The sequence below is a fragment of the Phyllobates terribilis genome, unplaced genomic scaffold (genome assembly GCF_046119375.1).
Source record: "Phyllobates terribilis strain yellow unplaced genomic scaffold, ASM4611937v1 Scaffold_9__5_contigs__length_417890890, whole genome shotgun sequence".
Lineage (NCBI taxonomy): Eukaryota > Metazoa > Chordata > Amphibia > Anura > Dendrobatidae > Phyllobates > Phyllobates terribilis.
In genome coordinates, this window is record NW_027362769.1 from 84304936 (window position 1) to 84593293 (window position 288358).

General features: G+C 47.5%; 1 protein-coding gene across 9 annotated transcripts; it reads right to left on the minus strand.

The window, feature by feature from the left end:
- Nucleotides 1-6590: 6590 nt before the first annotated feature.
- MLPH (melanophilin) lies at nt 6591-146298 on the minus strand. 9 transcript variants are annotated; one of them, XM_073646682.1, is made up of 18 exons: nt 146148-146194; nt 145960-146025; nt 123843-123994; nt 117886-118107; nt 80356-80492; nt 79818-79856; nt 76800-76894; nt 74579-74704; nt 74194-74395; nt 71203-71429; nt 57765-57848; nt 57509-57682; nt 39694-39849; nt 39531-39623; nt 37703-37798; nt 27570-27627; nt 8950-9041; nt 6591-8668 (listed from the first exon to the last, which is right to left on the minus strand). In XM_073646682.1, exons 3-18 carry the CDS (start codon nt 123950-123952, stop codon nt 8645-8647), a joined length of 1935 nt encoding a protein of 644 aa, XP_073502783.1. In that variant the 5' UTR covers nt 123953-123994; nt 145960-146025; nt 146148-146194; the 3' UTR covers nt 6591-8644. The 9 variants fall into 9 exon arrangements, with proteins under 9 accessions (XP_073502783.1, XP_073502786.1, XP_073502784.1 ...); XM_073646685.1 differs by lacking the exon at nt 145960-146025 and having other exon boundaries at nt 71203-71348; nt 146148-146298; XM_073646683.1 differs by lacking the exon at nt 145960-146025 and having other exon boundaries at nt 39742-39849; nt 146148-146298.
- Nucleotides 146299-288358: the final 142060 nt, after the last annotated feature.

Genomic DNA, 288358 nt, shown 5'->3' on the forward strand with positions numbered 1-288358 from the left:
TCCGGGCTTCTATGGCCAGAGGACCTGGAATCCCCTGCCGGCTGGTCTCTGCTGCTGGACTTAAAGATCCTTGCAGCCTCGGACTCCGGTGTCCAGTTCTTAGATTCTTCTGCCAGGGCGAGCTCTGCTTAGCTCCAGCCCCGGTCTTCAGCTCCTGCTCCTACTGAGCTCCTTGCTGTTACTTCCCCTGTGTCTGGAACTAACTCCAGGCTCTGACTGTCTAACCTAACCCCGCCCCAGACCCAGCTTATAAGGGCAGATTCCTCCCCTCCCAGGACTGGGCAGGAGGTGTTGCATGCTTAAGGGCTCGCGACCATCAAACCTCCCACTTGCTCTCAGACGTACTGTAATATTTCTATTACTGTGGTAACCAGACCCCTGGGGTGCCACATATACATATATACCAGGATGGAAGACATGTCCCTCATTATGGTACATACAGTATACATACTCTCCATCCTGGTATATATTCTTTATCTTGGGCCCCATCCTGGTATATGTTCTTTATCTTGGGCCCCATCCTGGTATATATCCCCTATTGTGGTATATATGTCCCCTGTTCTGCCGCTGTTCTTTAATTTTTAGAAAAAAGTAAATAATTATACTCACCAGGGGTGAACATAGAAGTCATGGGACCCCATAGCAGAAGTATAATGCACTCCCCATAGTCCTCCATATAGTATAATGCACAGCCCATAGTCCTCCCTATAGTATAATGCACCTTCCATACAGTATAATGCGCCAACCTGTTCCTGGGGCTGTGGGAGAGAGACCTCTTCCTGTCGGATCGTCTGTCATCAATGGACCGCGTCCTCTTTTGGACGCGGTACATTGACGACATATTTTTGATCTGGCAGGGGGATAAAGATTCTCTTGTTGATTTCATGTCATAACTGAACGATAACGATTCCAACATTTATCTTACCTTTGAGGCGGATATTTCATCCATTAACTTCTTGGACGTGAATATTAAGCGTGATATTAATGGTGTGTTACAAACCGATATGTATCGGAAACCAACCTCCGTTAACTCACTCCTACATGCCTCCTCAGCCCACCCTTCTTTTATGATCAATTCCATTCCTGTTGGTCAATTTCTGAGACTTCGTAGGATTTGTTCCCTAGACACGGAATTTGAGAGACGAGCATTGGAATTGAGGGCTCGTTTTCACGAACGTGGCTACAGCCATAGGATGGTTAAACGGGCCTATCATAGTGCCAAACCAAACATCACGCCATCAACTTTTATATTCTTCCAGACAATCAACTAGCAAAAACTTTGTTTGTTTTATCGCGACATTTAACGCACATGCTGATGCTATGAGGCGATGTTTGGATAGCTCATGGCCTATCCTCTTGGCCGATCCCATATTATCCCAATATCTTCCGGACAAACCACAAATTACGTTTCGCAGGTCAAAAAATTTACATGACCAATTAGTCTCCAGTCATTACCAATCAGTGCCTCCGAAGACGTTTTTGGATAACTATCCTTTGATAGGGGGCTGCTCGCCATGTGGGCGATGTGTGGCATGCCCTAATATTGAGCGATCTAATACTTTTCTTGACTCAACAGGACTCAAATCATATAAAATTAACAAAAAAATTTCTTGTACCACTAAGGCCGTTATATACTATGCCACATGTCCATGCCCTAAAATATATGTCGGGATGACATCTCGACAACTAAAAGTACGGGTACGAGAACATATTTTGGGCATTATAGCTGCCAGGGAGGAAAAAGACGTCTCAATTTTGAAAACGATCCCAAGGCACTTTAAAACTCATCATGACTGCGATAGTACTAAATTGATGGTTCGTGGCATTGATTCTATTTCCCCTACCATTCGTGGAGGCAATATCAATCGCAATCTTGCTCAGCAGGAAACAAAATGGATTTGAACTCTAAATATGGTCCATCCCCTTGGGCTTAATGAATATAACAGTTTTGTCCCATTTCTCTGATCACCTACTTTGATACCAGGCCTGTTTTCAATATTTATTTTTTCTCTTTATAATACATTTAGTGATATGTATTGTGTGCTTTTAACTACGTTTTTAGTACTGTTGGAGTCCGTGAGATATATATATACAGTACAGACCAAAAGTTTGGACACACCTTCTCATTTAAAGATTTTTCTGTATTTTCTTGACTATGGAAATTGTACATTCACACTGAAGGCATCAAAACTATGAATTAACACATGTGGAATTATATACTTAACAAAATAGTGTGAAACAACTGAAAATATGTCTTATATTCTAGGTTCTTCAAAGTAGCCACCTTTTGCTTTGATGACTGCTTTGCACACTCTTCGCATTCTCTTGGTGAGCTTCAAGAGGTAGGCACCGGAAATGGTTTTCCAACAATCTTGAAGGAGTTCCCAGAGATGCTTAGCACTTGTTGGCCCTTTTGCCTTCACTCTGCGGTCCAGCTCATCCCAAACCATCTCGATTGGGTTCAGGTCTGGTGACTGTGGAGGCCAGGTCATCTGGCGTAGCACCCTATCACTCCCCTTCTTGGTCAAATAGCCCTTACACAGCCTGAAGGTGTGTTTGGGGTCATTGTGCTGTTGAAAAATAAATGATGGTCCAACTAAACGCAAACCGGATGGAATAGCATACCGCTGCAAGATGCTGTGGTAGCCATGCTGGTTCAGTATGCCTTCAATTTTGAATAAATCCCCAACAGTGTCACCAGCAAAGCACCCCCACACCATCACACCTCCTCCTCCATGCTTCACGGTGGGAACCAGGCATGTAGAGTCCATTCGTTCACCTTTTCTGCGTTGCACAAAGACACGGTGGTTGGAACCAAAGATCTCAAATTTGGACTCATCAGACCAAAGCACAGATTTCCACTGGTCTAATGTGGATTCCTTGTGTTCTTTAGCCCAAACAAGTCTCTTCTGCTTGTTGCCTGTCCTTAGCAGTGGTTTCCTAGCAGCTATTTTACCATGAAGGCCTGCTGCACAAAGTCTCTTCTTAACAGTTGTTGAAGAGACGTGTCTGCTGCTAGAACTCTGTGTGGCATTGACCTGGTCTCTAATCTGAGCTGCTGTTAACATGCGATTTCTGAGGCTGGTGACTCAGATAAACTTATCCTCAGAAGCAGAGGTGACTCTTGGTCTTCCTTTCCTGGGGCAACCCCATGTGAGCCAGTTTCTTTGTAGCACTTGATGGTTTTTGCAACTGCACTTGGGGACACTTTCAAAGTTTGCCCAATTTTTCGGTCTGACTGACCTTCATTTCTTAAAGTAATGATGGCCACTCGTTTTTCTTTACATAGCTGCTTTTTTCTTGCAATGATACAAATTCTATCAGTCTATTCAGTAGGACTATCAGCTGTGTATCCAACAGACTTCTGCACAACACAACTGATGGTCCCAAACCCATTTATAAGGCAAGAAATCCCACTTATTAAACCTGACAGGGCACACCTGTGAAGTGAAAACCATTTCCGGTGACTACCTCTTGAAGCTCATCAAGAGAATGCCAAGAGTGTGCAAAGCAGTCATCAAAGCAAAAGGTGGATACTTTGAAGAACCTAGAATATAAGACATATTTTCAGTTGTTTCACACTATTTTGTTAAGTATATAATTCCACATGTGTTAATTCATAGTTTTGATGCCTTCAGTGTGAATGTACAATTTTCATAGTCATGAAAATACAGAAAAATCTTTAAATGAGAAGGTGTGTCCAAACTTTTGGTCTGTACTGTATATCTATTACTTTATCTCTCCTTTGGACCTTAATTGATGAACATATATTTACATTTATCTTTATGTCTCTTTAGTTCATATTCCATGTGATTTGACCTATGTGAGGGATATCATGGTGTGGGGCGTCTCGTCTTTCTTCATCTGGCGGACCTGATGGACTTATACGATATTCATGAACTTTGTCACATCTTTTCTGGCCGTCTATGATCCAAGAATGAGTGGACACCATTGCATGTGTTTGCGTTCTCTGTGGTCATAATATCCATTTATACAATGAATTTATGTGGATTTAATGTATGCATTTATATTTTGCACCAGTATTGTAATTATTTTATATATTTTATACATCTTCTTTTCACGTATTGTATTGATTCATTTATTGTTCACTTTCACTCCACAGCACATTTATCACCACCATCCTTTACCTTTTACACCTTTTATGTATTCAAATTCTCCACACCTTCACATCTTTACGCCCTTATGTTCACTTGCCCTACACATACTTTTACCCTTCTTCCCCCCCTTCCCCCTTTTCTTTCACACATACACACCTTTATACATCTTCTTCACATTTCACATTAATTATTCATTCTTTATTTGTTATGTTTTTTTTTCTCACACATTGCATTTTTTCTACATATATATATATAGGGGGTGGTACGCACTGTCGCCATGCTGCTGTGGATACCGGCGGCCCCTGTGTCTCCACGTGGCCCTACATTGTTTTGGTCGCGTGACACGGGGGTCACGGCTGCCCTTGGTTATCGTGGCGTCATATGCGTCATTCCACGCCTCCTCTATCATCCTGGAGCTGGCGATACGCGGCGTGTGCTCCCGCATCCTGTGCTGTCTCCGTGATGACCGCGTCTATCAGGTGTCCTGTGGTTCCGGATCACGTGTGCTGCGTGGTCCCGTGACTGCGGGTCACGTGACGTAGTGGCTGCGGAGACGTGCGGACGCTGGGGCTTGCGTCGCACCACGCCTCCTCCCTGATGATTGGTCTATTCACACACGCCCCCTACATGATTGGTCTGGGGCTCACATCGCGTCACACCACGCCCCCTCTCTTATGATTGGTCTATTACCACACGCCCCTTATATGATTGGTCCCTGTCTCCTCTTATACTTCCTGGTTGCCTGGTATCTCCACCCCCTGACGAAGGCGCTTGCCGAAACACGCGTCGTGGTGGATGCGTGTCTGGTCTGTGGGAGCCCTTCACTACACATTTGTAGGTATATTCCAACTTCGTTATATGTTAATTATGCTAGGATAGATATCTACCTCAGGTGCACATTGGTTTAATCACCTATTCTCAGGCACTTGCATTGCTGATTTCCTTTGTATCTTGATTGTGGCATTGACTTTCTCTGCCCTGTCTCCACAGTATATATATATTAATAAACATAGATTATGCATTGATGCGGCTACTGATTTGTTATATATCTTTATATATACTATATACTTTGTATACTATCTTGGGGTAGACATCAAAATACTCATAGCACTGACACTTTCTAATACATCCCACTGTGCACTTTATTTACAATTATCCTTAATTCATCTAATGTATTTATAGACTATTTATTCAATTATTATTATATTTTTTCCATTTTTTTCTCCCACACGGAATATCATATCGGACACTCGCCCCTGTTTTTAGATGTTTTTAGTTATTTTTATCATGTATTTGATCTGTTATTCATTGTTGTCACCTGTTGCTAATAAATATGAAATTATTCACTACATTTGATATTTGGGACTTTATGGTCGGCTTCCCCTTCTCCCCTCTTTTTCTTGGTGTCTTTTCCGATTGTCCCTTCTGCCTATATTGGTCCTTTATTCTGGCTGGTTGAATATTTATGAACTCTGTATTTATATACTTATATTTATTTCCGCTGGAAGTATATCTTGTTTTTGGCCTCCTTGTATTACTCTATTATAGTATAATGCGCCCCACATAGTCTTCTATACAGTGTAATACACAGCCCATAGTCATCCATGTAGTATAATGCACAGCCCATAGTCCTACATATAGCATTTTGCACAGCTCATAGTCATCCATGTAGTATAATGCACAGCCCATAGTCCTACTTATAGTATACTGCACAGCCCATAGTCCTCCATATAGTATAATGCACAACCCATCCTGGTATATGTTCCCCATCCTGGTATATGGCCCTCCATCCTGGTATATATGGCCCTCCATCCTGGTATATATGGCCATATGGCCCTCCATCTTGGTATATATGGCCCTCCATCTTGGTATATATGGCTCTCCATCCTGGTATATGGCGCTCCATTCTGGTATATTGCCCTCCATCCTGGTATGTGGCCCTCCATTCTGGTATGTGGCCCTCCATTCTGGTATATGGCCCTCCATTCTGGTATATTGCCCCCATCCAGTTATATGGCCCAGCATCCTGGTATATAGCCCTCATCCTTGGCCCCATCCTAGTATATGGCCCCCATCCTGCCGATGTCGCTGTTGTTCAATGCACAGAAAAAGAACAATAAATATTCTTACTCACATTTCCTCCGCTCCCATGCCCCTCTGCTTCCACTTTTGAAGCTGGCAGCTGACTTCGGCATGAGACGGGAGAGCACAACATCACTGCCATGCGCCCCCGGTCTCGTGCACGCCGACGTCAGCAGCTGGACTCCTATCGACCGACAGTGTGTATTGTGGCGCACGGACAGTGATAATAAAATGTCTGTAAAGCTCTGCAGAATATAATGGTGCTATATAAGCAAAAATAATAAATTAAAAAGTCTGCTCATGTGCCAGAAAAACAGTAATGTACCGCCGCGAACAAAGTTTTGTGTCAATATGAGATATGTTCTGTAGGTGTAGGATATAACACAATCAGCTTTGCCATTTTCATTTATCTTTATTTTCATTATTTTTTAATTAGTTATCCACAATATAAACCATATAATAAACAAAAAAAAATGTGCTAATGTGCTCCAGTGTGAGAACTTATGTTTCATGTTTCCCGGAACTTTATGTCAGTTTAGTATGTCTTCTCCAACAAGGGTTTGAGAATCAGACTCTTATAACAATTCTTGTGTTTGCAGAGCCAAAATGGCAGTGAATATCAAGTGCATATGGCATGGCTCTATATTTGTATTCTACTTATTTGTGCACCATCTGGTATTATTCTGTTGGCTGTTTATGGCAGTATTATCTCCGTACTATATGGTGGTATGGTAGTGTTATATTGTTATATTGGTGAAACTGTAAGGAGGTGGCTGTACTTTTCTTCTTTTTCAGTGCCCCATTTTATTTCTAAATCCACCTTGGTTGGAGGATGACATCATTTTCTACCACTCATAAAACTTATTAGGTAACATTTGGTCATAAAGCAATAATATCTCTGGAGCAAGAGTATACATATAGATGCTGCACAGACGCAATGCAAATATAGACATAAAGCAATAGACACAAAGTAACATTGTTTTCTTTGGTTCTCTTCACTACAACCTGGGAAAGAACAAGCAATAGCCCAAAAATAAATTTTGTACATGCTGTAAAATAAAATCTATTCTAATATTTTCTATTCGTGCATGGAAAATCATGACTATTTCAACAAGCATCTAATTGTGGATTGTCTATCTCAACTAGACACAATTTTGGCTATATATTATTTACAGTACATACTGAGATATCTATCAATTTATGCTGCTTTTCTTTTCTATTAAAGGGATTGTCCAGGACTGAATTACTGATGGCCTCTCTGTGGGATAAGTCATCAATATGAGATTGGTGGGCGTCCGACACTCCCACTAATTAGTATGGGGCTGAATACAGCAACCTAGGACAAGTACATTGCTTAATGGAACTGCCGAATTTTCCTATTCATTTGAATGGGAGAAAAAGTGCGGCACTCAGTAGCTGTCACTCAGCAATGTACAAGGCTGCAGTGTCCTCACCCATACAACACTTATATCCCTCCGCTGCCAGAGCTGTTTTCATCTAATTGGTGGGTTTGCCAGGTTTAGGAGCCTCACTGATCTTACATCTATGTCCTATCCTTTGTTCAGTCCTGGACAACCCATTTAAAGGGAATCTGTCAGTAGGATCAACCCTACTAAGTCATCTATATGTGCATGTAGGTCATAGGAAGTTGAATTAAATGATACCTTGATATCTGCGATCTGACGTCTTATTCCAGAGAAATCCATATTTTTCTTCATTTGTAAATCAGCTGTTAAGCTCTATGGCCCGGAGATAGATCTCCCCGAGAATCTGCCTCCAGAGATTATTTTAAATGAAGGGGGAGTTACCAATGTGAGACATGTAGATCAGGAGAGAAGACTGTCAGTCACTACATGTCTCACACTAGTAACTCCACCTTTGATTTTCAATAAGCTCTGGAGGCAGATTCTCAGGGCAATCTATGTCCCACCTATAGATCTTAACAGCTCATTTACATATTAACACGATTATGGATTTCTCTGGAATGAGACATCGGATCACAGATACCAAGTTGGCATTTTATTAAACATTCTATGATCTTTATTCTACAATAGAAGGGTTGATAATTCTATTCGATTCCCTTTAACTCCTTTACCGCCTCTTTATATACACATGCATATTTTCCTCCATCTATGTCTAGAGTTTAACCTTCAGATTCACCATTTTACATTATAGTTTAAGATCTAGTAGATATCCAAGTTCAGTATATGAGAAAGTTTGGGTTGTTGTTTTTTATTTCCCAGAATTGGTCAGTTTTATCAGTATATGGAACACTTTTTTTCATAGGACACAACTATAACTGCATTTATTAGTGGCCAGTGAATATCCTAATTCCAGGCACTTATAGAAGATGTGGCTGTATATTGGCTGCTGCAAGCTTAATCCTTTTGGTGTTAATAAAGCAGAAGACGCCACTGCATTTGAAGAAGACTTTGATCTTTGTTTCATCTCTGGCTGAGAACAGGTTTCTGCAAGACAAGTAATGACACAAGTGCGAAATAATGACTCTTGTTCTGTGTATTACATAACCTATCACCCAACCTCCAGGCATCTGCACAGATCCTCATAGGTGTTCAATATTCCATTAACAGAGGCGGATTAATGAATTGGACAGATGACTGTGATATACTTGTGTTATGATGAGTAATATGTACTTGTACAATGCAAAAATAAAAGTGACGATTGTTTAGCTACTATATCTAAAGTTTTACATTTCTTTCTCCACCCATAATCATTCTATGACTCTTACAGCAAAGACACGGTCCAGTTTCCTGTTCTTTCCATTTGGATTGCGCAGTGTCAGGGAGCCGCGGTACAATGCGTTACGCTCAAAGGAACCATCTGTATAACAAAGGCAGATATTACAGTTATTACAAAAATACATATTCTTTCTATTGTTTAGATCTGGACTAGACTGTACATCAGCCTGCAAACTTTTACTATCCCTTGTCTTTCTAAATAATTTTGGCTTACCAGTTAGGCTGTATGCCGTATACATTTGAAGGAGATGTCCAGGACTTCAATATTGATAGCCTACTCATCAGACAGTGGGTTCCATCTGATGCATATGTTTGTGGCGCCCCTGAGGGTTCGGTCGCCACAAGGGGGGATACTGCAGCCTGTCAGCAGGTGTAGTGTCTCCTCACCCAGGTAAGGAAGGTGCACTGGTCAGGACCCTGAATCTACATTCAATACTACACACTCCTGACCTATGGGAGGCAATTATACACCATAGTGCTGCCTCAGCAGGATCACAAGTGAGGGGAACCAAAAGTTAGGGGAACCATGTAGTGGGTGAAGGGTAGAACACAGTTTTAGTTTACACACATAATCTGATATATAATAGCCAGCCATCTGGAGCACAAGGTTCTTGGTTCCGTTCTTGATCCTTAGTTCTTTGATTGTGATCTTCACAGCTGGCAGCGGCCTTGTGTAGGAGCCTGCAGTGTGCTGAAGATGCACGGTCCTCGTGCCCTGACCTTAACACGAGGAGCGGGTATGAGTTAACAGTGTCTCTACCCTGGTCAAGTTCCCTTTCTTAAGAAGGTCGGGAGCTATAGTGACAGCTCCACAAGCAAAAGGATACCAGGGAGCACGGACGGAGCCGCGTACGCCACCTGTACTCTCCATTCTGGCCCGGCCAGAGGGACTCCTGCTGCAAGAGGGGTACCGGCCCCCGATATCTCACTTTGCCACTTCACGTCTCTGTCAGAGAAGCCCGGTAGGCTACAGTGGATCCCGTCGGGTGACGGGTGGAACGGAATTGCCGCCTTACCCTATATCTGTGCATAGTCCAGAGGGAGACCCAGCCTTTTCACGTACACGGACAGGAGAGGTCGAAAGGGACAGTTTAGTAACACTCAGAGGGTCCTGATCGAAGTGCCAGAATATCCTGGGTGCGCTGAGACCTCGTCTCTGGTGGCCGCAGAGCGCCGTGAGGAGCAGGGAGAAGCCTTGCCGCTGCTTACCAAAACCGTGAGTAAAGATGTGGAAGACTATCCCTAAGGCCTCCGGACTCTTATTATTACACCGCACCGCACAGCACCAGAACTTCCTCACTACTACTACCTCCTCCATCCGCACCTCTGCCCTGAGGCCCAGCTCCGCCTGTGGGGAGTTATACCATCGCCTGCTGCCACAACATCCAGCCTCAGAGGACTGCTAGCAGCGCTGGTGGCGCATCAACAGACACCACAGGTGGCGTAGTCGATAAATACCACTCAACCCTGATAGCCCATTACTTTTAATGTGACGGCCCTGGGCACGGAACGGGTCCAGGCCACGACTGCCTCCCCAACATCTGACCCGGCTCCAAGTACCCCACTTCCCAGGGAGGGCTGTGAGCATCACATGTTGAGAAGTACATCCAAAAGTACAGGATGTTTCACTGAGTACTTTACCCGGAAAAATTGCTGTGGCTTCTAAAAGAGACGATCTATCGTACTGAAAATTGGACTGTACATACCTTGGTTCATGAAAAACTAAAGTTTTAAAGCAGGTGTTGAAAATGGCCACCGTTGCATCCAAGCACACCTGTCTGCGCCGTTCCATATTATTGAATGTATTCCGCAGGAAGTCTGGAGTCATAGCCTGAATTTCTTGCTGTATGTTGTCTGAGTGTCTGTATTTTTTGTGGCTTGTTACTGTACATCCGACATTTCAAATGGCCACAAAGGAAAAAATCCGGTGGTGTTAAATCAGGCGATCTTGGTGGCTACAGTCCCTTGGAGACTACTCTGTGATCAAAGAAGGCTTCGATATACAGCTTAGACGGAGGATTTCAACCTCCAAATTTCTTTAGAAACTCACTTTGACACCTCTTTAAGGACTCTGTTTTTCAATAAGTTTTCACAATGAAAACACGCTCCTCCAAACTGTATCTGTACATTGCTAACAAATGATGACTGAATTTGGCAGGAATGAAATGTAAGCACCACACAAACTGTCAAAAGGCGTGCAGCAAGTCTATCTCGTAGTGGAGACAACCAGCAGGCCCACTTGGTGCAAGGATGTTTCTTGTCGCTGAGGTTCATTGCACTCTCATGTCTGATGAACCAAAGTATGTACAGTCCAAATTTCAGTACGGTAGACCATCTCTTTTAAAAGTTACAGCAATTTTTCCAGGTAAAATAGTGAGTAAATCACCCTGTATTACACAAACTATGCTTCTGAGATACACGTCAAATCAAGTGAGAACAGGTTTAGGCCCCTTTCACATTTTGTTCAATGGTCCCACCGGGGCTTACATCCGAACCCCCTGCAAAACAGAATTCGGGCATATGTGCTGACGGGGCCATTGACTATAATGGTGCCGACAGAGTCAGCGCGTGCTCTGACGTGCATCATTTTCGGGTGTATACGCCTATTGGAGGCGGACACTCAGACGTAGTGGACTGCGTCTGAGTGTCGACCGCCAGTAGGCGTATACATCTGAAAATGATGCACGACAGATTACAAGTTGACTGTGTTGGCACCATTATAGTCAATGGCTCCGCCAGCGCATACGCCCGAATCCCATTTTGCAGGGAGTTCGAACATGAGCCCCAAAGGGACCACTGAATGTGGGACAAAGTGCACTGTTAAAGCACCCTAACCTTGTTATTTGAACTTGGCAGCCTCAATACCTTTGTGCCATAATTTTATTTACAGTCTTAACCTATTGTTTGCTTTATTTTTATAATTTTTAACATTTGTTATTAAAAACTCTTAAAAGCACGACCCCTGCAGACACATAGCCAAGCATACGCATAACTCCTCATAAACATGCATGGATGGATCTACTGTCATCGCTCTTCTTTCACCTCCCAATAAATGAGAGAGCATGTTAAAGTGAATTGTTGGGCTATGTTCACACATCATGTTTTCTTCAGCGTTCATTTTCTGCAGCTAAACCTGATTTCTTGCCAGGAAGTTGTTCAGGATTTTCGTTGCTGTTTTCTTTTTTTTGGTACTTTTGCTCATCTTTTTTTCACTGTCCTTTTGTCTCTGTTATGCATGTATATAAAGTTCAGTGAAAAAAAAAATCTCATTCCGGTTTAGGCACAAAAAAACGCTGAAGAAACTCTGAAAACTTGACACCTGTGTTTTTGACGCATTTTTTTCAGCGTTTTTTCACCACCCATTACTTCCAGTGGGTGAAAAAGCATTGAAAAAACACTGCAAAATCGCTGAAAGAAGTGACATGCTCTATTTTTCAAAAAAATGCAAAGCACAAAATCCTGATCAAAAGAAAACCATGATGTGTGTGTGACATGCAGATGTAGTGCTGTTGCTTCAAAAGCATCCAGCAACTATTAGAAGTAACACAAGCACAGGAGACAGGAAGTGTTATGCTCCAGAAGCATCCAGCAACTCGAGGGGTTAACACAGTCACAGGAGACAGGGAGTGTTTTAGCAGAGCCCCAGGGGGATTGTGGGGAAGTTGTTTACTGTCTAGCTAGAGCCGAAGAGAAAGGTGGTGTGTGTTCTGCATCTCACAGAAAATGAGGGAACAGAATTCAGGTCAGGAGGAAAGCTAAACACAGATCAGATAGACTCCCTGAGCTAACAGTGTGGAGTATTATTAGGCAGAAAGATAAGGACTAGAAGGAATCCTGTCATAGGTATCATCTCCCTCATCAAACCCTGCTCCCCTCCATCTCTATGCAGGATAAAGAATGTTGTGCACTATTGAGTCCTTGTTAATGAAAAGCCTGTGGTTGTGTATGCATTAAAACTGTGCTGTACTGTGTTACCGGATAATAGACTATGTACTGCTGTGCTGCAAAGGAGATTGTACTGTTATTACTGGAGCCTGTTGCTCAAAGAGACATTTGCATTGCACTGCCCGTGCCTCATTAAATGTTACTGTTCTACCGTTTCTGAGGACTCTTGTCAAATGTGTCTGGTCAGCAACCTCTTCTTTGCAGCATGCTGTGCTGCAAATTACATGCCAGACTTTGAAAAGGCAGATTTACAAAATCTGCAGGGAAACTGGGGGAGGAGGAGGGAAATCACAAAATCATTAGTATTTTAAATTATTCTAAAACAGGAGTTTATGTAAAAGACAAAACAGTATATTCAGCTTATTGTCTGTCCCTCCCATAGTTATGCTTGCCTGGTCTCTGTATTCTGGCCTCCAGCATCGTCATGTTGGCACATGTGACAGATACTATATATACAAACACAATGAAATGGCACTCTGCAATTAATTAATACATTAACTGCACATAAAATGGGTGCACATTAGAAATATACCAGAAATGTAGCAGCAGAGAGCAGAAAGTAAGAGAAACAACCTGTTACAAACTGTGCCTCCACTTTTTTATTATTACACAATTTCACCATGCTTAAATATGCCCTCACAGTTATTGCTCCCATAGTCCTTACTCTCCTTCACTATCGCCAAACACCAACACCCTGCAATATTTTAGTCTCGTCATCTGCAAACCTACCACAAAACCTTAGATTCCTCCATTTACAACATAATAAGTCTTGTATGCTCCTTTTGCCACCTCCTCTCGCTCTTTCTGCTTCTCCTCACTGCTGGTGATATATCTCCCAATACTTGTTCTCCTCAGCTAGTACCTACTACTATTTCTCCTTCCCATCACTTCCCAGCTACTAGAAACTACCTCAACCTCTCTTACACTAAAACCCATTGACTTGACTCCCATTCATCCAACCCCTTTTTCTGGAGCATGATGGAATTCCCCCTCCATCTGTCATTCCCAACCTCTTTACGTGTTGGAACCTATCCTTCTTGGGCTTCACAGGAACATGGCTGACACCATATGACACAGCCTCCCCTGCTGCACTGTGTTATAGTGGCCTTCACTTCACCCACACTCCTCACTCTGGCAATAAGTATGGTGAAGGAGTTGGCCTTCTCCTATCTAACAACTGGATCTTCAACCCAATCCCACTTCTACACTGCCTTACCCTTTCTTTTTTTAAAGGGAATCTGTCACCACATTTGAGCGATCTGACCTATTAATATGGGCATACAGGTTACATACTGCTAAAAAAGTCATACTTGTATGCCTCATGTCAGACGCCTTGTTGTGGAAAAATCATCTTTTATTGCTTTATGTAAAAGAGTTCTCCCAGGCTATGGGTCATACGCTGTCTGAAAGGTAATGTTGCCTCCTCACTTCATTATACTATCTGTCTCCTCCCACATTGTAACTGTGTCCCTGTGATGTCAGGTGCATGGCCGGATATCCCGCACCTGCACATTCCGACTGCTGTCGCTCCTCTTCACTGTTCCGTCCTTCTATGGGCATTGGCTTCACTTTTGTTGTGCACAGGAGCTGGAGAGTCACTGTAACTTCTGTTCCCAGTGTGCTCCGGAGCACAGAAAAAGGTGCAAATGACATGCTTACCATGCAGGGCGGGCGGTAGGAAGGAAGTCCGGGGTGCACCTTTTCTACACACTGGGAGGAGAAGTTACAGTGACTCTCCGGCACCTGCACAGAACAAAATGCCCATAAAAGGGCGGAACAGTGAAGAGGAGCGACAGCATTTGGAATGCGCAGGTGCGGCCGCGCACCTGACATCACAGGGACACAGTGACGATGTGGAAGGAAAAATGTAGGATAATGAAGCGAGGAGACAGCGTGATCTTCCAGGCAGCGTACACCCTATAGCCTGGAAGAACTCATTTACATAAAGCGATAAAACATGATTTTTCCACACAAAAAGGCATCCTCCATGAGGCATAAATGTATGCCTTTTTTCAGCAGTCTATAACATGTATGCCCATATTAATAGGTCAGATCGCTCACATGTGTTGACAGATTCCCTTTAAGTGCACTCTGTCCATATCCACTCTCCTCCAAACTCCAAGTGGTCACCAATGGTGAATCACCATATAACAATCCACGGCCCTGCTACCACCTTTATCAACCCCATCTTCTCCTGAATTGTACATTTTCTCTCTGCTGACATTCCCACCATCACCATGGGCAATTTCAACATCCCCATTGACACCCACCAGTCCGCAGCCTCCAAGCTCTTGTTACTTGCTTCATCCTTTATTTTTTTTACAATGATCCTTAACAGCCCTCATAAAGATGGACATACTCTAGACTGAATTTTCACCCATGTATGTTCACTATCAAACCTCATAACTTCACTTTTTCCCCTATCTGACCATCACCTACTTACATTCTCATGCCTGTTCTTTTCAACTGCCTCCCAAGTCTAGCAATCAGCTCACCCCTGTAGAAACCTCTCACATCTGGGGATTTGCACACACTCCGACTTTCGTCTGCCACTTTTCACTATATCGTCATTCCACGACACAGACACTGTTTTCTATAATGCTACACTCGCATCAGCTAATGACTCAGTTTCCTCTTTCATGTAAGGCAGAAAGCAACAAATAAATAGGCAACCTTGGCATATAAACCTCACAAAAAGCTGCCTTTGATACAGTTGATCACTTTCTCCTACTAAAGATCCTCTTTTTCATTGGCATCAAAAACCTTCCATTCTGGATCTCCTCATACATCACTAACCAGACATTTAGCATCTCTCATTCCCATTCTACCACCTCATTCCACCCTCTCTCTGTTGGTGTCCCTCGAGGTTCTGCCCTGGAACCACTACTGTTCTCCATATATGCAGTCCTGTGGCAACCCAGAAAAGTCCCAAGCTGGGAACTTCACTGCGCACACGCCTGGAGCAGCTCATCATAGAGCATGCGCAGTGAAGTTGGAAACTACACAGCCTCACAGCACATGCGCGGCTCCCAGCGCTGGAAGCTTTACTGCCTGGCCGTGTCATACAGCGCATACGCCCCACATACAGTATATCAGTGCTCGCCGGGAGCAAAATTAAAATACATGGGCGGCGCCAACCCTGACTGAATGTGGCGCCCGCCTATGACTGAACACCAGGATCACACCCCTATGACTGAAAGAGCAGGTAGGATTATATTTGCACCAATTTTAATGAAAAAAGTGTGTTAGTGATGCACATTGCATCACTAACAATGCTATGGGGCCAGTTTACATAGTAGATAGGACATGACAGGTTCCCTTTAAACTATTAACAATGATTTACAAAGCTGTCCATAATCTGTCTCCTTCATGCATCTCCAAACTAATCTCCTAATATCTCCCCCAAGTAGTCTCTGCTCCTCACAAGACTTCCTTCTCTCTTCTGCGCTCATACATTCCTCACCTCCAAGATTATTTCTGAGCATCCCCCATCCTCTGAAATGCATTGCCTCGGCACGTCTGATTGTCTCCCATGTTTCGAACCTTCAGACGCAACCTGAAAACTAATTTCTAAAGGAAAGCCTACAACTGCAATAACCCTACAGCCACCTCACTACTAAGTCGAACGCAGCATTACGGGGGCAAGGGGAGGTGATCGCGATACTCACCTCTTCTGCCGGCGCCCAACGCTGTCTGCCGCGGCTTCCCGGATGTTGCTGTTATAGCAGAAGATGGAGTCCCTCAAGTTTAAGGGCCTCATCTATGCTATATAAGTCTGACAGTTATTTTAGGTGAAAACAACAGCTATGAATGTTCCTTCTTGTATCAATAGCGTGTCCTTGGGAGAAGATAAAGTGATTCTCCCTGGCCAGATGTTTCTTCTAGTGTAGCAATAATGTGTTCTTGCAGAAAGATGAAATGACCTTGCTAACTAGATAAGTCAAATTAAATATTTTAAAGCATACAGAAACTATCTTTTTTCGCTTGTTCAGCTAAACTGTATAATCGAACCATATATGGCAAATCCGTTTCCTGCCTTTAGGGTGTATATTAGCCCTGTGTTTTGTAATAAAGTTTTTAGAGTATGTTTAGACACAAACATCCTGTCCTGTGTCTTCATTCTCTCCGAGCTCGTAATCCAAAGGATAGAAGACCCAAAATTCAGTGACGACAGCTGGCGCCCGAACAGGGACCTTGAGTTAATCTACCCAAGGGTGCTCGACCGGTCCGAGACGTGGGACGAGTGAAGCTCTCTGTTGGTGATATATACAGCGCTGAGGTAAGAATAACTGTTATATTCTACCTAATTATATCACTGCATAGAAGAGACTCCCTCACCCCCGAGCGGTCGGCTCCTCAGGTAATTCAACAGATTGTTGTCTGGCTGAGGTCCCTTTGAACCAGTAGAATCCCTCAGATAAATTGACAGTCCTGCCTTCTATCCTTTGGAGAATTTAAGAATGAAAGTATGGATCCGATGATTGTGTTGTGGATGTGTCCCGGGATTGATGCTTTTGGTCTGTTTTTCTGGTTGGCGTATAAGTCCTAGAGAGGCTAGTAGTGGAATGGTTCAGAAACCTTTGTGGCCCATTGTCTAAGTGACCATTGTCTAAGTGACTGAGGAGTCTCTTCTAGGTGAGGAGAACCGAAAAAATGGGGAACCAAAATGCCAAGGAAGGCATTATAGCCAAAGACTTAGTGGTACGCAGAGAAGGGAAACAGGCACTGATTGGAATTGACAAAATATTGTGTAAAGCGGGAATGAATGAGAATGGAGAGATGAATGGAGAGAAATGGAAATCCTTCTTTAACTCCTATCATGGATGGCTGAAAGATAAGGGTCTGTTAGGGACAGTAGATGTATGGATGAATGCATGCGCTTATTTTGAAGGAAAGATTGAAGAATTAGGAGACGGATGTTACAGACTGACAAAAACTGGAATGACAGATTTTCCTCCCTGTCCGCTCCCGACGTCACCCCCACCCCAGTACCAGAATTCCCAGGAACCTAAATGTTGGGTTTGCCCCAGATGTGGACAGCAGAATCCCTTGACAGTAGACATCTGTGTGGCATGTGGAGGACCGAGACCCACCCAGCTAGTCTATTCCCAATGAGGACGGTAGTTGTGCCAGGAGCACCAGCAGCAGCAGCAGCAGCAGGGGGTGATGCAGTGGTTCCAGGTCAGGAAGCTCGTACAATGTTAATGTATAGACCATGGAGCCCTTCAGAGCAGTTGGCACTGATCTCCCAGCTGCCAGATCCGTCCCAGTCCCCTATGGGTTTTGCTAGAATGATCACCACCATACAGGATACGTATCATGCCACTAGAATAGATCTGCAGGGGGTAATTAAGGGAAAATTGGCAGATGAAGCCCGCTATGATAGGTTGATAGATGAGACAAAAAAACAGTATGTCAATAGGACCGGACCCGTAGATGCAGAATCTAATGATGCAGCAGCTGGAGTCCTATTCGCAGCAGCGTTGGTAAAAGCATGTCAAGTCAGGCAAGCAGAAAAGCAAGTTACACTAGAAGATAGAGTGCAGGGAAAGGAGGAAGATCCTAAGGATTATTTCTATGCACTAAAGAAAACCTGGTAAGAAATGGGGTTCAACCCCGGGAATAAGACTAGTGAGAGGGTATTAGCAAGTGCTTTCATGAATGGACTAAAGATTGCAGAGAAGGTAAAAGCAAGTAGACCGGACTGGAGATCAGTGAAGGCAGAAGATTTAGCTAGAATAGCTCAGGGGGCACAGCATGACATAGCGCAGGCAAAAAGAGCTGCCAGAATACATATAGTAGAGACGACCCCCAGAAACAACAGAGGCAGAGGACGGACTGAAGGAGGAGGACAGAAACTGTGTTACGGATGTAAAAAGCCAGGACATTTTAGAAAGAACTGTAGGACCAACCCGTATCCAAATGCTCAGAGTACGGGTCCTCCAGCCGACCAAACAACGCCCCCATAGGATGAGGGTAGCTTGCACATGAACCCCCTCATCTCCTTATCCCCAACTCCCAGTTGTATAGTGCAGGTGAACCTAGCAGGGGGACACGAAATCGATTTCCAAGTAGATACGGGGGCCGACAATTCAGTAATTACGCAAGGTGATTGGCCATACACTGACACTGATTTTTCACATCATGTCATTGCCACCCCCTTCAATTCCCCGTCTGTCCTGCTTCCTGTCACTAAAAGAATTCCCCTGCAAATTCAAGGAGCTACTGTACATAGCCAGCTCATGGTATCGCCCCGAGGCCAATGTAACCTTTTGGGAAATGATGTGTTGTCCCAATTACAAGCACATATAGAGTATCATCCCGATGGCACTGTCACCATGACCCCAGGTTTAAAACCAAGTACCCTTTGCAAAATTATGTCACTAGATATTGCCAGCATAGAAGAGACAAATGAGTTTCCCCCGATATTGGAGCAGGCTGTACCACATGATTTTTGGGCCTCAGACAAAACAGATGTTGGTAGGTTAAGAGTTCAACCAGTAATGGTGAAATTAAAACCAGGAGCCATCTTGCCTCAACAGAGGCAGTATCCCCTTAGCTCGGCTCAGGAGAATGCCATAGCCCAGCAGGTCCAAAAATTACTACAGAGAGGAGTCCTAGTCAAAACCCAGTCCCCTTGCAACACTCCCCTGTTCCCAGTAAAGAAAAAGAGTGTGCCAGGACAACCAGCCGCGTATAGAATGGTCCATGACCTCCGGTTGGTTAACAAAGCCACAGAACTTCTAACACCAGTTGTGCCCAACACGCATACTCTTCTGTCACAGATACCTTCTAACTCTCTTTGTTTTTCAGTGGTCGATTAGGCAAATGCATTTTTCAGTGTACCATTACATCCTGACTGCCAGTACCTGTTTGCTTTCACATTCCAGGGCAGTCAATATACATGGACAGTGTTGCCACAGGGTGCCCAGAATTCACCCACAATGTACACTGCAAGTCTGCAGGAAATACTGGAGGGATGGTCTGAACCACATATCGTTGTTTTGCAATATGTCGATGACCTGCTCATTTGTGCCCCCTCCAGGAAACAATGTCATAGTACAACTATATCGCTTATGTTGTTTCTCTATCACGCTGGCTGCAAGGCATCGAAAGATAAGCTTCAGTTTTGTAAATCTTCAGTCACCTTTTTGGGACATTGCATTACACCAGGAGCTCGTCATTTAACAAATGCACGCAAACAAGCAGTACAGGCATTCACCGTCCCCATTAATGTTGCAGCCCTCAGAACTTTTCTTGGACTTGTTTCCTATTGCAGACAGTGGATTCATGCCGTCTCTATTTTGATGCAGCCCCTCTATGACTGTCTTACTCCAACACCTTTTGTACTAACACCAGAGGCAATAGACTGTTTTTATTCTCTCAAGAACCGTATTTTGGCCGCTCCAGCTTTGGGTACACCTAATTATGAGCTCCCATTTACTCTGTACCTTCATGAACAAGCTGGACATGCAGCAGGAGTTTTAACTCAAACACACGGTGATAATCAGAGACCTGTTGCCTACTTTAGTGGCAGATTGGATGCGGTAGCCAGAGGTGCACCATCCTGCGTACGTGCTCTGCATGCTGTTGGACTATTACTCCATAAATCCGCAGACATTGTTCTTGACCACCCGCTCACCGTTCTAACACCTCATGATGTCTACACTATATTGAATCAAATGCAACCCGCTCACCTCTCAGCAGCACGTCATCTTAGGTTACAATGTGCACTGTTAATGCCTCCCAATGTTTCTTTACAGAGGTGTACTACCCTGAATCCAGCAACTTTGTTACCTCTCTCGGATCTAAAGGAGGAGTCAGGTACTGTGCTTTATAAGGAAGATCCAAGAGAGGATGTTCCTCATGACTGTGTACAAATGATGGCACAAGAAACGGCAGGTTTACCTACTGTATTTGAACATGAATTACAAAATGCAGATTTTGAATTTTTTGTAGATGGATCCCGTCATCAGGACGATTCAGGTACCTTCCATACTGGATATGCAGTTGTCTCCCTCAATGCAGTAATCAAGGCAGAACCAATGCTCCCACACCAGTCGGCTCAAGAAGCTGAACTTAGGGCCCTAACCGAGGCCTGTAAACTAGCGGAAGGTAGTATTGTTAACATTTACACAGATTCTAGGTACGCATTCGGTATATCGCATGATTTTGGTCCAATATGGAAGTCAAGAGGTTTCCTGACGGCAGCAGGACACCCCATTAAGAATGCTGATGCGGTCCAGCAGTTAATTGATGCGCTACAACTACCCAAACAAGTAGCTGTCATAAAGGTAAGAGCACATACCAGACGCACCGATCAGGTAAGCAGAGGAAACGCGATGGCAGATGCAGCGGCAAAAACAGCAGCCTGTAAGCCGCAACAAGGGTCAACAGTACGTCAGTTAAGTGCCCCTAAAAACCCCTTTGTGTCGGAGGACATCTTATCCCAAATGCAGGCTCAGGCTCAAAAGGAGGAGGTCGATAAGTGGTTAAAGGAAGGTGCATGCCTGAATGAAGCAAATGGGGTATGGGGGAAAGGGACACGACGATGCCTTCCAAGGGCACTGTACCCAGCAGCTGCCCAGATACTACATGGGCCGACACACCAATCTAAAACGGGTTTGATGAGTGTGATGCAGAAACATTGGGTGGCACCAGGATTCTCCACCTGTATTGAAAACCTGGTACAAGGGTGCATGATTTGTGCTACACATAATCAGGGTAGAGTAGTTAAAACACCACCCAAACACACCCCCCGGCCCCTCTATCCATTCCAGAGACTGCAAATTGATTATATTCAGCTGCCAAAGTCAGGATCATGGGAATATGTGTTGGTCTGTATTGATTTGTTCTCAGGATGGCCAGAGGCTTTCCCGATTGCCAAAGCCACGGCTGCGGCAACCGCAAAGAAACTGCTTGCAGAGGTGGTCTGCAGGTATGGGGTACCAGAGGTAATTGAGAGTGACAGAGGTACACACTTCACAGGTGAAATAATGAATGAAGTCATGTCAGCTCTAGGAATTCAACAAGCATTCCATACCCCATATCACCCACAAAGTAGTGGTAAAGTGGAAAGACTGAATGGGACATTGAAATTAAAAATTCAGAAAGCCATGGCTGAGACAGGAAAACCATGGCCGGACTGTTTACCACTTGCTCTGTTTTCAGTAAGATACATGCCTAATAGAAAGACTGGACTCTCTCCATATGAGATATTGTTTGGCAACGTACCCAGCCTAGGGTGTTTCTATCCGCAAGCATTAGAAATGAACAACCATGTGCTAAGTTCCTATGTGAGGGCTTTACACAAAAAGATTAAGCAAGTACATGATAATGTCTTCAGTTCTCTTCCAGATCCAGATCAAGACTCTAGCAGCCATACGCTGCAACCTGGAGACTGGGTGGTTATAAAAAGACACGTGAGGAAAAGCCTAGATCCACGGTTTGACGGACCCTTTCAAGTTCTGCTGACCACAAGTACAGCCGTTAAGCTAGAGGGAAAAGAGACCTGGATCCACGCGTCCCATTGCAAAAAGATACTAGGAGAACCAGCGGACAAAGAATGATGACATTGTTTATACTTACCTGAATACTTGCGACCACAGGTGCATGGACTAGGTTAGGCACCATGGATGGAGACGACAGTAGATTCATTAGACACCATCTTGCTCTAATCGATGGACTAAAGGAGCAAAACCAGACCATTGCTAATTGTTGGATATGTACACATGCCCCTGTGACGTCCACTAGCATACCCTTTCTCGCTGTCCCGGTCTCATGGGAAGAGATAAACTTTTGAGTGAACTGTTCAGATACTTTGGCCAATAATTCCACACAGAGATTTTCCTTTCTAAATCCCGCAAATTGGTTTAAAGGTATTGGTGGGTGGTTGGCTGGTATAGTACAAGCTATTTTACAGGTTTTGCTAATGTGTCTTGCAGTTTATTTGGTTTTTAAGCTTTTTTTAATGTGTATTCAGCGTTGTACTAAAAGAAAACATAGAAATTCGTATTGATAAATGAAGGAACAAAAGGATGGAATGTTATAGCAGCAGATGGAGTCCCTCAAGTTTAAGGGCCTCATCTATGCTATATAAGTCTGACAGTTATTTTAGGTGAAAACAACAGCTATGAATGTTCCTTCTTGTATCAATAGCGTGTCCTTGGGAGAAGATAAAGTGATTCTCCCTGGCCAGATGTTTCTTCTAGTGTAGCAATAATGTGTTCTTGCAGAAAGATGAAATGACCTTGCTAACTAGATAAGTCTAATTAAATATTTTAAAGCATACAGAAACTAGCTTTTTTCGCTTGTTCAGCTAAACTGTATAATCGAACCATATATGGCAAATCCGTTTCCTGCCTTTAGGGTGTATATTAGCCCTGTGTTTTGTAATAAAGTTTTTAGAGTATGTTTAGACACAAACATCCTGTCCTGTGTCTTCATTCTCTCCGAGCTCGTAATCCAAAGGATAGAAGACCCAAAATTCAGTGACGACATTGCCATGATGACCCGATGTCGTCATGTCAACATCCGGGTCACCAGACAGCAGGAAGATACTTTGGTCATGCACAGTGCATGACCAAAGTATCTTCTGCATCTGCAACGCTGACAGCCTGTATAGCACAGGGATGGTGCTCCATCCCTATGCTATACAGGTGATCAGAGTAAAAAAAGTAAAAGTCCCATAGTGGGACAAAGCATAAAAGTAAAAAAAGTGTTAGAAAATGAAAAAAAAATAAATTTTTTTTTTGTAAAAATATAAAAAAAAATAATCCACCAAAAATAAAAATATAATGTACCCATCAATAAATATTATTACGAAAAAAAAAAACAACAACAACAAAAGTACACATATTTGATATCACCGCGTCTGGAACGACCTGACCTATAAAACTGTCCAACTAGTTAACCCCTTTAGTGAGCACGGTAAAAAAAACAATGCTTTATCATCATACCGCCAAACAAAACTGGAATAACACCCGATCAAAAAGACGAATATAAATAAAAGTGGTACCGGTGAAAACGTCATCTTGTGCCGCCATACAGCTCCATCAGCCAAAAAATAAAAAAGTTATAGCTCTCAGAATAAAGCGATGCAAAAAAATATTTTTTTCTATAAAATAGCTTTTATTGTGTAAAAGCGCCAAAACATAGAAAAACGATATAAATGTGGTACTGCTGTAAACGTATTGACCCGAAGAATAAAGCTGCCTTATCAATTTTACCACACGTGGAACAGCATACATTTTTTTTTAAAAAAAAAATCCTGAATTGTTGGTTTTTGTTTATTCTGCCTCCCAAAAATCGGAATAGAAAGCGATCAAAAAATGTCACGTGCCTGAAAATGGTACCAATAAAAACATCAACTCATCAGCTGTCAATCATAAAAACTCGATATGATTCTGGTATCGCTGTAATCGCACCGACCAGAAGAATAAAGTCGTCTAATAACATACCGCACGAGGAAAGGTGTAAAAAAAACATCTAGGGTTAGGGCTGTGCTAGGGTTAGGGTTGTGCTAGGGTTAGGGTTAGGGTTGGGCTAGAGTTAGGGTTGGTCTTGGGGTTAGGGTTGAGCTAGGGTTAGGCTAGGGTTAGGGTAGAGTTAGGGTTGGGCTAGGGTTAGGGTGGGGTTTTATTAGGATTGGGGTTAGGGTTGGAATTTTTTTCAAAAGTAAAAAAAAAAAGAGGACGATATGGCGACTAGTGTTGAGCACAAGTGCTCGCTACTTGAGTTTGCATCGGGGGCTTGGGTATGCACTGAGTATCGTGGGTGCTTGAGTGACATGCTCGAGTCTCCGCCCCATATGCTTCGCAGCCAAAAAAAACTTTGCAGGGATTGCCTGCCATGCATGAGCGATCCCCGCATGTTTTTTTTTGGGTGTCTAATAACCGTGAAACATGCGGGCAGGGGCTCGACCATGTCACTCGAGCACTCGCAATACATGGTGCATACCTGAGTACCCGATGCAAACTCAAGTAGCGAGCACTTGCGCTCAAGACTAATGACAACTTATTCAATATGATGACCTAAACTTATAAAATTCTGTCATACCTCTGGGTTCAAAATGTTCACTATTCCCCTTGATAAAATCCTTGAGGGGTGTAGTTTCCAAAATGGGGTCACTTGTGGGGGGTTTCCACTATTTAGGCACGTCAGGGGCTCTCCAAACGCGACATGGCGTCCGCTCTCGATTACAGCCAATTTTGCGTTCAAAAAGTCACACAGCGCTCCTTCCCTTCTGAACTCTGCCGTGCGCCCAAACACTGTATTTTCCACACATTTTGGGTATTGGCGTGCTCACCACACATCTAGATAAGTTCCTTGAGAGGTCTAGTTTCCAAAATGGTGTCACTTGTGGGGAGTTTCCACTGTTTAGGCACATCAGGGTCTCTCCAAAACGCAACATGGCGTCTGCTAATTAGTCAAGCAAATTTTACATTCAAAAAGTCAAATGGCGCTCCTTCCCTTCCGAGTCCTGCTGTGCACCCAAATAGTGGTTTTCCCCCACATATGGTGTATCGGTGTGCTCAGGAGGAATTGCACAACAAGTTGCATGGTGCATTTTCTCCTGTTACCCTCATGAAAATGCAAAATTGGAGGCTGAAAAACATTTTTGTGAAAATTTTATTTTTACGGCTCAATGCTATAAACTTCTCTGAAGCACCTGGGGGTTCAAGGTGCTCACCACACATCTAGATAAGTTCCCTGAGGGGTCTAGTTTCCAAAATGGTGTCACTTGTGGGGGGTTTCCACTGTTTAGGCACATCAGGGGCTCCCCAAACGCAACATGGCGTCCACTAATTATTCAAGCAAATTTTACATTAAAAAAGTCAAATGGCGCTCCTTCCCTTCCGAGCCCTGCCGTGCGCCCAAACAGTGTTTTTCCCCACATATGGGGTATCTGCGTGCTCAGGGGAAATTGCACAACAAATTTTGGGGTCCATTTTTTACTGTTACCCCTGCAAAAATAAAAAAAATTGGGTCTAAAGTAACATTTTTGTGAAAAAAGTTAAATGTTATTTTTTTTCTTCCACATTACAAAAATTCCTGTGAAGCACCTGAAGGGTGAATAAAGTTCTTTAATGTGGTTTTGAGCACCTTGAGGCGTGCAGTTTTTAGAATGGTGTCACTTTTGGGTATTTTCTGTCATAAAGACCCCTCAAAGTGACTTCAAATGTGATGTGGTCCCTAAAAAAATGGTTTTGTAAATCTTGTTGGAAAAATGAGAAATCGCTGGTCAACTTTTAACCCTTATAGCTCTCTAATAAAAAAAAATGTTGGTTCCAAAATTGTGCTGATGTAAAGTAGACATGTGGGAAATGTTATTTATTAACTATTTTGTGTGACATATCTCTCTGATTTAAGGGCATGAAAATTAAAATTTTGAAAATTGCCAAATTTTCAAAATTTTTGCCAAATTTCCATTTTTTTAACAAATAAACGTAAGTGATATCGAAATTTTTTTACCACAATCATGAAGTACAATATGTCACGAAAAAAACAATCTCAGAATCAGGGGGATCTGTTGAAGCGTTCCAGAGTAATTACCTCATAAAGTGACAGTGGTCAGAATTGTAAAAATTGGCCTGGTCATTATTGTGCAAACCACCTTGGGAAGTAAAGGGGTTAAAAATACATAGTAATAAAAATAATAATGATGTAAAGAATGTGAGCTACTTAGTTTAGTTTGATTAAAATTGTATAAGGTGACCCACCAAAAACAAAGTGACCTCATTTCTGATGGGAACGTAGCTCCACAGACTCACCTCTTTATGTGCCGAGGTCTTCAATTGCATTTAACTTGTTATCCACCCATCTTTCCCAGACTATTTTTATTAAAGCAAAGTATAAGCTGGATCCTGTTCTTCCCCACTTTGTTTGAGACCTAGGCCTAGGTACATGTGAAAGCTACACCATGCCATTGTTGTAGACCAGGATGCAAAGATGGACAAGGGGCCAGGCAAGCACGAGTCTCGGAGTAGTAGATATAAGTTCATAACTATAAAAATGGACTCGTGCATTTTTGCTGCATTTCTCATAACGGAGAATGATTCAGATGAGAGGACATCAGTAATCACATTCAGATAAGCTTCTATGAAATCAGAACATTATAGGGAGGTTAATTGAAGACATTCAGGTCAACTCATGCAGTTAGTTTATTACTAATATTTAACATCAGAGTATAAACCCTGGGTCAGGAGGCTTCTTTATCTGTGAGTACAGGAAAACCCGTCCATGAATGTTTATGGGGAGAGGAACTTTGCCTGTTCATCAGTTGTTAAAGCATATTACAGAATGAGATTCAAGAAGACATGTTTTTGTTTAAAATATATAAAGATTTTTTAAGCCATTTCCTCCACAGCCAATTTTTAATTTTTTGCACTTTAATTTTTTCCTTCTCTTCATCTAAGAGTCATAACTTTTATTTTTCCATCAACATAGCGGGCTGTTGGCCTGTATTTTTCAGGACGAACGTAATGTCCCTTTCTCCTAAAATGCTCAGATAGTAGAATGAAGCACTATTTGATCTGTTGCAATAGTCTTTTTTGCAAAATAGACTCAAAACTCTGGATACTTAAAAAAAACCTCAAAAAATCTGAAAACACAAAAAAAGTTTGACATATAGTAAGATTTAGTCTTATGAAGCTAACACACTCACCTGCCGCATCCGTGTCAATATTAAACTTTTTTCTTAGAGCCTGCTGCATTGTCACAATCTAAGTGAAGAGGACAGATACGTACAGGTAATTAAGTATTGCGCCCTTAATGTATATCTACAGTGACCTACAAACCACAGGCATTTTCAAATTATTTTTTTTAACTTTGTATCAAATCTGATTACAATATTCATTTTTATTCATGAAAGTTCCAAAAAATTAATTACCGTATAACCCCAATTGCAAAAAGTTGGCACACTGTGTACGATGTAAGAAAACAATAATGCATTAATTTGGAAATCTCTTATAGCCATGTTTAATTCACAACAGAACATAGAACACAAATCAGAACGTGAAAACTAGACATTTTTCCACCATTTCATTTTAAATATTCACTAATTTGAAAATTGATGGCAGTGACACATCTCAAAAAAGTTGGGATAAAGTTAAAAAACACTGGAAAAGTAAGTGGTATTCAGGAAAAACAGCTGAAGGGTCAAGAGCATGTTAGAGAGAAAGAGGAAGAATCTCTGAGAAGCAAACATGGTTAGAACTTTACCAATCTGTGCACAACTGTCTAAAAATTATGGAACAATTTGAAAACATGTTTTTCGATTGCAAAGACTTTGCATAGCCCAGCATCTGCAGTGGATAATATCATCAAAAGATTCAGAGATTCTGGAGAAATCTATGTGCACAAGGGCTAAGGCTAAGGGTCAATGTTGTTGGATGCTAGTGATCTAGGAGCCCTCAGGTGGCACTGCATTTAATGCAGGCATGATTCAGTCGTGCAAATCATTGGACTCAGGAATACTTCCAGAAATCATTGTCTGTGAAAACATTGTGCCGTGCAATCCACAAATGCAAGTGGAAGCTTTATCATGCAAAGAAGAAGCAATTTTTCAGCACAATCAACACAATTCAGAAATGCTCAAGTCTTCTCTGAGCCAAAGTTCATTTAAAATGGACTGAGGCAAAATTGAAAACTGTTCTGTGGTCAGATGAATCAAAATATGAAATTCTTTATGGAAGCCACGGACGTCGTGTCCTGCGGACTCAAGAGGAGAGGGACCATCCAGCTTGTTATCTGCGCACCGTTCAAAAGCCTTTATGTCTGATGGCATGGGGCCTATGGCATAGGCAGCTTACACATGAAAGGCACTATCAATGCTGAACATTATATTGAGATTTTAGAACAACATCTGCTCTGATCCAGACAACACCTATTTCAGTGAATGCTTTGCATATTTCATCAAGACAATGCTAAACCACATACTGCATCCATCACAACAGCATGGCTCTGCAGAAGAAGAGTTTGGATGATGAACTGTCCACCTGAAGTCCAGACCTTTCACCAATAGAAAATATTTTGCGCATTATGAAACAAAAAATTCAGCATCCAAGACTTTTGTGCAGTTCGAATTTTACATCAAACAACATTATGTACAATAAAAAATGATATTGTGGTACCGTATTAGCCAGAAAAAAAATCGATGTAAATACTTTTTATTGCAACATGATATTTGTTCATGAGGTGGAAGGGGTGATGCCTCCTAAAGATATGCCAAGGAAACTTGATTTCATTATTAATTCATTTGTAATTCTGCCTGAAGAAGGAGTCACTGTGCCCTGAAATCTTACAAATATACCGTATATATATTTTTTCTGGTTAGTCAACAAAGATATCACTGCGAGAATACTTTTGTCATAAAAAGTATTTACATCAAACAACAACATTCCTCTCCCAAAACTCCAGCAATTGGTCTCCTTACTTCTCAGATGTTTACAGACTGTTGTAAAAAGAAGAGCAGATGTTGCACAATAGTAGTAATAGCTCTGTCCTAACTTTTTTTTAAATGTGTTGCTGCCATCAATTTCTAAATGAGATAATTTTTTTTTTCAAATATAATAGAAAATGTCTAAGTTTCATATTTTGATCTATGTTCTTTGTTGTGTTGTGGCTAAAATATGTCTATAAGAGATTTCCAAATCATTGCATTTTTGTTTTCTTTCCATTTTACATCGCGTAATAACTTTTTTATAATTTGCATTGTATATTACTTGTTTCATCCTTATTTTTCATCTGTCATTGTTATGAATTGAGTTATGGATCAGATAAATCAAAATTCAAAATCACTGAAGCATCTTCCTCTGTGTGTAGAGAAATAAATTAGCGAGTAGCTGACAGTTTACGGAAGAGCAAACTTTTACTGTGTACTTCTTTGTTAGCAAATAGGTGCTACATCAAAGGGGAAGATAATTGCCCCTTAAGAAAGACTGGACATCTCCATTGAACCAGGGAAAATGTAGAAATGGAAATGCCATATTTACCCTCTATATCTATAATCCAATGTCCAAACAATCTATGGATGTACCTGTGTTTGGGGAACCTAACTGTTTCTGTGGCTGCAAACTCATTGGTTTTTGGGCATGGGGAACCACAGAAATCACCCCGAAATATATATATATCATAGTCATGTTTGGTGTGTCGATGATGTAAAAATATGCTCAGAAACATGGCGGTCATATTATTTCACCAGGAGGTTTTTATGGGAAAGTATGAGAAAGTAGCATGATGTCCTAATCTGTGTCTTTCTGTGCATATAATTATCCATCCTCTTCTCACCTGACCAGAGGGAGGGGTAAAGGGTCTGGATGAAATCTTGTATAACATCTCACCCAGAGACACCAATCGTCAGATGCAGGAGACATAACGTGAATAGTAGATCTGTCCTAATTTCTGCGGTAACTTCCTCTGCAAAGAATCGTTCCCTGATCTAATTGTAAGAACCTTTACACCGTATTTTTCGGACCATAAGACGCACTTTTTCCCCCCAAATTCGGGAGGAAAATGGGGGGGGTGCATCTTATGGTCCGAACGTAGCTTACCAGCTAGTTGCGGTGGTGGTGGAGCGGGATCACAGGGTCCTCCATTCTCTCTCTCATTCAGGAACGCAGGGGTGGTTGCAGCAGCAGAAGAAGAAGTGAGATGCTGCACGGCGAGTGTCTGGCTGTCGACAGTGAGGCAACGAGGCAGAGTGGCGTGCGCGACTTTACAGTGGCCGCGATCTACAGGAAAATGGATGCCCGAGCCGGCACATGTGACGCGCCCCCTGGGCCGTGGAGTACTCGGGAGCCGGGCCTCTGTGGATGCCGGTGTTGGATATCACGGTGGCTGGCCCGGTCTGTGACCCAGGGCGGTCAGTGAAAAGGGGGGAATATTTATAGGGGATTTGGAAAGTGTTCGTGATGCCACCTGCGGATTGCGGCTAAAGGGTGCCGCCACTGCGGAGCAGTCCTCTGGAGCTGGTGTTACGGCAGCAGGGATGGTGTGGCTCTCCACAGGTAGAGCTAGCTCCAGGGCAGTGTAGGGGTAGATGGTGGATGCTGGGGAGAGACGGCAGGACGGTCCCGGAGGAAAGACGGACACTCACACGGGGGTAAGCTTCAGTACCTTTACTGGTGATGATGCAGGCACGGTCCAGGGTACTCCGGACGAAGGGCGCACTTTTGGACTCTCCCCAGTGAGCGGGTAAAGGGCCTCCTGATCCGTGGCTTTACTCGCTAAACTTCTGGCCTGCCTGGAACTAGGCCTAGCTTGGTTACGGTCTCTCTCTCCCTTGCACCTGCTGACCTGGTGGTAGGGCCTTCTCTTGGAGATCACTCTCCCTGGACTCTGGGGCCTCCGTGACTCCTAGCCCTGGTACTGTAGTCAGCGTTTGGTAAACCTGGGACCTGTAGTCCTCCAGGGGTTCCGGTGGTCCCTACTGCGTATAAAGGGACCCCGTAGGCGCGGACCCGGTGTCCGGTATATATAACTCGGGGTGAGCCTGGTATGCTCCTCTGCCCCCTCGCTACTTCTTCCTTCTCCTCTCGCCTTCGGCCACACTCAGGGCCCTCACTCGTGCTGTAGGCCTTGGCTCGCCTAAGCACAGCAACCAGCGTGCTGCCTCTTCACTGCTCTCTGAGCGTCAGCACACTCTCAGCTCACTACTCACTGAGCTAACTTCTTGACTGAACTCTAAACACCAAGTAACTGAGCTGCCTGGCTCCACCCTCCCTATATATATCCCTAACGGGCTCCCTCTGCTGGTCTGAGGTGGTAGGGTGGAGGTGTGTGAATGTAGTGAGGAGCTCTTGTGGAGAAGTCCATCCAAGCACCCTTCTGGGTTCTGTGGCACCAGTGCACAGCAGGGCGCCACACATGCACAGACTGGGAGCTCGGGCGACCATTTTCCTGTAGAGCACAGCTTCAGGAAGATGGCCGCAGCCATCGGAAAGTAGCACACGCCGCTCACAACCTGACGCCGCTCACAGCCTGACACCGGCCCCAGCCAGGCACAGGCACCGGCCCCAGCCAGGCACAGGCACCGGCCCCAGCCAGGCACAGGTGCACCGGCCCCAGCCAGGCACAGGTGCACCGACCCCAGCCAGGCACAGGCACCGGCCCCAGCCAGGCACAGGCACCAGCCCCGCAGCACCTCACCTCTTCTGCTGCTACTGCAGGGTTCCTGAGGGAGGGAACAGAGGGCCCTGCAATCTTGCTCCATCACCATCGCAACTCCCCACTGCTGGAGCACCGCCTTCTTGCATCAAGGGTCCGGAGCATTCCTCCACTTCCGCCGGCTTCCTGAAGGACCCTGCTTCCTGTGACCCTCGCTCCATCGCTCCCCAGGTAAGATACCATACCTATTCAAACTATAAGATGGACCTCCATCTTATATAAAAATATTTTCTTCCTATTTTCCACCTCAAATTTTGGGTTGCGTCTTATGGTCCGGTGCATCTTATAGTCCGAAAAATACGGTATATATATAAATATATATATATATATATATATATATACATACAGTACAGACCAAAAGTTTGGACACACCTTCTCATTTAAAGATTTTTCTGTATTTTCATGACTTTGAAAATTGTACATTCACACTGAAGGCATCAAAACTATGAATTAACACATGTGGAATTATATACTTAACAAAAAAGCGAGAAACAACTGAAAATATGTCTTATATTCTAGGTTCTTCAAAGTAGCCACCTTTTGCTTTGATGACTGTTTTGCACACTCTTGGCATTCTCTTGATGAGCTTCAAGAGGTAGTCACTGGAAATGGTTTTCACTTCACAGGTGTGCCCTGTCAGGTTTAATAAGTGGGATTTCTTGCCTTATAAATGGGGTTGGGACCATCAGTTGTATGGTGCAGAAGTCAGGTGGATACACAGCTGATAGTCCTACTGAATAGACTGTTATAATTTTGTATTATGGCAAGAAAAAAGCAGCTAAGTAAAGAAAAATGAGTGGCCATCATTACTTTAAGAAATGAAGGTCAGTCAGTCCAAAAAATTGGGCAAACTTTGAAAGTGTCCCCAAGTGCAGTTGCAAAAACCATCAAGCGCTACAAAGAAACTGGCTCACATGAGGACCGCCCCAAGAAAGGAAGCTCAAGAGTCACCTCTGCTTCTGAGGATAAGTGTATCCGAGTCACCAGCCTCAGAAATCGCAGGTTAACAGCAGCTCAGATTAGAGACCAGGTCAATGCCACACAGAGTTCTAGCAGCAGACACATCTCTTCAACAACTGTTAAGAGGAGACTTTGTGCGGCAGGCCATCATGGTAAAAGAGCTGCTAGGAAACCACTGCTAAGGACAGGCAACAAGCAGAAGAGACTTGTTTGGGCTAAAGAATACAAGGAATGGACATTAGACCAGTGGAAATCTGTGCTTTGATCTGATGAGTCCAAATTTGAGATCTTTGGTTCCAACCACCGTGTCTTTGTGCGACGGAGAAAAGGTGAACGGATGGACTCTACATGCCTGGAGGAGGAGGTGTGATGGTGTGGGGGTGCTTTGCTGGTGACACTGTTGGGGATTTATTCAAAATTGAAGGCATACTGAACCAGCATGACTACCACAGCATCTTGCAGCGGCATGCTATTCCATCCGGTTTGCATTTAGTTGGACCATCATTTATTTTTCAACAGTACAATGACCCCAAACACACCTCGAGGCTGTGTAAGGGATATTTAACCAAGAAGGAGAGTGATGGGGTGCTATGCCAGATGACCTGGCCTCCACAGTCACCAGACCTGAACCCAATCGAGATGGTTTGGGGTGAGTTGGACCGCAGAGTGAAGGCAAAAGGGCCAACAAGTGCTAAGCATCTCTGGGAACTCCTTCAAGATTGTTGGAAACCATTTCCGGTGACTACCTCTTGAAGCTCATCAAGAGAAAGCCAAGAGTGTGCAAAGCAGTCATCAAAGCAAAAGGTGGCTACTTTGAAGAACCTAGAATATAAGACATATTTTCAGTTGTTTCACACTTTTTTGTTAAGTATATAATTCCACATGTGTTAATTCATAGTTTTGATGCTTTCAGTGTGAATGTACAATTTTCATAGTCATGAAAATACAGAAAAATCTTTAAATGAGAAGGTGTGTCCAAACTTTTGGTCTGTACTGTACATATATATAGTATATACAGTATTTATTTGCAGGTCGATAAACTAGTATATCGGTCTGCATAACAGCTGTATACACATAATGGATAAGATTAAATATAAGTATATATATAGTTTTGTGCAGCTCTATGTTTTTCAGCCACAATTCATCAAAGCAATTTCTCCAGAATTCTGGCTTAAATCGCTTTGAAAAATCTTAAAATTGTGGCACAATTCGGAGTGGAGTTAAAATTTTGCGACTTTTGGTGTTTTCACACCAGTTTCTTCCAATTAAGCCAAAGTAGGCAGAGCAGGGATACAAAAGGGTTATGAACCCACCGTTTGTCTAATTCTTGTCAATTTTTGGTGTTCCTTACTTCAGAAATCATACTCCAGTCAGGGACCGATGTAAGATATCTGGAGTGGTGGTCTTAGGCACACACCACTCGTCAGATGCTCCAGATTCATAAAGAAGTGCACACCTCTTCATAAACCAGGAGTGTCTGACTCCAGCACACCCTCTCATCAAGACTGGCGATATAAACGGCAATCTTGATAAATCAGTGCCTTAGATTACAAACAAAACCTGTGTGTGTTCTGATCTTGCAGTTATAGATTGTTCCTGTTTCTTTTTGGACAACCTTCAAGCACTGTGGTGGCATTCAAGTTAAGAAAGGGTAACGTTATTCACACACAACAATTTTTTTCTGAGCAGAGTCCTAAATTGAATCTTCTCACAAAAATGATAGGTTGACCAGCGTGCAAGTGTGAGATAGGAAAGGAGAGAACATACAGACTACAGCATTTAGAGAAGAAATGGGTTAATAGAGAGCATGCCACCAAGAGAATGGCCACTGAGCTCTGAACTTGCGGTTCTACAAGCAAAAGAAAGCATGTCTTGAAAATAACAGGGTTATAGAAAAATCAGCACAACATAAAGAAACTTGAATTTCTACGGGTACAAATATTTTTTCCCAAAAAATATTTTTTTCTCAAAAATGTGCTCATATGAAGTATTTAAACATTATACAGATTCCGAAGAAGTTATCTCAAGATAAACTCAAGTCCGGTCATGAGTTTTTAAAAGATTTCTTGTGTGTATAATAAAACTTAAGCTTTAAAAATAGTTACAGTAATTAGGAACTACACAACTGAGCACAATACTTTTTAGAATATTCTCAACTGAGACACACCCTAATACAATAATTACCAACCAACAAAATAATGGTGTACTGAAGTCTCATAAAACCAGAACTTTTATTGAAAAAAAATCTAAAACACACTTTAGATAGCAGAGTAACACAATGGTGGACCTCATGTATAGGAGTAAATATTAATATCTAATGTCTAATATATAGAATATGCTTTCCAGTGCCTATACGTAATATCACAATGAAAAAATTAATGTTCAAAGTAACCAGTAATAAAGCACTTACATGTTGTAATTAGAGAGCCTGTTTAACACGTGGTCCTGGCGCCCCTACGCACGTTTCACCCTAGCTTTGTCAAGGGATGTGTTTCAATAAAAGTTATGATTTCATGAGACTTCAGTAGACCATTATTTTGTTGGTTGGTAATTTTTAAAAATAGTTAGTAGCCACAGTGCTTCACTATTGGCGTTTGCTGCCTTTATTTTTCCTTGTATATTTAAGACCAGAGGAATCAAAGCATCAGATGAGGAATCAACCACAAAGAGCAACCTGGTCACATGCAGAATACTAGTGGCGTTAGAAAAGAACTGTGAAAGATTATGTAATATCTCTAGAATTTCAGATGAGTCCTCAGTCTACACTAAAGTGTCAAAGTGAGAGTTACCGCTAATAATTTTTTTTCTGTTATTTTTGTTACATTGAACATGCAGTGAGCAGCTGATTTTACAGGAAGAATAGTGATAAGAATGATTAAAGAACTCTATATAAAATTATACAAAATAATTTGTAATTTATTGACTTAAATCTCTGAAAACCCAGGGCTGCAATCCAGTGGGTGGTCCTACTGAGTGATTGACAGATATTTCAATATTTACATTTGTACAAGAAAAGCTGTACATCAATGGTTGAGACTGCCTACTGGACTCTTCAGCACATAGTAACCAGGGATTTAAATTAGTAAAATTCCAGTTATATTGAATTAAATGCCAAAAAGACAATATAGAAATCTGCTTAGTTCCACATGGTCTATAACACGCATCATGTATTGGGCCGACATTTTCAACCTGACCTGTTCCTTTTAAGGGATCATTCAGACATCAGTGATTTTCTCGTATGAGAAATCAGTCTGAGCTTCATCATTTATATATTTATTGGATTTTCATCAGAGTTTGGTCAGTGACAGTTTATTCTATGAGAGTTTGGTCTGAATTTCATCAGCTTTTCTCAGATGAGAAACACATTAAAAAAAATATTTCTCCACCTTCTCCTTTATAGAAGTCCAGGAGAAACACAGATCTACAGTAAGGCTATGTGCACACGATGCAGAAATGAAGCAGAAAATTTCTGCATCATTTCTGCATCTCCCTGGCAGAAAAAACGCATGCAGATTGTGCATGCGTTTTTCCTGCAGAATACATGCGGATCCACATGCAGATTCTCATGCGTTTCCGCATGCAGATTGACAAGCGCTTTCCAGGCGATTTTAGCATCACTTGGAAAGTGCTTGACAACTAGGTCACACTATATAAATCCATGCAAACAGCATGGATTTATATAGTGTGACCCGAGAGAGTGTATATACTTACCTCCGATGGCCCGTGCTGTCCTGCTCACTCCGTTCTCCCGGCTGCCGGCAACTTTGAATTGAAAGACCTGCCGACGTCAGCGTCACGTGACCCGTCACATGACTCTGACATCACCGCAGGTCCTACAACTCACTGCAAGTGCCGGGAAGCAAGCAGGAGCGCTGCGCGGGCCGACAGATGGTAAGTATATATATATTTTTTATTTTATTCTTGTTTTTACAGCTTTTTTAATGGTACCTGGGTGTGGATGAGACTCTCCTCTCCTCCACACTCGGGTACCATCCGCACATTAGAACGCACCAATTACGCAAGTACAGATGCAGTCTTGCGGAATTGGCGCGTTCTAATGCAAGTCAATGGCGGCGAAAACGCCGCGTTTCCGCAAAATTAAATGACATGCTGCGGATTTTTGAGCGCAGCGTTTACGCTGCGGAAAAATCCGCATCATGGGCACAGCACATGCGGATTTCAATTGGGGAACATTGCTTCCCTTCTACCATGCGTTTTTCATGCGTTTCCGCGGCGTTTACGCAACTGCAAAAACGCCGCGGAAACGCATGAAATACGCATCGTGTGAACTCAGCCTAACAGTAGACTAAAAATTAAAAAGGGTTGTCCGCTACTTTTTAAAGCTTTCTCAAGGACTCCAGGGTGCGTTCGCTGAATGGCTGCAGATGCCACGTGATGCTTCCCGGTCCCCGTTGGAAGAAGAAGCTGGGAGGCCCACCAGGTGACACCGGCAGTAAAAACCAGGAGCGAAGCCTGTTAGGTATGTTTTGTTTTATTTTTAAGCACTTTGAGTGCAGTGAGAAAGATTTTAAAAATATTTGACAACTCCCTGAAATTATGCTTTGTTTTCCTCTAGCATTACCACACAATCGGCTTCGATTATTTCTTTATCCAATCATAATTATTCAAAAAATGTAAAATAATTAATATTTGATATACGAGAGAGCTAACCTTTGCTTCACTGGGTGTTGACGTAAGGTCGTGTAATTCTGGCGGTGAAGACTGAAATGGCTCGGTACTTCTGGATATAGCGGGGGTACTCATCATCTGGTAGACGATATGGAAGGCATTTTAACATAGGCGAGAATAGAAAGTCTACAAAATATGAAAATATTTTAAAGGTGTCTATGACATGCAGAAAAATTGTCCAATCCACTAATTTTGGCAGGTTAGACTATCTAAGGTATATAAAGGCCACCCGATACGGGCACATGTCTCAGGGAACAGCAGGCGTGTTGGAGATGAACATGGTGATCCATAGTTCCCATTGGAGAAAACACGTGTCAAGCAGTTGCTTATTTTCCTATCTCCTTTAAATAAACTTGTACATTTGACCTGCACAAGTCCACAATTGTTTAGTGTGCAACACACAGCCATTTTTTGGAGAGACAGCTCCAGTTTCAAATGTCCCTTGAAAATATGAGTCTTAGGAATGCACAGAGTTACATGCAGCTCTCATGAGATGTTTTTACAACTGTCTTGCAACCAATAAATCAATAAGTAAAGTATAAAATAAAATAAAAAAAGTCATGTGGTAGGCATGGGACAGTTGAAATTGGAGCTGTGATAAAAACCTACAAGAAGAACTTGGCAATCCCTTGATGCCCCATGGAGTTATTCAATGGAATAACTACTTTGGACAATTCTAGTAATTGGAAGAAGGGGGTCCACAAAAGGGAAGACTGTGCCAGTGAAGCTATGAAGTTCATTGATGTTTTTGACATTAACATATTTGCCTATCCACATCAAAACTCCATTCACAAGTATTGAAGATAAAATTCTCAACACATGAGAAGTCTCATAGCCTATGGCTTTCCATCAGGCATCTCCAGTCTCGCAATATCCCTGCCATCATTTGGCTAAACATGCTGTAATAGGGCTTTCTATGGCTATGTGCACACATGGGGCCCGATTCATCATTTGTATTTTTTTTTTAAATCATTTTCCTCGTTTTGTCTTGTAGTATTGTAGCATTAGTTGCCGTTTCTGGCGCCAAATGCTTCAAAATGGAGCATTCGATTCATGAATGGTCTTTTTTTTCTGTCTTCGTTTCTGTTTTTGCGACTATTTGGTGTCAAAAGTTACACATTTTGCAATACGGCGGTAAAATTGTGCCAAAACACTGGCCTAGTCAAAAATACACCAGGGGGTGGACTGGAGTGGAGTTGCACCAAATGTTGCAACTTTTTAAAAAGTTTTATGAATCAGGCCAAAACCTCTGAAATTGCTAGAGTCTGCCTAATAAGCAGTTGATAGGAAAAAAACAAAAACAGGAGAAGAAATATAAAATAGACTTCAAAAAGTGCAATAAGAAAAATTAATTGGGTGCAAACCAAAAAAGGCACAAAACACACAAAGCTAAACAAAAAAACAGGCACAAAGGAAATGAAGAATCGGGGACAGAGTTCTTTGAGGATTTTTTTTAAGCAGAAACTGAGCGGAAACAATTAAAATCCTCAACCAAATCTCAAAACACCTCAAAAACTTTGAGTTTTCCGCTTAGGTCTGTCCTGAAAACTCAGCAAAAAGACTCAGTGTTCAAATAGCCTATAAGTAGTTCTTGTTTTATTCTCAAGTGTTTTTTGGCTTCTTCCAAATAAAAGAAATCATGAATGAGTTATTTCAAACTTTGCAAAATAAAATCACTATAGGGTTTTTGGGTGAACTAAATTCACCTATGTAAAACTACAAGGATTAAGGGTCTTATGCCAAAATAGACATTCAAAAGTGTGTCATTACAAATTTTCTTTAGATTGATATATATCTCATTTTATGTTACCCGTGGGCTTGACTTCTTCTTGGCCTTGTCTGAAGGTGACACAGTGAGTCCTGCTGCACTCAGAGCAGCTATCCTGGATTCGATATCTGACACCTAAACAAGAAAAAATTAGAAATAAAGAAATACTTAAAAACCCAAAAAGGAGTAGATTGCTGCCTCTCACCTCGCTCTCTGTCTGCTGCACTTGTGCCATAGCAGATGCCACGCTGACCTCTAATTCTGAAAGCTCCGAGTCAGTGGTTCCGCTCTGCCGTGCACGCTCCTCCAGATCCTGCAGGTTCTTCTCAAGTCCATAGGTCTTATCTGCTGCCATGTACACCTAGAATATAATATATTACTTATATATCTGACCAGTTATCAAAGGTCCACATTGAATGGCCTAGTGGAGATCACATATTAGAGGTCTATGATAAATGGTCCGAGTATGGACAACAGTGAACGGACTGACCTAAGGTCTTCTGACCTGAACGTGACAGCCTCATAGGCTCTCAAGCTCAGGTTAGTAGATCTGTAGCCAGTCCATGCATTGTGGTCCAAACTCGGACGGTGTTTCATATACGTCTGAATTCAGCCTAACGTGGTCCAAGTGCAACAGAACTTGTTTCTAAATATAAGCAGTGATTGAAATGTGTCCAAGTCGTGTTCATATCTCATTTTCATTAACATTAATTGACTTTCCAATGAACAAAATATAAATACATCATTGTGTGGATATACAGTAATTCCATTTCCTGTGTTTTCGTGACTTTTTTATGTAATGCATGATGTAATGCTAAACTCATTGCAGCTTGACATGACACATGACCAAACTACCACTATGCATAACATGAGCCACTACATCCTATTCCTTACATTTTCCTCTAATTTCTGGAACTCGGCCTGTGCCTTGCCGTTGACTCCTGGTTTGGTGTAAGGAATGATGGGCTGTTGGATCTTGCCACCAAAGGCTTCTTGCATGACTCTCTCAGTGGCATTTATGGTCCTCAGTGTTTTGGCCGTGATGTCACAGAGAGCCTTAGCTGCTGTCCTCAGCAGATGGGAGAAGGTGTCACGTCCATTCAGAAAATCCATACACCCAAGTTTAATTAAGGCAATGGGTAACACAGATTGTGTAAATCATTTCTTAAAAAAATAGGCAAGACAGTTTTTTTTTAAGATAGTACCATGCTCCTCTCCAATATAGCATGTAACTATTCAACCTACCAAGATGTGACATCAGAAATTTGTACCAAGATTTAAAGTTATCCCTGATCAAAAGGATAGGGGATACATTTCCCAATTTATAGGGGTCTGACTGCTGTGACCCCTACCAATCCTGAGATCTGGGGCTCTGAAGAGCCTCATATGAATGGAGCGATGGTCAATCATGTGCACTTATGCTTCATTCATTGTCTATGGGACCTCCGGGGATAGCCAAGCGCAGAGTTCATCTGGTTTTTGGCACTCCCAATAATGGAGCAGCAATGTGCATATGTGGGGCCCTGCTGCGCATTGGTGCCACAGAACCCAGTAGGGTGCATGGATGGACTTCTCCACAAGAGGCTCTCACACATTCACACACCTCCACCTTCCACCTCAGACCAGCAGAGGGAGCCCGTTAGGGACATATATAGGGAGGGTGGAGCCAGGCAACTCAGTCTAGTCTTAGTTTCAGTTCAGTGTTCAGAGAGGAACACAGCTCAGAGTTGAGCAGAGAGCGGTGAAGACGCAGCACGCCAGCTGCCAAGTAGTGAGGGCCCCGAGTGTGGTCGACGGCAAGGAGAAAAAGGAGAGTGGAACTCCAGGGGCAGAGGAGCATAGTAAGCTCACTCCGATATATATATACCGGACACCGGGTCAGCGCCTACAGGGACCCCTTTACTCCCAGTAGGAACCACCGGAACCCCAGGAGAACTACACGTCCCAGGTCCACCTAATGCTGATTGCAGTACCAGGGCTAGGAGTCACAGAGGTCCCAGTGTCCAGGGAGAGTGATCTCCAAAGAGAAGGCCCTACCACCAGATCAGCAGGTGCAGAGAGAGACAGTAACCAAGCTAGGCCCAGCTCCAGGCAGGCCAGAAGCCTAGAGAGTAAAGCAACAGATCAGGAGGCCCTATACCCGCTCACTGGGGAGAGTCCAGAAGTGCACCCTTCACCTGGAGTACCCTGGACCGTGCCTGCAGCATCACCAGTAAAGGTACTGAAGCTTACCCCTGTGTGAGTGTCCATCCTTCCTCGGGACCGACCTGCCATCTCTCCCCTGCACCACCATCCAGTACATCCCCCACGCTGCCCTGGGGCCCGCTCCACCTGTGGGGAGCCATTCCATCACAAGCTGCCCTACCATCTGCCTCAGAGGACTGCTCCGCAGCGGCGGCACCCCTTAGCCACATTCCACAGGTGGCGTCACGAATAATCCCAAAAAACCCATATCATAGAAGTTCCCCTTTTCACTGACCGCCCTGGGTCACGGACCGGGCCAGCCACCGTGATATCCCCCGGCAACCAGAGGCCCGGCTGCAGAGTACCCTACGGCCCTGGGGGCGGGTCAGGTTCTGGCGTCACGAACAGGATTGTGTGCCCATTGCCACCGGGTACTGTGCGCCTTAAAAGACTGTAACCCTTACCGTGGTGAAGTTTTCCCGCCATTCCTGAAGTTTTCCCGCCATATCCGCCATTTTTCCTGTTGCCGCGCGGGAAGAAGAGGGGCGTAACCGCTGGAAGCACGCAAAGCCTAAGACCCACCCTGCCCCTGACGTCGTACCAGGAAGCGTCAGGTCCTGGAAGGAGCGAGAGGACGCTCTGACGTCAGACGTGAGTGACGCAAGGTCCTGGAAAAAGACCATCACCCGCGGAGCTGCGGCCGACCTGTTGAAGAAGGTAGGCTCTGGTTCACTAGGGGGGCGCAACAATGGCCAACGACCAGCAAGCCGCCGGAGCCTCGGTTAACGCTCCTGATGCCCAACCTGAGCCCAGCGCCGCACAGGCCGGAGCGGCCGCTCCACTGGCAGGAGTCGTAACTCCGTTGATACCTATGGCCCTGCCGTATATCCCTGGAGTGAAGTGGTTCCCCCAGTATAATGGTAAACCGGACACACTGTCCGGATTCAAGAGGAAAATATGCGGCATACTGGATATGTATTCTATGACTGACAAGCAGAGAGCCGCTGTAGTGTTAGGACAATTGACTGGTGCCACTGAGCGAGAAGTTGAAACCTGGCCAGCCGCAGACCAAGAATCAGTGTCCATCATCTTTAAAAGATTGCAAACAGCGTTTGAAAACCGCACTGAGACAGATCTCCGGATGAGGTTCTACCAGTGTGTCCAGAAACCTGAGGACAGTATCCGGAACTATGCCTGGCGTTTACAGGAGGCCCTGAAACAGGTTAGTCCAGCCAGCATCCATGAGGAAAATAAAATGCTGACGGAACAATTCATCCGGGGGTTGTAGTCCCAGGAAGAGAGCAGAACTGTACGGTGGAGGGCCTTAGACCATCCAGATGCCACCTTTGACACCCTTAAGGACATGGCTATAAAGGGCCTGCAGCCCCTGGATTCCACAGACACTGCTATCCAGCGTTACCAGGGTGGGGCCACCCCAGTACCTGCAGCACCCACCGCTCCTTCACTAACGGCCGAAACAAGGATGCAAACAGTGCCCCCTAGCGAGCTGGACAGCCTACGCTCTGAAGTGCGCCAGCTAAGTAAAACCCTGGCCACTGTCATGAGCACCCTGCAGCTACAGACGGAGCCTGAGCTGGAAGGAAGGATCCTGCTAGCCGACAGCCCTGAGGATATCCCCTGGATGAGAAGAAGAAGGAGGACAACGCCACCCCGTAGGAGGACAACGCCACCCCGTGGGAGGACCCACGACCAACGTCGCTCTCCAGGAGAGTTCATCTGCTATCGCTGCCAGAAATCAGGCCACACCACGCGGACCAACCCTTTAAACGAGGAAACCCTGGGGCCGAGGGCCGACACCCAGGAGTAGACCAACCAGGCCAATCAAACTGGTACCGCTGGTTCGTGGGAGGAAGACCTTTCCTGTCCATTGTGCTGGACGGCATCGCGACACCTGCCCTGCTGGACACAGGATCTCAGGTAACCATCAAGCCTGATGTCCTCTACAAAAGGTTCTGGTCCATAGACGAACTTCACCCACCAGCTCCAAACCTTTCCGTGTATGCCTCCAATGGCCTTCCCCTTAACCTAATCGGGGTTAAGGATGTGGCAGTAAAGGTGGGAAGAGTGAAACTGAAGGCCCAGGGACTAATTGTAGTAGAGACTAATCCTGATGATACAGACTTGTATATGGTACTTGGCACAAATATTGTTAGTAACTGTTTGGGAGAAGTGTTGTTCTTGCTCCAACAGATGGCTGACACCGCCAGACCAGGGCAGAGGAGGGTGTGACTCGCCACCTGGGCCGTGAGGTACCCGGAACCGGGCCTTCTGGTGTACGGTGCTGATGGGGGTAGTAGTGGCAACCCGATCCCGTGGCTCAGGGTGGTCAGACCAAATTGTGGCAGTCTATTTATCAGTGTTTTGAATGTCTGACTACGCCACCCGTGGATTGCGGTCAGAGATAACCGCCGCTGCGAGGCAGACCGCTGAGGCTGGTGTTGATGTGCAGCACAGCGATAGGATAACTCCCCACGGGAAGAGTGTAGCCTCAGGGCTGTGTAGGTGGATGCTGGGGGTGATGGTGCAGGCGCAGCAAAGATCACACTGAGTCCAATGGTGCAGTCCAGGGTTTTTACTCACAGTTATTATCCAAGTCACTTCTGTCAGCAATGACTGCCCAAGCCGTGCTGCGTCCACCAGGTGAGGAGCTCGATCAACCCCCAGGCAATTCAGGAGTATGGCACAGGACCCCCTTCTGTCCTTTCTCTGGCCTCTAGTGCCCCACCAGTGACCAAACTTCTGTCCAGCTACCGCGGACCGTGTCGGGTAAGCGTTGGCCTCCGCTTCCAGCTATCCTATATGGCGCCTTCCTAGCAGGTTTGGCGGGGGGGGGGGTCGCACCAATAAATGATCACGACCTCCGGTTCTTGGCTGAGGGATGATTTACCTCCACCAACTTGAGAATCCGGTACCCTTCCACAGCCTGACCCTTCACCCGATATAACGCGGGTTTGCAATGGTTGCTGTCCGTTCTGCTCTCTTAGGGTCCCTTCTGCCTTCTTGTTTCTGGAGCCTTTCTACTCCTCTGTCTTTTCTCCTCCCTTCCTTCTCCTTCTTCTCTTCTCCTCTCTGGCCCCGGCCTTCTCTCTAGGCCTGCCTCGTGGAGCTCTGCTCAGGCTGAGCCGCGGCTCCCTGTCAGCTCTGACTGTACTGAACTTCTGCTCTCTTTCTCTACTCTACTCAAGATGGCTCCCACCTTTTATCTACTTCTTTGTGTCTGAGCTCAGATGACCTGCACCCAATGAGCTCCTTCCTGTGCTCCAGAAACCGTCCCCTTTCTGCTCCTTCACCACTGGGTTCTCTCCCCCCTCCCCACTCCAGCCAGGGACATGGTCAGTTGTGCCTGCATCTGGGAGCACCTTCGAGCTGTCCCCCGGAAATGGGGAGTGTATGTGTTTGCAGCTAACTGAGCCCTGGTCCATACTCCATCCTTACCTGGGAGTGGAATATCACAGCTCTGGTTGAGGTGCAATACCCCTGTAGCAACCGAACCCTCGGGGCGCTACAGGTGCTCCAGAAAGAGATCTGAGCCCTTATGTACCAGCAACAGGTAAAGCTAACAGGTGGTGAAATCGGTAATGTACGGGTGACAGACCCAATACCCATTGTGATTCCCCCGATGAGTGAGATGCTGATTTGGTGTAGAGCAGCAATAGGTCTCAAAGGACGGAGCTACCAGGCGGTAGTAGAGCCCCTTAGCTCGGAGCATAGACCTACACTCTTGACTGCCAGAGGGGTAGTGGATGTACGCAATTGGAGGGTGCCCGTACGCGTCCTAAACTATGGGGAGGACGAGGTTAGATTACCACGCTACGCCACTGTTGCCAAACTGTACACAGTAGATAACAACTCCATACACATGGCGGAGTCCTTAGCCTCACCAGACGAAGTGGAGGATAATGATCCGAGAACCCAGGTAGAGGATTGCTGACACCACTCCTGCCCATCAGAAGCAGGGTGTACACCGGGTGGTTCAGGAATACGAGCAGGTATTCAGTAAACACCCACTAGACTTTGGGAGGATTAAAGGGGTACAACACCATATACCCACAGGTGGCCATCCACCCATCAAGGAACGTTACAGGCCCATACCACCAGCACACTACCAGAAGGCGAAGGAGATGTTGCACGACATGAAGAAGGCAGGGGTAGTAAGGGATAGCTGTAGGACCTGGGCAGCTCCCTTGGTCCTAGTCAGGAAAAAGGATGGAAGCATGAGAATGTGTGTAGATTACAGACAGGTAAATCGCATAACACACAAAGATGCATACCCTTTGCCCCATATAGAGGAATCCCTGGCTGCATTAAAGTCTGCAAATTACTTCTCCACCCTTGACCCCACTAGTGGGTACTGGCAAGTAGCTGTTGCTGAGGAGGACCGGGAGAAGACGGCCTTTACTACCCTGATGGGACTCTGCGAGCTCAACAGTATGCCGTTTGGACTCTGCAACGCCCCCGGAACATTCCAGAGATTGATGGAGTGCTGCCTGGGACAACGCAACTTCGAGACTGTACTGCTATACCTGGATGACGTGATAGTGTACTCCAAAACGTACGAAGACCATTTGAAGCACCTGGCGGAGGTATTTGAGTCGCTGTCCCGGTATGGGATGAAGCTGAAACCCTCCAAGTGCCACCTGCTCAAGCGAAAGGTACAGTACCTGGGGCATATCGTCAGTCCAGAAGGAGTAGCAACGGACCCGGAGAAGGTCACTGCCATCCAGAAATGGCCGGAGCCGAAGAGCCTCAAGGAGGTACGTCAGTTCCTGGGATTAGTCGGGTATTACCGGAGGTTTTTGAAGGACTATACCAAGAAAGCGGAGCCTTTGCAAGATCTCCTGGTAGGACAGTCCGGGAGAGGCAGAAACCCCCCGTTCCAGTGGGGTAAGGAGCAAGCTGAATCCTTTGAGGTGATGAAGGAGATCCTGACCGGCGAAGAGATCCTAGCCTACCCTGACTACAGCCAACCATTCCTGCTGTACACTGATGCCAGCAAAAGGGATTAGGAGCTGTGTTGAGTCAGAAGCAGAATGGCCGAGAGAAGGTGATCGCCTATGCAAGCAGGAAGCTCCGCCCGACCGAGAGGAACCCAGAGAACTATAGCAGCTTCAAGTTGGAGTTCCTGGCCCTGGTCTGGGCCATCACCAAGCGGTTCAAGCACTACCTAGCATCCAGTAAGTTCACTGCCTACACTGATAATAACCCTTTGACTCATCTAGAAACAGCCAAGTTAGGAGCCATGGAACAACTATGGATGGCTCGGCTGTCAAACTACCAGTTCACCATTAAGTACCGGGCAGGCCGCAAGAATGCCAATGCCGATGCCCTGTCCAGGATGCCTCACCAGTCAGACACTGAAGAAGAAGTGGATGACCTGGAGGAGATTGAGCTACCTGCCTTCCACCGTAATGGAATAGTCCACGAGCAACGAGCCTCCAGGAGGCATCGCGGTAAGACGTTAAACCCTTTGTCTCACCACAGCTGGAAGGAGACCCAGGACAGCGACCCAGTTGTCAGCCGTATCAAAGAACTGATAACCCAGGAAGGTTCCTCCCTGGAGAAGGACGCGTCTCCACAAGCCAAGCAACTGTGGAATGAGAGAAGCCGGCTGTTTATCTATAGAGAGAAGCTGTGCTGAAGGTACGTCAACCCGAGGACCCATGAGATGGTATGGCAGATCGTAGTGCCTAGGACGGACATCCAGATGGTGCTGGAGGCCTACCACGATCAAGCGGGGCACTTTGGCTGGAAGAAGCTAGAAACCCTGCTGAAAGGTCGGTTTTATTGGGTTGGAATGCGCAGTTCCATAGAGAGATGGTGGCAGGATTGTGGACCCTGTGGCCTCAGAAGAAAAGACTACAGCAGCCAGAAGGCACCCCTGCAACCCATCAAGACAACTCGACCCTTGGAGATCGTGGCCCTGGATCATGTCAAGCTGTCATCCAGCAGGTCAGGATATTCCTATGCCCTGACCATGGTGGATCACTACTCCCGGTTCCTGGTGGTCGCCCCCGTCAAGGATCTGACGGCAGAAACTGCGGAGAAGACATTTCAGGCGTACTTCTGCAGGCCCCATGGATACCCGGAGCAGGTGCTGACAGATCAAGGCCCTGCCTTTGAAGCCGAATTGTTCAAGGAGTTCGGCCATCTGTACGGGTGTAAGAAGATCTGGACTACTCCGTATCACCCCCAAACCAATGGGTTATGTGAAAAGATGAATAACATTGTCATCGACCTATTGAAGACCTTACCGCTAGAAGAAAGAAACCAGTGGCCAGAGAAGCTACCTGACCTGGTAGATCTGTACAACCACATAACTGTGAGTTCCACCAATTGTACTCCAGCATATCTCATGCGAGCAAGACCCAGAAAGTTGCCCATGGACCTGGAACTTGGTGTAGTAGAACCCGAAGCAGATATGTCCACTGAGGACTGGGACACGACGCGACAGGAACAGTACAGAAGAGTACAAGCCTGTGTCGAAGACAGCCTGAATAGGGTAAGAGACAAGCAGGAAGCACAATACAACAAGAGTGCACCAGCAGAACCCCTAGCACCTGGAGAAGTTGTGCTAAAAAGAAAAAGAAGAAGCCCCAAACTTGATGACCAGTGGGAGAGGGAACCCTACACTGTGTTAAATTCAAGATTTGATAACAGGAAGACCTGTTTAATTACCAAGGACGGAGGAAGAACGACTGCAACAGTATCTAGAGACCATTTGAAGTTGTGTCCAGGTCTGCTAAAGCCCCAGGAAGAAGTGCCTCTCACCGTACCGGAGGAGCCTAAAGAAGAAGTACTCCACACTGAATTAGGAGATTTCCTGGCAGATTGGCCTCAACTAGGTGGAGCAGTAATAATACCTGTGATGCATTTTTACCAACAGCCAGAAGACCCTCCACAGCAAGTAGAACCTGTAAGTGCCCCAGAAGAGCCTGCTCAAGAAGAATCCCCGGCTGGAGCAGAACAAGAAGGCCTAGCCAATGGTATGCTTGCCAGTCCCATAGAGAGGTTAAGGCAGTTTTACAATTTACCCACACATAGAACTGACAGGGTAGCAGACGGTGCAGACACAGATGCCATCCACACTCCTGTACTACGCAGATCAACACGTAGCACCAAAGGCCAGGCCCCTGTCAGGTTCAGTGAATAAGTAGAAATACCTATAGAATAAATAGTTGCCCCGTGGGTATGTTGTTCTTGTGTGATTTTCATGTATTTAATTATTGATGTGTTTTGCCTTACAATCGACAATTTATATGAACATTAATTACCCGTAAGGGTGTATATATAAAGGACTCAGTGGCTGAGAATTGTGAGCAGCCCAAAAACTCTTATGTATATAGTTGCACTCTCTGGAGTGCCCTTTTAAGTGACCACTGAACAAAAACCCGTTTGGCGTTGTGGAAGACATGGTCCAGCACCTGGATCACATATGCCCTGTAGCCACGCCCAGGGCCTACGTTGAGGGTTTTCAGGCGGGTCCCTCATGTGCCTCATGTTCTTTCACCGGTGAGATGGACACCATTAACTTGTAAGACTCTGAAGACGCTCTCTATTTGTATATATTTATTATGTTTTTACACCTGTAATGTTCAAGAGATGTGCCTCCCATAAAGGGAAGAAATGTTATTGTTATTGTTAACCTGTTTTTGAAAAATGCTTCAGTCCAGGAGTACTGAGTTTTACTAGGGGGAATGTGGTGCCCTGCTGCACATTGGTGCCACAGAACCCAGAAGGGTGCATGGATGGACTTCTCCACAAGAGGCTCTCACACATTCACACACCTCCACCTTCCACCTCAGACCAGCAGAGGGAGCCCGTTAGGGACATATATAGGGAGGGTGGAGCCAGGCAGCTGAGTCTAGTCTTAGTTTCAGTTCAGTGTTCAGAGAGGAACACAGCTCAGAGTTGAGCAGAGAGCGGTGAAGACGCAGCACGCCAGCTGCCAAGTAGTGAGGGCCCCGAGTGTGGTCGACGGCAAGGAGAAAAAGGAGAGTGGAACTCCAGGGGCAGAGGAGCATAGTAAGCTCACTCCGATATATATATACCGGACACCGGGTCCGCGCCTACAGGGACCCCTTTACCCCCAGTAGGAACCACCGGAACCCCTGGAGAACTACAAGTTCCAGGTCCACCTAATGCTGATTGCAGTACCAGGGCTAGGAGTCACAGAGGTCCCAGTGTCCAGGGAGAGTGATCTCCAAAGAGAAGGCCCTACCACCAGGTCAGCAGGTGCAGAGAGAGACAGTAACCAAGCTAGGCCCAGCTCCAGACAGGCCAGAAGCCTAGAGAATAAAGCAACGGATCAGGAGGCCCTATACCCGCTCACTGGGGAGAGTCCAGAAGTGCGCCCTTCACCTGGAGTACCCTGGACCGTGCCTGCAGCATCACCAGTAAAGGTACTGAAGCTTACCCCTGTGTGAGTGTCCATCCTTCCTCGGGACCGACCTGCCGTCTCTCCCCTGCACCACCATCCAGTACATCCCCCACGCTGGCCTGAGGCCCGCTCCACCTGTGGGGAGCCATTCCATCACAAGCTGCCCTACCATCTGCCTCAGAGGACTGCTTCGCAGCGGCGGCACCCCTTAGCCGCATTCCACAGGTGGCGTCACAAATAATCCCAAAAACCCCATATCATAGAAGTTCCCCTTTTCACTGACCGCCCTGGGTCACGGACCGGGCCAGCCACCGTGATATCCCCCGGCAACCAGAGGCCCGGCTGCCGAGTACCCCACGGGCCTGGGGGCGCGTCACATAATCCACCACCACTCCATTTATATGGCGCTCTACAGAGCCCTGATTATTAGCATTGGTGGGGTTCCCAAAGGTTAGACCCCCAACGATCTGGAAGTGATCTCCTATCCAGAGGATAGGGGATAACTGCTAAACTTGGTACAACCCCTTTAATAAATGTATGCGTTTCAGATGTAGCATAGCTGTAAATTGTAAGACATAAACACTGTCCATAATGAAGAAAACACATGTTTGTGTATATATGGAATATGTCATGTTAATCCAAAATTTACCATGACTAAAAAACAGGTAAATGAGATATAAGTCTAAGACAAACACTCCATGCATTTCACGTTTCATCTACTTTTTTTAGTAACCGCTAAATAGATCCATTAACGTGAAAAAGATGTTGCTATCTCCGACACTCAGGATGCAACTTCCACTAACGTGTTATGCCAAATGGATGAAAAGGGTTTTGCATTAGGTGGAGGCACTGAGGGCAGATGGTGTGCTAATTGTCCATGTTGGCACAACTCAAGAGCTCTCGGTTTCTGCCTTGGGCCCATTCTGAAGAGGCACTTTGATCTTCCTGATGTGTCTTTTGCTGTACTGAACATACTACAAGAGAGCTGCCATTAGCAGGTCCTTATTGTAAGAGGATGGAGCAATGGGAGGCCTGCTTATTCTTTCCACTCATATTATAAAGACACTCCTCCCTGTGAAATAGAAACTTACTGCGATGTTTAACCATTAAACTCCTTCTGAGACATTTATGTATTATTATTGAAATACTTCTAAATAGTTTCCCTTTCACATAAAAAACACTTTTCTGCAACTTGAAGTTCCACTATTATTACAAGGAGCTGTTATACTTCATAGTGCTTTAAAGGTTAAATCATGAATACCCAATTCCAATACAGAGGATATCCTCCGAAATATCCGCCACACAAACATGCCCACACATCGGTCTACCTCTGTGTTTTATGTGAAGAACATGAGAATACTTGAAGAAAACTTAAGGGCACACTAGGAAGACTTATCTGTATAAAGATAGATAGTACCATGCATGGAGCTGATAAATGGAGGTTTAGAGGTTTTTTTTGCCATGATCAAAAATTATGGCAAAAACATTGTGGTTCTAGTGTGATCATGGCAAAACAAAACGCAACATGGCTGCAATGTGTAAAGTCTGCCTCATATAAATGTTGTAGTACAAATTGTAGGATTACAGTTGGAGAATCATACTGTGATGGGGTCACCATACTTTTACTTTTCATACTGTGATTGAGGGAGGGGGAATACAGTAGAGTCATCATACCGTGCATCTGGAGGGTACTGTGGAGGAATTCACTGTGGGGGAATCTTACTGTGTTTGGGGAGAACTTTTGTTGGCATCATACTTTATTATCTGTGTTATTCAACGCTTTTTTATCCTTTGCTATAACATATTTATATTAGGCCATTGGGCCATATGCTTTTTACTGCTCTTACATAACATATTATATTATTCCAATATTTTATTCTAAGATCTATTAATTAAAATTTAGAAGTAGGTAGGGGAGAGGGGGGAGATTGGAGCTGTTCACACTGATAGTATAGATGGATCTGTGACGCCTGAAAGCCCTACCCTGGGAGATGGGGGATTCGGAGCTGGGTCCTGTGTGGTAGATGGGGTGCAGCCGTGGCCCGGACCCGCTCCGTGCCCAGGGCCGTCGCACTAAAAAGTATGGTATGGACTTATCCGGGTTGAGTGGCTGATCTCGACTATGCCACCTGTGGCACCTGGTGAAGGCCACCAGCGCTGCTGCAGTCCGCTGAGGCATGGTGTTATTGCAGCCATGGTTGTTACTACTCCCCACAGGCGGAGCAGGGCCTCAGGGCAGAGGGACAGGATGGAGGGAGTAGTAGTCTAGGAGGTCTGGTGCTGCGTAATGCGGTGTAATGCAGAATAAAGAGTCCGGAGGCCATAGGGGTTAACTTCCAGGGTTTTTACTCACGATGGAGATGGCAGTAGGAAGGCGTCTCCCTGCTCTTCGCGGAGTTCTGTTGTCACCAGAGACGGGGGGGTCCGACAACCTCCGAGTAAGTCCAGTGTTCAATCAGGACCCCGCACCAGAGTGTTCCTAGACTTCAGACCGGGTCCTTTCCTGTCTGTGTGTGTGTAGATAGGCCGGGTCTCCCTCTGAACTTCACTCAGAAAAAGGGTACGGGTGGCAGCTCCGCTCCTTCCGATACCCGGTGGGATCCTCAGGGCCTACCGGACTTCCCTGACCAGGACGTAGAGTAGCAAGGTCAGGTGTCGGGGGCCGGTACCCCTCTTGCAGCCGGAATCCCTCTGAATAGATCAGCTTGGCGAGGACAGGTGGTGTATACCGCTCCGTCTGCATCCCCCCTGGGATCCATTTGCGGTGGAGCTACACTCCTAAGCTCCGGGCCTTCTTGGTCATGGTCGTTGACCGGGCTGAGACATACATTGTCTGCAGCCTGCCCCTCGACCCAAGGCCGGGGTACGAGGGCCGTGTCTCCGTCCTCTGCAGGTCCACACAGGATCCACGCTCAGGGAGGAAGGTCACGATCAAAGAACAGTCAAAGAACCAAGAACCAAAATGGCTGTGGATTAAATATGAAATTTGAAGTGTCACTAAAATGTGAATCCTCCACCCTCACCCACTAATTGGTTCCCCTATCTCTTGGTTCCCCAGTCTCCCGAGTGCCATGAGGGGCAGCACCTAGAGCCTTCTAGCCCCCTCTGGTGGGAGAAGTGTGGTGTTAGATGTGGAGGTGGGGTCCTGACCATCACACTGTTCTTACCTCAGAGGAGGAACACTACACTCCATTAGAGAAGTGCAGCATCCCTGTGGGGGTCGAACCCTCAGGGGCGCCACAGATCCATTGCTGTAATTAGAACCAGTGGGTGAAGTACCTGCTGGTGACTGCAGCGGACAGATGAAAAAACGAGGGTAGTTTCCGACACAACCAACTGGATAAAAACTGTAAGTTTATTGAATCAAGTTAAAAGTCCATAAAAATTAAAAACCTCAACATCTAGGTTTTTACAGTTTTTATCCAGTTGGTTGTGCTGGAAACTACCCTAATTTTTTTCCTAAATTAAAATTTACTTTGTTCGTGGGACAACCTCTTTAAGTTTGTTTCCATATGAAAAGTTTCAGCACTATATTTGATGATAAGAAAAAACTCAATTGCAGACATTTTTTTAAAAAAATATCAAGGTTGGCCCTCAACTTTGTACAAGCTTTTTGTTTTGGCACTCTGTGTATTGAAGTTTGACATCCCTCCTCTATAGCTAAACTACACTCAGAAGCAGCATTCACTGGACAAGATAAGATGACCACAGGAATGGTGTGGGCATGAACTACTGAAACACATGTGTGTCGGTTGACAGCTTGAGAGTATGTGTACACAACGTCTTTTCCAGATGGATTACACCCTGAATCACCTTTCTCTTGAAAAACAAGGCGTGTTCACCGGCCTGAAAGAAAACATTGTGTGCCCTTTAGATAGATGGGCCTGAAGAAATAAAGACAAAAGGGACATTGTATTGGCAATTGAAGGAAGAGCATGGGAATAAGACCCAGATGCGTTAGAGACAGATCAATGCCAAGCAGATTTGTAAGTGCCATATTGAGGGAAAACCTCTCTGATCCACCACTGACTATTTATGTTGAACTAGGGCAGTACGGTGGCTCAGTGGCTAGCACTGCAGCCTTGCAGCGCTGGGGTCCTGGATTCAAATCCCACCAAGGACAACATCTGCAAGGAGTTTGTGTTCTCCCTGTGTTTGTGTGGGTTTCCTCCAGGTTCTCTGGTTTCCTCCCACACTCCAAAGACATACTGATAAAGATTTAGATTTGTGAGCCCCAATGGGGACAGTGATGATATTGTCTGTGAAGCGCTGTGGAATTAATGGTGCTATATAAGTGAGTAAAATAAATAATTAAATAAAAACTCTGAACCTTCCATATTGAAAGGCTTCCATGTACTGAGTAAAGCTATCCGTTCCACACAAACTATCTAGCAACTTGATTCTTGAGTGGGGAAGAATATTTCTACAAGAGGCGAGGCCCATACATAGCAAGACAGAGACCTTTATGTGCTTAGTCGGTTTAGAGATATTTTTTGTAGAACAGTTCTTAAAATACATGGTCTTGTTATGAAAGTTAAGCTCAATATTTGGTGTCACTGTTTCATCTCATGCAGACGAGCGTATAAATCGGACGTGTGCTGTCTCATTTTTAATCAAGTAGCAAACGGACAGCTCACTGACCCATGTTATTCAATAGGGCTGTTCAGATGAATGTTTTTTCCTCAGTCCGACTCTCTTTGAGAAAAAAAAAATTGCAGCATGGACTATTGTCTTCTGAGTCTCGGATAAGACTCAAGTCTATGGGTGCATAAAGAAAAAAATGGGATCCCACATGAAATATCTGAGTGGCATCCGATTATAATAAGTCATAAGTGTTCCTCCAATTTAAAAAAAAAATCTGACAAACGTATAAATGCACAATAAATATCTTATTGAGATACACAACTGCACAATGAAAATAAAATGTAAAAGTTAATAGTAAATAATATATACCCAGATGAAGTAGAGAGGAAATGCACGTCAGGGTCTGAGGTGGAGGCTGATGTGGTGACACATTTGTATTATTATTTTTTAAGGTATATCTGATTATAATGCATCTTTATTTTTTCACTATTGATTTTATTTTTTTGTGCATTACATTGCACCAAATCTCTATATGTCTAACTCACAGAATTGCATTGTAATTAACTTTGCGGATATATACAGTACAGACCAAAAGTTTGGACACACCTTCTCATTTAAAGATTTTTCTGTATTTTCATGACTATGAAAATTGTACATTCACACTAAAGGCATCAAAACTATGAATTAACACATGTGGAATTATATACTTAACAAAAAAGTGTGAAACAACTGGAATTATGTCTTATATTCTAGGTTCTTCAAAGTAGCCACCTTTTGCTTTGATGACTGCTTTGCACACTCTTGGCATTCTCTTGATGAGCTTCAAGAGGTAGTCACTGGAAAAGGTTTTCACTTCACAGGTGTGCCCTGTCAGGTTTAACAAGTGGGATTTCTTGCCTTATAAATGGGGTTGGGACCATCAGTTGTGTTGTGCAGAAGTCTGGTGGATACACAGCTGATAGTCCTACTGAATAGACAGTTAGAATTTGTATTATGGCAAGAAAAAAGCAGCTAAGTAAAGAAAAACGAGTGGCCATCATTACTTTAAGAAATGAAGGTCAGTCAGTGTGAAAAATTGGGAAAACTTTGAAAATGTCCCCAAGTGCAGTTGCAAAACCCATCAAGTGCTACAAAAAAACTGGCTCACATGAGGACCGCCCCAGGAAAGGAAGACCAAGAGTCACCTCTGCTTCTGAGGATAAGTTTATCCGAGTCACCAGCCTCAGAAATCGCAGGTTAACAGCAGCTCAGATTAGAGACCAGGTCAATGCCACACAGAGTTCTAGCAGCAGACATATCTCTTCAACAACTGTTAAGAGGAGACTTTGTGCAGCAGGCCTTCATGGTAAAATAGCTGCTAGGAAACCACTGCTAAGGACAGGCAACAAGCAGAAGAGACTTGTTTGGGTTAAAGAACACAAGGAATGGACATTAGACCAGAGGAAATCTGTGAACGGATGAACTCTACATGCCTGGTTCCCACCGTGAAGCATGGAGGAGGAGGTGTGATGGTGTGGGGGTGCTTTGCTGGTGACACTGTTGGGTATTTATTCAAAATTGAAGGCATACTGAACCAGCATGGCTACCACAGCATCTTGCAGCGGCATGCTATTCCATCCGGTTTGCGTTTAATTGGACCATCATTTATTTTTCAACAGGACAATGACCCCAAACACACCTCCAGGCTGTGTAAGGGCTATTTGACCAAGAAGGAGAGTGATGGGGTGCTACACCAGATGACCTGGCCTCCACAGTCACCAGACCTGAACCCAATCGAGATGGTTTGGGGTGAGCTGGACCACAGAGTGAAGGCAAAAGGGTCAACAAGTGCTAAGCATCTCTGGGAACTCCTTCGAGATTGTTGGAAGACCATTTCCGGTGACTACCTCTTGAAGCTCATTAAGAGAGTGCCAAGAGTGTGCAAAGCAGTCATCAAAGCAAAAGGTGGCTACCTAGAATATAAGACATATTTTTAGTTGTTTCACACTTTTTTATTAAGTATATAATTCCACATGTGTTAATTGATAGTTTTGATGCCTTCAGTGTGAATGTACAATTTTCATAGTCATGAAAATACAGAAACATCTTTAAATGAGAAGGTGTGTCCAAACTTTTGGTCTGTACTATATATATATATATATATATATATATATATATATATATATATATATATGCGCAAATACATACCTGTATTATTCTGCCTTTCTATAGTTTTCTTATCTTCATTACTTTGTATCTCTCATTGGCCTCCCCTTGCTTTCATTGTTCCTTGTATTTACGATTAACTTTTACATTTTATTGTCATTGTGTAGTTGTGTATTTCGATATAATATTTATTGTGTGTACATACACTTGTCTGATTTTTTATTAAATTGGAGTAACACTTCTATAAGATATATAATATTTATATATACAACAATATATAATATAAATATGATATTATGCTTTTTCTGTCCGCTCTTATCTATATTATCTAGATTTGAATTAATTTTTGGATTATAGGCTTCTTAAATTTCTATTATAAACCTAGGAAACTGTATTTGATAATGTACATTTTTTAGTTTAGGTGTATGAAAACGAATCGAACACGGACTTCACATAGATGGAAAAAATGGACACGGGTGGCTGGCACACGGTTGTTAATTGGATGAAAATTAGTTGAAAATCGTCCAAGTTTTCTGGATTAAACTAGGCCAATTTTTCATCTGCAACTGGCCTTAGAATTACAAACTGTGAGCACTTGATTTTCTCCATTTTTAACCTAGACACTCCTCAATAATTCCACGAGGCAGTAAGATATTTGTCATTTATCTCTCTACAGCACAAGATGTTCATTAATTTACTAATATTTTACCTTCTGATTTACAGGATCCGGATTGTAAGTTTTCACTACTGACTTGAGTTTCAGTCCTTTCTCCTCATCAGAGGATCCTCCTTTATCACTCAGATTACTGGCAAGTTCTCCAATCTTTCTCCTAAGTGTTGCTTCCTCCAAGTCTGCATCAGTTTGTCCTCCATGACCTGTGGACTGAAGTATTAGACAGTGTCAGGCTTTACATTGATGGTTATTGTCTTCTATTCTGAGCAAAACAGTAATAAATTGGGATTACCTCATCCAACTGTACAGAGATTCTTTCCTCAAGACGGTTTAGCATACGTTCAATAGCAGACATGCGTTTGTTAAGATCAGAAATCTGTGAGAGAAGCAAGAGGAACACATAGGGCAGATCCCATCACCAGAAGAGATTATTCTCATCACCCAATTACCTGCTTTTAGGGTGGAATCAAAAGTAGGAAATTATAGAAGAATAGGTTGAATGTGTTCCTCTCCACGAGGAATCATCATCTCAGACACCAATACAAAAACCCGACACCCACAACTGTCAGCGATTTCATTATGACATAGCGCTAAAATACACTGCTCAAAAAAATAAAGGGAACACTCAAATAACACATCCTAGATCTGAATGAATGAAATATTCTCATTGAATACTTTGTTCTGTACAAAGTTGAATGTGCAGACAACAAAATCACACAAAAATCATCAATGGAAATCAAATGTATTAACCAATGGAGGCCTGGATTTGGAGTCACCCCCAAAATTAAAGTGGAAAAACACACTACAGGCTGATCCAACTTTGATGTAATGTCCTTAAAACAAGTCAAAATGAGGCTCAGTATTTTGTGTGGCCTCCACGTGCCTGTATGACCTGCCTACAACGCCTGGACATGCTCCTGATGAGGTTGCGGATGGTCTCCTGTGGGATCTCCTCCCAGACCTGGACTAAAGCATCCGCCAACTCCTGGACAGTCTGTGGTGCAACTTGACGTTGGTGGATGGAGCGAAACATGATGGGTCAATACTGGGGGTGGAGCATAGAGGGGAAGTGCAGGCTGAACAGGCAGGGAGCTGGATAACAGCTAGGAGGGATAGAGGGAAGAAGTATAGGAAGGCTGGTTCAGAACCGGCATTATTGGAGCACGACAAATCCTCTGACCGCCGGGGGAGTGTATGCTCCAGTAATGAGGGGGAGGGGGGAAGTGTAGGGCAGGCAAGACAGGTTCTGGTAGTGGGTGACTCTATTATTAGGGGGACAGACAGGGCAATCTGTCACAAAGACCGGGATCGCCGAACGGTGTGCTGCCTCCCTGGCGCTCGAGTCCGGCACATCGCGGATCGGGTTGACAGGTTACTGGGTGGGGCTGGCGAAGACCCAGCGGTCATGGTCCACATCGGCACCAATGACAAAGTGAGTGGTAGATGGAGGGTCCTTAAAAATGATTTCAGGGACCTAGGTAGGAAGCTTAGGGCAAAGACCTCCAAGGTAGTTTTCTCAGAAATACTACCAATCCCGCGAGCCACACAGGAGCGCCAATGGGAAGTTAGGGAGGTGAATAAGTGGCTAAAGAGTTGGTGCAAGGCAGAAGGGTTTGGGTTCATGGAGAACTGGGCCGACTTCGCGGTCGGCTACAGGCTCTACCGTAGGGACGGGCTGCACCTCAATGGGGAGGGTGCAGCGGTGCTGGGGAAGAAGATGGCTAATAGGTTGGAGGAGTTTTTAAACTAGAGACGGGGGGGGGAAACCAAGGAAATAGGTGGGATGTGAGGCAAGCAAGGGGGAAGGGGAGAAGTGAATATAATGAGGGTGGAGAGGGGGGTGGGGATAGTACAGTTAGATCGTTAGAGAAGAATAGGATGCTAAATAACCCCAAAGTTTTATCTTGCATGCTGACCAACGCAAGAAGCCTGACCAATAAGGCAGATGAGCTGCGGGCGCTTATATTGGAGGCGAGGTATGACATCGTAGGTATAACAGAAACTTGGCTAGACGATAGCTACGACTGGGCGGTAAATTTATTAGATTATAGTTTATTTAGAAGGGACCGGAAACAGGGGAAAGGCGGAGGAGTCTGCTTATATGTAAAGTCATGTCTAAAACCCAGACTAAGGGAAGATATAGGAGAGGGAGAAGAGGGGGTCGAGTCCATGTGGGTAGAGATAGAGGGGGCAAAAAATAATAATAAAATATTACTGGGGGTCTGCTATAAGCCACCAAATATAACAGAGGAGAATGAGACTCTGCTATTAGGACAAATAGACAAAGTAGCAAAACATAATGAAATGATTGTAATGGGGGATTTCAACTACCTGGATATTGACTGGGAAACAGAAACCTGTAGATCTCAGAAAGGAAAAAGGTTCTTGACAAATATTAAGGATAATTATCTCTCCCAACTAGTGCAGGAACCAACGAGAGGGAAGGCCGTGTTGGAATTAATATTGACTAATAAGCCTGATAGAATAACTGAGGTACAGATAGGGGGGCACCTAGGTAATAGCGATCATAATATTATCGACTTCAAAATGCCCTTCAGTAGGGTTATCAATAAGGGAACAACAAAAACATTAAACTTTAGGAGGGCGAAGTTTGATCAGCTGATAGAAAACCTTCAACTTATTGACTGGGACAAAGTACTTAATCAATGGAATACGAATAGTAAATGGGAAACCTTCAAAAGAATTCTGAATACTCAGTGCGAGAGATATATACCGTATGGGAATAAAAGGGCCAGAAATAAGAGGAAACCAATATGGTTGAACAAGAACGTAAAAGGGGCGTTAAATAGCAAAAAAGAGGCATTCAAGAGATTAAAACAGGAAAACAGTAAGGAGGCACTAATGTGTTACAAGGAAAAAACGAGAACCTGTAAAAAACAAATAAAAATAGCGAAGGAGGAAACAGAGAAACGTATTGCTAGGGAAAGTAGATCAAATCCCAAACTGTTCTTTACGTATATAAATAGTAAAAGGATTAAATCGGATAATATTGGACCGATAAAAAGTGAGGAAGGCAAAATCATAGAGAAAGATGAGGATAAAGCTAATCTATTAAATAATTTTTTTTCGACAACTTTCACAAAGGAAATAGAACTAACAGGAGAAATGAGAAGTGACAAGCTTAATCCTCCACTAAGTATGACTAATCTAACCCAAGCTGGGGTACAGAAACGCCTCAGTAACATTAAAATAAGCAAATCACCAGGACCTGATGGCATACACCCACGGGTACTAAGGGAACTAAGTAATGTGATAGACAGACCGTTATATCTTATATTTAAGGACTCTGTTGAGACTGGGTCTGTACCACTTGATTGGCGACAGGCGAATGTAGTGCCAATATTCAAAAAGGGAGCGAAAAGTGACGCCGGAAACTATCGGCCGGTGAGTCTGACGTCCGTTGTGGGCAAAATTTTTGAAAGCTTCATTAAAGAGGCAATTACGGAGCATCTTGATGCTAATAATCTTTTAATCCCGAACCAACATGGATTCATGAGGAATCGCTCCTGCCAAACAAACCTGATTGACTTCTACGAGGAGGTTAGCTCTCGATTAGATCAGGGGGAACCAGTGGATGTCGTGTATCTCGACTTCTCAAAAGCGCTCGATAGCGTGCCACATAATAGGTTGGTATACAAAATGAGGATGATGGGGCTGGGGGAAAATGTCTGCAAGTGGGTAGCTAAAGGATAGAAGGCAGAGGGTGGTTATAAATGGAATGTTCTCAGATTGGGTAAGCGTCACTAGTGGGGTACCACAGGGGTCTGTACTAGGCCCAATGTTATTTAATATCTTTATTAACGACATAGTCAACGGGATAAATAGTAAAATATCAATATTTGCAGATGACACAAAGTTATGTAAAACAATTAATACAAAAGACAATACAAAAGAGGACAGTGCAGACCTACAGAGGGATTTGGATAAGCTGGGTAGGTGGAGCATTAAATGGCAAATGAGGTTTAACGAGGAGAAATGTAAGGTCATATGACGCGCCCCCTGGGCCTGTGTTGTGCAGGGGATACCCGGAGCCGGATCGCTGGTGGGATGCTGGGGGTTGTAGTCTCCGTGTGGCGGTGACCCGGTCCGTGCCCAGGGTGGTCAAACCAGTGGCAGTCTACAGGTAAGAACAATGTCCGACTACGCCACCCGTGGATTGCGGTCAGTGGGGACCGCCGCTGCGCTGCCGACCGCTGAGGCTGATGTTGTTTGCGCAGCCGAGTATGGGATAACTCCCCACGGGAGAAGTATTGCCTCAGGGCAGCTAATGTGGATGATGGTGGGAATGGTGTGAGCGTCCCAGTACTAATGGTGCTGGTGCGGCGATGAAACACAGAGACGTGTGGTTGCAGTTTCCAATGCTTTACTCACAGTTCTTTACTGGTCCTAGTCACCTCGGTACCGGCGGTGACTGCCCAAGCCGTGCTGCGTCCACCAGGCAAGGGGCTCGACCAACTCCCAGGCAATTCCAGAGCGTGGTACAGGACTCCCTTCCTTTCCTTTCTCTGGCCGTCCCCACCAGTGACCCACCTTTGTCCAGCTTCCTCGGGCCTTCTGTTGGCGAAACCTCTCTCCGGTTCCCTGACCCTATGTGGTATGCTTTCCTGGTGGATGTAGTGAGGGGGTCGCACCAAGATGTGGTCACAACCTCCGGTTTTGACTGAGGATTAGTCGCCTCCACCAATTTGGGTTCCGGTACCCTGCTCTGCCAACCCTTCACCCTGTATCTCCTGGGCATATGGGGTTCCTTCTGTCCTCGTGACTCTGGGCCTTTCTCTGTGTTCCAGTTCCTTGCTTCCTTTCTTACTGTCCTTTCTGTTCATTCTCCTTTCTCTCTCTCTCAGGCTCCAGCCTCCTGACAAGGCCTGCCTGCAGAGCAGAGCCCATGCAGGGGCTCTGCTTCTTGTCTTCTCCTCTCACTCTTAGCTTCTTCTCTGCACTGCACTGACTACTGTTCTAAGATGGTGCCCACCTTATATACCTCCTTCTGACACCAGAGCCCAGGTGACTAGCAACCAATGGGCTCCTACCTATGCCCAGAGACCCACCCCTATCTGCTCCTACACCACTGGGTTTTCCTCCCCCTCCCCACTCCAGCCAGGAACAGATGCTGTCGTGCCTGCACTTCTGTCTAGTGGGAGCACCGTTGAGCTGTCCCTCGGAAATGGGGTGTGTGTGGTGCATGCAGCTTACTGAGTCCTGGTCCACACTCCATCCTTACCCGGGAGTGGAATATCACACCTCTGGTCTGAGGTGTAATACCCCTGTAGCAGCCGAGCCCTCGGGGTGCTACATTCCCCCCTGGTAAATCACAGCACGTCCTCGGGCTGGAAAAGAATAAAACAATTTTCAACATACAAAATTTTTAGAATGCATTCGCATATAAGACATTTAACCAAAAACTCATCCCTTTATGGGAGGTACTCTTTTCTTTCCAACGTTACTGGTATAAACATTATAAGACTTTCTTCACACACACATAAAATACCATAAACTCTTTTAGCAGCATATCAAACTTTTCAATATAAAACTTTTTCAAGCAAAACATTCTTGAGCTCTGGCCGCTGTGCAACTTGCGACCAGGTGTTCTTTCTTCTTAGGGGAATGGCTGCTCTCAGTCCCCAGCCAGATTAGGAAAAAGGGATGGCTGTTCTCAGTCCCCAGCCAGATAAGGGATATAGGGAGTAACTTCTACACAGTTCTATATCAGTCCCAACGGGGACCACACTCCACTCAGTAACAGTTTCTATACCCTTACGGGTAACTATATACAGTTCCATTTACCGTTCACTGGTAACGGTGTCCTCCTGATGCTTCCTCCTTGTACTCTTCAGATCCGCCGGACCCTCAGGGTAGTCCATGTCTGGGCGGTACCGCAGTTCTTCCTCTGTTAGACGGTGGACATGGAGGGCATACAGTCCCTTTGCGCCCTTGTGTAGCAGGCCTTGCGACCGGGCCTGGAGAAGGTCGCTGTTTATGACGCCCGGGGTCAGAGGGTGCGACTTTGGGCCTGGGCGCGGGCTGGTGGCGGCAGTGACCAGCGCTGGAGGGCTCGGCAGCAGGGCTTGTTGCGGGGTCTGGAGCAGGTCGGTATTTGCAGCGCCCGGGATCGGCGGCTCCACCAGGGGGCCCGGGAGCAGGCTGACGCTGGCAGCGTCAGGGACAGGGAGACTCCTCTTACCTGCTCCCGCGACCGCTCCTGCATCACGCGTCTTCTCCTGGCGCTGGTCGGGGCCCGCAACGGCTGGGGCACTGCCGATGCTGGGCAGCTTGGTCTGCTGCCGGTCCGCCATCTGGCTCTCCGTTCCTGGTGTCCTCCTCCCCCCAGGTGGACCGTGGCCTACCTTGCGTTGATCTTCCTCCGTAGGCCGCGGCTCCGCAGTTGATCGTCGGGGTTGAGGACCTTGCATCGCGCTCCTGTGACGTCAGCGTCACTCTCTCTCCCTTCCAGGACCTTACGCAGCGTCGGTGCGTGGGGCGGAGCTTCAGATCTTGCGCGCTTTCGGCGTCCACGCCCCTCTTCTTCCCGCGCGGCGTCCCGAAGATGGCGCCCGATGGCGGGAAAACGACTGCGGATGGCGGGAAGATGGCGGGAAACGACCCAAGATGGCGTCTGATGGTGGGAAACAGTCCAAGATGGCGTCTGATGGCGGGAATCGGCTCCGGATGGCGGGAAACTTCGGGAAATGGCGGGAGACTTCTTTTCCTGGTACATGTACAATTTTCTTCAGGCACGCAATACCCGTTTGTGGCGGGTTGGTCTCGATCCTGCCGACTACGCCAAAGTTGACGCGCCCCCTGGGCATGTGTTGTGCAGGGGATACCCGGAGCAGGATCGCTGGTGGGATGCTGGGGGTTGTAGTCTCCGTGTGGCGGTGACCCGGTCCGTGCCCAGGGTGGTCAAACCAGTGGCAGTCTATAGGTAAGAACAATGTCCGACTACGCCACCCGTGGATTGCGGTTAGTGGGGACCGCCGCTGCGCTGCCGACCGCTGAGGCTGATGTTGTTTGCGCAACCGAGTATGGGATAACTCCCCACGGGAGAAGTATTGCCTCAGGGCAGCTAATGTGGATGATGGTGGTAATGGTGTGAGCGTCCCAGTACTAATGGTGCTGGTGCGGCGATGAAACACAAAGACGTGTGGGTGCAGTTTCCAATGCTTTACTCACAGTTCTTTACTGGTCCTAGTCACCTCGGTACCGGCGGTGACTGCCCAAGCCGTGCTGCGTCCACCAGGCAAGGGGCTCGACCAACTCCCAGGCAATTCCAGAGCGTGGTACAGGACTCCCTTCCTTTCCTTTCTCTGGCCGTCCCCACCAGTGACCCACCTTTGTCCAGCTTCCTCGGGCCTTCTGTTGGCGAAACCTCTCTCCGGTTCCCTGACCCTATGTGGTATGCTTTCCTGGTGGATGTAGTGAGGGGTCGCACCAAGATGTGGTCACAACCTCCGGTTTTGACTGAGGATTAGTCGCCTCCACCAATTTGGGTTCCGGCACCCTGCTCTGCCAACACTTCACCCTGTATCTCCTGGGCATATGGGGTTCCTTCTGTCCTCGTGACTCTGGGCCTTTCTCTGTGTTCCAGTTCCTTGCTTCCTTTCTTACTGTCCTTTCTGTTCATTCTCCTTTCTCTCTCTCTCAGGCTCCAGCCTCCTGACAAGGCCTGCCTGCAGAGCAGAGCCCATGCAGGGGCTCTGCTTCTTGTCTTCTCCTCTCACTCTTAGCTTCTTCTCTGCACTGCACTGACTACTGTCCTAAGATGGTGCCCACCTTATATACCTCCTTCTAACACCCGAGCCCAGGTGACTAGCAACCAATGGGCTCCTACCTATGCCCAGAGACCCACCCCTATCTGCTCCTACACCACTGGGTTTTCCTCCCCCTCCCCACTCCAGCCAGGAACAGATGCTGTCGTGCCTGCACTTCTGTCTAGTGGGAGCACCGTTGAGCTGTCCCTCGGAAATGGGGTGTGTGTGGTGCATGCAGCTTACTGAGTCCTGGTCCACACTCCATCCTTACCCGGGAGTGGAATATCACACCTCTGGTCTGAGGTGCAATACCCCTGTAGCATCCGAGCCCTCGGGGTGCTACACATACATATGGGAAGGAAAAATGGAAGTCACCAGTACTCACTGAATGGGAAATCATTGGGGAATTCAGAGATGGAGAAGGACTTGGGCATCTTGATTGACAGCAAACTAAATTGGAGTGCCCAAAGTCAGGCCGCTGCTGTAAGGGCAAACAGGGTAATGGGATGTATCAGAAGAGGTATAGCTGCAAAGGATGAGAACATTGTTCTTCCACTGTACAAAGCACTGGTCAGACCACACTTGGAATACTGTGCTCAGTTATGGGCCCCAATATATAGAAAGGATATAAATGAGCTTGAAAAGATACAAAGGAGGGCAACAAAATTAATAAAGGGAATGGAGGGACTGCAATACCCAGAGAGGTTAGCAAAACTAGAACTATTCAGCCTGGAAAAGAGAAGGTTGAGGGGGGACATAATAAATGTGTACAAATATGTTAGGGGACAGTATAGAGATCTTGCCCGGGATTTGTTCAAAAGGAGGGATATTACGGTAACAAGAGGGCATTCACTAAGACTGGAAGAGAAAAGGTTTCAGCACCAGCATAGGAAGGGGTTCTTTACGGTAAGAGCAGTGAGAATATGGAATTCACTGAGTGAGGAGACGGTAATGTTAGATTCACTACACCAGTTCAAGCGGGGACTGGATGCATTTCTAGATACCAGGCAGATTTCAGCATATACTTAAAAATAAAATAAAATAGTAGGTTGATACAGGGATTTATTCTGACTGCTGGTTTCAGAGTCGGGAGGGAATTTTTCCTCAGGTGAAGATTGGCTAAATCATTTGGGGTTTTTGCCCTCCTCTGGATCAACTTTAGCAATTACAGAACTAACAGGTCGAACTTGATGGACGCAAGTCTTTATTCGGCTTTACAAACTATGTTACTATGATATCCCAGATGTGCTCAATCGGATTCAGGTCTGGGGAATGGGCAGGCCAGTCCATAGCTTCAATGGCTTCATCTTGCAGGAACTGCTGACACACTCCAGCCACATGAGGTTTGGCATTGTCCTGCATTAGGAGGAACCCAGGGCCACCCGCACCAGCATATGGTCTTACAAGGGGTCCGAGGATCTAATCTCTGTACCTAATGGCAGTCAGGCTACCTCTGGCGAGCACATGGAGGGCTGTGCGGCCCTCCAAAGAAATGCCACCCCACACCATTACTGACCCACTGCTAAACCGGTCATGCTGAAGGATGTTGCAGGCAGCAGATCGCTCTCCACGGCGTCTCCAGACTCTGTCACGTCTGTCACATGTGGAGAGCGATATGCTGCCTGCAACATCCTTCAGCATGACCGTCACATTCAGCTTTGTACAAAACAAAGTATTCAATGAGAATATTTCATTCATTCAAATCTAGGATGTGTTATTTGAGTGTTCCCATTATTTTTTTGAGCAGTGCATATTTCGGTAATTGTTAAAGATGTACAAGAAAAACTCACATCTGGTTGATTTCACATATTCACTTTAAGTTTTCATGTTATGGTAAAACATTATAAATGGCATAATAATAATAATTTGAAGATGTTTTAGTAATTTTAGGTAAGTGTGATTTTATTGCCAAACAACTGATATATTTTGTACATATCAGTGTTTAAAAAAGTAACATCGGTTTGGTGACGGGGATGTTTTTTTCTGCTTACGGGATTATCTCCTTACAATGCGCACTAACAGTGCGCTCCCTTGCTGGCTCGTCACTTCTCATTAAAGCTGGTGATGGAGCGCACTGTCACTGTGAATTAAAAAGAATATTGCACAGTGACCAGATCCTACTGAGCATACATCGGAATTGACAAGTGACGCATGCTCAGTAAAGAAGGGACTAGCCCAGCCCCTGAAATGAGCATAACTGGTGATGCTTCATTTCAAGGGGGTTAATAAAGGCTGCAGCAGTGAATACAGCCTCTGCCTATAAATGACGTTCCATTTGAGTATTCTCAAATGAAATGTCATCAAACAGGAAGTTGGAAAAAAAAAAAAAAAAAACAGAGTAGAGAGGGAACGATAAGAAATTTTTAATTAAAGTATGTTAGAAAAGTAATTCGATTAGATCATTAGATAGACCTTTGGGATGAAATAAGTGTTAGTTTTGAACCACCCTTTTAAAGGGAATATCCAACTTTTTTTTGTAGGTACACCATTTTCCGGTGATTGATTTCATAATATATCTTCTTATCAGAAAAGGTAGGGAACATTTTTACAATGTCTATCATGTCTACCGCCACCACTATGTGTACAGAAGGCTAGCCAACTGCTTATTTCAAGAGCTAAGCTAGCTCCCTTCTCAGTCTATGCAATGGCAGTGACAAAGATGGGGTCTGGCTTTAGTATTGAAATGAGCCGTCAGCCGAACCGCAACCCCCTTTACACATGTCTCTGATGGTGTGTTGAATTGATACAAGAAACTTTCTCTTTTCTGTAGAGCACAAGGATGAAAGTAAAGCTGCCAGGATCTAGGGTGAAAAGGGAACATCACTGGAGCTTTGGTAGTGGAAATACATTAGTATGTTAATTAAAATTGCATCAAGAAAATATTTAGCGCAGCCCCTGGCTGAGCAATTAGGCACAGAAATATGAATCTATTTAGATACGAAAAAGAAGAAGAATGATATTTACAGGTGGACATTCACTTGAAGGAGTTCCCAATGTCCTATCGTTAGATCTCCAGATGTTATTTGAAATGATGCATTTCCCAATACTGGAGGACAATTACTCTCTGTAAGACCCCAGAGCTTTGATCGTGTACATTTTTCAGCAACTTTTATAATGTGTCACTCTGTTATCAATGTTGCATTTTTGGCCACTTTATCTGTTCGTTCCTTGTATCACACCTTTTCAGGTAATGGTGATAGAACTTTCTGATACTGTAATGTCATCTGCTTGATTATTAGTTTTATAAAAGTAAAGCTTGAAAAAAAAAAGATATCTAAGAATTGCTTATCCTCCATACTGAAATTATGTAAACTTTTTATAAACTTCATTCTCCCTTACCTCTACTTCTGGAAACAGAACTAGAACTTAGTCATTTTCATATTTGGTAGCTATCTGTGTTGTGAGCTCCTAGTGCAAATTGTGTTACAGGACACGCACCTACTGGAGTCTGATGTGGTAGAGGGGTCTTTGGGCCTTAGGGTCTTTAATATGACTGCTAGCTCCACAACCCTTACAGCTACAACCTTTGCCAACTTGCAGACATATCTAATAGGCATGTGTAATTAACGTTTTTATCCTCCTAATATGTTGCATTTATCATATTATACAGCACTGTGTACTTACAATTGCTCATTTTACCTTTCTGCCCAGTTAATTCTTCTCTTTTCCATTAGGTCTATGACATCACGTGATTAAAAACTGACTAACTGAATCCTTTTAACCTCTATGTAGAAACAGAAAGTCAATTTTCCCTGTATGAGTCATCATTAGAACTACAATTCTACATCACTGCAAAGTCCCTGGGAGGGGAAAAGAGAGGAGCAGCTGGGTCAGGAGTTGAAGAGGGGATGGAGCTGGGCTGCCAGGGAGTTTGCAGTGATGAGTTGCAGAGCGAGCTGTTAATCAAAGTGCCGGGGCGAGTTTACGACTGCTGGTCACAATGCTGTTAGTTGTGACTGTAGTTGCTCCGGATCGCCTCTATGACCTACAGCCGGTGGCTTCCTGGAAGAATAAAATTAATTTTCTCTTGGTAGCCGCGCTTTGTAACGCTATTAACCAGCAGATTAACCCTATATCTACAGTCTAAAAGCATTTGGGGACATGACAGGTCCTCTTTAAGTGTCTTTTTGCAGGTACTAAACTTACCCCAAATTATTAAAGAATTGCATAAATATCAGATTTACTTTTATCATTGAATTCTTCCCCTTTACAGAATTTTTAGAAAGCTCCCAATTAAAAAGTGGGCTTATTCTACTAAAATATTTTAGGTAATGATTATTTATGCAGATTCCTAATATGTTTGTGTTTGCCTATACTTTAAAGGGAATCTGTCACCAGATTTTTGCTATCTTATCTGAAAGCACCATAATGTAGGAGCAGAGAACCTGATTCCAACTATGTGTCACTTACTTTACTGCGCTGCTTGTTGTAGTTTTGCTGAAAAACTGTTTTACCTGCTGCAGATTTAGCAGTTCTCTGAATGCTGAGCTGTGTATAACCCCGCCCACACCACTGATTGGCAGCTTTCTGTGTACACTGTGCATAGGTGGAAAGCTGGCAATCAGTAGAGAGGGCGGGGTTATCACTGGGGGCTAGTAAACCAGCTGCCAGGTAGTATAATCACCTGCTGATAAGACAGTGATTACATGAAAACTACAGTAAGCAGCCCAGTAAGTGACACATCGCTGGAATCAGGATCTCTGTCCCCATATTATACTTTTACTCTCAGATTAGGTAGCAAAACCTGCTGACAGTTTCACTTTAGAAAAGAGTCTGGTTTGAAAAGTACATTTTTAAAGTGAGTTTGTCAGCCCAAACTGACTGGTCTAACTAAGCTGAGGCGCTCGGTGCTCCCTTGTCATGGTCAAACAATTTAGGGCACCTTCCCACCTACTTTTTTCCCATCTATCTTTCTCCCCGCACTTGAGCTCTGGCTTTACAGGAGACAGGAGAAAGGTGGGAATAAGTGGAGAACAAGTTGTTGGGAAGGTGCAGTGAACTATTTCGCCGTGCCAAGAGTGCACCAGACGAATGCGCTTGGTTTGAACAGTCATATTGTCCTGGCAAAGGCAATTTTGAGGAAATAAGATCATTCATTCTGGGGAACATAACACTTCTGTGCACTACACATACAACCCTTTTTAGTGGGCACTGTGTAAGGCCACGGCCCCCTATCAGTATTTGGTCAGTATTCGGTCAGTATTTTTTCTCAGGAGTGGGAGTGGGAGCCAAAACCAGGAGTGGGTGATAAATGCAGAATTGGTGACTTGTTTCTATTATACCTTTTCTCTGATTGTTCCTCACCTGGTTTTGGCTCCCTCTCCTGAGAAAAAATACTGACTGAATACTGACCAAATACTGATAGTGGGGCCGTGGCCTAAGGAACAAAACTGTTCCACCGATTAGGAAAATTTGTTGAAAGTAAGTCTTACTAAAACAACAGGGGAAGCAGTGATCGAGGGAAGCATTAATAAATAACTTTATGGATCATATTTCAACTCTAGTGTCCATCAAACATCTCACCTAATGAGAACGAACTTTTAAAATGATTTTTTTTGTAAGAGGCACTCACTCCAAGAACAAAGAAGGGAAAATATAATTAACAAAAACATACAAAGAAGTGAAGAGCATAAGAGGGAAGTGAAAAAGGGAAAATCATCAAAAGTGAATGTTAGCTGCTATCTTAATTAAAGCGGAAGCGCTGAATGAAAGGGTCTAATTACATCATTGGCAAACATCAAGCCCAGCGCACTGTGGGCTTTATAATACCCATGTTATAGCAGGAACATGACAGTGACTCAGCATTGTATGACCATCGAAAACATTAATTACAAAAGGAAGCAAAAGGTCCGGCTTATAGGAACAACGCATCGTCTTTATCTCATGTGCACAAAGATGTTTGCAAACAGGATTTCTGACACAATTACTGACGCACAGAAATCCTTCAAGTCCGGATGTTACCTGTGTGCCCGATTGGTGGACATTTTCCTGCGATGATGCACGGCTTTTACGTCTGGGGGGAGCTTTGGCTATAGCCCCCCTTTCTTCATCCGACGTGTCCATGTCACCGGAGTACTGCGACCCCTTGGGTACAAGGGAAGGGCTGCCTTTAGGGAGATAGCGGGTGCGAGTTAGTTGGGAATCAGGGATGGGATAATTTGTGGGGGATTCTGTTAAACAAGGAAGGTCTGGAGGATCAGATGAGGAGGGTGAAAGGGGAAATTGGACATTATTGAAGGAAGTTGCAATAAAAAAAAAGTTTCTGATTTTGGTTCTGATTCTTATGGTTATACAAACTTCAAATCCAGTAAATGTACAAAACTTTAATAATACAGTGAGCTTATATTGGCTAGATTCACTTATGTGTTGTGGTCTTCATTACAGATTCCATAATTAATACGAGAACATATAGCGCACTATTGCTTTCCAATAAAATTATGCGACACCGCACCGGTAACTGGACCGGGGTCGATGGGGTCCATCATGTAACACATAATCCCTGCCATCAATTCCTACTACATAACAGAACAACCAAGTTCATAATGTTGATGAGATTCCAGCCTTGAGAACTTGGATAATCGTAGGAAATAACACATTAATCTTTATACACAATATGGCCAAAAGAATTTAGACGGGAATATCACATTCACATGTTCGGATTCCAGAGCCATATATTTTAAAAATGGATCCTTTCGTCTGGGCCTTGAGTCTAAGCGCATGTCCTACTCTCTTCTGTTTTGTGGACCAGACTTGGCCACTAATGTCTATGGGGATCTGTTAAACATGGAAGAAAAACAGAAGACATAGGCCCCGATTCATGAAAGCCATTAAGCCAGAATCTGGTGTAAAGTGCTTAGAAATTTTGTGGGACACGAAGTTGAAGAAATCTAGCAAATTTTGGGGTTTTCACAACAGTTTCAGCCAGCTCCGCCAAAATAGGCAGGGATGGGGGCATGATGGGGCGTGACGACCCCTGCTCTTCTAGACTTGAAAAGCTGTGGCGTGCCCAACGCCACAAGTCTTACTTCAGTGAATAACATCAGTCTTTACTTCAGTTTTCCATCCATGTTTCATTAATTTTTCACTGATCCATTGTTAAGAGTCAGTGGATAAATAAAGGTCCAGATAGTCTACCTGCTTCAGTTTGTAAAAATGAAGACAAAACAGTTACAACATGGATGAAACATGAAAGTATAATGATCTGTTTTGCAAGTGCAAGTCTGAAGTGCTGCGTAATTTTCATTAATCAGCTTTGGCATTAAAACCACTGACAGGTGAAGAGAATAGAGGAAATATGGCTAGAAGGATCTGAGTGAAGAAAGGACAACTGGTGAACAGGTGACAGGTCATGGGCAACAAGGGCTTGCTGACTAGCCCATCTAGTCTGATCCCACAGAACTGCTGTTGTAGGAAAAAACTTCTTAAGAAGTTATTGCTGGCCTTGATAAAAGGTCACATGGTGCACACAGCACATGGCAGATTGGTGTATAAGGGGCCTAAGGCTGCGTGCCCACGTTGCGGATTCCAAGCATTTTTGATGCGGAATTTCCGCAGCGGAAACGCTTGTAAAATGCTTGGTAATCCGCTCCCCATGGTCCCCAATGAGAATCCGCAAGTTCTATGCCCATGCTGCGGATTTTTCCGCAGCGTTTATGCTGCGTTCAAAAATCCGCAGCATGTTCATTAATTTTGCGTTTCCGCAAGCGGAATTGCCTTATTCAATGCATGAAAAAACGCAGGGCAATTCCGCATGTCGAAAACGCGTGAAAAACGCGCGGTAAACGCTTGGGGAATTCCGTATGCGTTTTTCTGGGAGAGGACTTGCAGAAATGAAGCAGAAATTTTCTGCTTCATTTCTGCATCGTGGGCACATAGCCTTATAACTGCGGACCACTCAGAGTGCCCATACTGGCAGTCGTCCATTGCTGAAAGTGCATTCAATGGGCACGTGAATATCAGAACTGAATCGTAGAGCAATGGAAGAAGGTGGCCTGTTCTGCTGAATCACATTTTCATTTGCAGCATATGGAGATATTTTGACATGTACCACATAACTAAACATTGTTGCAGACCAAGTTTACCCGTGGTAATGGTATTTTTATTGGCAGTGGCCATTATTCAGCAGGATCATGCACCTGCTGCACTGCAAAAGTGTTCAATTATGATAGGAGGAACATGACAAAGTGTTCAAGGTGTTGACTTGGCCTCCAAATTCTGCAGATCCCAATCCGATCAAACATCTGTGGGATGTATTAGAAAAATTAAGCTTGATCCATGGAGGCTCCTTCTCACAACTAACAGGACTCAAAGGCCATCTGTCAGCTTGGAAATGCTGTGCAAACTGTGAGCTGCATGTTATAGAGCAGGAGGAATGGAGAAGAATGATATATAGGTTTGTGGAAAAAGATTCAGTATAACTTGTATTTTATTCATAGACATTACAGCACATCCTGGGCTTAGGAGTCTGTGATTGAAAATTGTCCTTGCGAGACTATGAATACAGAGTAAGCTGTCAATCAATGAATAGGACCGCCCACTGGACTCCTAAGTCAAGAATGCTGGGATTTAGATGAATTACAATACAAGTTATGCTGAATATTTTTCCTAGAAAACTATATATCAATCTTTTCAGCATCTCCTGCTCTATAAAATGCTGCCCACAGATCTGACACCATGTTTAATCTAATAGGTTTTCGGCTAACATTTTGGCCCCAAACACCACAGGCCACTTTCAGAGTAGATGCAGAATCTATGCCTACGCTGGGCAGCATGATGGGAGCCAGTACTATATTAGGCTGGTGGTTTATGGTTATAAATGATCGGTGTGTGTTCATGTATTGTGGAGTCCTCTGACACTGGGGTTTAGAAACTGTGCAGAGCATATTAAGATGAGTTGAGAACCTTCACGGCTCTAATAATAATGATGTTTAAGATCCGGGGACTTATACTTACTGGACCTCCGGATGTTTTCCAGACTGCGACGTCGAGAGTTCAATGTTAAACGAACTTCAGTGCTGAACTCCTGCTCGGGGTTGGTGGCTTTTTGGCCTTGCTCCTGGAGGAGCTGGTGGAACACAGATGCCAGCTCAGCTTCAGCAATGAGTGACCCTTTCTGAGCCACATCTCTGCCAGTGCTAGTGTACTCAGAAAATGACTGTGGAACAAAGCGTTACGGAAAAAAAAACAAGGTTCAGTATGCTGATAAACTATGGCAGATACTTGTGTACAAAGCGCAGAGGACGCTTGGTATTTCCACCCATTACATGCAACCCAACCACCATGTGAATCAAGTTGTGTATTACGAAAAAGAGTGATAGAACCTAAACCCCAAAGATACCTGGAAAACATCTTGTTCTAGAGAAGGAGAAAGCTGCATTGATTGTCTGCGCGATTGGGCAGAGTACTCAGAATCATTGTCAAAGTCATACGGATGAACGGACAGCAGACGCTTGGTCTTGCGCATCTTTAAGAGGCAAATTCATTGGTAAAGTGATAAGAAAAGAGCAGAAAAATTATCAGGTTCATACAACAGGGATGGACACATAAATCACTTAACCAATTATTCCTGAATCGGAGAATTGGGTTTCCATTGAAAGCTAAACCACTACGTGATGCCAGTGTCTGATAAACACCACGGCGCCCTGTGTGTAATGTGTGCATGTTTCAAAATACTATTTAAAACTCTTAAAGAAGATGTCACAACAATATTTTTATTTCATAAACTGTCCTAATTATCTATGTAATGCTGTGTATTGCTATACTTAATGATTGCTGTCTTCTCTGGTTTCCAGCGTCGCTCCGGTGCTCTTCTTACCAACTTGACCTGCAGACACTAAGCAGTTTATGTGTGAGCCTGAAGTCACTTTCTCTGTATAAGTCCATGAAGCCTCATCCTAAAGCTCCATAGGCTTACATTGAAGGAAATAGCTCTGTCCCACACAAACGTCACTGTCTGAGCCGGCAAAGAAGTGAAGTGCTCTAGTGGGAGCGGAACTGTGCTGTAAACTGGAGTAGACGGCGATCAGTAAGTAGAGCAATACACTTAGACATCATCACATGAGTAATTAGGACAGTTAATGAAATAAAAACCTTGTTAGGACATCTTCTTTAATGTGAGTGTCTACCCAAGAATGAAACTTTGTTTTCTCAATCTATAATGTTTCTTTATAGTGGTTGATACTTTTTTTTCTGATACAGAGCTCCAAATCTCCCGCTTTGAGTTTTAAAGGATAATGTTCTGGTTGCCACTTGTAGGAGCTTAGGATCATTGCACACAGTTTATACATTTAATGATATGACCCCCAATAGCCATCTTCTAATGTAATAATTGACGTCGAGTTGTTTTTATGGCTATGTGCACATGACGGACTTTATGCATCAAGTAGAAGACACTTCAGGAAAATGCTTGCGGTGTTATTCCTGAAGCCTTTTTTGTTGTTCTTTAGGTCATCTTCTATGACGACTTTGTTGTCAGTGTTTTTTGTACTTTTTTTTTTTGCGTTTATATAAAAAGCCAGCGATGGAAGCCACCTGAGGAATAATCAGGTCATTTCTTTTAACTATATTGTGTCTGTGGAAGCCTGAAGGGGTTAAATGAAGCTCAGAAGACTGAACATGTGCTCAGCAAGTCTTTTTACTTTGCAGTTCATATGTTCATTCTTTTTAGCATTTCTTTATTGCTTTTTCAGGTGGGTTACTCAGCATGCTGAAAAAGACATAATGTGCACATACCCTAGAAATGACTAATGTAGAAAAAGGCCCAAATCTCTGGAACCGTATGACGTTTTTTTAAAAAGCAAAAAAAATGATTGAGGATAGAATCTGAATAAAATAAGAACAAATACTGGTTACTTTTGACCTGGTGACAGATCTTCCTCAAGGCCCGGTGGCACGGATACTTGACAAATCATATAGCTAGTCCTATAATGGTTTTAAAGGACATGTACACCTTAATGGGCAATTTTTTTCAAATTCAAATGCATGTAGTTTGAAGCAAAAATAATTTTGGAATTAGATTTCAATACATTTTTTTTAACCATTTTCCTCTTATAACGTGTGTTTCACTGTCTATTGTTGGCCGGAGAATGAGTTATCTAAGAATCTTTTAGTAAGTTTGATGTGGAAGTTGAAAATTTATCTTTCTTTTACTGATCTTCTTTCAGATGATTTATGATCACGTGAAAGTTGAGCTCACCCTCGATGCGGCTTGTCGTGACAAATCAGCTGAGAGGAGCTTAGTAAGATACAGAGAAAACTTAGATACATGTGGTCTAAATGAGCTCACTGACAGATTATCAGTTAACTCCTTTTGCAGCCACTAATGTGAAGGAAACAAATAACCTGCATTTTTTTTAATGAAAACCAACAGCAAAAATTATTTTTAGCTTACAGTACATGTGTTTAGGTAAAGAAAGCAAAACTGCCCTCAAAGGTGTCCATATCCTTTAACCTTTTATACTGCAGCAGCCTGAGGTGGTGATTTAGAAACCCGAGTCTTGATAGTGGATAGAAGCAGAGGGCAATGAAGAGCCCTGATGACAGCAGATCTGTGCGGTTACCATACTGTAGCGCTGAGCTTCTGCGCTGTCCAGGACATCATCATCATCATCCTCATCAGCAAGCATCCCAGCCCTGGCCTGACGCAGATATTCTCCTGGTGGCAAATATATAGTCAAGGTTTAATAGAAGTGTATGTGCTTGCTTGCACAATAACATGACAACTGCAACAAGGAATAAGATATATTGTCCGGAAATAATATTCCACATAATACTAGTGCAGTCAGAGAGAAAAGTCAATGACAAAGATTCATTAAAACAGTCTAAAATAAAAACTGCCCATCTTCCCTAGAGAATCCACTTGCAACACTGCTTTGATTTTACTGGAGCAGTTTAATAAATGGAAGCTGAGTTCTGATTAGTTGCTTTTGGCACTTGGGATTAATTTTAGTCTGCATTCACACATTGCATGCACCGTGAGGTTTTTAAAAAATTGTGGCAAAAACAGTGGGAGTTTACTATTTCTTCGAGGAAAAGAAACACACAATGTGTGAACAAAGTCTTAAACAGTTAAGATAACTTATGCAACATATTTATTCTGCTCTTGTTTTTTTTTAAATAAATCTTTACTTGAAGGGAATCGGTCACCAGGTTTTTGCTACCCCATCTGAGAGCAGTAGGGCCAGAGACCCTGATTCCAGATATGTGTCACTTACTTGGCTGCCTGTGGTCATTTTCCGATAAAACCATTGTTTTCTCTGCTGCAGATCTAGCAGTTCTCTGAATGCTGAGCTCTGTATAACCCCACCCACACCATTGATTGGCAGCTTTCTGTGTATACTGTGCACAGGCAGAAAGCTGCCAATCAGTGGTGGGATGTGGTTATACAGAGCTCATTAATATAGAGGACTACATGGCAGCAGGTTTACTCGTCCTCTAGTAATAATCTCCTGCTGATAAAACTATGATTTTACCAGAAGTACAGTAAGCAGCCCAGTAAGTGACACATTGTTGGAATCAGGGTCTCTGTCTCTCTACATCATGCTGCTCTCAGATTAAACCTGGTGAAAAATTCCCTTTAAGAACACCAGTACTTCTTTAAGTAAATTGTATTTCAAGTAGAAGGAAATCCAGTAAAAAAAAAAAAAATCGGACACCATCATCCTGACTTTTCTGAATGCAGTGAGCAAAATACAGACTGTAACTGTATTCAGACATTATGTATAGTGTGAACATGACATGGTGCAGAGATGATACTACAATCCATGCTCTTTAAAGCCGTCCATTCAGAAGGTCTAGTCTGGATAGGATTAGGGTAGAAATGACAGTTTTCCGCATGATGAACTGTATCAGGACATAAATGGACAGGTCAGGGCAATGTCAGCATTCTGTCTAGTATTAATATACAAACTGATGAAACATTTTTTCCTCTATTAAAGGGTTATTCCTAAATTCCAAATTATTCCTTATCCATTGGATAGATGATAACTTGCGGACCACTGGAGTTCACACCTGTGGGACTCCCAGCAATCCATGGAACCAGACTCCGCAGCCCTGTATTGAATTGAGCGGAGGTGCGCATGCTCGACCTCCTCTCCATTCATCGTTTATGGCCCCGCCAGAAAGAGCCAAGTATTGCACTCTGGCTATTCCTGATACACAATGATTTTACCCTGCGGTTTAGATGCTTCAAGGCATGTCTGTGTGCATAGATGTATGGGTGTTTGATCTGTTTTGGGTGTCGAGTTGAAAATTTGTAAACTTCATGGTATTAGAGACTGAATATATTTTGTGTATAGCTCTGTGGAATAAAGTGGGAATTTTATCACATCTAGAGTTTCAAAATTGTGCAATTTAAGAAAACAAGTAAAATGCTTTTCCACTTAAAACCACCAGGTGGCGCAAAGTCTTTTACTTAAAAGTATCACCAAACGCCATCATCACTATTCTCATTCTCATCACTCTCATCCAAAATTGCCGAAAAATGTACACCATATCTCTGCAGTGCTGTCAGCATATGTGTCGATATTATCACTATTTGTCGGTACACATTAAGGTCCCAAAGCCTCATAAGCATTGAAAAATGTTTTTATTTTATTTATGGCAGTCTATGATCCAAATCACATATTTATTTATTTTTTACTATGAATTCCCCAGATTTAGAAATTTGTTTCCTGGCCAACAATTTTTTTACAGAAATGCAAGGTAAAGCCACATTACCTGCACATATGACAACATCCTCAGGTGATGTCTCAGGTGAAGAGCAAATCATTGTGTGGGATTTGGATTATATTTCTATAATCGTTACTTCTAATAAATGTTCCCACTTAGCAGGAAACCTGTCACCAGGTGTTACCCATATAAAGTATGGCCACCATCTCTAAGGCCTCTTTTACAGCATTCTGCTGTGCTGTCTGTCTGTCCCCAATCTGTTCTGCAAGGCAGAAAAAAAGACCTTTTATTATACTTACAGACAGCGCAGTCCAGTCCAATGGGCGTCTCTGGTCTTGATCCAGCGCCTCCTCTCTTTTTTGCGATCCCCATCCTCTTACCCTGTTTCGTGTGGATTATGCGTTCTACGTCATCCACACAGTGGCCCCATCGCGCTCCTGCGCAGGCGCACTTCTCTCTGTCCTGCCGAGGGCAGAGCAAAGTACTATAGTGTGCTTGCGCAGGCTTTACCTACGGGTTATCGGCATGCATTGGCCTTTCCCGGCCCCTGCGCATTACAGTACTTTGTTCTGCCCTCATCAGGGCCGAGGGCAGTGCGCCTGCGCAGGAGCGCGATGGGGGACACTGTGTGGATAACGTAGAACGCATAATCCACACGAAGCAAGAAGGAGAACATCGATCGTAAGAAGAGATGAGAGCAAGACTAAAGACGCCAATTGGACCGGACAACTTTATCTGTGACTATAATGAAAGCTCTTTCTTGTGTCTTACATAGGAGATCGGGGACATATATAAAGTATTCTAATTTTCTGTATGTAACGGCTTACAGGTGCTGGCCGCACTAAATATGGGAAAACCAGGTGACAGGTTCTCTTTAATAGTGAAGTGAAGATTAGCAGGTTACTTACGGCTGATATCCGGCAGGCTCTGCACTCTGTCCTGAAGTCCTGTCCACAAATATACATTACCATGATTAGCTATACATTCAGAATAATCGTTCCAGATCAGACAGATCATTTACTGCCCTCTACAGGTAGATATTATTATAACAGTAATTATCATTATAAAATGATTCCCCTTTTGTTCTCGGAGTCAGGATCTCTAGATATAATGGAAGCCACAATCCAGTTCTGGAGCGGTCACATGTCAGGCACCACCGGATATGAGGACCTCTATTGACTTACAATGGGATCTATCAGAGGGGTCCTCCGTATGGACCAGAAGGAAAGATCTGCATATGGCCTTCGACGCAGGTGAGAACATAGCCATGGCTGTACAGAACAGGACAAGCCTAGATGTCGGACAACTAAATGTTTCCCAACAGTCTGCAGTGCATTACATTCTCTCTTTGATGTGACATTCAACACTACGAATTCTATTGGTTCAGATGTGTTCAGATTGTGCAATCTCCCCAAATTAGACAATAAAAAGTAACCTTAGATATACCTGTCATGTTAGGCCCTCCTCTACCATCAGTCTGCTGCCGCAGGTACAGAGAACGCAACACTTTGGCACTGCCGAACCGCTTAAACCTCGCGCGTACGTGGTCATAATACCATTCATGGGACCCGATCTTCACCATTCTGTGGAAGATATAGGGGTATTAGTAAGAAAATATTACAGGGCTCCCAGCTGTTATATACACTGTTCAAGAAAATTAAGGGAACACCTAAATTACACAACAGATCTCGATGAATGAAGGATTTGAGTTGAAAATCTTTACTGATATAAATTTGTAATTCATTAGGAACAAAATGAAGAATCAAAGGTCAAGAGAAACTAAGATTATCAATCAACCACATGAAGGCTGGATTCCAAATCAGCTCATCAAAAACTGAAACACGGCCGATTCAATCTGCATGAATTTCAGCACGGCAACTCATAATGTGACCCAGTGATATGGCCCCCACATGCCTGGATGTGTCCCTGACAAAGCCTGGGCATGCTCCTGATGAAGCAACAGACGGTGTCCTGGGCGATCCCACACCAGACCTGTATCCGGCCATCAGTGATCTCCTGGACAGTCTATGGTGCTACGTGGTGACACTGATACATAATTTGTAAGAGGTTCTCAATCGGATTCAGTTCTAGGGAAAGTGAGTGTCTGTCAGTGCCTTCATCATTTAGCGACTGTCAACACACTCAGGCCACACGAGGCCGGGAATTTTCCTGCACCAAGAGCCCAGAGCCCACTGCACCAGCATAATGTCTGTCAATGACTCTGAGGATTTGATTATGGTACGTAACTATAGTTCGAGGGATGTTCGCCATCACATGGAAGTTTATGCAACCCTAAAAGGATTTGCATCCTCAGATCATCACTGACTCACCTCCAAACCGGTCATGCTGGGTGATGTAGCAGGCAGCACATTGTCCACCACGGCATCTCCAGACTCTTTCACATCCATCACAGGTGCTCAGTGTGAGTTACCTATGGCGAACCTGACAATACTGGTGTTTTTTTTGTGAATGATCCTACAGGACGTCGGGCCCTTATGCTACCATCTTGGGATCTGTTTCTGACAGTCTGGAAAGGAACATATGTGGCACCCCAGGAGTCCAGTTGCCACAGTAGCATTGCCTCCCTCACAAGGGGTGATGCCATGCCTGTAAGCAAGCAGGGGTCCCCTAGTCAGGTATACTAGCATGCAACACTTTCCTGGCTCCAGACCAGCAAGGGGAGCTTCTCCCCTTAGCAACTGGGATCTGGAGGCGGGGTTAGTAAGAGTTAGTGAGAGGAGTTGAATACAGGACAGCGACGAGGAAAGACCTGGGGAGTGGAGCTGCACGGCAGCGTAGAAGAACCGGACACCAAAGTCCGAGGTTGTGGGGCACTGAAGGCCCAGCAGCAGAAACCGGAGGGCAGAAAACTGCAGGTCTCCTGGCCCCATCAGACGCCCGGAGGCTCAGCATCACATAGGGCCAAGCACCGCCACGTGGGAGCGACACTCCAGGAAGGCCTGAGCTGTCGGCTATACGGGTAAGCACAAAGACGTTTTACTCAGGGACGAGGGCTGCAGCACAGCTATAAGCAGCAGGGCCAAAGAGATTAGCGCAAAGGGAATGCCTCCAACTTCACCTGGCGAGGTGGATTCCCAACTTGCTTCCAGGCTGCCCGGACCTCTACTACAAGCTAGTACCCGTGCCCCGGTCCGCCTAACCACCGCAAGTAAAGATGAGAGGAAACCGCCATTAAGTTGTGGACTGGTTATTATCTGCGCCATCCCCTGCACTACACTGCACAGCAGCATCTATAACATCACCATTTCCTGCCCTGGAGCTAAGCTCTGCCTGTGGAGAGCTGTCCCAACTCTGCTGCGTCACCATCAGCTCCAGAGAATCTGCACCGCAGCGGCGGCTCCATATAGCCGCATACCACAGGTGGCGTCACGAACATTAAACTATAAAAACTATAATCCTCTTTTATTAACCGCCCTGGGTCACGGACCGGGTCACTGCCACTGTGACATCCCCTGCACCGACTGGCTCGGCACCGAGTACCCCACGGCCCAGGGGGCGCGTCAACTTGGCTTCACGAACAGGATTCACGAAGCCCGGTATATCCGGGTACGGTGCGCCATAGACTTTACTGAACTGTGTCATCACGTCATTTGCCATCAGCCGAGGGGAAGTAGGAGGCCCCGATCTGGAACCGCCGGGTAAGCTATCCCTCTCGCCGGCAGAGCAGCATACTGGTACGTCAGCAGAAACCCAGGACCTGCCTGAGGTTCACTAGGGGGGAGGAAGATACCCAAACGGGGGGAGGATTCAGCCGCGGGCGCGGCCGCCGCCACTGTAATGCCGTTATCAATGCCATATACACCAGGGGCGGCGTGGTTGCCCCAGTACTCAGGGGAGTCTCACACCCTGAGCAACTTTGAGGAGAGACTGCGCAGTTTGTTCCAAGTGTACCCCCTGTCTGAGGAGCATAAAGTCAGCATCCTCATAGGCCAGCTAATCGGTGCAGCCCAGAGAGAGGTGAAGTCCTGGTCGGGCAGGGACAAAGGCACTGTTAAGGAAATACTGGCCCGGTTAAAGGATACCTATGACACCCGCACCGCAGCAGAGATTAAAATGAAGTTCTACGGCTGCAAATAAAGGGTGCAGGACAGTGTACTGGACTATGCTCTAAACCTGCAGGAGGCGCTGCGGGCCATTAAACAGGTAGACCCCGACAGTGTGTGAGACGAGGACACTTTGCTAACTGAGCAGTTTATTGAGGGGCTCCTGTCTAACGCTCACCGGACACAGCTGCGCATTATGGCTCTGCAAAACGCTGATCTGGACAATTTAAAGACTGAGCCATCCGGGTGCTGCGAGAACCAACCCCAAGTGGCACTGCACCCCTCCGGCTCCCAGCTATCACAAACCACCAGGAGGTGGCGTCCTTTTCCCCAGCACCTGTGGAGGCTGATGTGCAGACCCTAGATAATGAGACATCTGCAGACCTACGCCTTCATGTCCAGGAGCTGACCAAAAGTATGGCTGTAGTATCGGCGTCTCTGCCACCTGACAGGCAGAGAAGCCGTCCCACTTACCGCAGCGCTCTCTGCCCGGCGTCCTCCGGCGCTCCTGCCTCTGTTGCTGCCGGCACACGCAGCTCCCCGGGCACTGTGCTTAGGGCGCGCGCGCGCTCCCTCCCTCTTAAAGGGGCCGCTGTCCTAAGGAGTCCCCGGCCAATGGCCGGAGGACCTCTCATATAAAAGGCACCTCCTCCAAAATGGAGGTGCCCATGCAAGGTTGTAGCTTTGTGTGTTATACTCTGCTTCAGCCCTCAGGTCCCGCTGCTAGCCTGACTACAAGTCCAGCCCGCCAGCCTGACTACAAGTCCAGCCTGCCAGCCTGACTACAAGTCCAGCCCGCCAGCCTGACTTCAAGTCCAGCCCGCCAGCCTGACTACTAGTCCAGTCCTTCAGCCTTACTACAAGTCCGGTCCGCCCGCTTGTCTACTATCCAGCCCGACAGTCGGTCTACAGTCAGTCCGCCAGTCTGTCTACAGTCAGTCCGCCAGTCTGTCTATGGGCTCTGCCCGCCTGCTTACCTGGAAGCACCTGTCCGTTACCTGCCGTGCCTACCAGCCCGCTGACCTAGAAGCACCTGCCTGTTACCTGCCGTGCCTACCACCCAACCTACCTGGAGGCTCCTGCTTGTTACCTGCCGTGTCTGCCAGTCCGTCAGCCCGGATCTCCCATCAGCCTGCTTGCCGTGCTCATCTGCTGTACCGGTCAGTCCCTGCCTTCTGACCCGTGGGAGTCATCTGCTCTCATACAAGGTCGGTCCCAGAGTAGCACCTGGTCCCTCTGCTCGGTCCTTCCCTGGTCACGGAGTCGATTGAGCCGCCGTACGACCTTGGTCGGTCCGAGTTGATACCTAGTTATGCCCCTCTGGTCCCTCCTTGCACCGCAGCACAGAGGTTCCACCATCCGGATCCTTAACTGTTTGCACGGGCCATGGAACCCAGTGGCCCCCAGGCCCCTTCGCTTGCTGACCTGCACCAGGAGGTTTCTCATCAGAGATCCCAACAGGAAACCATCCTGACCTATCTGCGGTCTGTCAACTCTCGCCTGGACACGCTGTCTGTTCCACCTGCGTCCGCCCCAAGTCGAGCGACACCCACTCCGGCAGCACTGCTGCCTACCAATACCATGGCATCCAGCCTAGGACCCCGGCTTTCTGCGCCTCTTTGTTTTGGAGGTGACCCCGTCCTATGTCGGGGCTTTCTGAACCAGTGCACGCTGCACTTTGAACTCCTGCCACATCAGTTTCCCTCCGACCGGGCCAAGGTGGCGTTCGTCATGTCTCACCTCACCAGGGAAGCATTGGCATGGCTTAACCCTCTATGGGAGAGAGGGGATCCCCTGGTGTCCGATCTTCCGGCTTTCCTCACTGCCTTCCGGAAGGTCTTCGATGAACCCGGAGGAAGGATTTCTACTGCCTCCTCATTGCTCCATCTCCGCCAAGGGAGTCTCACCGTGGCCCAGTATGCCATATGGTTCCGTACCCTCGCTTCTGAGCTTGCCTGGGACAACGAGGCCCTGGTGTCCACCTTCTGGGAGGGCCTTTCCGGTCGGATTAAGGACGAGTTAGCCGGCCGGGACATTCCTACCACCCTGGATGACCTGGTGTCACTAGCAACCCGGATTGACATCCGTTTCCTAGAACGTGCTAAGGAGACTACCCGAGAGGGAAGATTTCCTCGTCTTGCTCCTGTTTTCCAGAAACTGGCTTCCCAATCATCAACTCCCCGGGCATGCTCGCCCGAACCTATGCAGATCGACAAGACCAAGATGGTCAAGTCTCGCCAAGAAACACCCTGAGCCGAGGGGAGTTGCTTCTACTGTGGTAGTAAGGAGCACCTGATCCGTTCCTGCCCGAAGAAGCCAGGAAACTCCAGTGTCTAGGACCACTCGGAGACGTCATCCTAGGCAAGAGTAAATCCTCTCCGTTCTTGACTTTGTCAGTCTCTATCTCCTGTGGAGAGAACCGCTTCTTTGAGACCACCCATCTGGACTCCGGAGCAGCTGGGAATCTCATTTCCCAGTCCCTTGTAGAGAAGTATCAGATTCCGACCAAACCTCTGGCTGAACCATTGGCAGTCGCTTCCGTGGATGGAAGACTCCTTCCGGTGACCATCTTGCTCATCACAGAGCCCGTAACCCTGCAGGTGGGAATGCTGCACTCAGAGAGGATCTCCTTCCATGTGCTTTCCAGACTCTCTCACCCTCTTTTGCTAGGTCTACCCTGGCTACAGAGACATGAACCCGTTCTGAACTGGCAATCCGGTGAGGTGCTCCGTTGGGGGCAGGATTGCCATAAGACCTGCCTGGTTCTGGTTCGCCCTGCACGACCACTATCTACTCCGACTAATTTACCCGGTCTACCGGCACCATACTGGTCCTATGCTGATGTCTTCGACAAGAAGGAGGCAGAGACACTGCCACCTCATAGGCCATATGACTGCCCTATCGACCTGATACCCGGTGCCACTCCACCCCGTGGGCGTATTTACCCGTTGTAGTTGGCCGAAACCCAGGGCCATGTTGGAGTACATCGAAGATTTTCTGGCTAGGGGATTCATCCGGAAATCTTCCTCCCTGGCTGAAGCCGGATTTTTCTTCGTAAAAAAGAAAGACGGTTCACTACGCCCATGTATCGATTATAGAGGTCTCAACCAAATCACTATCAAAAACAAATACCCCCTGCCGCTCATCTCTGAGCTGTTCGACCACCTTAAAGGCGCGAAGATCTTCACCAAGCTCGATCTTCGTGGGGCGTATAACTTGGTCCGGATCCGCCAAGGAGACGAGTGGAAGACGGCATTCAATACCCGGGACGGTCACTATGAATACCGTGTAATGCCCTTCGGCCTCTGTAATGCTCCCGCCGTCTTCCAAGAATTAGTTAACGACATCTTCCGTGACCTCTTATATTCTTGCGTGGTGGTGTACCTGGACGACATCTTGGTCTTCTCTCCGGATCTTCTCACACACCGGAGGGATGTTCGTCAGGTCCTGCTTAGGCTCAGGCAGAATCACCTTTATGCGAAATTTGAGAAATGCCTCTTCGAGCAGACCTCTCTTCCGTTCCTGGGCTATATTATCTCTAAGACTGGTCTACGGATGGACCCCGAGAAGGTCTCTGCCGTCTTAAAGTTGCCCCGTCTGAAGGGGTTGAAGGCGATTCAGCGATTCCTGGGCTTCGCCAACTATTACCATCTCTTCATTCCGCATTTCTCTTCCCGGACTGCTTTCATCTCTGCGCTCACCCAAAAGGGAGAAAATCCAAAGGAATGGCTGTCCGAAGCGGACGAGGCCTTCTTTTCCTTAAAACAAGCCTTCTATTCCGCCCCTGTGCTGCACCGTACAGATAGCAACAAACAGTTCTTTCTGGAGGTTGATGCTTCCTCTTCCGGAGCCGGAGCGGTGCTCACCCAGAAATCTCCATGCGGGAGAATGGTAACCTGCGGCTTCTTCTTCAAGTTCTTCTCCTCATCTGAGCGCAACTACTCCATAGGAGACCGAGAACTGCTAGCCATCAAATTGGCGCTGGAGGAGTGGCGTTACCTGCTCGAGGGGACTCTGCACCCGGTGGTCATCTATACTGACCACAAAAACCTGGCTTATCTACAGAATGCCCAAAGACTCCATCCGCGTCAGGCTCGGTAGTCTTTGTTCTTCGCCCGCTTCAACTTTACCCTACATTACCGCCCGGCGGACAAGAACGTTAAAGCCGATGCCTTGTCCCGATCCTTCCTGTCCTCCGATCAAGAGGAGGAGCCTATGCATATCATCGATCCATCCAAAGTGATGAATGTGGACCCCTTGGACCTTTCTTGTCTCCCACCCGGTAAGACGTTTGTAGCGGTTCTGGATCGTAAGAAGACCTTCCTGCTCATTACCAGGCATTACTGGTGGCCTACCCTGCGCCAGGATGTGGTAGACTTCGTCACGGCCTGTTCGTCCTGTGCTCACAATAAAGTTTCCAGACATCTTCCAGCCGGCCGTCTCCTGCCTCTTCCCGTACCTGCTGCCCCATGGCAACACATTGCTATGGACTTTATTACTGGTCTCCCTGTTTCTGCCAGTTGTATGATCATTTGGGTGGTCGCAGACCGCTTTTCTAAAATGGCTCACTTCATCCCTCTGCCTGGTCTCCCATCTGCATCTGTGCTGGCTAAGGATTTCATCCATCACATCTTTCGTCTCCACGGCCTACCCCTCCACATAGTGTTCACTTCGCGCTTCTGGAGAGCTACGTGTAAACTGCTGGGTGTCACCCTGGATTTCTCCTCTGCTTACCATCCACAGTCCAATGGCCAAGTGGAACGTATCAATCAGATCCTTACCAGCTACCTCTGGCACTTCGTCAACGCTCACCATACCTATTGGGTGGAGCTCCTACCATGGGCCGAGTTCTCCTACAACAACCATGAGAGCGAATCTTCTTCCAAGTCCCCGTTCTTTGTGGTCTACGGTCAACATCCCCGGATTCCGTTTCCCGTTTCCGCTGCTGGACAACCCTGCCGCGGAGTCTCTGGTCAGCGAATTTTCTACCATTTGGGAGGACACTAGATCCGCACTTCTTCAATCCTCTGAGCGGATGAAGAAACATGCTGATAAGAGACGTCTGGATCCGCCTCAATTCCGTCCGGGAGACAAGGTTTGGCTCTCCCCCAAACATGTTCGTCTCAAAATACCCTCCTATAAGTTGGGTCCACGGTTCATCGGCCCATTTGAAGTCCTCCAGCGAATCAACCCAGTAGCTTACAAGTTAAAACTCCGGGCCACCTTACGGATTCCCAACTCCTTCCACGTATCTCTCCTCAAACCAGTTGTGCTTCATTCTTTTTCCGACAATCCAGGTACCTCCCCAGCTCCGGTCTCCACTGAGGACATCTATGAGGTGGAGAACATTCTGGCCACCAAGAGGTTAAGAGGAAAGACCTTTTTTCTGGTGTATTGGAAGGGGTTTGGCCCAGAGGAGAGATCTTGGGAGCCCAGGGAGAACATCCATGCCCCGCTTCTCCTTAAAAAATTTCTTTCAGGCTTAAAAAAGAGGGGGCGTAAAGGGGGGGGTACTGTAGTATCGACGTCTCTGCCCCCTGACAGGCAGAGACGCCGTCCCACTTACCGCCACGCTCTCTGCACGGCGTCCTCCGGCGCTCCTGCCTCTGTTGCTGCCGTCACGCGCAGCTCCCCAGGCACTGTGCTTTGGGAGCGCGCGCGCTCCCTCCCTCTTAAAGGGGCCGCGCACGCTGTCCTAAGGAGTCCCCGGCCAATGGCCGGAGGACCTCTCATATAAAAGGCACCTCCTCCAAAATGGAGGTGCCCATGCAAGGTTGTAGCTTTGTGTGTTATACCCACAGCCCTCAGGTCCTTCAGCCCTCAGGTCCCGCTGCTAGCCTGACTACAAGTCCAGCCCGCCAGCCTGACTACAAGTCCAGCCTGCCAGCCTGACTACAAATCCAGCCCGCCAGCCTGACTACAAGTCCAGTCCGCCAGCCTGACTACTAGTCCAGTCCATCAGCCTTACTACAAGTCCGGTCCGCCAGCTTGTCTACTATCCAGCCTGACAGTCTGTCTACAGTCAGTCCGCCAGTCTGTCTATGGGCTCTGCCCGCCTGCTTACCTGGAAGCACCTGTCCGTTACCTGCCGTGCCTGCCAGCCCGCTGACCTAGAAGCACCTGCCTGTTACCTGCCGTGCCTACCACCCAGCCTACCTGGAGGCTCCTGCCCGTTACCTGCCGTGCCTGCCAGCCCGCTTACCTAGAAGCACCTGCCTGTTACCTGCCGTGCCTACCAGCCAGCCTACCTGGAGGCTCCTGCTTGTTACCTGCCGTGTCTGCCAGTCCGTCTGCCCAGATCTCCCGTCAGCCTGCTTGCCGTGCTCATCTGCTGTACCGGTCATTATCTGCCTTCTGACCCGTGGGAGTCACCTGCTCTCATACAAGGTCGGTCCCAGAGTAGCACCTGGTCCCTCTGCTCGGTCCTTCCCTGGTCACGGAGTCGACTGAGCCGCCGTACCACCTTGGTCGTTCCGAGTTGATACCTAGTTAAGCCCCTCTGGTCTCTCCTTGCACCGCAGCACAGAGGTTCCACCACCCGGATCCGTAACAATGGCTACACTAACCAAAACAGTGCAGGCCATGCAAGTGTCTCCAAAGGAAAATATCCAGCTGGCTTCCAGTCCAAATTACGTCCCATGGCGACGGCAGAGAAGAATTCCACCGACCAGAGGGAGGAACAGCGGTCGCTACGACCAGGACGGACATCCCATCTGCCGCCACTGTCAAAAAGCGGGGCACTTCGCAAGATTCTGTGATTTAAAACAAGCAACCCCTGGGGCAGAGGGCCAACCCCCAGGAGTAAGACGACCAGGCCCACAAAGCTGGCGAGACAAGAACGTGGGAGGGCGACCGGTCCCACCTATCGTGCTTGATGGCATCCCGATGAACGCACTGCTAGACACTGGGTCCCAGGTGACAATGATGCCATATATCCTTTATAAACAATACTGGACTGATTCAGACATTACCCGCCGTCCAGATGAACATCTTAGCATCTATGCCAGCAATGGTCAGCCCTTGCCTCAGGTGGGGTATAAAGAGGTGACCATAAAAGTTGGCCGAGTAGAATTGCCATCACAAGGAATGATTATTGTTGATATTGATCGCCGAGAAAGTCATCCTATGATAACTGTAGGCACCAATGTGATAGAGAATTGTCTTGGGGAAATTATTCTTCTGTTGCAACAGGTCGTAGAGACTGCCAGTTCCAGTCAACAGCAAGTTCTGCAGAAGGAGATCAGAGCCCTGATGAAAAGACAACAGGTGGAGCTGTCTGGTGGAAAAGTCGGCAGTGTCAGGATGAGTGATCCATTCCCCATTGCAATGCCCCCTAGGAGTGAAATGTTAAAATGGTGTCGGCCAGCAATAGGTCTCAGGGGTCAAGATTATCAGGCCCTGGTAGAACCCGTGTACTCTGACAGTAGGCCCACCATCTTGACAGCCAGGGGGGTAGTCGATGTCCGCAAGGGGAGAGTACCGATACACATCCTGAATTGTGGGGAGAAAGAGGTCCACTTACCCCGGTATGCCACCCTTGCTAAGCTGTTCACTGTCAGTAACAATGCAATAAAGGCAGTGGAACCCTTGCCTCCGTCCAAACCGTCAGAGGATAATGGCTCAAAGGGGCAGATGGAGGATTGGTGTCAGAAGCTAAAAGTGGGCACTGACTCCACCCTTTTGCACCAAAAGCATGGAGTGTACCGGGTGGTCCAAAAATATGAGCGAGTCCTTAGCAAACACCCACTAGACTTTGGGCAGGTAAAAGGGGTCCAACATCATATCCCCACAGGAGATCATCCGCCCATTAAAGAGAGGTACCGGCCTGTACCCCCAGCTCACTATCAATGTGCCAAAGGAATTTTAGTATCGGCGTCTCCGCCCCCTGACAGGCAGAGACGCCGTCCCCCTTACCACCACGCTCCTGGCCCGGCGTCTTCCGGCTCTCCTGCTGCCGGTGCGCGCAGCTTCCTGGGCACTGTGCTTAGGGCGCACGCTCCCTCCCTTTTAAAGGAGCCGCGCGCGCCGTCCTAAGGAGTCCCCGGCCAATGGCCGGAGGACTTCTCATCTAAAAGGCACCTCCTCCAAAATGCAGGTGCCCGTGCAAGGTTGTAGCTCTGTGTTCTAACTCAGCTCTCAGGTCCTGCTGCTAGTCTGACTACCAGTCCAGTCCATCAGGCTGACTATCAGTCCAGTCCGCCAGCCTGACTGCCAGTCCAATCCGCCAGCCTGACTACCAGTCCAGTCCGCCAGCCTGATTACCAGTCCAGTCCGCCAGCCTGACTACCAGCCCAGTCCGCCAGCCTGACTACCAGCCCAGTCCGCCAGCCTGACTTCCAGCCCAGTCCGCCAGACTGACTTCCTGTCTCCGCCAGCCAAGTACACTCTCAAGCCCGACGGTCTGCCTACGGTCCAAACCCGCCAGTCTGTCTATGGGCCAGGCTTGCCTGCCTACCCGGAGAACATGCCTGTTACCTGCCACGCCTACCAGCCAGCCTACCTGGAGGCTCCTGCCAGTTACCCGTGGTGTCTGCCAGTCCGTCTACCCGGATCACCCGTCAGCCTGCCTGCCGTGCTCATCTGCTGTACCGGTCAGTCCCTGCCTTCTGACCCGTGGGAGTCACCTGCTCTTATACAAGGACTGGCCCAGAGTAGCACCTGGTCCCTCTGCTCTGTCCTTCCCTGGTTCACGGAGTCGATTGAGCCGCCGTGCGACCTTGGTCAGTCCGAGTTGATACTTAGTTACGCCCCTCTGGTCCCTCCTTGCACCGCAGCACAGAGGTTCCATCACCCGGATCCGTAACAGGAATGTTACGGGAGATGAAGGAGGCTGGGGTGATCAGAGATAGTTGTAGCCCCTGGGCAGCTCCATCAGTTCTCGTTAGAAAGAAGGATGGTACAATGAGGATGTGTGTTGATTACAGGCAGATTAACCGCACTACACATAAGGACGCCTACCTATTACCCAGGATTGAGGAATCATTAGCTGCACTAAGATCCGCTAATTATTTCTCCACTTTGGATCTCACCAGTGGGTACTGGCAGGTTCCTGTGTCAAAGGCGAACAGAGAAAAGACAGCGTTTACAACACCAATGGGCCTCAGCGAGTTCAACTGCATGCCATTCGGGCTCTGCAACGCCCCAGGAACCTTCAAGCGGTTAATGGAGTGTTGCCTAGGACACAAAAACTTCTAAACCATCCTGCTGTACCTAGACGATGTAATTGTCTACTCAAAGACATATGAAGACTGTTAGAACCTTGCTGTTAGGTTTTTTTTTCCTTTGCTGGTCACATGACCTTGTTGGCCTATTTAATCCTGCTCCGCCCTTCTGGCTTTGCTGGACTTCATTGTATATCTACTTTCTAGCTAGCCTGTGCTCTGTATCTAACTCTGTTAGTTTGCTTGGTCTACGGACCTCTATGTTCTATCTATTTTGTTTGTTCGTCTGTCTGCTACTATTTCTGTTAGGAGGTGTCCCATATTCCTCCCAGTCCTTAGTACTTGTAGGGATTCCCTCCCCACATCTATAGGTCTCCGTACAGACTAGATTAGGACTTTAGCAGGTCTGATCGCAGGATCAGGTTCCCTGTTACATCGTAGGGATTCAGCTGAGTCCTATAGTGGGGACAGATCTCCTCTCTTTCCTTAGCTTTGGTAGCAGAACATAACAAAGACCACCTGGAGCACCTGGCCGAGGTGTTCGAAGCCCTATCTGGTTTTGGCCTGAAGGTAAAGCCATCCAAGTGCCACCTGCTGAAGCCCAAGGTGCAGTACCGAGGTCATGTGGCAAGCGCCGAAGGTGTAGCACCAGACCCTGAAAAAGTCACCGTGATCAAGGACTAGCCAAGACCCTCCACTATCAAGGAAGTGCGGCAGTTCCTCGGGCTGGTAGGCTACTACAGGAGATTTATCAAGGGCTTCACCAAGATAGCGGCACCCATGCAGGACCTCTTAGTGGGCCAGTCCAAGAAGGCCAAGAACCCAAAACCTCCGTTCAAATGGAGTAAACCAGAAGACGAATCTTTCACTCGACTGAAAATGGCTCTTACTGGAGACGAAGTCCTGGCCTACCCCGACTATGGCCAACCCTTTATTCTTCATACGGATGCCCTCAACGTGGGATTGGGAGCGGTGCTGTCCCAGGTACAGCAGGGCAGAGAAAGAGTGATTGCCTATGCCAGCAGGAAGCTCCGTCCCACCGAAAGGAACCCCGACAACTATAGTTGCTGTAAGTTGGAGCTTCTAGCCATAGTTTGTGCTGTAACAGAGCGCTTCAAACACTATCTCGCCTCCTCCAGATTTACAGTTTTGACGGATAACAACCCGCTAACGCACCAGGAGACTGCAAAACTTGGTGCCCTAGAGCAACGATGGATGGCTCGACTGTCTAACTACGAGTTTACCATCAAGTATCGGGCGGGGCATAAAAACACTAATGCTGATGCGCTGTTCAGGATGCCCAACTTGCCAGATTGGGGAGAAGACCCGGAAAATCTGGAGAAGATAGAGATACCCGCTTTCCATCATCATGGGGTGACTCAGTGCTCCCACTGTGTGAGGGACAAGTGCTCCACCAATGTTTAACCCATTGCCCCACCATGGATGGGCAGAAACGCAAGATAGCGACCTGGCTGTCCGCCTGGTAAAGGAGTTGCTGACACAAGCTGACTCGCACCCTGATCCAGATGCTCCACAGGAGACCCAAAAGTTGTGGAAGGAGAAGGGCAAGCTGTTCATCTATGAGGGAAAGCTGTGTCGAAGAAGTATTAACTCCCGGACACACGAACTGGTCTGGCAGGTGGTAGTCCCGAGGCGGGATGTGCCAATGGTCTTAGAAGCGTACCACGATGGAGCAGGACACTTTGGGTGGAAGAAGTTGGAAGTCCTGCTACGTGAGCGATTCTACTGGGTTGGCATGAGGAAAGCAATCGAGAGATGGTGTCGAGAATGTGGTCCATGCAACCTCAGACGGAAAGACTGTGATAGCCAGAGGGCTCCCCTGCAGCCCATAATCACCAAACAACCACTTGAACTGGTAGCCTTGGACCACGTGAAGCTAGCCCCAAGCCGGTCAGGCTATGTCTACACTCTCACCATAGTAGACCACTACTCCCGGTTCTTGGCAGTAGTGCCAGTGAAAGATCAGACGGCTCAGACGGCAGCCAAAGCGTTCCAACAGCACTTTTGTCACCCGCACGGTTACCCTGAACGAGTGCTTACCGACCGTTTGAAGCAGAAGTGTTCCAGGAATTCTGTAACTTGTACGGCTGCAAGAAAATAAGGACGACGCCGTATCATCCCCAGACCAATAGGTTGTGCGAGAAGATGAACCAGGTGGTGATAGACCTGTTGAAGATGTTGCCCCTTGAAGAACGAAGCCTGTGGCCAGAGATGTTACCAGATTTGGTGGACCTATATAACCACATGCCGGTGAACTCCACCAGCTGTACACCCGCTTACCTGATGAGAGCAAGACCTGGCAAGTTACCCATTGACTTAGACATGGGAGTCTTAGCACCAGGGACGACATCACCAGATGCAGATTGGGATGCAGAGCGGCAGCAACAATACTGCAAGGTGCAAGAATGTGTGGAGAGAAGTTTGTCCCAGGCGAGACAGAAGCAGGAGAAAACTTACAATCAACACGCACCTGCAGTTCCCTTATCACCTGGAGAACAGGCACTCAGGAGGAAGACACGAGTCCACAAATTAGATGACCAGTGGGAGGTTGAGCCATACACCGTCCTACCCTCGAATTTCGATAACACCAAAGTGTGCCTCATCAGTAAAGATGGAGGGGAAACTTCAGCGGCAGTCTCAAGAGACCACCTGAAGATATGCCCTGAACAGTTGAAACACAAAGAAGACCAAGACAGCCCTCAGCCCACAGAAAAAGTGGAGGAAATGGTCCAGACAGTCCTTGGAGCATTTCCCCGGTCTTGGACGCAGGTGAACAGAGCAATTGTGGTACCTGTCCTGACCTTTCTCCTTGTCCTGGTCTTCGGCCTCACCGGAAGAGGCTCCAGAACATCTGGAAGACCAGTCGGCCCCAGAGACAGATGCTTCATCAGCAGCAGATCAGGAGAATCTACCCTCTGCTAGCAGTGAACCTGTCATACCCATGGTGAGTCAAAGAATTTGTAGGAGATTACCCAGCCTACCGGTGTTACCTCAGACTACCCGTAGTGTAGTTCACACTGAACCCACCACACCAGGGGTAGACATTATGGACCAGGGTAGGTCAGTGACAACAAATGTACTACATAGATCGACCCGGAGTACTAAAGGTCAGCTCCCTGCCCGCTGGAGGAACTAAAGTGTATATTATATGTAGTTGTAACCGTTAAATAATCTTGGATATATATAGTTGTTAAATTTATGGACAATCGGACCACAGGACTAGGTGTGGTCAGGACAATATTGAAAGTAGTAAGTGGCCTTGAAAATAAACCGCAGGGACGATACACAAAGTGGGTTGATGCGGTTCCCACCAGCCAAATTTCAATTATCCGGAAAAAGACAATCCCCGGATTGTGGCGTAAAGACTAAGCGCCGCAGTGACTGCTACCAATTTTTGTTGGGTTTTTGTAATTTTTGACTTTGCAAACTATTTGTAATGTGAATTGTTATTGTTAATTTAAAAAGGTATCCTCAGTCTGGGAGTACTGCAGTTAACTAGGGGGGAATGTGGCACCCCTGGAGTCCGGTTGCCACAGTGGCATTGCCTCCCTCACAAGGGGTGATGCCATGCCTGGAAGCAAGCAGGGGTCCCCTAGTCAGGTATACTAGCATGCAACACTTTCCTGGCTCCAGACCAGCAAGGGGAGCTCCTCCCCTTAGCAACTGGGATCTGGAGGCGGGGTTAGTAAGAGTTAGTGAGAGGAGTTGAATACAGAACAGCAAAGAGGAAAGACCTGGGGAGTGGAGCTGCATGGCAGCTCACCCCAGAGAGGAGCATAGAAGAACCGGACACCGGAGTCCGAGGTTGTGGGGCACTGAAGGCCCAGCAGCAGAAACCGGAGGGCAAAAGACTGCAGGTCTCCTGGCCCCATCAGATGCCCGGAGGCTCAGCAGCACATAGGGCCCAGCACCGCCACGTGGGAGCGACACTCCAGGAAGGCCCGAGCTGCCTGCCATACGGGTGAGCACAAAGACGTTTTACTCAGGGACGAGGGCCACAGTACAGCTATAAGCAGCAGGGCCAAAGAGGTAGCGCAAAGGGAAGGCCTCCAACTTCACCTGGTGAGGTGGATTCCCAACTTGCTTCCAGGCCACCCGGACCTCTACTACAAGCTAGTACCCATGCCCCGGTCCGCCTAATCACCACAAGTAAAGATGAGAGGAAACCGCCATTAAGTTGTGGACTGGTTATTACTTGCGCCATCCCCTGCACTACACTGCACAGCAACATATATAACATCACCATTTCCTGCCCTGGAGCTAAGCTCTGCCTGTGGAGAGCTGTCCCAACTCTGCTGCATCACCATCAGCTCCAGAGGATCTGCACCGCAGCGGCAGCTCCATATAGCCGCATACCACAGGTGGCATCACAAACATTAAACTATACAAACTATAATCTCCTTTTATTGACCACCCTGGGTCACGGACCGGGTAACTGCCACTGTGACATCCCCTGCACCGACCAGCCTGGCACCGAGTACCCCACGGCCCAGGGGGCGCGTCAACTTGGCATCACGAACAGCACCGACCGGCCCGGCACCGAGTACCCCACGGCCCGCGTCACATACACACTAGTAGCCCGCTGGAGATCATTTTGTAGGGTTCTGCTCTTGTTCCTCCTCACGCAAAGTAGCAAATACTGGTCTGGCTGCAGGGTTGATTCCCTTTTATGACCCTTTCTGCCTCTTCCTGTATGACTGCCCGTTTCCTGGCATCTGCTCCATGTTCTGACACTGTATTGGGAAACATAGTAAGCCTTCTTGTGACGGCAGGGCCAGGATGAGAGGTAGGCAGGGTAGGCACCTACCTAGGGCGCTATTGTGTCACCCTGACCTGGATGCCACAAGTGTAATAAAGCTGTGTCTGAGAGCAAGGGGGAGGCTCTCTAGTCAGGGGAACATTAGCATGCAGTACCTACTGTCTCAGGCCAGTAGGGGGAGCAGGTTGCCCCTATAAAAGCTGGTGCTGGGGGCAGGGTTAGAGAGAACTGGATGACCTGTCTCAGTACTGAGACGTGTCCCGGAGCAGACCAGGGGCAGAAAGTTGTATTGCACCTAAGAGGAAGTGTGGCAGGAGGAGAGCCACAAGCCAGAGACAAGAGGCGAAGTGAGCCTGTCTTGGCAGATAAAGGACTTAATTTACCAGACTTTGGTGTCTGAGGCTGGGAGGATTCCACATTCTCCAGCAGATAACCAGTCCGCAGGGGACTGTATATTCCTTGGCCTAAGGAGCCTGAAGGCCCTGCCACAACAGAAGGGACCAGCAAAGCCGTACAAGGCTGGGAGCAGAAAGGAACCCACGTCGCAGGTCATACAGGCGAGAATACACGGAGAGCTCGGAAATGTGGGCTGTTACCCTATAAGGAGGAGATAGCCAGAAGGAGCGCAGAAAGCACGGTAGGCCTACACCCTCACCCTGACCAGGGCCAATTTCCCCATTGCTCTCAGACATCCAGGTCCTCCTAGCCGGGACTGTTTGTGGGTCAGTTTACCTGTTTTAGTAAAGACCCTGGACTGCAACCTGTTGTCTGTGTGCTCCTTCGCGCCTCCAGCACTACCGGTACTGGGACTCTCACCACCATCACTCCCACCATCCATTATACTGCCCTGGGGCCGCACTCTTCCAGTGGGGAGTCACACTACCCTAGCTGCATACATCATCAGCCCCAGCGGTCTGCCTTGCAGCGGCGGTTCCAAATGACCGCAAATCCACGGGTGGCGTAGTCGGACATAATCAATAGCACATAATGGACTATCACTGGCCTGACCACCCTGAGCCACGGAACCGGGTTGCCACTACTACTCCCATCGTTCCCCTATTGCCCGGATCCGAGTGCCCCACGGCCCAGGGGGCGAGTCACTATCTCCTGCCTACCCGTGGGGAGCACCTTTTCGGGAAAAAAAAAAGTGACAATGCTGAATGCCTGCGGCCGTCAGGCACCTTCCTTTGGTCGCAGGAATTCAGCACACTGACGGCTGAGGCGCAGGCACACATGTGAGCGGTGTCACTGACACCCCTCTCTCTGCCTGCGCCATGGCCATTCCTCCCTCCCTGCACTCAATTGTATTCGCATCTATCAGACGCGAATACAGCTGATGTCTGTGTCACCCGGAACAGGAGCAGAGAAGATGTAATCAGATCCCTGCTCTGCCGGGATCTCTGTCAGAGCACAGGCCACTTCCGACCTACACCCTGTTGGAGATGGCGCATGCAGGTGACGTCGGATGATGCAATGCAATGTTGTCATCGCACCGTCCAGCACCCACTTCTGTACGTCATCGAAGAGGAGATGGGGATGCCCTGGACGAAGAGCCTGGATTAGGTGAGTATAAGCTATTTTTTTTATTTTTCTTATATTATTTTCCTAATGAATGGGGGCCATCAAAAGAGTGGAGGTGGGGGACATTTTGTTTGGGCTGTGGGGGAAACTATATTAAAAAATATAAGTTTATTGGATTTCATAAAAAAATTGTATATTTGCACAACAATATGAAAGGAGAGATCAGTACTCAGACAGGATAAGTCTGAAGGCTATATGCAAACAGAGAAAAATAGTCAAAAAACCCAGGTCTTACTACAAGGTATGGTATAAATATATGAAATATATGTGTCAAAAGATATGCTATGGTTATGCCAGTATTATAGATCAATGTCTTGGTAATTGGGTCGTTGATGGTGATGTTTTAATACTAGAGGTTAGAACCGTCCCGAATATGGCTACTTTGACATGGTGGGATGGCTTTTACATTTTTTTCTATCAAAATTATGTTTAGTAAGTACTCTATGTTATTTTCATGCACTATTGATATCTATTTATTTAATGCAGGGTATTTGCTCATTTTATTTTTATTTTGCACCTACACATTGGAGCTGGAGCTGAGAGGAACCTGCAGATGTCAGGTATAATCACACACAGCTCTGCAGTGAGATCAGGAGAGCGGCCATCACACATCACACTGGTAACTCTCCCATCATGTATAATAATTAGTGTTGAGCGATACCTTCCGATATCAGGAAATATCGTATCGGATTGGATCGGGCCGATACCCAAAAAGTATCGGATATCGCCGATTCCGATACCGGAAACCAATGCAAGTCAATGGGACACAAATATCGGAATGAAAATAAACCCTTTCTTTCCTTGTAGGTTAATTCTACATGAAGGAAAACAACTAAGAATAATGTAGAATGACATGAAAAGCCGGCAATTCATCAGCGGCATACACCGGTACCCGACAATTTACAACAGACAGAATAGAGCTTCACACATAGATTAGATAGATAGAAACATGTCAGTCACATATATATGAAGTACAGTGACAGTGTTGCTTACTGTACTTGTCATTTAGTGTAAAGGATTTATTAAAAAAAATATTAGTGTTTTCGTGCACAGTCTCTTTAAAAAAGCCGGCCGGCAATTCAGCAGCGGTACCCGACAATTTATAACAGACAGAATAGAGCTTCACACATAGATTAGATAGATAGAAACATGTCAGTCACATATATATGAAGTACAGTGACAGTGTTGCTTACTGTACTTGTCATTTAGTGTAAAGGATTTATTTAAAAAAATAATAGTGTTTTCATGCACCGTCTCTTTAAGAAAGCCGGCCGGCAATTCAGCATCTGTACCCGACAATTTAGAATAGAAAGAATAGAGAATCACACATAGATTAGATAGATAGAAACATGTCAGTCACATATATATGAAGTACAGTGACAGTGTTGATTACTGTACTTGTCATTTAGTGTTAAAATAAAGGATTTATTTAAAAAAAAATTGGCGTGGGGTTCCCCTTAATTTTAGGCTCTAGCGGAGGTTAAGCAGACAGCTGGGGCAAATGTTTGAAGCCTGGGAAGGGGGTAATACCCACGGAGCTTCCCAGGCTACTAATATCAGCCCCCAGCTGAATACCTAGCCTTTACTAGCTATTAAAATGGGGGAACCCCCCCAAAAAAAATAACGTGGGGTCCCCCCTAATTTAATAGCTAGCACAGGCTAGGCAGACAGCTGGGGGCTGATATTAATAGCCCAGGAAGGGTGCCATGAATATTGGCCCCCTCCCAGGCTAGAAACACCAGCCGTCAGCCGCCCCAGAAATGGCGCATCCATAGGATGCGCCAATTCTGGCACTTAGCCTCGCTCTTCCACGCTGCCCTGGTGCGGTGGCAGGGGGTAATAGGGTTGGGGTTGATGTCAGCTTATAATGCCAGCTGACATCAAGCCCAGGTTAGTAATGGAGAGGCGTCTATAAGACACCCCCATTACTAACCCCATAGTCAAAGTTAAAAGAAAACACAAACACCCAGAATAAAGTCCTTTAATTGAAATAAAGACACAATTCTTTATTGTTCTAAATTAAACCATACTTACCATCACGCCCATTCCAGCTGAAGCCAACGATCTCCTGCAATAAAAGTAAAATAATAAAGCAACCTCATCCTTACCTTTCCATGGTTCCCACGAGAGCTTCAGCTCTGCTACATCGAGATGACAGGCTGGACCGCAGCAGAACGCTGCCATCCAGCCTGTCATCCCGCAGACACTGAGAAGCGCAGGCATGCTTGCGCTCCTCAGTGTCTCTCTGTGACGTCATCCAGATGAGCCGAGTTCATGTCCAATGAACTCAGCTCACCTCATGCACGTCACTGACAGCGTGGGAAAATTCTCCTGCACTCAGCGCTTCAGCGTGAGAATTCTCCCACGCTGTCAGTGACATACATGAGGTGAGGTCATGTCCAATGAACTCAGCTCACCTCATGCACGTCACTGACAGCGTGGGAAAATTCTCACGCTGAAGTGCTGAGTGCAGGAGAATTTTCCCACGCTGTCAGTGACGTACATGAGGTGAGCTGAGTTCATTGGACATGACCTCGGCTCATCTGGATGCCGTCACAGCCAGACACTGAGGAGTGGAAGTATGCCTGCGCTTCTCAGTGTCTGCGGGATGACAGGATGGATGGCAGCGTTCTGCTGCGGTCCAGCCTGTCATCTCGATGTAGCAGAGCTGAAGCTGTCGTGGGAGCCATGGAAAGGTAAGGATGATGTTGCTTTATTATTTTACTTTTATTGCAGGAGATCGTTGGCTTCAGCTGGAATGGGCGTGATGGTAAGTATGGTTTAATTTAGAACAATAAAGAATTGTGTGTTTATTTCAATTAAAGGACTTTTTTCTGGGTGTTGTGTTTTTTTAAATACTTTACTAGAAATTCATGGTGGTCATGTCTAATATTGGCGTGACCCCATGAATTTCGGGCTTAGGGCCAGCTGATAATGCCAAGCTGGCCTTAACCCCTTTATTACCCAGTGAGCCACCGCACCAGGACCCTGGATGAGTTGGGTACAGCGCCAGAAGATGGCGCTTCTATGAACGCGCCATTTTCTGGGGCGGCTGCGGACTGCAATTTGCAGCGGGGGTGGCCCAGAAAGCTTGGGTCTCCCTGCGCTGCGGATTCCAGCCCCCAGCTGCCTAGTTGTATCTGGCTGGGCACAAAAATAGGGCGAAGCCCCACGCATTTTTTTTTTAAATTATTTCATGAAATTCATGGAATAATTAAGAAAAAAAGGGCTTCCCTATATTGTTGTGTCCAACCAGGTACAAATAGGCAGCTGGTGGTTGGGGGCAGCCCATTCCTGCCTGCTGTACCTGGCTGGACACAAATATAGTGCGAAGCCCCACGTCAATTTTTTTTAAATCATTTCAGGAAATTCATGAAATAATTAAAAAAAATTGATGTGGGGCTTCGCCCTATATTTGTTTCCAGTCAGGTACAGCAGGCAGGAACGGGCTGCCCCCAACCACCAGCTGCCTATTTGTACCTAGCCGGACACAACAATATAGGGAAGCCCTTTTTTTCTTAATTATTCCATGAATTTCATGAATTTAAAAAAAAAAAACGTGGAGCTTCGCCCTATTTTTGTGTCCAGCCAGGTACAACTAGGCAGCTGGGAGCTGGAATCTGCAGCGCAGGGAGGCCCAAGCTTTCTGGGCCCCACCCGCTGCAAATTGCAGTCCGCAGCCGCCCCGGAAAATGGCGCGTTCATAGAAGCGCCATCTTCTGGCTCTGTACCCAACTCATCCAGGGCCCTGGTGCGGTGGCTCACTGGGTAATAAAGGGGTTAAGGCCAGCTTGGCATTATCAGCTGGCCCTAAGCCCGAAATTCATGGGGTCACGCCAATATTAGACATGACCACCATGAATTTCTAGTAAAGTATTTAAAAAAAACACAAACACCCAGAAAAAAGTCCTTTAATTGAAATAAACACACAATTCTTTATTGTTCTAAATTAAACCATACTTACCATCACGCCCATTCCAGCTGAAGCCAACGATCTCCTGCAATAAAAGAAAAATAATAAAGCAACCTCATCCTTACCTTTCCATGGCTCCCACGACGGCTCCAGCTCTGCTACATCGAGATGACAGGCTGGACCGCAGCAGAACGCTGCCATCCAGCCTGTCATCCCGCAGACACTGAGAAGCGCAGGCATACTTCCGCTCCTCAGTGTCTGGCTGTGACGGCATCCAGATGAGCCGACAATGAACTCGGCTCACCTCATGTACGTCACTGACAGCGTGGGAGAATTCTCACGCTGAAGCGCTTCAGCGTGAGAATTTTCCCACGCTGTCAGTGACGTGCATGAGGTGAGGTCATGTCCAATGAACTCGGCGCACCTCATGCACGTCACTGACAGCGTGGGAAAATTCTCACGCTGAAGCGCTGAGTGCAGGAGAATTTTCCCACGCTGTCAGTGACGTGCATGAGGTGAGCTGAGTTCATTGGACATGACCTCGGCTCATCTGGATGCCGTCACAGCGAGACACTGAGGAGCGCAAGCATGCCTGCGCTTCTCAGTGTCTGCGGGATGACAGGCTGGATGGCAGCGTTCTGCTGCGGTCCAGCCTGTCATCTCGATGTAGCAGAGCTGAAGCTGTCCTGGGAACCATGGAAAGGTAAGGATGAGGTTGCTTTATTATTTTACTTTTATTGCAGGAGATCGTTGGCTTCAGCTGGAATGGGCGTGACTGTAAGTATGGTTTAATTTAGAACAATAAAGAATTGTGTCTTTATTTCAATTAAAGGACTTTTTTCTGGGTGTTGTGTTTTTTTAAATACTTTACTAGAAATTCATGGTGGTCATGTCTAATATTGGGGTGACCCCATGAATTTCGGGCTTAGGGCCAGCTGATAATGCCAAGCTGGCCTTAACCCCTTTATTACCCAGTGAGCCACCGCACCAGGGCCCTGGATGAGTTGGGTACAGCGCCAGAAGATGGCGCTTCTATGAACGCGCCATTTTCCGGGGCGGCTGCGGACTGCAATTTGCAGCGGGTGGGGCCCAGAAAGCTTGGGCCTCCCTGCGCTGCGGATTCCAGCCCCCAGCTGCCTTGTTGTACCTGGCTGGACACAAAAATAGGGCGAAGCCCCACGTATTTTTTTTTTAAATTATTTCATGAAATTCATGGAATAATTAAGAAAAAAAGGGCTTCCCTATATTGTTGTGTCCGGCTAGGTACAAATAGGCAGCTGGTGGTTGGGGGCAGCCCGTTCCTGCCTGCTGTACCTGACTGGACACAAATATAGGGCGAAGCCCCACATAATTTTTTTTTAATTATTTCATGAATTTCCTGAAATAATTAAAAAAAAATTGACGTGGGGCTTTGCACTATATTTGGGTCCAGCCAGGTACAGCAGGCAGGAACGGGCTGCCCCCAACCACCAGCTGCCTATTTGTACCTGGTTGGACACAACAATATAGGGAAGCCCTTTTTTTCTTAATTATTCCATGAATTTCATGAAATAATTAAAAAAAAAAAAACGTGGAGCTTCTCCCTATTTTTGTGTCCAGCCAGGTACAACTAGGCAGCTGGGGGATGGAATCTGCAGCGCAGGGAGGCCCAAGCTTTCTGCCCCCCGCTGAAAATTGCAGTCCGCAGCCGCCCCGGAAAATGGCGCGTTCATAGAAGCTGGATGCTGTACCTGGCTGGCATACAAAAATATGGCGAAGCCCACGTCAAAAGTTTTGGGAAAAATTAATTAAAAAATAAATAATAATTTAGGGACTGCATCTTTATTAACTCCTCAAATGTCATTTAGTGTTAAAATAATGGATTTATTTAAAAAAAAAATGGCGTGGGATCCCCCATAATTTTAGTCTCTAGCGGAGGTTAAGCAGACGGCTGGGGCAGATGTTTGAAGCCTGGGAAGGGGGTAAAACCCACGGAGCTTCCCAGGCTACTAATATCAGCCCCCAGCTGAATACCTAGCCTTTACTAGCTATTAAAATGGGGGACCCCCCCAAAAAAAATGACGTGGGGTCCCCCCTATTTTAATAGCTAGCAAAGGCTAGGCAGACAGCTGGGGGCTGATATTAATAGCCCAGGAAGGGTGCCATGAATATTGGCCCCCTCCCAGGCTAGAAACACCAGTCGTCAGCCGCCCCAGAAATGGCGCATCCATAGGATGCGCCAACTCTGGCACTTAGCCTCGCTCTTCCACGCTGCCCTGGTGCGGTGGCAGGGGGTAATAGTGGTGGGGTTCATGTCAGCGCCAGCTGCCATGAAGCCCAGGTTAGTAATGATGGGCGTCTATAAGACACCCCCATTACTAACCTACAAAGTGTTAAAAAGAAAAAACACACTACACCCAGAAAAAAATAATTTATTTGAAATGAAACACACAATTTTATTTAATTCTTAGTTTACTAAAAATAATAGTTACCTGTCCACGTTCCTGCGCTGATCTCCCATGCACAGCTGTCACATCTGGAGATGGTGACAGCTGTGCATGGCTGCTGTAAGCTCACGCTGCCGGGAACACGTCCGCTCCCGGCAGCGGGAGCCACTGACTGAGGTCACCGGAGTGCATTCAGGCAGCGCAGCTCCGGAGACCTCCTTTACGGCACTGCTGTACCGTGGGAATTTCTCACGATACAGCAGGGCCGTAAAGGAGCTAACCGGAGCAGCGCTGCCTGAACTCCGGTGAACCCTTACGGCCCCGTCATTCTAGCGGCGGCAGCGGTTCAGAGAGGTCACATTCTATGTGGCTGCTCTGAACTGGAGATCTTCGTGGGACACTCGTGGACTGCTACGGAGGGGTAAGGATAAGGTTGTGGTTTATTAATTTATATTTTATTACAGGAGATCGATGGCTTCGGGGAATTAGGTGTCTAGGTGAGTATAGGTGTCGTTTTTTATTTTTTACTTTATTTTAGGTGGCGATCGGCGGGGACAGGTAATGTATGAACTAATTTCTTTTAGGTAACCACTGGCCACCAATGACATGTATTTAACATTTATTGGGGACACAGTAGGGCAATTTAAATAGCAGGATCAGTCTGATGGGAACTACTGCTCCCATCGAGCTGATCCTGCTGGCAGGAGTGGACGGGGGACAGACATAGGCCGATGGGAGTAGTAGTGTCACATCGGCCTATGTCTGCCTGCTCGCACACACCCGCACACACACCGCACACACCCGCACACATCGCACAGACACCGCCCACACCCGCACAAACATCGCGCACACACCCCGCACACACACTAATCATGACGGTCTGATCGTCTGGGAGGTGAGGCTGACCTGTGCGGCCGTGGGAAAGTTCATGTGAGTTCATGCAGTCAAGCATGAACTCACATGAACCCTCTGAGGGCACCGCGGCTAATTCAAATGAACAGCTGATCGGCATCAGCTGATACCTCAGCTGTTCATTTGAAATAACCGGCGGGAAAGCGCAGCACAGAACGGGAAAGCCGGCGGTGAAGTCTTTTCACTGCCGGCTTCCCCGCCCGGGTCCTTCACTCCCCGCTCCTTGGAGCTGCGCTCCCCGCCCGGTCCTAACTTACGATCGGGATGGGAGGTGGCGAGGGGAGCGGAGGATCGGGGTGGGAGGCTGCGGGGAAGCAGTATGGGGCTGTGTGATTGTTTAAAAGCCGGCGGCTTTATACCGCCCGCCGGCTTTTAAACAATCAGGAGAATTCTCCCCCGCTGGGATGGCATTCTGATGACAGGCTGGATCGCGCTGCCATCCAACTTGTCATCCTTCACAGACACTGCAGAGCGCAGGCATTATGGGAACTTCCGATTCCGGTATCCGATATTGTAAAAGTATCGGAATTAAGTATCGGAATTCCGATACCGCGAATATCGGCCGATACCCGATATTACAGTATCGGAATGCTCAACACTAATAATAATCTCTGGAGGCAGAGTTATCTTCCAGGCAACATCCTCCCCATAACCTGGAAGAGCTCATTTATATAAAGTGATAAAAGATGATTTATCAACAACAAGGCATCTGATATCAGGCATACGGGGATCACCGTCCTCAGCAGTCTATAACCTGTATGCCCATATTAATAGTTTAGATAGGTCAAATGTGGTGACAGATTCCCCGTAAGTAATATTAGTCTCATTAATTATCCTTGTGTCTGACATATAAAATATAGGATGTCAAGGATGAATATTGCTATTGTCCCTAATATTGTGTAAATAGTCCACAAACAATTATTAATCATATCCGACTGTGAAAATGCCTTCCTTTATGAGCCTCATCACTAAAGTACACCACTTTTTTTTTGCTGGTATTTTTTGGTGAAAAAGGTAACAATTCTAGTGTAAGTGGTTGTCAGAGCTTGTTACCTGACCCATCGGAGGGGGAAAGGGGTGAGTTAGGAGTCCTGTTACCTTAGTTACTGACCCATTCCTTTACTTGGTTAGCTGAGGATTCATTGAGGGGCGCCATTGGTATTCATCTGCCTAGGGCACCAAAATACCTTCAAAAATAAAACATCGGATCACAGCAGATATCAAGGTATCATTTTATTCAGCTTCCTATGATCTGCATGTCCATATACACAGCTTAGGTGGGTTGATCCTACTAACAAATCCCCTTTAACCAATTATTTGATTTCGTGGAGGATCACCTGCAAAACCACAAGACCAAATGTTTTACCCATGTCTAGCCTTAGACAGAATGAGTTCCCGGAACCTTAACTGTCTATGTTTTTCACGGATAGAACTCGTACCTATTATAATCTATGTGGCCATTGACATATCCGTGTATTTTTGTGGACTGAGTGATCCGAACAAGAGTTGTCTGATTTTGATCTAAGTCTCTCGGAAATAATTAACCTGCGCAAGACTATGGATCCATGAAAAAAAAACGGGCAGCACTCAGATGCCAGCCATGCGCTGTCTGTTTTTCACGGACTGTTTAATAGGAGAAGATTGAGAAATTGCCATCAGTTCATTTTTTTCATCCAGGATGCAAATTGCCTCTTCAGAGAAAAAGAGGACTTGAACTCTATAGCGCCACCTATTGGAAGCAGTAATCCTATAAGTCACAATCAACCCTTGTGCAATACGACTTAGGATAAAAGCCAAATCAGACTTGTAGGATTGCTACTTCCAATAGGTGGCGCTACAGAATTCAAGTCCTCTTTTTCTCTGAAGAGGCAATTTGCATATTAAATTTCCCAGAGGAGCATTGCGAATAAGCCTCCTTACCTTGACATTCCAGAGCCGGAATGTCACTCTCCACAAGGAGAAACGTTACCCCTTAGGGTATGTGCACACGATGCAGAAATGCTCAGGATTTTTTCCTGAGCGTTTCTGCATCTCTCTGGCAGGAAAAAACGCATGCGGATTGTACATGCGGTTTCCTGCCAGGGACATGCGGAAATGAAGCGGTCTTCACTTTCATTTCCGCATGCGGGTTGACAAGCGCTTCCCAAGCGATTTTAGCATCACTTGGAAAGTGCTTGTCAACTTCACACTATATAAATCCATGCAACCGGCATGGATTTATATAGTGTGTGAATGTCAAAAAATAAAAAATAAATATATACTTTACCCTCTGATGGCCCCCGGTGTCCTGCTTCATCGGTCCCGGCTGCCGGCAGTGAAGACTGTAGGACCTTCCGACGTCAGCGTCACGTGACCCGTCACATGACTCTGACGTCAGCGAAGGTCCTTCATTCAACCGCGAAGTGCGCGGGAAGCCAGCAGGACGCAGCGCGGGCTGTCAGAAGGTGACAATATATATATTTTTTATTTTATTCTTTTTTTTTTAATGGTACCTGGGTCTGGATGAGAGTCCTCTCCTCCACACCCGGGTACCATCCGCACATTAGACCGCATGAAAAGCGCATCAACATATACAGTGATGCGGATTCCATGCGGTCTAATGCAAGTCAATGGCGGGAAAAGAGCAGCGTTTCCGCAAAATTAATTGACATGCTGCGGAAAAATCCGCATCATGGGCACAGCACATGCGGATTTCCATTGGGGAACATTGCTGCCCTTCTACCATGCGTTTTTCATGCGTTTCCGCGGCGTTTACGCAACTGCAAAAACGCCGCGGAAACGCATGAAAAACGCATCGTGTGAACTCAGCCTTAGACCTATCATCCAGGAGAAACTGATGAAACCCTAACCAAACTTTGATGGTAAAAATTTACCCTAACCAATCTCTGATGAAACTCTGGCAAAAAAACATTGAGGAAACCTGGACCATAATTTTGCCTAGGAAAAAAAATCACTGACATCTGAATGAGAATTATACTGCGATGTAAAAGTGTTCTCCTCATTTTTATTGAGCAGTGCACTTATAAATGGGAGTCCCTGACTGCAGCCACCTGCTCAGTGCATTGTGCTTATGGTTATACAAAACATATTTGCTAACACATAGTCGTGCATATAGTGGGTGCAGGGTTTGCAGATGCATCTGGACCCTGGAGCTTAGAGGGGTCGAAAAGAGCTCTTTTTTTAAAGACCAATGATAGTTGGGGCCGGCTTTGGAAATTTTGCAACGAGCACACGAGCTATAAGTTACCCCACTGAATCCAACTAGTGTTTGCACATGAGGCTGAGTATTATCGTAGATATTATAGTCAGGTGCAGTTTATGTCGACATAATATAGAGTTACATTTTCTGGCAGCCATGCTCCCTTTGTTCCTTTTGTAGCCGTTGCTTATTCTACAGCAGGAAGAACTGGAATTTTGCTTAGAAATCGGCAATGCAGGAAATGGTTTCTACATAATCACTAAACAGACAGATTGTGACACATTCCTACCATGAGCTGGAGCAGAGATTTATTGTGTGGAATGAGTATTTTTAGTATTCACACAATTAACTCTGATACTTTCTATCCATATGAGTGCACATATCCAATTATCTAAGGTCAACGGGGTAAGACTCCAGAGGTTTGTTAAAGGGATTATCCAAGACTTTTGATTTTTTTGACTATGGGCCTAATAACTAATAGGCAGGTAGTTGCTACCTACCTGAATGTTGTGCCCGGCATAGTTGTAAATAGTCACAGAACTTTCCTACACCAGTGACTCTGATGTCACTTAAACAGAGCAGTGACTTCTCTTCCACTCTGTTCTGTTGATGGGGCATGACTGCTGGAGTCATGCTGATTGACAGCTGGCTCCCCGCAGCCTAACTGCTCATCAATCAGCATGACATCAGAAGTCATGACCTGTCGACAGAGGAGCCCAGAACAAGAAGAGCTGATCTGTTGACATGGAGCTGTTGATTTGCTGGCAGGAGCGGTCAGTGACCAGTCTAAGCCGGCACCGGGTAGAACAAGCAGGTAGTTGCCGCTGTTAGCAACTACATGCCTGTTAGTTTTTAGGACCATAGTAAAAAAATAAAATAGTCCAGGACAACTTCTTTAAGAGACATCACTCTATAACATTAGAGCGAATGCACAAAGCAAAGTAAGTTTAGAGATGTGTCACCAGAAGTGCCAATAGGTGCTTATTTGCTCTCTCTCTGGAAATACACACAACCAATACATAAATATACAGGTGCATCTCACTAAATTAGAATATCATCAAAAAGTTCATTTATTTCAGTTTTTCAATACAAAAAGTGAAACTCATATATTATATAGAGTCATTACAAACAGAGTGATCTATATCAAGTGTTTATTTCTGTTAATGTTGATGATTATGGCTTACAGCCAATGAAAACACAAAAGTCATTATCTCAGTAAATTAACCCCTTTCCAACCCTTGCCGTATTAGTACGCACATTTGCGTACCCCCGGTTCAGTGAGGGCTGCTGCGCTAAGCCCTCACTGAACCGAGCACATGTCAGCTGATTCTTACAGCTGACATGTGCCCGCAACAGCCGTGGGTGGAATCGCGATCCACCCGCGGCTGTTAACATGTTAAATGCCGCTGTCAATCTCCGACAGCGGCATTTAACGCGTGCTTCCGGGTTGCGCGTCATAAGCCCCGCCCACCGGCGACCCCGTCACGTGATCGCGGGTCACCGATGGGCGTGCAAAACAACCCAGGGTCTGCAGCAGATGCCTGTGGCTGTCATGATCTCGTTGCTATGAGCACAACCTAGTGGTCGGCTCTCATAGCACAGGACCATTTCTGCTATATGCAGGGGATCTGCTGATCCCCTGTATGTAGCAGAGACGATCAGACAACTGCTGCTTCTAGTCTCCTATAGAGACTATTGAAGCATGCAGTAAGTGAAAAAAAAAATGTTTTTAAAAATATAAAAAAAATAAAAAAAAGTTTAAATCACCCCCCTTTTGCCCCATTCAAAATAAAATATAAAAAAAAAAACCCGCTTTCAGAATCGCCCCATCTATCAATATAAAAAAAGAATTAATCCGATCGGTAAACGGTGTAACGAGAAAAAAATTCTAAACGCCAGAATTATGTTTTTTGGTCGCTGCAAAATTGCAATAAAATGCAATAACGGGCGATCAAAACATCGGATCTACCCCAAAATATTATCAATAAAAACGTCAGCCCGGCGCGCAAAAAATAAGCCCTCACCCAGCCCCAGATCACGAAAAATGGTCTCGGAAAATGGCGCTATTTTTTTTTAGGTTTTTTTACCAAATTTTGGAATTTTTTTTCACCACTTAAATATAAAATAACCTATACATGTTTGGTGTCTACGAACTCGTAATGACCTGGAGAATAAGAATGGCAGGTCAGTTTTAGCATTCAGTGAACGTGGTAAAAAAATAAATAAAAAACAACTGTGGTATTGCACTTTTTTTGCAATTTTACCGCACTTGGAATTTTTTTCCCGTTTTCCCGTACACGATATGGTAAAAATAGTAATGGAGTTGAAAAGTACAACTTGTCCCGCAAAAAATAAGCCCTCACACGGCCATATTGTCCAAAAAATAAAGACGCTATGGCTCTGGGAACAAGGGGAGCAAAAAACGAAAAAGCAAAAACGACAAAACCCAGGGTTGCGAAGGGGTTAAAATAATTAACAAAAAACATCTGCAAAGACTTTCTAAGCGTTTAAAAAGGTCCCTTAGTCTGTTTCAGTAGGCTCCACAATCATGGGGAAGACTGCTGACTTGACAGATGTCCAGAAGGCAGTCATTGACACTCCACAAGGTCCCAGAGTTCCAATTTTCATTTGGAAATCAAGGTCCCAGAGTCTGGAGGAAGAGTGGAGAGGCCACAATCCAAACTGCTTGAGGTCTAGTGTGAAGTTTCCACAATCAGTGATGGTTTGGGGAGCCATGACATCTGCTGGTGTAGGTCCACTGTGTTTTATCAAGACCAAAGTCAGCACAGCCGTCTAATAGGAAATTTTAGAGCACTTCATGCTTCCCTCTGCCGACAAGCTTTTTGGAGATGGAAATTTCATTCTCCAGCAGGACTTGGCACCTGTCCACACTGGCAAAAGTACCAATCCCTAGTTTAAAAACAACAGTATCACTGTGCTTGATTGGCCAGCAAACTCGCCTGACCTTAACCCCATAGAGGATCTATGGAGTATTGTCAAGAGGAAGATGAGAGACACCAGACCCAACAATGCAGAAATGCTGAAGGCTGCTATCAAAGCAACCTGGGCTTCCATAACACCTCAGCAGTGCCACAGGCTGATCGCCTCCATGCCACGCCACATTGATGCAGTAATTAAAAGGAGTCCCGACCAAGTATTGAGTGCATTTACTGAATATACATTTCAGTAGGCCAACATTTCGGATTTTAAAAACATTTTTCAACCTGGTGTTATAAAGTATTCTAATTTACTGAGATAATGACTTTTGTGTTTTCATTGGCTGTAAGCCATAATCATCAACATAAACAGAAATAAACACTTGAAATAGATCACTCTGTTTGTAATGACTCTATATAATACACTGCTCAAAAAAATAAAGGAAACACTTAAACAACAGAATATAACTCCAAGTAAATCAAGCTTCTGTGAAATCAAACTGTCCACTTAGGAAGCAACACTGATTGACAATCAATTTCACATGCTGTTGTGCAAATGGAATAGACAATAGATGGAAATTATTGGCAATTATCAAGACACCTTCAATAAAGGAGTGGTTCCGCAGGTGGGGACCACAGACCACATCTCAGTACCAATGCTTTCTGGCTCATGTTTTGGTCAGTTTTGAATGTTGGTTGTGCTTTCACACTCGTGGCAGCATGAGACGGACTCTACAACCCACAGAAGTTGCTCAGGTAGTGCAGCTCATCCAGGATGGCACATCAATGCGAGCTGTGGCAAGAAGGTTTGCTATGTCTGTCACCGTAGTGTCCAGAGGCTGCAAGCACTACCAGGAGACAGGCCAGTACACCAGGAGACATGGAGGGGGCCGTAAGAGGGCAACAACCCAGCAGCAGGATCGCTATCTCCGCCTTTGTGCAAGGAGGAACAGGAGGAGCACTGCCAGAGCCCTGCAAAATGACCTCCAGCAGGCCACAAATGTGCATGTGTCTGCACAAACGGTTAGAAACCGACTCCATGAGGGTGGTATGAGGGCCCGACATCCACAGATGGGGGTTGTGCTCACAGCCCAACACCGTGCAGGACGCTTGGCATTTGCCACAGAACACCAGGATTGGCAAAGTCACCACTGGTGCCCTGTGCTCTTCACAGATGAAAGCAGGTTCACACTGAGCACGTGTGACAGACGTGACAGAGTCTGAAGATGCCGTGGAGAGCGATCTGCTGCCGGCAACATCCTTCAGTATGACCGGTTTGGCAGTGGGTCAATAATGGTATGGGGTGGCATTTCTTTGGAGGGCTGCACAGCCCTCCATGTGCTCGCCAGAGATAGCTGTTAGAACTATCCTGTTAGGTTTTTTCTATTTTGCTGGTCACATGACCTTTTTTGCCTATTTAATCCTGCTCCGCCCTTGTGGCCTTGCTGGACTTCATTGTAATTTCTACTCTTAAGTTAGCCTGGTGCTTAGTTACCTTTCTCAGTCAGTTTAGCTAGGTCTTCGGACCTTTATGTTCTATGTTGTGTGTTTGTCTTTTACTGCTACAATTTCTGCTAGGAGGTGTCCAACTTTATCCCAGTCCCTAGTTCTTGTAGGGATCCCTCCCTTGCATCTATAGGTCTTCGTACAGACTAGCCGAGGACTTTAGCGGGTCAGATCGCAGGATCAGGTTCCCCGTTACATCGTAGGGATCTAGCTTAGTTCTATTGTAGGGACAGATCTCCTTTCTTTCCTTAGTGCTTGTAGCAGATCATAACAGTATTACAGTTATTAATTGACAATTCGCTTTTTGCTAAGCTGGAGAAATGTGAGTTCGCTGTACAGAGAATTAGTTTTTTGGGCTACATTATCTCCAGCGAGGGCTTTGAGATGGACCCTGTGAAGGTTCAGGCGGTTCAGGAATGGCCTAGGCCTATTGGTTTGAAATCGATACAGAGGTTTTTGGGTTTCGCCAATTATTACAGAAAATTCATTAAAAATTTTTCTATTATTGTCAAACCACTGACCGATCTCACCAGGAAAGGTGCTAATGCGGTTCAGAGGACTACTGAGGCCATTGAAGCTTTTGTGTTTCTAAAGGAGAGGTTCAGCTCTGCTCTCATCCTTATGCAGCCTGATGTGACTAAGCCGTTTTTGGTTGAGGTTGATGCTTCTTCGGTGGGGGTCGGTGCGGTGTTGTCTCAGAAAAACAAGGATGGAGTACATCCCTGTGCTTTTTTTTTCAAAAAAATTTTCTGAGACTGAACTTAATTACGATATTGGTAATCGGGAATTGCTGGCTATTAAACTCTCATTTGAACACTGGCGTCAGGTTTTCACTGATCATAAAAATCTGATCTATCTTGATGCTGCCAAGCGCTTGAATGCCCGTCAGGCTAGGTGGGCACTTTTTTTCTCGCGGTTTAATTTTTCTGTTACTTACATCCCGGGTACCAAGAATGTTAAAGCTGATGCTTTGTCTCGCAGCTTTTCTCCCATGGTCGGTGCTGAGGAGGAGGGGAGCATTTTACAAGAAGGTGTTGTGATTGCTGCATTGGACTCCGTTTTGGAAGATGAGATTCTTAAAGCACAGGAGAATGCCCCATCTAACACTCCCCATGGGAGGTTGTTTGTGCCTAGGACCTTTAGGAGAGATTTGTTTGTTGAGTGTCATGAGTCTCGGTTGGCAGGTCATCCAGGAATTTCTGAGACCAAGAGACTTGTGGGTCTCAGTTTTTGGTGGCCTGGATGGCAGAAGGAAGTCATTAAGTGGGTGCGTCAATGTACGGTGTGTGCTAGATCTAAGTCTTCACATACTCCTGCAGCGGGGTTGCTTTGCCCTCTGGAGGTTCCTAGTGCACCTTGGACACATCTGGCTATGGACTTTATTACTGACCTTCCCCCCTCTGAGGGTTTCACAGTCATCTGGGTGGTCGTGGACCGTTTTAGCAAGATGTGTCACTTGGTTCCTTTCATCAAACTGCCCTGCGCTAAGACACTCGCTAAGGCCTTTGTCAAGGAAATTGTCAGACTACATGGCGTTCCTACTGACATTGTTTCGGATAGGGGACCTCAGTTCGTGGCTCGTTTTTGGCGTGCTTTTTGTGACAGGTTGGGAGTTCATTTGTCGTTTTCATCCGGATATCATCCTGAGTCTAATGGCCAGACAGAAAGGAAGAATCAGGATGTTGAGCAGTTCTTGCGTTGTTTTGTGGCAGATAATCAGGAGGGGTGGTCTGAGTTTCTGCCACTTGCTGAGTTTGCTCTTAACAACCATACATCCTCTTCTGCTGGTTGTTCGCCTTTTTTTTGTTGTTCTGGGAGACATCCGTCTTTTGGGTCATTCTCCAAATTGGTATCGGCTGTGCCTGAGGAGGAGAGTTTTTCCGGTGATTTGGAGAGAGTTTGGACGGATGTGCGTGGTAATCTTCAGGAGGCTAACAAAAAATCTAAGAGGTACTTTGATAGGAAACGGCAAGAGGTTTGGTTTGCTATTGGTGACATGGTTTGGTTGTCCTCTAAGAATCTGCGGTTGAGGATTCCTTCTAAAAAATTGGGTCCCAAGTTTGTAGGGCCCTTTAAGGTGCTTCAGGTAGTTAACCAATCTGCTGTTAGGTTGGAGGTTCCTACCTCCTGGAAGATTAATCCGGTGTTTCATGTTTCTCTGTTGAAAAGAGCTTATGTGTCGGATGGAGACGCCTCTGCCACTGTTCCTCCGGTGGTGGAGGACGGGGAATACGAAATTTCCCGCATCCTAAATTCTAGACGGTATAGAGGGAGTTTGCAGTATCTCGTCGCTTGGAAGGGTTTCGGACCCGAGGATAACTCATGGGTGAGGGCGGATGATGTTTCTGCTTCCAGACTTGTCAGAGCGTTTCACAAGAGGCTTCCTGATAAGCCTGGGCCTAGAGGATCCGGAGGATCCTCATAGAAGAGGGGGTACTGTTAGAACTCTCCTGTTAGGTTTTTTCTATCTTGCTGGTCACATGACCTTTTTTGCCTATTTAATCCTGCTCCGCCCTCCTGGCCTTGCTGGACTTCATTGTAATTTCTACTCTTAAGTTAGCCTGGTGCTTAGTTACCTTTCTCAGTCAGTTTAGCTAGGTCTTCGGACCTTTATGTTCTATGTTGTGTGTTTGTCTTTTACTGCTACAATTTCTGCTAGGAGGTGTCCAACTTTATCCCAGTCCCTAGTTCTTGTAGGGATCCCTCCCTTGCATCTATAGGTCTTCGTACAGACTAGCCGAGGACTTTAGCGGGTCTGATCGCAGGATCAGGTTCCCCGTTACATCGTAGGGATCTAGCTTAGTTCTATTGTAGGCAGAGATCTCCTTTCTTTCCTTAGTGCTTGTAGCAGATCATAACAGTAGCCTGACTGCCATTAGGTACCGAGATGAGATCCTCAGACCCCTTGAGAGACCATATGCTGGTGCGGTTGGCCCTGGGTTCCTCCTAATGCAGGACAATGCCAGACCTCATGTAGCTGGAGTGTGTCAGCAGTTGTTGCAAGATGAAGGCATTGAAGCTATGGACTGGCCCGCCTGTTCCCCAGACCTGCATCCGATTGAGCACATCTGGGACATCATGTCTCACTCCATCCACCAACGACACGTTGCACCACAGACTGTCCAGGAATTGGCGGATGCTTTAGTCCAGGTCTGGGAGGAGATCCCACAGGAGACCATCCGCAACCACATCAGGAGCATGCCCAGGCGTTGTAGGGAGGTCACACAGGCACGTGGAGGCCACACACAATACTGAGCCTCATTTTGACTTGTTTTAAGGACATTACATCAAAGTTAGATCAGCCTGTATTGTGTTTTTCCACTTTAATTTTGGGGGTGACTCTAAATTCAGGCCTCCATTGGTTAATAAATCATTTATGATTTTTGTGTGATTTTGTTGTCAGCACATTCAACTTTGTACAGAACAAAGTATTCAATGAGAACATTTCATTAATTCAGATCTAGGATGTGTTATTTGAGTGTTCCCTTTATTTTTTTGAGCAGTGTATATGAGTTTCACTTTTTGTATTGAAGAACTGAAATAAATTAACTTTTTGATAATATTCTAATTTAGTGAGATGCACCTGTATATAAATATGAAAACAGCCCCATAGGAAAAGGACCCATGTCGTCCCCTGTTCTTTTCAGGTCAAAAAGATCTGTGCTGAGTATTTCACATTACAACTTTATAGGGGAGCTCTGCTTTTGCAAGTTCTAGGGTTGTCTTTACCAGAAACATATCTTTCCAAAATGCCGCCACTATAGATGGTGCACCCAGCGCCCAAGTAGGCAATCGTTTAATCTAGCAAAATCCACAGCCAGGCAGGCATTCTTACATACGAGACATAGTGTTGTAATTAAATGGTGTCTCATATATATCCGCTCTCTTTTGTGACTCATAGAAAGGTGTCCATAGTGTTGAATGATGTCATATGACTCAATGACAGAGGATTAGTGTTGAGCGAGTATGTTCTATTAACCCTTTCGCCGAGTATGCTCGGGTCGAGCTCCGAGTATTTACAGCTGCTCGGTGATAAGGTTAAATCGCTCCCGTGTGCATGATTTGCAACTGTTTGACAGTTTTATTACATGGGAGGAATGTCTATTTCTTACACATTCCTCACATGTAATAAAGCTGTCAAACAGTTGCAAATCATGCACACGGGAGCGATTTAACCTTATCACCGAGCAGCTGTAAATACTCGGAGCTCGGCCCGAGCATACTCGGACAGAACATACTCGCTCAACCCTACAGAGGATGTCTTGAAAAGACAACATTTACATGAATGCAAATCCTTATTCACCATAAATTAAATTGAAAAGTAATCAGAATTTTCTTCATCTTTTCTCTTATTAGAGAATAGCATAAATAACAATTATACAATGTAGATTCGTTATCGGAATTATTTCCATTGTGATGCAAATCTTACTGACACTAAATATTCAGGCCATTATCAGCCCCATAGAACTGCATCAGGGATTACAGCAATGTCACCTACCTGGAGGCCCGACAGGGATCACACACCCAGCCCTGTTCCTTCTTGTTGTAGCGGCTGCAGTTCTTGCAGACATATAATCGGCAGTCTTTGCACTGGCGCTTGCTGTTGATCAGGAACTGGAAGGGTTGCAGGCAGTGAATGCAGTGGCTGCTGTTCAGACGACTCTGATTGCACAGCAGATCTCTCTTACTGCTTTCTTTTTCCAGTTTTTCCTTTAAGTCGCTGCAGATGTAAGGATAAGGACGATAAATATTCAGAGAAAATAGATATATCAGATATAAAAGATTTTATTAATATCGTGACACCAAGTACTCCAGAGAACGCACCACTGACCTTAAACTGGGTATTATTCTTACCCGAATCATTAATTAGGCCAAATAAATAAAACATGTATTGTAAGGCTATATTCACACATCATTTTTTTTTTTTTCAGCCTTCATTTTCTGCAGCAAAACCTGATCTCTTGCCAGGAGGTTGCTCAGGATTTGTTTGGATTTTTGCTTTTTTTGGTGCGTTTTTTCAGGGGTTTTTTCACTGTCCTTTTGTCTTTGTTATGCATGTACATAAAGTTCAGTGATAAGAAAAAATCCCATTCTGGTTTAGGCACAAAAAATGCTGAAAAAACGCTGAAAACTTGACACCTGCATTTTTGGTGTGCGTTTTTTCAGTGTTTTTTTCACCACCCATTACTTCCAATGGATGAAAAAACGCTCAAAAAATGCTGAAAGAAGTGACATGCTCTATTTTGTAAAAAAACATGCAAAGCACAAAAACCTGAACAAAAAAACCCATGATGTGTGAACTAAGAATTCTGGAATCTCATAGACTTTGCTGGAAATGCAAAACGTAGCTGAAAATTTGCATTAAAAAACGCATCAAAAAAACATGATGTGTGAACATAGCCTTAGGACAATGACCCCAAACACACCTCCAGGTTTGGGGTGTTGTCCTGTTGAAAAATAAATGATGGTCCAACTAAACGCAAACCGGATGGAATAGCATGCCGCTGCAAGATGCTGTGGTAGCGATGCTGGTTCAGTATGCCTTCAATTTTGAATAAATCCCCAACAGTGTCACCAGCAAAGCACCCCCACACCCTCACACCTCCTCCTCCAGGCATGTAGAGTCCATCCGTTCACCTTTTCTGCGTCACACAAAGACACTGTGGTTGGAACCAAAGATCTCAAATTTGGACTCATCAGACCAAAGCACAGATTTCCACTGGTCTAATGTCCATTCCTTATGTTCTTTAGCCCAAACAAGTCTCTTCTGCTTGTTGCCTGTCCTTAGCAGTGGTTTCCTAGCAGCTATTTTACCATGAAGACCTGCTGCACAAAGTCTCCTCTTAACAGTTGTTGTAGAGTTGTGTCTGCTGCTAGAACTCTGTGTGGCGTTGACCTGGTCTCTAATCTGAGCTGCTGTTAACCTGCGATTTCTGAGGCTGGTGACTCGGATAAACTTATCCTCAGAAGCAGAGGTGACTCTTGGTCTTCCTTTCCTGGGGCAGTTGTCATGTGAGCCAGTTTCTTTGTAGTGCTTGATGGTTTTTGCAACTGCACTTGGGGACACATTCAAAGTTTGCCCAATTTTGCGGACTGACCTGAACCCAATCGAGATGGTTTGGGGTGAGCTGGACTGCAGCGTGAAGGCAAAAGGGCCAACAAGTGCTAAGCATCTCTGGGAACTCCTTCAAGATTGTTGGAAGACCATTTCCGGTGACTACCTCTTGAAGCTCATCAAGAGAATGCCAAGAAGGTGTGTCCAAACTTTTGGTCTGTACTGTATATGTTCATTGTACTGGTTGTTTCCTAGACATCTGAAAAAAGGCTGGGTACAGCCGAAATGCGTTGTGTTTTTAATACATTTTTATTTTTAGGTCAATTATCCATTTTTTGCCTTTGGGAGTGGCAGTTATCTGGATTTTCTCCATCTGATGACCTAACCTTAGAATAGGTCATCAATATCAGATCTACAGAGGTCTGACAATCAGATCAGCTGTTCTCAGTGCCGGTTGTGGACAGATGTCAGCAGTTGCGGAGGTAAACAGCACAGCTCCGTCAACTACGTAGTGGCTGCTGCTGGGTACTGCAGATCTAACCCTATATAGATGAATGAGTGGATCTGCAGGGGCCACTACACAGCTGACAGAACTGTGCAGCTCACTTCCGCAACTGCTAACATCTGTCTGCCACCGGCACTGAGAACAGCTGATCACTGGGGGCGCTTGGTGTCATCCCCTTATCGATCCAAAATTGATTACCTATTCTGAGGATGGGTCAACAATATGAAAGTAGTGGAGCAGCCTGTTAACTACAGGGATTAGAGAGGGTGCACGTAAGCAATTGTGTGTGAACCAAACCAATGGTGTGACTTGGCGGCGTAGCTAGGGGTTCAGCATGGAAAGTGAAATACCTTGTGTGGGCCCCCAACCAAGGTTATACATGTTTACAATTGCAGAGATGATTCCTAATCATATTGGTTTCTTGTGTGGGTCAGTACGATTATGGGGGTGCTCAATTAATATATTTTTTTATGTTTTATTGCTTTAAAAAAAAAAAAGAATTAAAAAGAAAAAAAAACACTGTAGCTTCAAATAATCCATATAGTTCTATTTTGGCTATGGCTATGCCAGTCATTTCACGACTGAAGAACGCAGTACTGAAATGATACATCGCAGCATAATACAAGTGTATGTGATCATGTTGTGAAAAACTGGAACTATGACGCCTAAATCACAAGAAATCCACTTGTGTATCAAAGTCTCAGCAACATAAGAGTCACAACATGACCATATTCACAATTGTTAGGATGTAGCCATTACCTTAAGATCTTTAGCCGAGCTATAATGGTCTAAAGGTCAAAGTTGCTCTGTAGGCCCAGCCTTAAAAATGGTAGTTTGCCTCTTTTCTTCCATTGTAAAAACAGGTCTAATATGGTGGAAAAATGTATAAAATTAAAAAAAACATTATCGACCAATCTCCTGGCTCCCTCTTCCAGTTGGTGAGACAAGGTATAACCGCTGCAGACAATTGCTGACCACAGCAGTGATGCATTCATCATGGGGCCCCTGTTTGGTTGGAATAGTTACACCCTGTCCTTGACGGAAGAGGAAGTGAGGAGACCGGTGAAGGATATGGACAGCAGTATAAAGGAACGTCGGGAGAATGGTAGTTACATATATATTGATCTTACATTTAGTTTAGGAGTCTGGCGTTGGACAGGACCAATAAACCTCCTGTCAAGAACAAGTCATCATATATTTCATTTCCCTTTGTGAAGTATTGAAACAGTGTCAGACAAGAAGAAGCTGTCTTACTCATACCTTGAGATTTTCTATACCTTTTTGTTCTTACCGTCTTCTATAAAGTATTGGATATAGGTAATGATGTTCACTGCTACATTATATTAATTTTGCCTTGACTGCAGCTGTTAGAAATGTCTGCATGGGGATGAATCACAGACTCCTACCTGCACATACCAGGAGCTATTTGTTTTTGGGGTTTGAGCAGGGTGGAGCAGACGTAATGTTTGGCAAGAAGGATGAGTTTAGAGGAAAGAGGATTGTTAAGTATTTACATTCTTCCACTAAGCTAATTGCACAGATGTATTTATACTGCTCGATGTATGCCCTTAGTTTCATTGATTATTACAACTCACAGCAAAAGAAAATAAGAAAATGTCTTCACTATCAAATATGGCATATTGTGGTATAAAGGAGTACTTGGACAACCCTTCCTAAATGCCAGAGTCCCCCCAGAAAAGTAACTGCACTGGCACTTTTCCAGCCAATGTCGGCGCCAGTTCTCCAGCGTGAGAGTTGCAGCCAACCAGTGACCGCTGATTAGTTGTAGCCTTTACTATTTCATCAGGGCGAATGTCAGAGCTGATGGAATATTGATGAGCAGTGGCCAATCAGCGACTGCAACATCAGATTTTCACACAAGTCCTAAAAGTAGATAAACAGAACCAAATTAAACAAATGAGGCAAAGTTATTAGACTTTTGACATTTGTTTTATTGAAAAAAATGATCCAATGTCATGACACTGCTTGCTTCAGGTCCTTCTACATAATTTCTACAGGATTAAGGTCAGGATTTTGACTTGGCCATTCCAAAACTTAAATTTTATTCTCCCTTAATCATTGTTTTGTAGAACGACTTATGTGCTTTGGGCCGTTGTCTTAATGCATGACTCGCGTTCTCTTGAGATTCAGCTCATGGACATATGTCTTGACATTCTCTTTTAGAATTTACTGATAAAATTCAGAATTCATTGCTCCACCAATGGTGATGAGCTGTCCTGGTCCAGTTGCTGCAAAAAGCTGTATTTTGGGCTTATTAGTCCACAAAACATTTTTCCAATAGGCTTATGTCTTCTCCAGATGATCTTTAACAAACTTCTCCGGGTCAGAAATGTTCTTTTTGGAGAGCAATGGTTTTCTTCTTGTAATCCTGATGTGCACATCATTATTGGTCAGTGTCCTCCTGATGGTAGACTCATGAACATTAACATTAGCTAATGTGAGAGAGGCCTTAGAGATTATCTTGGGTACCTTTGTGACTACCTGAACTATTATTCACCTTACTATCGGAATGATCTTTGTTGGTCGACCATTTTTGGGGAAGTTAATAATGGTCTTGGATTCTCCCCCTTGTAACAATCTGACTGTGGATTTGTAGAGTCCAAATTCTTTAGAGATGATTTTGTAACCTTTTCCAGCCTAATGAGCATCTGCAATTATTCTGAGGTCCTCAGAAATCTTCTTAGTTTGTGCCACAATATACATCCACAAACATGTACCCACTCGCACCTGATTTTCAATCAATGTCATGACAACATCAAACTAATTCCACCTTCAAATTATCTGGTAATCTTAATGGTTCATATACTTTTGCCACATTTTACTTATTCCTCCAAAAAAAAACCAAAATCTAATATTTTTTACTCACTTGTTTGATCTGGTTCTCGTTATCTACTTTTAGAACTTGTGTGAAAATCTGATATAGTTTAAGGCCAAATTTATGCAGAAATATGGAAAATTCTAAAGGGTTCACAAACTTTCAAGCACCACTGTACAGAACGAGATAATTTTGCCTGTTTGACCAAGGCCTATTTCACACTGCAGCTTTTAGGTCAGTATTTTGGATCCTCATTGATAAGCAAAAAACTAGGAGTGGACCAAGAACACAGGCAAAATGCAAATAGTTCCATTATATGACTTTGACTCATATGACGTAAATTTTTCCGGATATAACTCATATCCATCATTAAAGTCCATGGGGTTCTTCCAATGCCAATATTTTTTAATGGACCGAGTGGTTCACACAAAAAAATAGACTTGTCTGTCTTTTCACCATTTTTGTGTTCTTACATAGTTTTGCAAAAATTTACAAACATGGAGAATATGCAACTATCCTTTTCAAAGCGGAAGAGGATTTTAACTCTAGTGCCACCTACTGGTTGCAGCAATCCTAAAAGTCAATATCTACCTTTTAAAGAGCCTTGTCACCTTGTCACATGTCTTAGGGTTAAAAGCCAAACCAGACACTCCTTTTGCAGATAAGTATTTTGGGATGTTTGCCCTTCATCAGTGCTACATCCAATAGATGTTACTAGAGTTTATGTTCTCTTCCTCCCTGCTCCCTGAAGAGGCTATTTAAAATCTCAGAGGAGCATTGCATGGCCTATAAGTCTCCTTACACCAGCTTGGCTTTCTCCACAAAGGAGAAACGTTCCCCCTTACACTCACAAAAATGGAGAGTTTTTCTTGTGTTTACGAAAACTGCACCAAAACTGAACAAAAAACTTCCACTTAAATCTAAATATACCTTAATATTTTGGAAAATATAACAGTTATTACAGAGGTTTAGCTGGACTTTAACATTTCCCTGTTATGGCAGCTGTTGCAGCATGCACTGTACACTGTATGACGGTTTCGTGCTTTATGGTGTACTCACTCAAGCCTCTGCTCTTCATTCTTGCGGAGATTCATGTCTCTTTCCACAACCTCCCATACATGTTTGGCTTCATCTTCGCTCAGCTTGGACAAGTCCAGTTTTTTCCCCATGGTGATGGATTCTGTATTCGGTGGTCACCACAGCTGTAAGATCTAAGAGAAGAGCCAGTAGATGTGATGCAGCCGGATATCTGTGTATCACATGAAGCACTGGCAGATTAACACTGTATGTCATTGTAACTGATAGGCGCAGAATTGACCTAGATAATTTACAGAAAGTCCACATGATACATTGTTTTTTTTTCCTCTGGAGATGACATGTGATAAGAAGATCATGAAAACGTAAGACAGGAAATGAATTAATAAAGTCAGAGAAGAGAGTCAAGAATGGATCATGGAAGCACGTACTGGATGTATATACAGCATTTACACACTTATATTGGAGGAGCGAAGATGGGACCCAGGTTACAAAGTGCTGAAATTAAAAGGGTTAAAAAAAGCATATATAAACTCTATTTTATGTAAGATGAGATTTTCACTTCAACTACCATGAAAAGGACACATTCCCTCATTTCTAAAAATGAGCGTGAAACGATTCACATGAATGTCTGTGCCGAAGGCGGTCAGCTGATAGTCATACCACAAGGGGCTGATGTCTGAAGATAGCATGTGCCCTTGACGGCCCTACTTCTCTCAATGGTCTTATTGTCAGTTTCAATTATGTGCATTAAAAATATTCTGCTTTGAATGTTCCGTCCTTGTCACACAAACCTTAGGGGCCAAACGACTGAAAAATCAGTTGCAATTCCCTTGGCTTTAACTTGTACGATGCCTGAGGACTCTGCAGTGGACTAAGCAATAGAATAATAGAATGAGGGCTCATTCACACATCAGTTTTTCTTGTACAAATTCTGTTTTCATGGATAGCACTCACACCTAAGATAGTCCTCGGACTGAGAGGTCCGCACAAAAGCACGGAGACATGTTTGATATTGACCCGAGTGTCGTCTTAAACTCGCCCATGAAAGTCTACGAATCCGTGAAAAAAAATCAGACAGCACTCGGATGCCGTCTGTGTGCTGTCTATATTTCATGGACTGTTTAATAGGACAAGCTGAAGAAACATCCATCAGTTTTTTTTTCAGTTGAGAAAAACTGTTGAAACTTGGACCAAACTCTGATGGTAAAAACTGACACTCTGATCAAAAACGCTGATGAAAGTCATACGAGAAAAATAACTGACATGTGAATGAGCTTTTAGGGTACGTGCCCATAATCAGGAATAGCAGCGTTTGGACGCAGCTCACCTACGCTGCGTCCAAAACGCTGCGTTCTACATTAGAAGCACAATTGATGGGATTTATAGAAATTCCATGTCTACTGTGCTTCTATTTGATGCTGCGTAAACTCACCCACGGTGCAGGTTTATGAGCCACAGCATGTCAATTTCTGTTGCGTCTCCACAACAGAAATTTCCACAGTAGAATGTATTGGATTCAGTAAATCTGCATGATTCACGGAACACATGCAGATTTAACTGCATGATTGAACGCAGCGAAAATACACTGCCTCCAAAGCGCTGTTATTTCCTGACTGTGGGCAAAATACCCTAAAAGATACGGGACCCGTTTCATCATTTGCAGGTTTTTTTTAAGTCACTTTTGATTTTTGCTTTGTGGTATTTGTTGACTTTCCTCAAATTGGTGCAACATAAAAAATGCTATTATTTTGTTTTGTTCCTTTTTTTGTGCTTTATTAGAGTTAAAAGTTGCATGACCCGTATTTGCAAAAAATCTAACATTTGTGCAAAAATTTCAGCATAAAAAAAAAATTACTTCAGGGGATTACAAAAATTTTGCAACTTTTTAAAAGGTTACAATAAACAAGTAGAAAAGTACTGCAGCATAAAAGTTTGGCAGAAAAAAAAATAGTCTTGGAACAGACACTGTGCAGTACCGGATACACCTTTAGGCCATGGCCCCACTATCAGTATTTGGTCAGTATTTTTTCTCAGGAGTGGGAGATAAACTCAGGAGTGGGTGATAAATGCAGAATTGGTGACTTGTGTCTATTATACCTTTTCTCTGATTGTTCCTCACCTGGTTTTGGCTCCCACTACTGAGAAAAATTACTGGCTGAATACTGACCAAATACTGATAGTGGGGCCATGACCAAAATCGGTACAGTGTGAGAGAAAAAAAAATTTGCATGCCATATGGAGCATCAGTATGGCATCCGATTTTTATGGATATATTACAATTATGTAACATAGGAAACTGTAAATGGTCCTGTAAAAGATTAATAGCTGCTGAGTAAAAAAAATGAATTGCATACTGACAGCACATGGATGTGACGCGCCCCTGGGCCTGCTGTGTCGTGCGGCATCGCGCGCACGGGGGCTTACCCGGAGCCGGATCAGATGGGGGTAGTAGTCTCGTGGCGGTGACCCGGTCCGTGCCCAGAGAGTCAAACTGAGCGGCAGTCTTTAGCAGTAGATGTTAGAATGTTCGACTACGCCACCCGTTGAATGCGGCTATGAAGCCGCCGCTGCAGGGCAGACCGCTGAGGCCGGTGGTAAGGTTGTGCAGCGTAGCTGGTAGAACCCCCAACGGGAGGGGTATGACCTCAGGGCAGCAGATGTGGATGATAGTGGAAGTGATGGTGCAGCAAGGAAGCTCAGAGACGTGTGGTGCAGTTTCAAGGCTTTTACTCACAGGTGTTGCTCCGGTCACTTTGGCCAGCAGTGACCACCCGAGCCGTGCTGCGTCCACCAGGTGCGGGACTCGGCCAACCCCCAGGCAGTTCCAGAGCGTGGTCCCAAGCTCCCCTCTATTCCTTCCTACGGGCCGTCCTCACCAGGGACCCACCTTTGTCCGACTCCCTCGGGTCTTTTGGTGGCGAAACCTTTCCTGGCTTCCCTGACCCTATGCGTGGTTTGCCTTCCTGGTGGATATGGTGAGGGGTCGCGCCAAAACTTGTCCACGACCTCCGGTTCCTGGCTAAGGATGTTTAGCCTCTACCAGTTTGGGATCCGGTACCCTCTTCTGCCAACCCTTCACCCGTCTTAGTTCACTTGTGGGATCTCAGGGTTCCCTCTAATTGTGTCTCTGGGCCTTTCACTGGGTTTTTCCTCTTCTTCCTCTTTCTCTGCGCTTCAGGCCTGGCCCTGGAGCTGGGCCCAGACGGAGCCACAGCTCCCTGTCAGCCCTCTCTGGCTGAGCTCTCCCTCAGCTTCTCCTCAGACTCAACCTCCTGTCTCAAGATGGTGCCCACCTCTTATACTCCCTCTGACACCCGAGCCCAGGTGACTAGCACCCAATGGGCTCCTACCAATGCCCAGAGTCCCTCCCCTGTCTGCTCCTACACTACTGGGATGTTCCTCCCCCCCCTCCCACTCCAGCCAGGGACAGACGCTGTCGTACCTGCACATCTACCTAGTGGGAGTACCGTTGTTCTGTCCCCCGGAAATGGGATGAGTGTAGTGCATGCAGCTAACTGAGCTCGGTCCCACACTCCATCCTTACCCGGGAGTGGAATACCACACCTCTGGTTTGAGGTGCAATACCCCTGTAGCAGCCGAGTCCTCGGGGTGCTACATTCCCCCCTGGTAAACCACAGCACGCCCTCGGGCTGTAAAAGAATAAAACAAAACATACAAAATTTTTTTAAAGTACACACTAACATATAAAACATTATAAAAAAAACATTATCAGAAGATATAACATTACAGGTACCTTTTTAGATTACTATCTTAGCAGCATAAACTTTTGATATAAAACTTTTCCATATAAAGCATTCTTGTTCCTCCGGCCACGGTGCAACTTATGACCGGGTAAAGTGCAACAGTCACTAGAGAAAACAGTTCTTTATAAAACCAGAAGGGGGCGCTTTAGGAAGCGCAACTATTTACAGGGTATGGCCGCTCTCAGTCCTCGGCCAGTGGGGATAGGGGAATGGCTGCTCACAGTCCTCAGCCTGGTAAGGGATAGGGGCACACAGGAAACAGTCCCTTTAAACAGTTCCACACTAGTCCCAACGGGGACCATACTCTGATTAGCAGCATGTCAAGTACCCTTACGGGTAACTATTTACAGTACTTTATTTGGGCTACTTCCCTTCAGTAGCGGTGTCTTCTCCTTGTCTCCTCCTGAGGATAGTCTTCAGACCCGTCCGGGTCCTCTTGATCTTCCCCATACTGCAACTCCTCCTCCGTCAACCGGTGCACGTGAAGGGCGTATGGTCCTTTGGCACACTGGTGCCGGGTGAAGGTAGCCTCATCACCCGGGTAGAGGTCACGTCCTCGGTGTCCCTCCGGCAGGTGGCTCTCAACATCCCTGCGGGTGACAAAGACATCGCCGGGGGTTCTGTGATCCCGGATAAAGCCCCAGCCGTGCTCCATTTGAAACTTTATGACAGTCCCGGTGGAGCGGGGACCGTGGGCCGCACAGCGGTTTCGCCGGGTCCGGCTTTTCTGCTCCGCGCTTTGGACCTGCAGCCGCTCCTCGCGGACCCGCCTCTCTTGCCGTTCCCTCTGAAAGACCTCCAGCTGTTGTCGGCAACACTCCTCACGTTGGGCTGCGGCCGCCCGGGTCTCTTGGGTGAACCCCATGAGGTCTTCGCCGGTGGGGTCCCATACAAATTGGGCCTCCTCCAGCAGGAGCGGAACAATTTTGGCGGGTGCCGGAGCCGGGATCAGAGGCTCACACAGAGGCCATTCCTTTCGGAGTCGGGGGTTGACGTACTCCGGTGGCCAAACGAAAGGCAGCCCGTCCGGGCTAGTATGCTGCGCAAACAGATCTTCGCCCAGGGGCAGCACTGTGGAGGTTGAGGGCGCGGTGGGGGCAGCGGCGCCCGGATTCACCAGGCCTTGCGACCAGGCCGGTGGCACTCTGAAGGTGAAGGGTACTGTGGAGACGGCGGCGCCCTGGGATACTCGGCCCTGCGACCGGGCCGGGGGCACTTCCTCTTTTGCCGCGCTCAGGGTCAAGGGGCGTGGCGTATCAGAGGGCACGACCGCGGCTCCTGCCGCTTGAGGCCTAGTTGGAAGCAGCGGCGGTGCGGCAACGCGCGGCTTAAGTGGAACTTCGGGCTCTGCGACGGGGAGCTGGGGCAGGCTTGCGGCTACTGGGCACGGGGTGATGACGTCCCCATTACCTGCTTCCATCTCTGCGGCTCCCTCCGCGTCGTCGTCTCCGGCCTCCGTTCCTCCTGCACCATCCTCAGGGGCAGACACGCTCCACGTTGCGGGTGGCATCCTCTGCTGGCGGGTTCCAGCCTGCTGGACCATCTCTCTCCTCCACTCGGCCAGCGCTTCTTGCTGTACCCGGGCCATCTTCCGGGCCAAGGCCTCCAGCGCGATCTGTGCACGCTCCCGATTTCTGGGGAGCTGTGCCAGGATCTCCACCAGGCCTTCTGGGGTGGCAGCCTGTAACATGTTCCGGACCACAGGGTCGGTGCTGATCGACTCTCCCTCCATCTCCGGGTGCGATCTGTCCAGACTCCTCCAGGCCGCACCCATCTTCTTGGTTTTGTTCTGTATCCGCCCCCATTGAGGGTGGTCCCGGGGCAACTTAGTGATTGTCAGTTCCAGGGGCAGCCCTCTCACGCTGATGGACATTTCTATCATTGCAGTCTCTGCTGGTGGGGGCGGTTTCTGCTTTTGGCGCCATTCCTGGACCTGGCCCACGATGGGAGGTGGCCTCTTGCCACCCTCTGGCACGCCCATAATGGAGTCCGCTCTGCCAGGGCGGGAAATCATCTCAGGTGGCGGGAATCGTCTCCTTATGGCGGGAAACTCCGTGGATGGCGGGAAAAGGCTGCAGATGGCGGGCAAACGGCGGGAAACGATCCGAGATGGCGTCCGATGGCGGGAACCCTCTGGAATTGGCGGGAGACTCCTTTTTACGGTAAATGTGAACTTTTCTTCAGGCACGCAGTACCCGTCGGTTGCGGGCACGTAATCCTGCCGACTACGCCAAAGGTTGACGCGCCCCTGGGCCTGCTGTGTCGTGCGGCATCGCGCGCACGGGGGCTTACCCGGAGCCGGATCAGATGGGGGTAGTAGTCTCGTGGCGGTGACCCGGTCCGTGCCCAGGGAGTCAAACTGAGCGGCAGTCTTTAGCAGTAGATGTTAGAATGTTCGACTACGCCACCCGTTGAATGCGGCTATGAAGCCGCCGCTGCAGGGCAGACCGCTGAGGCCGGTGGTAAGGTTGTGCAGCGTAGCTGGTAGAACCCCCAACGGGAGGGGTATGACCTCAGGGCAGCAGATGTGGATGATAGTGGAAGTGATGGTGCAGCAAGGAAGCTCAGAGACGTGTGGTGCAGTTTCAAGGCTTTTACTCACAGGTGTTGCTCCGGTCACTTTGGCCAGCAGTGACCACCCGAGCCGTGCTGCGTCCACCAGGTGCGGGACTCGGCCAACCCCCAGGCAGTTCCAGAGCGTGGTCCCAAGCTCCCCTCTATTCCTTCCTACGGGCCGTTCTCACCAGGGACCCACCTTTGTCCGGCTCCCTCGGGTCTTTTGGTGGCGAAACCTTTCCTGGCTTCCCTGACCCTATGCGTGGTTTGCCTTCCTGGTGGATATGGTGAGGGGTCGCGCCAAAACTTGTCCACGACCTCCGGTTCCTGGCTAAGGATGTTTAGCCTCTACCAGTTTGGGATCCGGTACCCTCTTCTGCCAACCCTTCACTCGTCTTAGTTCACTTGTGGGATCTCAGGGTTCCCTCTAATTGTGTCTCTGGGTCTTTCACTGGGTTTTTCCTCTTCTTCCTCTTTCTCTGCGCTTCAGGCCTGGCCCTGGAGCTGGGCCCAGACGGAGCCACAGCTCCCTGTCAGCCCTCTCTGGCTGAGCTCTCCCTCAGCTTCTCCTCAGACTCAACCTCCTGTCTCAAGATGGTGCCCACCTCTTATACTCCCTCTGACACCCGAGCCCAGGTGACTAGCACCCAATGGGCTCCTACCAATGCCCAGAGTCCCTCCCCTGTCTGCTCCTACACTACTGGGATGTTCCTCCCCCCCTCCCACTCCAGCCAGGGACAGACGCTGTCGTACCTGCACATCTACCTAGTGGGAGTACCGTTGTTCTGTCCCCCGGAAATGGGATGAGTGTAGTGCATGCAGCTAACTGAGCTCGGTCCCACACTCCATCCTTACCCGGGAGTGGAATACCACACCTCTGGTTTGAGGTGCAATACCCCTGTAGCAGCCGAGTCCTCGGGGTGCTACAGATGACTAGTGAGAAAAAATAGTCCCACTCTCCTTGATGAGAATTGGACCCATTTTTTGGACTGTTTTTTGGGCTGTTTGTTTTCTTAATTTGTCATTCAATAAACAAAAATGCTGAAAGCACTCAAAAGAGCGCTCGAGCATCTTTTCCCATTGACTTGTATTTTAACGTATAGAGCAGGGGTCAGGAACCTTTTTGGCTGAGAGAGCCATGAACGCTACATATTTTAAAATGTAATTCCGTGAGAGCCATTCAATATTTTTAAAACTAAATACAAGTAAATCTGTGCATTTTATGAACTGAGCACCTTCCCTCTTGACAACCAATGCACATTGCTGTGCAGAAGCAGACCAGGATAATTATTTGACGCGCCCCCTGGGCCGTGGGGGTTACTCGGCAGCCGGGCCTATGGATGCCGGCGGGGGGGATATCAAGGTGGCTGGCCCAGTCATGGCCCAGGTCGGTCAATAAAAAGGGGAATTATTTATAGGGGATTTGTAAAGTGTTCGTGACGCCACCTGTGGAATGCGGCTAAAGGGAGCCGCCGCTGCGGAGCAGTCCTCTGAGGCAGATGTTAGGGCAGCTTATGATGGAACGGCTCCTCACAGGTGGAGCGGGCCTCAGGGCAGTGTAGGGGTAGATGGTGGATGCTGGTGAGAGACGGCAGGACGGTCCCGGAGGAAAGACGGACACTCACACGGGGGTAAGTGTGGCGCCCCTGAGGGTTCGGTCGCCACAGAGGTACTGCACCTCACCCAGAGGTGTGTTGTCTCCCTTCTCTCAGGTAAGGAGGGAGTGCTGCACGGGACCCCAACACCTACATCCAAAACTACACTACTCCAGGCCAGCAGGAGGGGCAAGACGCAATGTAGTTTTCTGCTGAGCCCTGTGCCTGTCTGGGGTGAGGGGAACCCAAAGGTAGGGGGAACCAGTAGTGGGTGTGGGTGGAGGAAGTAGTTTATGGGAGCACTCATACACTAGATATATAAAAAGGTAGACATCTTAAAACGGGAGTTGGTTAGTTGGTTGAGTAGGAAAAGTCTGGGAGCAGAGGCTCTGTAGGAGCTCTGCTCCACCACAAGGGCCTAGGACTGAGGCCCAGGAGGGGAGCAGGGAGTAAGCTCCGTTCTTCAGAAGGGATCCTAGGGGGGAACGGCGAGTGCAGGCGGCACCCATACTCCCCGAACCTGCCAAGTGTCAGGAGGATTTAGGCCGCGAGAAGGGGACCAGCCCCTGTCCCAGTCGTGCAGCTTCAAGCTTCGGCTGGAAAAACCGGAGGCTTCAGACTTCTATAGCCAGAAGCCAAACCCCCACTTCAATCTAAGTAAGGTCAAGCAGGTCTGTGCAACTCCGACGGACAGGGGGGACCTCGCAGCACCCAAACAGGATTCACAGTGGGAAGCGCAGGGCAGGAGGGAGTAAGACCCAGCGTGAAGTCGGTCTAGAGAGGCACATAAGAAAGAGGGGTTCTGCCAGGTACACCCGAACTGCCTGTGGAAGGACTGAACCCCTGCCCGGTGAACGCAGTGCAACGCGGGAGGCTTGCACCAGTACAGTGCACCTGTGGACTTTCTAAGAACTGTGAGTAAACCTTGGATGACTGCACTGAGCTGCCTCCGTTCCATTCTTTTCCGGCGCCATTTCCCTCCCTGCACCACAACGCCCAGCGCACCTCCATTTATCTACACTGCCCTGAGGCCTGCTCCACCTGTGGGGAGCCGTTCCATCTCAAGCTGCCCTAACACCTGCCTGAGAGGACTGTCGCAGAGCTGGTGATCCTCACCAGACACCACAGATGGCGTCACGACCAATCCCCCTATAAATATCCCCTTTTTGCACTGACCGCCCTGGGTCACGGACCGGGCCAGCCACCGTGATCCCCCCCCCATAAAAACAGCCATAAGGCCCGGCTGCCGAGTACCCCACGGCCCTGGGGGGGAGTCATAAGCTTCAGTACCTTTACTGGTGATCATGCAGGCACGGTCCAGGGTACTCCAGGCGAACGGTGCACTTTTGGACTCTCCCCAGTGAGCGGGTATAGGGCCTCCTGATCCGTGGCTTTACTCGCTAAGCTTCTGACCTGCCTGGAGCTAGGCCTAGCTTGGTTACTGTCTCTCTCTCTTGCGCCTGCTGACCTGGTGGTAGGGCCTTCTCTTGGAGATCACTCTCCCTTGTCGCTGGGGCCTCCGTGACTCCTAGCCCTGGTACTGTAGTCAGTGTTTGGTAAACCTGGGACCTGTAGTCCTCCAGGGGTTCTGGTGGTCCCTACTGGGTATAAAGGGACCCCGTAGGCGCGGACCCGGTGTCCGGTATATATCTCGGGGTGAGCCTGGTATGCTCCTCTGCCCCCTCGCTACTTCTCCCTTCTCCTCTCGCCTTCGGCCACACTCAGGGCCCTCACTAGGCTTCCACTCGTGTTGTAGGCCTTGGCTCGCCTAAGCACAGCAGCCAGCGTGCTGCCTCTTCACTGGTCTAAGTGCCAGCACACTCTCTGACTCTAGACTAAAAACTGAGCTGCCTGGCTCCACCCTCCCTATATATATCCCTAACAGGCTCCCTCTGGTGGTCTGAGGTGGTAGGGTGGAGGTGTGTGAATGTGTGAGGGCCTCTTGTGGAGAAGTCCATCCATGCACCCTTCTGGGTTCTGTGGCACCAGTGCGCAGCAGTGCACCACTTCCCCCCCCCTAGTAAAACTCAGTACTCCTGGACTGAAGCATTTTTTTCAAAACAGGTAGCAACAATAACAACAATATTATAATAGCAACAATAATAAGGTTACAATAAGTCCTGTAACCTGGTGTCCATTTCACCGATGAAGGAACACTAGGAACATGAGGGACCCGCCTGAAAACCCTCAGCGTAGGCCCTGGGTGTGGCTACAGGGCTTAGGTGATCCAGGTGCTGGACCACGTCTTCGTCCATGCCAAACGGGTTTTTGTTCTGTGGTCACTTAAGGGGCACTCCAGGGAGTGCAACTATGTACATGACAGTTTTTGGGCTGCTCACAGTCCTTATATACCCTCACGGGTAACCAATTGCTCATAAAAATTGTCCATTGCAATGTAGAAACAGGGCAATAAATAAATACATAAATAACACAAAAATATACCCTACGGGGTAACTATTTATACTGCAGGTATTTCTCTATTTACTCTCTATTCCTGACAGGGGCCTGGCCTTTCGTACTGCGTGTTGACCTGCATAGTACCGGAGTGTGGGTGGTATCCGTGTCTGCACTGTCTTCCACTCTGTCAGTTCTACGGGTTGGTAGATTGTAAAACTGCCTTAACCTCTCTATGGGACTGGCAAGCATACCATTAGCTGGGCCTTCTGGCTCTTCTCCAGCCAGGGATCCTTCTTCCGGGGATTCTTCCTGAGCAGGCTCTTCCGGGGCACTTACAGGTCTTACTTGCAGTGGAGGGTCTTCTGGCTGTTGGTAGAAGTGTATCACAGGTATTATTACAGCTCCATCCAGTTGAGGCCAATCTGCCGGGAAATCTAAGACAGTATGGAGTACATCTTCTTTTGGTTCTTCAGTCACTATAAGAGGTGCTTCTTCCTGGGGCTTCAACAGACTTGGGCACAACTTCAGATGGTCTCTCGATACCGTTGCAGTTGTTCTTCCTCCGTCTTTACTGATTAGACAGGTTTTTCTATTGTCGAACTTGGAATCCAACACAGTGTAAGGCTCTCTTTCTCACTGGTCGTCAAGCTTGTGGTTTCTTCTCTTTCGCTTCAGCACAACTTTTCCAGGTGTTAAGGGTTCTGCTGGTGCACTCTTGTTGTACTGTGCTTCCTGCTTATCTCTCACCCTATTTAGACTGTCTTCGACACAGGCCTGTACTCTCTTGTACTGCTCCTGTCGAGTCGTATCCCAGTCTTCAGTGGACATATCTGCTTCTGGCTCTACCACTCCAAGCTCCAGGTCCATGGGCAACTTTCCGGGTCTTGATCTCATGAGGTACGCTGGAGTACAATTGGTGGAACTCACAGGTATGTGATTGTACAGATCTACCAGGTTAGGTAGTCTGTCTGGCCACTGATTCCTTTCTTCTAGAGGTAAGGTCTTCAGCAGGTCTAGGATGATATTGTTCATCTTTTCACATAGACCATTGGTTTGAGGGTGGTACGGCGTAGTCCGAATCTTCTTACACCCGTACAGATGGCTAAACTCTTTGAACAGCTCGGCTTCAAAGGCAGGGCCTTGATCCATCAGCACCTTATCCGGGTATCCATGGGGCCTGCAGAAGTATGCTTGAAACGTCCTTGCTGCAGTTTCTGCTGTCAGATCCTTGACAGGGGCTACCACCAGGAACCGGGAATAGTGATCCACCATGGTCAGGGCATAGGAGTAGCCTGACCTGCTGGGTGACAGCTTGATGTGATCCAGAGCGACGATCTCCAGGGGCTGGGTTGTCTTGATGGACTGCAAGGGTGCTTTCTGGCTGCTGTAGTCTTTTCTTCTGAGTCTACAGGGTCCACAATCCCGGCACCACCTCTCTATGGAACTCCGCATTCCAACCCAATAAAACCGACTCTTCAGGAGGGTTTCCAGCTTCTTCCAGGCAAAGTGCCCTGCTTGATAGTGGCAGGCCTCCAACACCATCTGGATGTCTGTCCTGGGCACTACGATCTGCCATACCATCTCATGGGTCCTAGGGTTGACATACCTCCGGCACAGCTTCTCTCTATAGATGAACAGCCGGCATCTCTCATTCCACAGTTGCTTGGCTTGTGGAGGAGCATCCTTCTCCAGGGAGGAACCTTCCTGGGTTATCAGTTCTTTGATACGGCTGACATCCGGGTCGCTGTCCTGGGTCTCCTTTCAACTGTGATGAGGTAAAGGGTTTAGTGTCTTACCACGATACCTCCTGGAGGTGCGCTGCTCGTGGACCATCCCATTTCTGTGGAAGGCAGGTAGCTCAATCCCCTCCAGGTCATCCACTTCTTCTTCACTGTCCGACTGGTGAGGCATCCTGGATAGGGCATCGGCGTAGGCGTTCTTGTGGCCTGCCCGGTATTTGATGGTGAACTGATAGTTTGACAGTCAGGCCATCCAACGCTGTTCCATGGCTCCCAACTTGGCTGTCTCTAGATGCGTCAAGGGGTTGTTGTCAGTATAGGCTGTGAACTTAGTGGAGGCTAGGTAGTGCTTGAATCGTTCAGTGATGGCCCAGACCAAGGCCAGGAACTCCAACTTGAAGGGGCTATAGTTTTCTGCGTTCCTTTCGGTAGGACGAAGCTTCCTGCTGGCATAGGCAATCACCTTTTCTTTGCCATTCTGCTTCTGACTCAACACAGCTCCTAGTCCCTCGTTGCTGGCATCAGTGTACAGCAGGAAAGGTTGGCTGTAGTCAGGGTAGGCCAGGATTTCTTCGCCAGTCAGGATCTCTTTCATCACTGCAAAGGACTCAGCCTGTTCTTTACCCCACTGGAAGGGGGGTTTTTAGCCTCTGTTGGACTGTCCTACCAGGAGATCTTGCAAAGGCGCTGCCTTCTTGGTGTAGTCCTTTACAAATCTCCGGTAATACCTGACCAGTCCCAGGAACTGACGTACCTCCTTGCGATTCTTCGGTTCCGGCCATTTCTGGATGGCCGTGACCTTCTCCGGGTCTGGTGCTACTCCTTCTGGACTTACGATGTGCCCCAGGTACTGAACCTTCTGTTTGAGCACGTGGCACTTGGAAGGCTTCAATTTCATCCCATACCGGGACAACGACTCAAATACCTCCGCCCGGTGCTTCAAATGGTCCTCATACGTCTTGGAGTACACTATCACGTCATCCAGGTATAGCAGCACGGTCTCAAAGTTACAGTGTCCAAAGCAGCACTCCATCAATCTCTGGAACGTTCCAGGGGCGTTGCAGAGTCCGAACGGTATACTGTTGTACTCGCAGAGTCCCATTGGGGTAGTGAAGGCCGTCTTCTCCCGGTCCTCCTCAGCAACTGCTACTTGCCAGTACCCACTAGTGAGGTCAAGGGTAGAGAAGTAATTTTCAGACCTTAGTGCAGCCAGGGATTCCTCTATGCGGGCAAAGGGTATGCATCTTTATGTGTTATGCGATTTTCCTGTCTGTAATCTACACACATCCTCATGCTTCCATCCTTTTTCCTGACCAGGACCAGGGGAGCTGCCCAGGGACTACAGCTATCTCTTATTACCCCTGCCTTCTTCATGTCATGCAACATTTCCTTCGCTTTCTGGTAGTGTGCTGGTGGTATGGGCCTGTAACGTTCTTTGATGGGTGGATGGTCACCTGTGGGTACATGGTGTTGTACCCCTTTAATCCTCCCAAAATCAAGTGGGTGTTTGCTGAATACCTGTTCGTATTCCTGCACCACCCTGTATACACTTTGTTTTTGATGGACAGGAGTGGCGTCAGTCCCAACATGGAGCTGTTGACACCAATCCCCCACCTGGGTTTCCGAGTCGTTATCCTCCACTCTGTCTGGTGAGGTTAAGGACTCCACTGTGTGGATAGCGTTGTTATTTACAGTGTACAATCTGGCAACAGTGGCATATCATGGCAATTTGACTTCGTCCTCTCCATAGTTTAGGAGGCGTATGGGCACCCTCCCATTGCGTACATCCACTACCCCTCTGGCAGTTAAGAGTGTAGGTCTGTGCTCTGAGCTAATGGGCTCCACTACCGCCTGGTATTTCTGTCCCTTGAGACCTATTGCTGCCCTACACCAAATCAGCATTTCACTCATTGGGGGAATCACAATGGGTATTGGGTCTGTCACCCATACATTATCAATTTCACCACCTGATAGATTTACCTGTTGCTGGTACAGGAGGGCTCGAATCTCTCTCTGGAGCACCTTCCTCTGCCCTGGTTTGGCAGTGTCAGCAATCTGTTGGAGCAAAAACAACACTTCTCCCAAACTGTTACCAACAATATTTTTACCAAGTATCATATACAAGTCTGTATCACCAGGGTTAGATTCTATGACAATTAGTCCTTGGTCCTTTAGTTCCACTCTCCCCACCTTCACTGTCAAGTCCTTAACCCCTACTAGGTTAAGAGGAAGGCTGTTAGAGGCATACATGGAGAGGTTCGGGGCTGGTGGCTGGAGTTCATCTACAGACCAGTACCTTTTGTAGAGGACATCAGGTATGATGGTTACCTGTGAGCCCGTGTCCAGTAATGCAGGTGTTGCTATCCCGTCCAGCACGATGGACAGGAAAGGCCATGCTCCTACGAACCGGTGATATCAGCTTGATGGGCCTGGTTGATTTGCTCCTGGGTGTCGGCCCTCGGCCCCAGGGTTTGCTCGTTTAAAAGACACTTCCGCGCTGTGTGGCCTGCCTTGTGGCAGCGGCAGCAGATGAATTCTCCTGGAGGGCGACGTTGGTCGTTGGTCCTCCCACGGGGTGGCGTTGTCCTCCTCCGGGGTGGCGTTGTCCTCCTACGGGGTGGCATTGTCCTCCTTCTTCTCCTCATCCAGGGGACATCCTCAGGGCTGTCGGCCAGTAGGATCCTTCCCTCCGGCTCAGGCTCCGTCTGTAGCTGCAGGGTGCTCTGGACAGTGACCAGGGTTTTTCTTAACTGGCGCACTTCAGAGTGCAGGCTGTCCAGCTCGCTGGGAGGCACTGTTTGCATTTCTGTTTCAGCCGTTAATGAAGGAGCAGTGGGTGCTGCAGGCACTGGGGTGGCCCCACCCTGGTAACACTGGATAGCAGTATCTGATGGTTCCAGTGGCTGCAGACCCTTAATAGCCGTGTCCTTCAGGGTGTGGAAGGTGGCATCTGGATGATCTAAGGCCCACCACCGTACAGTTCTGCTCTCCTCCTGGGACCTCAACCCCCGGATGAACTGTTCCGTGAGCATTTTATTTTCATTTTGTATGGTGGCTGGACTAACCTGTTTCAGGGCCCGCAGGGCTTCCTGTAAGCGCCAGGCGTAGTCCCGGACACGGTCCTCAGGTTTCTGGACACAGTGGTAGAACCTCATCCGGAGATCTGTCTCAGTGCGGTTTTCAAACACAGTTTGCAGTCTCTTAAAGATGATGGATACTGATTCCTGGTCTGCGGCTGGCTAGGTTTCAACTTCCCGCTCTGCGGCACCAGTCAATTGTCCCAGCACAACAGCAGCTCTCTGCTTACCAGTCATAGAATACATGTCCAGTACACCGCATATTTTTCTCTTGAATCCAGACAGGGTGTATGGTTTGCCATTATACTGGGGAAGCCATTTCGCTCCAGGGATATACGGCAGGGCCATGGGTATCAACGGGGTCACGACCCCTGCTGGTGGAGCGTTAACCGGTGATCTGGCGGCTTGCTGGTCGTCGGCCATGGTTGCGCCCCCCTAGTAAACCGCAGCCTACCTTCTTCACTAGTTATCAGGTAGGCCGCAGCTCCGCGGGCGATGGTCTTCTTCCAGGACCTTGCAACGCTCGCGTCTGACGTCAGAGCGTGCACTGGACTCGTTCGAGGACTTGACGCTTCCTGGTTCGACGTAAGGGGCGGGGCGTGTCTTAGGATTCGTGCGCTTCCAGCGGTTACGCCTTCCCGATTCCCACGGTTACGCCCCTCTTCTTCCCGCGCGGTGACAGGAAAATGGCGGATAATGGCGGGAAACCTTGGAAATGGCAGGAAATCTTCACCACAGTAAGTGTTACAGTCTTTTAACGCGCACAGTACCCGGTGGCAGCGGGCACGCAATCCTGTTCGTGACGCCAAGGTTGACGCGCCCCCTGGGCCATGGGGGTTACTCGGCAGCCGGGCATATGGATGCCGGCGGGGGGGGATATCACGGTGGCTGGCCCGGTCATGGCCCAGGGCGGTCAATAAAAAGGGGGATTATTTATAGGGGATTTGAAAAGTGTTCGTGATGCCACCTGTGGAATGCGGCTAAAAGGAGCCGCCGCTGCGGAGCAGTCCTCTGAGGCAGATGTTAAGGCAGCTTATGATGGAACGGCTAACCCACAGGTGGAGCGGGCCTCAGGGCAGTGTAGGGGTAGATGGTGGATGCTGGTGAGAGACGGCAGGACGGTCCCGGAGGAAAGACGGACACTCACACGGGGGTAAGCTTCAGTACCTTTACTGGTGATGATGCAGGCACGGTCCAGGGTACTCCAGGCGAAGGGTGCACTTTTGGACTCTCCCCAGTGAGCAGGTATAGGGCCTCCTGATCCGTGGCTTTACTCGCTAAGCTTCTGACCTGCCTGGAGCTAGGTCTAGCTCGGTTACTGTCTCTCTCTCGTGCACCTGCTGACCTGGTGGTAGGGCCTTCTCTTGGAGATCACTCTCCCTGGTCGCTGGGGCCTCCGTGACTCCTAGCCGTGGTACTGTAGTCAGCGTTTGGTAAACCTTGAACCTGTAGTCCTCCAGGGGTTCCGGTGGTCCCTACTGGGTATAAAGGGACCCCGTAGGCAGGGACCCGGTGTCCGGTATATATCTCGGGGTGAGCCTGGTATGCTCCTCTGCCCCCTCGCTACTTCTTCCTTCTCCTCTCGCCTTCGGCCACACTCAGGGCCCTCACTAGGCTTCCACTCGTGTTGTAGGCCTTGGCTCGCCTAAGCACAGCAGCCAGCGTGCTGCCTCTTCACTGGTCTAAGTGCCAGCACACTCTCTGACTCTAGACTAAAAACTGAGCTGCCTGGCTCCACCCTCCCTATATATATCTCTAACGGGCTCCCTCTGGTGGTCTGAGGTGGTAGGGTGGAGGTGTGTAAATGTGTGAGGGTCTCTTGTGGAGAAGTCCATCCATGCACCCTTCTGGGTTCTGTAGCACCAGTGCGCAGCAGGGCGCCACATATTCCCAACTTCATCCAGCAGTTTCTTAAACTGGCGATCATTTAAAGCTCAGGCAACAATAAAGTTGACCACCTGAATGACCAGCAACATCACCTTACCAACCTGCTCGCCACACATCTGAGCACAACGCGTCTTCTGATGTAGGAAGCAGTGAAAATTTAGGATAGGTCTCTTTTCATGTTCACGAAGAAGCGCTACCAATCCTTTGTTTTTCCCCACCATGCATGGAGCACCATCAGTACACACCGGAAGTTTATCCATCGGTAGATTTTTTTCTTTAGCGAGCTCAGTGAAAGACTTGAATAAATCCTCCCCTCTTGTTGTCCCTTCCATAGGCAAAACACAAGACTTTCCTCACATAGCGTGTCACCGACAGCATACCTTGCAATCACGCTGAACTGGGATAAATGGCTTACGTCTGTTGACTCATCCAAAGCGAGAGAAAAGAATGGTGCTGCATTTATGTCCTTCACTTATGTTGCCTCAGTTTGATTTGCCATCATGATGGTACGATCGTGAACACTTCTTGCCGACAGAGGCATGTCTTTTATTCGTTTGATTATCTTGTCTTTATCCGAAACGTCGTCAAAAAGTTCATTGGCAACATCAAGCATGAATGTTTTGGGATACTCTCCATCTGTGAATGGCTTTCCGTTTCTCACAATTGCTAAACACCAGCAAAGCTGGCCGAATTCCAGTCACCTTGTTGGATCCAAACATGGAGTTGCTGCTGACTAGCTTGCACTCTGCACAGTAGCTCTTGACATGCTTTCTTCCTGCTGTCCCCCACAGGATATTTCGATGCAAATGTAGTATGGCGTGTGTCGAAGTGCCGCTTTATATTTGACAGTTTCATCGATGCAATTTTATCATTGCATATTAGACACACTGCAGAACCTGCTCTCTCCACAAAGGGGAATTCCTCTATCTATTCCTGCTGAAAAGTACGACATTCCTCATCTTTTTTTCTTTTAGCCATCTTCTTCAATAAAAGGGTTTCTGCAATTAGCTAGCTGACTACTTGATTAAAAGAAGGGAAGTTTACTTCCATATGCTGGAGGTGTCCCTGACTTAAACCATGTGGGGAACAGAGATGGCGTCTTTGCTCTTAAGGGGAAGGGCAAACTGTACCCCCGCAGTACTGTGTAAATAGGTAACTGGCGTCCCCCTAATTGACTGGTGGCATGAAGAGTGTTATCTGCATTCAGGCACTCTCTGACTGACTGATGCGGCTGCTGCTTCTTGCCAGTGGAGTTTAAAATGGCGCCGCCGCTTCTGATCCGCACCACAGGAAGCCATCACCCCTATAAGGCGCCCGCTCTCCTGACAGCTAGAGCGGTGCTTGAGCGAGCGGGGCACAGTTGCTGCTACGCTGGGGTGAGGAGAACGATGGCTGACAGGAACTCCCTATACCTGCTGGTGAGCTCGCCTCCGGTCTGCGCTTAATGATGACTCACCCCAGCATAGCAGCAACTGAGCTTCGCTCGCTCAAGCACCGCTCTAGCTGTCAGGAGAGCGGGCGCCTTATATCCTGGGTGATGGCATCCTGTGGTGCGGATCAGCAGTGATGGCGCCATTTTAAGCTGTCAGTGGCAGGTAGAGCGGACACTCGTCTGGGAGCCTGATGCAGCCTTCAAAAGAGCCACATCTGGCTCGCGAGCCATAGGTTCCCGACCCCTGGTATAGAGCATCTTCAGAGCAGAAAATGCCTGAAGAATGGTCAGGTCACTTGTTTTAGCCGCGTCTTTTGAAATCTGAAGCAGTTAAAATATACTCAAAAGCTGAGCTTCAGAGGAGTACCAAGATGGGAGCCAGGGTAACCCATTGGTTCTCCGTGATCGCATTGCGGGGGCTGGTGGATACTGGTGAGCGAGTTCACCATGATCTGTAATTAACAGCAGCGATCTCAGCTATTGACGGTCACTGCTGTTAAAGGCAGATGCCGGCTATTTATTACAGCCAGCATCTGCCCTGTATGGAGGATGCACAGCTCCTGAACCCACTCCATACACGCATACTGACAGTAGGGTGCACAAAGGGGTTAATAAATGTTAAAATATTGCAAGCTTGGCAGCGCTGAGCTAATGCCTTTTAGCTCTGTGTGCAGTATATTGCGAGTATATTGCTGGTGTTGCATAAGGTTAAAATAACAATAAACTTAATGTACCAGTGAATGCCATAACTGGATAACTTCCAGTACGTTCAGCTCCAGGGCGCTCTGCTACACGTTTCTAGTTTGTTTTCTGAGATAGCTAAGTGGTGGCTAATAACTCAGCTCAATCTTTTTACAGCTCTCAAAGCTGAACAAATGTGTGTAGATCCTGAAAACATCCTGCTCTTGTAAAATGCTTGATGCCGCCAAGAGGTAATCCTTATATAGGGATAGAAAGGGAGCTGTGAGCTCCTGGGGTCAGTATTAATATCAGTGTCAGCCGCTCCCACCACACGCAGGTAATGGCACCATGTTTCTATATGCCACTTGGCATAGACAGGGTGCCAGACTTCCTGTTTCAACCTAGTCTCTACCTATGAGGAACCCAAAAAGCTGTGGGGATAACTAAATCGAATGCAGTTGAACCTCAGTCCTGGTGCAATAAGGGCTAAATAGTCCTTCTGCCACAAACCTAGTTAGTAGACAGCAGCATTCAAGTGGCAGGGGAGTGCAGCTGATTATTTCATGGTTTAAAAACAGGCAGGGAAATGTTTTACCTCACAGAAAGAATCAGCTGCGATCCCCTGCTGTAATGTCTGTATACTCTCTTGCATCTGCCCCTACCCAGGAGCTGTGGTATGATCAGACCATATTCCTGCACGGTCAGACACAGCCATTACACAGTACACAGCAGGGGCACATTTATAAGATTATCTCAGCACAGAAACATTTTATATAAACACATCCAATTGTGGAAGTTAATATTATTCCAAGATCTATTGATTAAAATGAGCTTTCGTTCATGGGAAAACCCCTTTTTTAAATGCACAAGTAATTTGCGTTGCATCAATGATAATGATTAATTTTTACTTAAAATGAAAAATGTGTTTTTGCATTCAGATGTTAAATATTGTTTCATGTTATTTTTATAGCCTTTAAGAATAGGACCTAATGTTTCCATTTACATGGAGTTACATCCAGTTCTATCTTACACACATACATTATTGGTGATTTTTGTATTCTGTGTTCTGATTATTCTCTTATTTAGGGCTTATATATCTTTCTGTTATGCCTCCCTCCTCCCACCAATTTTTCATGATCTGTAATATAGAGCCAATGCAAGTGAATGGGCTCTTATCACTAGTAGAAATCCCTGTGTGGTATAGCGACTGTCTCTTTAAATTTTCGGGTTAGTTTATTTAGCAGTCATAAAGTACACTGGAGTCCATAAAGAAAAACACAGCCCATTCGGCTAAAGAGACAAAACAAAATACAAAACTTGCAGCACAGTCCGTATCCCGGCCAAGGTCTGGCCACTCACAATTAGCCACACACAGGTTCAGCACAGCCCGTGCTAGCTCCTTCCTGAAGCAAAATTTCCCCAGGTACTGAACACACCTGAGTGTCAGGGCTGGCTATTTAAAGCCCAGACATTTCCTTGAATGGAGGGATGGTGGATAACGTCCCGCCCTGCACTTCGTTATCCACTGAAAACATTCCCCTTGTAAATGTGGTTCTATTAACTCTCTCTGCACCTACTTGTGCAGGAGAACTTGCATGTTTTCACATCACTGAGGCTAAGAGTCTCAGCGACACATACCTCCCTTCTGACACACTACCATTGACTTTGTCAGACCTGGTATTAGGCAACGTTCACACTTTCAGTATTTGGTCACTATTTTACATTAGTATTTGTAAGCCAAAACCAGGAATGGGTGAAAAATACAGAAGTGGTGACGTGTTTCTATTATACTTTTCCTCTGATTGTTCCACTCCTGGTTTTGGCTTACAAATACTGATGTAAAATACTGACCAAATACTGAACGTGTGAACGTGGACTTACCTGAATTATTTTCAGACCTTATTGTGGCTGCATAAAGTGTATTGAGTAGAAAATACAGCCATAATATGGTTGTGTTAACCTTCCCTAAGGCTTTATTCACACACCAGTATCAGTACAGAACATGAGTCCAGTGTCGGGCTGAGGTGCCAAAGGCCCACTAGAAACTGACTCCAGGTCCCCACTTTTCAGCTTCATGCAAATGTGACATTATCATCAATCACAAATTTATATTACAGTAATCTGGGTAGATTGATAAATGAATGAGATGCTGCCTTTGTCTGTACATAGTGATGAAAGTATATAGTGCCAAGTACTGCTCATATAAGAGGGTGGTGGCCACTCCTGCACAGGGGCCCACCGGAGGATTCTCCTGTTCTCTTATGGGCCAGTCCAAGCTTGCATGTGTCAATCTTTCAGTTATAGTTTTTCTCCGCAAATTGCCTCTTCAGCTAGAGAGAGGATTTGAACGCTATAGTGCCACCTATTGGAAGCAGCAATCCTACAAGTCACAATCGACCCTAGTCTTGCAATATGACTTAGGATAATAGCCAAATCAGAATCTCAATTTGCAGACATGGTGTTTCGGGCTGTTGGCCCTCATCAGTGCAAAGTATGAGAACTTATTTGGCTAGTTTTTCTCTGTAAAGTTCACTCCTGGTTTTGGCATACAAACACTGATGCAAAATACTGACCAAATACTGACGTGTGAATGAGCCCTTATAAAAAGGAGAGACAGGTGGCAACGGATATGGTGGAATCAGGTTCCTGCAGCTGCTTTCTCTGGGGCTGTATACAGAATACAGGTTTTAATGCAAATCATCACAGCCCTTCGGCTATTCCCACTGACCAGATTTCACACGTCCTCACTATTTCATTATGACATCACAGTATTATATAGTAATTTAATGTATTTATCTAATGTGGATATGTGAACATTCTCCTTATGTCACTGTCTCTGCTCCGTTTCTAAATTTCCATAACTCTATTACAACGAAGTGACATTTCTGCTAAGAAAGAAATAAGGGAGATCCCAGATGTCAAGACCAAATGTATGCAACTTTTATAAGATACCAGACGGCAACAGCAGGAAAGTGTTTCCCCTTTAAGAGATAGAATCAATGCGTCTTACTCCAGTGTCACCGCCTGCTGTGTGTTCTGACTGTTACCAGTTATTCCTCCTATTCTCACAATATTACTATATGGGACAATAGAAAAGAAGACGCATTTCAGTAAAACATCAAAACATATGATTCACATATATGTTGCCCAGAAATAAGTGAGTATATAAGAGAGCGGGGATCTACAGGGGGCCGTTACCTGATGCTGCAGCTGGAATGTCAAAGCTCCGATTCTCCGTAAAACCAGATTGTGTGTATTTGTGAGGGGAGGGCAGGTCCTATCCTGTCACATAGTGCTGCCCTCCTACTGCCACCTCCCATAGCCACAGGCAGCAGTGCCCTTATCACATGAGCGTAGGGCAGGGCACAGTGTGGGCACAGAGCGCAGATCAGGTCAATAAATGGATGTACGGAAAAAAACGCATACACTTCAATTTATTACTATACAGTATTATCCTTAGAATTGTCTTTATGATTTATATGGTGCTCATTCATGTACAGCATATACAGTAGTAAGGGTAACATTCATCAACGAGAGGACACGTCACGTCAGCACACTATTAATCTGTCTACTTAACTTATATAACGCCAGAAATTCCCTATCAGTATGTCTTTGGAGTGTGAGAGGAAACTAGAGAACCCGGAGGAAACCCACAAAAACACGGGGAGAACATACAAACTCCTTGCGGATGCTGTTCTAGATGGGATTTTAACCCAGGACCTCAGCGCTGCAAGTCTAACCACCTTCTACCTATGAATCCATCAATCTATGAATGAAAAAAAATCTAAATTTAAAGAGTAGCAGTCAATTTAATATTTATTTCATAAATCAATAACACACATGAAAATAAGAAAACGTTGTAATATAGCTTTATCAGAGAAATCTTTTTTCTCTGCCAGGACTGATTATTAATTTTCAGAATTCTCAATTCACAGGTAAAATCTGTATTCAGTGAAGACAGATTGTTACATTACTGAGATAGGAGATGGCAGTTGGTGCTGATAAGATTCTATGTAGATAGAAGGAGGGAGGAGCTAGCGACAAAGCTCCTCCCTCCTTCAAGTAAGTAAGGGGAAATGCAGCACTGCCATCCGTCAAGAAAAATTTATTATATTTTATTAATGATCCATTAAAAAACAAAAGGAAGAAAGTTTGTGGACTGTTTGGCCCGTATTAGTTCTCCATAAGGGATAGATCTGATAGTATGATGTGGGTGACAGCTGGAAGCTAGCAAAAGGGTGTTGCCAGATACTTCTTTTCTATAAAGTGCAGTGTGCACAGTATTATTTTTGAAATCACCACGAAGGTACAGGTCAAGAAAGGCAATGGCGTCAGAAGGGGGGCAGCTTGTGAACTTCAAATTTAAATTATTGGAGTTGAGATAAGAAACAAAGTGTTTTTGCAATACCATACTAATGTTATGTACCTCTAAATGGTTGATCTTCTTGTAGTTGTATCCTGTAGTCTATACATGTATATACACTACTCAAATAAATAAAGGGAACCCTAAAATACCACATCCTAGATATCACTGAATGAAATATTTCAGTGGCAAATCTTTATTCATCACATAATGGAATGCGCTGAGAACAATAAAACATAAAAATGATCAATGTAAATCAAAATTAATATCCCATGGAGGCCTGGATTTGGAATGATACTCAAAATCAAAGTGAAAAATCAAATTACAGGCTGATGTGTGTCACCCAGGCGGAATATAGGGGACTCGGTACCCGGGCCTTTTACCTTGTTTAGGAGGTCACGGCAGTCAGCTCCCGGGCCCGTACTCTGGGTCTCTCTTTAAAAAAGGGTTTTAGTGTACAGTTTGTCTCGTGACGCCACCTGTGGTTTCCGGTAATGGTTACCGGCGCTGCTGCAGACCTCCGGGGGGTGATGGGATGGCAGCTGGGATGTTTCTGCTCCCCACAGGCAGAGCGGGCCCCCGGGGCAGTGTAGGTGCAGATGGTGGTGATGCTGGGGCTTGTGGTGCAGGAGAGATGGCGCAGCAGGAGTAACTGACAGAGACAGGGGATTCACTTCAGTACCTTTACTGGTGCGGATGTCAGGTACGGTCCAGGGTACTCGGTAGGAAAGGTGCACTTCAGGACTTTTCCCCAGTGAGCGGGTATAAGGCCTCCTGGTCCGTGTCTCCCTCTCTCTAAGCTCCTGGCCAGCCTGCAACTGGGCCTAGCTTCTGTGTCGTGCTGTTCCTTCACCTGTCGCTTGGTAGTAGGATCTTTTTCTGGCAACCACTATCCCTGGATGCCGGGGCCTTCGTGGTTCCTAGTCCTGTCAAGGGTTTAGCTTCAGGTCGACCAGGGACTTATAGTCCTCCTGGTAAGCCGGTGATCCCTACTGGGTATAAAGGACCCTGTAGGCGCGGACCCGGTGTCCGGTTTGTGTCTTGGGGTGAGCCTATGATGCTCCTCTGCCCCTCAACCCCTCTCTCCTCTTTGCCTCCGGCCACACTCAGGGCCCTCAATACAGCAGCAGACGTGCTGCGTCTTCACTGCTCTCAGTGGCGGCATACTCTCTGAACAACTAACTCTGACTGAACTGCCTGGCTCCACCCTCCATATATATCCCTAACAGGCTCCCTCTGGTGGTATGAAGTGGAAGTGTAGCACCCTGAGGATTCGGCTGCTACAGGGGTATTACACCTCAAGCCAGAGGTGTGGTATTCCACTCCCGGGTAAGGATGGAGTGTGGAACTGAGCTCAGTAGGCTGCATGCTCTACATACATCCCATTTCCGGGGGACAGACCAATGGTACTCCCACTAGAGAAATGTGCAGGTACGACAGCGTCTGTCCCTGGCTGGAGTGGGAGGGGGGTGGAACATCCCAGTAGTGTAGGGGCAGATAGGGGGAGCAGTCTGGGTAATGCTAGGAGCTCATTGGGTGCTGGTCACCTGAGCTCACACATAGAGGGAGTATATAAGGTGGGAACCATCTTAGAACAGGGTCTTTTGTAGAGGTTTGGTCCGACAAGCAGAGCAGCTCAGCCAGCTCCAAGGCCAAGAGAGTGAGAGAGAGGAGAAAAGAAGGACCCAGAGGGGGAGAAGAGGGAACTCCAAGAACCCAAAATTAGACCAGAGGGTGAAGAGTTGGCACAAGGGTACCGGATCCCAAGCTGGTGGAGGGCACTAATCCTTAGCCAGAGACCGGAGGTCGTGGGCAGGATCTGCCACGACCACCCACTAAATCCACCCGGAAGGCAAACCAAGAATAGGGTCAGGGAACCCAGAGACAAGGGTTTTACCAACAAGAGGCCCGAGGGAGCCGGACTTAGGTGGATCCCTGGTGGGGAAGGCCAGAGAGAAGGACAAGTCAGAAAGGGAGCTCAGGAACACGCTCCAGAATCACCTGGGGGTTGGCCGAGTCCAGGACCTGGTGGACGCAGCACGGCTCGGGTGGTCACTCAAGGCCGGAGTGACCAACACAAAAGCAGTAAGTAAAAACCCTGAACTGCACAGCCTGACTCTGAGTTTCATTACCATCCTCACTGCACCTCCACAACCACCATCCTCTGCAACTGACCCCCTGAGGCTATACCCCTCCCGTTGGGGGTTATACTACCTGAGCTGCACACACACCATCAGCCTCAGCGGACCCTGATGCAGCGGCGGCCGTAGTGACCGCAAATCAACGGGTGGCGTAGTCGACACTAAAGAACATCCAGTAACATCTGTAGGACTGCCACACACTGAGCTTGACACCCTGGGCACGGACCGGGTCACCGCCACTCGGAGACTACAACCCCCATCTGATCCGGCTCCGGGTATCCCCCAAACAACACTGGCCCAGGGGGCGCGTCAACTTTGGCGTAGTCGGCAGGATTACGTGCCCGCAACAACCGGGTACTGCGTGCCTGAAGAAAAGTTCACCGTTACCTTAAAAAGAAGTCTCCCGCCGGTTCCGGAGGGTCCCCGCCAACGGACCCCATCACAGGTCGTTTCCCGCCGGTTGTCCGCCATTTGCAGCTTTTTCCCGCCATTTCCAAAGATTTCCCGCCTTGGAAGAGCGGACGCCATTATGGGCATGCCAGAGGGTGGCAAGAGGCCACCTCCCATCGTGGGCCAGGTCGAAGAATGGCGCCAAAAGCGGAAACCGCCCCCACCAACAGAGACTGTGATGCTGGAAGTGTCCATCAGCGTGAGAGAACTGCCCCTGGAACTGACAATCACAAAGTTGCCCCGGGACCACCCTCGATGTGGGCGGAGACAGAACAAGAGAACGAAGATGGGTGTCGCCTGGAGGAGTCTGGAGAGAGCGCACCCGGAGACAAGAAGTCTGGAGAGGAGTCCAGAGAGAGCCTACCCGGAGATGGAGGGAGAGTCAGGCAGCACCGACCCAGTGGTCAGGAGCCTGCTACAAGCCACAACCCCACTAGGCCTAGTGGAGGTCCTGGCACAGCTCCCCCGAGACCGGGAGTGTGCACAGACTGCGCTGGAGGGCCTCGCACGGAGGATGGCCCGGGTGCAGCGAGAGACGTTGGCGGAGTGGAGCCGAGAGATGGCCCAGCGGACCGAAACCCGTCAGCGGAGCACGCCACCCGAGACGAGGAGACAGACCGCCTCTGAGGATGGTGCAGGAGGACTCAAGGCCGGAGACGGCGCCGAGAAGGGAGCTGAACGAATGGAGGCAGGTAAAGGGGACATCTCTACCCCGAGCCGGGAAACCGCGTGCCTGCCCCAGCTCCCCGTCGCAGAGCCCGAAATTCCCCCTGCCGTGCCCGTCGCTGCATCGTCACCGCCGCAGACTAGGCCTCGGCCGGAAACCGCGGCCGCGACCCCTGTGACGTCACGCGCTTCGACCCTGAGCGCGGCAAAGCAGGAAATACCATCGGCCTGGTCGCAAGGCCTAGTACACCCGGGCGCCGCCATACCAACAGCGCCCCCTACCTCCGCGGAGCCACCAGCCTGGTCGCAGGGCCGAGTAACCACGGGCGCCGCCGTTCTTACGGTGCCCTTTTCCTTTAGCGTGCCCCAAGCCTGGTCGCAAGGCCTGGTCAACCCGGGCGCCGCTACCACCACAGCGCCCATAACACCCAAAGTACCGCACCTGGGTGAGGACCTGTTCGCCCAGCATACGTGCCCGGATGGGCAGCCCTTCATATGGCCCCAGGAGTACTACCAACTGGAACTCCAAAGGGCGAGGCCCCTGTGTGAGCCCCTGATTCCGGCTCCGAAGCCCGTCAGGAGGACCCAGCCCCCGCCAGAGGAGGCACAGTTTGAGTGGGACCCCACCGGAGGAGACCTCATGGGGTTCACCCAGGAGACTCGGGCGGCCGCAGCGGAGCGTGAAGAGTGCTGCCGCCAGCAGCTCGAGGTCTTCGAGAAGGAGCGGAGAGAGAGGCGGGTCCGGGAACAGCAAGCACAGATAAGGAGCGCGGAGCAGAAGAGCCGGACCAGGAGGAACCCCCGTGCAGCTCATGGTCCCCGTACCACCGGGACTGTGATTAAATTCAACCTGCAGCATGGGTGGGGCTTCATAAAAGACCATTATACCCCCGGCGACGTCTTTGTCACCCGCAGAGACGTAGAAAGCCATCTGCCGGAGGGACACAGAGGTCGTGACCTGTACGTAGGGGACGAGGTCACGTTCACCCGGCACAAGTGTGCCAAAGGACCCTACGCCCTCCATGTGCATCGCCTGACGGAGGAGGAGCTGCGGTGTGAGGAGGAGCAAGAGGACCCGGACGGGTCTGAAGATAAAGAAGGAGCAGGAGGACGCCGTCGTTAAAGTACGGTAAAGAGACTGTAAATAGTTACCCATCGGGGTACAGTGAACTGTTGCTGCTTTAAATAAGTCCCCGTTGGGACAAGAGTGAACTGTTAACCCGTGTGTCCCTATTCCCATTACCTGGCTGAGGACTGAGAGCGGCCATATTCCCCCTGTATATAGTTGCGCTTCCTAAGGCGCCCCCTACCGGTTTTATAGGAAACTGTTGTTTTTCTTGAAGAGACTGTCGCACTTTTCCCGGTCACAAGTTGCACCGTGGCCGGAGGAGTAAGAGTGTTTACAAGGAGGTTATTTATGAAAAGTTTTATATGAAAAGTTATTGCTGATAATATATGTGATGTTTTATATGTTTATGTTTATGAAAAAAAATTGTATGTTTTGGATGTTTTTATATCTTACAGCCCGAGGACGTGCTGTGATTTACCAGGGGGGAATGTAGCACCCTGAGGATTCGGCTGCTACAGGGGTATTACACCTCAAGCCAGAGGTGTGGTATTCCACTCCCGGGTAAGGATGGAGTGTGGAACTGAGCTCAGTAGGCTGCATGCACTACATACATCCCATTTCCGGGGGACAGACCAATGGTACTCCCACTAGAGAAATGTGCAGGTACGACAGCGTCTGTCCCTGGCTGGAGTGGGAGGGGGGTGGAACATCCCAGTAGTGTAGGGGCAGATAGGGGGAGCAGTCTGGGTAATGCTAGGAGCTCATTGGGTGCTGGTCACCTGAGCTCACACATAGAGGGAGTATATAAGGTGGGAACCATCTTAGAACAGGGTCTTTTGTAGAGGTTTGGTCCGACAAGCAGAGCAGCTCAGCCAGCTCCAAGGCCAAGAGAGTGAGAGAGAGGAGAAAAGAAGGACCCAGAGGGGGAGAAGAGGGAACTCCAAGAACCCAAAATTAGACCAGAGGGTGAAGAGTTGGCACAAGGGTACCGGATCCCAAGCTGGTGGAGGGCACTAATCCTTAGCCAGAGACCGGAGGTCGTGGGCAGGATCTGCCACGACCACCCACTAAATCCACCCGGAAGGCAAACTAAGAATAGGGTCAGGGAACCCAGAGACAAGGGTTTTACCAACAAGAGGCCCGAGGGAGCCGGACTTAGGTGGATCCCTGGTGGGGAAGGCCAGAGAGAAGGACAAGTCAGAAAGGGAGCTCAGGAACATGCTCCAGAATCACCTGGGGGTTGGCCGAGTCCAGGACCTGGTGGACGCAGCACGGCTCGGGTGGTCACTCAAGGCCGGAGTGACCAACACAAAAGCAGTAAGTAAAAACCCTGAACTGCACAGCCTGACTCTGAGTTTCATTACCATCCTCACTGCACCTCCACAACCACCATCCTCTGCAACTGACCCCCTGAGGCTATACCCCTCCCGTTGGGGGTTATACTACCTGAGCTGCACACACACCACCAGCCTCAGCGGACCCTGATGCAGCGGCGGCCGTAGTGACCGCAAATCAACGGGTGGCGTAGTCGACACTAAAGAACATCCAGTAACATCTGTAGGACTGCCACACACTGAGCTTGACACCCTGGGCACGGACCGGGTCACCGCCACTCGGAGACTACAACCCCCATCTGATCCGGCTCCGGGTATCCCCCAAACAACACTGGCCCAGGGGGCGCGTCAGAAGGGTGGAGGTGTTTGTTTGCAATGAGGGCCTCTTGTGGAGAAGTCCATCCATGCACCCTTTTGGGTCCTGTGGTACCTGCGAACAGCAGGGTGCCACAGATGCAATTTCAGTGGAAATGCCTCAAGACAAGGAAATGAGGCTCAGCATTGTGTGTGGCCTCCACGTGCCTGTATGACCTCACTACAACGCCTGGGCATGCTCCTGAAGAGACGGCGGATGTTCTCCTGAGGGATCTCCTCCCAGACCTGGACTAAAACAGACTCCTGGACAGTCTGTGGTGCAATGTGATGTTGGTGGATGGAATGAGACATGATGTCCCACGTGTTCTTGTTTGGAATCAGGTCTGGGGAACGGGCGGGTCAGTCCACAGCTACAATGCCTTCATCTTGCAGGAACTGCTGACACACTCCAGCCACATGAGGTCTGGCATTTTCCTGCATTAGGAGGAACCCAGGGCCAACCGCACCAGCATATGGTCTCACAATGAGTCTGGGGATCTCATCTCGGTACCTAATGGCAGTCAGGGTACCTCTGTCTAGCACATGGAGAGCTGTGCGGCCCGCCAAAGTAATGCCTCCGCACACCATTGCTGACCCACTGCCAAACCGGTCATGCTGAAGGATGTTGTAGGCAGCAGAACATTCTCCATGGCGTCTCCAGACTCTGTCACTTTTGTCACATGTGCTCAGTGTGATCCGTGAAGAACACAGGGCGCCAATATGCAATCTGCCAATCTTGGTGTTCTCTGGCAAATGCCAATCTTCCTGCATGGTGTTGGGCTGTAAGCTGAACTCCCACTTGTGGATGTCGGGCCCTCATACCACCCTCATGGAGTGTTTCTGACAGTTTGAGCAGATGCAGGGATGTTAGTGGCTGCTGGAGGTCATTTTGCAGGGCTCTGGTACTGCTCCTTCTGTTTCTCCTTGCACAAAGGAGGAGGTAGTGGTCCTGCTGCTGGGTTGTTGCTCTGCTGTGGTCCCCTACAATGTCTCCTGGTGTACTGGCCTGTCTCCTGGTACAGTATCTGCTCCATGCTTTGGACACTGTGCTGACAGACACAACTACCCTTCTTGCCACAGTTCTCATTGATGTGCCATCCTGGATGAGCTGCACTACCTGAGCAACTTCTGTGGGTTGTAGACACTGCCTCATGCTACTGTACCCCTAGGGGTGAAAGCAATGACAAAATGCAAAAGTGACCAAAACAACAGCCAAAAAGGATGAGAACAGAGAAATGGTCTGTGGACTCCCCCTGCAGAACCACTCCTTTATAGGGGTGTTATGCTAATTGCCTATCATTTCTACCAGATGTCTGTTCCATTTGCACAACAGCAGGAGAAATTGATTCACAATCAGTGTTGCTTCATAAGTGGACAGTTTGATTTCACAGAAGTGTGATTGACTTGGAGTTACATTGTGTTGTTTAAGTGTTCCCTTTATTTTTTTTAGCCGTGTATATGCATATACAGTACAAACCAAAAGTTTGGACACACCTTCTCATTTAAAGATTTTTCTGTATTTTCATGGCTATGAAAATTGTACATTCACACTGAAGGCATCAAAACTATGAATTAACACATGTGGAATTATATACTTAACAAAAAAGTGTGAAACAACTGAAAATATGTCTTATATTCTAGGTTCTTCAAAGTAGCCACCTTTTGCTTTGATGACTGCTTTGCACACTCTTGGCATTCTCTTGATGAGCTTCAAGAGGTAGTCACCGGAAATGGTCTTACAACAATCTTGAAGGAGTTCCCAGAGATGCTTAGCACTTGTTGGCCCTTTTGCCTTCACTCTGCAGTCCAGCTCACCCCAAACCATCTCGACTGGGTTCAGGTCTGGTGACTGTGGAGGCCAGGTCATCTGGCATAGCACCGCATCACTCTCCTTCTTGGTCAAATAGCCCTTACACAGCCTGGAGGTGTGTTTGGGGTCATTGTCCTGTTGAAAATAAATGATGGTCCAACTAAACGCAAACCGCATGGAATAGCATGCCGCTGCAAGATGATGTGGTAGCCATGCTGGTTCAGTATGCCTTCAATTTTGAATAAATCCCCAACAGTGTCACCAGCAAAGCACCCCCACACCATCACACCTCCTCCTCCATGCTTCACGGTGGGAACCAGGCATGTAGAGTCCATCCGTTCACCTTTTCTGCATCACACAAAGACACGGTGGTTGGAACCAAAGATCTCAAATTTGGACTCATCAGACCAAAGCACAGATTTCCACTGGTCTAATGTCCATTCCTTGTGTTCTTTAGCCCAAACAAGTCTCTTCTGCTTGTTGCCTGTCCTTAGCAGTGGTTTCCTAGCAGCTATTTTACCATGAAGGCCTGCTGCACAAAGTCTCCTCTTAATAGTTGTTGAAGAGATGTGTCTGCTGCTAGAACTCTGTGTGGCATTGACCTGGTCTCTAATCTGAGCTGCTGTTAACCTGTGATTTCTGAGGCTGGTGATTCAGATAAACTTATCCTCAGAAGCAGAAGTGACTCTTGTTCTTCCTTTCCTGGGGCGGTCCTCATGTGAGCCAGTTTCTTTGTAGTGCTTGATGGTTTTTGCAACTGCACTTGGGGACACTTTCAAAGTTTTCCCAATTTTTGGCACTGTCTGACCTTAATTTCTTAAAGTAATGATGGTCACTCGTTTTTCTTTACTTAGCTGCTTTTTTCATGCCATAATACCAATTCTAACAGTCTATTCAGTAGGACTATCAGCTGTGTATCCACCAGACTTCTGCAATACACAACTGATGGTCCCAACCCCATTTCTAAGGCAAGAAATCCCACTTATTAAACCTGACAGGGCACACCTGTGCAAAGCAGTCATCAAAGCAAAAGGTGGCTACTTTGAACAACCTAGAATATAAGACATATTTTCAGTTGTTTCACACTTTTTTGTTAAGTATATAATTCCACATGTGTTTATTCATAGTTTTGATGCCTTCAGTGTGAATGTACAATTTTCATAGTCATGAAAATACAGAAAAATCTTTAAATGAGAAGGTGTGTCTAAACTTTTGGTCTGTACTGTATGTAAATTGCATGTTTTGGATTGGCTAATTGTTTTTTTTTCATATGATTGGCTTTTGGTTTCTATATATATCTTCTGTATATTCATTTATTTATGCTATGATTAAGGGCGGCTTTTCCGCTTGAAACGCGTCAGTTTTTAAGTTTTCTCCACAAACTTTCTTCCTTTTGTTTTTTAATGGATTATCGACGGATGGCAGTGCTGGATTTCCATTTACTGACTTGTTTGTGCTGACTTCTGCCAGCTGAATACGGCACTCTCCGTTCAACTTATATCAAGCACGGATAGCAATCATAAATAGCGCTGGCTGGCTTCTCCTCCCTCCTTCCTCACTCAATTAGGCCACGTTCAGTATTTGGTCAGTATTTTACCTCAGTATTTGCAAGGCAAAACCAGGAGTGGAACAATCAGAGGAAAAGTATAATAGAAACACCTCACCACTTCTGTATTTGTCACCCACTCCTGGTTTTGGCTTACAAATACTGATGTAAAATACTGACCAAATACTGAACGTGCGAACATGGCCTTACATAGAGTGCTATGAGTAGAAGCTGCGATATCCTATCTCATTAATAGAGATGAGCGTTGTTCTACTCGAACTGTTCGCCAATCTCAAATTCGAGCTGTTTTGGGCGGTGTTCGAGCCGTTCGGCGAACACGAACAATTTGAGAAAAATTCGGCTGTTCGAGGTTATGTTCGATAACTGTTTGTGCACCAAAATCATAACTGGATTTTTTCTCAGTAATGATGAAAATTAATGTTAATACGCAGTTTGAGTGTACAGCGGGGTGGGGGGAGGGGCAGGGGATGGATCTCTGCAGGAACAATGAAGATCTCCATTTTTTTTTCTCTTTCCCGCATTTACAGTGGGGAGGTGCAGTCTGTCAGCCTATCAGCAGCGCACACACGGAGCGAAGTGCTTTTTTTCACACAAGCAAGGGCATGTGTCATTGGCAGTGTATGTCACATGTCCTTGCCCTATAAGACCAAGCCATTTTCCCCGTCGCCACCATTTTCTCACTGCTGCAGCTGCGTGTTAGACGGCACCGCTGTTGCTGTGTGCGCTATACCTTGTTAATTTCAAGCCAATTTTCGCACAAATCTACAGATAGCTTGGGAGTAGGGAATAGTTGTGATTGCAGTCCTTTTAAGGACTAGGTTACAGCATTTCCTACGACTTTTATCAGGCAGGTCTGTGCTCTTAAATAGATAGATTGTGGGAGTAAAGACTAATTGTAATTGGAGTCCTTTTCAGGACTAGGTTACATCAGTTCCTATCAGTTTTTGCCAGGCAGGTCTGTGCCAGTGCTGTGCAAGTTTTTTTCACAGCATTTGGCTGAATCTAGCAAAGCTAATCCTTTTTGGCCTATTGCAGAGTGTGTTAGTCAGTGGAGTAGCCTATCTGTGTTGCAAGATATACCACCTGTGTATAGAATACCAATTTTTTTACTGCACCTAGTGAAGTAAAATCTTTTGGGCATAGCATCATTCCATTAGTCCATCTATACTGACCTCCATCAGGTTGCAAATTAAAAATCATTTTTATCTGCATCTACCTCTGAAAAAATATTTGGGCTTCTAGCTGTGTGTGGGACTTGTTCTATTACTCCATCTATACTGACCTCCATCAGGTTGCAAACTGAATATATTTTTTTCTGCATCTACCTCTGAAAAAATATTGGGCTTCTAGCTGTGTGTGGGACTTGTTGTATTAGTCCATCTATACTGACCTCCATCAGGTTGCAAATTAAAAATAATTTTTATCTGCATCTACAGTACCTCTGAAAAAATATTTGGGCTTCTAGCTGTGTGTGGGACTTGTTCTATTAATCCATCTATACAGACCTCCATCAGGTTGCAAACTGAATATAATTTTTTTCTGCATCTAGCTCTGAAAAAATATTTGGCCTTCTAGCAGTGTGTGGGACTTGTTCTATTAGTCCACCTATACTGACCTCCATCAGGTTGCAAATTCAAAATAATTTTTTGTCTGCATCTAGCTCTGAAAAAATATTTGGCCTTCTAGCAGTGTGTGGGACTTTCTCTATTAGTCCATCTATACTGACCTCCATCAGGTTGCAAACTGAATATATTTTTTTCTGCATCTAGCTCTGAAAAAATATTTGGCCTTCTAGCTGTGTGTGGGACTTGGTCTATTAGTCCACCTATACTGACCTCCATCAGGTTGCAAATTCAAAATAATTTTTTGTCTGCATCTAGCTCTGAAAAAATATTTGGCCTTCTAGCAGTGTGTGGGACTTTCTCTATTAGTCCATCTATACTGACCTCCATCAGGTTGCAAACTGAATATATTTTTTTTCTGCATCTACCTCTGAAAAAATATTGGGCTTGTAGCTGTGTGTGGGACTTGTTCTATTAATCCATCTATACAGACCTCCATCAGGTTGCAAACTGAATAAAATTTTTTTCTGCATCTACCTCTGAAAAAATATTTGGGCTTCTAGCTGTGTGTGGGACTTGTTCTATTACTCCACCTATACTGACCTCCATCAGGTTGCAAACTGAATATATTTTTTTCTGCATCTACCTCTGAAAAAATATTGGGCTTCTAGCTGTGTGTGGGACTTGTTGTATTAGTCCATCTATACTGACCTCCATCAGGTTGCAAATTAAAAATAATTTTTATCTGCATCTACAGTACCTCTGAAAAAATATTTGGGCTTCTAGCTGTGTGTGGGACTTGTTCTATTAGTCCATCTATACTGACCTCCATCAGGTTGCAAATTGAATATAATTTTTATCTGCATCTAGCTCTGAAAAAATATTTGGCCTTCTAGCAGTGTGTGGGACTTTCTCTATTAGTCCATCTATACTGACCTCCATCAGGTTGCAAATTAAAAATAATTTTTATCTGCATCTAGCTCTGAAAAAATATTTGGCCTTCTAGTAGTGTGTGGGACTTTCTCTATTAGTCCATCTATACTGACCTCCATCAGGTTGCAAATTAAAAATAATTTTTATCTGCATCTACCTCTGAAAAAATATTTGGGCTTCTAGCTGTGTGTGGGACTTGTTCTATTAATCCATCTATACAGACCTCCATCAGGTTGCAAACTGAATATAATTTTTTTCTGCATCTAGCTCTGAAAAAATATTTGGCCTTCTAGCAGTGTGTGGGACTTGTTCTATTAGTCCACCTATACTGACCTCCATCAGGTTGCAAATTCAAAATAATTTTTTGTCTGCATCTAGCTCTGAAAAAATATTTGGCCTTCTAGCAGTGTGTGGGACTTTCTCTATTAGTCCATCTATACTGACCTCCATCAGGTTGCAAACTGAATATATTTTTTTTCTGCATCTACCTCTGAAAAAATATTGGGCTTGTAGCTGTGTGTGGGACTTGTTCTATTAATCCATCTATACAGACCTCCATCAGGTTGCAAACTGAATAAATTTTTTTTCTGCATCTACCTCTGAAAAAATATTTGGGCTTCTAGCTGTGTGTGAGACTTGTTCTATTAGTCCATCTATACTGACCTCCATCAGATTGCAAATTGAATATAATTTTTTTCTGCACTTAACCCAGCCAATAGTTTTGGCCTAATACCACAGTTTGGCCACTCAGCTCTGCTCGGTTCCCATCCATTGTTTTTTGTGTGCAAACAACTCCAGAGTTGTGAATTAGTTAACCACCAAAATGAGTGGAAAAAGGCCTGCTGCTGGTGGAAAGGGGAATAGGCGTGTTGGGAAGGGGAAAAAAGGTTGTGTCCGTGGGGTAGGTGTTAAAGCAACAGTAACATCTGCAGAAGAAAGACCATCTTCCAGCCAAACTAAAATGTCTACTTCTTTTAGCGGACAATGTGATAAGATCCCTTTCTTACGGCCACGCCAATCGCTACAAATTCCAGATGAGGCACAAAAACAGCAGGTGCTTCAACGGATATCAAGTGCTCCTTTAAGTGGGCTCTCCTCCACATCAACTTCAACATCACAAATACTCCAGTACTCAAAGGTGTCACCCCAATCGCACTTGCTTCCTCACAGCTCCCAAATATCCAGCTGCCCGTCTGAGTATGAGGTAGAACAGATGGTTGAGTCTGCAGAGCTGTTTACTCATACTATAGCCTGGGAATCAGAGGTCGACTCCAGCGCTTCTGTGAATCCAGACGAGGAAATGATCTGCACTGATGCCCAGAATCTTTATGAGTCGGATCCAGGACCAGATGCAGAAGGTTCTGACCATAATGTAGACCCTCATTCCCAAACTGTAACTCCTGTTGGTGGAGACAATGAGGAAGACGATGATAAGACTCAAATACCTGATTGGAGCGACAACTTTAGTTTTTTGTCAGGGCAGGAACAGGTTGGCTCTGAGGACGACGGGTGTGATAACGCACAGGGTGATGATGATGAGGTTGGAGATCCCACTTACTGTCAACCCACAGTCAGCCAAGAGATGAGGTCAACAGAGGAGGTGGAGGAAGATGCTAGTGACGACGAGGTCAGGTTGCGCCTTCCTGGACAGAGACGTAGTACTGGAAGCACGTCAACAACTGCATCCTCAAACACAACTCTGCCTCTCACCACAAGTCGTGGTGGCTCTTCAGGTCGCATGGGTGCTAAGCCTTGCATAGCCTGGGCATTTTTTCAGATCGATAAAGATGACCCAACTCGTGTTATCTGTAACATTTGTCAGCAAAAGCTAAGTAGAGGCCAAAAAATACATAGTTTGAGTACTTCATGCATGAACCGGCACATGGACATGAAGCATAAGTTGCAGTGGGAAGCTCAGTGTGCTACAATGCGGCCTAGCCGGCCGGGCCAACCACCGTCTGCCATATCTTGTGCATCCGCGGCCTCTTCATCCTCTGTGACTGGGGGGACAGCAGTCACACCTGTTTTGGGGCGCAGACCTGCCACCTCTTTACCCGCAACAGCCAGCGTGATTGGCAGGTCATCATTTTCTTTGGAGGTGGTAACTGTAACGGGTCTGGGAGGCGGAACCTCTGGGCTACTATACAAGGGAGCGGTCCTTGTAAGGGAGCGGGTGGCGACCAGGCAGGCAGTCACAGCAGGTGACCGGGACAGTCTCTGGGTGTACGGGCAGGAGGTCACGGCAAGTGATCAGGGCAGTCTCTGGAAGGACGGGCTGGAGGTCACGGCAAGTGACCGGGGCAGTCTCTGGAAGAACGGGCTGGAGGTCACGGCAAGTGACCGGGGCAGTCTCTAGGTAAAGGGTAGGTACGACCTGTGATGGCTGAACCTCCAGGTAGGCTAGCAAGGCAGATGGAGGATGTGTGCTCCCAGGTGAGCAAACGAGAGTCTTTGGAATAGCAGGTGGTCACAGCACGTGACGGCGGAGCCTCCAGGTAGGCAAGCAGGCAGGTAGCGGAGAAGCGCTCCCAGGTGAGCGGGCAAGAGTCTGGAATAGCTGGTGGTCACAGCACGTGACAGCGGAGCCTCCGGGCAGGCAAGCAGGCAGGTAGCGGAGAAGCGCTCCCAGGTGAGCGGGCAAGTTGGTCCTTAGACAGACTGACCGGAGTTGTAAGGCAGACCGTCGGACCTCAGGCAGGCAGGCAGGTAACAGGAAATCAGGCAGGATTAGGACAGCAAGCTGGCAGGAATCTGGCAGGTAACTGGCAGGTAACTGGCAACGGGACCTGAGGGCTGAAGCAGAGTAGAACGGTGCAACAACATTGCTCGGGCACCTCCATTTTGGAGGAGGTGCCTTATATATGGTAAAGTCCTCCTGCCATTGGCCGGGGACTCCTTAGGACGGCGCGCGCGGCCCCTTTAAGAGGGAGGGATGGCGCGCGCGCGCGCCCTAAGCACAGTGGCCGGGAAGGAGCGCGCGCTGCCAGCAGAGCGGGAGAGGGACGCCGGGCACGGAGCAGAGCGGTGAGGGGAACAGCGTCCCTGCCTAGCAGAGGGCAGGGACGCCGGCACTACAGTACCCCCCCCTTTAGGCCCCCCCTTTTTTAGGCCAGATAGAAATTTAGCTAGGATGAGAGGGGCATGGATGTTCTCCCGGGGCTCCCACGTTCTCTCCTCAGGACCAAACCCCTTCCAATCTACCAGAAAAAAGGTCTTTCCTCTTACCCTTTTGGTGGCAAGAATGTTCTCTACCTCAAACTCGTCCTCAGCAGAAACCGGAGCAGGAGGCGTACCTGTAGACTTGGAAAAAGAGTTAAGCACCACGGGTTTGAGGAGAGATACATGGAAGGAGTTAGGGATCCGTAAGTTGGCCGGGAGTTTCAATTTATAGGCCACCGGGTTGATCTGACTGATGACCTCCAGAGGACCGATGAACCGAGGCCCTAACTTGTAAGAAGGTATCTTGAGTCGAACATATTTAGATGAGAGCCAGACTTTATCTCCTGGACGAAATTGTGGAGGATCCAGGCGTTTTTTGTCAGCGTGTCTTTTCATACGCTCGGATGACAGAAGGAGTGCGGACCGGGTACTCTCCCATATGGAGGAAAATTTGCTAACGAGAGATTCCGCAGCCGGTTTGTCCACAGAGGTGGAGACAGGAAAAGGAATCCGAGGATGCTGACCAAAGACTACAAAAAACGGGGATTTGGAGGAGGATTCGCTCTCGTGATTATTATAAGAGTACTCGGCCCATGGTAGGAGATCCACCCAGTCAGAATGGTGGGCATTAACGAAGTGCCGGAGGTAACTGGTCAGGTTCTGATTGATCCGCTCCACTTGACCATTGGACTGTGGGTGGTAAGCGGAAGAGAAGTCCAGGGTGACGTCTAGTAGTTTACAAGTGGCTCTCCAGAAACGTGAGGTGAACTGTACCCCACGATCCGACACGATGTGGAGGGGCAGGCCATGAAGACGGAAGATGTGGCGGATAAAGTCTTTAGCCAGCTCGGGTGCAGACGGAAGGCCTGGCAGGGGAATAAAGTGAGCCATCTTGGAAAAGCGGTCAGCGACCACCCAAATGACCGTACAACTGGCAGAGACGGGGAGATCAGTTATAAAGTCCATTGCTATATGCTGCCAGGGGGCAGCAGGTACAGGAAGCGGAAGGAGGCATCCGGCTGGCAGATGTCTCGGGACTTTGTTGCAGGCGCAGGACACACAGGCAGAAACAAAGTCTATTATGTCCTTGTGCAGGGTAGGCCACCAATAGTGCCGGGCAATAAGCTGAAGGGTCTTTTTCTGACCGGCGTGGCCAGCTAGTTTAGACGAATGGCCCCAGTGTAGGATCTTCTCCCGATCAGGTACTGAAACAAACGTCTTGCCGGGAGGGAGACGATTTAGACTCACGGGAGCCACCTGCATTACTCTGGCGGGATCGATGATATGTTTAGGTTCTTCCTCGAGATCGGACACCAGAAAGGATCGGGACAAGGCGTCTGCTTTGACGTTTTTGTCAGCCGGGCGAAAATGAAGAACAAAATCAAAGCGAGCAAAAAACAAGGACCACCGGGCTTGGCGCGGGTTAAGTCTCTGGGCATGCTGGAGGTAAGCCAAGTTCTTGTGGTCAGTGTAAATTATTACCGGATGAAGAGCCCCCTCGAGTAGGTAACGCCACTCCTCCAACGCCAGCTTGATGGCCAATAACTCTCGGTCTCCTATGGAATAGTTGCGCTCAGAAGAGGAGAAGAGTTTGGAGAAGAAGCCACAAGTTACCATTCTCCCGGAAGATGATTTTTGAGTAAGTACCGCTCCGGCTCCAGAGGAGGAGGCGTCAACTTCCAGGAAGAACTGCTTGTTGCCGTCCGGGCGATGCAGCACCGGGGCGGAAGAGAAGGCCTGTTTTAGGGAAAGAAAGGCCTCCTCTGCTTCGGGCGGCCACTCTTTGGGATTAGTACCCTTACGGGTGAGCGCGGAAATTGGGGCAGTCCGGGAAGAGAAGTGCGGGATGAAGAGGCGGTAATAGTTGGCGAAGCCCAGGAACCGTTGAATAGCCTTCAACCCCTCTGGTCGGGGCCATTTCTCGATGGAAGACAGTTTCTCAGGATCCATTTGTAGGCCGGTCTGAGAGATAATGTAGCCCAGAAACGGAAGCGAGGTCTGCTCAAAGAGGCACTTCTCATATTTAGCGTAGAGATGGTTCTGCCTGAGCCTGAGCAGGACCTGACGAACATCCCTCCGGTGAGTCTGGAGATCCGGAGAGAAGACCAAGATGTCGTCCAGGTACACCACTACGCAGGAGTAGAGAAGGTCCCGGAAGATGTCATTGACCAACTCTTGAAAGACGGCAGGAGCGTTACAGAGGCCAAAGGGCATTACCAGATATTCATAGTGGCCGTCCCGGGTGTTGAATGCCGTCTTCCATTCATCCCCCTGACGGATACGAACCAGGTTGTACGCCCCACGGAGGTCCAGTTTGGTGAAGATTCTAGCCCCCCTCAGACGATCAAATAACTCCGGAATGAGCGGAAGGGGGTACTTATTCTTCACCGTGATCTGGTTAAGGCCTCTATAGTCTATACAGGGACGGAGAGAGCCGTCCTTCTTTTTGACGAAAAAGAATCCTGCTCCCGCCGGGGAGGTAGATTTCCGGATGAATCCCCTGGCCAGATTCTCCTCAATATATTCGGACATCGACCGGGTCTCAGCAGCGGATAATGGATAAATACGCCCACGGGGAGGAGAAGTACCAGGTAACAGGTCGATAGGGCAGTCGTATGGTCTATGAGGGGGTAGTGTCTCTGCCTCCTTTTTATTAAAGACATCAGCATAAGACCAATAAGGAATCGGAAGTCCAGGTAGATTAGCTGGGGTAGGAGAAGGACGGACGGGATGAACGGGAACCAGACAGGTCTTATGGCAGCCCTGTCCCCAGCGAAGGACTTCTCCGGTCTGCCAGTCAAGAACGGGTGCATGTTTCTGGAGCCAAGGTAGGCCTAGCAAGAGGGCGTGAGAGAGTCCAGGCAGAACATGGAAGGAGATACTTTCAGAATGCAGCATTCCCACCTGCAGAATAATGGATTCGGTGATGAGTTGGATGGGGCGTGGTAAGAGCCCCCCATCCACGGCAGCAACAGACAAGGGTACAGCCAGAGGTTTGGTGGGGATGCGGTATTTCTCTACCAGGGACTGTGAAATAAGATTCCCGGCTGCTCCAGAGTCCAGTTGGGCTAGTTCGAAATAACGGTTCTCCCCGTAGACGATTGAAACTGACAACAGCAGGGATGGAGAGGATTTATTCTTGTCTAGGTGGACCTCTCTGAGCGAACCTAGACACAGGCGTTTCCCGACCTCTCCGGGCAGGCACGGATCAGGTGCTCCTTACTGCCACAGTAGAAGCAGGTCCCCTCGGCACGGCGTAAGTCCTGACGGGTCTTGACCATCTTGGTCTGGTCGACCTGCATAGGCTCAGGAGGGTGTACCTGGTTAGAGACAGAAGGAGTGACGGGTTTCTGAAAAGTAGGAGCTAGACGTGGTAACCTCCTCTCACGGGTGACCTCTCTGGCACGCTCCTGGAACCGTAGGTCAATCCGGGTGGCAAGAGTTATTAAGTCATCGAGAGTGGTAGGAATGTCCCGACCGGCAAGTTCATCTTTAATACGGCCGGACAGACCCTCCCAGAAGACGGAAACCAGAGTGTCGTTATCCCAGGCCAGCTCCGAGGCAAGGGTACGGAACCATATGGCATATTGGCCCACGGTGAGACTTTCCTGACGGAGGCGTAGCAACGATGATGCGGATGAGGTCTTCCGTCCGGGTTCATCGAAGACTTTCCGGAAAGCCGTGAGAAAAGCAGGCAAGTTGGACACCAGGGGGTCTCCTCTCTCCCATAGAGGATTTAGCCAGGCCAGGGCCTCCCCGGTGAGATGGGACATGATGAATGCAATTTTGGCTCGGTCGGAGTTAAACTGGTGGGACAATAGTTCAAAGTGCAGGGTGCACTGATTTATGAAGCCCCGAGCCTGGGCTGAGTCGCCTCCGAAGCGAGGAGGTGCAGAAAGCCGAGGTCCGGGGTAGGATATCATGGTGTTAGTGGACAGCGGAGCTGCCAGATTGCGAGACATGGCACTGGCGGAGGTTGTTGGAGGAACAGTCAGAGTGTCCAGGCGAGTATTGACATTCCGCAGGTGACCCAGGATGGACTCCTGTTGGGACCTTTGACGGGACAGTTCATGACACAGGTCCGAGAGCGAGGGAGCTTGGGTGCCACCGGGTTCCATGGCCCGAGCAAACTGTAACGGGTCTGGGAGGCGGAACCTCTGGGCTACTATACAAGGGAGCGGTCCTTGTAAGGGAGCGGGTGGCGACCAGGCAGGCAGTCACAGCAGGTGACCGGGACAGTCTCTGGGTGTACGGGCAGGAGGTCACGGCAAGTGATCAGGGCAGTCTCTGGAAGGACGGGCTGGAGGTCACGGCAAGTGACCGGGGCAGTCTCTGGAAGAACGGGCTGGAGGTCACGGCAAGTGACCGGGGCAGTCTCTAGGTAAAGGGTAGGTACGACCTGTGATGGCTGAACCTCCAGGTAGGCTAGCAAGGCAGATGGAGGATGTGTGCTCCCAGGTGAGCAAACGAGAGTCTCTGGAATAGCAGGTGGTCACAGCACGTGACGGCGGAGCCTCCAGGTAGGCAAGCAGGCAGGTAGCGGAGAAGCGCTCCCAGGTGAGCGGGCAAGAGTCTGGAATAGCTGGTGGTCACAGCACGTGACAGCGGAGCCTCCGGGCAGGCAAGCAGGCAGGTAGCGGAGAAGCGCTCCCAGGTGAGCGGGCAAGAGTCTGGAATAGCTGGTGGTCACAGCACGTGACAGCGGAGCCTCCGGGCCGGCAAGCAGGCAGGTAGCGGAGAAGCGCTCCCAGGTGAGCGGGCAAGCTGGTCCATAGACAGACTGACCGGAGTTGTAAGGCAGACCGTCGGACCTCAGGCAAGCAGGCAGGTAGCTGATGTGCGCTCCCAGGTGAGCGGGCAAGTTGGTCCTTAGACAGACTGACCGGAGTTGTAAGGCAGACCGTCGGACCTCAGGCAGGCAGGCAGGTAACAGGAAATCAGGCAGGATTAGGACAGCAAGCTGGCAGGAATCTGGCAGGTAACTGGCAGGTAACTGGCAACGGGACCTGAGGGCTGAAGCAGAGTAGAACGGTGCAACAACATTGCTCGGGCACCTCCATTTTGGAGGAGGTGCCTTATATATGGTAAAGTCCTCCGGCCATTGGCCGGGGACTCCTTAGGACGGCGCGCGCGGCCCCTTTAAGAGGGAGGGAGGGCTCGCGCGCGCGCCCTAAGCACAGTGGCCGGGAAGGAGCGCGCGCTGCCAGCAGAGCGGGAGAGGGACGCCGGGCACGGAGCAGAGCGGTGAGGGGAACAGCGTCCCTGCCTAGCAGAGGGCAGGGATGCCGGCACTACAGTAACACCAGCTGGTGTTGAGCGCTGTCCGACATCGATAGCACCACCTTTGGATCAAGGCAACCTAACATGTCCGCCTGCATCTTCCTCACAGACCGGCAGTTTGCCGGGGACACCCTTATCAACCCCGTCTAAGCACAATAGCCAGCCCTCGGTCCCTCAGATGTGGACAAGTAAAAGACCATTTCCTCCTAGCCATGAGAAAGCTAAGAGGTTGAATTTCACCATCTGCAAGCTCTTGGCTACAGAAATGCTGCCTTTCCGCCTGGTGGACACAGAGGATTTTCGAGACCTTATGTCCGTCGCAGTGCCCCAGTACCAGATGCCCAGTCGGCACTACTTCTCAAAGAAAGGTGTGCCTGCGCTCCACCAGCATGTCGCACACAACATCACCGCTTCTTTGAGAAACTCTGTGTGTGACAGGGTGCATTTCACCACAGACACTTGGACGAGTAGGCATGGACAGGGGCGTTACATGTCACTGACTGGGCACTGGGTAACTATGGTGACAGCAGGACAAGGGGCTGCTGTCCAAGTCTTGCCGTCCCCACGAGTTGTGCATCAATCCTCTTTATGTCAAAGTTCCTCCACTGCTTCTGCCTCCTCAACCTCCTCTCGGTCTTCCACCTGCACCCAAAGCCTGTCTGGTCATGCCACAAGCTTTCTAACTGCGCAGAAGGGATCCTGCACACCTCCTTACTATGCTGGCAGTAGGGCTCAACGTCATCAGGCGGTTTTTACATTGAAATGTCTGGGAAATGTGAGTCACACAGTTGAGGAGTTGTGGTCAGCTCTGGAGAACCAATTTCATGAATGGTTGTCTCCACTGGACCTGAAACCAGGGAAGGCCGTGTGCGACAATGCTGCAAACCTGGGTGCGGCCCTTCGCCGGGGCAATGTCACACACGTGCCTTGTATGGCTCACGTGTTGAACCTGGTTGTCCAGCAATTTTTAGCCCACTATCCCAGACTAGATGGCCTTCTGCAGAGGGCACGGTCGCTGTGTGCTCACTTCCGCCGTTCGCATCCCGCAGCTCAGCGACTTACATTTCTACAGAAGTCGCTGGGCCTGCCACTTCACCGGCTAAAATGCGATGTGCCTACCCGGTGGAATTCAACTCTGCACATGTTGCAGCGACTGTGGCAGCACCGACAAGCCCTGGTGCAATACGTTCTGACGTATAGCCTGGGCCAACGAGATCCAGAGGTGGGGCAAATCACGCTGGAGGAGTGGTCTCAGATCAGGGACCTATGCACCCTTCTGCACAGTTTTGAAATGGCGACGAAGATGTTTAGTGCTGACGATGCCATTATCAGCATGACTATTCCGGTGATTTACATGCTGGAGCACATGTTAAACAGAATTCGGAGTCAGGTGGTGGCACAAGAGGAGGTGGAGGAAGTAGAGGAGGAGGAGTTGTATGCGGAAGGGCTAACATCTGCAAGGTCCAGACGGTCGGCAGCACCAAGGCGGCAGGCATGTGAGGGTGGGGGAGATGGTTTTACCAGGGCGCATGGTAGCAGCCAAACTAGTGAGGAAGGTGCAGGAGCCCAGGAAGAAGTGGAGGATGAACTGATGGAAGACTCATCAGATGAAGGAGACCTTGATCACATTTCTGTTGTGCGAGGTTGGGGGGAGAGGACAGAGGAAGGAAGCATGATTGTTACCTCGCCACCAACACAACAGGGACTTGGTGCTCCTGGATGCGCAACACACATGAGTGCCTTCTTGCTGCACTACCTGCAACATGACCCTCGAATTGTGAGAATTAGAAATAATCCTGACTACTGGGTTGCCACACTGTTAGATCCCCGGTACAAAAGTAAATTTGCAGAAATTATTCCTGCCATAGAAAGGGATGCACGCATGCAGGAGTATCAGCAGAGACTGTTGCAGAATCTTACATGTGCTTTTCCACAAAATACCAGTGGTGCACGTAGTGAATCTCACAGTTCCAACTTGCCAACCGTGGGACCGTCAAGTGTTCAGCACTCAAACCGTAACAGAACCACAGTATCTGCTGGTAACATCAATTTTGCGGAATCATTTCACCACTTTTTTAGCCCATCCTTTGCAAGGCCACAGGAGACAAGAAGTCTGACACATAGTCAACGCCTAGAGACGATGGTACAGGAGTATCTCCAAGTAAACATTGAAGCCACGACTGTGTCACTGGACCCTTGCTCTTTTTGGGCTTCCAATCTGGATAAATGGCCGGAGCTAGCCACTTACGCCTTGGAGATCTTGTCATGCCCCGCAGCCAGCGTTCTGTCTGAACGTGTGTTCAGCGCTGCTGGTGGTGTGCTGACAGATAAGCGCACGCGGCTCTCCACTGATAATGTAGACAGACTCACGTTCATAAAGATGAACAAATCATGGATCCGAAACGACTTTTCTACCCCTGTGTCATCCTGGGGAGAGTAAAAGCTTGATGATTGGTTAAAATCACCCTACCAACCGTTTTAAGCTTTCAAATTACTAATCATGTTTATCTGTATCTTGGCTGGAAAATAATTTGGGCTTTGTAGCAGTGTGCAGCACTGATTCTATTAGGCCATCTATAATAAGCTCCACCAGATTTAAAATTACTAATCATGTTTATCTGTATCTTGACTGGAAAATAATTTGGGCTTTGTAGCAGTGTGCAGCACTGATCCTATTAGGCCATCTATACTAAAGCTTCACCAGATTTAAAATTAATAATAATTTTTAGCTGCATCTAGCCCGGAAAATAATTTTGGGGCTCCGAGATGCGCAAGACACATAAGTGCCTTCTTGCTGCACTACCTGCAGCATGACCCTCATATTGTCAGAATTCGAAGTAATCATGACTACTGGGTTGCCACACTCTTAGATCCCCCAAACTTTTCGATCAACCTTTTCATTTTAATAAAGACCAAAAAAATGGTCATTTTTGAAATTATAAGCATTAGCAGGTTGTTAGAAACTGAAATCAAACAGTTTTCAACTCAAAACTTTATTCTAGGTGATGTTACATTTTCACATAGGACCCCTTGTTCGAAAGGAGCTTCTGAACTCTCTCATCCATTGAATTTGTCAGGTTTTGGATGGTTTCTGCTTCAATTGTTTTGCATGAGGACAGAATACCCTCCCAGAGCTGTTGCTTAGATGTGAACTGCCTCCCGCCATCATAGACACTCCTTTTAATGATGCTCCAAAGGTTCTGAATGGGGTAGAGGTCAGGGGAGCATGGGGGTCACACCATAAGTTTGTCCCCTTTTATGCCCATATCAGCCAGAGATGCAGATGTTTTATGTGCAGCATGAGATGGTACATTATCATGCAAAAAAATGATCTTGCTGTGAAATACACGGTTCTTCTTCTTGAACCATGGCAGGAAGTGCTGTTTGAGAAAATCCACATACATTATGGAGTTCATCTTTAGCGCCTTCAGGGATCCTAAAGGGGCCGACAATCTCTCTCCCCATGATTCCAGCCCAAAACATTACTCCACCTCCTCCTTGTTGGCGCTGTAGCCGTGTTTGCGTGGGGTGTCCATCAACCAGCCATCCTCCACTCCATCCATCTGGACCATCGAGCGCTGCACGGCACTCATCCGTGAACAAAACAGTTTTGAAATCAGTCTTCATGTAATGTTTGGCCCACTGGAGCCGTTTCTGCTTGTGTGAAGTGGATAGAGGAGGTCGACAGGATGGCGTATGCACAGCTGCAAACCTCTGAAGGACCCTGCATCTTGTTGTTCGGGGGACGTTGGAGGCACCAGCAGCTTCAAAAACTTGTCTGCTGCTATGACAAGGCTTTTTTGCCGCTGCTCTTTCAACCTGACGTAATTGCCTGTAGGAAAGAGTCCTCAATTTGCCCTTATCAGCACGCACACGTGTGTACTGTGATTCAGCTACATACTTCTTGATTGCCAAGACACTTCATCCTGATCATCGCACAATGTTGATTGTAGTCATGCCTTGACCTAAACACTCCACAATTTGTTGCTTCTCAGCAGCCGACACATCCTTTTTCTTTCCCATTTTGGCAGAAAATGTAGGCTGCTTAATAATGTGAGACAGCCTTCTTAAGTAGTCTTGCCTTTCATTGGACACACCTGCCAAACTAATTAGCACAGATGTCTGCAATTGCTTACAGTGATATAAAGAGCCCTGACACACATCACCATCAATGAGTTTAACTGACAAACAAACAAATTCTTCCCTTATCACTCCTAAACACTTTTTGCATAATAATTTGGAACACAGTGTACATGTGCTTTTCCACAAAACACCAGTGGTTCACGTAGTGAATCTTACAGTTCTAACTTGCCAACCGTGGTCTGTATGGAGTTGTTCAATAAAGGGCCCAAAATTAAGATAACATAGATGGGAGAGGTCTCTATGAATAGGAATTCCTAAGTATTTGATACCCTGTGAGGGCCAGGCAAAGGGAAAGTTGGACTGGATGGAATCCTATATGGATTTGGGGAGGGAGACATCGAGGGCCTCAGACTTCGCTGCATTGATTTTAAAATTTGACCATGTAACAAAGTGATCTATTTCAGCCATAACAGCATGGATGGATATATGTGATTGAGTGATATATACTAGGACATCATCAGCAAATAGAGAGCACTTGTACTCGGTGCCTCCCACCTCAATCCACCTAATATTGGGGTTATGGCGAATTGATGAGAGCAGGTGCTCCGTCACTAGGATGTATAAGAGAGGGGACAGAGAACATCCCTGCCTTGTCCCATTGGTGATTGTGAAAGGTGATGAAAATGTTCTGACGCGCCCCCTGGGCCTTGGGACACCCGGAGCCGGACCCTTTTTGGTGGATGCTGGTGGTTGTAGTCTCCGTGGCGGCAACCCGGTTCCGTGGCTCAGGGCGGTCAAACCAGTGGCGGAACTATTTATGTGGTTTTGATGTTTAAATGTCCGACTACGCCACCCGTGGATTGCGGTCAGAGTGAACCGCCGCTCCAGGGCAGACCGCTGAGGCTGGTGTTGTGGGTGCAGCAGAGCGTAGCATAACTCCCCACGGGAGGAGTATAGCCTCAGGGCAGTGTATGCGGAGGATGGGGGTGATGGTGCAGGGCAGCAGCAGTAACGACACGGAGTCAGTGATGCAGTCCAGGGCCTTTACTCACAGTTCTTATTATCCAGACCACGTCTGCAGGTAATGGCTGCCCACGTCGTACTGTGCTCACCAGGTGAGGGGCTCAGACAACTCCCAGATAACTTTGGAGCGCTTCACAGGACCCCCTTTGTGTGTCCTTTGTCTGGCCTTTCTTACCAACCCTTCTGTCCGGCTGCCTCGGGCCTCCTCTTGGTAAACTTGGCGCCAGTTTCCCTGACCCTATGTGGTGCCTTCCTAGCGGGTGTAGCGAGGGGCTGCGCCACATAAAATGTCACAGCCTCCTGTTTCTAGCTGAGGGTCTTTTCCTGCCTCCACTAGTTTCGGGGACCGGTCTCCCCCTTTGGCCTGACCCCTCCACGCAGGTGGATTCGGGCGTGCGGTGGCGACTCGCCCGTCCGCACCCCTGGGATCCCTTCGTTCCTCGTTCCTGGAGCCTTCTCCACTCCTCTTCCTTCCTTCTCCCTCTTCCAGGCCTGGGCCTCTGTTACTAGGCCCGCCTCCGGAGCAGAGCTCATGCAGAGCCCCTGCTCCCTGCCACTTCTGCTCAGACTTCTCTGCACTGAACTAAGATGGTGCCCACCTTTTATACTCCCTTCTCAATGCACCCAGGAACTGCTTCCTCCCTGCTCCTGCACTACAGGGTTCCCCTTCCTCAGTGTTCCCTCCCCCCACTCCAGCCAGGGACAGGGACTGTCGTGCCCATCTCAGGGGCATATTGGTCGCCCTGCCCCACGGCAATGTGGTGTAATGCATGCAGGTGTCGGGTCCTGATCCACACTACATCCTTACCTGAGAGTGAGATATCACTACACAGGGCCGTGATTTTGGCTATAAAAGGGTCCCCTAGACCCCTACCCCAAGCTTTTTAAGAGAATCATATATGGCGTGCCAGGAGACTCTATGGAATGCTTTCTCAGCATCCAACGAGAGTATCTAATTACAAATTTTTAACTGCATCTAGCCCAGGAAATACTTTGTGCCTAGTAGCAGTGTCTGCTAGTCAGCGGATTATCCCGGCTGTTAAGCAAGCTACACCACCTGTAGTTTGGACACTTAATTTTTTCAAAGGAAATGCTTCGGGACCACGGGATACTCAGTGAAGAGCATCAGGAGGCACCCCAAGGCATAGGGGCTGGGACTGGCAGTAGGATGCCTTGCGGTGGACAGCCGAGCTCGATCCTTATAAAAGCTTTTTAACTGCAGCAGCTTTAGTGGACGCTACTGGAGCTGGAATTACGCGGCTGCTGGCATGAGACTTGCCCTCCAATAGATCCTTGTAAATGGATTTAAAGTGTATTCATTCAAATTAGAGAGACAATTTAAATTAAAAAGCTTAGAGCTGCCTCCACCACAGGGGGGCTCGCTCGACCCACCAGCGGACAGGCACCAGTATTGGGAGAGGGGGGCTGGCCGTCAGGGTTCACCGCGGCTCTGGCACAAACCCGGCGACGCGGAGGTGGCACGGGCAGGAGCGGACTGAACGTGTTGGCTTCTCACTTTTTGGATTTTAGAAGGGCATGACATGCCTATATCTGTGTCTCCCCCTCCTTTTACTCCTCCACCTCTTTTCTTTTCGCATGACTATATGTACTTGTCACTTTTCCATGTGTTAGTTGTGTCTTCTGAGCAGTTTGTCAGCTTTTGGACACTTTTGAAGGTGTTTTCTATGTGTTTCTATGTGTTTTTGTTTGCCTGCCATTGGTTTTAACGGTGTTCGAAGGTGTTCGACGAACAGTTCGACGAACACACGGGTGTTCGACGAACCGAACCGAACTCGAACACTACGGGGGTGGCTCAACACTACTCATTAATGTAAAAATATGTCTTCACTGAATACAGATTTTACCTGTGAATAGAGAATTTTGAGAATGAATAATCAGTCCTGGAGGAGAAAGAAGCAGATTCCTCTGATAAAATAAATTACAAAGTTGCTTATTTTCATGTGTATTATTGATTTATGAAATAAAAATTAAAATGATGGTTACTCTTGACGTTCATATTTTGTGTCTGTTCTTTTTTTTTCACAGCATTGACTAGGTATGGTGTTTTTTTTCATGCATTTTCTTTTAGGCTTCTCTATAGAATAAACAACTCCAGTCATCAGGGTGGGGTGTAGCACTGAGCACTCACGACTGTTCTCCAATCATGTCCACTGTTCAGCTGATTGATGTCCTATTCAGCACATTCACAGGTCACCTGCACATGAATGAAAAGCAGGCATGATTGGCAAATAGCTGTAACTACTTGGTGTTGTGCCCTGCAATGATGACAGTCATGGAGTGGGGCACAGTGCAATTATTTATTTATGCTTTGCTTATATAGCACCATTAATTTCACAGACTTAATCATCACTGTCCCCATTGGGGCACACAATCTACATTCCCTATCAGTAGGTCTTTGTGGTGTGGGAGGAAATTGGAGAACCCGGAGGAAACCCACACAAACACAGGGAGAACATACAAACTACTTGCAGATGTTGTCCTTTATGTGATTTGAACCCAGGACCCCAGCGCTGCAAAGTAACAGTGCTAACCACTGAGCCACCATGCTGCTCCATAATGTTGTTTTCTGATTTCAACACTGAGTGATACTTATTAAACTGACATGATCCGGATGCTAATTCTGACCTGACAGGTGCCCTTTAAACATATGATAAAATGTAATAATAATAATTAATAATAAGTGCTCATGTACGTTATCTCTTTTTTAAAAAAAAGTAGTAATAATTAGTATCCCGCATTATGTTATTCTGCCATATTTTTCAATCCAGGATTCCTCAGTGAAACTTCCGATTGAGTGAAAGGAAGTAAAACGTCCTGTTACAGTAACAGGAACCATAAGTAGGAGATTGTGCAGCAAAACAAAGTATTTGTGCCACCTAGTGGTAGAACTAGATAACAAACATATGCACCGTCTTGCGTTGCCTGCAGTAGAATAAAAACATTTTTTTCTGTAACGTTATATTATCTGTTCAATCCTTTTTATAACTACCAATTTTTAAGATTAAATTTATGATAATGCAAATGGGATCACTCAAAATCATAAGAGAGACTCACTTAGAAAATCTGCAAATAGTTAAAAGAAAACCATTTTGGCCGAGATTCTCCTAGTCATGAAGCTGGTGCTATCAAAAAGAAATAAAATGGGAACCTGTCATGACAAAAAAATGGAATCAAGAAAGCTTTATTGGATAGAGAGTATAACTTCAGTTTCTCTTTAAAGGGAACCTGTCACCAGTTTTTTGGCTCATAAACCCTGCCCATCACCTTTAAGTTCATAAGAATGGGATTCCTACAAACCCCTTATATCCTCAGACGTGCCCCTGCATACCTCAGAAAAAGTGTTTTATACTTGTCCCGCGATGCATGTAAACTGCGCAGTCCGGTCTGATGGGTGTTTCCAAATTGTGATCAGCGCTGCCCAAGTTCCTTTAAACGCCGCCTCTTCTAACTGCATGTAAATGGATGACGTCTCTCCGTCATCCACGTATTGCCCGAAGTCTCGCGCTTGTGCAGTGGAATCGGAGATTTGTGCAGGCATGCCTCACTGTGCCCTATTGAACAGCAGGTTTGAGTGTGACAGCCTTGTACAAGTATATGAAACTATCCTGCTCTGGTTGAGAGACCCTCAGCCAATTCATGCATTGCGGTCCATGCTCGGACCGATTTGCACACACTTCTGAATTTGCCTTCAAGCAGATATAATATAGTGTGTGGTCAGCTTATTGCGCCACCCATCTTCTGTCATATTCCCACCCTTTATAATAAGGGTCATGCTCCCAAATATGCCCAAAGCACGTAACATTGTCAATCAACCATAATGCCACCATATTAGGATCTCCAAAGACTTGTCAACCACGGTGTCCCCAATATCTTGACGAGCGTAGTAACAGTGATGTACACAGTGACCCATATCAGTAATAGCCACAATGTTCACAGGGTCTATGTGTGGTACCCAAACATTTTAATGGTGATGTAAGTGATGGCAGGGGTATTTAGAAGATCATTAGATTCCCAGGGTGGCTTCCTTTAAAAACAAGTCAATCCTTAAATGGTCACTGTCTTTTCAATAGACTCTGCATAAATCAATAGCACAAACAAATACTATAAACTTTTTAATATATCTTATCAGACAGATTTGATTCTTTCTCCACATATGAGCCTCGTCATCTCCCCCTGCCTCCTGAATACATCAACCACTGTGAAAAACTGCTCAAATCTGTTTTACTTAAGACATGAGGAATTTCCAGATCACTGTGTGTATTGAGAGGGAAAGGGGAAAGAGGCAGAAGGAACAGAGTGACAGAGAGACACATGTAGACGGTGCTGCAGCTTTGCAGTGTTCTTACTTACTCCAGAACTGGATTTACAGCTACACTGCTCATTCCTGCTGTATAATACTGTATCTCCATGTTGCACCTGCAAGTAAACATGTACTACATGGACAGAGGGGAGTAAAAATGTTTCTGTCTACCATGTAAGGGAGAGATGATAGCAGCTAGTCTCCACCCACTAGCTTAATAAAAACCAAAATTAAAAATTGAGTCTGCAGTAGGGAAAATAGTTCAAAATGCAAAATATAAGTCATACAATTTCCAGCAAAAGTGATATTCCTTATGTGTACATGAACTCTGAAAAGTTACCTGAAACTATAGGTACACTTTAACTAATATCAGTCCTCCATAATGCTGTTGAATCAAAACCTCTCTCATGGAAAACTGCAGCAGTCGCTTAATGGTTTGAATGAGAGTTTATCTCTTATTTTACAGTGCAGGGTAGAATATTTGGGTTTTTATACATTTTCATCTATATAGTGAAACATACCAGAAAAGTAGTTAACAAAATGCCAAGAATGAGGCAGTTCTCAATAAGTTGACAGTACTAAGACTACTCATAGAGATATACAATAACAGGCATGTATTACTCACCTGTCCTGGCTCCAGCTCCAGGCCTTGCTTCCTTCTTCCATGGCCGGCTTCTTCTGTACTAGTCTGTGTTGGGTTTCTCTGGTAACCCAGCAAGCATCTCTTAGGTAATCACCCAAGACTTTTCAAAGAGAATCTATCATTAGATTCATACTGCCTGATTGATGAGTGGTATGAATCAAAGCCTAGCTGCTCAATTGCTAGTATGTTTTTCTCTAAAATGCTGTGGCGTTTCAGAGAAAACAATTTAAAAAGCTGGGAGCTATAGGGAGAGATTGGCCTAGTCTTGTGCTGCTAGCGACTCTCTTTCTGCTACTCCAATCCAGTTGATAGACAACTACTTTCTAGCTCAATCCTGAGTATCTTAGTGTTATTAAACTCACAATTCTGCCTCTTCAGTCTTCTTTATAACAAACTCATCTGTGCTAAAACTGGTTTTGTTCTCACCTTTCTCTCTGCAAGCAAGTGTATAACTGCATCTCTGCAAGGAGATTACCAGACTGCCTGTACATTACCACTCCTGTGTGTAACCACATCTCTGAAAGTTATCAGATTGCCTATACATCTATTATTCCAGTGTGTAACCACATCTCTGCAAGCAAGTTACCAATGTCATTGTGATAATTTGCATGCATTCACGCCACCAGTCTACTCACTGGGTTCACTGCTCTGCTTTTCCTCATGTCTGGCTGCCACGCTGAGTCCATGCAGCACTTCCAACTCTGCTGCATATCCTTGATGCCTTCCCATATTTACTTTGAAATAATGACCGTTTACTGGAGAGAGATTCCTAATACGCTGCCTTCCCTCCTTTCTCTTTTCATGATTTTATCCATTGATTATGGTTTTTACCTTATGTTTAGTGCTTTCCATGATGGTGGTGGGACCAATGGGAAGAGTAAGGAGGAGTGGTCCATTGAAATCCCACAATAAAAAGCACTGTTTGTCCCTCTGTATGCATGTTCATTTTCTCTCTATTTTCAGGCTTGATGAATTTTTGTATGCTGCAACCTGAAGAAATCTACTCAGGGCGACGCCTGATGACTTGGACATTTAGGCAGTGAAATTTCAGTTTGCATAATAAGGTGCACACGAAACGCAGAAGGTCTCTATGTTTGCACTTCAAGACGTACAACTTTTCTCATCCAAAAGAACAATACAAAATTATCTACAATGTGCTCAAAACCCATATAAATAAGCAAGAGAAATTTTGGAATTATGTTCTGTGAAGTGACGAAACCAAACTGGAACTTTTCAGTCCTATGGATCAGGTGGATCTGTAGGAACACCCACCGCCCCGCCTACAGTAAAGCAGTACGGTGGTGTTTCGGTAATGCTTTGGGGATGTTCTCTTCCCCTAGTACTGGATACCTGCAGCTTGTGAAGGTTAAAAAAGATCAAATTAAGTACCAGAAAATGCTAAGAGAATATGTTGTGCGTTCTGTGAGTACACAAAAGCATACGCGTCATTGGACCTGTAAACAAGATAATGATCTGCCTGACTTGACCCTATTGAAAATATTTCTTGGGATTTGTAGAAGGCAGTTACAACACACAAACCTAAGAATAGTGAACTGTAGGCAACTGCCCATGAGGAATGGGCTAAGATTTCTCAGGAACACTGCCAGAAGCTGGTGTCTGGCTATCAATCACATTTACAGCAGGTCATAACAGCAAAAGGTGCCCTACTAAATACTAAAAATGCTGAGCTATATAAGTTGTTATTTTTTAATTGGTTTATTGGAAATTTTGCACAAAAAAAATAAATTTGCAATGGGGGTTGAATAATTTTAATCGCAACAGAAAATTATATTGAGTATTCTATGCTACTTGGGTGACCGTGTCTGTAAGGCTACTAATAAGTGAATTACTAAAATATTTCAGCAGAAATTAATCTTTGCCACATCTTGTGAATCTTTAGTTCACAGCTAACATTCATCACTTTCAAGGAAATATATTAACAGGTTTTTGCTATGCAATTTTTACAGCTACATGATGTATGGATAGAGAGCCTGGTTCCAGAGATATATCACTTTACTGGGTGCAGCAGTTATGATAAAGTCACAGTTTTCTCTCCTGCAGGTATATGTGGCGCCCCTGTGGGTCCAGTCAGCCAGAGGTGTGGTACCCCACTCTCGGGTAAGGAGGGAGCACTACCCGGGACCCACACACCCACATCCAACACCACATCACTCCAGTAGGGAAAGGTGAGGTTGCTCCTGAGGGAGAGCACAGTCCCTGTCCCTGTCTGGAGGAGGAAACTAGGTAGAGGAGGTGGGTGGAGGAAGAAGTTTAGGGAAGCACTGAAGGAAGGACTGAAGGTAGAGGGGACTACATAGAGTGACAGTTGGTGACGTGGGTCACATGACAGGTAGAATAAAAAGATGGGTAGAAAGATCTAGAAAGTCAGTTAGTCAATCTGAGCAGTTGGTGACAGGAGTCTGTCACAGGGAGTGAAGAGAGAAGGGGTCCTAGGAGTAAGAGTTCAGTGAGTGAGGACCGTTGAAGAGTGAGGGTCCAGTCAAAGAGGCCCAGTAATAGAAAGAACGAGAAGAGTGAGGGAGGCAGAGAGAAGGGCTCCAGAGACAGAGAAAGGATCATAGGGGCACGGGAAGTGCGGAGTCCACCCGTGCGCCCGAGTTCACGCCGACTGTGAAGGAATCAGGTCGCAGTAGGGGACCGGCCCCAGACTAGTGGAGGACTGCAGGACTCAGCTAGCAAACCGGAGGTTGCAGTATCTCTAAGTGCTGTAGCCAAAACCACACACATTTGCTGAAAAGGTGGCCATATAGGACCAAGGGGACAGAGAGGACGTCGCCCGACAAGGCCCGGGGCCACTGGCTCGGGACACTGTGTGTGAGGCGCAGGGCAGGAGGGCGAGAGACGACCCGGGAAGGTATACAAGAAGGGGGTCCCGATCAAGTGCACCCAAGTTATCTGAGAGTTGCTGGATCACTTCCCCGGAGGACACAGGACTCGGTGGGCTGTTATAACATAGCTAGCAGTTGTAACCTGGAGCACCGTAAAAACTGTGAGTAAAAACTTGAAGACTGCACCCTGCTGTGTCCTAGACTTAATTGCTGTGTCACCTGCCTTGTGTAGCGTCAGCGTCTCTGCCTCCTGCTGAGCAGAGACGCCGATCCCTTCATCGCCGCGGTCCCGGTCCGGCGTCCTCCGGCTCCCCTCCTGCGTCTGCCCGGGGTGCGCGCACGCACGCAGTTCCCCGGGCACTGTGCTTAGGGCGCGTGAGTGCACTTCCTCCCTCTTAAAGGCGCCGTCCTAAAGAGTCCCCGGCCAATAGCTGGAGGACTTCTCCTATACACTGTGTTCCAAATTATTATGCAAATAATATTTTCTCAGATTTTCCCAAATTACCTATATGAATTGCAGTCATTGTAATTTTCCAGTCAAATAACTATTAGAGTACAATTGAAAGGTTTTTGTACAAACTGCCTATGATAACAGTATATTTTTTAAAAAATATGGGAGGGTAATCTGTCCTCATGCAAAACAATTAAAGCAGAAACCATCCAAAACCTGACAAATTCAATGGACGAGAGAGTTCAGAAGCTCCTTTCGAACAAGGGGACCTATGTGCAAATGTAACATCACCCTAGAGTAAAGTTTTGAGTTGAAAACTGTTTGATTTCAGTTTGTAATAACCTGCTAATGCTTATAATTTCAAAAATGACCATTTTTTTGTTCTTTATTAAAATGAAAAGGTTGAAAACTCTGCTGTGCATAATAATTTGGAACATGCATTTTGAGTGCAGTTTGAGTTTTTTATTTTTTTTTAAAATATACTGTTATCATAGGCAGTTTGTACAAAAACCTTTCAATTGTACTCTAATAGTTATTTGACTGGAAAATTACAATGACTGCAATTCATATAGGTAATTTGGGAAAATCTGAGAAAATATTATTTGCATAATAATTTGGAACACAATGTATAAGCACCTCTTCCAAAATGGAGGTGCCTGTGCAAGATTGTTGTTTGTGTGCTAACACTCTCCTCAGTCCTCAGGTCCCAGTGCCCACCAGCCAGTCTATCAGCCGTGCCCGCCAGCCTGTCTATCAGCCGTGCCCGCCAGCCTGACTATCAGCCGTGCTCGCCTGCCTGTCTATTAACCGTGCCCGCCAGCCTGACTATCAACCGTGCCGGCCTGCCTGTCTTTTAGCCGTGCCCACCAGCCTGTCTACCTGCTGTGCCCGCCTGCTTGCCTACCCGCATCACCTGTCTGTCTACCGGCCGTGCTCATCTGCTGTGCCTGTCAGCTTCAGCCATCAGTCCTGTGGGAGTCGCCTGCTCTCACAAAGTCTGCCAGCCTGTCGGTCCCAGAGTGGCACCTGGTTCACCTTCCCGGTCCCTCCTTGGTTCACGGAGTCGACTAAGCCGCCGTATGGCCAGGGTTGGTCCGGGTAGGTACTTAGTTATGCCCCTCTGGTCCCTCCTTGCATCACAGCACAGAGGTTCCACCACCCGGATTCGTAACAGTTTGCACAGGCCATGGAATCCAGTGGCTCCCAGGCTCCTACGCTCTCAGACCTGTACCAAGAGGTCTCTCGCCAGAGATCCCAACAGGATACTATCCTATCCTATCTGCGGACAGTTAACTCCCGCCTGGATGCGCTCCTCCACGTTTCGGTGGTGACCGTGCCCTATGTCGAGGCTTCATAAATCAGTGCACGCTGCACTTTGAGCTCCTGGCACACCAGTTCTCCTCCGAACGGCCAAGGTGGCATTCATCATGTCTTACCTCACCGGAGAGGCGTTGGCGTGGCTTAACCCTCTGTAGAAGAGAGGGGATCCTCTGGTGTCTGATCTCCAGGCCTTCCTCGCGGCTTTCCGGAAGGTTTTCGATGAGCCCGGATGAAAATCTTCAACTGCTTCCTCTCTTCTCCGACTCCGTCAAGGGAGTCTCTCTGTGGGACAGTATGCCGTGTGCTTCCGCACCCTCGCATCTGAACTGGCCTGGAAAATGAGGCTCTGGTGTCCACTTTTTGGGAGGGCCTTTCCGGACGGATCAAGGATGAGCTAGCCGGTCGTGACATACCTCCCTCTCTGGACGACCTGGTGTCATTAGCTACCCTGATTGCCATTCGTTTTCAGGAGCTTTCTAAGGAGATGACCTGGGAGAGAAGACCCCTGCGTCTCGCACCAACCTTCCAAAGGCCAGTCTTGCAACCAGCATTCCCCCCGGTGTCCTCTCCAGAGTCTATGCAAATAGACCAAGTTAAGATAGTCAAGTCTTGCAAGGAGATCTGCCGCGCCGAGGGGAGTTGCTTCTACTGTGGCAATATAGAGAATCAAATCCGCTCCTGTCCGGTGAGACCGGGAAGCTCCAGTGTCTAGGACCACTAGAAGAGGTCGTCCTAGGCAAAAGTTCTTCTTCTCCCCCTTGACTCTGTCCGTCTCAGTTACCAGTTATAAGACCCGCTTCTTCGAGACTGCCTATCTGGATTCCGGAGCCGCTGGGAACCTCATTCAACAGGCCGTTGTGGAGCGTTATCAGATTCCTACCATACATCTGGATGATCCTTTAGCGGTTTCCTCTGGGGATGGAAAGATTCTCTCTGAGACCATCTTGTTTGTCACTGAGCCTGTAACCCTTCAGGTGGGAATGCTACATTCGGAGAAGATCTCCTTTTACGTGCTGTCCGGTCTCTCTCATCCTCTCTTGCTTGGCCTGCCTTGGTTACAGAAACATGAGCCCGTCCTGAATTGGAGCTCGGGTGAGGTGCTCCGTTGGGGTCAGGGATGTCATAAGTCTTGTCTGGTTCCAGTTCATCATGCTCGACCTCCTTCTGCCCCAGCTAACCTACTTGGCCTGCCGGCACCCTACTGGTCATATGCAGACGTCTTTGATAAAAAGGAGGCAGAGACACTACCACCTCATAGGCCGCATGATTGCCCCATCGACCTAATACCTGGTGCTTCACCTCCTCGCGGGTGAATCTACCCCTTGTCGCTGGCCGAGACTCGTGCTATGTCTGAATACATAGAGGAGAATTTTGCTAGGGGATTTATCCAGAAATCCACCTCTCCATCTGGAGCAGGATTCTTCTTCGTCAAGAAGAAAGACGGCTCTGTTTGTCCATGTATCGACTATAGGGGTCTAAACCAGATTACCATCAAAAATAAGTACCCCTTGCCTCTCATCTTGGAGCGGTTTGACCGCCTAAAAGGCGCGAAGATCTTTACTAAGCTCGATCTTCGTGGGGCGTACAATCTGGTCCGGATTCGCCAGGGAGACGAGTGGAAGACGGCATTCAACACTCGGGATGGTCACTACGAGTACCGCGTGATGCCCTTCGGTCTCTGTAATGCTCCAGCCGTCTTCCAGGAGTTAGTAAACAACATCTTCCGAGATCTCCTGTATTCCTGCGTGGTGGTGTACCTGTATGATATCTTGGTGTTCATCTCCTGATCTGCCCTCTCACCGGAGGGATGTTCGTCAGGTCCTACTGCGGTTTCGGAAGAATCGCCTATACGCTAAGTACAAGAAGTGCCTCTTTGAGCAGACCTCCCTACCATTTCTGGGATATATCATCTCTGAGACCGGACTGCGGATGGATCCCAGGAAGGTGTCTGCCGTCTTAAAGTGGCCCCGACCCGAGGGGTTGTAGGCTGTTCAGCGGTTTCTGGGATTTGCTAACTATTACCGCCTCTTCATTCCTTATTTCTCCTCCCGGACTGCTCCCATCTCTGCTCTCACCTGTAAAGGAGCAAATCCCAGGGAATGGACTTCCGAGGCAGAAAATGACTTTGTTTCTCTTAAGCAAGCCTTCTCCTCCGCACCAGTGCTACATTGTCCTGATTGCAATAAACAATTCTTCCTGGAGGTTGATGCCTCTTCCTCCGGGGCCGGAGCAGTGCTCACCCAGAAATCCTCATCCGGGCTAATAGTGACCTGCGGCTTCTTCTCAAACTATTTTCTTCATCCGAGCGCAATTACTCCATTGGGGATCGAGAACTGCTGGCCATCAAATTAGCGTTGAAGGAGTGGTGCTACTTGCTTGAAGGGGCTGTGCACTCGGTGGTCATGTACACTGACCATAAAAACCTTGCTTACTTGCAGACCGCCCAAAGACTAAATCCGCGTCAGGCCAGATGGTCTTTGTTCTTTGCTCGTTTTTGCTTTTCTCTCCATTACCGCCCCGCAGACAAGAATATTAAAGCTGACGCTCTATCCCACTCTTTTCTGTCTACCGACCAAGCGGAGAAGCCTCTACACATCATTGACACCTCCAGAATAATGACTGTTGCTCCGTTTGACCTATCTCATCTACCTCCTGGTAAGACCTTTGTAGCGGCTCAGGATTAGTAGAGGGTCTTACTCTAGGGTCATTTGTCCAAACTGGCTGGTCATGCCGGCCAGAGAAAGACGCTTCTGCTCATTGCCCGACATTATTGGTGGCCCACCCTGCGCAAGGATGTTGCGGATTTTGTCGAGGCTTGTTCCTTTTATGCCTGTAACATACCTATGCACCTTCCAGCTGGTCGTCCTCTTCCTCTTCCTGTGCCTTCTGCTCCTTGGCAACACACTGCGATGGACTTCAACACTGATCTTCTGGTATCTTCTGGTTCTACCATCATTTGGGTGGTCGCTGACTCCTTCTCCAAGATGGCTCACTTCATCCCTCCGCCTGGTCTTCCGTCCGCATCTGTGCTGGCAAAGAACTTCATCCGTCACATCTTTTGTCTCCGCGGCTTACCCCTGCACATTGTCTCGGACCGAGAAGTTCAGTTCACTTCTCACTTCTGGAGAGCCACGTGCAAGCTGCTAGATGTCTCTTTGGACTTTTCTTCGGCCAATCATCCTCAGTCCAATGGTCAAGTGCAGCGTATTAATCAGATCCTTACCAGTTTTCTTCGGCACTTTGTCAACGCTCACCATAGCGATTGGGTAGAACTCCTGCCTTGGGCCGAGTTTTCTTATAACAACTATGTGAGTGAGTCCTCTGCTAAGTCTCCGTTTTTTGTGGTTTACGGCTGACACCCCCGAATTCCGTTTCCCATCTCCACTTCAGTAGACAATCCTGCCGCGGAGTCTCTCATCAGTGAATTTTCGGTGATTTGGGAAAACACTAGATCTGCGCTTCAGTCCTCCGAGCAAATGAAGAAGCATGCTGATAAGAGACGTCTGGATCCACCTTTATTTCGTCCGGGAGACAAGGTCTGGCTTTCCTCCAAATATGTCTGCCTCAAGATACCATCATACAAGTTGGGCCCGCGGTTCATCGGTCCTTTCGAGATTCTGAACCAAATTAATCCAGTGGCGTACAAGCTGAAACTCCCTGCCTCCTTACGGATTCCCAACTCCTTTCACGTGTCTCTCCTCAAGCCTGTTGTCTTTAATCCTTTCTTTGATGATCCAGGTACCACTCCAGCTCCAGTCTCCGCTGAGGACATCTTTGAGGTAGAGAACATTTTGGCCATCAAGAGGGTAAGAGGAAAGACTTTCTTTCTTGTGGATTGGAGGGGGTTTGGTCCTGAGGAGAGGTCTTGGGAGCCCTGGAAGAACTTTCATGCCCCTCATCTTCTAGAATTTTTTTTTGCGGGCCTAAAGAAGAGGGGGCGTAAAGGGGGGGTACTGTAGCATTGGCGTCTCTGCCACCTGCCGGGCAGAGACGCCGATCCCCTTACCGCAGCGGTCCCGGTCTGGCGTCCTCCGGCTCCCCTCCTGCGTCTGCCCGGGGTGCGCGCACCGTGCACAGTTCCCTGGGCACTGTGCTTAGAGTCACCTGCTCTCACAAGGTTGGTCCCAGAGTGGCACCTGGTTCACCTTCCCGGTTCCTCCTTGGTTCACGGAGTCAACTAAGCCGCCGTGTGGCCAGGGTCGGTCCGGGTAGGCACTTAGTTACGCCCCTCTGGTCCCTCCTTGCATCACAGCACAGAGGTTCCACCACCCGGATCCGTAACACCTTGCACTACAACACCAACATCAAAAATTCCTATTTAACTGCTCTGAGGCCTAGCTCTACCCGTGGAGAGCTGAACTATCTCTGCTGCGTCACCAATGGCCCCAGTGGATCTGAACAGCAGCGGCGGCCACCTAGAGCCGCATACCATGGGTGGCGTCACAAAACTTTATCCCCAAAACTTTATTCCCCTCTTTTCTTTATTTATTGACCGCCTGGGGCCACGGACCGGGTCACGCCGCCGTGACTATCCAAAAAGAACCGACCGGCCCGGCTACCGAGTACCCCACGGCCCCAGGGGGCGCGTCATATAGCAGAAGTCAGTTGTGATTTGTATAACCCCGCCCACACCACAGCTTTTTGTGTACATTGTATATTGAGAGGGAGCTGCTAATCAGTGCTGGGGTGTGGTTGGACTAGGAGGCAGGAGGCCAGTTGTCTTGTAGTGATAATCTCCTGCTGATAAAACACTGACTCTATTGAAACAGTAGCCCACAGCCCAGTAAGTGACACATCACTGTAATCGGACTCTCTACTGCTACATTATGGTTTTCTCTGATTATATAACAAATACATGGTGACAGATTCCCTTTAATGTAATACAAGCGTCTGGATGCAACACACAGAGATCACGAAGCGGGAACAGTCAGTGATCGATATAATTCTATTTATATGCAGCAGTAATTTTAAACAAATAGTGTTAGTAACAAGGCAAATCCACAGTAGCACAAATAACAATCAGCTTGGAATAGCAAAGAAAGTCTTTAACTATTTAACGTTAATGTTCTTTTCCCAAAGGTTCTCTCTGAAGCTCTGGTCCTAGCAGCAATCACCGAGCTCTCCCTCTAGGCCGCAAGTCTCTCTCTGTGTAGTCTATCAAAGCCCCTTGAGCATCCCATGGACCAACCGGCCCCAGCCCAACCTGTAATCCTAGTCCCAGCTGACCCTGGTACCGTAGGTAACGGCCCTGGTCACTCGCGCTGTTCCTCTGTAATCACAGGCATGCCTCTTCTGTTGCAGTCTCCTCACGGCTCATCTCGGCTTGACTGTTGGCAGAAGTCTCTTAGGCTTGGGGTGGAGAGGACTAGGCCTCGTCTCTTGACAGGCGTCGTCGGGTCTCAGAGGCTTGACCAACGCAGGGTGCGGATTCTGGTCCTGACCAGCGTAGATTGAACTTGGAGTTCTTCTGCAGGGAATCCGGACTTTGCCAGGCGGTGACGAGCACCTGGTTGGCGCAGACTTCCCACTGAGGCCAGTCAAGCGACGTCTCTGGAGCACGTCTGCTCCACTCTCTTCCCTGGCACCAAATCTCTCTGCCATTTTGTGCGCAGACCTTTTACATTCAGGAATTCTGGGCTGCTGGTTACTTGATCGGTTCCAGCACCCAAAGCTGCTTCCCCTGCAAATCGTCTGGTGCAAATTGGTTCCTTCTCGTCTCGCCTGGTCAGCAGATGGCAGTCTTTCTCCCCTGATGGGACTTCCTGCACAAATTCTTCAGGGATATCTCTGCTTCTTTTACATTAAGATAAGGTCGAGGTAGAACTATGGTATTAGACTATTTGTTTTCACATTAATGGACCATATATCATGTTGTTGGTATATTCACAGCTGCAGCATGTCAAGATGACTCATTGGTACTGTGTCGTGAAAAAAGAAAAAAAATCTATTTAAATACGCATCAGTAAAAATTTCCTGCACACATTGTAAACTCTGACCATATGTATTATTGTGCATGTGAGAAGACATAAACTCAACGTATAAGTAGAATACTTTTCCTTCACATTACTATAAATTGTTTACCCGGGGTTTCTAGGAAGCACCCTATGTCTGTCTACAAGGAATACTGAGTCTATAAGATGACGCATGGAGAAGGATTATACTGATTACAGTTTGAAAATGGTGTAGTTTAGATTAGAACATAGTGACGCGCCCCTGGGCCTGTGTCGCGCTGCGTTGCGCACGCGGGAGCTTACCCGGAGCCGGATCTCTTGAGGGTTGTAGTCTCGTGGCGGTGACCCGGTCCGTGCCCAGGGAGTCAAACTGAGCGGCGATGTAACAGCGGTAGATGTAGGACGACTACGCCACCCGTTGAATGCAGCTATGGAGCTGCCGCTGCAAGACAGTCCGCTGAGGCCGGTGGATGGATGGTGCAGCGTAGATGGTATAACCCCCAACGGGAGGGGTATGGCCTCAGGGCAGCAGATGTGGATGATGGGGGTAGCAGGAACCACTCAGAGACGGTGCGGTGTAATTCAGGGTCTTTACTGGTAACAACGATAGACCCTCCCGGAGTACTTGCTAGTGAACGGGGCCTGGTCAGTCCTTGAGCAGATGGGATCTCCCCTGGCCAGGCGGAGTTGTAGGCCTCCCCAACTGACTGTACTCTTCTGGCTACCTTGCTGGAAGCGGATATAAGTAGCCCACGTCCCTGAGTGTACCGTGTGGTGCTCACCCGTATGGCCGGTGACTCGGGGCCTTCTAATGGCTTCCGCTCCACGATGGCGGTGCTGGTCCCACGCGTGTGACCGTGCCTTCGGGTTTCTGGGACTGAGGACCTGAAATCCCCTGCCGGTCGGCTTCTGCTGCTGGGTAAGAGTTAGTCCCCACAGCCTCGGACGCCGGGTCCGGTAAGAAAGCTTCTCAGTCAGGGCGAGCTCTGCAGCTGCCTGCCCCTGACTTGTAGTAGTATTGCTCCCACTGAGCTTCTGCTGTTTCTTCCTGTGACTGTTTCTTGTCTCTACTCTCCTTGACTGACTAACCCTGCCTCAGCCCAGGGTTTTTACAGGGGAAGTTCTTCCCCTCCCAAGACTGGGCAGGAGGTGTGGCATGCACAGGATCCCTGACCAAAGGACCTCCCACCTGCTCTCAGACATAACATTACATTACTGTGGAAAACCAGACCCCTGGGGTGCCACATTCCCCCCTAGTGAAATTTAGTACTCCGGGACTAAACGTATTTTAGAAAAAACATAACAAGATATAACAACAATAATAGTACAATAAGAAGAAACACATAAAGGTGGTCACGGCATGTCCGTAACCGGGTGTAGTCTTTGAAGAAAGCAAGGTGTCCATTTCACCAAAACAGGGAGACGTAACCAGGTAGGGGTCTGTCCTACCCCGAGTCCTTAACAGTCTCTAGTCCATCCTGGGTTACGCTCCAACTATGTACAAGGATTCTCGGTAAATCCACCAAGGATTCCTAAAAATAACTGGAAACACAAAATTATACACAAGCAACAATACACAGATAAACATAAATAAAACAATTTATACACTTCAAATCCTCCAGCGTGCGGGTAACTGGCCTCTAGTGGCCCTAGTGGACCTACGGAGCTGACTGTCTGGCCCTGAACTACAGGGTGTAGGAGCTGTCAAGGGTAAACTGGGCAGCTGTCTACCGGCTCTTTGTCTCACTAGGGGTACGGCAGGCTCACTATAAGCAGAGGGTTGATCCTCCTGTTCTGCTTGTGTGGAGTCTTCTGCCTCCTGGACCGGCTGTTCTTCCAGCTCTACCTGTTGCTCCGTAGGTGCTTGGGATGCTGGTTGGAGGAAGGTGAGTACGGGTACCACAACTGCACCATTGACTTGAGTCCAAGACCGAGGGAAGTCCCCGAGCACAGTACTAACCATATCTTCCCTTTCCTCTACGGGTCGATGGTCTTCTTGTTCCTCTTCAGGGTTCCTCAGTTGTTCGGGACACTTCTTCAGGTGGTCCCGGGATACAATGGCTGTGGTTTCCCCTCCGTCTTTACTGATGGTACAAACCTTCGGGTTCTCGTGGCTTGAGGGCAGTACGGTGTACGGGTCCTTCTCCCACTGGTCATCCAACTTGTGGAGCCGTCTCTTCCTCTTCAAGACCTGCTCTCCGGGTACCAGGGGAACAGCGGGAGCATACTGGTTGTAAGTTTTCTCTTGTCTTTCCCTAGCCTGACAGAGACTTCGCTCCACGCTCTCCTGTACTCTCCGGTACTGCTGCTGCCTCTCTGTGTCCCAGTCTGTTTCTGGTGAAGTGTCCTCGGGTGTCAGGACTCCCATTTCCAGGTCAACAGGTAACTTACCAGGTCTTGCCCTCATTAGGTAAGCCGGGGTACAGTTGGTGGAACCTACCGGGATGTGGTTGTATAGGTCCACCAGATCGGGCAACTTCTCAGGCCACAGACTGCGTTCTTCCAGGGGCAACGTTTTTAGAAGATCCATTACCACCTGGTTCATTTTCTCACAAAGTCCATTAGTTTGCGGATGGTAGGGTGTCGTCCTTATCTTCCGGCAGCCATACAGATTGCAGAATTCCTGGAAGACCTCCGCTTCAAAGGCAGGTCCCTGGTCCGTCAGCACTTGGTCCGGGTACCCGTGTGGACGGCAAAAGTGCTGCTGGAAGGCTCTAGCTGCTGTTTGAGCCGTTAAGTCCTTGACGGGGACGACAACCAGAAACCGGGAGTAATGATCCACGATGGTTAACGCGTAGACGTAGCCACTTCTGCTTGGGGTCAGTTTTACATGATCCAAGGCTACCAGTTCCAACGGTTGCCGGGTGACGATGGACTGCAGGGGAGTCTTCTGGCTGGCACGGTCCTTCCTTCTCAGGTTGCACGGGCCACAGTCTCTGCACCACTTCTCGATGGTTCCCCTCATGCCTACCCAGTGGAACCGCTCGCGCAGCAGGAACTCCAGCTTCTTCCACCCGAAGTGTCCAGCTCCGTCGTGGTATGCCTCCATCACCATGGCTGCGTCTCTTCGTGGCACCACTACTTGCCAGAGTAATTCATGCGTCCGGGAGTTAACCATTCTGCGGCACAACTTCCCTTTGTAAAGGAACAGTCGACTCTTCTCTGCCCATAGTTGTTTGGCTTCCTCCGGAGCGTCTGGTTCAAGGCGAGCCTCCGGCCGAGTCAGCATCTCCTTCACCAGTCGGACGGCAGGGTCGCTGTCTTGCATTTCCGCCCAGTTGTAGTGGGGTAAGGGGTTCAACGTAGCAGCCTGCTTACTCCTTACCCGGTGGGAATACTGGATAGTCCCATGACGGTGGAACGCAGGGAGTTCAACTTCTTCCAGTCCCTCCGGATCTTCTCCTCCGTCCGGCAGGTTGGGCATCCTGGACAGGGCGTCCGCGTTGGTATTGGAGCGTCCTGCCCGGTATTTGATTGTGAACTCGTAGTTGGACAGACGGGCCATCCACCTCTGCTCTAGGGCACCGAGTCTTGCCGTGTCCAGGTGTGTCAACGGGTTGTTATCCGTGTACACGGTGAACCGGGAAGAAGCGAGGTAATGCTTAAAGCGCTCGGTGACTGCCCATACTACGGCCAGGAACTCTAACTTAAATGAGCTGTAATTCTCGGGGTTCCTTTCGGTGGGTCGCAGTTTTCGGCTGGCGTAGGCGATTACTCGTTCCTTCCCCTGCTGGATCTGGGACAGTACGGCTCCTAGCCCGATGTTACTGGCGTCGGTGTAGAGGATAAAGGGCTGGCTATAATCCGGGTACGCCAGAATTTCGTCCCCCGTGAGGGCCATCTTCAGCTGGCGGAAGGACTCTTCTTCCAGCTCCTCCCATTTGAAGGGCGGCTTCTGGTTCTTGGCCTTCTGGGACTGGCCTATCAGGAGGTCCTGCATAGGTGCTGCCTTTTTGGTGAAACCGGGAATAAACCTTCGGTAGTAGCCTACCAACCCGAGGAACTGCCGCACTTCTTTTACGCTGGAGGGGCTTGGCCATTCCTTAATTGCGGTGATCTTATCAGGGTCGGGAGCCACTCCGTCAGCGCTCACCACGTGTCCCAGGTACTGCACTTTTGGTTTCAGGAGGTGACACTTGGAGGGTTTCACCTTTAGGCCGTAACTTGCCAGAGCTTCGAACACTTCCGCCAGGTGTTTCAGGTGGTCCTCATACGTCTTGGAATATACGATGACATCGTCCAGGTACAACAGGACCGTCTCGAAGTTTCTGTGGCCCAGACAACACTCCATTAGTCGTTGGAAGGTTCCCGGTGCGTTGCAGAGTCCGAACGGCATGCAGGTGAACTCGCTAAGTCCCATCGGGGTGGTGAATGCGGTCTTCTCCCGGTCCGCCTCTGCTACAGGAACCTGCCAGTACCCGCTAGTGAGATCCAAGGTAGAGAAGAAGTTAGCAGATCTTAAAGCAGCCAATGACTCCTCTATCCTTGGTAAGGGGTACGCATCCTTGTGTGTGATACGATTGATTTTCCGGTAATCTACACACATCCTCATGGTGTTGTCTTTCTTTCGGACTAAGACTAGTGGAGCTGCCCAGGGGCTACAGCTATCCCTGATCACCCCAGCCTCCTTCATGTCTCTAAGCATCCCCTTGGCGTGTTGGTAGTGGGCAGGGGGTACGGGTCGATACCTCTCTTTTATAGGAGGATGGTCTCCCGTGGGGATGTGGTGTTCTACCCCCTTGACTCGCCCGAAGTCTAACGGGTGTTTACTGAACACTCTCTCGTACTCCTGAACCACCCGATAGACTCCTTGTTTCTGGTGTGCGGGAGTGGAGTCAGTACCCAGATGTAGTTGCTGACACCAGTCCTCCATATTTTTCTTAGAGCCGTTACCTTCCTCCGGGTGAGATGGAGGCAAGGGTTCCACAGATTGTATAGAATTTTGGTTAATGGTATATAATTTGGCTAGCGTGGCATACCGGGGCAGGTACACTTCCCTCTCCCCGATATTTATTATGCGAACGGGCACCCTCCCATGGCGTACATCAACCACCCCCCGTGCTGTCAAAATGGTGGGCCTACTGTCCGAGTAAACTGGTTCTACCATTGCCTGGTAATCTCTACCTCTCAGACCAATAGCTGTCCGGCACCAAATCATCATTTCACTTTTTGGGGGCATGGCAATAGGAAAAGGGTCACACATTCTTACGCTACCAATCTCACCGCCGGAGAGTTCCACCTGTTGCCGTCGCATCAGTGCCCGGATCTCTTTCTGGAGCACCCGCTGCTCGCCGGAGCTGGCGTTCTTGGCAACCTGCTGTAAAAGGAAAATCACCTCTGCAAGACAATTTTCAATTACATTAGTTCCTAGAGTTATTTTTGGGTGACTCTCATGTTTGTCAATATCTACAATGATCAGTCCCTGTGCTGCCAGTTCGACTCTACCGATTTTGATGGTCACCTCTTTAAATCCGATCTGTGGCACGGGCTGGCCATTGCTGGCGATGATACTCAAGTCGTCGTCAGGGTAGCGGGTAATATCCGAGTCATTCCAGTACTGCTTAAAGAGCACGTACGGGATGGTGGTGACCTGTGACCCGGTGTCCAGTAGGGCACTCATGGGAATGCCATCCAGTACCACAGGCAAGACTGGACGTCCTCCCACATATCTGTCGCGCCAGTTCGATGGGCCTGGTGATCTTTTTGCTGGGGGTTGGCCCTCTACCCCAGGTTGTGCCCGTTTAAAGAACAGTACCTTGCCATATGTCCAGGTTGATTGCAGCGGCGGCAGATGGGTCGTCCGTCCTCGCTGTATCGGTCACTGGGTCTTCCTCTGGCCGGTGGGGTCCTCCTTGGTCGACGCCACGGGATGTCCTCCGGTCCGGATGCCAGCTGGATCTTCCCTGGGGTGGAAGCCTGTAAAGACTGCACAGTTCGGGTTAGCGCAGCAACGCTCTTAACTAGCTCTTGGACCTGATGGTGTAGGTCTGGAGCCGGGTCATTGTCCAAAGCCTGCGCATCAGCTCCCACAGGCCCTGCCGACAAGGGCGCCGCCTCCTGGTGGTAAGTGATAGCAGGGCGCTTGTGGGTCACAACGCCACCCGGTGCCGGTTCTCGGAGCACCCGGATGGCTCTGTCCTTGAACTGTGCAAAGCCCAGATGGGGATCCTGTAAGGCCATTGCCCGCAACTGGGTTCGGTGGGTATTACAATACAGTCCCTCTATAAACTGTTCGGTCAACAGCCTGTCCTCGTTTCCCACTCCATCAGGGTCGGTCTGCTTAATGGCCCTCAGGGCCTCTTGTAGGTTTAGTGCATAGTCCCTTATACTCTCATGCGCTCGCTGCTTGCACCCGTAGAATCTAAGCTTAATCTCGGCTGAGGTGCGGGTATCAAAGGTGTCCTTCAGCCGGGTTAGTATCCCTCCGACAGTCTTCCTCCCAGGTGGCCAGGATTTTACTTCCCTTTTGGCTGCCCCGGTTAGTTGGGCCACCAGGATGCTCACTTTTTGCTCTTCTGTGAGGGGGTACACCTGGAAGAGGCTATCCAGCTTTTCTCTAAAGTCATGCAGGGTATGTGACTCCCCTGAGTACTGGGGTAGCCAAGCTGCTCCCGGGATATAGGGCATGGTGAAGGGCATAACTGCAGCAGCGGTAGCGCTGGCGGGGGTTGAGGCAGTGAAGCTCTCCTCCGTATCCGACATCTTCCTCCCCCCTAGTGGTCCGTGGCCTACCTTGCGATGATCCTGTTCCGTAGGCCGCGGCTCCGCAGTGGATCGTCAGGGTTGAGGACCTTCCGTCGCGCTCCTGTGACGTTGGCGTCTGCTGGGCTCCTTCCAGGACCTTACGCAACGTCCGGACGTGAGGCGGGGCTTCAGTTCTCGCGCGCTTTCGGAGTCCACGCCCCTCTTCTTCCCGCGCGGCGTCCTCAAGATGGCGTCCAATGGCGGGAAAACTCCACGGATGGCGGGAAGAAGGCAGAAGATGGCGCCGGATGGCGGGAAACTTCACCGATGGCAGGAAGAAGGCTGAAGATGGCGCCGGATGGCGGGAATCTTCACCACAGGTAAGTTTGAAAAGTCTCTTTTTCAGGCACGCAGTACCCGGTGGTTGCGGGCACGAAATCCTGCCGACTACGCCAAAGTTGACGCGCCCCTGGGCCTGTGTCGCGCTGCGTTGCGCACGCGGGAGCTTACCCGGAGCCGGATCTCTTGAGGGTTGTAGTCTCGTGGCGGTGACCCGGTCCGTGCCCAGGGAGTCAAACTGAGCGGCGATGTAACAGCGGTAGATGTAGGACGACTACGCCACCCGTTGAATGCAGCTATGGAGCTGCCGCTGCAAGACAGTCCGCTGAGGCCGGTGGATGGATGGTGCAGCGTAGATGGTATAACCCCCAACGGGAGGGGTATGGCCTCAGGGCAGCAGATGTGGATGATGGGGGTAGCAGGAACCACTCAGAGACGGTGCGGTGTAATTCAGGGTCTTTACTGGTAACAACGATAGACCCTCCTGGAGTACTTGCTAGTGAACGGGGCCTGCTCAGTCCTTGAGCAGATGGGATCTCCCCTGGCCAGGCGGAGTTGTAGGCCTCCCCAACTGACTGTACTCTTCTGGCTACCTTGCTGGAAGCGGATATAAGTAGCCCACGTCCCTGAGTGTACCGTGTGGTGCTCACCCGTATGGCCGGTGACTCGGGGCCTTCTAATGGCTTCCGCTCCACGATGGCGGTGCTGGTCACACGCGTGTGACCGTGCCTTCGGGTTTCTGGGCCTGAGGACCTGAAATCCCCTGCCGGTCGGCTTCTGCTGCTGGGTAAGAGTTAGTCCCCACAGCCTCGGACGCCGGGTCCGGTAAGAAAGCTTCTCAGTCAGGGCGAGCTCTGCAGCTGCCTGCCCCTGACTTGTAGTAGTATTGCTCCCACTGAGCTTCTGCTGTTTCTTCCTGTGACTGTTTCTTGTCTCTACTCTCCTTGACTGACTAACCCTGCCTCAGCCCAGGGTTTTTACAGGGGAAGTTCTTCCCCTCCCAAGACTGGGCAGGAGGTGTGGCATGCACAGGATCCCTGACCAAAGGACCTCCCACCTGCTCTCAGACATAACATTACATTACTGTGGAAAACCAGACCCCTGGGGTGCCACAATAGTAAAATATCTCCTAGTCCTTAATCTTCCAAACATCTATTTAACCAGTTCTAGACACATCAGGCCATGAAGCCACCAGAGGGAGCCCAAACCCACCAGAATAAGCAATAACAGCTGCAATATTATTTGCTGTTGTGGCAGAATCAAGTATTGTCTAACATCTCTGCTCTCTATGAACGTTACATAGTGTGCACATAAAAAGTAATTACCAGGGTGCAGCATGACCAATTTTTGTACATAGCTGCTTTTTTTCCCATTAATAGAGGAGTGCATTTAAAGAGGACCTACCATGTACCATAAATAATTTTTTTTTACCTGTTGTGAATTTCACTGCTCTCCTGAATCTGACACTGTTGATTTTTTGTTTCTGCACCTTCTTGTTAATGAGAAGTGGCCCCTCTTCTACTATATAATGTGAATCTAGTCTTGTTAGCCATGGAGGCATGATTCTCATCTCTTCTCTGTATTCATCTTCATCAGGATCACACCCCATTGAATAACAAGACTAGATTTCCATAAAAGGAAGAGGGACCATATTTAAGGAATGGAGAGGTGCAGAAACAAAAATAACAATAAAGTCAGATTCAGGAGAACAGCGGCACTTACACACCCCTGTTAAAATGACAGATTTTTGTCATGTAAAAAAACATACTAAAAAGAATAATTTCAGAACTATTTTCACCTTTAATCTCACCCATAAGCCGTATAGTTCAATAGAAAAATACATTGAAATCTTTTGGGGTGAAATAATAAAAATAAAGAACTAAAATAATGTGGTTGCACAAATATGCTCACTCTTAGGCCTCATTCACACGTCCATGTTTAAATACATACGTGAAAAAATAGTACCAGTGTCATCAGTGTTTGGTTCATGTGTCCGTTTTTGCCATCGGTATCTCATCAGTGATTTTCATGGATGGATAAAGAAATAAATAAATGACAAAGATTCTATATGTTGCAGTGTTAAACACAGATTTCACATGGATGGCACATGAATGTCATTCTTGTTATTCTGACTCTATTACTAGGCTGCGAGTTTGGGGCACCATTTCTATGGCTTTCTTTATGTACCAGTACTCACACAAAGTGATTTAATCAGATAGCTTAACTTAACTGCAGGAGACACTTATGAATATTCCAGAAGAAGCTTTATTTTCAAGCTGAATTCTTGTAGTTATGAACAATTACAGCAGGTATGGGTACTACGACAAAGTCACTGACAGTTTGTCCGAAGAGAGATATGTGTCACTAAAGTTGTTAGCCTCAGTGATGTGAAAACATGGAAGTTTCTCCTGCACATTAAAGGGAACCTGTCATGTCCTGTGTATTATGTAAACTGCCCCCATTGCGTTGTTAGTGATGCAATGTGCATCACCAACACATTTTTTTCATTTAAATTGGCGCTAATATAATAAGCATATTGCACTTTATATACTTATATCATACCTGCTTGTTCAGTCATAGGGGTGTGATCCTTGCATTTAGTCAGGGCTGGCGCCGACCACGCATTTGAATTCTGCTCCCGGCTGAAGTAAGTATGGGACGCTTGCACAATATGACATGACCAGCCAGCAAAGCTTGCAGTGCTGGGAGCCGCGCATGCGCTGTGACGAGGGGCTCCCCGCGCGTGCGGAGTGAGGCTGTGTAGTTCTGCTGTACACAGTGAAGCTGGGAACTACACAGCTTTACTGCACACTCGTGGGGAGCCGCTCGTCACAGCGCATGCGCAGTGAAGCTGGGAACTACACTGCATCATTGCGCACGCGCGGGGTGCCACTCGTCACAGCACATGTGCAGTGAAGCTGGGAACTACAAAGCCTCACAGCACATGCGTGGCTCCCAGTACTGCAAGCTTTGCTGGCTGGCCAGGTCATACTGCGCAAGCGCCCCATACTTTCAGCGCGAGCCGGGAGCAGAATTCAAATGCGTGGGTGGCGCCAGCCCTGAATGAATGCGAGTATCACACCCCTATGACTGAACGAGCAGGTAGAATATAAGTACATAAAGTGCTGTATACTCATTATATTAGCGCCAATTTAAATGAAAAAAGTGTGTTAGTGATGCACATTGCATCACTAACAACGCAATGAGGGCAGTTTACATAGTAGACAGGACATGACAGTTTCCCTTTAAGTGCCGAGAGGGTTAATGGCCCAAGTTTACAAGGGAATGTTTTTAGTGGATGATTAACTTCAGGGCGGGACGTCATCCACCATATCTCCAATCCAGGGAGTGCTCTGGGCTTTAAATAGCCAGCCTTGACACTCAAGTGTGTTCAGTACCTGGGAAAAACCTGCTCCAGAGAGGAACTCACACGTGCTGTGCTGAATCGTGTGTGCTTAATTGTGAGTGGCCAGACCTTGGCCGATATATGGACTGTGCTGCAAGTTTTGTATTTTGTTTCGCCACTTTAGCCGAATGGGCTGTTTTTTCTTTATGGACTGCCGGGTAGTTTATGACGCTGAATAAACTAACCCGAAATTTAAAGATACAGTGCCCTGTGTCTACCTCCGCCTACTGCCGAGTTTCTAGCTTTACCACAAGTGGTGTTAGAATTGCGGACAAAACTCCCAGCGAACACGTGTGACTGTTACAGGAGGGGCTGCATGTCCTGGGTGAAGTCGGCCATAAGCCAGCAAGTGACGCCGGACAAAATGGAGGCCCTCCTTAAGCATCTGTTGCAGGTGTAGCAGGCGCAGCCAGCACAGCACCAGCAGCAGCAAACGCAGCACCAGCAGATGCTACAGCAACAGCAGATGGCACAACATGAGACCACTAAGTTGCTTATGCAGCTACTCCAGCTCCAGCAGCAGGCCCAACAGGACCAGTGCCGACAACAACAGCAGCAGATCGATTTGCTCACAGAGGCGATCCGTGGCTCGGCAACAGCTCCAACAATAAGGTCAGTGGACGACTTTTCTGTCTGAAAGGCGGTAAGGGGAGTGCTGCAGAAAATTACCCTGGGTGATGATTTAGAAGCTTTTCTGACGGTATTCAAGAGGGTCGCTGAGAGGGAGAGGCTCCTGCCAGAGCAATGGGCAGAGGTGTTGGCGCCATACCTGATGGGGGAACCCCAGAAGGCTTATTATGACTTAGCCTTGCAGGACGCCAAAGAGTATGCAAAATTAAAGACTGAAATTTTGGCATGCTTGGGGGTAACAATGACTGTCAAGGCACAGTGCGTCCACCGCTGGGCATATCATCGCGAGAAACCACCGCGTACCCAAATGTTGCACCTGGTGCAAAAATGGCTGCAAACGGAATCTTCTATCCCAGTGCAGATCATAGAGCGAATAATGATGGATCGATTCGTGCCCTCCTTACCGAGGCCTGTACAGACTAGGGTTGCCCAGAGTGATCCCCGGAACGCTGATGAACTGGTTGGACTGGTGGAGCGGTATCAGGAGGTCGACGGTTCCGTGGGAAAACAGCCCACTCCATATTGGGGGTTCCAGTCTAGGGCGGAGGCCCAAAAGGGGGTGGCGCATCCAAGGTCCAAAGGGACGGGGGAGGTGGTGCCAAAGGTCCCCTCAGAAGAGATTATTTGTTGGCAGTGTCACGGCCCAGGTCATGTAGCTGCCCTCTGACCTCTGAACAAATGTACTGTAGCCTGGGACGTCGCTTTTCCTACTATGCCTACCCCTCCTGCAGCGTGGACTATCAGCCCGGTGAGGGGCCACAGTAATGTCCGGTAACCACCAATGGGGTACTGGTGGCAGGACTCCTGGACTCAGGAGTTTGATGACTCTCATAAGGGCCACCTTCCCACACCAGTTGATCCCTGGGAAAAACGTGGGTGTGTGGTGCATACACGGGGACGCAAAGGATTACCCTATTGCCAGAGTGACAATACACACTGACCATGGAGCTGAGTCCCATGAGGTTGGGGTGGTTAAGGATCTGCTCCACCCGGTGATAATAGGTCAGGACTTCAGTCTGTTCTGGGACTTGTGGCGGAAAGCGGGGGTGCCAAGTGTCTCAACCGGGAGCCGGATACATCATGATGCATCACCGTCGCAGTCTGAGGCAGAGGACTTCCCTCTGTGTGTCCTTGCGGGGGACGAAGATGAGGTGGTGACTCTGGAGGATGAGATTCCAGACTTGGGGGTGTCTGGGCAAAACTTTGGTACTGCGCAGATGCAGGATCTTACTTTGAAGTAAGCCTTTGACTATGTATCTGTGATCAATGGGGCTGCTCAAGAGCCAGGGGCTGACACCTGGTTCTCATATTTTTCACTTAATGGGAAGCTTCTTTATCCGGTCAATAACCCAAAAGGGGAAGTAATAGAGCAGTTGGTAGTGCCGGGACCCTATAGGCGTAGATTGTTAGGCCTGGCCCATTCTCGCATCTTGGGTGGGCATCTAGGGGTAGACAAGACTCGGGAGTGGGTCCTACAGAGGTTCTACTGGCCTGGATGTCACCGGCCGGTCCTGTCCCACTTGTCAGCTAACGGCTCCCATGTCCCATTTCCGTAGCCCCCTAGTGCCATTAACTATCATGGAGGTCCCATTTGACCGGATTGCTATGGACCTGGTCAGGCCCCTGGTGAACTCCGCCCAGGGGAACCAATAGATTCTGGTTGTATTGGACTATGCAACTCGGTACCATTAAGGAATTCCTCCAGCAGAAGTATCGCCAGAGAACTGGTGCATATTTTCTCCCGGACGGGTCTGCCAAAGGAGATCCTGACGGACCAGGGGACTCCGTTTATGTCAAAAGTGATGAGGGAGTTGTGTAAGGCCCTCCAAATTACACAACTCCGAACATCTGTATACCACCCGCAGACGGACTAGTAGAGCGTTTCAATAAGACGTTGAAGTCGATGTTGAAGAAAGTTGTGGAAAAGGATGGGTGAGACTGGAATTGCCTGTTGACATACCTGCTGTTCTCCATTAGGGAAGTTCCCCAGAGCTCTACATGGTTCTCGCCATTTGAACTTCTATACGAACGACACCCTTGGGGACTTCTGGATATAGCAAAGGAGACCTAGTAAACAGAGGTTACACCCCACCGGAGGGTCATCGAGCATGTGGCCCAAATGCAGGACCAAATTGAAAGGATGATGCCAGTCATGAAGGAGAGCCTTCTACAGGCGCAAGAAGCCCAGCAAGGGTCTACAATCTGGCCACAAGGCTGAGACAATTCAGCTTGGGAGATCGGCTGTTAGTGTTGGTGCCCACGGTCAAGAGTAAGTTCCTGGTTAAATGGCCAGGGCCGTACGAAGTGGTTGAGAAGCTGAGTGAAGTTAATTACAAAGTCCACCAGCCGGGTAGAAGGAAGCCGTACCAGATCAACCACATCAACTTACTTAGGCCATGGCGGGACAGGGAACCGGTGGAAGCTACGTGTCTAGGGGCCAATCCTGAAGCCAGGGTCGAGGACGTCACAGTGGCAGAGACACTGTCACCGTCCCAAAAACAACACTGCTGAGAACTCTTGCAGAGAACTGGAGACCTGTTCTCAGAACTGCCCAGGTGTACGCACGTTGTGGAGCATGAGATCCTGACGGAACTGGACGTACGGGTGAACCAGAGGCTGACGGAAAAGCGGCTGGTCCAGCCCGATTATTCTTGTATCCAAGTCGGACAGAGAATGGCGTTTCTGTAATGATTACTGGAAACTATATGACATGTCCAAGTTTGATGCCTACCTGATGCCCCGGGTCGATGAGCTTATTGAGAGGCTGGGGCCTGCCAGGTACATCACTACCCTGGACCTAACAAAAGGGTACTGGCAAATTCTCCTGGGCCCAGGTGCCAAGGAGAAAATGGCCTTCTCTACATCCGACGGGTGTTTTCAATACACCTGAATGCCGTTCGGACTACAGGGAGCCCCAGCTACCTTCCAGAGGGCCATGGACCGGATTCTGGGTTCACACAAGAAATTTGCTGCCGCTTACCTGGGCGACATCGAGATTTTCAGCCCAGATTGGGGAACCCACCTGCAGAAGGTCCAGGCAGTCCTGGATGCATTGAGAAATGCCAAGTTTACTATAAACCCAAGAAAATTAGCCATAGGAAAGGAAGAGGTGAAATACTTGGGCTACGTGGTTGGAAGGGGCAAAATAAAACCGCAAATGAACAAGGTCGAGGTAATCCAGAATTGCCCGCAACCGGCCTCCAAGAAACAGGTTGGGAATCGTGGGGTATTATTGCCGATTTATCCCGAATTTCACCACAATAACGGCACCCCTGACCCACCTACTTAGAGGTATGAAGACGGCGATGGCTAAGTGGTCTTCTGAGGCAGAGATAGGTTTGCAGGAGCTGAAACGCGTCCTATGTAACCAGCTGGTCTTGATAGCACCTGACTTCCGTAAAGCAGGGTTCCCCAACTCCAGTCCTCAAGGCCCACCAACAGGTCATGTTTTCAGGATTTCCTTAGTATTACACAGGTGATAATTGCATCACCTGCACAGGCAATAATTCCATCACCTGTGCAATACTAAGGAAATCCTGAAAACATGACCTGTTGGTGGGCCTTGAGGACTGGAGTTGGGGAACCCTGCCGTAAAGAGTTTGTGCTCCAGACAGACGCCTCAGACGTCAGCATAGGAGCCGTCTTATCGCAGGAGGTACAGTGGGGAAGAAAAGTATTTAGATAGCTACCAATTGTGCAAGTTCTCCCACTTAAAAAGATGAGAGAGGCCTGTAATTGACATCATAGGTAGACCTCAACTATGAGAGACAAAATGAGAAAACAAATCCTGAAAATCACATTGTCTGATTTGGAAAGAAATTTTTTGTTCAAATTTTGATCGAAAGTAAGTGTAGCATCGGCGTCTCTGCCCCTTGCTAGGCAGAGACGCCGTCCCTCTCACCTCCCCACTCCTGGCGCGGCGTCCTCCAGCGCTTCTCTCCCCGCTGCTTCCGGCACGCGCTCCTTCCCCGGCTGTGTGCTTAGGGCGCGCACGCGCTCCCCCTCTCTTGAAGGGACCACGCGCGCCGTCCTAAGGAGTCCCCGGCCAATTGCCGGAGGACCTCCCATATATAAGGCACCTCCTCCAAAATGGAGGTGCCCGAGCATAGTTGTTTGCACTGTGTCTGATCTGTGCTTCAGCCCTCAGGTCCCGCTGCTAGCCTGACTTCTCGTCCTGCCTGCCAGCCTGTTATCTGTCCGTTACCTGCCGAGCCTGCCAGCCTGCTCACCTGGAGCGCTCACCTGTTACCTGCCTGTTACCTGCCTTGGCTATCTGTCCGCTCACCTGGGAGCATCCGCCTGCCCTGTCTGTCAGACCGCTCACCTGGGAGCGTCCACCAGTTACCTGTCAGTTACCCGCCTCGTCTGTCTGCCCGCTCACCTGGGAGCGCCCACCAGTTACCTGTCAGTTACCCACCTCGTCTGTCTGCCCGCTCACCTGGGAGCACTTGCCTGTTTCCTGCCAGCCTGCCTGGAGACCCTGCCGTCACTTGCTGTGACCACCTTCCTGGTAAACCTAAAGACTGCTACTTGCCCTGCTTTCTCGAACTGTGACCACCTGACAGCTACCAGAGACTTCCGCCTGCCTGCCGTGTCCATCCACCATACCGGTCAGTCCCAGCCATCTGACCCGTGGGAGCCACCTGCTCTCTTACAAGGTCATCCCCAGAGTAGCACCTGGTCCCTCAGGCCCGGATCCTCCCTGGTCACGGTGTCATTAGCTGCCGTACGACCAGGGTCGGTTCGGGTGGATACTTAGTCACGCCCCTCTGGGTCCCTCCTTGCACCTCGGCAAAGAGGTTCCACCACCCGGACCCGTAACAGTTTGCTTGGGCCATGGAACCCGGTGGCACCCAAGCTCCCTCACTCTCTGACCTAAACCATGAAGTCTCCCATCAGAGATCCCAGCAGGACTCCATCCTGAACCACCTGCGGAATGTAAACTCCCGCCTGGACACACTGACTGCTCCAGCAGCAACCACCGCTAGTCGCACGACTCGCACCCCGGCAGCGCCGCTGCCCACCAATACCATGGCATCCTGCCCCGGACTCTGGCTTTCTGCACCTCCTCATTTCGGAGGCGACCCTGCTCAAGCTCGGGGCTTCATAAACCAGTGCACCCTGCACTTTGAACTCTTGGCTCACCAGTTTGTCTCCTACCGGGCCAAAGTGGCATTCATCATGTCCCATCTCACTGGGGAGGCACTGGCATGGCTTAACCACCTGTGGGAGAGAGGGGACCCCCTGGTGTCCGACCTGTCGTCTTTCCTCACTGCTTTCCGGAGAGTCTTCGATGAACCGGGACAAAAGACCTCATCTGCCTCCTCTCTGCTACGTCTCCGCCAAGGGAGTCTCACCGTGGGCCAATATGCCATACGGTTCCGCACCCTCGCTTCTGAGCTTGCCTGGGATAATGAGGCCCTGGTGTCCGTCTTCTGGGAGGGTCTTTCCGGTCGGATTAAAGATGAGCTCGCCGGTCGGGACATTCCTACCACCCTGGATGACCTGGTGTCGATGGCTACCTGGATTGACATCCGGTTTCAAGAACGCACCAAAGAGACCACCCGTGAGAGAAGGTTTCCCCGCCTAGCTCCTACTTTCCAGAGACTTGTCTCCTCTTCTGTCACTCCCCGGGCGCACTCACCTGAGCCCATGCAGATCGACCAGACCAAGATAGTCAAATCTCGCCAAGAGTCACGCCGAGCCGATGGGAGCTGTTTCTATTGTGGCAGTAAAGAGCACCTGATCCGTTCCTGCCTGGAGAGGCCGGGAAACTCCAGTGTCTAGGACCGCTCGGAGAGGTCGCCCTAGACAAAAGTAAGTCCTCTCCAACCCTGACTTTTTCTGTATCTATCTCCTGGGGAGTGAACCATCACTTTGAACTCGCCCACCTGGATTCTGGATCCGCTGGAAACCTCATCTCCCAGTCCCTGGTTGAGAAATACTGTATTCCCAACAAGCCTCTGGCTGAACCTTTGTCAGTCGCCTCCGTGGATGGAAGACTCCTTCCGGTGACCATCCTGCTCGTCACGGAACCCATAACCCTGCAGGTGGGAATGCTGCACTCTTAGGTAATCTCCTTCCATGTGTTGCCCGGACTCTCCCACTCCCTATTGCTAGGTCTACCTTGGCTCCAGACACAAGAACCCGTGTTGAATTGGCATTCCGGTGAAGTACTTCGGTGGGGGCCGGTCTGCCATAAGACCTGCCTGGTTCCGGTTCGTCCTGTTCATCCTCCACCTACCCCAGCTAATTTACCCGGTCTTCCGGCTCCTTACTGGCCCTATTCTGACGTCTTCGGTATAAAGGAAGCAGAGACATTGCCACCTCATAGGCCATATGATTGCCCGATCGACCAGGTACCTGGCTCCACTCCACCCCGTTGGCGTATTTATCCATTGTCTGCGGCTAAAACCCGGGCCATGTCTGAGTACATAGAGGAGAATCTGGCCAGGGGATTCATCCGGAAGTCTACTTCCCCCGGCTGCAGCCGGATTCTTCTTTGTCAAAAAAAGGATGGCTCGCTACGCCCCTGTATTGACTATAGAGGACTCAATCAGATCACGGTTAAAAATAAATACCCCCTTCCGCTCATCTCTAAGTTATTTGATCGCCTTAAAGGCGCCAGGATCTTTTCCAAGCTGGATCTACATGGAGCGTATAACCTAGTCCGTATCCGTCAAGGAGACGAGTGGAAAACGGCATTTAATACCCGAGACGGACACTATGAGTACCGTGTGATGCCCTTCGGCCTCTGCAATGCTCCCGCCGTCTTCCAAGAACTGGTCAACGACATCTTCCGTGACCTTCTTTACTCCTGCGTGGTGGTATACCTGGACGACATCTTGGTCTTCTCTCCGGATCTTCCCACACACCGGAGGGATGTTCGTCAGGTCCTGCTTAGGCTCAGGCAGAACCACCTCTACGCTAAATACGAGAAGTGCCTTTTTGAGCAGACCTCTCTTCCATTCCTGGGCTATGTTATCTCCCAGACAGGCTTGCGAATGGATCCCGAGAAGCTCTCTGCTGTCCTAAAGTGGCCCCGTCCGGAGGACTTGAAGGCGATACAGCGATTCCTGGGCTTTCCTAATTACTATCGTCCCTTCATTCCTCACTTCTCGTCTCGGACTGCTCCCATCTCTGCGCTCACCCGTAAGGGAGCAAATCCCAAGGTATGGCCACCCGAAGCTGAGGAGGCCTTCCTTTCCCTGAAGCAAGCCTTCTCCTCTGCCCCTGTGCTGCACCGTCCGGACTGCAACAAACAGTTCTACCTGGAGGTTGATGCTTCCTCCTCTGGAGCCGGAGCGGTGCTCACCCAAAAGTCTTCATCCGGGAGAATGGTAACCTGCGGCTTTTTCTCCAAAATCTTCTCCTCCTCTGAGCGCAATTACTCCATAGGAGACCGAGAACTGCTGGGCGTCAAATGGCGCTGGAAGAGTGGCGCTATCTGCTTGAAGGGGCTCTATACCCGGTGATCATCTACACGGATCACAAAAACCTGGCATATCTTCAAAATGGCCAGAGACTTAATCCAGGTCAGGCCCGGTGGTCTTTGTTTTTTGCCCGCTTCGATTTCATCCTTCATTTCCGCCCGGCGGACAAGAATGTCAAAGCTAATGCCTTGTCCCGATCCTTCCTGTCCTCCGACCAAGAGGAGGAGCCTATGCACATTATCGACCCCTCCAAGGTGATGAATGCGGCCCCCTTGGATTTTACTCGTCTTCCACCCGGCGAGACGTTCGTGGCGGCTCCTGACCATGAGAAGGTTCTTCGCTGGGGTCATTCTTCTAAACTAGCTGGCCATGCCGGCCAAAAGAAGACCTTCCTACTCATTTCCTGGCATTACTGGTGGTCTACCCTGCATAAGTATGTGGTAGACTTCGTCTCTGCCTGTTCATCTTGTGGCCGCAACAAAGTTCCCAGACACTTACCAGCTGGTCATCTCCTGCCGCTTCCCATACCTGTTGCCCCGTGGCAACACATCGCTATGGACTTCATTACCGATCTCCCTGTTTCTGCCGGGTGTACTGTTATTTGGGTGGTCGCGGACCGCTTTTCTAAAATGGCCCACTTCATTCCCCTGCCTGGTCTCCCGTCTGCACCCGAGCTGGCTAAGGACTTTATCAGCCATATCTTCCGTCTCCATGGCCTACCCCTCCACATCGTGTCGGATCGAGGGGTTCCGTTCACCTCACGCTTCTGCAGAGCCACATGTAAACTGCTGGACGTCACCCTGGATTTCTCCTCCGCTTACCACCCTCAGTCCAATGGTCAAGTGGAGCGGATCAATCAGATCCTTACCAGCTATCTCCGGCACTTTGTTAATGCCCACCATTCTGATTGGGTGGACCTCCTTCCTTGGGCCGAATTCTCTTATAATAACCACGAGAGCGAATCCTCTTCCAAGTCCCCGTTCTTTATTGTCTATGGCCAGCACCCCCGGTTTCCGTTTCCCGTCTCCGCCTCTGTGGACAACCCTGCCGCGCAGTCTCTTGTCAGCGAGTTTTCTACCATTTGGGAGAGTACTAGGTCCGCACTTCTTCAGTCCTCCAAGCGGATGAAGAGATATGCTGATAAGAGACATCTGGATCCGCCTCAATCCCGTCCGGGAGACAAGGTTTGGCTCTCCTCCAAACATGTTCGGCTCAAGATACCCTCCTACAAGTTAGGTCCTCGCTTCATCGGCCCTTTAGAAATCCTCAGGCAAATTAATCCAGTGGCCTATAAATTAAAACTCCCGGCCACCTTACGGAATCCCAACTCCTTCCACGTATCTCTCCTCAAACCCGTTGTCTTTAACTCTTTTTCCAACAATCCAGGTACTCCCCCTTCTCCGGTTTCCGCTGAAGACGTCTTTGAGGTAGAGAGTATTCTGGCCACTAAGAGGGTAGGAGGAAAGACCTTTTTTCTGGTAGATTGGAAGGGGTTTGGTCCTGAGCAGAGAACTTGGGAACCCAGGGAGAACATCAACGCCCCGCTTCTCCTTGAAAAATTTCTTTCTGGCCTAAAAAAGAGGGGGCCTAAAGGGGGGGGGTACTGTAGCATCGGCGTCTCCGCCCCTTGCTAGGCAGAGACGCCGTCCCTCTCACTTCCCCACTCCTGGCGCGGCGTCCTCCAGCTCTTCTCTCCCCGCTGCTTCCCGCACGCGCTCCTTCCCCGGCTGCGTGCTTAGGGCGCGCGCGCGCTCCCCCTCTCTTACAGGGACCGCGCGCGCCGTCCTAAGGAGTCCCCGGCCAATTGCCGGAGGACCTCCCATATATAAGGCACCTCCTCCAAAATGGAGGTGCCCGAGCATAGTTGTTTGCACTGTGTCTGATCTGTGCTTCAGCCCTCAGGTCCCGCTGCTAGCCTGACTTCTCATCCTTCCTGCCAGCCTGTTATCTGTCCGTTACCTGCCGAGCCTGCCAGCCTGCTCACCTGGAGCGCTCACCTGTTACCTGCCTGTTACCTGCCTTGGCTATCTGTCCGCTCACCTGGGAGCATCCGCCTGCCCTGTCTGTCAGACCGCTCACCTGGGAGTGTCCACCAGTTACCTGTCAGTTACCCGCCTCGTCTGTCTGCCCGCTCACCTGGGAGCAGCCACCAGTTACCTGTCAGTTACCCGCCTCGTCTGTCTGCCCGCTCACCTGGGAGCACCTGCCTGTTTCCTGCCAGCCTGCCTGGAGACCCTGCCGTCACTTGCTGTGACCACCTTCCTGGCAAACCTAAAGACTGCTACTTGCCCTGCTTTCTTGAACTGTGACCACCTGTCAGCTACCAGAGACTTCCGCCTGCTTGCCGTGTCCATCCACCATACCGGTCAGTCTCAGCCATCTGACCCGTGGGAGCCACCTGCTCTCTTACAAGGTCGTCCCCAGAGTAGCACCTGGTCCCTCAGCCCGGATCCTCCCTGGTCACGGTGTCATTAGCTGCCGTATGACCAGGGTCGGTTCGGGTGGATACTTAGTCACGCCCCTCTAGGTCCCTCCTTGCACCTCGGCACAGAGGTTCCACCACCTGGACCCGTAACAGTAAGTATTTGGTCAATTACAAACAAGCAAGATTTCTGGCTCTCACAGACCTCTAACTTCTTCTTTAAGAGGCTCTTCTGTCCTCCACTCATTACCTGTAGTACTGGCACCTGTTTGAACTTGTTATCAGTATAAACCTCAAACAGTCACACTCCAAACTCCACTATGGTGAAGACAAAAGAGCTGTCGAAGGACACCAGAAACAAAATTGTAGCCCTGCACTAGGCTGGGAAGACTGAATCTGCAATAGGCAAGCAGATTGGTGTGAAGAAATCAAGTGTGGGAGAAATAATTAGAAAATGGAAGATATAAAATACCACTGATAATCTCCCTCGATCTGGGGCTCCACACAAGATCTCACCCCGTGGGGTCAAAATGATCTCAAGAACAGTGAGCAAAAATCCCAGAACCACACGGGGGGACCTAGTGAATGACCTGCAGAGAGCTGGGACCAATGTTACACAGGCTACCATCAGTAACACACTACGCCGCCTGGTACTCAGATCCTGCAGTGCCAGACGTGTCCCCCTGCTTAAGCTATTACATGTCCGGGCCCATCTGAAGTTTGCTAGAGAGCATTTGGATGATCCAGAAGAGTATTGGGAGAATGTCATATGGTCAGATGAAACCAAAGTAGAACTGTTTGGTAGAAACACAAGGAGGAGAAAGAATGCTGAGTTGCATCCAAAGAATACCATACCTAATGTAAAGCATGGGGGTGGCAACATCATACTTTGGGGCTGTTTCTCTGCTAAGGGACCAGGATGAGTGATCCGTGTACATGAAAGAATGAATGGGGACATGTATGTGAGATTTTGAGTGCAAACCTCCTTCCATCAGCAAGGGCATTGAAGATGAAACGTGGCTGGGTCTTTCAGCATGAAAAATGATCCTAAGCACACCACCAGGATAATGAAGGAGTGGCTTCATAAGAAGCATTTCAAGGTCCTGGAGTGGCCTAGTCAGTCTCCAGATCTAAACCCTATAGAAAACCTTTGGAGGGAGTTGAAAGTCCGTGTTGCCCAGCGACAGCCCCAAAACATCACTGCTCTAGAGGAGATCTGCATGGAGGAATGGGCCAACATACCAGCAACAGTGTGTGCCAACCTTGTGAAGACTTACAGAAAACGTTTGACCTCTGTCATTGCCAACAAAGGATATGTAACAAAGTATTGAGATGAACTTTTGTAATTGACCAAATACTTATTTTCCACCAAAATGTAAAAAAAAATTCTTTCCAAATCAGACAATGTGATTTTCAGGATTTGTTTTCTCATTTAGTCTCTCATAGTTGAGGTCTACCTATGATGTCAATTACAGGCCTCTCTGATCTTTTTAAGTGAGAGAACTTGAACAATTGGTGGCTGACTAAATACTTTTTTTCCCCACTGTAAATGGGGAGGAACACCCTATTCTATATCTGAGCAGAAAACTCTCGGCCTGCAAAAAGAACTATGCAATTGTGGAAAAGGAGTGCCTGACAGTCAAGTGGGCGGTTGACACCCTTAGGTACTACCTGTTGGGCCGCAAATTCAGATTGGTCTCAGACCATGCCCCCCTGAGATGGATGAAGGAAAGGATGGGGAAAAATGCCCGGGTGACCTCCAGGACTTTAGTTTTTTGGTGGAGCACAGGCCCGAGAAACTGCATGTTAATGATGATGCCCTGTCCAGTCTTCCTTGTCCAACGAGTGAAGGTGCCAAAACCCCCGGCTTTGGGCAAAGAGGGGGAATATGTGACAAAGTCACTGGTAGTGTGTCGGAAAGGAGTTATGTGTTACTGTTAGCCTCAGTGATTTGAAACCATGGAAGTTTCTCCTGCACATTAAGTGCAGAGAGGGTTAACGGCCCAGGTTTACAAGGGAATGTTTTTAGTGGATGACGAAGTGCAGGGCGGGATGTTATCCACAATATCTCCAATCCAGGGAGTGCTCTGTGTTCAGTACCTGGGGAAAACCTGCTCCAGAGAGGAGCTGACATGTGCTATGCTGAACCTTGTGCTTAATCGTGACCTTGGCCGATATACGGACTGTGCTGCAAGTTTTGTATTTTGTTTTGCCACTTTAGCCGAATGGGCTGCATTTTTTATTTATGGATTACCGGGTAGTTTATGATGCTGAATAAACTAACCCGAAATTTAAAGAGACAGTGTCCTGTGTTTACCTTTGCCTACAGCCAATCTTACATATTGTATCTATGAAAAAAAATGGATACAACAAGTATGTGCAACACTGAAGTGAGGCCTTACTTGCAGTAGCACTCCAAATCTGTCAGATTGTGAGGGCATCTCCTGTGTACAGTGCACTTTTCAGGTCACGCACAAAAATTCAATTGGATTCGGGTGTGAGCTCTGGCGTGGACACTCCAAAACTATAATCTTTTTCTGGCAAAGTCATTTCTTTTGTTTATTTAGAGGTATTAGGGTCGCTGTTGTGCTGAAAGCTGAAATTACACATCTTCAGCTTTTTAGAAGAGGCCTGAAGCTTTTGTTCCAAAATTGACTGATATTTGGAACTGTCTGTAATTCCCTCCACCTTTACTAAAGGCACAGTTACAACTGTCGAAAAACAGCCCCATAGCCTAATGGTACTTATGCCATACTTCACTGTAGTGAAGCGCAGTGTTGGCTTTGCACCAGAATTTGTAATTATGGTCAAAAAGTTCAACCGTGGTCTCATCAGACCATAATACATTTTCCCACATGCGTTTTGCAGAATTATGTAAGTTTATGCTAAACAATGCAGGGTTTGGATGTTTTTTTTTGTAAGAAAAGGTTTCTGTCTTGCTACCCTACCCCACAGGCCAGATACTGTATAAAAAGAATATGGGAGATTGTTGTCACACACGGTACACAAGTAGTACTTGCTAGAAATTCCTGCAGCTCCTTTAATGTTGCTGTAGGCCTCTTGGCAGTCTCCCAGGCCACTTTTCTTCTTGTCTTTTCATCAATTTTTGAGGGGCATCCAGTTCAAGGTAATGCCACTGCTGTGTCAAATTTAAAGATGCACTCCCATGAATATTTTTTTTTCATTAAATGTGTGTGTATGTGTATGGTGTGTACTGTGTGACAAAGTCACTAGCAAAGTACTGGAGGGGAGATATGCAGCACTGAGATTGTTAGCTCCAGTAATTAAACATATGAAAAAGGTTCCAGCACATGAAGGAATGAGGGGTTAATTAGCCATGTTTAGTGCTAGGGTGATTAAACACCTGTAGAGAGGGAGGAAGTCAGAGGATAAATTCTCAGCCTTTTAGAGCATTTGTGGTGGGGTGGGTCTAGAGGCACAAGCTTATGGAGCTGTTTTAACATGTGAAAGAAAGCTAAACATTGAGTTGTTTGTTCCTGAAGAGATGGTTACTCATAGCAACAAGAACTGTGCCATATGTTATATTTTGTTTTTCCTGTTAGACCGGGAAGGTTGTGTTTGTTTTCCTAACATTGCCGTGGTTTATGCAGTTACATATAGTTACATAGTTTATAAGGCCGAAAAAAGACTAGCGTCCATCCAGTTCAGCCTATTTCTTGTGCACTGCAGCTATTCCGCAGCGTTGATCCAGGGGAAGGCAAAAAAAACCCATGCGGTATAGGCCAATTTACATCATTGAGGAAAAATTCACTTCCCGACACCAATCTGGCAGTCAGATTAAATCCCTGGATTAATTAATTAAGCATAAGATGTAATTTTATTGTTCTCAAGAAAGGCGTCCAGGCCTCTCTTGAACTCTTTAAGTGAGTTGGACATCACCACTTCCTCTCCCAGAGAGTGCCAGAGTCTCACGGCTCTGACCGTAAAGAATCCCCGTTTATGCTGGTGCAGGAACCTCCTTTCCTCCAGACGCATAGTGTGCCCCCTCGTCTTTGTCACCATCCTTGGTATAAACAGGTCATGGGAGAGATCTCTGTACTGCCCCCTGATGTATTTATACATGTTTATGAGGTCTCCCCTAAGCCTTCTCTTTTCCAACGTAAATAGGTCTAATTTTGACAACCTCTCTGGGTATTCTAGTCCCTCCATTCCCTTTATTACCTTAGTCGCCCTCCTTTGTACCCTCTCTAGCTCCAATATGTCTTTCCTGAGCACCGGAGCCCAGAACTGTGCACAATATTCTAAGTGCGGCCTTACCAGCGCTTTATACAGAGGAAGAACAATGTTCTCATCATATGCCCCTATTCCTCTTCTGATGCATGCCATGACTCTATTTGCCTTCGCAGCTGCTGCCTGACACTGGGCACTCCAATTTAATTTGCTATTAACCAAGACGCCCAGGTCCTTCTCCATGTCAGATTTCCACAATGGTTTCCCATTTAATAAGTATGGGTGACTGCTGTTTTTCTTTCCCATGTGCATGACCTTACATTTATCAGCATTGAACCCCATTTGCCATTTTTTGGCCCAACTCCCCAATTTATCTAAATCCTCCTGTAGCTGTGCCCTATCCTCATCTGTATTAACTACTTTACAAAGTTTAGTATCATCTGCAAATATTGCTATTTTACTATGCAACCCTTCCACTAGATTATTAATAAATATATTAAATAATATAGGGCCCAAGACAGACCCTTGAGGCACCCCGCTAGTAACCCTGACACACCCTGAGCTTACTCCATTGATAACCACCCTCTGCTTTCTATCACTCAGCCAGCTATTTACCCACTTGCACACATTATCCCCCAGACCAAACATTCTCATTTTATATACCAACCTTTTGTGTGGCACGGTATCAAACGCTTTAGAGAAGTCAAGGTATACAACATCCACTGACTCTCCCCGGTCCAGCTGTGAGCTCACCTGGAATATGCAAATTGTCCTCTTCAAGCTTCAATCCCTGGTTTGGCGATGCTTTCCAAGCAGCTGGTCCCGGCTGTACCCAACGATCTTCTAGCTGAAGGAGACTCTTCGCTTTTCCCAGAAGGCACCTGGAATGTGCAAATTGTCCTCTTCAAGCTTCAATCCCTGGTTTGGCGATGCTTTCCAAGCAGCTGGTCCCGGCTGTACCCAACGATCTTCTAGCTGAAGGAGACTCTTCGCTTTTCCCAGAAGGCACCTGGAATGTGCAAATTGTCCTCTTCAAGCTTCAATCCCTGGTTTGGCGATGCTTTCCAAGCAGCTGGTCCCGGCTGTACCCAACGATCTTCTAGCTGAAGGAGACTCTTCGCTTTTCCCAGAAGGCACCTGGAATATGCAAATTGTCCTCTTCAAGCTTCAATCCCTGGTTTGGCGATGCTTTCCAAGCAGCTGGTCCCGGCTGTACCCAACGATCTTCTAGCTGAAGGAGACTCTTCGCTTTTCCTAGAAGGCACCTGGAATATGCAAATTGTCCTCTTCAAGCTTCAATCCCTGGTTTGGCGATGCTTTCCAAGCAGCTGGTCCCGGCTGTACCCAACGATCTTCTAGCTGAAGGAGACTCTTCGCTTTTCCCAGAAGGCACCTGGAATATGCAAATTGTCCTCTTCAAGCTTCAATCCCTGGTTTGGCGATGCTTTCCAAGCAGCTGGTCCCGGCTGTACCCAACGATCTTCTAGCTGAAGGAGACTCTTCGCTTTTCCCAGAAGGCACCTGGAATATGCAAATTGTCCTCTTCAAGCTTCAATCCCTGGTTTGGCGATGCTTTCCAAGCAGCTGGTCCCGGCTGTACCCAACGATCTTCTAGCTGAAGGAGACTCTTCGCTTTTCCCAGAAGGCACCTGGAATGTGCAAATTGTCCTCTTCAAGCTTCAATCCCTGGTTTGGCGATGCTTTCCAAGCAGCTCGTCCCGGCTGTACCCAACGATCTTCTAGCTGAAGGAGACTCTTCGCTTTTCCCAGAAGGCACCTGGAATATGCCAATTGTCCTCTTCAAGCTTCAATCCCTGGTTTGGCGATGCTTTCCAAGCAGCTGGTCCCGGCTGTACCCAACGATCTTCTAGCTGAAGGAGACTCTTCGCTTTTCCCAGAAGGCACCTGGAATATGCCAATTGTCCTCTTCAAGCTTCAATCCCTGGTTTGGCGATGCTTTCCAAGCAGCTGGTCCCGGCTGTACCCAACGATCTTCTAGCTGAAGGAGACTCTTCGCTTTTCCCAGAAGGCACCTGGAATATGCCAATTGTCCTCTTCAAGCTTCAATCCCTGGTTTGGCGATGCTTTCCAAGCAGCTGGTCCCGGCTGTACCCAACGATCTTCTAGCTGAAGGAGACTCTTCGCTTTTCCCAGAAGGCACATGGAATATGCCAATTGTCCTCTTCAAGCTTCAATCCCTGGTTTGGCGATGCTTTCCAAGCAGCTGGTCCCGGCTGTACTCAACGATCTTCTAGCTGAAAGAGACTCTTCGCTTTTCCCAGAAGGCACCTGGAATATGCCAATTGTCCTCTTCAAGCTTCAATCCCTGGTTTGGCGATGCTTTCCAAGCAGCTGGTCCCGGCTGTACCCAACGATCTTCTAGCTGAAAGAGACTCTTCACTTTTCCCAGAAGGCACCTGGAATACGCAAATTGTCCTCTTCAAGCTTCAATCCCTGGTTTGGCGATGCTTTCCAAGCAGCTGGTCCCGGCTGTACCCAACGATCTTCTAGCTGAAGGAGACTCTTCGCTTTTCCCAGAAGGCACCTGGAATATGCAAATTGTCTTCTTCAAGCTTCAATCCCTGGTTTGGCGATGCTTTCCAAGCAGCTGGTCCCGGCTGTACCCAACGATCTTCTAGCTGAAGGAGACTCTTCGCTTTTCCCAGAAGGCACCTGGAATATGCAAATTGTCCTCTTCAAGCTTCAATCCCTGGTTTGGCGATGCTTTCCAAGCAGCTGGTCCCGGCTGTACTCAACGATCTTCTAGCTGAAAGAGACTCTTCGCTTTTCCCAGAAGGCACCTGGAATATGCCAATTGTCCTCTTCAAGCTTCAATCCCTGGTTTGGCGATGCTTTCCAAGCAGCTGGTCCCGGCTGTACCCAACGATCTTCTAGCTGAAAGAGACTCTTCACTTTTCCCAGAAGGCACCTGGAATACGCAAATTGTCCTCTTCAAGCTTCAATCCCTGGTTTGGCGATGCTTTCCAAGCAGCTGGTCCCGGCTGTACCCAACGATCTTCTAGCTGAAGGAGACTCTTCGCTTTTCCCAGAAGGCACCTGGAATATGCAAATTGTCTTCTTCAAGCTTCAATCCCTGGTTTGGCGATGCTTTCCAAGCAGCTGGTCCCGGCTGTACCCAACGATCTTCTAGCTGAAGGAGACTCTTCGCTTTTCCCAGAAGGCACCTGGAATATGCAAATTGTCCTCTTCAAGCTTCAATCCCTGGTTTGGCGATGCTTTCCAAGCAGCTGGTCCCGGCTGTACCCAACGATCTTCTAGCTGAAGGAGACTCTTCGCTTTTCCCAGAAGGCACCTGGAATATGCCAATTGTCCTCTTCAAGCTTCAATCCCTGGTTTGGCGATGCTTTCCAAGCAGCTGGTCCCGGCTGTACCCAACGATCTTCTAGCTGAAGGAGACTCTTCGCTTTTCCCAGAAGGCACATGGAATATGCCAATTGTCCTCTTCAAGCTTCAATCCCTGGTTTGGCGATGCTTTCCAAGCAGCTGGTCCCGGCTGTACTCAACGATCTTCTAGCTGAAAGAGACTCTTCGCTTTTCCCAGAAGGCACCTGGAATATGCCAATTGTCCTCTTCAAGCTTCAATCCCTGGTTTGGCGATGCTTTCCAAGCAGCTGGTCCCGGCTGTACCCAACGATCTTCTAGCTGAAGGAGGCTCTTTGCTTTTCCCAGAATGCACCTGGAATATGCCAATTGTCCTCTTCAAGCTTCAATCCCTGGTTTGGCGATGCTTTCCAAGCAGCTGGTCCCGGCTGTACCCAACGATCTTCTAGCTGAAAGAGACTCTTCACTTTTCCCAGAAGGCACCTGGAATACGCAAATTGTCCTCTTCAAGCTTCAATCCCTGGTTTGGCGATGCTTTCCAAGCAGCTGGTCCCGGCTGTACCCAACGATCTTCTAGCTGAAGGAGACTCTTCGCTTTTCCCAGAAGGCACCTGGAATATGCAAATTGTCTTCTTCAAGCTTCAATCCCTGGTTTGGCGATGCTTTCCAAGCAGCTGGTCCCGGCTGTACCCAACGATCTTCTAGCTGAAGGAGACTCTTCGCTTTTCCCAGAAGGCACCTGGAATATGCAAATTGTCCTCTTCAAGCTTCAATCCCTGGTTTGGCGATGCTTTCCAAGCAGCTGGTCCCGGCTGTACCCAACGATCTTCTAGCTGAAGGAGACTCTTCGCTTTTCCCAGAAGGCACCTGGAATATGCAAATTGTCCTCCAATCCCTGGTTTTGGTTCTCTTAATAAACCACAAAAGATTTAAAGAGACAGTGTTTCTGTGTCTACCTCTATGTGCAACCAACTGAGCCGATCTACCACAAGTTTGAGTGTATTAATGTACTCACCTACTGCCGCTTTCTCCGGGATCCAGCACTGTTCTGCTCCTCTTCTCAGTGACATCACCACAATTCAAAATAGCTGGCTGGATATAGTGCTATGCGCTATGCGTGGGCCGAAAGTCTCTTTTTACAATGCAAGCCTATGTAGTCTCTTTCAGATGCTCCATAAGCTTACACTGTAGAAGCCAGAGCGCAGAGTGACCCACAGAATGATGATGTAAATGAGAAGCAGAGCAGAATGGCGCTGGATCCCGGAGAGAGGGGCGGTAGGTGAGTAGCTATCCCAAAAAAAAAGGATTTTCATGACATTCACCACATAAGTTTTCATCCAAAGTTTCTGCCTATTTACAAAAGGTGCATACAGGATATAAAGTAAATAACGAGAGACAAGTCTTCATATGTTAATACATTTACACTACATAGAATTACACATATACACACATTTAATGAAAACAATATTCATGGAAGTGCTTCTTTAGCCACTTCTTGATGACCGTTTTCACAGTGTTCTATGGAATATCTAATGCTGTGAAAATTTTGTTCTACCCTTCTCCTGAGTCCTGACTGATAACTTTCAACAATGAGATACTTTTGCTGTGTTGTAAGCTATTTATTGAAATTACTTTTGCTGTGAAAAACACCTAAGAAAATGTCAAGAAAATTCCACTAGAAAAACTAAACTTTATATGAGGTTAATCAGAATCACTGTAAATGATGGCAGCTGTATACTGACTACTATTTATCATGAGTTTAAATGTGATTGGCCAATTCTGAACACAACCATGTCCCCAATTATAAGAGAGTATTCACACTTATACAGCCACAATATTTTAGTTTTGTTATTTTTAGATCCTCAAATTGATTTCAGCTTGTTTCTCAGTGGATTTGTACAGATTATGGGTGACATTAAGGCCACATTCTCACGTTCAGGAGTGGGTGAAAAATGCAGAAATGGTGCACGTGTGTCACGCACAGTGTGGAAAAGACTAAGTGCAACACGAAGGGATGAGGGGAAGGAAGCCCATACACTAGTGAAAGGGGGAGTGGAGACCCCTAGGCAGATCTAATAACCTTCTGCCTACCCCACCGTCCCTATATTGGTTCCACACCAATCGCCGAGCAAGAAACCTAAGCCCTGTATATCCCTAGAGCTAGGCCCTTGAAAGTTAGGGGGGATGAGCACTGGTCAGTCCCCACTATAAACTAAAGAAAACAAAAGGAGACAAACAAAGGGGGGGAAATTTAGCTTGAGCAGACACCAGAGAGATAACACCAAATGTCCTCCAAGTGCACTAGAGAGGAAGCTAGCCGACTGCTATAGCTCCAAGCCTTCACAAGGGAAAATGAGAATATCGCCAGCGACTCCCTGAAGCAGACTGAGAGTTTATAAACACCTAGACAAGGGTGTATCAATCAGAGCAGGAGGGAGGTTGCCGCTGGGACCAAAAGTGAGAAGGATTAAGAAGGCATCTACAATGCCAAACGCAGTGACCTTCTGCATCCAGAAGTAGAGCGACTGTCTGTTACATCTGACACACCCGTGACAGTACCCCCCCTCTACGAGTGGCCACCGGACACTCAGGACCAGGTTTCCCAGGATAAGAGACATGGAATAAACAAACCAGCCTGGGGGGATTCTCCTCTGATGCTGAAACCCACATCCTTTCCTCTGGACCATAACCCTTCCAGTGCACCAAGTATTATAGAGAACGACGTTGGAGATGAGAATCTACAATCCTCGAAATCTGAAACTCCAAATTACCAGCAACCATTATTGGGGGCGACGGTAGGGGTGAGGACTCTAGAGGTTCGACATATTTCTTGAGCAGAGACCTGTGAAAGACATTGTGGATCTTTAAGGGCCTGAGGTAGCTCAAGACAAAACGCTGCTGGGTTTATGACGGCGGTTATTTTATAGGGAACAATAAATCTAGGTCCCAGCTTCCAAGAAGGGACTTTCAACTTGATATTCCTGGTAGACAACCACACAAAGTCATTCACATTCAGGTCCGGACCTGGCAAGCGTCTCATGTCAGCCATACGTTTGTACCTGTCTCCCATGATCTTCAAATTACTCAGAATCCCCCGTCACACCGAGGAGAGCGATGAAGCAAAACGTTCCTCATCAGGAACTCTCGAAGCCCCTCCCCCATTAAAAGTACCAAACTGTGGATGGTAACCATATGCACCAAAGAACAGTGACCTGCTTGTAGATTCTTGACGATGATTATTAATAGCAAATTCTGCGAGCGATAATTAGTATGCCCAATGCTCCTGATTTTCGGAGACAAAACACCTGAGGTAAGTCTCCAAATTCTGATTAATGGGGTTGGTCTGTCCATTCGACTGAGGATGGAAGGCAGAGGAAAAGGACAGCTGCACCCCCAGTCGAGAACAGAATGCTTTCTAGAACTTGGAAACAAACTGAGTCCCCCGATCTGACACCACATCAGAGGGAACGCCGTGAAGCTTCACGATCTTATTTATAAACACATGAGCAAGAGTCTTGGCATTCGGAAGTGCTGGAAATGCGAAGAAGTGAACCATTTTACTGAACCTATCTACAACCACCAATACCACAGTTTTGCCTGCAGATACTGTTAGGTCTGTAATCAGGGCCAGCTCCAGGTTTTTCTGGGCCCCGGGCGAAAGAGTCTCAGTGGGCCCCTTTAATACAGACCACGATTCATGATGCACAGATACAGCAGAGAAATATATATATATATATATATATATATATATATTTATATATATATATATATATATATATATATAGTACAATGCAAAGATTTCACTTCTTACATTACATGAGTGATATCTATTGTAAATTCTACAATAGCTCAGAAACCGGCGAATCGCTCCACACAGAATACTGGCCCCCATATAAGGCCCCATACGGAATACTGTCCCCCATATAAGGCCCCATACGGAATACTGGCCCCCATATAAGGCCCCATACGGAATACTGGCCCCGATATAAGGCTCCATACGGAATACTGGCCCCCATATAAGGCTCCATACGGAATACTGGCCCCCATATAAGGCTCCATACGGAATACTGGCCCCCATATAAGGCTCCATACGGAATACTGGCCCCCATATAAGGCTCCATACGGAATACTGGCCTCCACATAAGGCTCCATACGGAATACTGTCCCCCATATAAGGCTCCATACAGAATACTGGCCCCCATATAACGCTCCATACAGGATACTGGCCCCCATATAATGGTGCATGCAGGCTGTTACCCCCCACATAGTGCCCCACACAGGCTGTCCCCCCCTTATAATGCTCCATGCAGGCTGTTACCCCCCACATAATGCCCCATACAGGCTGTCCCCCCCCCTTATAATGCTCCATGCAGGCTGTTACCCCCCACATAATGCCCCATACAGGCTGTCCCCCCCCCTTATAATGCTCCATGCTGGCTGTTACCCTCCACATAATGCCCCATACAGGCTGTCCCCCCCCCCCTTATAATGCTCCATGCAGGCTGTTCCCCCCACATAATGCACTATGCAGGCTGTCCCTCCTCCCTTATAATGCCCCATGCAGGCTGTTCCCCCCTTTATAATGCCCCATGCAGGCTGTCACCCCTCCTTTTTATAATGCCCCATGCAGGATGTACCCCCCCTCTTTATAATGCCCCATGCAGGATGTCACCCCCTCTCTTTATAATGCCCCATGCAGGACGTCACCCCCCTCTCTTTATAATGCCCCATGCAGGATGTCACCCCCCTCTTTATAATGCCCCATGCAGGATGTCACCCCCCCTCTCTTTATAATGCCCCATGCAGGATGTCACCCCCCCTCTCTTTATAATGCCCCATGCAGGATGTCCCCCCCCTCTTTATAAGGCCCCATGCAGGCTGTCACCCCCTCTCTCTATAATGCCCCATGCAGGATGTCACCCCCTCTCTCTATAATGCCCCATGCAGGATGTCACTCCCCCTCTCTTTATAATGCCCCATGCAGGATGTACCCCCCCTCTTTATAAGGCCCCATGCAGGCTGTCACCCCCTCTCTCTATAATGCCCCATGCAGGATGTCACCCCCCCTCTCTTTATAATGCCCCATGCAGGATGTACCCCCCCTCTTTATAAGGTGCCATGCAGGCTGTCACCCCCTCTCTCTATAATGCCCCATGCAGGATGTCACCCCCCTCTCTTTATAATGCCCCATGCAGGATGTCACCCCCCCTCTCTTTATAATGCCCCATGCAGGATGTCACCCCCTCATATTATGCCTCATGCAGGATGTCACCCCCCCCCCCATATTATGCCCCATGCCCGGCTCCATACATTAAAAAAAAAAAAAAAAATCAAATACTCACTTCCCTCCTCCTCACCTGCTGCTCGGGTCCAGACTCCAGCGTTGCTGGCATCTTCTCGCTCTGCGCTCCCTGTGACGGCTCAGGGGAGCGCGAGGTGGAAAGACGTCACCGCACCCTCTTACCTGAGATGTCACAGGGAGCGCAGAGCAGGAAGACAGCGGATCTGCGGAGGCACGGGGAGAGATAAGTATCCGGCTGCCGGGGCCCTGAGCAAACGGGGAGAAGGGCGGGCGCTGACACCGCTCTCCTCCGCCCTCCTCCGCCCATAGCCCAGCGGGGTGCAAGACCGCCAGTGGGCCCCCCTGCCTGCTCAGGGCCCCGGCACTTGCCCGGGTGCGCCGGGTGCTGACGCCAGCCCTGTCTGTAATAAAATCCATGGACAAGTTTGTCCATGGCCTGCTAGGAATAGGTAGCGGAAGAAGACCACCAGACGGGTATGCGATACTTTAGAACACGCGCAAATACTACAAGCAGATACGTGTTCAACCACATCCCCATTCAACCCCAGCCACAAAAAATGACGAGAAAGGAGGTCCGCAGTTGCCTTACCACCTGGATGACCAGCAAGCACAGAGTTGTGATGTTCCCTAATTACTTTGCGGCGCAGATTAGATGGTACAAATAACCTTCCTGAAGGGCAGGCGGCAGAGGCATCCGCCTGAGCATCTAACACATCACCCTCCCGTTCAGTGTACAATGCCGAAATGACTACCCTCTTCTGTAAAATAGGGGCAGGGTTCTCATGGTCACCACCACCAGGGAAGCTCCGGGACTACGCATCAGCCTTGACATTTTTGACCGCTTGATGGAAAGTGAGAACAAAATTGAACCTAGTAAAAAAAGGGACTGATTGAAGATATGAAAGGTTCTTATGGTCAGTGATAACAGTAATAGGATGGACATTCCCCTCCAACAAATGTCGGCATTCTTTGAACACCAATTTAATCGCCAAAGTTTACCTATTACCCACGCCATAATTTCTCTCAGCTGAAGATAATTTCTTAGAAAAGAAAACGCATGGACGCCATTTACCAGGGGACGGACCCTGAGACAACACAGTACCAACCCCCACCTCCGACGCATCAACTTTCACAATAAAGGATTGGGAAACATCGGGTTGACTGAGTATAGGTGCAAAACAGCTCTTTAGGGAGGAAAAAGCTTGCAGGGCAGCATCCGACCATTTGGAAAAATCAGACACCTTCCTTGTCATGTCAGTGAGGGGTTTCACAATTACTGAATAATTTTGGATGTATTTCCGGTAAAAATTAGTAAGGCCCAGAAAACATTGCAGAGCCTTCAGGTTCTCGGGACGGTCCCAATCAATTACAGCACTGATCTTCTCCAGATCCATCCGAAAACCCAAAGATGAAAACAGGTACCCCAAAAACTGCACCTCTTGGATGGCGAAAACACTCTTTTCTAATTTGGCATATAGTTTGTTATCCCTTAATATCTGAAGCACCTGTCTTACATGCCCCCGATGTATCTCAAAATCAGGTGAGTAAACCAAAATATCATCCAGATAGACCACCACAAACCTTCCCACTAAATGATGGAAAATATCATTAATGAAATGCTGGAACACCGCAGGTGCATTGGTCAGACCGAAAGGCATAACCAGACTCTCGAAATGCCCTTCAGGGGTATTGAACGCTGTTTTCCATTCGTCCCCTTCTAACCAGATTGTAGGCTCCCCTTAAATCCAACTTGGAGAACACCTTAGCTCCCACAACCTGGCTGAACAAATCTGGAATCAGAGGAAGAGGGTATGGATCCCGGATAGTAATTTGATTTAATTCCCAGAAATCTAAACAGGGACGTAGACCGCCATCTTTTTTCTTCACGAAGAAGAACCCTGCCACTACGGGCGAAGATGAGGGTCTGATATGTCCTTTCTCCAGACTTTCCGCAATGAAATCCTTCATTGCTTGTCTCTCAGGGCCAGAAAGATTGTACAGTCTGGACTTTAATAGTTTAGCTCCGGGGGTCAGGTTAATAGGACAGTCATATGCATGATGAGGAGGCAAATCCTGACACCCCCTCTCAGAAAAAGTGTCCTCAAAACCAGACAGAAAAGCAGGTAAGATTTCCGTTGAGACTGTAGAAAGGTAAATATTTAAACAGTTGTCATGGCAGTAATCTCCCCACTCAATGATCTCACTGGATTGCAAATCCACCAACGGATTATGTTTCACCAACCAGGGTAGACCCAAAACAATTGGAGTGGGAAGACCGTCCAGGACATAGCAGGGAATTATCTCACAATGGACTGACCCCTCCCTCAGTTTTACACCATGTACAATCTCAGTCAGAGCAATCTGTGCAAGTGGCACTGAGTCGATGGTGAAGATGGGAATGGGCTTAGCTAAAGTACAGCAGGCAAGACCATGAATTATCATAACTTCAGCATCAACCATGCTGACTCCAGCTCCATTGTCAACAAACACAGAAATTTTCTTGGTTTTGCTCTCTAGCACCACCTATGCTGTCAGGACAAATTGGGAACTGCAGGTTGACGATAAATGTACCCCTTGCTTATCCAACTACAGACTGCCAACGGTTAATCGAGTCTCCTTTTGTTTAGGAATCAAAGGACAGGCCCAAATAAAATGTCCCTTTTTTCCACAAAAAAACCACATGCCCTTCTTTTTGCAGATCTCCCGGGAAATGTATGATGCAGAGGCACCCCCTAACTGCATGGGTTCTTCCACCTCCCCCCGTACTGGTTCACCGCTAGACCGCTCCCCCAGCAAAGGAGCATTACCCCGAAAAGAAGGCTCCGAAGAAGGTGGTCTCACCCACCTATCCCGAAGGAGTCTATCAACAAGTATAGCCAACGACATGGCAGCCTCCAAGGACTCTGGGGTTTCATACACTGCCAAAGCATCTTTCAACTTTTCAGTAAGGCCCTGACAAAATTGTCTTCTAAGAGCTGGGTCATTCCATTGTCAGTATCAGTTGCCTATCTGCGGAATTCAGAGCTGTACGTCTCCACTGACTGATTCCCCTGATGAAGGCGACGCAACCTGGACTCAGCCAAGGAAATTTGGTCAGGGTCATCATAAATGGGGGCTAGAGCCCCGAAAAAACCCTCCACAGACTGGAAACAAACCGAACCCTGCGGCAAAGAGAGAGCCCAGGATTGAGGATCCACCTGCAGCAGTGAGATCACAATTCCCACCAGTTGCTCCTCATCTCCGGAGGAGTAAAGACAAAGATTAAAATACAATTTGCAAGCTTCTTTGAACACAAAAAACTTGTCCCTACCTCCTAAAAACCTGTCCGGGAGGGCAACCTTGGTTACAAGCTGGACCGGCCTACCTGCAGAGACCCCAACATTAGGGACTTGCAGCCGCTGTTGCTGCTGCTGAACCTCATAGTGGAGGTCAGTCACCTCCAGAGACAGCCTGTGCAGCTGTTATGCAGCTCAGCAGTGCGATCCATGAACCAAGAAAAAAAAAAACACACCCGAAAAAAAAAATTACACAAAAAAAAACGTGTCAGTTTTTTTTCCTATATATGCACGGCCGGTGATAATGTCACGCACAATGTGGGAAAGACTAAGTGCAACACAAAGGGATGAGGGGAAGGAAGTCCAGACACTAGGCAAAGGGGGAGTGGAGACCCCTAGGCAGATCTAATAACACCCTGCCTACCCTACCGTTCCTATATTGGTTCCACACCAATCGCCGAGCAGGAAACCTAAGCCCTGTGTATCCCTAGAGCTAGGCCCTTGATAGGAAGGGGGTGAGCACTGGTCAGTCCCTACTATAAACTAAAAAAACAAGGGAGACAAACAAAGGGGGATAACTTAGCTTGAGCAAACACCAGAGAGATAACACCAAACGTCCTCCAAGGGCACCAGAGAGGAAGCTTGTTGACTGCTATAGCTCCAAGCCTTCACAAGCAAGGGAAAATAAGAATATCACCGGCGACTCCCTGATGCAGACTGAGAGTTTATAAACACCCAAAAAGGGTGTGTCAATCAGAGCAGGAGGGAGATTGCTGCTGGGTCCAAAAGTGAGAAGAATTAAGAAGGCGCCTGCAATGCAAACGACACACCCGTGTCAACGTGTTTCTATTACACTTTTCTTCTCACTGTTCCACAACCGATTTTAGCTTGATGTAAAATACTGGCCAAATACTGAGCGTGTCAATGTGGCCAAAAGGTGGAAAAAGTTCTGACATGATTCTTCTTGGTATAATTTTTTTTACATGTCAAAAACCTGGCAGTTCAACAGGGGTGTGTAGATTTTTTTATATCACTGTAGACCAGTTAAAAGATTATAGTCAGGTGGCAGGTCTTCTTTTAAAAGAATCTTTCACCAGTTTAGCATGTCATACTGGCTACATCATGGAATAGTGGCTGCAGAGCTGATGAAAATGTATTTTTTTATTTCTCATCTCAATTGCGGAAATATTAGCTGATAAAGTTTATATGCTAGTTTTCCGTTCAAAAAATTCTTCTCTGTTAGCACTTACATTTTCCCCAGCGAGACATTGACCAGTCATAAACAAGAGGTGTCATAGAAGGAAAAAAAAATAACATACCCATAGGGTATGTCAGACCTGGCTTTCTCTGTGTGAGAAATGTAATGACACAGAGCCCTGCTGTCCTCCCTGATCTCACTGTCTGCACTTACTGTGATTACAAGTGTGGGAGTGGAGAAGAGGTGTGTGTCATTACAAGCACCTCTTTTGCAGCTTTTCTCTCACTGCACTGTCAGTGTGGAGGGAGGGGGTAGTGCGCTGACAGTGCTTTTGGATGAGAGCTGCAGATGGAGGTGTTTGTAATGATACACAGCTCTGCTCTACTCCCCTTCCCCACTTGTAATCACAGCAGTTGCTGGCAGTGAGATCAAGGAGGAGAGCAGGGCTGTGTTTTGGCATTCTGGGGCCGTGTTCTTTTTTCCCACTTTTTTCTGCTTATGATTGGTCAACATTATTATTTTGGGGGAAAAGTAAACACCCTCAGAGAAGAAACTCTGCTAACACCCCCTTGGTTCAGAATCTATGCTATGCAAGCTAATATATCCATTATGGAGATGAGGAATTAGAAATAAAAGAATATATTTTGTTCAGCTCTGCAGCTATTCCATGATGTGGCAAGTTTAACATGCTCAAACTGGTGAAAGACCCTTTTTAAGTGTATGGGTTTATATCCTAAGTCATATTGCACGACTCGTTAAAGGGTTGATTGTGACTTGTAGGATTGCTACTTCCAATAGGTGGTGCTATAGAGTTCAAGTCCTCTTTTTCTCTGAAGAGGCAATTTGCATATTGGGTTTATACTCAAATTTTCATATGGACATATAGAGAGGGTTTTCTTCTGTTGGATTCTATATACTGTATAAATAACAGTTGTGGCACACTTTGTTGGATACCACATGTATGGAAGATGGAAGATCTTCCTTAAAAGTGTGGGGTACGTTTTCATTGACTTTATTGATTTTAAAGATGCCCCCTGCCTTTCTCAAGGCAACATACATATCCATTTGTTTTAAATGTGTTTTTTTTTTTACTTCCATATGACTTTATTCATTAAGATATAGTGAAAATAATTATCTAGAATTAGAAAAAGATGTCTGATTTCTTTCCAAACCGTGGCAAATCTGCTTACATGGGGTGCAAGGCAACTCAGTCCCATTCACTTCAATAGACCTGAGCTGCAATACCACATGCAACCCATAGATAGGTGTGGTACTGTTTTGGAAGAAATTAGTCATGTTTCTTGTTTTAGACAACCCTTTATGTTAAAAAAATTTTGAATGAAATGTAACAGTCAGTCTTTGATAGGTGATGTAGTTCTTCAAAATAGATCAATTTATGTTATGATAACATTATTCTACATATTTTCAAAAGTTGTTAGGTTCAGTTATGAAATGAGCTATTTCTTAATGATTTTCACCTCCTGAATTCAAATCTGATAATGAAAATATTTAGTTGCCTCTTGTTTCTATATCAAAGAGTTTTCCTTTTACTGCTACATATAATTAATGCATAGGAGTTTCAGTACTTTGAAGCATTATTATTTTTGCAAATATAAAGATGCAGAATATTTTGTTATGAAAATTTTCTAATATTTATTTAGAGGAAACTTAGCAGCAATTCAAATAACTAAAACATGTCTAAACACTATTGCAAATTATAAACAGTTACAGAAATTGCACTACAAAATTTAGTCCTCATTCAATGACTCTTTTTTGCTTGTCTATGGTACTTCTACATTGGATCATCTCTTACAATTGTTCAATAGTAATCTGCAAGCATTGATGGATTTAATTTTCCTTGATATCTTTTCTCCATAGTAGCAATATCTTCAGGGGCGGACACAGACTGTAGTGGGCCCCTGTGCAAGAAATTTGTGGGGGCCCCCCCTGCGCTTCATAAGGCAACAAAGTTATGTAAACATAACCCCCCCATGTGCATCTCTCGCCCCCCCATGTGCAGCTCTCATCCCCCCCATGTGCAGCTCTCATCCCCCCCATGTGCAGCTCACCCCCCCGTGCATCTCCCATCCCCCCCGTGCATCTCTCATCCCCCCCATGTGCATCTCTCACCCCCCCATGTGCATCTCTCATCCCCCCCACTCCTAGTTAATTAATTGTATTTAAAACAAATAAAACTTGTTATACTTACCCCCATGTGATCCCTGCAGAATCCTGGCGCTCGTCCACGTCGCTGCCACCAGGCTCTCCTGACGTTCGGCCATGTGACGGTGCCACATGCATAGCCATCAGCTTTTGTTTTGGCCAAAAGATTTTTAAAGCCGCCACCACGATAAGGTAGACTCTTCTGGCCGGGCCCTACTCTAAGCTATTAAAATTTTCTTAAAATATCCAATACTCTTTTTAGATATATTTTCATTTAGTTTTCTTTAAGGGAATGTGTCATATACATTTTTTTTTTAAAATGACCAATAATACCACATACAGGGAATACCGCCACACCATGACCAGACCACATATTACCACAACATAGTGACCGAATAATACCACACAGAAGGGGGAAAAACTGCCACACCATGACCAGACCACATATTACCACCACATTACTAATATTACCACCACATTACTAATATTACCATAAGTGTCATTATACACGGGAGCTCTATACATGGTATGTATAATGTAAGTGTCCAGGTAATCTAGTGATCACCAGTGACATTATACACAGGAGCTCTGTATATAGTGTCAGTGTACAGGTAATACAGTGATCACCAGTGACATTATACACAGGAGCCCGGTACATAGTATATAGTGTAAGTGTACATGTAATGCACTGACTCACTGGTGACGTCTCTAGGTGAAGTCCTTCAGCTACGCTTTTCTCCTTCATCCAGCACAGACCGCCATCACGTCTTCCAGCCAGGACTCGTCTCTGCATAAAATAACACAGTTATCTAGAGCACATTCCCCAACTTCTACATTACGCAGCTGAATACAGACGTGCATCCACCATCAATATATGGTTAGTTATTGTGCAACCTACCATTCCAAATATAAATTGTAATCCACCACGGTGCCCCCATTAACTGTAAATAGGCACTTAATATATAATTTAATTAGAACCTCTACTCTTTCCGCCAATTTGTTACCAGTTACACTTCTGCATCCGCAACGCCCCCTACTCTATACTTCCTGCTCCCTGCATTCATTATTTACATGCACCCCCTGCCCCAATTCATTATATCATGTCCGTGCTCTCCCCACCCCATCATCATTTATCATTTACTCTCCCCCACCCCACATTCATTATGTGCAGCTCATTATCCCCCTACTCCCAATTCCCCCATGTGCAGCTCATTTTCTCCCAATTCCCCCATGTGCAGCTCTCACCCCTCCATGTGCACATCTCTCATCCCCCTCCCCCACATGTGCCCCTCTCTCATCCCCCCATGTGCACATCTCTCATCCCCCTCCCCCACATGTCCACATCTCTCATCCCCCTCCCCCACATGTGCACCTCTCTCATCCCCCTCCCCCACATGTGCACCTCTCTCATTCCCCTCCCCCACATGTGCACCTCTCTCATCCCCCTCACCCACATGTGCACCTCTCTCATCCCCCTCCCCCACGTGTGCACCTCTCTCATCCCCCTCCACCGCATGTGCATCTCCCATTCCCCCCACTCCTAGTAAATTGTATTTAAAAAAAAAAAACTTTTTATACTTACCCCCATGCGATCCCTGCAGAATCCTGGCGCTCGTCCAAATCGCTGACACCAGGTTCTCCTGACTTCTGGTCATGTGATGGCGCCGTCACATGACCGGAAGTCAGGGGAATCATGAAAGCGCTGCCGCAGCAGCGCAGCGCTGAGATGTCCCGGACCCGGCGCTTAGCATTGGGCCGGGGGCCCCATGAGGAGAGAGACGCACAAGAGGGGGGCCCCCAAGGGGGCCCCTACCGGCTGGGCCCCATACTGGAGTCAGGGCAGTCATGCCCTGATGGCGGCCCTGCTGGAGGCTGGAGGGGTCCCCTCTCCCTCGGGGCCCCCGTTCAATGAACCGGCTGCACGGGCGGTAGTTCCGCCCCTGAATATCTTGGTGAAAGCTCTCAAAATGCTCATTGCTCTCAGCTCTGAAGTTTGGTAGCAAAAAGTCTAGATGCGAATTTAAGAAATTAATCTATAAGGACTAGTGTTGAGCGAGCACTAAAATGCTCGGGTGCTCGAAGCTCGGGCCGAGCTCGCCGTGATACTCGGGTGCTCGACCCGAGCAACGAGCCCAATGTTAGTCTATGGGAGACTCGAGCATTTTTGCGGTGGCACCCCCGGCAGTCTTTTTAAAGCCTAACAAGTGCCCAAAACGATAGTGACAGTGCTCAAATGACATGGGGACAGCATGGGGATCGCCCCAGGAAGCATTTCTGACCCCCAGGTCACTGCTGTCAACAACGTGGTCAGAGGTATTAAGCCACTTTTACAGGCTCACAATAAAACGTTCAAAAACGAAAGTGAAACTTTTTTCCTGTGAAATATGTTAAGGAACATCCTTTCCAGGGTAAAGACTTGTGTATAAGTTAAAATAAATGACCAAAAACAAAAATACTCCTCCACACCTACGGCTATGTTCACAAGTAGCATTTTTTATGCGTTTTTGCACTTTTGTATTGCTTTCAACTATGACAAATGCATTCACCGTGAAATGTCATTTTAACATTTTACAACCTTATCTGACCATGTGCTGTGTGACACATGCATAAAGTGCTGAAAAGACAAGGGAACAGCATGGGGAAGACCCCTGGAAGCATCTCTGACTCCCAGGTGTGCCCATCATAAGTGATCCTTACCGCATCAGAAGATGCAGACTTGCAACTATCCCCATGCAAGTTCTAGTCCCAGGGCAGTGTTCAATTGTACCTCCCCCATTCCTTGCAATACAAGCTCAAGTATGCAGCCTGCCACCCACCCACCCCCAGGCTGCAATACCATACTGCTTGCTTGAACTTGAAATTGGGCCTTTTAGGCATGTGGAGGCGGAATCTGGCCACCACGTCATGGCTGAGTTGGCGGCCTGGAATCCATACTCAGTCCCCAGCCGCCCGGCGGCCGGGTGTCCATACTCGGTCCCCAGCCGCCCCGCGGCTGGGTGTCCGCACACGGTCCCCAGTCGCCTGGGGGCAGCCGGGTGTCCATAAACGGTCCCCAGCCGCCCCTATTTCTCCTTGGAACATCCCCCCACACACTTTTCTTAGCCCGGCCTGCTTTAGGCAGCATTGGACGAGCCCACCAGAGAAACAGACTCCTCCGGTGGGCCCTGACTTCTCCATCGGAGGAGTTGAGAGTGCCAAGGTGAGGAGCATGATGATGATGACAGAAGTTAGCATCTGCTATGTTTTCTTTTAATGCAAGTGTAAGTGTGCAGCCTGCCACCCACCCACCCCCAGACTGCAATTCCATACTGCTAGCTTGCACTTGAAATGGGGCCTTTTAGTTTGGAGGAGGCCGAAGCTGGCCACTACCTCATGGCTGCTTCGGCAGCGAGGTATCCATACTCAGTCCCCAGCCGCCCATATTTGTCCTGGTGTGCCTTATACATAAGATTAAGCGCGTATACCAAAACATTACCTGTGCCCTCCCCAGTGCATTTAGTGGGAAGGAGAGCCTATTCCGCTGTAGTGTGTGCATGCCAAACCCCTGTTCATGGTACATGCGAAGATGCCTCCCACCTTGCACCTGTCGTTGCAGACTTGCAACTATCCCCATTCAAGTCCTTGTCCCAGGGCAGTGTTCAATTGTACCTCTCCCATTCCTTGCAATGCAAGCGCAAGTATGCAGCCTGCCACCCACCCACCCCCAGGCTGCAATACCATACTGCTTGCTTGCTTGCACTTTAAATTGGGCCTTTTAGGCATGTGGAGGTGGAATCTGGCCACCACGCCATGGCTGTGTCGGCGGCCTGGTATCCATACTCAGTCCCCAGCCGCCTGGTGGCCGGGTGTCCCTGCTTGCTCCCCAGCCTCCAGGGGGTGGTCGGGTGTCCATACTCGGTCCCCAGCCACCCCTATTTGTCCCGGTAACCTTTCCCACACTTTTCTTAGCCTGGCCTGCTTTAGGGCAGCATTGGCCAAGCCCACCGGACTATCAGACTCCTCCGGAGGGCCCTGGCTTCTCCATCAGGGGAGTTTAGAGTGCCAAGGTGAGGAGCATGATGAGGATGATAGAAGTTAGCATCTGCTTTGTTTTGTTGTAATGCAAGAGCATGTATGTATTAGCGGCTATTCCAGAGGTGGTCAGCGTTTTGGCGCATATCCTACCTCCTCCGAGGATTGCTGGATGTTTTCCTACTATCCAAGTTCTATGACTCCCGTTAAAACAAAGCTTCAGGTGATAAATGATGGATGAGGTAGTGGCAAAGGAGAAAGAGCAGGAGGAACAGGGACCATTCACATCAATATCAGGCCAGTCAACCAGATATGTCTTGTAGGATATGTTTCTGTAACAAAAGAAGCGGTTCGGCTACACAGTTATAGGGCATACAGTGAGTGCAATGCCTACCAAAAATTTCGAGCCACTCCAATGCCCCTTGGAAATAACATGGAGGTCAGAGGGCGTTAACTAAACCTTTTTTTCCATTTATAGCAACTGGGTCTCCCGTGCACTGTTGGCCTAAGCAGTGAATGGAAGGCTTTCCAAAAATTATGAGGAACTGCAATGCCCCTTACAAGAGACATTTGTGGCACCCCAGGGGTCTGGTAACCACTGTAATAGAGATATTACGTCGGAGAGCAAGTGGGAGGTTTCCTGGTCAGGATCCCTTAAACATGCAACATCCTCCTGCCCCAATCCTGGGAGGGGAGAATTCTGCCCTTATAAACTGGATCTGGGGCGGGGTTGAGTGAGTCAGAGAACAGTCAGAGTCAGAGTGAGAGCAAGGGAAAGTAACAGCAAGGAGCTCTGTAGGAGCTAGGAGCTAAAGACCAGGGGCTGGAAGATGAGCAGAGCTCGCCCTGGCAGAAGACAATAGGAACCGGACACAGGAGTCCGAAGCTGTGAGGACTTATATATCCAGCAGCAGAAACCAGCCGGCAGGGGATTTCAGGTCCTCTGGCCATAGAAGCCCGGAGGCTCAGTCACAAGCAAGGGACCAGCACCGCCGTCGTGGAGCGGAGGCTAACAGACGGCCCCAAGTCACCAGCCATACGGGTGAGCACTACACGGTACACTCAGGGACGTGGGCTACTTCTACCCGCTTACAGCAAGGTAGCCAGGAAGAGTGCAGACAGACGGGGAGGTCTACAACTCCACCTGGCCAGGGGAACTCCTGCTTGCTCACAGACTGACCAGGCCTCTTATGCTAGCCAGTACTCCCGGGAGGGTCTACCTTATAATCATCAGTAAAGACCCTGAACTGCACTGCAAAGACTCTGAGTCATTCCTGCTGCGCTCCTGCACCATCACCCCCATCATCCACACTCACTGCCCTGAGGCTATACTCCTCCCGAGGGGAGTTATCCCATTCTATGCTGCGCACACAACACCAGCCTCAGCGGTCTGCCTCGCAGCGGTGGTACTCCCTGACCGCAATCCACGGGTTAGCGCAGTCGGACAATTAACCTCAAAACCTAAGAAAGACTGCCACTGGTTTGACCAGCCTGAGCCACGGGATTGGGTCACCGCCACGGAGACTACAGACCCCAGAGACCCGGCATCGGGTATCCCACACATGTGTACACACGGCCCAGGGGGCGCGTCACATGCAGTACAGCATATTACAAACATAAGTCCCATTATTGGGGAGTGGGTGTCCCATGGTATTTGCTTATGCTTTCCAAGCAAAAGCTGCCAAAAATTAGGACGGAGCAACTTGCAATGCCCCTTACAAGAGCCATGCAGTACAGCATATTACAAACATAAGTCCCATTATTGGGGAGTGGGTGTCTCATGGTATTTGCTTATGCTTTCCCAGCAAAAGCTGCCAAATATTAGGACGGAGCAACTTGCAATGCCCCTTACAAGAGCCATGCAGTACAGCATATTACAAACATAAGTCCCATTATTGGGGAGTGGGTGTCCCATCGTATTTGCTTATGCTTTCCCAGCAAAAGCTGCCAAAAATTAGGACGGAGCAACTTGCAATGCCCCTTACAAGAGCCATGCAGTACAGCATATTACAAACATAAGTCCCATTATTGGGGAGTGGGTGTCCCATAGTATTTGCTTATGCTTTCCCAGCAAAAGCTGCCAAAAATTAGGACGGAGCAACTTGCAATGCCCCTTACAAGAGCCATGCAGTACAGCATATTACAAACATAAGTCCCATTATTGGGGAGTGGGTGTCCCATGGTATTTGCTTATGCTTTCCCAGCAAAAGCTGCCAAAAATTAGGACGGAGCAACTTGCAATGCCCCTTACAAGAGCCATGCAGTACAGCATATTACAAACATAAGTCCCATTATTGGGGAGTGGGTGTCCCATGGTATTTGCTTATGCTTTCCCAGCAAAAGCTGCCAAAAATTAGGACGGAGCAACTTGCAATGCCCCTTACAAGAGCCATGCAGTACAGCATATTACAAACATAAGTCCCATTATTGGGGAGTGGGTGTCCCATGGTATTTGCTTATGCTTTCCCAGCAAAAGCTGCCAAAAATTAGGACGGAGCAACTTGCAATGCCCCTTACAAGAGCCATGCAGTACAGCATATTACAAACATAAGTCCCATTATTGGGGAGTGGGTGTCCCATAGTATTTGCTTATGCTTTCCCAGCAAAAGCTGCCAAAAATTAGGACGGAGCAACTTGCAATGCCCCTTACAAGAGCCATGCAGTACAGCATATTACAAACATAAGTCCCATTATTGGGGAGTGGGTGTTCCATAGTATTTGCTTATGCCTTGCAAGCAAAAGCTGCCAAAAATAAGGACGGAGCAACTTGCAATGCTGGCACCCTGGTGGTATACTGATGGTGGAGGCTGAGGATAAGGAGAAGAAGATTAAACAGCCGAAACGAGGAAGCGTATACCCATGTGTGGGTGCGAAGCGGTGCATGTGAATACACCTCCCGAAATAACACAGTGGATTTGACTTTATGTTACTCTGCTGTCATTTGGTGGTGATGAGAAGTCTGGCCCAATCCAGCCTTTGTTAATTTTGATAAGGGTCAGCTTGTCAGCATTGTCAGTTGACAGGCGAGTACGCTTATCAGTTATAATTCCCCCAGCGGCACTAAAAACACGCTCCGATAACACGCTAGCGGCAGGGCAGGCCAGGACCTCCAAGGCGTACAGAGCGAGTTCATTCCAAGTGTCCAGCTCGGATACCCAATAATTAAAAGGCACAGAGGAATCACGGAGGACGCTGGTACGATCGGCAAGGTACTCCCTCACCATCTTTTGAAACTTTCCACTCCTTGTGAGAGTACCCCGCGCCTCAGGGCCTGTAAGCTGGGCGGGTGTCAGAAAACTGTCCAAGAACGTTGACAGTGTTCCCCTGCCTCTTCTGGATTGGAGTTGCATCTCTCTCGCCTGTACGCCTTGGTTGGGCAACGAACTGTGACCTCTGCCGCTAGCGTGTTCAGATGGGAATTTTTTTAAGAGTTCTGCAGCAAGGGCCTTCTGGTATTGCCCCATTTTTGTAGACCTCTCCACCTCAGGAATAAGAGAGTGAAAGTTCTCCTTGTAGCGGGGGTCTACAAGTGTCACCAACCAGTAATGACTGTCACCCAACATTTTGACAACGCGAGGGTCACGGTTAAGGCAGCGCAACATAAAGTCAGCCATGCGTGCCAGACTGGTAACGGGCAAGATATCCGTGTCCTCACCAAGATGATGACTGACCATGCTCTCCTCCTCCTCCTCCTCTTCCTCCTCCCCCCTGTCCTCAGGCCACCCACTCTGAACCGACGGTATGACACTTGTACAGGTACTACCGTCTACAACGCATGATAGCAGCTCCTATTCTTCCTCCTCCTCCTCCTCCTCCTCCTCTCCCTCATTGTCCCCCAATGCACGTTGGGATGAGATGAGGCTGGGCTGTGTGTAATCGCCCGCTACGGCTTCTTGATCCATCTCATCATACTCTGGCTGCAATGCCTCCTCTTTAATTCTCTGCAGAGAGCGTTGCAAAAGACAGACAAGTGGGATGCTGACACTAATGATGGAGTCATCGCCACTCACCATCTTGGTGGCCTCCTCAAAGTTTGTCAGGATGGTACATATGTCAGACATCCAGGTCTACTCCTGAGGTCTTATGTGTGGAGTCTGACCTGAATATCGACGGCCTTGTTGCAGCTGGTACTACACAACTGCTCTCTTCTGCTCACAAATCCTTTGCAACATGTGGAGGGTAGAGTTCCAACGTGTGGGGACATCACACACCAGTCGGTGTGCCGGAGGCTGCAAACGCTGCTGCAACACAGCAAGGGCGGCGGAAGCTGTAGCCGACTTGCGAAAATGAGCTGACAGGCGGCGTACTTTCACGAGCAGATCTGGCAACTCGGGGTACGATTTAAGAAACCGCTGAACCACGAGGTTAAGCACATGAGCCAGGCATGGTACGTGTGTGATCTCATCTCGCCTCAGAGCCGCCACCAGGTTACGGCCATTGTCACACACGACCATGCCGGGATGTAGGTTCAGCGGTCTCAGCCACAGATCTGCCTGCTCTTTCACAGCTGTCCACAACTCACAAGCAGTGTGAGGTTTATCACCTAAGCTTATGAGTTTCAGCACAGCCTGTTGCCGCTTGGCGGAGGCAGTACTGCAATGCTTCCAGCTTGTAACTGATGTGGTGATATCTGAGATGGAGGCTGAACATGAGGAGGAGGAGGAGGATGCGCAGGAGCTGTACACTGTGGGGGCAACTCTGACTGACATAGGGCCCGCAATCCTCGGTGTGGGGAGGATGTGTTCCGTCCCAAGGTCCGACTGGGTCCCGGCTTCCACTATGTTTACCCAGTGTGCCGTCAGAGAGATGTACCGTCCCTGGCCACAAGCACTTGTCCACGTGTCCGTTGTCAGGTAGACTCTCCCAGTAACTGCGTTGTTGAGGGCACGGCAGATGCTTTGGGACACGTGCTTGTGTAGTGCGGGGATGGCACACCGGGCAAAATAGTGTCGGCTGGGGACCGAGTACCGAGGGACGGCCACCGCCATAAGATTGCGGAGGAATTCCGTCTCCACCAGCCTAAAAGGCAGCATTTCCAATGCAAGCAGTCGTGAAATGTGCGAGTTTAGGACTGTGGCCTTTGGGGCGTTAGCTGCGAATTTCCGCTTTCGTTCAAAGGTCTGGTATATGGACAATTGAACGCTGCGGTGGGACGTGGACGTGGACGTTGATGCTGTTTCTTGAGAAACTGCCATAACAAGTGAAGACTGAGAGGAGGGGGCATCTTTACATGCAGTATGGACAGGGGATTGCCTTGCACACACAACAGGGGGTTCTATTGCACGCACAACAGTGGAAGAAGCAGTGGTGACACCCGCTGACACTGGTCGTGGACCCTGGATTTCGCCCCACAAAGTCGGGTGCTTTGCTGCCATGTGCCTGATCATGCTGGTGGTGGTCAGGCTGGTAGTTTTGTCACCCCTGCTGATGCTGGCATAGCAGGTGGAACATATGGCCTTTTTGGGGTTATCAGCAGAGTCTTTAAAAAAATTCCAGACTCTGGAAGACCTACCGCTTGTACTGGCAACGTCCCTCGTGTTGGTGTTACGGGGAACGGTTGCCTGCCTTCTGTCTGCGGCCACCACACTGCTTCTTCCTGCCTGTTGGGGTACTCTGCCTCCCTCCCCCTGTGTGCTGCTGGCCTCACTTTGCATGTCCTCCTTCCACGTTGGGTCAGTTACTTGATCATCCACCACCTCCTCCTCTTCCACTTGCGCACCACGATCCTCCTCCTCACTTCCTGGCAATTGTGTCTCATCATCGTCCACCTCTTGTGACAGATTGCCAACGTCGACTTCCTGTGGCCGTGGCTGTTCAAATATTTGGGCATCGCAACATGGGATCTCCTCTTCCACCACTTCAAGCGTATCAGGCGAGGGGCCCAAATATGGAAATGGACCAGTGAACAGCTCTTCAGAGTGTCCAAGTGTGGGATCACTTGCTGTCTGACGACACTCGGCATGGTGGGAGGAAGGAGCATCAGGGTGAGGAGGAGTATGCGGTCGAGACTCACGGCTACTAAGAGTTGACCGTGTGGAAGACAGACCGGAGGTGGTGGTGCCCAGGTAACTGGAAGTATTATCTGCTATCCAATTAATAACCTGTTCACACTGATCAGTTCTCAATACTGGTGTTGTTCTGTGCTTCCCTAGTAATTCGGTCAAGAAGTGGGAGCGATAAGATGTGGCTGTTGGTTGTGGCACATTTTCACCTTGGCCACGGCCCCGTCCTCTGCATGAACCATCACCAGAATGTCCACTTCCACGTCCCTTGCCACGCGCCTTGCCCATTGTAAATGAAGTAAAATAGCTTACACTTGCACTATCAATGGAAAAAGGGTAATAAAGAGTAGATTAGAACCGTGGAAGATGAAAACCACAGTTATTGTTTACTGGGGTATACCACACTTTTTTAAATAGAGATATTTGCGGCTGAACAGTGAGCGACACACTTAAACTGCTTTTTTTTTAGATACCAAAGGCCCAAAACAGGATAGTACAGCGATTTGACCCGTGGAACTGCGAAACCACACTGGGATGTCGGGCCTACACAAGACTATTTTCAACAGATATATTTTTGTGTCACAACAGTCAGGAGACACTACTGTTTTTCTTTACGGAAAAAAATACCAAAAGCTGAATAATAGAGATTTTTTACCGTGGGATGGCAAAACCACAGTTATTGTTTACTGGGGTATACCACACTTTTTTAAATAGAGATATTTGCGGCTGAACAGTGAGCGACACACTCAAACTGCTTCTTTTTTAGATACCAAAGGCCCAAAACAGGATAGTACAGCGATTTGACCCGTGGAACTGCGAAACCACACTGGGATGTCGGGCCTACACAAGACTATTTTCAACAGATATATTTTTATGTCACAACAGTCAGGAGACACTACTGTTTTTCTTTACGGAAAAAAATACAAAAACCTGAATAATAGAGATTTTTTACCGTGGGATGGCAAAACCACAGTTATTGTTTACTGGGGTATACCACACTTTTTTAAATAGAGATATTTGCGGCTGAACAGTGAGCGACACACTCAAACTGCTTTTTTATTAGATACCAAAGTCCCAAAACTGGATAGTACAGCGATTTGATCCGTGGAACTGCGAAACCACACTGGGATGTCGGGCCTACACAAGACTATTTTCAACAGATATATTTTTGTGTCACAACAGTCAGGAGACACTACTGTTTTTCTTTACGGAAAAAACTACCAAAACCTGAATAATAGAGATTTTTTACCGTGGGATGGCAAAACCACAGTTATTGTTTACTGGGGTATACCACACTTTTTTAAATAGAGATATTTGCGGCTGAACAGTGAGCGACACACTCAAACTGTTTTTTTTTTTAGACACAAATGGCCCAAAATGGATAATACAGAGGTTTGAACCGTGGAAGTGCAAAACAACACTTCTGTTTCTCTAGCCTACACCAGAATATTTTCAACAGTTATATTTGTGTCTGAAAAATCAGAGACACGCTTTTTTTTGGGGGGGGGGGGGGGACACACCAAAAGGTTAATAAGACGGGTATCTGTACAGTGTGAAGGAGGAAAAAAAAAGGAGGATTTAGATGCAAAAAAAAGGATTTTTCCTGGCCCCCGACACCTGGTGCTAAGTCCAGCAATTTCAGCAACAGGAGCACACAGGACTGTAATGCAGCGTTTGCTGGTATAATCACTGTGTCTCCTATACCGCCTGCCTGCCTGGTATCTGGGATGGATATTAGTCCTGAAAAGGACTGTTTGTTTGTTCTGGCAGCCTTTACAGACCCTACACTAACTATTTCGCAGTTTATATCTCTCCCTAAATCAGCAGCACTGTCCCTACACTGTCTAATCCGGAGCGACTGTGTCCAAGATGGCGGCGCCCCGTTTTAAATACTCGAGGTGACGCTGTGCAGCCAGCCAATCACTGTAATGCCCACAACCAACATGGCTGCAGCATTACAGTGACTGGCTGGCAACCCCTGCATGTTCATTGGCTCTGTAAAGAGCGCCAAACATGCAGGGCGGAGACCCGAGCTCCCGCCCGAGTAACCCGGAAATGCTCGGTGCTCGCCGAACATCCCGAGTAGCGTGATGCTCGGGCGAGTACCGAGCAGTGTCGAGCATGTTCGCTCAACACTAATAAGGACATGTTACAGCCAAAATCCTTATATGTTTTGTGGAGATTTTCTGCGAACTCTTCAAAGTTATCTGCTCTCGAGTTTCCAAAAAATTAGTTACCACTAATTTGAATGCTGCCTATGCAGCCTTTTCCTTGACCTGAAACAAATGGAGAATCTCCTCATCTTGAAGAAGCTCCCGAATCTGAGGTCCAATATAAACTCCTTCCTTTATCTTTGCTTCACTCAACCTTGGAAATTTATCAATGAGATACTTGAATGCTTTAGCATTTTTATCCATTGCCTTTATAAAGTTCTTCATTAGGCCCAACTTAATATGCAATGGTGGTAACAAAATCTTATGTGGGTCAACAAGTGCTGGATGCAGGACATTTTTACTCTGTGGCTAAAGTGAATGTCGAAATATTGTAGTGATATTCTCTTGCACGACTATACCACTCACACAGAAAGCAACAGTACTTTGTGTATTCACCCTGGAGACCAAATAAGAGGGTAACCACTTTTATGTCACCACAGAGGAGCCACAAATATTGGTCATAGTTCAGGAACCATAATAGCTGTTTCATGTTGTTATAGGTTTCTTTCATGTGGACTGCATTACCAACTGGAATTGAAGATAGCGCATCGCCATTATGCAGCAAGATGGCCTTTAGGCTTGTTTTGGACAAATTGATGAACAGCCTCCATTCCTCTGGATTATGACTCATCTTTAGAGCTTCCATTAAACTGTTTATTTTGTTGTATTGCCACAAGATCGCCTTCCATAAAGAAGTATTGAACAAGATCTTTATCACGGTTGTGGAACAAAGCAATCCGAACATCGCCAGCTAGGAGATTCCACTGCTCTAACCTGTAACCTAAGAGCTCAGCCTTACTCTTGGGCAGATCCAAATCTCTATCAGGATCGTTCAGTTCACTTTGAATTACAAGGTGTGGTTTAGTTGAGGTTGCTGACAGAAAGTCTAGGTTGTAAGAGGAAGATGCTTCATGGCACCAAGAACCCTCTTCTTCCTCACTTGACTCAACTAAAAATGTTTCTGGTGCTTTTGGAACTGGCAATTCTTCTGTATGTGGTACTGGGCGTATTGCAGATGGATTGTTTGGATACTGTAAAGTCCACTTCTTTTTCCTTGAAACTACTTTCCTAATGGGGGGCGCCATGCAGAAATAGCAATTGGTAGTGTGATCAGTTGACTCTCTCTCCAGATCATTGAGACTGCAAAAGTCATAGATTGCCCCTTCCCCTGCAACTGATGGGTAAGATGTGATGCACATCTAATGCAGCATATGTTTGGAGCCCAACTTTTGTCCTGATCTATTATTCTGCAGCCAAAGTACAGGTTGTAGGCTTTTCTTATCATGGTAGTCAAGTTTTGCCTTTGTGACGCAAAAGTGACTTCTCTGCGAATGTAGTAAAAACTTTCCGCTTCGGTAATGCAGAAATGAGGCATATCTAAAAAAACATATAGAAACATGTCAATATGTGAAGAAACTAAGCTAAGAAATCTGAAAACTGTATTGGTCCCATAGGTGAGCATAGTTTTTTTTTCCACCACCCTTGGTGATGTTTAAAAGTGGCCCTTTTCAGTCATATTCATTGAAAGCACTATCATTCATTAAATTCATTCCTAGAGTACTGAAGTGGACGGAGTAATTGTTCCCCACTTTTCTATGCAAAACTTTTGAAGCTCTTCCGAGGTGAATGAACTGCAGTCTTGAAGTACAGACAGAAATTTTCAGATCTGTGATGTCACCTTATTTGTTTTAGTCATTTCTGTGTATCTTTGGATATTGTCTTTCTGGAACAATAAATAAGCTCATTAAAATTGCAGCTGTTTTTCTGGTGTAGTTTCCTGTAGCCACATTTTCCTTCTTAGGTTGGGGTCACATCATGTTTGACTAGATGGGGCACATAATGTTTGATATCATCTTGTCTTATGTCTGAAGAACCGAAAAATGTGATTCAGATGGAAATTCCCGATGGAGCAATTTGCTATAATTAAGCAGATGGAGTGCCTTTGTACTCCATCTGGCCTCTACTCTGGCAGAATTTATCTATTTTAGGTAGATATCCCAATCATCATACATGTTACTAGTTAATCTCCAGACCAGGAAGTTTCATCGTGTGTTGAATCCAACATGGAAGCAGAGGTGCTGAGATGAGATGTCGATGCTGACATTAGGACATCTGTGCAACTTTGATAAAGTACTCAAGTAGTAGCTATTTCAATTTTAAACACAACTAAAGATACATGTACTAGCTTAACAACTCTTTTAACTTTTGGATTTTGCCCCCAGTTGTGATTCAGGTCATTATTAAATTTGTGTATTTTACAGCTCCTCTTAGCCATGCCCTACTTTCTAGCTACTTCTTTAAACTGGCTAGCGAGGTGAAAACGTGTCTAAAATACGTAATACATAAGGTATAGATATCACTGCTATCCTACTGTTAATCATTTGCTTGCTACAAGTCCCAGTTTAGATGCATCGCTGCAGTTAACCATTGTCCTACCAAAAGATGACAGAATGCATTTACTCCTCTGTCATTCTTGTGATTAACTGCATCCTTGCTGAAAGATACTGGATTGCACATACACCTTTGTATTCCTATAATTAATTGCATCATTGATGGAAGATTCCTGTTTTCTGTTCAACTACTGTTCCCATATGTATCTGCACACATGTCTCTGCTTTATCTGGTGCTATTGGATAGGCTTGTTTGTTTGCCGTGCTGCATGCACTGCTGTCTTGGTCCTTGTTGATCCATGTGTCATTCATCAAGATCTGTTCTGCTATACCATTGCCTGTTATCTGTGCCTCTCAGCCAGACCTATGGCTTAGAGAATCCTCTTCACTTAGTGAGCCCTTAACAAATATTGGATGCAATGTTTGAGAACGAGTATGTATAATATCAACATTCATCAAAGGAATTAAAAAACACAGCTGTGAAGACATGGGGTCTTCTGTAGGCAGAACAATACTCAGACAAAACAGGGTGATGGTAAACAATGTGGCAATAATTTATTGAACCACCAACAATCGCTAACATATAGAATAGTCCCAGCAATGGTCAATAGAGCAGTTCTGTATCTTTCCAGTCAGGGCTGTGGTCTCTTAGGCTGTCATCCTGTAGTGTCTCCCTGAACAGAGGCACAGAATCCCTTTTTATAGTTCACAATTGTCTGCTCAATTCATCATTCACAGGTCAAGGGTCAGGGATCATGATGTCAATTCACAATGCTCAAGTATCCACAGCTCATCCCCTAATGTTGACTGGCAACCACCCTACAATGGTATTTAACTTATCTAGCAAACATCCATTATTCAATGACCCTGCGTCGCTGTATTGCAAAACTGTTAGACAATACGTTGTGGATAACAGCCATTCATCAATTACCAAATATCAACTCAAATAATCAACATTCGGGATTATTTAAACAATAGTCTGTGTTGACCAACTAAAGAGCACAAGTTCAGAAGTCAACATAAAAATATGTATGTCTGCCATAATTAAGAAGGTAAGCTGTGTCATCACAACAGCTCATTATCATCATGGGTTTATGAAAGATTGATCTTGATGCTGATTTATAAAGATTCATATATGAAATACTGAGGTAGTGGGTATGCTTCAAAGGGCATTTTACTGATAATGTATGGTACTGATTCATTGTAATACTTTGTTTATTATGATATAAGCTAACCTAGTGCTGTCCCGCTGCCATAAAGGTGACCACCAGTGTCAGACATGTAACTAACACAAAACAGGAGAACTGAACTTTGTTTTGCTACAAACATGTTAGCAGGTGCAGCTCTCTGAGCTGTGGTGTATTGCAACAATATTGCAACCCTGTCTGCCTGTGAGATGGAAGCTGGAGCTGAGAGGAACCTGTGTCAGGTATAATCACACACAGCTCTGCAGTAAGATTAGGAGAGCGGCCATTACACATCACTCTTCCCATATAGATGGCTTAGGAGGGTTGATCCTACTGCCAGATTCCCATTAATGATGTTGTCTGGATAATGCCCTATGTGTTACGAAACTACAACTCAACACTAGGGCAGGAGAGGGAAAAGCTGCCCCTGCACTAGGACTAGACTGAAGCCCTACGGTGGAGCGGGCAACCTATTCCTAGCGAATAGACCCACCAACGTTTCTTAGACTAAACTCAAAAGAAGACCTAAAGGAAGAGGGAAAAGAGACCCTGAAAGAACTAAGGACTGGGAAAAAACAAACCGGTGACCTCCTAGCAGGAAACTAGAGGAAGCTGCAGAAACGAAAAAGGGAATACAGGAATCTCAGCAGGCAGAACTAGATGATCTAAGAACTGCACGAAACTAAATACAGAAAGCACTACTACCAAACCTCCTAGCCAGAACTCTTGCGGATAAACACTGTTGTCCGGTAAGGACTAGGAGGCAGGTGCTGGGTAATAAAGGGTGATACAATCACCTGACCTTAGTCAAAACCAACACCAGTGGAAAAAGACCAACAGCCAGAAAACCACAACAAAATGGCGGATGGTCCCAAAGAAACAGATTCTAACACTATGCATTTTTGCGTCCCCGAGCTTTCTTTCAAAAATAAACTAAAAAAATATACTTGTAGTCTCCTTACCATTCACCTCTCCGGCTCCTCCACTCTTCACCATCACCAATCCAATCCTTGCGCATTTCTCGATCACTTATGCTCACAGCGGCAATAAGAAAATGCGGCAAGTACCAGATGGAGGGAAGGTGAGGTGAACGGTAAGGTGAGCATAAGGATTTTCTTCATTTTTACATCTTACATTTATTATGCTCTGGGATTTATTGAGATCCCGAGGATATTAAAGGATATTACATTTGCGGAGAGTTACTTCTCTGTGGATAGAATTTCCTATGAAAATGTGCAAACAGGCAAATTTGAATTTTGTCTAATTCGCTCGTCTCCAGTTACAGTCTCTGGAGAGGTACAACATTTGGCAGTTACTTTACACTTGATGGGCGCAGTCTGTTGAACAGAAGAGTAGTGCAGTTGAGAAGTAGCAGAATTTTGACAATCTTCAGGTTGAGTCCTAATTCTCAAGCTGCGCTGGTGTTTTTTTTCCCATTCCTACTGTATGTGCGGCAATGGGTCTTAAAGACGTGACTTCTTAAACTAGTCTCCCCAGCCTAAGCACTGTCTCACAGAGACACACCAGTCACTTGTAAATGATGCCCTGATGCCTCCAGGAGTGTCTGCAGCTGCTAAACTACTACCCAAAATACAGACATCCATGCACACCATTCACACTAGTAGTCAATACAGGGAGAGGTCCTATTTTAACACAGTCTAAGTCCACAGTTCTTAGAGAACACCCCCTCTTCAAAAGTAACACTACACCCAGTATTATTTACACTTTATTCTGCACCTTCACACTTGCTGAAGGCCGATTTCTATATACATTGGACCTGTATCAGTAGCTTCCATGGTGTAGTCACATTTAGATAAAATCCCTTCTTCCTTCACACTTAGCACACACTTTCTCCATTAGATACTCCAATGGCCCCTGCTGAAGACTTGAGTAATCAGTCCTTATGCTAAATTGTTTGGGCCTAAGCAATGCTCATTATCATCTGTAGCCTCCAACTCACTTGCAATGGAACCTCAGACTTACTCTTTGGGCTTTCCTGCCTAAAACCCTTTATATTCTTACACTTCTTACATTTCAATTTATTATGCTATAACATACACTGCCATTTTGAAATTTATTTTAGAAGTCAAATGACTCTTTTAAAGGGGTATTCCCATCTCTAAGATCCTATCCCAATATGTAGTTTGTGTATTCATAATAATATTACCAAACACCTCCAATTAGCAATGTAATATAGTTCTTGTGATAAGCTGTGTTGTAGGCATTGCAGTAGCTTATTATTGCAATTGACTATATGCCACGCAAAGTGTGGGAAAGACTAAGTACAACACGAAGGGAAGAGGGGGAGGAAGCCCAAACACTAGGGAAAGGGGGAGTGGAGACCCCTAGGCAAATCTAATATCACCCTGCCTACCCTATTGTCCCTATATAGGTTCCACACCTATCGCCGAACAGAACCCTAAGCCCTGCATGCCCCTAGAGCTTGACCCTAGATAGGGAAAGGGAGGGGTGAGCACTGGTTAGACCTCACTACAAACTAAAGACAACAGGGTAGGAAAACAAAGGGGATAAACTTAGCTTGAGCAGACACCAGAGGAGTGTCAACTGTCCTTCAAGGACACCAGAGAAGAAGCTAGCCGACAGCTAGTGCTCCAAGCCTGCACAGAGGTACATAGAAGTATCACCGGTGATTCCCTGGAGCAAACTGAGTGTTTTTAACTCCCAGGCAAGGGTGTGTCAATCAGCAGCAGGAGGGAGGTCGCCGTTGGGTACTAAAGTAAGAAGGATTAAGAAGGCGTCTGTAATGCCAAGCGCAGTTACCTTCTACAGCCAGATCCAGAACGACTGTCTACTACATCTGACACACCCGTGACAGTACCCCCCCTTCTACGAGTGGCCAATGGACACTCAGGACCAGATTTCTCAGGATAAGAGGTATGGAATGCACGAACCAACCTAGGGGCATTCACCTCTGATGCTGAAACCCACATCCTTTCCTCTGGACCGTAACCCTTCCAGTGCACCAAGTACTGTAGGAAACGACGCTGGAGACGAGAATCTACAATCCTCGAAATCTGAAACTCCAAATTACCATCAACCATGATTGGGGGCAGCGGTAGGGTGAGGACTCAAGAGATTCTACATATTTCTTGAGCAGAGACTTATGAAAGACATTGTGGATCTTAAGGGCCTGAGGTAGCTCAAGACGAAACGCTACTGGGTTAATGACGGTGGTTATTTTATAGGGACCAAGAAATCTAGGTCCCAGCTTGCAGGAAGGAACCTTCAACTTGATATTCCTGCTAGACAACCACACAAAGTCATTCACACTCAGGTTCGTACCTGGCAAGCGTTTCCTGTCAGAAATACGTTTGTACCTGTCTCCCATGATCTTCAAATTACTCAGAACCCCACGCCACACCGAGGAGAGCGACGAAGCAAAAGGTTCCTCCTCAGGAACTCCCAAAGCCCCTCCCTCACTAAAAGTACCAAACTGTGGATGGACACCCTATGCACCAAAGAACGGTGACCTACCATCCCTATAAAGGTTCCACACCTATCACCGAGCAGGACCCTAAGTCCTGGATGTCCCTAGAGCTTGGCCCTAGGTAGGTAGGGGAGGGGTGAGCACTTGTCAGGCCCTACTACAAACTAAAGATAACAAGGTAGACAAGCAAAGGGGATAAACTTAGCTTGAGCAGACACCAGAGGAGTGTAAACTGTCCTTCAAGGGCACCAGAGAAGAAGCTAGCCGACTGCTAGTGCTCCACGCCTGCACATAGGTACATAGAAGTATCACCGGTGATTCCCTGGAGCAAACTGAGCGTTTTTAACTCCCAGGCAAGGGTGTGTCAATCAGCAGCAAGAGGGAGGTTGCTGCTTGGTCCTAAAGTAGGAAGGATTAAGAAGGCGTCTGTATTGCCAAGCGCAGTGACCTTCTACAGTCAGATCCAGAGCGACTGTCTATTACATCTAATAACATAGTAACATAGTTTTTAAGGTTGAAAGAAGACTAAGTCTATCTAGTTCAACCCATAGCCTAACATGTTGATCCAGAGGAAGGCAAAAAAAAACCATGTGGCAAACACTAAGCTCCAAATTGGTTAAAAAAATCCTTCCTGACTCCACATATGGCAATCAGACTAGTTCCCTGGATCGACGCCCTATCAAGGAATCTAGTATATATAACCTGTAATATTATACTTTTCAAGAAAGGCATTCAGGCCCTTCTTAAATTTTAGTAGTGAATCACTCATTACAGCATCATGCGGCAGAGAGTTCCATAGTCTCACTGCTCTTACAGTAAAGAATCCGCGTCTGTGATTATGATTAAACCTTCTTTCCTCCAGACGTAGAAGATGCCACCTTGTCCCCGTCTCAGGCCTCAGAGTAAAAAGATCAGTAGAAAGGTCTTTGTACTGTCCCCTCATATATTTGTACATAATAATAAGATCACCCCTAAGCCTTCGTTTTTCCAAACTAAATGACCCCAAGTGTAATTGTGGCGCCCAGGGGATGGGGACTACTCGGCGCCCGGGCCTTAATGCCTGGTCTTGGGGGACGTCGCGGTGGTCGGCTCCCGGGCCCGTACCCTGGGGTCTCTCTTAAAAAAAGGGGAAAATGAAATGTCAAAGTTCGTGACGCCACCTGTGGTGTCTGGTGAGGATCACCAGCGCTGTGGCAGTCCACTGAGGCCGGTGTTACGGCAGCTTTGATGGTGTAGCTCCCCACAGGTGGAGCTATGCCTCAGGGCAGCGATGTTTGACGAGGTGCACGAGATGGCGGTGACCCAGCCGGGTCCAAGGAAGAACAGGGGACACACACACACGGTTTGCTTCTGTACCTTTTACTGGTGGAAATGCAGGTACCGTCCAGAGCACTGTAGGGTGAGGGGTGCACTGCAGGACTCTCCCCAGTGAGCAGGTGTAGGGCCTCCTGTTTCTTCGCCACTTAGTGTTAGTCTCTGGCCTGCCTGGAGCTAGGCCTAACTTAGTCTCTGTTCTGCACTGGCTGATCCTGTGGTAGGGCCTTCTGTTGGAGTACACACTCCCTGGTATATGGGGCCTCAGTAACTCCTGACCCTGGTATAACAGTCAGCGTTTGGTATTCCTGGGACATGTAGTTCGCCAGGGGTTCTGGTTGTCTTCTGCTGGGTATAAAGAATCCCTGCAGACTTGGACACAGTGTCCGGTATATGGTTTCTGGGGTGAGCTGGTAAGGCTCCTCTGCCCCCAATGCTACTCACTCCTCTAGCCTTCGGCCTACTAGGGCCCTCACTAGGCTATACACACTGGCAGTTAGGTGGCTGCCTCTTCTGCTGTTCTCTGAGCGTCAGCAACGCTCCTTGCTCTCTTAACTCGAGTTGCTTGAGTCTGACTGAGCTCCACTGCAGACTGACCTGTTTCTCTGAGTCTCACTTTGCAGGAACTGGCTGTGGACTCAAGACTGTTCTGTCTCCACTCTCTTCCTGAGGAGAACTCACTCACAGACTCTCTCCTTCTGTGTCTGAGCAGAAACTGCTGAATCACTGTCTGGGCTGCCTAGCTCCACCATCCCTATTTATATCCCTATCAGGCTCCCTCTGGTGGTCTGAGGTGGAAGGTGGAGGTGTGTGTATGCTCTGAGGGCCTCTTGTGGAGAAAACCTGAAATGCACCCCTCCAGGATCTGTGGCTCCATGCACAGCAGGGCGTCACATTCCCCCCTAGTTGAACTCAGCACTCCCGGGCTGAAGCACATTTTGTAACAACAATAACAAGCTTCTTTTTATGGGAGGTTAGGACACTTGAACGTTGCATAACCAGAACATGGATAAATATACATACATAGTTCAGTAAACAGTAGGCAATGAGCAACCAGAAAGTCCAAGTCTCTTCCGGAGAGATTGCTCAAAGGGGCACTCAGGGAGTGCAAGTATGTACAAATAAAGTCTTTGGGCTGCACTTAGTCCTCAGCCACAGAGTTCTTAGATACCCAAGCAGGTAATGGGAAGCAAATAAGTAAAGTGTCCGTTTCACTTGGATTGTCCATTAGAGGGGAAAAATATAAGTTAAAGGCATGTAAAGGCAATAAATACATAGTGATACATACGCAGGATAGTGCAATAATATACAGTATTATACAATATACTACAATACCCCAGGGGTAACTATCTACATCTGTCGAGGTTTAACTATTTTACTTAGTGTACCTGACAGGGAGTTGACCTTTCGTGCTACGTGTAGATCTGCGTAGTGCGGTGGTCTGTGTAGTGTCAGTGTTTCTCTCAGCTACCCTGTTAGTTCTACTAGCGATGGTATTGAAAAACTGCCTTAACCTCGCTACTGGGCTGGCAAGTTCACCATTGGCTGGGCATTCTTGCTCTGCTTCTACCGGGGATCCTTCTTCCGGGGATTCTTTCAGAGCAGGCTCTTCTGCGGCACTAGGCTCTTCTGCAGCACTTACAGATTCAACTTGCTGTGGAGGGTCTTCTGGCTGTTGGAAGAATTGGAGTACTGGAATTATGACTGCTCCTCCGATTTGAGGCCAATCTGCCGGGAAGTCTCCTAAATCAGTATGTATTACCGCTTCATCAGGTTCCTCCGGGAAAATGAGAGGCACTTCTTCTTGGGGTTTTAGCAGATCTGGACACAACTTCAGGTGGTCCCTAGATACTGCTGCCGTTGTTCTTCCTCCATCTTTGCTGATCAGACACGTCTTCCTGTTGTCAAACCTTGAATTCAACACAGTGTAGGGTTCACTCTCCCACTGGTCATCAAGCTTGTGGTTCCTCCGCTTCCTTTTCAATACCACTTCTCCTGGTGTGAAGGGTTCTGCTGGTGCACTTCTGTTGTATTGTGCTTCTTGTTTATCCCTCACCCGAGTGAGACTGTCTTCGACACAGGCTTGTACTCTTCTGTACTGCTCCTGTCTGGTCGTGTCCCAGTCCTCAGTGGTCACATCAGCTTCAGGTTCTACAACACCAAGCTCCAGGTCCATGGGCAACTTCCCAGGTCTTGCCCGCATTAGATATGCCAGAGTGCAATTGGTGGAACTTACTGGTATGTGATTATACAGATCCACTAGGTCAGTTAGTAGGTCTGGCCACTGGTTTCTCTCTTCTAGTGGTATGGTCTTCAGTAGATCGATGATGATGTGATTCATCTTTTCACAGAGACCGTTAGTTTGGGGGTGGTACGGTGTAGTCCTGATCTTTTTATACCCGTACAGATGGCAGAACTCTTTGAACAATTCAGCCTCAAAGGCCGGGCCTTGGTCAGTCAGTACCTGCTCAGGGTATCCATGGGGTCTGCAGAAGTACGCTTGGAACGTCTTCGCTGCTGTCTCTGCTGTCAGGTCTGTGACAGGGGTGACCACCAGGAACCTGGAGTAGTGATCCACCATGGTCAGGGCATAGGAGTATCCTGACCTGCTGGGTGACAACTTGACATGGTCCAGGGCCACGATCTCCAGGGGACGAGTCGTCTTGATGGGTTGCAGGGGTGCCTTCTGGCTGCTGTAGTCTTTTCTTCTGAGGCTACAGGGTCCACAGTCTCTGCACCACCTCTCAATGGAGCTGCGCATTCCCACCCAGTAGAATCGACACTTCAACAGGGTCTCTAGCTTTTTCCAGCCAAAGTGCCCCACCTGATCGTGGTAGGCCTCCAACACCATCTGGATGTCCGTCTTAGGGACCACTCTCTGCCACACCATCTCATGGGTTTTCGGATTGACATACCTCCGGCACAGCTTCTCACGGTAGATAAACAGCCGGCTTCTCTCATTCCACAGCTGCTTTGCTTGGAGAGAAGCATCCTTCTCCAGGGAGGAACCTTCTTGGGTTATCAGCTCCTTGATACGGCTGACAATCGGGTCACTGTCCTGGGTCTCCTTCCAGCTGTGGTGAGGCAAAGGGTTTAACGTCTTACCACGCTGCCTCCTGGAGGCTCGTTGCTCGTGGATCATCCCATTCCGATGAAAGGCAGGTTGCTCAATCTCCTCCAGGTCATCCACTTCTTCTTCTGTGTCTGACTGGTGAGGCATCCTGGACAGGGCATCGGCGTTGGCGTTCTTGCGGCCCGCCCGGTACTTAATTGTGAACTGGTAGTTTGACAGCCGAGCCATCCATCGTTGTTCCATGGCTCCCAGCTTGGCTGTTTCAAGATGAGTTAAGGGGTTATTGTCAGTGTAGGCAGTGAACTTGCTGGAGGCTAGGTAGTGCTTGAACCTTTCTGTGATGGCCCAGACCAAGGCCAGGAACTCCAACTTGAAGCTGCTATAGTTCTCTGGGTTCCTCTCGGTCGGGCGGAGCTTCCTGCTTGCATACGCGATGACTTTCTCCTGGCCACTCTGCTTCTGACTTAGGACAGCTCCCAATCCTTCATTGCTGGCATCAGTATACAGCAGGAACGGTTGGCTGTAGTCAGGGTAGGCTAGGATCTCATCACCTGTCAGGATCTCCTTCATTTCTTGAAATGATTCAGCCTGTTCTTTACCCCAGTGGAACGGGGGATTTCTGCCCTTGGGGGACTGTCCTACCAGGAGGTCTTGCAGAGGCGCTGCTCTCTTGGTGTAATCTTTTACAAACCTCCGGTAGTATCCTATCAGTCCCAGGAACTGACGCACCTCCTTGAGGTTCTTCGGCTCCGGCCATTTCTGGATGGCAGTGACCTTCTCCGGGTCTGGTGCTACTCCCTCTGGACTGACAATGTGCCCCAGGTACTGTACCTTTCTCTTGAGCAGGTGGCACTTGGAGGGTTTCAACTTCATCCCATACTGGGACAGTGACTCAAATACCTCCGCCAGGTGCTTCAAGTGGTCCTCATACGTCTTGGAGTACACAATCACGTCATCCAGGTATAGTAACACAGTCTCGAAGTTGCGGTGTCCCAGGCAGCACTCCATCAATCTCTGGAACGTTCCGGGGGCATTGCAGAGTCCAAACGGCATACTGTTGAACTCGCAGAGTCCCATCGGGGTGGTGAAGGCCGTCTTCTCCCGATCCTCCTCAGCCACAGCTACTTGCCAGTACTCACTAGTGAGGTCAAGGGTGGAAAAGTAATTTGCAGACTTTAAGGCAGCCAGGGATTCCTCAATACGGGGTAAAGTATATGCATCTTTATGTGTAATGCGATTTACTTGTCGGTAATCTACACACATTCTCATGCTTCCATCCTTTTTCCTGACTAGAACTAGGGGAGCTGCCCAGGGACTACAACTATCCCTTACTACCCCTGCCTTCTTCATGTCATGCAACATCTCCTTGGCTTTCTGGTAGTGTGCTGGAGGTATAGGCCTGTACCGTTCCTTGATGGGGGGATGGTTGCCTGTGGGGATGTGATGTTGTACCCCCTTAATCCTCCCAAAGTCAAGTGGGTGTTTGCTGAATACCTGCGCGTATTCCTGAACCACCCGGTGTACTCCCTGTTTCTGGTGGGCAGGAGTGGTGTCTGTCCCAACGTGGAGCTGTTGACACCAATCCTCCTCCTGTGTTGTAGGGTCATTATCCTCCACTTGGTCTGGGGAGGTTAAGGACTCTGCCGTGTGAATAGAGTTATTATTTAAAGTGTACAGTTTGGCAACAGTGGCATAACGTGGTAGTCTGACCTTGTCTTCCCCATAGTTGAGAAGACGGACGGGCACCCTCCCATTGCGTACGTCTACTCCCCCCCGGCAGTTAAGAGTGTAGGTCTGTGCTCTGAGCTAAGGGGTTCTACTACAGCCTGGTAGCTCTGTCCTTTAAGACCTATTGCTGCTCTACACCAGATAAGCATTTCACTCATTGGGGGAATCACAATGGGTATCGGGTCTGATACCCACACGCTACCAATCTCACCACCGGTCAGCTTCACTTGCTGCTGGTACATCAGGGCTCTCCTTCTGGATCGCTCTCTTCTGCCCTGGTCTGGCAACGTCAGCGAGCTGTTGGAGTAAAAGCACAACCTCCTCCAAACAGTTACCAACAATGTTAGTGCCTAGTACCACATTCAGTCCATTTTCCTCATTGACAGTCTTCACTACAATGAGTCCCTGGACCTTTAACTCTACTCTCCCCACTTTTACTGCTACATTCTTAACCCCAAGTAGGTCAAGAGGGAGGCCATTAGAGGCATATACTGAAAAGTCTGGGTTTGGGGGTTGGAGACTGTCCATGGACCAGTATTTGCTATTGAGGATATCAGGTATGATTGTTACCTGGGATCCGGTGTCCAGCAGGGCAGGTATCGCAATGCCGTCCAGTATGATGGATAGGAAAGGTCTTCCTCCCATGAACCTGCGGTGCCAGTCTGAGGGGCCTGCTGAGTCTATTCCTGGGTGTTGGCCCTCGGACCCAGGGTTTGCTTGTTTAAAGGACACTGGTGCACTGTGTGACCTGCCTTCTGGCAGCGGTGGCAGACGAACTCTTGGTGAGAATGGCGCTGGTTGTTGGTCCTTCCTGGGGGCGGCGTTGTCCTCCTCCGGGGTGGCGATGTCCTCCTCCGGGGTGGCGACGTCCTCCTTCTCCTCCGGTTCATCCAGGGGACATCCTCAGGGCAGTCGGCTAGCAGGATCTTTCCCTCCGTCTCTGGCTCCGTCCGTAGCTGCAGGGCACTCATTACAGTGGCCAGGTTTTTGGTCAGCTGGCGCACTTCTGAGTGCAGACAGTCCAGCTCAGTAGGGGGCGCTGCCTGCACTTTGGCTTCAGCAGCCAGAGGGGAAAAGGTGGGTGCTGCTGGCGTTGGAGTGGCCCCACCCTGGTAACGTTGGATTGCAGTACCTGCCGTCTCCAGGGGTTGCAGTCCCTTTATAGCCATATTCTTAAGGGTGTCAAAGGTAACATCTGGATGATCCAAGGACCACCAACGCACAGTCCTGCTCTCCGCTTGGGACCTCAGCCCCCGGACAAATTGTTCTTTTAGCATTTTACTCTCGTTAGTTATGCTAATTGGACTAACCTGTTTTAGAGCTCGCAGGGCCCCTTGTAAACAGCAGGCATAGTCCCGAACGCTGTCCTCCAGTTTCTGAGAGCATTGGTAGAACCTCATCCGGAGGTCTGCTTCAGTGTGGTCCTCAAAGGCAGTCTGTAACTTTTTGAAAATTGTGGACACTGATTCCTGGTCTGCGGCCGACCAAGTCTCTACTTCTCTCTCCGCAGCACCAGTCAATTGTCCCACTACTACTGCAGCTCTTTGTTTGCCCGTCATAGAATGCATGTCCAGTATGCTGCATATTTTGCGTTTGAATCCAGACAGGGTGTCTGGCTTGCCACTGTACTGGGGAAGCCACTTTTCTCCGGGCATGTATGGTAAAGTCAATGGTACGATAGGGGCTACAGGCCCTGGTGATGGAGCGGCTGCTCCGTCTTGCGCGGCGGCGGTCGCGGGTGCATCATCGGGGCTGTCAGCCTGGGCCGCGGCGTCGGGTTATTGCTGCAACATCTTGACACCCCCCTAGTGAACCGTGGCCTACCTTCCTTCTGTAGGCCGAAGCTTCGCAGGTGACGGTCTTCTGGTAGGACCTTGCGTCGCTTACGTTCCACGTCAGAGCGTTCGCTGGGGCTTCCTGCCAGGACCTGATGCTGCGTCAGTGCGTGGGGCGTGTCCTCGACTTCGCGTGCTTCCAGCGGTTACGCCTCTCTTCTTCCCGCGTGGCGATCGGAAAGATGGCGGCCAGTGGCGGGAAACTCCAGAAAATGGCGGGAAAAGCTTCACCACTGTGAGTTTTACAGTTTCTTAAGGCGCACAGTACCCGGTGGAAATGGGCACGCAATCCTGTTCGTGACGCCAGTTAGAGAGATGTGGCGCCCAGGGGATGGGGACTACTCGGCGCCCGGGCCTTAATGCCTGGTCTTGGGGGACGTCGCGGTGGTCGGCTCCCGGGCCCGTACCCTGGGGTCTCTCTTAAAAAAAGGGGAAAATGAAATGTCAAAGTTCGTGACGCCACCTGTGGTGTCTGGTGAGGATCACCAGCGCTGTGGCAGTCCACTGAGGCCGGTGTTACGGCAGCTTTGATGGTGTAGCTCCCCACAGGTGGAGCTATGCCTCAGGGCAGCGATGTTTGACGAGGTGCACGAGATGGCGGTGACCCAGCCGGGTCCAAGGAAGAACAGGGGACACACACACACGGTTTGCTTCTGTACCTTTTACTGGTGGAAATGCAGGTACCGTCCGGAGCACTGTAGGGTGAGGGGTGCACTGCAGGACTCTCCCCAGTGAGCAGGTGTAGGGCCTCCTGTTTCTTCGCCACTTAGTGTTAGTCTCTGGCCTGCCTGGAGCTAGGCCTAACTTAGTCTCTGTTCTGCACTGGCTGATCCTGTGGTAGGGCCTTCTGTTGGAGTACACACTCCCTGGTATATGGGGCCTCAGTAACTCCTGACCCTGGTATAACAGTCAGCATTTGGTATTCCTGGGACATGTAGTTCGCCAGGGGTTCTGGTTGTCTTCTGCTGGGTATAAAGAATCCCTGCAGACTCGGACACAGTGTCCGGTATATGGTTTCTGGGGTGAGCTGGTAAGGCTCCTCTGCCCCCAATGCTACTCACTCCTCTAGCCTTTGGCATACTAGGGCCCTCACTAGACTATACACACTGGCAGTTAGGTGGCTGCCTCTTCTGCTGTTCTCTGAGCGTCAGCAACGCTCCTAGCTCACTTAACTCGAGCTGCTTGAGTCTGACTGAGCTCCACTGCAGACTGACCTGTTTCTCTGTGTCTCACTCTACAGGAACTGGCTGTGGACTCCAGACTGTTCTGTCTCCACTCTCTTCCTGAGGAGAACTCACTCACAGACTCTCTCCTTCTGTGTCTGAGCAGAAACTGCTGAATCACTGTCTGGGCTGCCTAGCTCCACCACCCCTTTTTATATCCCTATCAGGCTCCCTCTGGTGGTCTGAGGTGGAAGGTGGAGGTGTGTGTATGCTCTGAGGGCCTCTTGTGGAGAAAACCTGAAATGCACCCTTTCAGGATCTGTGGCTCCATGCACAGCAGGGCGTCACATAATAACCTGTCTTGGTATTGCAGACCCCCGAGTCCTCTAATAACCTTGGTCGCTCTTCTCTGCACCCGCTCTACAGTCATGGCCAAAAGTTTTGAGAATGACACCAAAATTGTATTTTCACATGATCTGCTGGCCTCTGGTTTTTATTAGTGTTTGTCTGATGTTTATATCACATACAGAAATATAATTGCAATCATATTATGAGTACCAATAGGTTATATTGACAGTTAGAATGAGTTAATGCAGCAAGTCAATATTTGCAGTGTTGCCGCTTCTTCTTCAAGACCTCTGTAATTCTCCCTGGCATGCTTTCAATCAACTTTTGGACCAAATCCTGACTGATAGCAATCCATTCTTGCATAATCAATGCTTGCATTTTGCCAGAATTTGTTGGTTTTTGTTTGTCCACCCGTCTCTTGATGATTGACCACAAGTTCTCAATGGGATTAAGATCTGGGGAGTTTCCAGGCCATGGACCCAAAATCTCTATGTTTTGTTCCATGAGCCATTTAGTTATCACCTTTGCTTTATGGCAAGGTGCTCCATCAAGCTGGAAAAGGCATTGTTGGGCGCCAAACTGCTCTTAGACGGTTGGGAGAAGTTGCTCTTGGAGGACATTCTGGTACCATTCTTTATTCATGGCTGTGTTTTTAGGCAAGACTGTGAGTGAGCCGATTCCCTTGGCTGAGAAGCAACCCCACACATGAATGGTTTCAGGATACTTTACAGTTGGCATGAGACAAGACTGGTGGTAGCGCTCACCTCTTCTTCTCCGAATAAGCTGTTTTCCAGATGTCCCAAACAATCGAAAAGGGGATTCATCAGAGAAAATGACTTTGCCCCAGTCCTCAGCAGTCCACTCCCTGTACCTTTTGCAGAATATCAGTCGGTCCCTGATGTTTATCTGGAGAGAAGTGGCTTCTTTGCTGCCCTCCTTGAAACCAGCCCTTGCTCAAAGAGTCTCCGCCTCACAGTGCGTGCAGAAGCACTCACACCAGCCTGCTGCCATTCCTGAGCAAGCTCGGCACTGCTGGTAGTCCGATCCCGCAGCTGAAACAGTTTTAAGATACAGTCCTGGCGCTTGCTGGTCTTTCTTGGGTGCCCTGGAGCCTTTTTGACAACAATGGAAGCTCTCTCCTTGAAGTTCTTGATGATGCGATAGATTGTTGACTGAGGTGCAATCTTTGTAGCTGCGATACTCTTCCCTGTTAGGCCATTTTTGTGCAGTGCAATGATGGCTGCACGTGTTTCTTTAGAGATAACCATGGTTAACTGAAGAGAAACAATGATACCAAGAACCAGCCTCCTTTTAAAGTGTCCAGTGATGTCATTCTTACTTAATCATGACTGATTGATCGCCAGCCCTGTCCTCATCAACACCCACACCTGTGTTAATGGATCAATCACTAAAACGATGTTAGCTGCTCCTTTTAAGGCAGGACTGCAATGATGTTGAAATGTGTTTTGGGGGTTAAAGTTCATTTTCTGGGCAAATATTGACTTTGCAAGTACAGTAATTGCTGTTAAGCTGATCACTCTTTGACATTCAGGAGTATATGCAAATTGCCATTACAAAAAATGAAGCAGTAAACTTTGGAAAAATTACTATTTGTCTCATTCTCAATACTTTTGGCCATGACTGTAGTTCAGCTATGTCTTTCTTATACACTGGTGACCAGAACTGTACACAGTATTCTTAGTGTGGTTGCACTAATGAATTGTATAGAGGTAAAATAATTTTTTTTCTCATGAGCATCTATGCCTCTTTTAATGCATCCCATTATTTTATTTGCATTTGCAGCAGCTGCCTGACCCTGGCCACCAAACGTGAGCTTGTCGTCCACCAATACACCCAGGTCTTTTTCAGTGACAGTTTTGCCCAGTGTTTTACAATTAAGCATATAATTATACATTTTATTTCCTCTGCCCAAGTGCATTACCTTACATTTATCCCCATTAAAGCTCATTTGCCATTTATCAGCCCAAACTTCTAGTTTACATGCACTGTGTTCCAAATTATTATGCAAATAATATTTTCTCAGATTTTCCCAAATTACCTATATGAATTGCAGTCATTGTAATTTTCCAGTAAAATAACTATTAGAGTACAATTGAAAGGTTTTTGTACAAACTGCCTATGATAACAGTATATTTAAAAAAAAATAAAAAACTCAAACTGCACTCAAAATGCATGTTCCAAATTATTATGCAAGGCAGAGTTTTCAACCTTTTCATTTTAATAAAGAACAAAAAAATTGTCATTTTTGAAATTATAAGCATTAGCAGGTTATTACAAACTGAAATCAAACAGTTTTCAACTCAAAACTTTATTCTAGGTGATGTTACATTTGCACATAGGACCGCTTGTTCGAAAGGAGCTTCTGAACTCTCTCGTCCACCCATGCTCCCCTGACCTCAACCCCATTGAGAACCTCTAGAGCATCATCAAAAGGAGTGTCTATGATGGCGGGAGGCAGTTCACATCTAAGCAACAGCTCTGGGAGGGTATTCTGTCCTCATGCAAAACAATTGAAGCAGAAACCATCCAAAACCTGACAAATTCAATGGACGAGAGAGTTCAGAAGCTCCTTTCGGACAAGGGGTCCTATGTGCAAATGTAACATCACCTAGAATAAAGTTTTGAGTTGAAAACTGTTTGATTTCAGTTTGTAATAACCTGCTAATGCTTATAATTTCAAAAATGACAATTTTTTTGTTCTTTATTAAAATGAAAAGGTTGAAAACTCTGCTGTGCATAATAATTTGGAACATGCATTTTGAGTGCAGTTTGAGTTTTTTATTTTTTTAAAAATATAATGTTATCAGTTTGTACAAAAACCTTTCAATTGTACTCTAATAGTTATTTGACTGGAAAATTACAATCACTGCAATTCATATAGGTAATTTGGGAAAATCTGAGAAAATATTATTTGCATAATAATTTGGAACACAGTGTAGATCCTCCTGTAATATAAAATTGTCCTCCTCTGTATTGATTACCCTGCAGAGTTTAGTGTCATCTGCAAATATTGAAATACTACTCTGTATGCCCCCTACAAGGTCATTAATAAATATGTTAAAAAGAAGCAGGCCCAATACTGACCCCTGTGGTACCCCACTGTTAACTGTGACCCAGTCTGAGTGTGTTCCATTAATAACCACCCTTTGTTTCCTATCACTGAGCCAATTCTTAACCCACATACACACAGAACAGACCAGAAGTTTGGACACACCTTCTCATTTAAAGATTTTTCTGTATTTTCATGATGTACATTCACACTGAAGGCATCAAAACTATTAACACATGTGGAATTATATACTTAACAAAAAAGTGTGAAACAACTGAAAATATGTCTTATATTCTAGGTTCTTCAAAGTAGCCACCTTTTGCTTTGATGACTGCTTTGCACACTCTTGGCATTCTCTTGAGCTTCAAGTGGGCGCGCAGCTTCCCGGGCAATGTGCTTAGGGTGCGCGCGCGTTCCCTCCCTCTTAAAGGGGCCACGCGCATCGTCCTAAGGAGTCCCCGGCCAATGGCCAGAGGACCTGTCATAAAAAAGGCACCTCCTTAAAAATGGAGGTGCCCGTGCAAGGTTGTAGCTTTGTGTGTTAAACTCTGCTTCAGCCCTCAGGTCCCGCGGCCAGCCTGACTACCAGTCCAATCTGCCAGCCTGACTACCATTCCAATTCGCCAGCCTGACTACCAGTCCAGTCTGCCAGCCTGACTACCAGTCCAGTCCGCCAGCCTGACTACCAGTTCTGTCCGCCAGCCTGACTACCAGTCCAGTCTGCTAGTCTGACTACCAGTCCAGTCCGCCAGCCTGACTACCAGTCCAGTCCGCCAGCCTGACTACCAGTTCTGTCCGCCAGCCTGACTACCAGTCCAGTCCGCCAGCCTGACTACCAGTCCAGTCCGCCAGCCTGACTACCTGTCCTGTCCACCAGCCTGACTAACAGTCCTGTCCGCCAGCTTGTCTACTCACCAGCCCGACATTCTGTCTACAGTCCAGTCTGCCAGTCTGTCTATGGGCCCTGCCCGCCTGCTTACCTTGAAGCACCTGCCTGTTGCCTGCCATGCCTACCAGCCAGCCTATCTGGAGGTTCCTGCTTGTTACTTGCCGTGCCTACCAGCCAGCCTACCTGGAGGCTCCTGCTTGTTACCTGCCGTGTCTGCCAGTCCGTCTACCCGGATCACCCGTCAGCCTGCCTGCCGTGCTCATCTGCTGTACCGGTCCCTGCCTTCTGACCCGTGGGAGTCACCTGCTCTCATACAAGGTGTGGCCCAGAGTAGCACCTGGTCCCTCTGCTCGGTCCTTCCCTGGTCACGGAGTTGATTGAGCCGCCGTACGACCTTGGTCAGTCCAAGTTGATACCTAGTTACGCCCTTCTGGTCCCTCCTTGCACCGCAGCACAGAGGTACCACCACCTGGATCCGTAACAGTTTGCACGGGCCATGGAACCCGGTGGCCTCCAGGCTCCTTTGCTTGCTGACCTATACCAGGAAATTTCTCGTCAGAGATCCCAACAGGAAACCATCCTGACCTACCTGCGGTCTGTCAACTCTCGCCTGGACACGCTGTCTGTCGCACCTGTGCCTGCCTCGAGTCGAGCGACACCCGCTCTGGCAGCGTCGCTGCCTACCAATACCACGGCATCCAGCCTAGGACCCCGACTTTCTGCGCCTCCTCGTTTTGGAGGTGACCCCGTCTTATGTCTGGGCTTTCTGAACCAGTGCACGCTGCACTTTGAACTTCTGGCAGATCAGTTTCCCTCCGACCGGGCCAAGGTGGCGTTCATCATGTCTCACCTCACCGGGGAAGCATTGGCATGGCTAAACCCTCTATGGGAGAGAGGGGATTCCCTGGTGTCCAATCTTCCGGCTTTCCTCACTGCCTTCTGGAGGGTCTTCGATGAACCCGGACGAAGGATTTCTGCTGCCTCCTCATTGCTCCATCTCCACCAAGGGAGTCTCACCGTGGGCCAGTATGCCATATGGTTCCGTACCCTCGCTTCTAAGCTTGCCAGGGACAACGAGGCCCTGGTGTCCACCTTCTGGGAGGGTCTTTTCGGTCGCATTAAGGACGAGTTAGCCGGCCGGAACATTCCTACCACCCTGGATGACCTGGTGTCACTAGCAACCCGGATTGACATCCTTTTCCTAGAATGTGCTAAGGAGACTACCCGGGAGAGAAGATTTCCTCATCTTGCTCCTGTTTTCCAGAAACCGGCTTCCCAACCAGCAACTCCCCGTGCACGCTCGCTCAAACCTATACAGATCGACCAGACCAAGATGGTCAAGTCTCGCCAAGAAACACCCCGAGCCGAGGGGAGCTGTTTCTACTGTGGTAGTAAGGAGCATCTGATCCGTTCCTGTCTGGTAAAGCCGGGAAACTCCAGTGTCTAGGACCGCTCGGAGAGGTCGTCCTAGGCAAGAGTAAATCCTCTCCGTTCTTGTCTTTGTCCGTCTCTATCTCCTGTGGAGAGAACCACTTCTTTGAAACCGCACATCTGGATTCCGGAGCCTCTGGGAATCTCATTTCCCAGTCCCTTGTAGAGAAGTATCAGATTCCGACCAAACCTCTGGCTGAACCATTGGCAGTCGCTTCCATGGATGGAAGACTCCTTCCGGTGACTATCTTGCTCATTACAGAGCCAGTAACCCTGCAGGTGGGAATGCTGCACTCAGAGAGGATCTCCTTCCATGTGCTTTCCGGACTCTCTCACCACCTTTTGCTAGGTCTACCCTGGTTACAGAGACATGAACCCGTTCTGAATTGGCAATCCAGTGAGGTGCTCCGTTGAGGGCAGGATTGCCATGAGATCTGCCTGGTTCCGGTTTTTCCGGCTCGACCTCCATCTACTCCGGCTAATTTACCTGGGCTACCGGCACCTTACTGGTCCTATGCTGATGTCTTCGACAAGAAGGAGGCAGAGACACTGCCACCTCATAAGCCATATGATTGCCCTATCGACCTGGTACCCGGTGCCACTCCACCCCGTGGGCGCATTTACCCGTTGTCGTTGGCCGAAACCCGGGCAATGTCGGAGTACATCGAAGAAAATATGGCTAGGGGATTCATCCGGAAATCTTCCTCCCCGGTTGGAGCCGGATTCTTCTTCGTAAAAAAGAAAGACGGTTCACTGCGCCCCTGTATCGATTATAGAGGACTCAACCAAATTACTATCAAAAACAAATACCCCCTGCCGCTCATCTCTGAGCTGTTCGACCACCTTAAAGGTGCGAAGATCTTCACCAAGCTCGATCTTCGTGGGGCATATAACTTAGTCCGTATCTGCAAAGGAGACGAGTGGAAGACGGCATTCAATACTCGGGACGGCCACTATGAATACCGTGTGATGCCCTTCGATCTCTGTAATGCTCCCGCCGTCTTCCAAGAATTAGTTAACGACATCTTCCGTGACCTCTTATATTCTTGCATGGTGCTGTACCTGGACAACATCTTGGTCTTCTCTCCGGATCTTCCTACACACCGGAGGGATGTTTGTCAGGTCCTGCTTAGGCTCAGGCAGAATCACCTATATGCAAAATTTGAGAAATGCCTCTTCGAGCAGACCTCTCTTCCGTTCCTGGGCTATATTATCTCTAAGACAGGTCTACGGATGGACCCCGAGAAGGTCTCTGCCGTCTTAAAGTGGCCCCGTCCGGAGGGGTTGAAGGCGATTCAGCGATTCCTGGGCTTCGCCAACTATTACCGTCTCTTGATCCCACATTTCTCTTCCTGGACTGCTCCCATCTCTGCGCTCACCCCAAAGGGAGCAAATCCTAAGGAATGGCTGTCCAAAGCGGAGGAGGCTTTCCTCTCCTTAAAACAAGCCTTCTCTTCTGCCCCTATGCTGCACCGTCCGGATAGCAACAAACAGTTCTTTCTGGAGGTTGATGCTGCCTCTTCCGGAGCCGAAGCGGTGCTCACCCAGAAATCTCCATCCGGGAGAATGGTAACCTGCAGCTTCTTCTCCAAGCTCTTCTCCTCGTCTGAGCGCAACTACTCCATAGGAGACCGAGAACTGCTAGCCATCAAATTGGCGCTGGAGGAGTGGCGTTACCTGCTCGAGGGGACTCTGCACTCGGTGGTCATCTATACTGACCACAAAAACCTGGCATATCTACAGAATGCCCAAAGACTCAATCCGCATCAGGCCCAATGGTCTTTGTTCTTCGCCCGCTTCAACTTTACCCTACATTACCGCCCGGCGGACAAGAACGTTAAAGCCAATGCCTTGTCCCGATCCTTCTTGTCTTCCGATCAAGAGGAGGATCTTATGCATATCATCGATCCCTCCAAAGTGATGAATGTGGCCCCCCTGTCTCTTCTCCCACCCGGTAAGATGTTTGTAGTGGTTCCGGATCGTAAGAAGGTTCTTCACTGGGGCCATTCATCCAAACTAGCCAGCCATGCTGGCCAGAAGAAGACCTTCCTGCTCATTACCCGGCATTACTGGTGGCCTACCCTGCGCCTGTTCGTCCTGTGCCCGCAACAAGGTTCCCAGACATCTTCCAGCCGGCCGTCTTCTGCCTCTTCCCGTACCTGCTGCCCCATGGCAACACATTGCTATGGACTTTATTACTGATCTCCCTGTTTCTGCCGGTTGTACGTCATTTGGGTGGTCGCTGACCACTTTTCTAAAATGGCCCACTTCATCCCTCTGCCTCGTCTCCCGTCTGCATCTGTGCTGGCTAAGGACTTCATCCATCACATCTTTTGTCTCCACATTGTGTCTGATCGAGGGGTCCAGTTCACTTCGCGCTTCTGGAGAGCTACGTGTAAGCTGCTGGATGTCACCCTGGATTTCTCCTCTGCTTTCCGTTTCCTGTTTCCGCTTCAGTGGACAACCCTGCCGTGGAGTCTCTGGTCAGCGAATTTTCCACTACTTGGAAGGACACTAGATCCGCACTTCTTCAATCCTCCGAGCGGATGAAGAAACATGCTGATAAGAGACGTCTGGATCCGCCTCAATTCCGTCCGGGAGACAAGGTTTGGCTCTCCTCCAAACATGTTCGTCTCAAAATACCCTCCTATAAGTTGGGTCCACGGTTCATCGGTCCATTTGAAGTTCTTAAGCAAATCAACCCAGTAGCCTACAAGTTAAAACTCCGGGCCACCTTACGGATTCCCAACTCCTTCCACGTATCTCTCCTCAAACTAGTTGTGCCTAATTCTTTTTCCGACAATCCAGGTACCTCCCCAGCTCCCGTCTCCACTGAGGATGTCTATGAGGTAGAGAACATTCTGGCCACCAAGAGGGTAAGAGGAAAAACCTTTTTTTCTGGTGGATTGGAAGGGGTTTGGCCCAGAGGAGAGAACTTGGGAACCCAGGGAGAACATCCACGCCCCGCTTCTCCTTAAAAAATTTCTTTCAGGCCTAAAAAAGAGGGGGCGTAAAGGGGAGGGGGTATTGTAGTATCGGCGTCTCTGCCCCCTGACAGGCAGAGACGCTGTCCCTCTTACCGCCGCGCTCCCCGCCCGGCGTCCTCCGGCGCTCCTGCTTCCACTGCTGTCGGCACGCGCAGCTTCCCTGGCACTGTGTCGTCCTAAGGAGTCCCCGGCCAATGGCCGGAGGACCTGTCATATAAAAGGCACCTCTTCCAAAATGGAGGTGCCCGTGCAAGGCTGTAGCTTTGTGTGTTAAACTCTGCTTCAGCCCTCAGGTGCTGCTGCAAACTTGACTACCAGTCCAGTCCACCAGCCTGACTACCAGTCCAGTCCACCAGCCTGACTACCAGTCCAGTCCGCCAGCCTGACTACCAGTCCAGTCCGCCAGCCTGACTACCAGTTCTGTCCACCAGCCTGACTACCAGTCCAGTCCGCCAGCCTGACTACCAGTCCAGTCCGCCAGCCTGACAACCAGTTCTGTCCGCCAGCCTGACTACCAGTCCAGTCCGCCAGCCTGACTACCAGTCCAGTCCGCCAGCCTGACTACCTCTCCTGTCCGCCAGCCTGACTAACAGTCCAGTCCGCCAGTCTGTCTATGGGCCCTGCCCACCTGCTTACCTGTAAGAACCTGCCTGTTACCTGCCATGCCTACCAGCCAGCCTACCTGGAGGCTCCTGCTTGTTACCTGCCGTGTCTGCCAGTCCGTCTACCCGGATCACCCGTCAGCCTGCCTGCCGAGCTCATCTGCTGTACCGGTCAGTCCCTGCCTACTGACCCGTGGGAGTCACCTGCTCTTATACAAGGTCTGGCCCAGAGTAGCACCTGGTCCCTCTGCTCGGTCCTTCCCTGGTCACGGAGTCGATTGAGCCGCCGTATGACCTTGGTCAGTCCGAGTTGATACCTAGTTATGCCCCTCTGGTCCCTCCTTGCACCGCAGCACAGTGGTTCCACCACCCGGATCCGTAACATATTGTGCCAAGTGCTGCTCATATAAGAGGGTGGTGGTCAACTCTTGCACAGGGGCTCACTGGAGGATTCTCCTGCTCTCCTGTGGGCCAGTCCAAGCCTGCTCTCGGGTGTATCTCATCCGGGCCCGGGGATTTGTCAACTTTAGTGATTTTTAGACGCCGCTGTACTTCTTGCTGGGTTAAGCAAGTGACATTTATTGGAGAATTTTTGTTATCACTGATCATGTTTTCTGTTATGCGATTTTCTTGTGTAAATACTGTTGAAAAAAATCATTTAGCATATTGGCTTTTTCCTCCTCCTCATCCACCATTTCACCCAGACTATTTTTAAGGGGGCCAACGCTATCATTTTTTAGTTTCTTACTATTTATGTAATTAAAGAATATTTTGGGATTATTTTTACTTTCTCTGGCAATGAGTCTCTCTGTCTCAATCTTTGCTGCCTTGATTTGGTTTTTACAGAATTTATTTAATTTTCTGTATTTATTTAGTGCCTCGTCACTACCTACTTGCTTTAGTTCTCTAAATGCTTTCGTTTTGTCACTTATTGCGCCCTTTACAGCTCTATTTAGCCATAGTAGTTTCCTCCTATTTCTAGCATGTTTATTCCTATAGCGTATATATTGTGCACAGGTCCTATTCAGGATGCTTATAAATGTCTCCCATTTGCTTTGTGTAGTTTTATGTCTCATGATATCGTCCCAGTTTATTGCACTAAGATAATCTCTCAACAGTTGGAAATTTGCCTTCCTGACGTTTAGTGTCCTTGTAACTAGTGTTGAGCGATACCTTCCGATATCGGGAAATATCGGATCGGATTGGATCGGACCGATACCGAAAAAGTATCGGATATCGCCGATTCCGATACCGGAAACCAATGCAAGTCAATGGGACAGAAATATCGGAATGAAAATAAACCCTTTCTTTCCTTGTAGGTTAATTCTACATGAAGGAAAACAACTAAGAATAATGTAGAATGTATTGGGGGAGGTGGGGGAGACAATAAAGGCATAGAGGTTTAGCCCAATCAAATGGAATAGCAGGAATTAATATTTTTTTTAAGACGTTCTGAGTTACGGAAATATTGACTATGTTAAGTATTTTTATATTTTGTCAGATATTTATGTTTCACTACTTCCATGCTCTTCACCTTCTTTTTTACTTCTCCCACACTTTCTCCTTCATCATCCTCAGCATCTTTTTCATCCACTTCTTCTTCACCTTCTTCATCTTCTTCTTCTTCACCTTCTTCGTATTATTTTTTTTTTTACATTCTTCATATTCTACTTCTTCATCTTCTTCATACTCTTCTTCTTTATCATATTCTTATTTGTGACAGGCATTCCTGTAGTTGTTATCTATAAAAGGTTGGACATTACACCTTTCGTTCTGCCCGTCACAAAAGATTTACAACAGGATTTGTCCGCGTTCAGTTTGGTCTGCAGCAGCAGGTCTTTTCCAGGGGCACCACGGGGAGGAACGGACTCACCCCCATACACTGCTTAGTCATCTTCTGCTTATAATTTAGATATTATCTTTTGCTCTGATTTTTAGTCTTATGCTTAATGTTCTTCCGCTTTTTGTTCTGCAGCTTCTTGTATTTCTGCTTCTTGGTTTTCTGTCTCTTGTTCTTCTGTATCTTGGTGCTTGTCTTCTCTTCTTTGTCCTCTTGGTCAACTTCTTCAGGGTCATCTTTTTGGTCTTCTTCGGGGTGGTCTTCAGGGTCGTCGTCTTCGGGGGTCCTCGTCTTCGGGGTCCTCGTCTTCTTCGGGTTGGTCTTCTGGGTCCTCGTCTTCGGGGTCCTCGTCTTCTTCGGGGTGGTCTTCAGGGTCCTCGTCTTCTTCGGGGTGGTCTTCAGGGTCCTCGTCTTCTTCGGGGTGGTCTTCAGGGTCCTCGTCTTCAGGGTCGTCATCTTCGGGGTCCTCGTCTTCTTTGGGTTGGTCTTCAGGGTCCTCGTCTTCAGGGTCCTCGTCAGGGAGATCCAGAGTGATTACCAAGAACCATTTCAAAAAGCTTGAACTTGGAAATGTAGCAGAAGGTACAAGAAGGCTGAGGAACTACCGAGGACCAGCTGACGGTACTGGAACCCGGATGGGTAGCAGAAGATACAAGAGCCAATGGAACTGCCGAAGACCAGCTGACGGTACTGGAACTCGGTTACTAAGCAGGAGGTACCTGTGCCAGAAAGCACTACCAAGGACCAGCAGACGTTGGTGGAGCTTGGATACCGAGAAGGAGGCACATAATCCAAAGGCACTGCCGAGAACCAGCTGATGGTACTGGAACCCGGATGGGTAGCAGAAGGTACCCATGTAAAAAAAAGTTTCAAGGCCGCGAGCCGGCCGCAGTTACCAAAACCCACAGTCCTACAGGGGGTGCTTGTCCTATTGGCAATATGGAACCAGCCTTCATTGCCAGATCCCGCTGCACCCATAGAAGTCACCTAAACTGCAGGCACCATAGAGTCGGCTAACCCGACCGCAACACGACAGGACAACGCACTGGAGGCAAAGTGACGTTGACACTACCCGGAAACAGCTGGCGTGCTGGAACCAGGCTGGGCAGGAGGGAGTACCCGTGCCAAAGACACTGCCGAGAACCAGCTGACGGTACTGGAACCCGGATGGGTAGTAGAAGGTACAAGAGCAAATGGAACTACCGAGGACCAGCTGACGGTACTGGAACGCGGATGGGTAGCAGAAGGTACAAGAGCCAATGGAACTGCCGAAGACCAGCTGACGGTACTGGAACTCGGTTACTAAGCAGGAGGTACCTGTGCCAGAAAGCACTACCAAGGACCAGCAGACGTTGGTGGAACTTGGATACCGAAAAGGAGGCACCTAATCCAAAGGCACTGCCGAGAACCAGCTGACGGTACTGGAACCCGGATGGGTAGCAGAAGGTACCCATGTAAAAAAAAGTTTCAAGGCCGCGAGCCGGCCGCAGTTACCAAAACCCACAGTCCTACAGGGGGTGCTTGTCCTATTGGCACTATGGAACCAGCCTTCATTGCCAGATCCCGCAGCCCACATAGGAGTCACCTAAACTGCAGGCATCATAGAGTCGGCTAACCCGACCGCAACACGACAGGACAACGCATTGGAGGCAAAGTGACATTGACACTACCCGGAAACAGCTGGCGTGCTGGAACCAGGCTGGGCAGGAGGGAGTACCCGTGCCAAAGACACTGCCGAGAACCAGCTGACGGTACTGGAACCCGGATGGGTAGTAGAAGGTACAAGAGCAAATGGAACTACCGAGGACCAGCTGACGGTACTGGAACGCGGATGGGTAGCAGAAGGTACAAGAGCCAATGGAACTGCCGAAGACCAGCTGACGGTACTGGAACTCGGTTACTAAGCAGGAGGTACCTGTGCCAGAAAACACTACCAAGGACCAGCAGACGTTGGTGGAACTTGGATACCGAGAAGCAGGCACCTAATCCAAAGGCACTGCCGAGAACCAGCTGACGGTACTGGAACCCGGATGGGTAGCAGAAGGTACCCATGTAAAAAAAAGTTTCAAGGCAGCGAGCCGGCCGCAGTTACCAAAACCCACAGTCCTACAGGGGGTGCTTGTCCTATTGGCACTATGAAACCAGCCTTCATTGCCAGATCCTGCAGCCCACATAGGAGTCACCTAAACTGCAGGCACCATAGAGTCGGCTAACCCGACCGCAACACGACACGACAATGCATTGGAGGCAAAGTGACGTTGACACTACCCGGAAACAGCTGGCGTGCTGGAACCAGGCTGGGCAGGAGGAAGTAACCGTGCCAAAGACACTGCGGGGAAACAGCTGGCGGTGCTGGAACCCAGGGTAAATACTAAAAACAGAGTGGAGCCAGAGGCGTAATTGGAGCAACTTTAAAATCTGTAGTAGTGTGAATGTGGACAGAGCAGGAGAATTTGCCGGACACACAGCAGGGGAACAGCTGACGTTACTGAACCCCAATAACACTGGAGCAAGCGTTGCCTGTGCAGACGGCACTTCTGAGCAGCAACTAGCGGTATTGGAGCTCAGGGTAAATACTAAAAACAGAGGAGCCAGAGGTGTATTTGGAGGAGGTTTTAAATCAGTAGTACAGTGGATGTGGACAAAGCAGGAGAATTTGCCGGACACACAGCTGGGGATCAGCTGACGTTACTGAACCCCAATAACACTGGAGCAAGCATTGACTGTGCAGACGGCACTTCTGAGCAGCAACTAGCGGTGTTGGAGCCCAGGGTAAATACTAAAAGAAGAGGAGCCAGAGGTGTAATTGGAGCAAGTTTTAAATCTGTAGTACAGTGGATGTGGACAGAGCAGGAGAATTTGCCAGACACACAGCTGGGGATCAGCTGACGTTACTGAACCCCAATAACACTGGAGCAAGCGTTGACTGTGCAGACGGCACTTCTGAGCAGCAACTAGCGGTATTGGAGCCCAGGGTAAATACTAAAAACAGAGGAGCCAGAGGTGTATTTGGAGGATGTTTTAAATCAGTAGTACAGTGGATGTGGACAAAGCAGGAGAATTTGCCTGACACACAGCTGGGGATCAGCTGACGTTACTGAACCCCAATAACACTGGAGCAAGCGTTGACTGTGCAGACGGTACTTCTGAGCAGCAACTAGCCGTGTTGGAGCCCAGGGTAAATACTAAAAGAAGAGGAGCCAGAGGTGTAATTGGAGCAAATTTTAAATCTGTAGTACAGTGGATGTGGACAGAGCAGGAGAATTTGCCAGACACACAGCTGGGGATCAGCTGACGTTACTGAACCCCAATAACACTGGAGCAAGCATTGACTGTGCAGACGGCACTTCTGAGCAGCAACTAGCGGTATTGGAGCCCAGGGTAAATACTAAAAACAGCGGAGCCAGAGGTGTATTTGGAGGAGGTTTTAAATCAGTAGTACAGTGGATGTGGACAAAGCAGGAGAATTTGCCGGACACACAGCTGGGGATCAGCTGACGTTACTGAACCCCAATAACACTGGAGCAAGCGTTGACTGTGCAGACAGCACTTCTGAGCAGCAACTAGCGGTGTTGGAGCCCAGGGTAAATGCTAAAAGCAGAGGAGCCAGAGGTGTAATTGGAGCAAGTTTTAAATCTGTAGTACAGTGGATGTGGACAGAGCAGGAGAATTTGCCGGACACACAGCTGGGGATCAGCTGAAGTTACTGAACCCCAATAACACTGGAGCAAGCATTGACTGTGCAGACGGCACTTCTGAGCAGCAACTAGCGGTGTTGGAGCCCAGGGTAAATGCTAAAAGAAGAGGAGCCAGAGGTGTAATTGGAGCAAGTTTTAAATCTGTAGTACAGTGGATGTGGCCAGAGCAGGAGAATTTGCCAGACACACAGCTGGGGATCAGCTGACGTTACTGAACCCCAATAACACGGCAGCAAGTGTTGACTGTGCAGACGGCACTTCCGAGCGCCAACTGGCGGTGTTGGAGCTCAGGGATAATACTGAAAACAGAGGAGCCAGAGGTGTAATTGGAGCAACTTTAAAATCTGTAGTAGTGAGAATGTGGACAGAGCAGGAGAAATTGCCGTCCGCACAGCAGGGGAACAGCTGACGTTACTGAACCCCAATAACACGGCAGCAAGTGTTGACTGTGCAGACGGCACTTCCGAGCGCCAACTGGCGGTGTTGGAGCTCAGGGATTACAGTTCAGGTGGTAGAAACATGAACACAACAGGAGACCTGGATACTGTTGCCAACCAATTATTTATTCTGGAAGAGGACTGGCAAATTCATGAGAGATCCAGGCCTTGTTCATTTTGAGAAAAGTAAGCCGGTCAACGTTATCGGAGGATAGTCGCATGCGACGGTCTGTTAGTACACCACCTGCGGCACTAAAGACGCGTTCCGATAATACACTAGCAGCAGGGCAAGCTAGCACCTCCAATGCATACTGACTAAGCTCTGGCCATGTATCCATCTTACAGACCCAAAACTTGAAGGGAGAAGAGCCGTCTGGGAGTACACTAAGAGGGCAAGACATGTAGTCTGTCACCATCTGACGGAAACGTTGCCTCCTGCTGACTGGAGCCGTCTGTGATGGTGTAGACATTTGTGGCGGCGGGGACACAAAACTTTGCCACATTTCGGCCATACTGGTCTTGCCTTGTGCTGAGGCGCTGCTTCTGCTCCCTCTTTGTGCAGAGCTTCCTCCCCTGCCTCGACGCACTGAGCTGCTTTGTAAAGCACTAGCAGCACTGCTCTCGGTTGGAATGGAGAACATGATGGAATGCACCATTGCGTCTTGGTACTCCCGCATTTTACGTTCCCGGTTCAACGTTGTTATGAGGCTTTGTAAGTTGTCCCGGTAGCGAGGATCTAGGAGGGTGGACACCCAATAATCAGCCGTGTTGAGAATGTGGGCGATGCGGCGGTCGTTTCTCAGGCACTGCAGCATGAAATCAACCATGTGCTGCAGACTGCCAACTGGCCAAGAAACGCTGTCCCCTGCTTGAGGCGTGATCTCTGTCTGCTCTGCATCACCCCACCCTCGCTCTAGATACTGACTACTAGAGCATTGTGTACCTCCCTCCTCTGGACAGATGTCTTCCTCATCCATTGACTCCTTCTCATCCTCCTCACAAAGTGTCCCCTGCCTAGGCCTTTGTGAGGAACCACGTTGCGCAGACTGTAGAGAAGCAGATGGCATTTGTGACTCCTCATCCTCCACCTCTTCCAAAACCTCGTCCCTTAGTGCTTGCAGTGTTTTTTCAAGCAGGCAGATAAGGGGGATAGTCATGCTGACTAGTGCATCATCTGCACTCGCCATCCGCGTGGAATAATCGAAGGCACGCAAAACGTGGCAAATGTCCTTCATAGAGGCCCACTCAGTGGTGGTGAAGTGTGAACGGCGCGCATTGCGACTTGTTTGCGCCTGCTGCAGCTGGTACTCCATTACTGCTGCCTGCTGCTCACACAACCTCTCCAACATATGTAACGTTGAATTCCACCTGGTGGGTAGGTCACATATGATGCGATGTTCCGGAAGACGTAATCGGCGCTGCAGAGCTGCAATGCGTGATCTTGCGTTGCTGGAACGCCGCAAGTGAGCGCACTCTATGCGGACCTTGTGAAGCAGTGCATCAAGATCCTTATAGTCCCTCAAAAAACTCTGCACGACCAAGTTGAGCACATGTGCCAGACATGGGATGTGAGTGAGGTTGCCTAGGCCCAGAGCTGCCACCAGATTTCGGCCATTGTCACACACTACCATGCCTGGCTGGAGATTCGCTGGCACAAACCACACGTCGCTCTGCTGCTTGATGGCATTCCAGAGCTCCTGCTCTGTGTGGCTTCGATTCCCCAAAGAAATTAATTTTAATACGGCCTGTTGACGTTTGGCCACGGCTGTGCTCATATCGGTCATCATAACAGGTAACCGTTCACGGGTCGATGTGGAGGTAGACCGTGACGGCTCCTGCAGCGCTGATTCAGAGGAACTGGAGTATGAGGAGGAGTCAATGTGTACAGACTGGATTCCTGCAATCCTTGGAGTTGGCAGAATACGTACAGCGCCATTCTCAAGATCTGTACCCGGCTCCACAACATTTACCCAATGGGCAGTGAGGGAAAGGTATCGTTCCTGTCCATGCTTACTGGTCCACGCATCGGTGGTCAGGTGGACCTTGCTACTGACGGCGTTTTGTAGCGCATGTTTAATTTTTCCCTCCACATGATGTTGCAGGGCAGGGACGGCTTGCCTGCTGAAATAAAAGCGGCTGGGCACGTTGTATTGTGGGACTGCCAATGCCATAAAGTTATGGAATGTGTCAGTCTCCACCAGCCTGAATGATAGCATTTCAAGGGCCAGTAGTTTAGCAATGCCAGCATTCAGAGCCTGTGCTCGGGGGTGGTTTGCCGAGTATGGGCGCCTTTTCTCCCATGCCTGTGCTAACGATGGCTGTAGACTGGCCTGGGAGTGTGAGGATGACTGGGAAAGTGGTGCTGTGGGTGGAATTACACTGTGTCTCTGTACAACAGTGCCAGAGATTCTTCCATGGCGATCCTGTGAGGAAGCCGAACCAGCTGTGTGTGAGCTGGAGGAAGAGGCTTCAACACGAGCTGAAGAGGTGGTAGGTGGCGCTGTAGGTTGGCCTAGGTCTTCAGTGTGTTTTTGTAACTCCACCACGTGCTTGGTCCGCACATGTTTCCACATATTTGTGGTATTGAGGTTGCTGACACTTTTCCCTCTTTTCACCTTCTGATTACACAGCTTGCATTTGACAAAGCAAATGTCATCTGCAACTGTGTCAAAAAAGGACCAGGCACTGCAAGTCTTGGGAGCGCCCGCTTTGGATTTTGGAAGAGCCATGCTCCTAATGGGTGCCGAAGTGGAGGCTATAGGCAACCAAGTCTGCCCCCTCCCTCTCCCTCCTTTTTGGGCTGTTCGGGAAATCTCTTCCTCAGAGCTGCTCCCACCACTTTCCTGTCCCTCACGCCATGATGGGTCAAGGACCTCATCATCTACACCACCCTCTTCAAACAACTGCTTCTCCTGGGTAGTCTCGACAGCACAGTACACACCAGAAAGTGGCACCTGAGTCTCATCATCAGATGCGTACTGAGGTGTGCAGCTGACCATAGGCACTGGCCCACCCGCCTCTTCAGATTCAGAGAGACAAAACGGTTGCGCATCACTGCATACTACCTCTTCTTCAAATTCTCGAATTCTGCTTGGCTGGCCCCCTCTTTCCAGGCCAAGAGATTCAGAGAACAGAAGTAGAGATGGCTCCTGCCAGGGCTCTCTGACTGCCTGGGCAATTTGGCAGGTGGTGAAGAGACAGATGGGTGCTCTTCAGTGCTCAGGACCTGAGAGTATCTGGAACTAATTGAAGTTGATGCGTTAGCTGCCATCCATCCGACAACGGCTTCAATTTGGTCCTCCCGCAGCAGTGGGGTACGGCTAGCTCCTACAAAGCTGCGCATAAAGGACTGTTCCCTGGTAAAACTGTGGGATGCTGAGTCACTGGTGCCCGCAGCAGGCACAGAATCCCCACGTCCTCTCCCTGCAGGCACAGAATCCTCACGTCCTCTCCCTGCAGAAACTCCACGACCACGACCACATGCCTTACTCCCTGCCTTCTTCATCTTGGTAGACTGATAAAGATAGGCAGAAAAGTACTCAGGGCTTAGTGTGCTTATTCCTGAACAGCTGCTAACAGATATAAGAAACACTAATTTTATAAAGTGTGGACTAGACTTTAATATGAGCTAATGTGGCCTACACAACTGTAAAGTGGAGTGTTTGGTGAACTTTATTTAGGTTTTTTTTGTTACAAAAAGACACTGGATGTGCCTAAAGATGTAATACCGATAGTATCACAAACTTTTTGTAGCTATTACAATGTAGGAAGGTAACCTACAATGCAATAGATGAGGCTACAAAAAATAGGCTAATACTAATCTGGCTGGGGCTGCAGGGCCCAATGCTGCAGAAAGGCTCCTCTAACTACTCCTATATAGTGTGTTTGGAACCAATTTAGCTGAATACGGATGGAACCACCACACTAATAGGAGAAATCAGGAAAAATTATGAATTGGCAAAAAAGGACAATGTATGAGGCAGTGACACACACTGAGTGCACTACAACCAGACGTGGCTGAAGCACACACTACAGGGTGAGCTGCACTCACACACACAGACCTTGCAGACAGCGGTGAACAGTACAGATGCAGAGCACTGTGCACTAGCGCTGCAAGACCAAAAAAATTTCTCTATCTACTCCTATATAGTGTGTTTGGAACCAATTTAGCTGAATACGGATGGAACCACCACACTAATAGGAGATATCAGGAAAAATTATGAATTGGCAAAAAAGGACAATGTATGAGGCAGTGACACACACTGAGTGCACTACAACAAGACGTGGCTGAAGTACACACTACAGGGTGAGCTGCACTCACACACACAGACCTTGCAGACAGCGGTGAACAGTACAGATGCAGAGCACTGTGCACTAGCACTGCAAGACCAAAAAAATTTCTCTATCTACTCCTATATAATGTGTTTGGAACCAATTTAGCTGAATACGGATGGAACCACCACACTAATAGGAGATATCAGGAAAAATTATGAATTGGCAAAAAAGGACAATGTATGAGGCAGTGACACACACTGAGTGCACTACAACCAGACGTGGTTGAAGCACACACTACAGGGTGAGCTGCACTCACACACACAGACCTTGCAGAAAGCGGTGAACAGCACAGAGCACTGTGCACTAGCACTGCAAGGCACAGCGATTTATAAAGTAGCTTGGGTAAAGCAGAATAGACCAAATAGGTAGCTAAAACTGTCCCTCAGAAAAACAGCGTCCTATCCCTAACTTAATTCACAGCAGAGTGAGCTCAAAATGGCGGCGGCGGCTTTTATAGTGCATCATGACATCATTTCAGCAGCCAATCACAGCCATGCCATTAGTTAAGATGCCTACATGCCTAACAGGATGTGCCCACACTTCTTAGGATCCTCATTGGCTGAATAAAATGAAAATGGCTCATTGCATTATGGGAACTTCCGATTCCGGTATAAGATATTGCAAAAGTATCGGAATTAAGTATCGGAATTCCGATACCGCGAATATCGGCCGATACCCGATATTTCAGTATCTGAATGCTCAACACTACTTGTAACCCCTCTACTACACATCTTATTAAAGGATACATGAAAACTTATTATTTTGTGATCACTATTACCCAAGTGACCCCCAACTCGTATATTTGATATGCGGTCTGGCCTGTTGGTTAATATTAGGTCTAGCAGTGCCCCCCCTTCTTGTTGGGTCCTGAACCAGTTGTGAAAGGTAATTGTCTCTCATAGTTGTCAAAAACCTATTACCTTTGCTGGAACTACAAGTTTCTGTTCCCCAATGTATTTCAAGGTAGTTGAAGAGTTCCCCATAATAATGACTTCTCCTTGAGTCACTGCTTCATCTATTTGCTTTATGAGGATATTCTCTGCTGTTTCAATTATTTTTGGAGACTTATAACAAACCCCTATCAGCAATTTATAATTTTTTCCCCCTCCCCTTATCTCCACCCACAGGGACTCCACATTTTCATTAGATTCACATATATTCTCACGCAAGATAGGTTTTAAGGATGATTTTAAATATAAACACACAATCCCCCCTCGCTTGTTTGTACGGTCATTTCTGAACAGACTATAGCCCTGTAAATTAACTGCCCAGTCATGGCTCTCGTCCAGCCATGTCTCAGATATATCCACCATGTCATAATTATTTTTCAACAACATGTATTCTAATTCCTCCATTTTGTTGGTGAGGCTTCTGGCATTAGTGTACATGCATTTTATGTATCTCTCTGTACCTCTATTCCTTCTTACTATTTTGACTATTCTAACTCCACCCCCAAGTTCTTTATTTGTGCCCAGGTCACTATCTGCACTATCTTCCCCACCGATAAAATGAATACCCTCCCCCCAATCCCTAATTTAAACACTCCTCCAACCTTCTAGCCATTTTCTCCCCCAGCACAGCTGCACCCTCCCCATTGAGGTGCAGCCGGTCCCTAGCGCAGAGTCTGTAGCCAACTGAGAAGTCGGCCCAGTTCTCCAGGAACCCAAACCCCTCCTTCCTACACCAATTCCTGAGCCACTTATATATCTTCCTAATCTTCCATTGCCGCTCTGGCGTGGCAAGTGGGACAGGCAGTATTTCAGAGAATACCACCTTGGAGGTCCTTGCTTTAAGCTTGCAGCCTAATTCCCTGAAATTATCTTTAAGGACCTTCCACCTACCTCTAACTTTGTCATTTGTGCCAATGTGCACCATGACTTCTGGGTCCTCACCAGACCCTCCCAGTAATCTGTCAATCCCATCAGCAATGTGCCGAACTCGAGCACCAGGTAGGCAGCACACTGTTCGACGATCCCTGTCTTTGAGACAGATTGCCCTATCTGTCCCCCTAATAACTGAGTCCCCCACTACCAGCACCCGCCTGGCCTGCCCTGCTCTCCTATTTCCCCCCTTGCTGCAGCAGTTCTACCCCTGTACTGACACCCCCCAGTCCTTTGGAAGTGCATTGAGCTGTAGTTTGGATTGCTGCTAAAGGGAAAAAAAAACAAACAAAGAAACCTCTTTAAATCTTCTTCCTTAGCAAGTGTGAACAGAGCGTGACACTATAACCACTAAGTTTTTGTGCCAATAGGCTGTAACTGGCAAGCATCTGTGGCGCCCTGCTGCGCAGAAGTGCCACAGAACCCAGTAGGGTGCATGGATGGACTTCTCCACAAGAGGCCCTCACACATACAAACACCTCCACCCTTCCACCTCACACCACCAGAGGGAGCCCTGATAGGGATATATATATGGGGGGTGGAGTCAGGCAGCTCAGTTTCAGTTTAGAGTTTAGTGTGCTCAGTGAGAGAGCAGCACGCAGGCTGCTGTGTGAGGCAAGTTGAGGCCTACAGCAAGCTGAATCCTAGTGAGGGCCCTGAGTGTGGCCGGCGGCAAGGAGGAAAGGAAAGAGGAGTTGAGGGGGCAGAGGAGCGCACCAGGCTCACCCCGAAGTATACACCAGACACCGGGTCTGCGCCTTCAGGGACCTTCACACCCAGTAGGGACCACCGGATACCTGGAGGACTACAAGTACCAGGTCAACCAACGCTGACTACAGTAACAGGACTATTAGTCACGGAGGCCCCAGCGTCCAGGGAGAGTGATCACGAGGAGAAAGCCCTACCACCAGGTCAGCAGGTGCAAGAAAGAGAGACAGTAAGCCAGGTCTAGCTCCAGGCAGGTCAGAAGCTTAGCAAGTGGAAGCAACGGATCAGGAGGCCCTACACCTGCTCACTGGGGAGAGTCCAGACGTACACCCTGCGTACCGAGTACCCTGGACCATACCTGCATCAAGACCAGTAAAGGTACCGAAGCGAACCCCCGTGTGAGTGTCCGTCATTTCTTCCTGAACCGTCCTGGCAGTCTCTCCCCTGCACCACCATCCATTACCCCACTCTGCCCTGAGGCCCGCTCCACCTGTGGGGAGCCGTTCCATCATAAGCTGCCCTAACATCTGCCTCAGAGGACTGCTCCGCAGCGGCGGCTCCCTTTGGCCGCATTCCACAGGTGGCGTCACAAATCCCCTATAAATAATCCCACTTTTTGTTGACCACCCTGGGTCACGGACCATGCCAGCCACCGTGATATCCCCCATACCGGCATCCATAGGCCCGGCTGCCGAGTACCCTACGGCTCTGGGGGCGCGTCACATCTGCGGCAGTAGACTGTAACTAGAAAGCATCTGTGTCAATAGGCTGTAACTGGCAATAGTGTACTAATAGACTGTAGCTGCTAAGTGTTTGTGCCAATAGGCTGTGTCTGGCAAGCATTTGTGCTAATAGGCTGTAACTAGCAAGCATCAGTGCTAATAGACAGTAACTACTAAGCATCTGTGCCAATAGACTATACACTAAGCATCTGTGCCAACAGGCTGTAACTGACAAACATCTGTGGCAATAGGTTGTCACCGCCAAGCATCTGTGCCAATTGTCTGTAACCAGCAAACATCTTTGCCAATAAGCTGTAACTATGAAGCATCCATGCTAATAGGCTGTAACCGGCAAATATCAGTGCCAATAGACTGAAATCGCTTAATGTCTGTGCCAATTTGCAATGACTTATGTTACACATTTGTACCAAAATGTAACTCCCAAGATGATGGCCTCTGTTACAATTACGCCTTGTGTTGCTTTTTCGAGTAAAGTTTAATTTGCTTGAACTAAACAGTCTGAAAAGGCGCCATTGCTGTGCCATCCTTAACCCATTTCTGGCCCAGGGCGTACTAATACGTATCTGTGCCCTGGGCCTTATGGGCCAGATACATATTATTACACCTTGGCGATTTCGCCTGCACACAAGTGGTGGGAACGAAATCGTCGCCGGGTGTCAGCTGATTGTCACAGCTGACACCTGGTGCTATGTGCAGGGAGCGGTCCCGCACTGCTCCCTGCACATTAACCCCCGAAATGCTGCGATCGAAATCGATCGCAGCATTCCGTTGGCAAGAAGAGGTAAGCGCTATACTTTCCTTCTCTGCTGGCGTCCTGCGCCGTCTGAGTCCGGTCCCGGATGTTGTCATGGTGACCCGATGTCATCATGACAACATCCGGGTCACAAGGAGGCAGGAAGTTACTTTGGTCATGCGCAGTGCACAACCAAAGTAACTTCTCCCTGTGCAGCGCTGACAGGCTGCATAGCACAGGGATGGCTGCAAAAAGTGAAAGTCCCACAGTGGAACAATGTGCAAAAGTAATAAAAATGTCAGAAAGTGAAAAAATGTTTTTTTAAAAAAATATTTAAAAAAAATGAAAATAATAATAATAAAAAAAGATATATATTGTACCCATAAATAAATAATCTTATGAAAAAAAATAAACCAATAAAAGTACACATATTTGGTATCACCTCGTCCAGAACGACCTGACCTACAAAACTGTCCCACTAGTTAACCCCTTTAGTGAACACGGTAAAAAAATAATATAAAAAACTAAACTTAAAATGATGCTTTATCATCATACTGCCAAACAAAAAATGGAATAAAACGCGATCAAAATGACGAACGTAAATAAAAATGGTACCGCTGAAAACGTCATCTTGTCCCGCAAAAAACAAGCTGCCATACAGCTCAAACAGTTAAAAAATAAAAAACTTATAGCTCTCAGAATAAAGCGATGCAAAAATAATTATTTTTTCTATAAAATAGTTTTTATTGTGTAAAAGCACCAAAACATAAAAAAAAAATAAAAAATGTAGTATCGCTGTAATCGTACTGACCTGAAGAATAAAGCTGCCTTATCAATTTTACTACATGCAGAACGGCATAAAAAAAAAGCAAAAAATAAAATTGTTGGTTTTTGTTTATTCTGCCTCCCAAAAATCGGAATAGAAAGCGATCAAAAAATGTCACGTGCCCAAAAATAGTACCAATAAAAACGTCAACTTGTACCGCAAAAAACAAGCCATCACATGACTCTGTCAGCTGAAATATGGAAAAATTATAGCTCTCAAAATATGGCGATGTAAAAACTAGTCTTTGCAAAAAAAAAAAGTTTTTTTTAGTGTGTGACAGCTGTCAATCATAAAAACCCGATATGAATCTAGTATCGCTGTAATTGCACCGACCTGAAGAATAAAGTAGTCTAATCACTTACAGTACAGACCAAAAGTTTGGACACACCTTCTCATTTAAAGATTTTTCTGTGTTTTCATGACTATGAAAATTGTACATTCACACTGAAGGCATCAAAACTATGAATTAACACATGTGGAATTATATACTTAACAAAAAAGTGTGAAACAACTGAAAATATGTCTTATATTCTAGTTTCTTCAAAGTAGCCACCTTTTGCTTTGATGACTGCTTTGCACACTCTTGGCATTCTCTTGATGAGCTTCAAGAGGTAGTCACCAGAAATGGTTTTCACTTCACAGGTGTGCCCTGTCAGGTTTAATAAGTGGGATTTCTTGCCTTATAAATGGGGTTGGGACCATCAGTTGTGTTGTGCAGAAGTCAGGTGGATACACAGCTGATAGTCCTACTGAATAGACTGTTAGAATTTGTATTATGGCAAGAAAAAAGAAGCTAAGTAAAGAAAAATGAGTGGCCATCATTACTTTAAGAAATGAAGGTCAGTCAGTCCGAAAAATTGGGCAATCTTAGAAAGTGTCCCCAAGTGCAGTTGCAAAAACCATCAAGCGCTACAAAGAAACTGGCTCACATAAGGACCGCCCCAGGAAAGGAAGACCAAGAGTCACCTCTGCTTCTGAGGATAAGTTTATCCGAGTCACCAGCCTCAGAAATCGCAGGTTAACAGCAGCTCAGATTAGAGACCAGGTCAATGCCACACAGAGTTCTAGCAGCAGACACATCTCTACAACAACTGTTAAGAGGAAACTTTGTGCAGCAGGCCTTCATAGTAAAATAGCTACTAGGAAACCACTGCTAAGGACAGGCAACAAGCAGAAGAGACTTGTTTGGGCTAAAGAACACAAGGAATGGACATTAGACCAGTGGAAATCTGTGCTTTGATCTGATAAGTCCAAATTTGAGATCTTTGGTTCTAACCACCGTGTCTTTGTGCGACGCAGTAAAGGTGAACGGATGGACTCTACATGCCTGGTTCCCACCGTGAAGCATGGAGGAGGAGGTGTGATGGTGTGGGGGTGCTTTGCTGGTGACCCTGTTGGGGATTTATTCAAAATTGAAGGCATACTGAACCAGCATGGCTACCACAGCATTTTGCAGCGGCATGCTATTCCATCCGGTTTGCGTTTAGTTGGACCATCATTTATTTTTCAACAGGACAATGACCCCAAACACACCTCCAGGCTGTGTAAGGGCTATTTGACCAATAAGGAGAGTGATGGGGTGCTACGCCAGATGACCTGGCCTCCACAGTCACCAGACCTGAACCCAATCGAGATGGTTTGGGGTGAGCTGAACCGCAGAGTGAAGGCAAAAGGGCCAACAAGTGTTAAGCATCTCTGGTAACTCCTTCAAGATTGTTGGAAGACCATTTCCGGTGACTACCTCTTGAAGCTCATCAAGAGAATGCCAAGAGTGTGCAAAGCAGTCATCAAAGCAAAAGGTGGCTACTTTGAAGAACCTAGAATATAAGACATATTTTCAGTTGTTTCACACTTTTTTGTAAAGTATATAATTCCACATGTGTTAATTCATAGTTTTGATGCCTTCAGTGTGAATGTACAATTTTCATAGTCATGAAAATACAGAAAAATCTTTAAATGAGAAGGTGTGTCCAAACTTTTGGTCTGTACTGTATACCCCACAAGGAACGGCGTAAAAAATAAACTATAGGGTTAGGGTTAGGGTTGTGCTAGGGTTAGGATTATGGTTGTGCTAGGGTTAGGGTTGTGCTAGGGTTAGGGTTGGGCTGGGGTTAGGGTTGGGCTAGGGTTAGGGTTGGGCTAGTATTAAGGTTGGGCTAGGGTTACGGTTGGGCTAAGGTTGTGCTAGGGTTAGGTTTGGGCTAGGGTTTGGGTTGGGCTAGGGTTAGGGTTAAGGTTGGGATAGAGTTAGGGTTGGGCTATGGTTAGGGTTGGGCTAGGGTTAGGGTTGGGCTAGGGTCAGGGTTGGGCTAGCGTTAGAGTTGGGCTAGGGTTAGGGTTAAGGTTGGGCTAGGTTAGGATTAGGCTAGGGTTAGGGTTGGGCTTGGGTTGTGCTAGGGTTAGGGTTGTGGTAGGGTTAGGATTAGGGTTGTGCTAGGTTTAGGGTTGTTCTAGGGTTGGAGTTAGGGTTAGGGCTGGGCTAGGGTTAGGGTTGGTCTAGGATTAAGTTATTAACTTTGGGCTAGGGTTAGGGTTGGGCTAGGGTTGTGCTAGGGTTAGGTTTGGGCTAGGGTTAGGGTTGGGCTAAGGTTGTGCTATGGTTAGGGTTGGGCTAGGGTTATGGTTGGGCTAGGGTTAGGGTTGGACTAGGGTTGTGCTAGGGTTTAGGGTTAGGTTTGGGCTAGGGCTAGGGTTAGGGTTGGGCTAGAGTTAGGGTTGGGCTAGGGTTGTATTAAGGTTGGGGTTAGGCTTGTGTTTGGTTTGGGATTTTTCACAAGAAAAAAAAATGACGATGATATGGCGACTAATGTTGAGCGCAAGTGCTCGCGACTTGAGCTTGCATCGGGTGCTCGAGTATGCTCCGAGTATAGCAGGTGCTCGAGTGACATGCTCGAGTCTCTGCCCCAAATGTTTTGCAGCTGTTATACAGCCAAAAAAAACTCGCGTGGATTGCCTGCCATGCACGAGCTATCCCCGCATGTTTTTTTTTTGGGTGTCTAATAACCGTGAAACATACAGGCATGTCACTTGAGCCCTCGCGATACTTTGTGCATACCTGAGTACCCAATGCATACTCAAGTAGCAAGCACTTGCACTCAAGACTAATGACAACTTATTCAATATGATGACATAATGTTATCAAATTCTGTGTCATACCTCTGGGTTCAAAATGTTCACTATACCATTTGATAAAATACTTGAGGGGTCTAGTTTCCAAAATGGAGTCACTGGGGGGGGGGGGTTCCACTGTTTAGGCACATCAGGGACTCCCCAAATGCAACATGGTGTCCGCTAAATATTCAAGCAAATTTTACATTCAAAAAGTCAAATGGCGCTCCTTCCCTTCCGAACCCTGTCGTACGCCCAAACAGTGGTTTCCACCCACATATGGGGTATCAGCGTACTCAGGAGGAATTCAAATTTTGGGGTTCATTTTTTAATGATGCACTTGCGAAAATAAAAAAATTGGGGTCTAAAGTAACATTTTTGTGAAAAAAAATAAATGTTCATTTTTTTCTTCCACATTCCAAAAATTCCTGTGAAGCACCTGAAGAGTTAATAAACTTCTTGAATGTGGTTTTGAGCACCTTGAGGGGTGCAGTTTTTAGAATGGTGTCACTTTTGGGTATTTTCTGCCATAAAGGCCCCTCAAAGTCACTTCAAATGTGATGCGGTCCCTAAAAAAATGGTCTTGTAAATTTTGTTGTAAAAATGAGAAATCGCTGGTCAATTTTTAACCCTTATAGCTCCCTAACAAAAAAAATTTTGGTTCCAAAATTGTGCTGATGTAAAGTAGACATGTGGGAGATGTTATTTATTAACTATTTTGTGTCACATATCTCTCTGATTTAAGGGCATGGAAATTCAAAGTTTGAAAATTGCGAAATGTTCAAAATTTTCGCCAAATTTCCATTTTTTTTCACAAATATATGCAAGTAAGGTCAAAGAAATTTTACCACTATCATGAAGTATAATATGTCACGAAAAAACAGTCTTAGAATCAGGGGGATCCGTTGAAGCGTTCCAGAGTAATTACCTCATAAAGTGACAGTGGTCAGAATTGTAAAAATTGGCCTGGTCATTAACGTGCAAACCACCCCAGGGGGTAAAGGGGTTAAATGGGTTTCCCCCAAAAAAGGTCATTTTAATCAATCAATTTTGGAATAATAATAACTTCCACAATTGAATGTGTTTAAATAAAATGTTCCTGTGCTTATAAATGTGTCCCTGCTGTATACTGTGTAATGGAAGAAAGCAAAAGAGTATACAGACATTTCAGCAGGGGATCACAGCTAATTCTTTTTTTGAGGTAAAACATTTCCCTGCCTTTTTTTTTAAACGATGTTATACTTCAAGGAAAGAATCAGCTGTGATCCCCTGCTGTCCTGTCTGTATACTCTTTTGCTTCCCCCCCTGCCCAGGAGACGTGGTATGATCAGACTATGTCCCTGTAAGGTCAGACACAGCCATTACACAGTACACAGCAGGGGCACATTTATAAGATTATCTCAGCACAGGGACATTTTATTTAAACACATCCAATTGTGAATATTATTATTATTCCAAGATCTGTTGATTAAAATGTTCTTTTGTTCGTGGCACAACCCCTTTAAGTAAGATACCATGAAATGGTCTAAAACCACCTACTCCCATAATGAACCTCTTGCACTACACATAACTGTTTAGCAACATGATAAAATAATATTTCCTACAGTAACTCCTGATGAAGATCTAGCTGCACTTCTTTGGTAGATTTAATAATAGAAAGTTGGAAACTGAAAGAACAATACCAGAAGATGTAAAAAAAGGTGCCATAAGAGGTGCAGATTGCGAGTTCAAGTAACAGCCAAGATCTCACAACACATCTGGAATATATTTTCTGCAAACATCTGTAACCAGTTTGTCTCTAAAAGGGCCAGAACGAGTCTGTGGAGCGGCATCAAATATTTGCAGTCTCCTAGCAGCTTAGCTGCAATGTTATAAATAGGGGTATCAAAATGTAACCCCCTGTGCTCCAAATATACTTCATATAAAGATTCAAGAATGTCTTGAGCCACAACACCGGAAGAAAGCCATTATAAAAGGATTTTCTATGTAAAGGATTTTCTATGTGAATGATTGAAGCATTTTATATTAGGAGAGCTAATTGAAACTTTAAGATAATTGACACTATAAGATATTATTCGTCAGTTTGATACAATATATTGAGGCACTTCCACATTTGCAGTCATTGATGTCACTCAGTAGCAGTCCTCGGCTGATAGAAATGTGACTAGTGTATGGTGTCTGGTGTCAGAATGGGTGTGGGAAGCCTGAGTGGAGCTTGGAAAAGCTTTTTGAGCAAAAAAAAAAAGAAAAAGCTATGATGCTAAAGCAATTATGGTAATAGCAAGTAAAAGTTATTTTTATCATGACTTCCCGTTATAATGGGTGTGACTGCAGAGGTTTGGCAAACATATCCACAGTTACCAAGATACGGCTGAACGCTAATGGGGAGTTTCTACCTTGTTTTAAGGAGGTGAGAAAAAATACAACAGGGTCTCCCATTGGTATTAATAGATTTGAAGAGTTGAAAAAAAACCTTGGAAGAAAGTCCACTATATGGCAATATATCTGAGTAAGGGGGGCACCTGAACTTTTAAGGTGTATCCAGAATGAGTGAGCGCTAACAATACATATCATACTGACGCACTCCAAAAAATGGAGTGTTACTTTAAATTTCAATGATTTCTATTTTTTCCATAAACCAAAATAGGCATTTAATTGGAATGTCTCCCAACTATTTCTGCCTTTCTTTGTATTATTATTATTTATTATTAGAGCACCATTGAGCCAATGGTGCTGTGTATGTAAAAGAGGGATTGCATACAAAATACATTTATAAATAACAATGAAAAAAATAAAAAAAACAGTGGCAGACTGGTACAGAGCGGATAGGACACTGCCCTTGCAGGCTTACAGTCTACACAGGGTATTGGGGAAGGAGACAGTAAATTGGTGTGTTGAAGCAGGTCAACATGTCTCTTGGTGGTGAGGTGACAACCCCGGGGTCGGTGAGATGACAGCGAAGTTATTGCAAGCTTTAAGCTTTCTTGAAGATTTGGGTTTTCAAATTCTGTCTGAAGGTTCTGAAAGTTGGAGACAATCAGATCTGTTGGTGTATTGGATTCCAGAGGATGGGGTATAGTAGGGAGAAGTCTTGAAGACAATTGGGTGAAGAGTGTACGAGAGAAGAGAAGGAGGTCTTTTGAGGACCGGAGATTAGGTGTTGGAAGATATTGGGAGATTTGTTTAGAGATTATATGTCGTAGACTGATTATGGACGGCTTTGTAGGTTAGTAGTTTGAGCTGGATATATTGGGGAATTTGGAGGCAATGAAGAGATTTTCTGAGTGGAGATGCGGAGGAATAGTGAGGGGAGAGGAGGATTAATCGGGCAGTAGAGTTAAGGATGAACTGGAGAGGTGCAAGAGTGGTAGTTGGGAGGTTACAGAGGAGGATATTGCAGTAGTCGAGGCAGGAGATGATGAGGTCATTTGTATAACGCCATCAATTAAAGGGACTCTGTCAGCACAGAATGACTGTTCAAACTAAGTAAAGGCGCTTGGTGCAACATGGCAGGGCCAAACATTTATATACACCTTCCCATCTACTTGGTTTCCATCTATCTCCACCCTTCTCTGGCCCTATGAAGCTAGAGCTGTCACTCAAAGAAGAGGGAGGTGGAGATTGAGGGAAAATAAGCAGGTGGAAGGTGTATATAAATGACTGGCCACACCATGAAGCACCGCGTTGCTGTACTTA

Excerpts from the sequence above, each read along its gene's own strand:
- MLPH (XM_073646680.1), bottom strand. The coding sequence starts at position 123,952 with ATGGGGAAAAAACTGGACTTGTCCAAGCTGAGCGAAGATGAAGCCAAA. Across the intron at positions 57,849-71,202 it reads TCCACCAATCGGGCACACAG|ATTTCTGATCTTAACAAACG; the intron begins GTAACATCCGGA and ends CTTCTCTCACAG. Across the intron at positions 27,628-37,702 it reads CAACACCCAGTGAAGCAAAG|ATTGTGACAATGCAGCAGGC; the intron begins GTTAGCTCTCTC and ends CTCTTCACTTAG.